This window comes from Grampus griseus (assembly GCF_964374135.1).
Source record: "Grampus griseus genome assembly, chromosome: 4".
Taxonomy (NCBI): Eukaryota; Metazoa; Chordata; class Mammalia; order Artiodactyla; family Delphinidae; genus Grampus; species Grampus griseus.
In genome coordinates this window covers 110,595,754-110,827,441 of record NC_138997.1, presented here as the reverse complement: position 1 = coordinate 110,827,441, position 231,688 = coordinate 110,595,754, and the positions used below count along the sequence as shown (strand labels likewise).

Here is a 231,688-nt window from a genome sequence, read left to right as displayed (position 1 = left end):
GACCAGCCAAGCGGGGTGAGCGCCAGGCTGGGAGGAAAGTTGCAAGCCTGGCCTGGGCTGGAGAGAGCAGGGTGCTCGGCAGGAAAGGCAGAGCCGGGGAGGAAAGGGGCCCGGGGCGGAGGTGCGCGCTCCGCGGGTTCCTTCAGAGCAGGTGGTGACCGAAGGGGCGAGCCGCAGCTTTCACCGGAGGGCGAAGTCCAAGATGAGAGAGGTTTGTGGGACTGGAGCTGAGCAGTGTCTGCATGTAGTGAAAGCGCAGCACGACTTGGACAAATTAGCAAAGGCAAACTCCGGGAGTTTGCTTCTCCCGCAGAGTTGGCAGAGGCAGATTTTAAAAAATTTTGTAACCAAGCGAAAGAAATGCTTGGCTTCTTTTTCGAGTTTTGAAGAAGAGACGTGCAGACTGTTTCCATCTCTGCCTGCTCAACACTGAGCACATTAGAAGGAGAGCAACGGCTGCCCTTTTAGGGGCACGTGTCCCCCGGAGAGGGAGGGCGGTTACTACTTAGCAGTCCTGTGGTGCCCGATACTGCGGAGATCATTTAGAAAACCATTTTGAACCATCATTGTTCTGTTGTTGCAGAGTAAAATGTATTATAAAAGGACTGTGTTCAAATGAAAACACTCAGTGATTAACCTAAAATGCACGTTAAAACATCAGTCCAATCAAGTCACCACTCTTCCCAAGCCCTACCCGGAATAACTGCCCAGCCCGGTGATCTGGTCTCCCATACCTCTCCTCTAATCCATGGCCTCCGTGCCTTTCTCCCACACTCCAGGCATGCCCCTTGCCTCGGGCCGTTGACTGTTGCTTCTGCCTGGACCCAGATATCGGTATGGCTCCCTTTCTCACTTCAGTCTTTGCTCATATGTCACCTCTTTGAGGAGACGAACCTTGACCACCCTATTTAAAATTGCAACCTGTCCCTGCCTGTTCTAATTTGTCTTTTCTCCAAAGCACTCATCTTCTAGTTTCCTATATAATTTGCTTATTTCTTGTTTTGCATGTCTTCTTTCTGCTAGAATGCAAACTCTACAAGGGCAAGTTTCTTTGTTCAGTGCCTGGCATGTAGTAGGTGCTCCTAAATGTTTACTGAATGAGTTTGTTACATTACAAACTCCACCCCCATCTTTATTGTTTTTTTGAGATTTCTCCAACTTTAAATTTTTAATGGAAAGTTCTGTGGAAGAGGGACCTCATTATCTCTATCTCTTAGTGTGTATAAACACAGGAATTTTCTGCAAGAAAAGGAAAAATAATGGTTTCAACTTAAATGACTCTTTGATTTCCAAGTTGTTTTCTGTTAGCAAAACAAGTTTCTATTTTAATCTCAGGAAATATCCATTCCATTTCAGGCTTGGGACATTATTTTAGGCAAACAGCTTGGTGTCATCCATTTCAGATCTTTCTAAAAATGTAGGAGTCAAAATATTTTTTCTGCAGAAAATCAAATTTTTGTAAGTGTAACGTAGGCCTGGTTCCAGGTTTCAGTGGCTCCTCCTTAGCCATTTTCTTTGTTTATAGGTTCCTGGCTTGAGCAATGGGTGATTAGAGAGAAAGGGGCTAACCTACAGGCTAAAAACTGGAGATAGAACGAAAGGAGGATGAGTGGTAGGTGAAAACAGGACAAATGTCTGGAGTAAGTGCGTAATACCCCCTCTGCCTATCTCTTTTTTCCATATATTTTCTTTGGTCTAGAAAACAGTCCATCTTCCTTCTTTTTTTTTTTTTTAAGTTTTATTGGAATATAGTTGATTTACCATGTTGTGTTAGTTTCACAGCAAAGTGAATCAGCATCTTCCTTCTAAATAGGGACACTCTCCACTTACCCTTTGGATCCAAGCTTAGCTGACAGTTACCCAGGAAGGAAGCCTTTGTGATTTTTCGCGTGCCTGTGGCATGTGCTTCTATAGCCCTATGCGTCCCCTAGAGTAACTCTTAATGCGCTGTGGTGGAACTGCTTCTCTACCAAATCTAGGTTCCCTCGAGACACTAATCTAACCAATAGGAGGGCAAGGGCAGTCGTCATTGTATCCCTTGCGCCCAGCACAATGCCTGGCACAAAGCTTAAATTCAGCAAATATTAAATAGATTGCATTGGGTTGGATTAAATTCTGCCTGGTGAACTTTAGCTTCTCCCTTGAGTCAGCCGTATCTAATTATATCAGTCTTTGTTGAATCATGGAGTGAGGAGACTCTAAAGGAATTCCAAGGTCTAACTGGGTAATCTGCTGCTATTATGACCACCAGTGCCCATTCCAAAAAAAGAGGTGGGGTTCCCATGGGAGTGACATTTCACTATCTCAGTCTTAAAAACAAACAAGAGGACTTCCCTGGTGGTCCAGTTTTTAAGATCCACCTTCCAATGCAGGGGACGTGGAACAATCCCTGGTCAGGGATCTAAGATCCCACATGCAGAGGGGCAACTAAGCCCACATGCTCTAGAGCCCACGTGCCACAGGGAAAGATCCTGCATGCCTCAACTGAGACCCAATGCAGCCAAATATATATATATATAAAATAAGAAAGAACCATACCAAACAGCTTTTAGCAATATCTGTACTTTTCCGGTAGTATGTTTTGGTTAGGTTTCATACCAGATAATGCCACCTTGCAAGGAGTAATCCCAATTTCCTTGCACACAAATAATCATCTATTGCTGGTTACAATGTGATACAGATAAACGGCAAAATAGAACTAAGCGCACACAACTTCCAATACCTGGAAATCAGAAGCTCTTAATTATTTAGTCTTTTTTTTTTTTTCCCCCTGCAAATATTTATTGAAAGCCTACCCTGTACTGGCCATTTCTAGGTGCTAGGACTTCAGCAACAAGACAAAGTCATGCCCCGAAAGAGCTTGCATTGCATTGGGGGAGCAAGACAATATGTGCTATAAAGAGAGGATAAAGGTGTAAATAGAGTAAAGGAAGGATAAGGTGATAGAGATGGGCTGTGATTTTAGGTGGAGTGATATGTTCACCTCTGGGAGATGTCATTTGAGCAGAGTCAGGATAAAGTGAGGGTGTTGGGTAGCGGTAGTGTTCGGGCAAAGGAGAGAGAAAATGTGTTTTCTCTACCAAGTTCTCACAGTGTCAGGCAAGCTGTTAAGCAAGCTATTGTTCCTCCTGTCCCATATGCGGTGGTGACACAGGGACAGGATTACTGCTTCAAAAAATCCTATTAAGAAAAGAGAAGGATGAGGAACACACAGCTGCTCATTCACAGCAGTTTTTTGTTTTTTTGGGTTTTTTTGCGGTACGCAGGCCTCTCACTGTTGTGGCCTCTCCTGTTGCGGAGCACAGGCTCCGGATGCGCAGGCTCAGTGGCCATGGCTCACGGGCTTAGCCGCTCCACGACATGTGGGATCTTCCCAGACCGGGGCACGAACCCGTGTCCCCTGCATCGGCAGGCGGACTCTCAACCACTGAGCCACCAGGGAAGCCCTTCACAGCAGTTTTGACCCCAGGTGAGCAAGAATTACGGAGATGCTCTTCTCTGGCAGCAGAGGGAGGGTCAGACAATCAGGTCACCCCTGCTTCTACTACCTTGTCCATTCATCCATCCTCTAGGGCCACATCAGAAGTGACTATTGGAGCATATGCCTTCCTTGGGGACTGTACATCACTGACAGTTCTTTTTCTACTGGTACAGATTTGAAGGCCTGAGTGTTGCTTTTAAGGAGCTAAGAGAGACCACATTTTCAGGCCAGACTCATGGTTTCTGTGGCTTTAAGATCTCCTTAAAACCCTAATAGACTTCTGATCTAATTGCTTCCAGTCAGTTCCTTGTGCAGATAACATAACCAAAGTCTTTTCTAGTCCTAGTTCTTAAGCCTGCTTTATTTCTTTGATTCCTCGTGTCCATACCTTACTCTTTCATCTTAATGGAGGCCACCTTGAGGCTAGCTGAAATTATAGGGTTGTTTGGGAGGGCCACACCCTTACTCTGATCCTTGCCAGAGGGATCAGATATATATTTATATTAATGTTCAGGGCATAAAAGCAGTTGTCTTTTTCAACCCTGGGAGGCCCAAAATTTCTGGACATTCTCATTTCCTGACATTTCTGCTTGTAAAACAGCCAGTTCTTGCCCGAGGCCATCCCTTTCTTAAGATACCTTGTAAAAGCAACAAGGAGCAGCAAATATACTAACATTCTTATTTTCTATAATGATATTCCTTTTGTCTGGATATACTGTACCTTCCAAGCGAGCACAGTAATAATGTTACAAAATAACATGAGTCACAAGCTTTCCAGCCTACACACAGCAGCTGTAGCTATACCACAATCAGAGCATACCACCCCTTCAAAGAACAGATAATTCTAATACTATTTAAATTCCTCTAAAATATCAAAAAAGAAATGCTTACGAATTATTCCTGAGAAGTCATTGATATCTACACCTGAAAAAATAGCCTTTTCATATGTGCACAAACATACACACATGTACAGATATGAATATCAATGCAAAAGCCCTAAATAAATGATTAGTAAGTACAATCTAGGAATATATTAAAAGAATCCATTACAGTCAAGTTGACAGAAACCTCTATGTGGGTAAACGGTTAACAAAATCCTTTCCCATCCTTCATGAGAATTTGACCTTATGTTAACTTTTTAGCATTGTTCCCCTGGCAACCCGATAAGGTGATTTGTGAACTGTGTAGCTATGTGGCTGGTAAAAATGGACCCCTGATTGGTAAACTGCATTTAGACAGGGAGAACCAAATATGCCAGATGGCAAACCATAGCTTTGGAACAACCTGAGTTCAGTGACTGCGCATGTCCCTTGCAGAGACTGGACACTAGGCCAATAGGGTGGTCACAAAGATGGAACTGAAGACGGATCACCACTGGTTGAATCTGCAAATGTGGGAACCCACGGATAAGGGAGGGCCAACCGTACTACACCATTTTATTTAAGGAGCTTGAGCATCTGTGGCTTTTGGTCTCTGTGGGGGTCCTGGAACCAATCCCCTGCGGATATGGAAGGACAACTGTACTCACTGTCAATGATTCTCATCCATCTTCAAGGAATTCTGCAAAGACAATGAAAGACTTTGTTTGATAGGCCTTCAATTCTATTTTAATATCACTGGAAGAATTGAAATAGGCATGAATGGCTGACCAACACATTAGAAAGCAGTTACAAGAATTATGAAATAGTTATGTTTAGCCTCTTACCTTTCAGCTGTTTTAAATTTGTATCTTAATGATTAGTAGCACAAAACCAAGAGTGGTAACACTGGCCAGCTTCTTTAACACATTACTCCTAATATCTTTGGTTTAACACAATTCAGTTCCTTTCATTAGTGCAAAAATTTAATGCAGGTTGGACAGCTCTCCTAAGTGATCCTTTGCAAGTGGCTATTTGGGCAGCTGGGCCCCTTCTGTCCTGTGGTTTTATCTTCCTGGAGTTCTCCTGTAGCCACGTGGCCAAGGGAGAGAGAGAGCCCAGGCAATTATACCTGGGGGTTTGTGGCATTCCGCTGGCCACTACCTAGTTACATGGCTCCAATGTAACTGCAAGAGAATTTGGAAAATATATTTTTCCAGTGTGCCAAGGAGGAAAATGAAAACTTTTAATGGAATATCTAGCATTGTCTTTGCCATAGCCTCAAGAAATCAGGAAACTTAGTATTTAATTACTGCCAGAAAGAAAACTTAACACTAACTATGACATCACTGAAAAATCATTGTACTTGAAAATCATTCTCCAAAATTCACTTAGTCTATGATTTTCATCATACAGTAAGTCAATATATTTATTTGGGAATTCTTAATGTATAACTCACCCAATTAAATTAGATAAATTGTGTAAAGTACCTAGTCAAGCACATGGTACATGTAATAAGTGCTCAACAAATACTGATTGGTTTTACTGTTGGGAATTAAATGATTCTCTAAGATTTTTTGATGTCTAAGACAGGCAACTGCAAACACTTGCCTGAATATTTTCTATGCCTAAACCATCTCTGACAATGCTGTGTTGTGAATCTCTAATCTCAATTTAGCTTTTATCAAAGTATTTGGGCAAATTCAAAGGTGCCTAAAATACTCTTGCATCCCACTGCCACATGGGGGGAAGTACTAGTTAAGCTTTTCACCTTTCATAATAAATTATCAACCTACTCTTCTGGTCTCTAGAGCATGGATCTGTTCTCAAACAACATGGAAGACTAATTCTTTAGGCAAAACTTCAGTGCTTATAAAAATCCCTCTTAAATGATATTTATGGAAGCCAACCTAGATAAGGGGATGTGCTATCTAACAATTCCTCTTGATTTCCCAGATATTAACCTTGGATCAAGTTAGTCTCTTGGAACTTAACTTAGAACCTGGAAGATTCTTCTCTTACTAAGTTGGACCTACAGCTTAAATGAGTTTATTATAAGATATAGTTAAATAAGATCTGTACCTGCACTTTCTGGAAGATTGTTGTGGATGTTTTCTGATGTATATGTTTTGATACCATAAAGTAATTTCTTATAGAATTTCAGGCCAATAAAAATTTTGTTTCTTTGGAGAAAATTTTATGTCTTCTATTTTCTGATGAACACTTACTATATCGTTTCCCTTTTAAAAGTGGCTTCCAGAAAACTATGGAGACAGCAAAAAGATCAATGATTGCCAAGTGTTAATGAGGAGAAGGGGATGATGAGCAGAGCACAGAGAAATTTTAGAGCAGTGGAACAATGCTGTATCATATGGTGATGGTGGGGATGCATGCCATTATACATTTGTCAAAACCCATAGAAGGCACAATACCAAGAGTGAACCCTAGTGGAAACTATGGACTTTGGGGCTTCCCTGATGGCCCAGTGGTTAAAGAATCCACCTGCCAATGCAGGGAACATGGGTTCGAGCCCTGGTCTGGGAAGATCCCACATGCCACGGAGCAACTAAGCCTGTGCGCCACAACTACTGTGCTCTAGAGCCTGCTAAGCCACAACTACTGAAGCCCGCACACTTAGAGCCCATGCAGCACAACGAAGAGTAGCCCCCGCTCACCGCAACTAGAGAAAGCATGTACTCAGCAACAAAGGCCCAACACAGCCAAAAATAAATAAAATAAATAATTTTATAAAAAATAAACAAAGAAACTATGAACTTTGGGTGATTATAATGTGTCAGTGTAGGTGCACTGATTGTAACAAATGTACCACTCTGGTGGGGGATGTTGATAACGGGGGAGGCTATGAGTGTGTGGGAGCAGGGGAGTGTATGGGAAAACTCTGTACCTTCCATGTAATTTTGCTGTGAATCTAAAAAATAAATCTATTAAAATTTTTTTAAAAGGGTTTATATATCTTACATTAATTTTCCCCAGTAATTTAAATTTCATATGGCAGTTGTGTTTAATGTTATTTAGTTTAAATTATGGACAATTAAAATTTTCATGTAAACTTGGAGGATAAATAAATAAATTCATATGTATTTTCTAAGTGTCTACCAGGAAGCTCTGAGTTAAATTCTTTCTTTTTATTTTTTTAAATTAAATTAAATTATTTCTATAGCACATTCTTATTAGTTATCTATTTTATACATATTAGTGTATATATGTCAATCCCAATCTCCCAGTTCATCCCACCACCCCCCGCCCCCCGCTTTCCCCCTTGGTGTCTATACGTTTGTGCTCTACATCTGTGTCTCCATTTCTGTCTTGCAAACGGGTTCATCTGTACTATTTTCTAGATTCCACATGTATGTGTTAATATCCTATATTTGTTTTTCTCTTTCTGACTTACTTCACTCTGTATGACTGTCTCTAGGTCCATCCACGTCTCTACAAATGACCCAGTTTCGTTCCTTTTAAATGGCTTAGTAATATTCCATTGTATATATGTGCCATGTCTTCCCGATGCATTAGTCTCTTGATGGGCATTTAGGTTGCTTCAATGACCTGGCTATTGTAAACAGTGCTGCAATGAACATTGGGGTGCATGTGTCTTTTTAAATTATGGTTTTCTCTGGGTATAAGCCCAAGTAGTGGGATTGCTAGGTCATATGGTATTTCTATTTTTAGTTTTTTAAGGAACCTCCATACTGTTCTCCATAGTGGCTGTATCAATTTACATTCCCACCAACAGTGCAAGAGGGTTCCCTTTTCTCCACACCTTCTCCAGCATTTGTTGTTTGTAGATTTTTCTGATGATGCCCATTCTAATAGGTGTGAGGTAATACCTCATTGTAGTTTTGATTTGCATTTCTCTAATAATTAGTGATGCTGAGCAGCTTTTCATGTGCCTCTTGGCCATCTGCATGTCTTCTTTGGAGAAATGTCTATTTAGGTCTTCTGCCCATTTTCTGATTGGGTTGTTTGTTTTTTTAATATTGAGCTGCATGAGTTGTTTATATATTTTGGAGATCAATCCTTTGTCTGTTGATTTGTTTGCAAATACTTTCTCCCATTCTGAGGGTTGTCTTTATGTCTTGTTTACAGTTTCCTTTGCTGTGCAAAAGCTTTTAAGTTTCACTAGGTCCCATTTGTTTATTTTTGTTTTTATTTCCAGTACTCTAGGAGGTGGGTCAAAAAGGACTTTGCTGTGATTTATGTCAAAGAGTGCTCTTCCTATGTTTTCCTCTAAGAGTTTTATAGTGTCCAGTCTTACATTTAGGTCTTTAATCCATTTTGAGTTTAGTTTTGTGTATGATGTTAGGAAGTGTTCAAATTTCATTCTTTTACATGTAGCTGTCCAGTTTTCCCAGCACCACTTATTGAAGAGACTGTCTTTTCTCCATTGTATATCCTTGCTCCTTTGTCATAGATTAGTTGACCATAGGTGTGTGGGTTTAACTCTGGGCTTTCTATCCTGTTTCATTGATCTATATTTCTGTTTTTGTGCCAGTATCATATTGTCTTGACCATTGCAGCTTTGTGGTAGAGTCTGAAGTCAGGGAGTCCGATTCCTCCAGCTCCGTTTTCTTCCCTCAAGATTTCTTTGGTTATTTGGGGTCTTTTGTGTCTGCATACAAATTTTAAGATTTTTTTGGTTCTAGTTCTGTAAAACATGCCATTGGTAACTTGATATGGATTTCATTGAATCTGTAGATTGCTTTGGGTAGTATAGTCCTTTCCACAATATTGATTCTTCCAATCCAAGAACATGGTATATCTCTCCATCTGTTTGTGTCATCTTTGATTTCTTTCATTAGTGTCTTATAGTTTTCTGAGTACAGGTCTTTTACCTCCTTAGGTAGCTTTATTCCCAGGTATTTTATTCTTTTTGTTGCAATGGTGAATGGGATTGTTTCCTTAATCTCTCTTTCTGATCTTTTGTTGTTAGTGTATAGGAATGCAAGAGATTTCTGTGTATTAATTTTGTATCCTGAAACTTTACCAAATTCATTGATTAGCTCTAGTAGTTTTCTGGTGGCATCTTTAGGATTGTCTGTGTATAGTATCATGTCATCTGCTAACAGTGACAGTTTTACTTCTTCTTTTCCAATTTGTATCCCTTCTATTTCTTTTTCTTGTCTGATTGCTGTGACTAGGACTTCTAAAACTATGTTAAATAATAGTGATGACAGTGGACATCTTTGTCTTTTTCTTGATTTTAGAGGAAAATTCATTCACCATTGAGAATGATGTTTGCTGTGGGTTTGTCATATATGGCCAGGTTCCATCTATGCCCACTTTCTGGAGAGGTTTTATCATAAATTGGTGTTGAATTTTGTCAAAAGCTTTTTCTGCATCTGTTGAGATGATCATATGGTTTCTATTCTTCAATTTGTTAATATGGTGTATCGCACTGATTGATTTGCATATATTGAAGAATCCTTGCATTTCTGGGATAAATTCCACTTGATCATTATGTATGATCCTTTTAATGTGTTGTTGGAATCTGTTAGTATTTCGTTGAGGATTTTGGCACCTATATTCATCAGCGATATTGGTATGTAATTTTCTTTTTTTTTAATATCTTTGTCTGGTTTTGGTATCAGGGTGATGGTGGCCTAGTAGAATGAGTTTGGGAGTGTTCCTTCCTCTGTAATTTTTGGGAAGAGCTTGAGAAGGATAGGTGTTAGCTGTCCTTTAAATGTTTGGTAGAATTCACCTGTGAAGCCATCTGGTCCTGGACTTTTGTTTGTTGGAAGATTTTTAATCACAGTTTCAATTTCACTACTTGTGATTGGTCTGTTCATGTTTTCTGTTTCTTCTTGGTTCAGTCTTGGAAGGTTATACCTTTCTAAGAATTTGTCCATTTCTTCCAGGTTGTCCATTTTATTGGCGTAGAGTTGCTTGTAGTAGTCTCTTAGGATGCTTTGTATTTCTGTGGTGTCTGTTGTAACTTCTTTTCCGTTTCTAATTTTATTGATTTGAGTCCTCTCCCTCTTTTTCTTGATGAGTCTGGCTAAAGGTTTATCAATTTTGTTTATCTTCTGAAAGAACCAGCTTTTAGTTTTATTGACCTTGGCTATTGTTTTCTTTGTTTCTATTTCATTTATTTCTGATCTTTATGATATCTTTCCTTCTACTAACTTTGGGTTTTGTTTGTTCTTCTTTCTCTAGTTTCTTTAGGCATAAGGTTAGATTGTTTATTTGAGATTTTTCTTGTTTCTTGAGGTAGGATTTTATTGCTACAAACTTCCTTCTTAGAACTGCTTTTGCTGCATCCCATAGGTTTTGGATCATCGTGTTTTTGTTGTCATTTGTCTCTAGGTATTTTTTGATTTCCTCCTTGATTTCTTAAGATCTCTTGGTTATTTAGTAATGTATTGTTTAGCCTCCATGTGTTTGTGGTTTTTATCCCTGTAATTGATTTCTAATCTCATAGCATTGTGGTCGGAAAAGATGCTTGATATAATTTCAGTTTTCTTAAATTTACCAATGTTCGATTTGTTACCCAAGATGTGATCTATCCTGGAGAATATTCCGTGTGCACTTGAGAACAAAGTGTAATCTGCTGTTTTTGAATGGAATGTCCTATAAATATCAATTAAATCTATCTGGTCTATTGTGTCATTTAAAGCTTGTGTTTCCCTATTACTTTTCTGTTTGGATGATCTATCCATTGGTGTAAGTGAGGTGTTAAATTCCCCTACTATTATTGTGTTGCTGTCGATTTCCTCTTTTATAATTGTTAGCATTTGCCTTATGTATTGAGGTGCTCCTATGTTGGGTGCCTATATATTTGTAATTTTTATATCTTCTTCTTGGATTGATCCCTTGATCATTATGTAGTGTCCTTCCTTGTCTCTTGTAATATTCTTAATTTTAAAGTTTATTTTATCTGAAATGAGTATTGCTACTCCAGCTTTCTTTTGATTTCCATTTGCATGGAATATCTTTTTCCATCCCCTCAGTTTCAGTCCGTATGTATCCCTAGGTCTGAAGTGGGCCTCTTATAGACAGCACATATATGTGTCTTGTTTTTGTATCTGTTCAGTGAGCCTGTGTCTTTTGGTTGGATCATTTAATCCATTCACATTTAAGGTAATTATTGATATGTATGTTCCTATTACCATTTCCTTAATTGTTCTGGGTTTGTTATTGTAGGTCCTTTCCTTCTTTTGTGTTTCCCACTTAGAGAAGTTCCTTTAGCATTTGTTGTAGAGCTGGTTTGGTGCTGAATTCTCTTAGCTTTTGCTTGTCTGTTAATCTTTTGATTTCTCCATTGAATCTGAATGAGATACTTGCCAGGTAATGTAATCTTGGTTGTAGGTTCTTCCCTTTCATCACTTTAAGTATATCATGCCACTCCCTTTTGGCTTGTAGAGTTTCTGCTGAGAAATCAGCTGTTAACCTTACGGGAGTTTCCTTGTATGTTATTTGTCATTTTTCCCTTGTTACTTTTAATAATTTTTCTTTGCCTGTAATTTTTGTCAATTTTATTACTATGTTTCGGCATGCTTCTCCTTGGTTTATCCTGCCTGGGACTCTCTGAGTTTCCTGGACTTGGGTGGCTATTTCCTTTCCCATGTTAGGGAAGTTGTTGACTATAATCTCTTCAAATATTTTCTCGTGTCCTTCCTCTCTCTCTTCTCCTTCTGGGACCCCTATAATGCGAATGTTGGTGCATTTAATGTTGCCCAGAGGTCTCTTAGGCTTTCTTCGTTACTTTTCATTCTTTTTTCTTTATTCTGTTCCACAGTATTGAATTCCACCATCTGTCTTCCAGGTCACTTATCCGTTCTTCTGCCTCAGTTATTCTGCTATTGATTCCTTCTAGTATTTTTCATTTCAGTTATTGTATTGTTCATCTCTGTTTGTTTGTTCTTTAATTCTTCTAGGTCTTTGTTAAACGTTTCTTGCATCTTCTCCATCTTTGTCTCCATTGTTTTTCTGATGTCCTGGATCATCTTCAGTATAATTATTCTGAATTCTTTTTCTGGAAGGTTACCTATCTCCATGTCATTTAGTTTTTTTTTTTTTTCTGGGGTTTTATCTTGTTCCTTCCTCTGGTACATATTCCTCTGCCTTTTTGTTTTTTCTAACTTTCTGTAAGTGTGGTTTTCATTCCACAGGCTGCAGGATTGTAGTTCTTGCTCCTGCTGTCTGCCTTCTGGTGGACAAGGCTATCTAAAGGCTTGTGCAAGCTTCCTGATGGGAGGGACTGGTGGTGGGTAGAGCTGGGTGTTGCTCTGGTAGGCAGAGCTCAGTAAAACTTTAATCCGCTTATCTGCTGATGGGTGGGGCTGAGTTCCCTCCCTGTTGGTTGTTTGGCCTAAGGCAACCCAACACTGGAGCCTACCCAGCTCTTTGGTGGGGCTAATGGTAGACTCCAGGAGGGCTTACGCCAAAGATTACTTCCCAGAACTTCTGCTGCCAGTGTCCTTGTCCCCAGGGTGAGCCACAGCCACCCCCTGCCTCTGCAGGAGGCCCTTCAACACTAGCCCATAGGTCTGGTTCAGTCTCCTGTGGGGTCACTTCTCCTTCCCCCTGGGTCCTGATGTGCATACTACTTTGTGTGTGCCATTCAAGAATGGAGTCTCTGTTTCCCCCAGTCCTGTCAAAGTCCTGCAATCAAATCCCGCTAGTATTGAGAGTCTGATTCTCTGAGAATTCCTCCTGATGTTGCTGGACCCGCAGGTTGGGAAGCCTGATGTGCGGCTCAGAAACTTCACTCCATTGGGTGGACTTCTGTGGTATAAGTGTTCTCCGGTTTGTGAGTCACCCACCCAGCAGTTATGGGATTTGATTTTATTGTGATTGTGCCTCTCCTACCATCTCATTGAGGCTTCTCCTTTGTCTTTGGACGTAGCGTATGTTTTTTGGTGAGTTCTAGCGTCTTCCTGTCAATGATTGTTCAGCAGTTAGTTGTTATTCCAATGGTCACTCAAGAGGGAATGAGCACACGTCCTTCTACTCTGCCATCTTAAACCAGTCTCTCTGAGTTAAACTCTGCCACAAGAGTTATTTAAATTCTTGAGGTGTATTAGCATGTGTGCTCTTTTTTTTTCTTTCACTAGTCCCGATTTTCTCTTTCTGTTTTATTACCTAACGTGATATAATAAGAAATATATATTTGGTCTTTGTTCTGGTTTCTGGCACAGAGACCCTAAAACCTTTGTAATTACTTGAATGATAAGAGTGAGAGGAATGTCTTTTCTTATTCATAATAAGTCTTTTGACCATTCTTGTTTTTAAGTTAATGAGGTGACTCTCCATGGGACCCTAGGTAGCCTTAGGATGGGGGCTGTTTGCCAGAGAAACCAACCGTGCAATTAGATGGTTGGAAATTTCAGCCCCACACCAAGACCTCTCAGGAGGGGAGAAGGGCCAGAGACTGAATTAATCACCAATGGCCAAAGATTTAATCAGCCATGCCTATGTAAGGAAGCCTCCACTGAAGTCTTAAAGGACTTGGTTCAGAATGATTCCAGGTTGTTGAACACATTCACATACCAGGAGGTGGTGGTCTGGAGAGGGCATGAAACTCCTCACCTGTTCACACATATGTTGCTCTGTGTATCTCCATTTGGCTGTTCCTGAGTTGTATTCCTTATAATAAACTGGTAATAGTAAGTAAAGTATTTTTTTAAGTCTGTGAGCCATTCTAACAAAGTATGGAACTCAAGGAGAGGGTCATGGGAACCTCTGGTTTAGAGCCTGTTAGTCAGAAATACCAGTGATAACGTGGGACTTGTGACTGGTGTCTGAAGTGGGGGCAGTCTTAGGGGACTGAGCCCTTAACTTGTGGAATTTGTGCTAAATCTGGATAGTTAGTGTCATAATGAATTAAATTGTAGGACACCCAGCTGGTGTCACAGAGAACTGGAGAACTGCTTGGCATGGAAAACCCACACATTTGGTATCAGAAGTGTTGTGAGTAGGAAGAAACAGAGTTTTCTTTTATTACCCTTATTTTATATTGCCATACCTTTAGGCTTTTCTCCAAGTCCATTTTGGAAAGAAGTAGGACCAAAGTAAATTCAATAAATAAAATGATAAAAATATAGTCTTGGGCTTCCCTGGTGGCGCAGTGGTTGAGAGTCTGCCTGCCGATGCAGGGGACACGGGTTCGTGCCCTGGTCTGGGAAGATCCCACATGCCGCGGAGCGGCTGGGCCCGTGAGCCATGGCTGCTGAGCCTGCATGCCCGCAGCCTGTGCTCCGCAACGGGAGAGTCCACAACAGTGGGAGGCCCGTGTACCACACACAGACACACACAATATATATATATATATATAGTCTCCCAACTATTAAGATTTAGGCTTGATCTAAAAGCTGTAGCTTAGTTACTTGTTTGTTATTTTAGTATTTCTCATCAAAGTTTTCTTTTTCCCTACTTCTAAGATTGAGTTGTTCCCAGGAGTTCTTTAAATTTCGAATTGTACTATCTTACCTGTATGTTTGTATTTCACATTCTTTATAACAGTTTACTTTTGCCCCTTCTGTTCAAACAGTAAAATCTGTCTCCCATAGCATAGATTGCCTTTTCCTAAATGTAGATGCAAAATACAATTCCAAGACCTCTCAGCTGTTTGTTGGAAAGTTTCTTATATATAACCTAAATCAGTGAAGACCATTTTTTCGAAATTAATTAATTAATTTTTGGCTGCATTGGGTCTTCATTGCTATGTGTGGGCTTTCTCTAGTTGCGACAAGTGGGGGGTACTCTTTGTTGTGGTGTGCAGGCTTCTCATTGCGGTGGTTTCTCTTGTTGCAGAGCACAGGCTCTAGGCACATGGGCTTCGGTAGTTGTGGCATGCAGGCTCAGTAGTTGTGGTGCACGGGCTTAGTTGCTCCACGGCATGTGGGATCTTCCCAGACCAGGGCTTAAACCTGGGTCCCCTGCATTGGCAAGCAGATTCTTAGCCACTGTGCCAGCAGGGAAGTCCCAGTGAAGACCATTTTTACTTGCTCTGTCCCAGCTGGAGAAAACAAAACACTATACAGCTCAAGCTATATGGTCTATTGAATGAGCAAAGCCCTACTCCCCAGTGCAAATAACATGAAATATAAAATTTGTTAAAATTGAACAGTTGAAGAATATCGGTAGATGAATGTTTTTAATTACAGAGTGTCTTCAACTCTGATAACTGTGCATATTAACTACAATTAATTTGCAAAATAATCCATCAAAGAAATCAAATCACTCTAGCAGTATTGTCTCATTTTTCTAAATGCATATCTAGAAATACTATGACTTGGAAGAACTTAAGATAAAAATTAATGCAGGATAGCAATTAACGGTCATTCAGGCTTCAAAATTAATCTTACTCTGATAAATACCAGTTGAGCTCTAAATGAACCTCTCTGAACCTCAATTTCCTCTTCTGTTACATAGGAATACTAATATATTGTATATACATAATTTCTTGTATATTGTGATGTTTTGACATCAGAAGAAACCATTCTAGCTACAGAGAGACTGCCCCTCCCTGGGCTAGCTGATTCTTAGAGATGGCAAAAGGCCCAGCCTGGAGCATGGCTTTGTTATGCAAGCTAACCTATCCAGAGCCCTATCTCTTCTATCTGGCATGTACAGAGGCAATATTCCTCTGCCTTAATCATCCCAGGGCCAGGTGCCAGACAACTAGGGACCACCCTTATAGGCCAGAGCCAAATGACATTATTCACACTCACTAATCCTAAACTGTTTACCCCGCCCTGCTTTGCATTTCCCATGGAAACCTCACTGAAGTAGCTTAAGTGCTTCCCCAGCCCCCATCCCGTTTTCTGCCTTCTGATCACCCTGTTTTTTTCCACATGGCCCTGCTTGGTGTGCCTCCTGCCTCTAGGACCTGTGAGTATAATAAACTTTGTTTCTTCCTAAGCTTCTCCTCTGACTCCTCTTGTGGCCTCACCTGACTGACCATCTCATTAAAGAATATAAAACAACCAACATGTGTCTTGCAGAGTTACTGTGAAAATATAATCAGTTAAAATATAATGCTGGGCTTCCCTGGTGGTGCAGTGGTTGAGAATCCGCCTGCCGATGCAGGGGACACGGGTTCGTGCCCCAGTCCGGGAAGATCCCACATGCCGCGGAGTGGCAAGGCCCGTGAGCCATGGCCGCTGAGCCTGCGCATCCGGAGCCTGTGCTCCGCAACGGGAGAGGCCACAACAGTGAGAGGCCCACGTACCGCAAAAAAATAAATAAATAAAATAAAATAAAATAAAATATCATGCCATCATTACAGCGCCTAGTATGTAGAAAACCTTCAGTGAATGGTTGCTGTTAGGAAAAGTAAGCCTGATTAGGAGGTATAACTCCAACATTATGACCTGGATCACTGTCCAATGCTCATGCTTTATCTAAATATAAAGCCATGGAGTGTCTGCCCCTCTGTCTCCTGACGTAGCATCTGGGATGGAAAGGAATGCTGACCATTTCTGCATTATTATGAGCACATCAGTTTTTTGTTTGTTTGTTTGTTTTTTGCCACAGGGATTTCCTATCTCTTACTGTAATAGAGGCTGGAAGTAGAAGACCTCCTGTCTTTCAACAACAGGTATGAATTCTGCCAACAGACTAGCCAATTGAAGCTCACGGAGAGGGAGGGATTCACCTGGACTAGAGACATAAAGAGTTTATTATTTTAATGAAATAAAGATGAAAGTGACACATACCAACTCAAAAGAATGAAAAGAAAGCACCGTCTGGATTTGATATCCAGGTTCAGTTTCTAGGAGCAGCGCCAAATGCTCCCTGCCTGGTGGGAGATGTCCTCTCAGCTCATGTCAACCCTTGGTGAAATCAACTCAAATTTCTTTATAGTCTAGAAGAGAGATTTATTTTTTCCATAAATAATTCAACAGGTATCTATTGCATAACTCTCATGTGTGTTGTACTGTGGTACATCTAAGTCCTATCCAACCTTTCAGTCTGGGATTGAAGACAGCTTCATCCCTTACAGTCATTTAATTTGGTTTTCTTTTCTCAAACGCCCCCCCCCCCCCGCCCCGCAAACCTGTAAAACAGATTATTGTCACCATGCTCTTGCCTTTTGTATAGTAATGAATCAATCTGTTTTACTCACCAAAAGTAACCTTAGGATGGGCTAGGAGAGAGGAGATTAAAACCTCATGGGTCAGGGGCTTCCCTGGTGGTGCAGTGGTTGAGAGTCCGCCTGCCGATGCAGGGGACACAGGTTCGTGCCCCGGTCCGGGAAGATCCCACATGCCGCGGAGCAGCTGGGCCCATGAGCTATGGCCGCTGAGCCTGCGCGTCCGGAGCCTGTGCTCTGCAACGGGAGAGGCCACAACAGTGAGAGGCCCGCGTACCACAAAAAAAAAAAAAAACAACCCTCATGGGTCAGATGTAAGCTATTATATATAGAATGGATAAACAACAAGGTCCTACTGTATAGCACAGAGAACTGTATTCAATATCCTATGATAAACCATAGTGGAAGAGAATATTTAAAAAAGAATGTGTATATATGTATAACTGAATCACTTTGCTGTATAGCAGAAATGAAAACATTGTAAATCAATTACACTTCAAATAAATAAATAAGTAAATAAATAATTTTTTAAGATGTCCAAAACAAAATCAAAAACAGAACCAAAAAAACTAATAGGGCAGGAATAAAGGCTCCCAAGGAATTTAGTAACATCCTGGAAACTAAAGGGGTCACACAAGATTCCTCAAGGTATAGATAATGTGATTTATAACCTGAAGGAACATGTTGGCCTTACCATCTGTGGTAAAGATTTGGATCTCCTTACGGATGCTTCCATCTTTTCCCATTGACCTACCTATGTCTTTAAAACTCATTTTCTCCACTAAAGGTTTATTTGGCAAGCTGTTTGGAACTTTATCACTTTATTAATATTATTTTTTTAGAAATCTGCATGCTGCTTGAAATATGAAGAGTAAGATCATCAGATTTTCAACAAAAGCATAGTCAAGCGTTCTCCTTCTAGCAATGGTGAACTAGAATGTTTTGAACCAACCCTCTCTTCAAGAATTAGAAAAGCTACCTAGGTGGTAAGGAACTGGGTTAGAGGGGTCCGGACATGGGAACAGAGGGAACCCCCCAAAAATGAGCCTGAAATTCCCCGCTTCGCTTCTTCAGGCAAATGACAATTATAAAAGTGGGAGCTGAGAGGTAGGACCCCAAGCGGAGCTCTCAGCAGTTGTATGGTCGGGGGAAGAAAAGTTAGAGTTCAGAGCTTGCCGGGGAGGATGGGACCTGGGCAACCCCCCAGAAGTTCTTTTGGAATCTCAGAGGGGTATACCTGAAGAGTAAGAGTATGCTGGCTACAGACAAGCCTCACAAAGGTCAGAGCCTAATTGATTAGGTGATCTCTACCTGCTACCGCTATAGCCCAGCGGCCCGCCAGAGGCCAAACGAACCCTCTCTGGGGGAAAACAACATCACCTGTGGCCACAAATCATCTCTGAACGTTTTATATCAAAGTCTGGCTATCAATTCAAAAGTATCAAGCGTATAAAAATGAGACTGAAAGAAAAACAGAGGACGATAGAAACAGGCTTGCAGGAAGTATGGACATTGGAGTTATTCAATAGAATTTTTGAAAATTAGGATTAATATGTTTAAGAAATTAAAAGCCTGGCTTGAGAAATTTGGCAGAGAATGGGGAATGAAAATAAAAGTTAAAAAAAGGCAATTCTAGAATTGAAAACACAATAACTGATACTAAGAATTCAATGAATAGGTTTAAATAACAGATTAGATACAGTTGAAAAAGAATCAGATGAGTCAGAAGAAAACATCTAGATTGAATCATGGAGAGACAAACGGTTAGAAAATATACAAAAGAGTGTGAGCGACATCTGGGACAGGTGAAAAAGTCTAAAACATATGTAATCGTAATCCTAGAAGGAGAGAGACATCAGGACAAAGAGAATGGGGCAGAGTAAAGGTATGTAGAGATAATGGCTGAGAATTTTCCAAAATATTTGCAAAAATATCAAGCCAGATTTAAAAAGTGCCATGGGGGCTTCCCTGGTGGCACAGTGGTTGAGAGTCTGCCTGCCGATGCAGGGGACGCGGGTTCGTGCCCCCGTCCGGGAGGATCCCACATGCCGCGGAGCGGCTGGGCCCATGAGCCATGGCCACTGAGCCTGTGCGTCCAGAGCCTGTGCTCCGCAACGGGAGAGGCAAAGCATAATGAATCCCAAGCAGGATGTATACAAAGGAAACCACACCTAGATGATGCTGGTAAGATCAAAGACAAAATCCTAAAGCAGGTAAAAGAAAAAAAAGACATAAAAAATTCATTGGCTATTCCTACTTCCTTTCTTAGGGTGGGGCTAAGAGGAGAGCGTTGTGTGGCAGGCCTGTACAGACCACAGGTGGTCAAGTGAACTTGGCTTTGCTTTACTCTGTGTTTCTGTCCATTGTCAGTTACTTTGGGGAAGCTGAGGCAGCATTCCTCATTTTCAAAATCCTTATTGTGTTTTCTTATGACAATGGATATTGTATTATATTGGTACTTAAATCCTGCTCTGCACCATATATATAACTAACTTTGAGCACTTGTGATGTGGTAGCCCCTATTACTATGCCCAATTTTAGGTAAGCGAGCCAAGGCTTAGAGAAGTTAAGTCATTTGGCTAAGGTCAGAGGGCTAGTAAAGCCTGGGTCGTATGGTAGTTCTATTTTTAGTTTTTAAAGGAACCTCCATACTGTTCTCCATAGTGGCTGTATCAATTTACATTCCCGCCAACAGTGCAAGAAGGTTCCCTTTTCTCCACACCCTCTCCAGCATTTATTGTTCGTAGATTTTTTGATGATGCCCCTTCTGAGCGGTGTGAGATGATATCTCATTGTAGTTTTGATTTGCATTTCTCTAATGATTAATGATGTTGAGCATTCTTTCATGTGTTTGTTGGCAATCTGTATATCTTCTTTGGAGAAATGTCTATTTAAGACTCCTGCCCATTTTTGGATTGGGTTGTTTGAACTACTACCATACGACCCAGCAATCCCACTACTGGGCATATACCCTGAGAAAACCATAATTCAAAAAGAGTCATTTACCAAAATGTTCATTGCAGCTCTATTTACAATAGCCAGGACATGGAAGCAACCTAAGTGTCCATCAACAGATGACTGGATAAAGAAGATGTGGCACATATATACGATGGAATATTACTCAGCCATAAAAAGAAACAAAATTGAGTTATTTGTAGTGAGGTGGATGGACATAGAGTCTGTCATACAGAGTGAAGTAAGTCAGAAAGAGAAAAACAAATACCGTATGCTAACACATATATATGGAATCTAAAAAAAAAAATGGTTCTGAAGAATTAGGGGCAGGACAGGAATAAAGACACAGATGTAGAGAATGGACTTGAAGACACGGGGAGGGGGAAGGGTAAGCTGGGACAAAGTGAGAGAGTGGCATGGACTTATATACACTACCAAATGTAAAATAGATAGCTAGTGGGAAGCAGCCACATAGCACAGGGAGATCAGCTCGGTGGTTTGTGACCACCTAGAGGGGTGGGATAGGGAGGGTGGCAGGGAGACACAAGAGGGAGGGGATGTGGGGACATATGTATATGTATAACTGATTCACTTTGTTATAAAGCAGAAACTAACACACCATTGTAAAGCAATTGTACTGTAATAAAGATATTAAAATAAATAAATAAATAAAATCAACAGAAAAAAAAGAAGTAAAGCCTGACTTCATGGCCCTGGCTCCCCTCACTTATGTCATCCAGTAGAAAGAGTAAACTCCTGATGGGAGATTACGACTCAACTTTCCATTCTCTCTCATACTGCCTAGGCTTTACTTGCTCAAATAATACTAACGACAACCCTCACAATGACAGCTGACTTCCTGGAGCACATGCAATACAGCAGGACTCATTTACTTCTTACATCCTTCTTGTGAGGTAGGTGCCAGTATTCTCCCATTTTACATATTAAAACAGAGAGGCACAGAGAGGTTAAGTAACTTGCAAGGTCACACAGCTGTTCAGTGGTGGAGCTGGAGTCCAAAACCAGGCAGTCTGGCTTTAGAACCTGTTTGTAACCATCACATTTCCTGCTCTTGCTATACTATTATTCATTAATAAGAGAAGTAGAGCGAGAGAGAGTGGACTGTTTCCCCCAGGACAAGGTTGGAAGCATCCTAATCATGGCTGTTAAAAATAGCACACACCTTGGCTGTGAGAGACCGTTTTTTGTAGAGATGTCTAAGTGAAGGCAAATGATCACATAGGAAATTTCAAGCTATTCCATTTGGCTCTAAGGACTTCTTCAGAACCTATGCAGTCATGTGTATTTTCCCCACAAGGTGAATTCTTAACTCATCTCTTTACCACAATTATTTTTATCACGTATTTTTCATTCTCCTATTTCTGTATCTCCCCAAGTTCATTTTACTTTTACCTATCCCTTAGGTTAAAAGGTAAATGAACTGGCTTTCTATCAGAAATAGTCCTTTGCTAGGTCCCAAATAAGTTGAAGCTCGACAAAAATGCTAAGGCCCTCAGAACTCGTTTAGAAGGAGAAAATCACCATGAAGAGAACAGGCCTACTGCTTGGGGAAGATGGTAAACGTTAACAGATGCCGGGAGGAGGCAAAGACTTTCAATAGCTGCCGTTCTTCAAGGAAAATGGAGCATCTTCATGTTGAAAAGAGTAGGGCAAATGTAAAGCGAGCCATAATTTTACAAGCCACTCTCTACAAAGGAATTAAGTTATAAAATATGATGGTCTGATTTTCTCTAAGGTCATAGATATCTAATCCAACAGCGTAATTAACATTGAGTTGTAAATGTCATCAGTCTCAGAAGAGTGAATCCGCAACTCTTTGGTGGAAGTATTTCAAAGAAGATGCCATTATCAAATGCTCCCTTGCTGTCAATGGAGTGAAACATGTAAAATTTCTAAAACAATAAGGCTTCACTTGGTCTTAGGGCTCATTTGGTTGCAAGGAACAGAACCTCCCTCCGGCTACTACACGTAAATGAGGATTTATTATACAGCAGCTCCTCATGGGATTCAAGACAGGAAGGAGAGTCGAGTCCCATGGGGAATTAGACTTGGAAACTGAAAAGGCTTCAGGACAATGCAGCTGTTCTCAGGTTGCAAGTTCTCTCACCTACATTTTGTTTCCCCTGCCTTGTCCAGTCTCTCCCTGCAGACTGGCTCTCTGTGTGAGCCCCTCGCATGCATGGCCCTTAATAACTGTCATAGCCTCTCATTCCACAAGACCTTGAAGCTCTAATGACCACCTGGCACCTGACCCCCAGCCTGTGTCTCTCAGTTCAAATTCTCAAGAGAAAAATAATCAGACTTGTCTGGTTCATGGATCAGGTGTCCACCTTTTATCTAATCAAGGAGGGCTGGGTTTATTTGGTATAAACATAGGAACGAAGGGCCCAGGGCTGGTGCTCTAGTTGGCCGAGGGAGAGAGGTGTTCTTCAAGAAGAGAGCTGGGAAGAAATCTCAAAATGTGTCTCTAATCACTACAGTCTGGACCCAGGGCTCCATTGTCCTGGAACCCTCACAGTATCTTAAATAACTACCAAGGACAAGTTCAAATATTGGGTCAGGCTTTGGGAAAAAAGCCATTAAAATGGAAAAAGTAATATATATGTAAATTATTCTCCACCAAATGAGGTTTAAACTCATGAATTACTTTCCACCAATGAAATGAAATTCTAAAATTGAAATAAAAACTTTTAGTGACACATTCGAACATTAACTGAAGATTTTTTAGGACAAACACCGATGGAGTTGTGTATCTAAGATCAACATAATGTGATACATAAGGCAGACAATATCCAACTCAGGTATATGCAATAAATATTTATCAATACATGATTTTGAAGCAAAATGCCTCTTTATTGTGCTATAGCTTGACTGAGACAATGTGAACATTTTCAGGAGAGTCAGCAGAGAGTAGAATTTTTCATTTTTTCTCTGATACCTTCACCTAACCCGGTTGAAGTTTGTTTCTAAATCAGAGAAGGGCCAGGATCAAGAATTTCCTAGAGAGACAGCTTCTGTTGCCTCCGTCACCCCCAATAGGATCAAAGCCAGAGCCAGATCCTAGCCCTGCCCAGATTTGGGGGCCAGAGAGAGGGGAATTCACAGGATGTAATCAACTGGCTTGACTCAACTTCCCAGGGCCATCATTTCAGATCAGAATTTATCTCTGGCAGTGGAATAGTTTAATAGCAAAATATTCTCATTTTTTGAATATTACGTTATTTTTAATTTTTAACTAAAATGTAGGATATGCAATCTTTTAAATATTCAATGTTTATATCCACTGTTTTAAAAAATGGTTGTACATCCTATTCAAGCAAAAAAAAATCATTTGATTATGCAGTTATATATATTCTTTAGAAAATTTTGAAACTTGGATTTTTTTATTTTAGTTTTTCAGTTATAATTAAAGTAAATTTTTTATTTTTGTCTATTACCTTGATTTTGTATTCTGTTTGACGCATGTGTGCTTGATCTTTTTTTCTTTTGAAATACAGTTTCCATGTCACTTTGTCACTGTATTGTTATTTTGTTTGAACCCTTTTACATTAAACATGTATAATTGAGTGGTTGTCATTTTCAGCCAAAAGTTAAAATAAAAAAGTTTTATATGGTTTTAACACTTGAGGATATCTTATTTTAAACGCAGCTATAGTTGTTAATGAAAGACAAACAACATTCTTCCAGAGGGGAAAGAAAATGTATCTGCAATTAATTGGGCATTGGCACTTGGCATACACTACTTATTCCTTGGCCTTTTTTTTTTTTTAAATTTATTTAGTTTATTTATTTTTTGCTGCCTTGCGTCTTCGTTGCTGTGTGCGGGCTTTCTCTAGTTGCAGCGAGCGGGGGCTACTCTTTGTTGCAGTGCTCAGGCTTCTCACTGCGGTGGCTTCTTTTGTTGCGGAGCATGGGCTCTAGGCTCGTGGGCTTCAGTAGTTGTGGCATGCAAGCTCAGTAGTTGTGGCCCGCAGGCTCTAGAGCACAGGCTCAATAGTTGTGGCACATGGGCTTAGTTGCTCCATGGCATATGGCATCTTCCTGGACCAGGGCTCAAACCCATGTCCCCTGCGTTGGAAGGAGGATTCCTAACCACTGCGCCACCAGGGAAGCCCTCCTTGGCCTTTATTTGCAGAGAGGGAAAGGAAGTTGGACAAATAAGCAGAATTTTTCAGTTACTTTTCCAGGAAAAACAACAGCGCTGGTAGGTCAGCACTATTCCTGGTTTTCAGATGAAGAACCTGAGACTTAGAGAGATTAGGTAACTCACCCAGGGTCACACGGCTAGTAAGTGACAGAGCCTGGTTGCTAATTCAGGTGTGTCTGATTCCGAAACCCATGGTCTCTCGCACCGTGTGGTCTGATGGTTCCACAAACTTAGATTCACAGCAGGTATTCCTAGGGCAGAGAACATGTATGTTTGAATTAGTTATAGCCCACTTCAATTTAAAGCTCCATTTTAAGTGTCTGTAGGAGCATGCTAGGGTGGTAGGAAAGTGATTTTCTCACTCCATCATTACAAAATTACATTCACTGTAACGTTATGACAACCCACTTTCTCCTGTAAAAGAGGAGAATGATAATATATTGGCTATAGAGACTTGTTCAGTAAACTCTCATTAGGTTTGAATTATTATATCTAGAAGTAGACCCACAGACATTATACTGTAATTACATGAAAAGAGCAACATCAAGGCTTTCTTTTCTCTTTTTTTCCCCAGTCTCAGTCGGTTCTCAGAACACACTCCATCACCTGATTTCCAGGACGCGGACTGCACAGTGGTCACCTCATTGTTGACCAGGGCTCACAGTCACAGTGGCAGTGGCCTCTCTAAACCTCCCTCATCTCTAGTTTAACCCACTGTCCCTCATCTCCCCAACCCCGGTCCCCTGGCCCTACTTCACCAGACACACTTTGGTAATCCTCCCAGGCTCCACGGCAATATAGAAAATACTGTGGGTTCATCCAGTGCATCTGGGACCCGCGGGGGGCACCTCTCACACTCCAATTTCCTTCCTCCCACCTGGCGGGGCCTGGGTCCCCTCACAGACCGAGTGGCCCAGGCCTCTGCCTCTGGTCTGTGCAGCCAAGGCTATTCTATTTGAGTGTTCTAAGACTGATGATTGTTACAGTTATGGTAAAAGGAACATTGTTTTTTCTTGGGGGATTCTGGAGATTTTCTTACTGGGGAAAGGTCTCAAAGCCATTTATACTCAGCTGACGGGGTAAAGACTGAGATTAAGAAGAATGGATATGTCACAGCATCTTCTGTAAGTTAAGGTAAAGAGTCATGGATGGAACTAGTAAAAATCAGGACATTCCTTTGGCTTCCCAAACAAAATGTAACGTCTAAGTGAGCACTGAGGTGGTGTATCAGACCCAGGAGGCTGGGGCCAGGAAATGCCTTATCCAAGCACTGTCTGCACAGGAGTTTTGAGCCGGAGACTTAGTTTCTTCCTCCTGATCTCCCCTCAGAGCCTCCTTTAGGTTTTCTGTTACTTTCCTCCTCAAGTAAAGTTCCCCCAGAGAGAGAGCCATGCACATCTGTTTTTGTGAGATGACAAAAAGGAGCTCTAACCGTGACAAAGATACCATGTAGAAGTTGCAATGGAAAGAGTTTAAATTATTTTTTCCTTCACTGATGAGAAAAAGAAATATTTTAAGTTCATCAATCTAAAATTTCTTGTTTGTGATTTTAAGTAGTGAGGGTATTTAATATAATATAAATAAATAAGTAATAGATTTATGGTTATTTCATCTATATCCCTAAAAGTTTTTTTTTTTTTTTCTTTTTTTCTGGCCTTGGCCGTGCCATGCGGCTTGCAGGATCTTAGTTCCCCAACCAGGGAAGGAACTCGGGCCCCCCGGCAGTGAAAGCACAGAGTCCTAACCACTGGACTGCCAGGGAATTCCCTATATCCCTTAAAGTTTATATGTACAAGTGGGACAAAAAAATTGGGAGAAGGACTATCTCATGGATAAATGGGGATCCCATCACTTGTCATTAAACGATTGATTTTTTAATCTCTCCATTTGTTCCAATGTTTGTTTCTATCTCTCAGTAAAACTTAGGTAGGGAATAATATGACGACAAATAAGAAAGATTATTATGCTAGCTATATGTAAATGACCTGGAGAAGTGGAGATCTGGAAGGGAGGATACCGTAGTTATAAAAGAGCACAGGGAACTGAAAAAGAAGTGAGGTTTTCAAGAACTTTAACCAAGAAAACCTCAACAGGTCTTGATGATGGATCAGGCGTAGAGGATGGCATTATAAATAATGAAGTCAATGTGAGGCCGAATTCGAGGGCTGTTCCTTGGGAAGTTTCACAGGAGAGGCAGTATTAAGACTGGCCTGGCTCTGACTGTCTTGATCCTGATTCTTCACCCTGTATCCATCTAATTAAATATTGCTGATGGGGATGGGGATGTTAGGTCTTCACGATGCAGTAGTTTGTCGTTTCTCTAGGCGGTAGTATCAGAGAACCAACTTCTGTTCAATTCCTACACCCTCATTTAAGGGAGAAAGAAGCCAGAGATGTGAGAGCTCTGAGGAGAAATGGGAAGGAAATAATGGATTCCCTGGCAAGCCTAGTCCCCAGAAATCCTGCACGAGCACAATCCTAACCCTTCTCCTAGGCTGATAGTTGTTAAATTGATGTTAGTGTCAGTTGGGTTGTACAAAGATAAAGGTCCTTTCTTGGAGAAATTCCAGTGAGAACTTGAGCTCATGTTGCCTGATGCCTCAGCCCTTCTTCCTCATCCCGGTCAACGCATCTACCTGGTGTAAATATCTCCTGACTCATATTAGCCCCAGCTAGTGGAAGCAACTCTTCATTCTCACTCTGTTACTCAGAAAAAAACTGTGGGTAGGAAGTAAATCCCAGTAGACACACTAAACATCTCCCCTCCAAACACATGCTAGGGAGACTCATACTTACATTGTTTGGGAGATACACAAACACAAATATTGATAGTTTGGAAAGAAGGACAATTTGATGTTAAAATTCAAAATTAGCTAACTGCTCAAATACTCCAAGTGATTGCATATATGTATGTTGGTCAAAGAGTGCCTGGGTATAAATTGTGAGCTACTTAGTTGAGGTACTATTTAAAACATTATGGCTCTCAATTTTCTCTAAATTAATATACCAGTTATTCAGAAATGCAATTTTTAAAAAATTAAATGAGTTGTTTTATAATTTTTTTTTTTTTTTTTTTGCGGTACGCGGGCCTCTCACTGTTGTGGTCTCTCCCGTTGCCGAGCACAGGTTCAGCGGCCATGGCTCACGGGCCCAGCCGCTCCGCGGCATGTGGGATCTTCCCAGACCGGGGCACAAACCCATGTCCCCTGCATCGGCAGGCAGACTCTCAACCACTGCGCCACCAGGGAAGCCCCTGTTTTTTAATTTTGAAGTATTGCCCATACATGGTAAATCAAATTAAAGCAGCAGAAAACAATATACAATCAAAAGTAAGACACTGTTCTCCCTTCCTGTACCCTCAATACCACTTCCCAGAAGTAACTGTATCAGTCATGAATACTTTGGCTGCAAGTAACAGGAACCCCTATTAATACTGGCTTTTGTTAACTTATATGAAATTCAGAGGTAGGTGGTCAGGGTTGATTGTACTTTGTGACATAATCAAGAAGTCACCCTCTATTCACAGTGTACCAGCAGTGTCACACCTCATTGCCACAAGGAGGCTAACACGGCTCTAGGCGTTTTCAAATCAAAGTTTCCTAAGCAGGAGGGAATGGGCTAGAAGCAGAAAAAGCTTTCTCTTCATGCACATCCTTATTTCCCGAGGAGGGAAATCCTCCTAGAAGCCCTAAGCAGACTTCCCGTAATCTCTCATGCCCCAGACAAGAACTGACTCCTAGCCCTAGACCCACCATGGGCAGAAGAGAATGAGACCTGTGACTGATTTAGGTTCATAGTAACTCCTCCCCTGGGTGGGCACATGGCTGCCTCAACAAAACCAGTGTTCTGTTGGCAAGAAAGAAGGGCAATGGCTATTGGGCAGGCAACCACGAGTGATGGCCAGAATGAAAATGATCAACTGTGTCTTAATATCTGCCCAGAAATTTTCTGTATGTATTTAAGTAAATATATTGTGAGTACTATATACTGTATCATATGTATGGATATGCCATATATATGGTCACATATGTATATATATGCACATACACACAAATATCCACACATGATACTTGCTTAAGTATCTTACATTTTTTAGATAAATGAAGTACTCTATGCATATTGCTTAGCATATAACTAGCATATAGTAAGTGCTTTATCAATGCTAATTACTATTATTCTTACTTATAGTTTTGTTATTATTACAGTCTTTAGGACAATATACACCCTTTTTAAAAAGAATGAGGCTCATTTTCTAGCAAATGCTAAATTTTACTTTGCCAGTACTTTAAAAAATTATGCCAGCACTTTTATTTTGGGCTATTGAATACTCTTGAAGATATGAGCTGCATAGCTCCTTTTAAGAGAGATAAGAATTACTGTGGTCAGCAGTAAATTCCATTGAAACATAGTGAAATAATTTTGTGAATAATAACTAGGTGACTAAATGTTTACTTTCTGATGACTATCGAAACACTAATATTTTCTAATCATATTAATATGCAGGCAGAAGTAAGAAGGTTAGGTATGAAACATTTTTTGGTGTATTTGCACAAAATATTATGTTAGCAAGTGAATTTTACATTATTGGCAGATTCTTTTGGAAGAAAAAAAATAACTTCACTACTATTTGCCTAATATATGCAGCACAGAGAACATGAGAGTTGTTTGAGAAATTCTCATTGGAAGAGAAGGCTATTATAGACACTTTAAGCAAAAGCAAAACACTTTTCTTCAAGTATTTGACATAACTGGATGAAAGTCTGTGGGAGTGAAAGGGAGCAGAGGAGGGAAGTCTCCTTAGTTATCCCTGAAATAGGATCCTGACCAAGAGCCTCAGGTAGGTGAGTGCCCTTCAGCTGACCTCTTATAGTCCTTAAGGCCAAGCTGTAAAATGGCTTGTCTTTAAGGTAAAAGCAATATCTTTGAATCCAAAATATATAAACAGCTCATACAGCTCAATATCGAAAAGCAAACAATGCAATCAAAAAATGGGCAGAAGACCTAAATAGACATTTTTCCAAAGAAGACATACAGATGGCTAACAGGCACATGAAAAGATGCTCAACATCACTAACTATTCACTAATTATTAGAGAGATGCAAATCAAAACTACAATGAGGTATCACCTCACACCAGTCAGAATGCCTATCATCTAAAAAAAAAAAAAAAAACACCCCACAAATAACAAATCTTGGAGAGGATATGGAGAAAAGGGAACCCTTGTACACTGTTGGTGAGAATGTAAATTGGTGCAGCCACTGTGGAAAACAGCATGGAGATTCCTCAAAAAACGAAAAATAGAACTATCATATGACCCAGCAATTCCACTCCTGGATACGTATCTGGAAAAAATGAAAACACTAATTCAAAAAGATACATGCACCCCAATGTTCGTAGCAGCACTATTTACAATATCTAAGATATGGAAGCAACCCTTGTGCCCATCAACAGATGAATGGATAAAGAAGATGTGGAATATTGCTCAGCCATTAAAAAGAATGAAATTCTGCCATTTGCAGCCACATCAATGGACCCTGAGAATATTACGCTTAGTGAAATAAGTCAGACAGAGGAAGACAAATACTGTATGACACTACTTATATGTAGAATCTAAAAAATAATACAAATGAATGCATATGTGAAACAGAAACAGACTTACAGACATAGAAAATAAACTAGTGGTTACCACTGGGGGGAGAGGGGTAAGTTAGTGGTATGGAATTAAAAGATACAAACTGCTATGTATAACACAGATAAGCAACAAGGCTATATTGTATAGGACAAGGAATTATAGCTATTATTTTGTAATAACTTTTAATGGAGTATAATCTGTAAAAATACTAAATTGCTATGCTGTACACCTAAAATTAGCATAATATTGTAAATCAACTATACTTCAAATTAAAAAAAAATCTTTATTCTAGCCATATTGGCATTTTAACACACACACAAAGTAAAAGTGTGTCTTTTAGTCCCCCTTTCTCTTTGTTTCTCATCATTTGTCCTAAAATGTGTTGCTAAGTATGAAAATATTATGATTATATATGTTATTTAATCTCTCAGACTTCATGTTTTTCCATTTCCAAAGTAAGTGTGTTGAATTAAATGCTGGCTAAGATCTCCTCCAGGTCTAAAATTCTAAGTTAAAGATCAGTGTTTTCCAGAAGTGATTGGTCAGCAGAATCACCTGGAGGCCCTTACAAAAATACAGGTTCCTAGATTCAACCTTCAGACATTCTGATTCATTCATTCATCAAATGATTACTGAGGGCCTTGCATGATATTCTGGATACACAGTGATGAATGAAACAGATATAGTCCCATTCTGCCCCAGCCTCTACAGAAGGACTGAGATTGAAATCAGGAATCTGTGTTTTAAAAATGCTCTCCAGGCAATTCTGACAAGTAGACAGTTTAGAGAAGCAATGTTTCAGACCAAATGCAAACAAGAGACATTTCTGAGGGACTGTTTTAATTTTACTTGGGATGAACTCAAATCTACACTCCAGAAACACTTCTATTTTTCACTGAAAAAACCTTAAATAGCTTCTCTAAAACATGTGTGTGTGGGTGCCTGTGTATCTTACACTGAGACATAAATGTTAACAAGAAAACACACTTAACAGATGTAGTTGTAGTATGCTAGTACTGGATGAGGTTTTAGCAAATTAACATTGCTAGTTGGTACATTACTACAGACACCTGCACAATATAAAAGAAATTAGTATTTGATGTGGAATACTGAGAGTTAAAGTTCAGATTGCTTATGCAAATAAGTAAGTTATTCATTTTGAATTCTATTACTGGCTTTGATTTGATCTTTGAGGAATCTTAATGCCTTTTACCTACTTTAATGTTCAACATTTGGAAACTTACTAAAGTGTTTGACTTTATGACCAATGAATGCTGAGATTTACTAATAGATATTTTATGCTTGCTATGGTCACACAACTCTATTTTCCTTCAAATAATACCAGACTGAGAAGTTACCAAATTGAAATAAATGAAAGAATCCCTGTTTCTATGCTACCAAATTATAAACACAATGACGATTTGACCTAACTTCAGGAAGTGTAATTCTAGGAGGCCACCATGATAAATGGTTAACAAAGGAGCTATGAATAGCCAACCCTTAACTGTTTGATCTGTAAATTAGTCAGAGGCTTGATCACAAGATTTTTCCCCCCATACACACCTACATTCCAATATGGCCAGTAAAAAAGAAAAAGATACCTTTCAAAGCACTCCATGGCTATTCAGTGTAGTTTCTTTGTATCAATCAGGGTTGCAGCAGGTGGTTCAAATGAAGAGGTTTTACTGCAGGGACCACAAGCATGTGAAGGCCTGGGGAAGGGAATAATGAAGGGATGTGAAAAGCTAAAAGACCAGCAAAAGTGGGAAGCAGGTAAACAGCCTTGGGTGTAAAAAGACAAGAGGAGGAAACCATAGCCCAGACTGGAACCATGGAGGAAGAGGAAGGGCCCATCAAAAGGAGCTGTAGTCTTCAGGGCAGACAGAGTACTGGAGACCCCTCCCTGAAGCAGCAAGTAATACCCTTACCTCTCTCTCCCTTCCTTTCTACCTTCAGAATTTCTGCGCATGCTCCCCCAGTGTCAGTTTCCTGGGGGCACTGGCAGAGCAGGAAGTGGTTAGGGGGTGTGTGGACGATATAAGGAAAACCCTCAGACTCTCTAAAAAGACAATTTATAGCGGGCATTTAAAACCATGCTCCATGCTTTAGGCACAGACTATTTACTTTGTGGATCCGTGACTGTTTTCAAATCTAAACTCTGTTTTTGATTCCACGTTTTATTTTCTATGTTTTTACTAAATTCTAGCTGCAAGAATTACATGTTTTTGTGCTGCCTCCTCCTCTCATTAGTTATTATGTTGTTAGTAGTAAATTGTAACCAAGGAGCCAAATCTAATACACAAAAGATATTTTGGATTAGCTGTAAAGTGCTCCTCTAATTTAGGAAGGGTAATCCAGAATTTTACCTTGCTGATTAAAATAATAGATTATATAAATACTGTATGCTAACACATATATATGGAATCTATAAAAAAAAAAAGAAAGAAATGGTTCTGAAGAACCTAGGGGAAAAGAAAAAAAAAGAAGGAAAAAAGAAAAAAGAAAAAAAATAGATTAAATCACAATTCAGTTTATGTGTGCATTCACTCTTATTACAGGCAGTTGGCTGGGCGGTTACAGAGCCTCTATCATTAGCGTGGGTGTGGGCCTGAGTCAACACACACAAAAGCTGTCTTCTTGAATGCTTGGGTAATTGAAAATGCCAAGACACATTTTACAAATTCAGCAAGGAAAAGAGTAATCAAACCTGGAGGAAAAATTGGCTTTGAGATGCTGCAAGATGAAACAGCAACAGCTCAAATGTCGTTGCCTAGAGGACAACCAGAGTTAGGCTAGCTGCCACTCATGTGACTTCACAAAAGGTTACCCAGAAGGGACAGCACCCACTTCAGGAAGCGCAAATGTCGTTGCCAGGACCTGATGTTCTTGGAGTGCAGTTATATAAAAAGACCAAAGGCAACTTGATCCAGAGTGATAGATTGAACATCATATAAATGATTTGTACATTCAGAAAACAGAATACCTTTCCCAAGAAAAAGCTTGAAAAAGAGCATCAGAACACTAGTATCACAAAGAAAGATGCTGGTTACTAGTTTTAAAGGGTGATTTAACGTATTAGTGATTTTACAGCGGAAAAGCTAAAATTTCCAGTGTTTCATTTCTTTTTCTCACGTGTAGAAGTCACCAAAGGTGTAAGGTGGTGGGCAGTAGGACAGCCCATTCAATTCCATTCTATTTGCAAGTTACAATTTAAGGTAGATTTTGGCCATTTGTGTATTTGCACCTATTTTCAAGTAACCTCCGTAAACTTTATTTCACAGTAATTTTATTGTGAAATAATTACATTGTGAAAAGTCTAAGGCTTGATCCTAAGTTTGCAGCAAATATGTGTTTCCCCTTTCTTAAAACAATTCTTCCATCCTTCACTCCCCTCCACAAAGAACCGAATGGCTTCTCATTGCCAATAAGATTGTCACATGATAATGTATTTACAAATTAGTCTGTGGTTTGGTTCTCTTTACCTAAACCCACTTATAACCCTCCCACTCCACACACACACACACACACACACACGACCAAGTTTGTATTTTTTTTGGCATAAAGATCTGTTCAGGGTCTAAAACAGACACAACTTGAAAATAACCCTCTCTCTTTTTTGAAAGCCTGAATTCATTGCTAAGGCAAAGCTATGTATCAAAGCCAAGGAGGGGAGAGAGAGGAATGACTTTGAGAAAGGCATTGGTGAGAGGAAAATTTTCCCCAGACTGTGGAAAGTCAGTGAGTTCTCTGAAGAGAGCAGCACTCTACTCCACTCTCTAGAGGTGATCTGAGTTCAGAGGGAAGAGCTGTATAATGGACCTCAAGCATTGGGCTTCCCAGTGGAGCAACAAGTGAAGATTTTTCTCAATTTAAAACTAGCATTAAATTCCTTAACAACATGTCATAGACAACTTCTGATAATGTATGAAACTTTGGTGAAGAGGGTGTGTGGTACACAGTCTTAGGAATGATACGTTCTTTCAAATTTTTACTTTTTCTTTTCGGTATGCGGGCCTCTCACTGCTGTGGCCCCTCCTGTTGCGGAGCACAGGCTCCGGATGCGCAGGCTCCGCGGCCATGGCTCACGGGCCCAGCCACTCCGCGGCATGTGGGATCCTCCCGGACTGGGGCACGAACCCGTGTCCCCTGCATTGGCAGGTGGACTCTCAACCACTGCGCCACCAGGGAAGCCCCAAATCTTTACTATTACTTGACAATAAATTATGTATCCTTAGTGAGCCTTAGTTCGTGCTTCTGTAAAATGAGGGGTTAATACCCATCAGGCAAGGTCATGAAAACCAGACATTATGAACAATATGTGGCACATAATCAATAGAAATAAATGACTTAGACTTAACTCTGGAGAGTTATAAAATTCTTTCTTTTGCACACAAAATTCCCTTAGCCAACAGTATTCACCAACTTCCTCATTCTTTCAAAAAACTCTTTGGGTCAGTTTTTTAATTATTATTGTGGTAAGAACACATAATGTGAAATCTACCCTTTTAACAAAATTTTAAGTGCACAATACAGTTTGTTAACCATAGGCACAGTATTGTACCTCGTATTTTTTGTACATCGGATTTTTAGAACTCATTCATCTTGCCTAACTGAAACTTTATACCCATTGAACAGCATTGCCCCCGTCCCCAGCCCCGAGCAACCACCATCCTGTTCTCTGTTTCTGTGAGTTTGACTATTTTAGATAGCACGTATAAGTGGAATCATTCAGTATTTGTCCTTCTGTGACTGGCCTATCTCCACTTAGCACAATGTCCTCAGGTTCATCCATGTTGTCACATATCACAGGTTTTCCATCTTTTTTAAGGCTGAATAATATCAATATCACATTTTCTTTACCCATCCATCTATTGATGGTCATTTAGGTTGTTTCCATAGCTTGGCTACTGTGAATAATACTGCAGTGGACATGGGAGTGCAGCTATCTCTTTGAGCAACTGATTTTATTTCTTTCAGGTATATACCCAGAAGTGGGATCGCTAGATCATATGGTAGTTCTATTTTAATTTTTTGAGGAACCTCTGTACTGATTCTGTAGGGGCTGGAGCATTTCACATTCCCACCAATAGTGTACAAGGGTTCCAGTTTCTCCCCATCCTTGCCAACATTTATCTTTTTTTTTTTTTTGATAATAGCCATCCTAACAGGTCTAATGGTATTTCATTGTGTTGGGTCAGTTTTGTGAACTGCTTTTTCTTCTAGCCCATAAGCCTTCAAAAGAACAAATAAACAAATAATAAAATAAACAAATAAACAGTATTCACCTAAAAGTTAGTTCTTAACACATTTTGGATCACAAGACCTCTTGGAGTATCTGATGAAAGACACAGGATTCTCTTACCAGTAAAATGCACACATACGATAAATAACACAAATTATTTCTTGAAATGATGGACCCCAGATACATATTTATGAAGGCCAGTTTAAGGTCACTTGCCTAGATTAAGTGATTCTCCAGCTTTTTCGACACCTAATGATTTAACTCAGGGATTAGCAAGTGTTTTCTGTGAAAAGCAGGAGGTTACATACTTTCACCTTTCACCTAGTCTCTATTGAAACTGCTCTGCATTTGCACTCAAAAATTGTTATAGAAAATACATAAACAAATGAGCATGACTGCTTTCCAATAAAATTTTATTTGCAAAAACAGGCTTTGGGCTGGTTTGGCCCTTGGGCTGTAGTCTGGCAATCCATGAATTAATTATTTCAAAGGATTGAATGGATTGCAGTAGTTAGGAACTGGGAAACTCTTGAATACACACATACACAGACATACTACAAAGGCCATACAAATCCACAGTAAGAGTAGCAGCAGCTATATATCCTTTCCTCTGGAATGCCTAAGATGGGATAAGATGATCTTCCCTCTCCTATCATATTTGATAACAATCTTTTAATTTGCATCTGATGGCAGCTGGTGTCTTCTTTCAGTTGTTTTGGAACATCACCAGAGCTATCCATTAGTGCTTATCAGTGACATAAGTCATAATATATTTAATTTCTGACTGGGGAGGTAGCAAACTCTCAGGATTTAGTACACATTTCTCAATACTTACATCCCACCTTGTCTTCTTAAGGACAAGAGGCCTCTTTAAGGAATCTGTTCAGGGTTCCATTCTATTGTCTATTATTACTGTTTCTAAAATTTGTTCTTGGAAACCACTCTTGATGACATTCACAGTAAAATCCTCCAAAAACTGTAGCAATGTGAGTATAAATTCTATACAGTAAATGTCTGTACATTTAAACATCATTGAAAGAAAAACTTGCAAGCATCTTGCTGATAGCTGCCAGCAAGTCTTCGTGAAGAATAAACATTGTCACACTAACCTCATCTATTAGGATAAAAGTCCCAGGTCGATCAAGAAAAAGAGATAGTTCTCATTTATCTTGGCTCTCAGAAGGTTAGGTGATTCAGTTGTATGAGGCAATAAATTTAGAAAACGTGGTCTGGACAGCATAACTATTAGATGAGAATACAAATTGCTAGAGGGTCAAAAAATAATACAAGGTGTTTCAAATTCAGGTAGGAGTCTAGATTTTTTTTTTTAAAGTTTTATCACCAGCCTAGATAAAGAAATAAAAAAGTCAACCCAGACAGTGTCTTAGAAACAGGTAAGTGATTTAAGAAGAAATAGAAAATCTAAATATACCAATGATCACCAAAGACATTTAATAAGCAGCTTAAAATCTAATTCCTATTATCCTGTCCCCAAATATACTGCATGGTTTTACAGGCCAGTGAACGAAGCATTTGAGGAAGACAATTTCTAGGTTATAAAAACTGTACTAGAGAACAGAAACAATAATTTTCTTATCACTTAATGGTGCTAGAATAGCCTTGATCCTGATACCTAAACCAGATCAGGATAACATCAGAAAATGACAATCACATGACAATAATGCTTATGAACAAAGATGATAAAATTAAAAATAAAACATTAATAGCTAGAAAAAAACTTATCTTGAGCAATTTATGTTTTTCCCAAGAGTATAAGGACAGTTTAACATTAGACAATATATTAATGGAATTAGCCTCATTAAAATACTAAAAGGGGAAAAAGAGATGATCACCTCAGTGGATACAAAAAAAGCATTTGCTAAATCAGCAATCTATACATGATAAAGTGGGAATTGAAGGGAACTACCTTGTTCATATATACCAAGCTCAGAAGTAAGAAGGCTGGACATTGTTAAGATGTTAATTCTTCTCTACGCAATCTCTAAATCCAGTAAAGGCTTTTTCATAGAACTTGACAAGTAGATCTTAAATTCTAGATGGAAGAGAGCAAAAGGGCAGGAATAGCCAAGATTATTTTGAGGAAGAACAAAGGCAGGGCTTCTCCCTGCCAGACATCTAGACTTAGAAAGCTGCAGGTCATTAAGACAGTAATTAGCATTAATGATTCTATTCAGGTAGCTTCTGTAAAGCATCCAAGATTTACAGCCCAGGAGGAGGTGGAAATTGAGCTAGGTTTGGAAGGGAGCCTTAGGAATATTGAAAGACTTACCCCTAAGACTCAAAAGGTAAAATTAGGACGGTTCATTCTGATGATAATTCTAACAATACTACATAAGCAATAATAAACAGGTAAAAATAATACTTTTCAAGTCTCTTCAAATTTAAAACAAAGAAAGTTAGTTCATAGCTCCCGCTCCTTTCCACTGACATAAGCACCTGAGATGCCTTTTAAATGTAGCACGAAGAATGTGGTTAAAACAGAATTTCCTTGAGGTGAGATATGGAAAATATACTAAAGATTTATGGAGAAATAAGCTAAAATCTCCTGCTGGGGGTTTTTTCAAAAATCAGATTGACTTTAGTCTGTCGGGAAATTTGGGTGCTCAATTTACTAAAGGTGTTGAAATTCATGTTTTGCTACATCAATTATTTCTAGTTGTGTAATTCTGGGAATAACGTGAAGATGCTCTCTTATGGGAAGATTGGGGAGGGAATTGAGCTGTATTAATTTATATGCATTGTTTCCTCTCTCCCCATGACCTTCTTTCACTTCCCCAAATACACACACAGATGCTTTCCCGAAGTAACTATCTGCTCTCAATTCAGCAGCAAACCTGCCTCCAAGTACTCAGTTAAAAATCCGATTAAAGAGTATCATTGTCATCCCTGCATTGTGGAAGTTCTAAACTCAAAATATAATAAAGGAAGAACAGTCGCCATTTACCTAGGAATGTACTTATGTATTTTTAGTCTCATTAAATTCAAAGTAAACTGTGGGATGATCTACGAAGGATCTAATAGAAATAATAGACAGGTTTGAAACAAAGAAATGAGTCAGATGATCATTTAAAATTTGCAGTGAAAATAAATTTGGTTATACAGAAAAGTCACCTTTATTACTATTATATATAGTCAATGCCTAGTTGGTTATGTGTATAGACCATGGTCTTAACTGTGTATGGTAAACTTCTACCCTTATGCTGTGTTTCCTTGCCTATCCAAGAAGTTCTAGCTCACTTTTCTTAATTACTGAGAACTTCGTAAGGGATAAGGTTGTCGTTCTCAACAAAATATGTGGTGCATTCCAAAATTATACTGGGATATCTATTATTTTCAGATAATTGAGCAAGCTATTCTGTGCAAAGGGGGAAGCATCATACAAGGAAAGTAGTCTGTGAGACTCCCAGGCTGTGCATACGGTCCCCTTCTGACTGAAAGGCAGGCAGATGGTGAGAATTGATCAGTAACTGAGCCCAGTCATCAGACATGTGAAGAGCAAGCATCTCTTTTCTCACTGAAGCAGCCCCAGTGACCGAGAAATGCCCTCTCCCTACAGATTACACATTCCACGGTTTTCTTTCTTTAATGGTCGTTCAGTAACACTCATTTAACATATATTTACTAATCACTTCGAGTGAGCCCTGCTCTATGCTGGGACAGGTTTATAATGGTAAACATCCAACTGACATTTGTTGAGAAACGTTTCTTCTCACTTTAGCTTAAGCATATTCCCTTTTGCCTTTTCCTCCTTGGACAGCGAAAATAATTTACCAGTAGTTTCTGCATAAAAGCTATTCAGATGACATAGGCAATAACTGTCACTGCTTATTCTTCTTTACACTGGATTTGCTAAATGTGTTTGAAGAACAATAAACAAAATAAAAACAACATAAACCCAAACAATAAGAAAAGCCCACACGCCTGATGCTTGGATGTATGTCTACAGATGGGAAAGGAAAACCTCATATGCATTTTCACCCCATATGGAAGGTGTTAAATATATAGTATTCATTTTATAAACATTCACTGAGTTCCTACTATGTGCCTGACACTGGACTAAGTACTGAAAGTATAATGGTAGATAAAACAGACTGCTTGGAGCTTAAATTCTATGGAGGGACAAATAATAAACGTACACAGAGGTATTGTGGGGAGATAGCAAGTAACCGGGAGAGGCCACTTTAGTTAGGCAGAAAGCTTCCTTCTAGAAGGTGACAGCAGCTAACACAGTATCTGACTCACATTACGGAAACGTTCAGGATGCTTTAGATCAGTCATCCAGTAAATATTCTCCTCTGTTTGCTGTTGAACTTTGTTTTCTTGCTCGATTATAAATGTCATTATTCAGGTCAGATAAACTAGACCTACAAGCAAACAAACAAATACAAATGAACAAAACCTGGCTTCTTTAGAGAGCTATGAAAAAGGAATCCTGCAAAAGCAAATAATGATTCTTTTATTGTAAATATTGAAAAAAGATTCTAATATTTGGCTAATTCTTTCGGGCAGAACATTGAATTCTGTTACATTTTTGCTTCCTTTAGATCAGTTATAATGTTATTTGGGGTCACGGATCCTTTTGAGAATCTAATTAAGACTATGGCCCCTCTCTCTAGGAAAATGCATGTCTATTTGAACCATAGGGTACAATTTCAGGAGAGAGACATTCTCTGTCTCAGGTCACAAACCCTTGAAATTATTACCAAACATGAAACTTACTTGCTAGATGTCAAAATGTCTTATAAAGCTGCAATAATTTAGTGAGTATGATTCTGGTACAAGAATTCAATAGAAAAGAATAAAAGTGAAGAAAGTCCAGTGCATACTTAGTATTTTAAAGGCATCTGGAATCAATGGAAAAAGTTAGATTTTTATAATAGTATGGTGAAAAGTAGCTAATAACACGAAAACAAATATTAGATTTCTACCTCAAACCACCCACCGAAAGGAATTCTTACTGAGTAAACGATTTAAATGTAAAAACTAAAATTATTAAAGAATTAGAATACCAAAAATATAGGTGAGTATTTTTTTATCACTGGGTGGGAAAAATCTTTCTAAGCAGAGATCACAAGAAAAAGAGTGACACATATGATAAAATGTGTATTTTAAATTTTATAACAGCAAAACAAAAACAGACACAACACCTTCCCCCATAAAGGCCAATTTAAATTGTAATGTAATTAACAAAAGTCTTTAACCCATAAATAAACCTTTAGTGTAAATCAACTATACTCCAATAAAAATTTTAAAAATAAAACAACTGAGAAATATATATATATATATTTTAAAAACCCTTTACTAATCCTTATATAAAAAATGAAAGTACCAGATGAAAAATGAGCCAGAAATATGTACACAATACTTGACCTCAAAGCAAGAGGTCAATATATGTTGATTAAATGAACAAATTGATGAATTTGCAGAATGTAAATGGCCAATAAACATATGAAAAATATGCAATTATATGAATAATTTCAAGAATGAATATCAAAACAAAATAGGATTTTTGACCATCAAATTGGCCAAGATTAAAACAAAATTCTGATAATGCCTGTGTTGGTTAAGAGTACAGGGATATAAACAATCATACATTCCTAGGCATGTAAACTCATACCTTCCTGAAGGAATATGTGGCATTATAGATCAAGCACTTTAACACAGGAGGCAGAATTTGCAAATTTGAAACTCCATTTAGTAGAAGTTTCTCCAACCTTCTATAACAATAAAAACAACCCCTTTGAGCGTCTTCTGGAAAATTCCTTTCTGAAAGTAAGTATGAAAAGTCCACAGAGCAATGTCAGAAAAGCTTATGGCACATACATGCCTTTTCTCTCTTTGATGGATCCAGTAAAATGCCCTACACCAAGGCAATAGCATTCAGAATCTGTTTCTAAACTGGAAGATACAATGGCCTTTTCTTTCTGTTTTCTTCTTCCTTCTTTTCCTCTTCTTCTCTTTCTCCTTCAACTATATTGTTGGTGGTACATTATTGTTTGCAATTATCTGCAACCCGCCTCCCCCCACGCCCCCCACCAAGGTTATATACACATCTCCACCCTGTTAAACTCAGGAGTGGCTATGTAATTGGCTTTTGTCAACAAAATAAGGGAAGTGCAGTATAACGGATCTGAGCAGAATCTTTAGTAGCCAGCTGATAGTTTGCCATGCCTATCTTTCCTTTGCCATGAGACAAGCTACGTTCCTAGTAGAGGCTGCCTGGTCAGATGTGAAGATAATGTAGAATCAGCGCTAATGTGGATATGTAGTGTGAGCAAAAAATACATCTTTCTTGTGTAGAACTTCAAAAGGTACAGGGACTTAGTTAGTATAGGCTGTTTCAGCCGATCCTAAGAGGATTATTGAGGAGCCTGAATTTGAATATTATCTCTGCCATTCACTGGTTAAGTTCAAATCTGGGTCTGCTCTTACTATGAAACGTTGGCCTTAGTTCTGTAAAATGGGATTACTAATGGTGTCTAGCTTTTAGGGTCATTACGAGGATTAAATAACTTAAAAAAAAGAATAAATAAGTTATTATTTGTAAAGAATAGTACCTAGCAAATACTAAATACAGTATTAGTGTTTGTTAAATAAATCCGTGTGTGTGTGTGTGTGTGTGTGTGTGTGCGCGCACATGTGCAGAACAAAGTCTAGGAAGGAATACAACACAGTATTAAGTTACTTTAAAATGTTTCCTCTTTTTGTTTAGCCACATCTAGTTTTTCCTCAACAGGCATGTACTTCTGGTGTAATCTAAAAACCTATTCAAAAACTCCTAACTACTTTGCATTGAGAGTCTGTTTTCAAAAATTTGTACTTTAAACAAAATGTATGCCTTATTACAATTCCATGACTTCCACAGGAACATAGCTCTAATTATACTATGAAAGTCAATAGAAAAACAGGTGTCAGTATGTGGAAGTTCTATTAACAGCAATTTTCTGGAACCACAGAGCTGGCAACACTTGTAGCCAAAATCTTGAGAATGAGGTAAAATATTTAACTGTTGTTATGCACATTTTACTTTGCATGTATGCTCTGAAAATATTTTGTTTTCTAATATGACTGAAATTTGTCTCCTTAAATAAGATAAAGTTGTCCCCTGCTTCTTTGGGCCAGGCTCAAAAGTCAATGAATGATAAGCTCTGGCTTCTAATATTACAACCATGGGGGAGACAAATCATTGAGGAGCAGCGCTGCTTTTGATGGACAAGGGTAGGGGTGAGACCAGGTCACTTTCAGGGATTGTTGTCACTGCAACAACCTTGCTGCCTGTATCCAAACCCTTTTATTTGCTCTGGCTGAGAAGAAGCCTTGGCAAGGATTTACTCAGAAAAAATCAAGAGCAATTGTTAATACCCATGTCTAGGACTGGCCACAGCCATCACAGCTGAAGAATTCCATGCCTGAGAACAAGGGTGGGAGAACAGTGGGATCACTTCCTTTTTTATTCTCCATATTCATCATATGGGCTTTTATTTTTGTGGGTGGGGAAGGGGTGCTTTGAGTCACTTGGGGAGGATGGAGAAGACTCCTCTGGATGGTGCACATTCTATAACAGGTACCTAACTCCAGGGAAGTTAGGAAAGGCGTCCCTCAGGAGGTTGAGTTTAAGAACAGAAGGCTGAATGAGATGATGTTAGTGGGAGGGGTAAAAGAGGCTATTCTGGGTAGTGGGAACAGCATGCAAAAACTCAAGGTAACAGCCTCAGAACTATCAAAGAATAATAAATAAAACATCTACACTGAAAATTATAAAATATTGCTGAGATTAATTAAAGGAGATCTAAATGCATGGAAAGGTACATTATGTTCATGGGTTGTTAGACTCAATATTGTTAATGTGTCCATTTTCCCTAAACTGATCTAAAGATTCCAGGCAATACCGAAAATCTCAGCAGCCTTTTTGTTTTTAAAAGAAACTGACAAGCCAATTAAAAAATTTATGTGGAAAAACAATGGATTTAGAACAGCCAAAATAATCTGCAAAATAAAAAGTGAAATTGGAAGACAAACTACCTAATTTCAAGACTTACTATAAAGCTCCAATAATCAAACAGATGAATGGAACAGACCAGAGAATTCAGAAATAGACTCATACATACACATCTATCGTTTTTCAACTGAGAATTCAGTTGAAAGTCAATTCAATGAGGAAAGTTTTTTAAACAAATGGCACTGAAACAACTGTATATTCCTCAAAACTTACCTCTATGAGTGAATATTGATTTGAGATGAATCATAGACCTAAATGTAAAAAGCTAGAACCATAACGTTTCTATAAGAACATAGGAAGAATTTTTATAATCTTAGGGTAGGTAAAGATTTATTAGAGAGGACACAGAAAATATTAAGCATAAAAGACAAATATAAATTAGGCTTATTAAAAATTGAAACATTCATTATAAAAATGAGTAAGCAAGCCACAGACTGGGAAAAATAGTCTCAATACATTTATATGACAATGGACTCATATCCAGAATATATAATCAACAATAAAAAATACCCCAAATTACCTAATTTTAAAAATGAGCAAAAGACTTTAGTAGACACTTTATAAATGATGCTTAACATACTAGTTATCAGAGAAATGAAAATTAAAACCACAAGGAGATACCATTTCATATCCACCAGAATGGTAAAAATTTAAAAAACTGACAACATCAAATGTTCGTGAGGATGTAGAGAACTAGACCATTTATACATTGCTGGTGGGAATATAAAATGGTACAACAACTTTGGAAAATTGTTTGGCAACTGACATTCATTTCTTCAATGACCCAGCAATTCTACTACTGGGTATTTATCCAAGAGAAATGAAAATATATGTCTACAAAAAGACTTGTACAAGCACATTCATAGACCTTATTCTTAATATCCTCAAAGTGAAAACAATCCAAATAAATACCAGTAGGAGAATGGATAAACACATTTTGATATAATGAAATACTACTTAAGAATAAGAAGAAAGCATTGATACACACAATGAAGTGGATATTTCTCAAAAAATACCATGTTGAGCAAAAGAAGCCCGACACAAAAGACTACATACTAAATGACTTCATTTATGTGAAGGATAAAAATAGGCAAAACAAATGTAGGGTGATAGAAATCAGAGAGTGGTTGCCTTTGGGGTGGGGGAAATTGAACTGAAAGCACGTGAGAGAATTTTCTAGACTGACAGAAATATTCTATATCTTATTTCTGGTGGTGCTTGCATGAGTATATATGGTTGTCAAAACTTCTCAAATTGAACACTTAAAATCTGCTATTTTGGGCTTCCCTGGTGGCGCAGTGGTTGAGAGTCCGCCTGCCGATGCAGGGGACATGGATTCGTGCATCGGTCCGGGAAGATCCCACATGCCGCGGAGCGGCTGGGCCCGTGAGCCATGGCCGCTGAGCCTGCGCGACCGGAGCCTGTTGCTCCGCAACGGGAGAAGCCACAACAGTGAGAGGCCCACGTACCGCAAAAGAAAAAAAAAAAAAAATCTGCTATTTTATTGGCTGTAAATTTTTCCTCAATTGAAAAAGCCCTGGATAAAAGAGCATGGTGTGTTTATATGTGCAAATGACTAAGATACTCAGGGCTGATGGTTAATTCTTTTCTTTAATTTTATCCCAGAAAGCAAGAGTTCAAACCCCCATACGCTTTATAAATTATTCCTGTATTTTAATCCACAGTGACGAAAGAGTTATTTATTAAAGCCCTTTCTCCTCATGATATGTGTCATACGGGGGGTTGAAAACATCAAAATCGATGAAATAAATCTCAGCTCAAGTGGAATAACCCAGGACATGTAAAAAATAATTAGCAGCATGTGAGAAAAGACCTGCCATCTGGTTTTAAAAACTTTGGCTGGTGGAATAAGGACAATTTGGGTGGAGAGAACTACTCAAATAAGCTTTCATACTCAACTCCTTCCACCTGCGATTTATACTCAGTACGTTTTACCAAAAAAAAAAAAAAAAAAGATTGGTATCTGAAAAACACATCCTGTGACCATACATTATATTATGACGTAAAGAACTTAACTAATTCATGAACCTTTCTCTTGTACATGATTTACTTCTACAGGCAAGGCACTGTGTCTGTTGCAACTCATCTTTGTATCCTTAGACGAATTTAGGTCAGGATCTTGAAAATAATGGATCTGTAACAATTATTTATTGACTTGAATTAATAAATCAATGTATTTACTGATTAGTTAGAATTTAAGTCCAAATTACATGTTCCTGTAATGGGAAATTTACTGAAATTATTTAAAATCTTCATATAAAATGTTTGAACCAGCAATGATCTTATTTGGTAATTTATGAGAAATATGTTTAAAAGGAGTATATGAAATGATATATAAGTCCAACTCACCCCGGCTTAAAAATATAAGCACACTGTAACTATCTGACTAGATTTTTGAAAAAATTATTTAAAAACTACAATTGTTAAAAATATAAAAAACAAACAAACAAACCCCACTGAGTCTAGTTTTGGTCTCCACTTGAATCTCTAAATGGTTTTAAGGCTGCAAGTACATTCTTTTGAACTGAACCCCACACTGGCAAGATCAGAAAAGCTGTGAACTGAGAAAGAAATCGTTATTCCAGTAATGGAAACTCCTCTCATGAGTATCACTCTGCTGGCAGCTGAGACTTCTGGGGATTCTCACTATGAAAACCAGCAGTCCTTTAATCACAATTACAAGAGCATTTGTGATGCTTTGCAGGCAGCCTTCCTCCAAGACTTTCCTGCTGTGTTCTTCCCTGAGCACAATAGGTTCAAGATGGCTAATGCTGTTTCCTAGTTATGCCAAGACCCTCCTGAATGCCACTGGGCTTTCATCACAGAGACGGATGGCAAAACATCAAACGTGGAATATCTCATTCTAAATGGGGACTCCCACAATCATGTTATTTTTGGGAGAGCAGCTCTCTGGCTCCATGGACATCACTTGAATGGAGTAGCCACGTTCTTCTGCAGCTCTTGCTCGATCCAGATCCACCAGGAACATGCACTGTTTTCCTGAAATACAGTAAAATGGTAACATGAGACACCCTTCAGCTAACAGTGCAGCTTCAATTTGTTTAAGGGACTCTACAATGACAAAATCTACGAGTACTATGCAAAATGATGTTTGCCCCCAAGTCCTGTTCCGTCTCTTTCAATTTAATTCTTGATCAGTATGGACAGAAGACAATTACAAATATAGGACATTTCACAGATTTGTTTCTGCTAGTAATTTAAAGAATGTTAACCTTTTAAAATGTATTTATAAATAAATCTCAAATAAAAACTACAGATTCCATTACCCACTTTGGTTAAAAATCCATTTTAACACCTTTCCTCTTCATGCCCTATGAAAATACATTATCTGCAATATTGTAAAAAAAAAAAAAATCTGTCTTTAAGAATGTCTAAAATAACATCCAGACAAAGGGATACCTGAAAGACATATTACATTTTGCACATGGAGTTTTTAGGACAATGAAGAAATAACAGAAAAATATTTGAGAAAATTCTCAACTGTGTGCTGATTATTTCAGGTGGATGTGTAATGTTGAGTGTAATATAATCTTAATTTAATAGAGCTCCTGTACCCTTATGAAATAGCGGTAATTCAATTTTCTTTCTAATCTTGGAAAACAAAAGAGGAAACTTGACTGGCAAGCAAAGCAGTTATTTTGTGTCCTTTGGCAAATGCAAACTTCTAATTCAACGTAGCTAAGGAAAAAAAACTGATTTGGGGTTGAATATATTCAAAGCTAAGGTTTACTTTTACACTTTCAATTTCTTTAAATTCAATATATAAACGTTTTCATCTTCTTGGAAAAAGGTTACTGACTATGCAGAACTTCATTCGTTCCATTTTTTCCTCAATAATTACAATAATTCCTATACATTATTTTAAAATGATTTATTTGAATGACAGCAGAAATCGCTAAGCTAAAACAGCTTTAAAAGTAAAGACGTAACTGAAATAGAAAAGTTCTTCTGTGGAAGACAGATGAATCCTCCCACAAAAACAGTGGAAGGTGAAATCAGGAGGTAAGAAATTGACAACGAAAGATTCAGATTTAAAATATGTTGTATGGGCTTCCCTGGTGGCGCCGTGGTTGAGAGTCCGCCTGCCGATGCAGGGGACGCGGGTTCGTGCCCCGGTCCGGGAAGATCCCACATGCCGCGGAGCGGCTGGGCCCATGAGCCGTGGCTGCTGAGCCTGCGCGTCCGGAGCCTGTGCTCCGCAACAGGAGAGGCCACAACTGTGAGAGGCCCGCGTACCGCAAAAAATAAATAAATAAATAAATAAAACATGTACATTTCCCCTAAAAGGCCCCATGCCAAAAAGGATGAACTGCGATAGAAACGATATAAAAAGAGATGTCTAGGATTCTATTTAGGCTAAATGGCCCCCTCTTCATCAACAGCTGCATGGCTGACATTCTTTTTTTCCTTAAAATACTGTTCCTCCTTTAAGACATCTGTAAATGCTCCCCCCTCCACCCCACCTACCTTTCAATTTAAAATGAAACATTCTCTGTCAGAATGGGATGCTCTACATTCCTTCAGTACCCATTCTGGGTTTACACTGCAGCTCATTTACCCTTGGCTTTGACCCCAGTCCAGTTAATTTTTCCTTTTGCATTACATAGAAGAGTCTCATGTTTTTACATATTGAAGAAGTGTCTTCACAACTGAAAGTCAGTTGTTGGTAGTCTACCTTTCAGGGTCTGGGAAGCTTCCTAAAATGTTCACAGAACAAAAGTATGGTTCAAAGAATAGATGTAGACATTTCATGGGGTCTGTGACTTTGAACCTGACTTTCCCTCCCTTCATGCCGGCGATCTTGCCAAATGGTCCTCCTCCTCCACTCTAGCAATTTCCCTCCCAGCCACTCCCTTCTGGTTTGATGCCTAAACATCAACATATACACCCCCATCCATCACACCAATTATGCCTTCATTGACTCTAGTGGAGCTGTAGCAAACGTAACTTGATACACACACACACACGTAAATTATACCTCTCTCTCTATATAGATTCAACTGTGCATTCAACTACTCAAAATGTTGGGAATGGGAAGAAGAGGAGGAAGAGGGAAAGAGAATGAAAGAGGTTGCATGCAGGAAAGAGCAAGCTTCTTCCATATGTTTATGCTCCAGGGTGTAGAAAAAGAAGGAAATCACTTGTTCCTTCAGACTCACGTCTCAAATGCCTCTCCAACTGTGATTATCTTGCTATGCTGACCTTGAGTTTACAGTTTAAAGATAACTACTTCTCATGCAACATGGTCCCTGAATGCAAGCTAATTACTACACCTGGTGCTGAGCCAAAGAAACAGCAATCTGTTTTCTGCTATATCATGATGGTCTCCAATGCGGGGCTTTTCTGAATAATTTTTAAGATTAGTTTTGACTTTATTTAATCATGTTAAGCCCTAATTTTGGAACCTAACTTTCCAGTGATGTGACTATCACTGGGGGTCATTGCAAAAATGGAGCTTTATGTCTGGAATCAAATAATTAGGGTTTACAGTATGGCTTCACCATCCACCAGCTGAAGGATCCTGGACAAGCTCTCCCATCCATAAAATGTAAACAACAGCACATACTCCATAATTATTTTTATAAGAATTTATTGAGATCATGGGTGGAGGACATTTAGCTCAGAGTTTAAACGTGCAATAGCTGTTAGCTGCTATTATCCTTTCAAATGTGATCACTTTTTCTAAAGCAAAGTCTTGGATAAATTCATTACTTAAACTTGAAATGCTATTTTTCTTCCAAGTTAGGTAATGTTTAATAATACAAATGTCAAATAAATTGGTCTATGATTAATAATATACGAGTATACTTTTTTCTGAAAAGAAAACATTATCATCCCTGTTTATACATTTTGTAATATATCAATTTTGGCATGCATAGCTGATTTTTCCATCTTTAATATTTTCTTCTATGGCTTTTGATAGATTCTTCAGTTTGTTTGTAACAATAAGATTTAACATAATAATTCTACTCAATGTACAAACACTGAAAATACATTGGAAAGTATTAATGTTGACAAAAATGGGACAAAATATTGTTATAGTTAGAGCCCTTTTCAAGACAGATTTTTTTTTTTTTCTGGGAAAAACAAACTTTAGTGCCTTGTTGATAAATGGACAAAATAGAGGTTCCCCATTTTCCCGTATAGAGTTGGTCCATTGATTCCTAGGCATCTTGTACGTAATCTACTCAACAGCTGCTCTGTGAAAACACATACCTATGAGCCTTCGTTGGGGTGGAAGCTGGACAGCTGTCTGATCTGCAAATCTGCATAGAATCATGTGTTCCTAAAAGAAAAAGCAATGGACTGTAGCTTTATTTTAATCTGCTTCAAAATTAAAAAACAAAAAACGAACTCCTTTTTCTGGAACTCTACATTGTTTAATTGCATAAAGTGCTGCACAAATAGTATTTTTGAAAGAAGCACATTTTCAGAAAATGGTACTCAATAACTTTTTCTCCCTTCAAGTAGACTGTTCTTCAGATATAGTTCTTAAGAACAGATGCATGGAAGGGCCTCAGGGCTCTTTACCCAGCTGCTTTTAGCCAAAATATGCTTACAATTTTGTGGTTATAATGTGTTAAACTAAAAGACCTAAAAGTCACTTATATTTTCCTTTGAATAAAATTTGAGTCTCAGGAACATGGCTCCAAGAAGACATTCTAAGTGGCTTTGCCTCTACTAGGAGAAGGAAAGGAAGTACTAAAGAAGATCACTACTGTGGCCTCTGCAGTTCTCCCACATCCCCAGCAGGGTGCTGGCTCCTCTTCTGCTTGGCTGGACCCTTCCATTCCCTCCATCCCTTCAGAGGAGAGAAGGCTGGCCCACTCCCTCCTCCCACTCCAGAAGGCTGCAGGAGGTGCATTATTTGTGCTTTAAGACAGACTGTAAAGGGGACTGGAGAGAATGGGAGGGAGATTATTGCTTCTGCTTAACAATTTTAGGAAAGATTAATTTAATGAAAAGAACAAGCCTTTAAAGGGACAGAGAGGTGATGAGTCTGCACTGCACTCTTATATCTATCTGCAAGTAGCCCAAGGTGAGTGATTACTCAGAGTTGAGATGACTGCACTGCTCCCATGACAACTGTTCATTCAAAACAGCTGTAGTTTCCAAGTGTGTAAATGATCTCACCTGTCAGCTTAGCAAACAGTGTTGAACTCAGATCAATCATTTGTCTCCTTGGTCTTTTGTACATTCAATTTGAGGCCTACATCTTTTAAAAAGGTTATCATGATTACCTTATTAAATAAGTGATTTGCAGTGTTGGTTCTTTTTGAAGGGTTATTTTTGTCTCAACTTTTAAATAAGTTTATTCTGATTACCTTATTAAATAAGTGATTGTGTGATGTTGGTCCTTTTAGAAGGGTTACTTTTGTCTCAACTCTAAAAAAAAAAAACTTCTTTAATGGCCACTATAAAATTTAGTGGCAATGGGTAGGATACTAATAAAATGATTCAAATGAATAAGATTTACTAAGCTCCCATGAACTGGCATAAAGAGACTGAAGAATTTAGAATTATATAATTTGAAGAAAAGCATGCTCTTTGTCCTCATGTTTGTAAATTAAGGTTCACTTTAAGTAAAGGTAATGTCAAGGCAATCACAACCTCAGATGAGGTTTGTTTCCCTTGTCCTGATAAGTCTCATCATATTTTATTGGAATTATTTGTGTATGTGTTCTCCCCAGTAGAAGTTAAATTCTGAAAGGGAAAGGCACATAGTAGGTACTCAGTAAAGGCTTGCTGCCTAAATTGAACTATGGAGAAAAATACTTCCAAGGTGACTCTCAAGATATCCGGGCACTAGGTTCATTTAGTTCTGCCTGCCAGTCCACCCACCATGGTTAAGAAATACTGAGATACCATCTTGCAATAGCATCCGAGAGGTTAAGACTTCTCTGTGAGCATTTACACCTAAGACACTCAAAGGGCGGGTAGCCAAGCAGCTCTGGGGGTGTGGGAGAAAGAGGAGATAAAGATGAACTGAGGTACCAGGGAGTTTTATGCTCTCTGAAAGAGCCTGGGTGTCCCATCTCTCCCAACTCTAGAAAGTTTACATTTTTTCCCCAGCCAGTGAGGCTGTGGCAGCCTACCTCCTCACTGCCCTAGGTTTTTCCCATATACCCTCTTAAGAGTTTGCTTTACCTAGCATCACTCAAGTACGGATTAAAAACAAAGGTCTAGTTTTTGGTTTTTGTTTATTTATTTTTTGCTCAGACTGGTGACTCAAAACTATGTAATGTTCTGACTACCGCTGGAAGACAATTCTCTGTGGGTCTCAAAACTATGTAATGTTCTGACTACCGCTGGGTCTCTTGTGTTTCTTCACATCTTATAAGCAGAGGCACTGTCTTTGTTCCAGACCAGGGGCTGGCAACCCAAATGTAGCCTGTGAACTGTTTTTGTATGGCTTGAAAGTTAAGAATGGCTTTTACATTTTTAAAGGGTTGTAAACCAATAAAAACAATGACAAGGACAACGTAGAGTATGTGGGAGATTTGCAAGTGGCTAGCAAAGCCTAAACTATTTACTATCTTACCTTTTACAGAAAAATTCACCTCTGTTCCAGATTATCTTTTCAAAGACATTTGTATAGTGAATGGCCTTGGAAGCTATACAGTGTCTCCCTCTAGAGAAAAGGGGAGGCATGCTTACTTAAAGACTACATCGTAAAACATTTGAGTTTCCTAAACTCAGGTTTCCTCCCCTATAATGCAACTCACTGTATATATGTAGGTGTCCGCTAGCCCTGTTTGTGCTGCCCTGTGGGAACTGGGCCTCAGAGAGTCAGCGTAAAAATGATGATAGTCTGGCTACTCCTACTGCTGTGAGCAATTCTATCCTTTGTCTCTGACTCAGGAGTTTCCTATCTTCTACCAGCATCCATGAAACTGTGGCAGGCTAACTTGTTAGCTGGTGAGTCGGGTAAACTCTCGGACCTTTCACAAATCTTGTCAACTACTTGAAGATTAATCTTGATTTGCCAACAAGAAAAAGAATCCGTATTAGATGTTCATGAGCAATTCAAGTATAACTATAGATTATATACTCCATTACAAATTTGAGAGGGAAAATAAAGAAGCAATGAAAAGTATGTGAGGAAAACATCTAGATCTTTTTAAAGTTACCTTGTATGATAAAGTTTTCTTGAATTGTTCACTGAAATAGAAAAGAGAAAAGAATTACTCATTTTAAATACCAAAGATTAAGAGTAGAAATAGTCTTGAAATTAAATTATAAACAAAAATATGTATTTTATCTGAAGAGTATATAATACTGTCCTGAACTAAAAACTATGCCAGTTTGAAATATCTTTATAAAAAGACAAAAGTATACCATCGGTATGTAATGAATTTTAAAGAATTTCTTTCAAAGATTGTTTACACTATTAGAGAAGTATAACTTTTTTCTCCTCCCCACATGGGTGCACACAGATTCAGGCACTTTAAAAATGTAGGTTTTATTGTTATTCAGGTGCGGTGAGGCCAACAAATCAGGAGAGGACTGCCACTGAAAAGAAAGTTTGTTATTCAGAGTTCCCAAGAAGAGGGGGCAAGCCATGTCATACAGGGTCACATGGGGAAGCACCAGGTTGATCAGGAGGCAGAGACAATGGGGTAAAACACGGTCAATAGCCTTTATTACGTATTCCAGGAATGGCAGGGCAGAGTGATCAAGCTTAGGACTGGCCAGTTGGAACAATGTCAGTAGGTTCTGAAGCATAGGGGCTATCCTTAGTTGTCTGGCACCTGGCCCTAGGGTGATGAGGGCAAAGGGCTAGTGACCTGGGAGTTGTCCTCTAATGACAAAGGGGGCAAATATCAGTAAATCTACAGAGATGTGAAAAAGTTGACAGTCCCTAAATTGAGGCTTTACAATCAGTTAAGTGAGATTGCAGGCTGAACAACTCAAATTACCATTCTTAAGAATCTTTATAGTGCTAGACTTACAAATTTCTTGATGGGTTTAAACTACACATTTTATCTGTATAGATTTAGAATAAAATAAAGTTTCAAGTATTGAATAACCCTCAAATTATATTTTATTTTTTGCTTTTCCATAGATCCTTTGTTCTTCTCTCAACAGTTGCAAATTATAGGAAACAACAAAATAATGAAATAAAGAAAAAGAAGGCTATTAGTTTTACTTTAAATTACTTAGAAGCTCTTAAGTACAAATTCAAATGGAAATTTCGAAGGTTTCTAAAAAGAAATGATGAAAATGATCAAGAAGTCTTTTTTGACACATGATAGGATAGACTTTCCAAAACTAGCATATTTAATCTCTCCTATAATTAAAATGATCAGCTGGATTCTCCGTAACTATAAGTCAGAGTGAAATGTCATAAACACCAAGAATGGCCCTCCACTAGGTTTAGTTAAAGTGGTGAGAATTAAAATGTCTCCCTTTTCTATGTGGGATAAGGAGGACTGTAAAAATGGCCATTGAGCTTGCAGGTTAACCACCACCACTCGCGGGCAGAATTTAAAACTACTACTGTTACTACTGTAGTTAGCAACAGCTCACATTTATGGAGTGCTTACTCTGTGCCACTTCTAAGTGATTAACATATATATCATTCAATTCTCATAAAAACCTTGAGGTAGTTACTATTATAATTCCCCTTTTGTAGATGAGAAAATGTAGGCAAAAAGAGTTTGAGTAGATTGCCTGAGGTGAAACAATTTACAAAAGCATGAGCAGTTGGACTTCCCTGGTAGCGCAGTGGTTGAGAGTCTGCCTGCCGATGCAGGGGACACGGGTTCGTGCCCCGGTCCGGGAAGATCCCACATGCCGCGGAGTGGCTGGGCCCGTGAGCCATGGCCGCTGAGCCTGCGCGTCCGGAGCCTGTGCTCCGCAGCGGGAGAGGCCACAACAGTGAGAGGCCCGCGTACCGCAAAAAAAAAAAAAAGCATGAGGAGTCAATACTTGCATCCAGGTGGAATACTTCCAGGTCCTAAGCACTTAACCACTACACTCTACTGCCTCTCACAGTTGATGATTTCCATTTAGAAGTACACAGAGAAGTGCTGAAGCTGGCAGACTTCCAGTCAGCTGACTCCTGGATACACTCGCTTCTAAATTTCAGCAAGAGCTGGATTTAGGAGAAAAAAATCAAGGGCAGACATGGAGGAGATCCCCTCTTCCTTATACAGCTTATAAACAATACTTGCCATTGTGGAAAAAGGAAATGAGCTCAAAACTGAAACCTCCTTGCAACTTTATACCAAATGACTTTTGTGTACCAATTTAATACCCATATTGGTGCCTTTGGCAGAATACAAGATTTCACCTTTTTGGAAAATTAAACTTTGAGGTGTTCTGAATGAAACCATAACAGCAAGGGCACGTGACAAAGGAAGCCCGTGTTTTGATGCACTGCTCAATCACCATGTCTGTTGCCACTCCACAAGCATGCAACGCCACCTGGAAAACAAAACCAGACCTCAGCACTAAGTTCTTTTTTAACTAAGAGTGCTACTTTGTGCCATTTAAAAAAAAAAGCAAAAACCTTTTGTGAGGACTGTTCCTTAAGAGGTTTCAAGTTACCAGAATATTATTTCATAGTAGTTTAAATAGTTCTCATTTGGACATACCAAAGGACTAATTAGCTATTCATATTAATTAAGAAAATTAAGCAAGAGGTTGCAAGATTACAAATGGAACATTTGTAATGAAGCACAGGATTCATTCAATGGAAAATCTGATGTCATGTTAAATATGGAGAATTCAATATGTATGCATGTCTAAACTAATGCTCTTGCTGATTGAAAATTCAGTTCAGCTGTAGCATTGCGGAAACAACTCTACATTGGAATCAGAATTTCTAGTCCAGAACTGCAATTGGCTGTGTGATCCTGGGCTGCTTAAAATTGAACTTCTTTGGGCCTCAGTCTCCTCAACCATAAACTATGGTTAATAATACTGACAATGCTGTTGCAAAGATTTAATAGAAGTGTATGTGAAAACAGTATTTCAAATGCTGTCTGAATAGACTCTAATCAGTGTTGTCTAAAACTGAACAAATCATATTTATGTAGCACCTGTTCATATTCATATAATTACAATTCTTAACACTGAATGATGAACTGTATGAAATATTTTTAATGGGTTTATTTAAAAAGGAAAAACATTACGGATTGAAGTCATGATTAGCACATCAATAATTCATGAAAAGAAAAATAACTTTAAAATGATTTTAAAACATGTTTTTGGAACAAATCCCTTAAATATATCTATACTGTTTTACAATCTAAAGTAGACAATTGTGAAAATTATTAGGCTAAATAAGGAAAACTAGAACCCTGAAAGAAAATCAGATGTAGGGATCTTGAAGGATGAAGCATTTTGTCAGAAAAATGCTCAGATCTCCATTTCATTCTGAACAGAGGCAAATTGTATTGGATAATAATTGTTCCTTCTAGACACAAATCTCTCAACTTCAGGGTAAGGAGGCACTTTTAGGGTAAAGACAAAGAGATTTTCTGGAAATTTCTGGATGTTAAGTATAAGTCAGATTCCCCTTTTGAAATGGAAAACCAAAAACAAAGTTGTACTGAGAAGAGGAAAGCAAGCTCTCTGCTCGCAACCCTGTTCCTGAATTCTCCCCTCCTACCAGGCGTCCATCACCTCCATAGAAGTCAACAATCCCTATGGTTGCTGTCAACCTCCCTTCCTGCCCCACCGTGAAAAAAGAGCCTAGGCAGCCTGCCGTCCAGCGAAGGCAGCACCAACTACTGGAGAATTAAAGAATCTTGGTTTCTCATCTGCCCCTTTATTTAACCAGTTTTGCAGGGTAAAAATCGGGCTAGTTCTTATTTTCGTGAGTAGCTGGAGAAAACCTCATAGTAAAAATTATAGATGCATTTTTCCCTGGAGGGAGAGAGAAGAGACCCAACACTCACCTAGTGCCCTTTATGTGTTGGCAGCTATGCTGGGTGACGGTGCGCAGATCCTTCTGTGCTCACAACAGCCCTGAAAGATTTTATTATCTCCATCTGAGAAGTGAGGAAACTAAAGCTCGGGGAAATGAAGAATATGCTCACAACATAGCAGCTCCTGAAGGGTGGGATCGTGACCCAGAGCCTGACCTCAAGTGTTAATCACATCAGGCTGCTTCCCCAAAAACTCTCTTAAAGAAAAGTTTCGACAATTTATTTTTATAAATCTCCCTTTACTTAGGTTCACATTCCTTTTGCTACATGCTAAAGAGTGAGTTTATTTCCCTCACTTAAACAAAACAACTAATTCTAAGAACTATTTACATGATGGATTTTATTAGGTCTAAAAGGTTTTATTGCATCACTTGCTCCTAATTTCCATGCCATCAAACGCAGGTCAGAAAAAAACAGGCAAATAGGGCTTCCCTGGTGGCCCAATGGTTGAGAGTCCGCCTGCCGATGCAGGGGACACGGGTTCGTGCCCCGGTCCGGGAAGATCCCACATGCCGCGGAGCGGCTGGGCCCGTGAGCCATGGCCACTGAGCCTGTGCGTCCGGAGCCTGTGCTCCGCAACGGGAGAGGCCACAACAGTGAGAGGCCCGCGTACCGCAAAACAAACAAAAAACAGGCAAATAATGATATAGATCAATGGAACCATATGAATACAAAAATTTAACATGCAACAAAGGTGGCACTTCAAACCACTGGGGACAAGATGGACTTTTTAATAAGTGACGTTGGGTTAACCTGATAGCTCTATAAAAAATAAAATTAGATCCTTTCCTCTCACCACACATAAATTTCAAATGGGTTAGAGATTTAACATGCAAAAACAAATTAACAGATAAAAAGACATAAGTAAATTTCTCCATAACCTAGGGGAGTGGGAAATAATTTCCTAACTATGTCTGAAAGTCCACATATAATAAGGGGTAAGGTTAATAAGTACATCAAAGTAAAAATGAAAAAAAAAAAACCTTTCAAATGACAAAACCCAAAAATTATATGTAAAAAGACAAATGATAAAGAGAGAAAAAGATTTGCAATTTATAGCACAAAAGGTTAATATCCTTAATATATAACAAGCTTTTAAATATAAAGAAAAAGCCTAATAATCTCATAGTAAAATGGGCAAAAGATTTGGACAGTTCATGAACAATAGTATGCAAATAGGCCATAAACCAAAGTTGTTCAATATTGTTCAAAATAAGAGAAATAATTATTGAAATTATACTAAGATAATTATCTAATGATCACCTATTAGTGTGGCAAAAATCCTAAAATTTGATAACAGTCTATCAGCCAGACTGTAAGGAAACAGATACCATCATATATTGCTGGTGGGAATACAAAAATGTCACAACCCTTTGGAGGAAGAACTTAGCAATATTCAGCAAAATTATGTGTAATTCGTGCTTTCACTTGTAATAAAATCTATCCAGTGGACACACTGACAAACATATAAAAAGATTTATTCACTGAAGTAATATTTGAAATAACAACAAAATGGAAACAAGCCAATTTCCCACTGACAGAGCACTGGTAGAATAAATGTAATGGAGTACTCTGCAGCTATAAAAAGGAATGAAGAATATACATGGCTATGGAAGATGCTATTGCATAAAAAATAACGTTTAAAAATTCTCAAAACTATTTTCAGTAATCATTGTTACTGTTTGTTGTTTTAGAACTCTAATGTGCATATTATGGGATAAAACAAGAAACATGCTATGTCATTAGGAAACAGAATTTTTTTTAGCATAGAAGAAAATATAAGAGATAGACAAGTGAGGTTAGGTTAAAATCCCACAGTGCTGAATTTAAGTTGGAAGTATCAGTACGAACCCATGAAGATTTTGTTTAATAAATAAATAAATAAATAAAAGGTATTGCCTAGTTCAGATGACTGAAAAGCCTAGAAACAAAGACCAAACCAGTAGCAATGACCATCCCGAGTACCTACACTGTGGTAAATAATAGCATCTGCTCTTAAAAGAATTTTGAGCTCCATGGAGACATAGCTGATGTCAGACATGAGGCAGGAAATATACAAGATGAGCTGGAACGTCTTGTTATACTGAAAGCATGGATGCTATCAGATACCATTGAAGCCTTGTCAAAAACACTCAGGAGCCAATGGGAATATCTAAGCATCAATGAGAACTGTAACATCAATGGACTGAAGTATTTCAAATATTAAATTGGCGAGTCAATGATAATTATACCAAAAAAAAAAAGCCTAACTGGTCACATCTGGCATATAACCAATTCACTTTGAAAACTGGAAAATACAGAAAAATAATAAAGTTTTCTCTGGCCTTTCCTATGTGAACTGTACCTCAGTGTAACCAAATAGTTGATCAAGGAAAGTAAATGAGGCAGAATATTAAAATAGAAGACTGTCAGCAATTTGCAATCCTTATTGAAATAATGAGCTGGGGCAATGACCATGAATGCTGCTCACATTATACAAGAGACAACCAGACATGGGCCTACTGATAGAGCACACCACCACCTGTGATGTAGTCTTATCCCAAAAGTGAACCTGGATCTGATTATGTCTCTACAATCTAGACCTAAGTAGCAATCTCTAGGCAATACAGGGAACAGGGTAGTACGTGAAACAAAACCAGGGGGATGAAATCAGCAAAATCCACACTGCGGGAAACTCTAAAGGACAAATGACATGGTTATGTAAACAAATAAATTGCAAAAAAAAGAGACAGGGATGGTATGGTAGGCAGAATGATCTCCTAAAGATGTTCACATCCTAATACCTGGAATCCGTCAACATGGCAAGAAATTTTTGCAGATGTAATTAAGATTAAAGACCTTAAAATAACAAGATTATTTTGGATTACATGGGTGGGCTCAATCTAATTATGTGAGGCCTTAAAAGTAAAGAACTTTTGGGCTTCCCTGGTGGCCCAGTGGTTGAGAATCTGCCTGCTAATGCAGGGGACACGGGTTCAAGCCCTGGTCTGGGAGGATCTCACATGCCGTGGAGCAACTAGGCCCGTGAGCCACAACTACTGAACCTGCGCGTCTGGAGCCTGTGCTCCGCAACAAGAGAGGCGATAGTGAGAGGCCCGTGCACCGCCATGAAGAGTGGCCCCCACTTGCCACAACTAGAGAAAGCCCTCGCACAGAAACGAAGACCCAACACAGCAAAAATAAATAAATTAATTAATAAACTCCTACCCCCAACATCTTCTTAAAAAAAAAAAAAAACTTTCTCAGGCAGGAAACAAGAGATGAAATAGAAAGAAAAGTCAGAGAGAAGGACTTGACCCACCATTGCTGGCTTTCATGGTGAAGGAGGCCATGAGACAGGGAGTGTGGGTAGATGTAGAACCTGAGAACGACTCCCGTCTGACTCAGCAAGGGAACAGGAACCTTAGTCTTATAACTGTGTGGAGCTGAATTCTACCAACAACTTGAACAGTCCTGGGACCACTCCCTCAGAGACTTCAGATAAGAGCCGAACCAAGTCAACAGCTGATTTTGACCTAATGACACCTGGTGCAGACAAACTAGTTGAGTCCACCTGGATTTCTGACCTACAGAAATAATATACGTTATTTTAAGATAACATTTGTTATATGTTGAGATAATATATGTTATTTTTAAGCTGCCAAATTTGTGGTAATTTGCTACAGCAGAAATAGAAAATGAATGTAGATGAAAACCTATAGATATTAAGCCTTAAGATTCACATCAACCATTTCCATCTTTGTATCTTATTTCAATCCTTAGTAAAATAAGTACATGAAAAAAAAAATCATGAGACAAGTGGCGTGGAGAGCTTCTGCAGCAACATGAAGTTGAGTGATTTTGTTGAGGAATTTGTTATTCTTTCTTATTGATCATTAAAGGTCTATAATTATTAATAGTTCTAGAAACTGCACAATTCATTGATTCATTAATCGGTTCATTCATTAATTCACTCAGCAATCACTGGGCATTTCCTTTATATCAGTATTATGGTAGTGGCTTGGAATACAAAGGTCAAAACTATGATCCCTTTCTGATGCTCTGTCAACAGTGACAACTTAATCCAAATCACGTAATACATTAATTAACTCAAGTGCAAATTGCATAGGTTTAGGCAACTCACAAAGTTCTGGTTATTTCATGTGCTAACATGTGTGACTCACAGGGGATACAAAGAATAAAACACTACACATCAACAGCATTCAAGTAGTACCCAAACCTGTATTATACAAGACAGAATGCATTAAGTGCCATTAAAAAAGTACAAATAGAAACATCAAAGGAGGGAGTGGGATATTCAGATGGGGAAAAATCAGGGATGGTGAACTGGAGGAAGTGGTGTTTGACGAGGGCCTTGCGGGATACAAAGGAATTCCAAAAGCAAAGGAGCAAGAAGCACAGCAGCAAACAGCAGAAAGCACGTTCCTGAAGCATGGAGTGACACTGATAATAATGCTAATAATAATAATATAGATTTAACATTCCTGAGTAATGCTAAGTGCTTATTCTAACTGCTTTACATGGATTTACTTGTTTAATGCACAACCCTATGAAGTAGGTACTATATATATTTATTTATTTTTTCTACCTATTTTATTGTGGTAGAAAAACAGAGAACATAAAATTTACCATCTTAACCATTGTAAGTGTACAGCCCAATAGTGTTAAGTATATTCACATCATTGTGAAACAGACCTTCAGAATGTTTTCATCTTGCAAAACTGAAACTCTATACCCGTTGAACAACAACTTCCCTTTTCTCCCTCCCTCCCTCCAGCCCCTGGTAACCACTATTCTACTTTCTGTTTCTATGCATGTGACCACCTTAGATACTTCATATAATGGAATCATACAGTATTTGGCTTTTTGTGACTGGCTTATTTCATTTGGTATAATGTCCTTAAGTCTCATCCATGTTGTAGCATTTGATAGGACTTCTTAATAATATTCCATTGTATACACTCATCCCTTCATATCTGCAGGTCTCACATCTGCAGATCAGTCAACCTCGAACTGAAGATATTAAAAAAAAATTCCGGAAAGTTCCCCAAATGCAAAACTTCAATTTGCCATGCACCAGCCACTATTTACATAGCATTTACATTGTACCTACAACTATTTACATAATATTTACATTCTATTAGGTATTATAAGTAATCTAGAGACTATTTAAGGTATCAATATATGAAAGAATGTGTGTAGGTTATATGCAGATGCTATGCCATTTTTTATAAGGGACTTGAGCATCCTCGGACTTTGGTATATGAGGGAGTCCTGAAACCAATCCCCCATGGATACCAAGGGACACCTGTATATATATGTACCACATTTTGTTTACCTATTCATCCATCCATGGACATGGATAGATTAATAGATCTATCTATGGAGAGATAGATCTATTAATATACACACCGATAGATCTGACAACTGTAGAAAGAGTATCAAAACATAAACTATGAGTATCTAATAAAGGTTAACGTGCTGGGGGAAAAACACCCATATTTAATCAATGGTTCGCTGACAACATAGCAAACAAGTGTTTCACTGACTGACCCCCAAAATTCGGTATTGTGGTTCTCTGTACATACACTGAATTCTAATAAAGGATAAAAATTGAATTGTAAACTTATCTATTGGCCAAGGTAATGCATATTCCAAAGTAAATGTAAATATTTTTGATCCAAATAAATGCTGCAGAACTCATGGACTATAAATTAAGGACCTTTCCTTCACATTTGTACTTCAATTAATCTATATGTCATAAAAGTTTTAACTATAACACATCCTATGATGTAAGCCAATGAAACATAACCAAACAGCCAGGAAACCTCAATCCACGTATCTTTGCTATATGTGGTGGTAAATAAACAAAATTAATCATCACTCACTCTCAGAATGTCTTTCAACTGGCAGCTTCTAAAAAACAAGGCAAGATTCTAGACAAACTGATTGATTCTTCTCAATATATGTTGAGAAAGATACCCATATAGTCTAAGAACATATATGTTGGTAAAGATACACAGATAGTCTAAGAACATATATGTTGGTAAAGAGTATGTATTGATTTTTAATGTAAGACATATTTTGAAAGATAGTAAGACTATGCCTTATTCATACTCCCAAAACTAAGCTTGTGCTAGATGTATTTATGACTGTACTAGGCATCCTGTCCTTGGGGGGTTTTTGTTTATTTACTTTTTAAAGATTCATTTAACATTTATTAGCCTTTTCCTAGTCCAAACGATGCATATAGGTGTTGTTATTTCCCATTTTACAAAAAGGCCAAGTGGCTGGTCCAAGGTCACAAATGATGAAGACAAGATTTAAATTCAATCCCTCTGACACCAAAAGTTATTCTAATTCTCTATGTTCCCATTTACTCCTTCCTTTAGATGTGGGGAGTGAACAGGAAGTCAATGACTGGATTCTAGTCCCAGCTCTCACATTAACTTGCTATGTTCCTGTTCCCCAGGTGGAGCTTCAACTTTTATATTTATGAAATGAGAAGGTTGAACTGAATGACCTCTAAATTTGCCCCAACCCAATCATGCTCTGAGCCTTTGCTTCTCAAAGAAGGATTCTTAACCAGATATCTTAGAAGAAAGCTTGGTCCCAGTTGTGCGCTTCTGTTGCTCCTCTTTAAAAACTTTCACACAATTATGTTATAGGTAATTGGCTTTAAAATTCAAATAATGCCAAAAGGCATGTAATGACTCAAATAATGCTAAAAGGCATGTAATGACAAAAAAAGTTCCTTGTTCCGTACACACTTCTCTACCCCGAAAGAAAATCTGGTGACCAAAGCTAATGCTTTTCAACTCATTGGTTTTCTTTCCTGAAATCCATCTCTGTTTTTCTATATAATCAATGTATATTGCTCTTTCAAATCAAAACTAACTGTGCCATATGATTTTTTTTTTTTTTTTAACATCCAAGACTTTTCCTGCACAGAAGTTCTGTAAGATGCTCTATGGTAAAATTTTTCACTGTGTGAAAACTGTCAAATAATTGGCCAGCTCCATTTTTTTTTTCCTGAAGACATCTTTCCTGGGCCTCCTGACCTTTTATTAAAACATGGACTCACTGCTTTCTTTGCCTGCTACCTAGCTCTGTCTGGTCCTGTGACTTCCCTTTGCCATCATACCAAGAACTCTCTTCACCCACTCCTGATTAGATACCACTTATTTCTTTTTATTACCTACTCTCTTATTTTATTTTTATTTTAAATTTATTTATTTAGTTAGTTATTTTTGGCTGCGTTGGGTCTTTGTTGCTGCACGCGGGCTTTCTCTAGTTGCGGCGAGTGGGGGCTACTCTTCCTTGCAGTGAGCAGGCCTTTCATTGCGGTGGCTTCTCTTGTTGCGGAGCACTGGCTCTAGGCACGTGGGCTTCAGTAGTTGTGGCGTGTGGGCTCAGTAGTTGTGGCTCACGGACTCTAGAGCACAGGCTCAGTATTTGTGGCGCATGGGCTTAGTTGCTCCACAGCATGTGGGATCTTCCTGGACCAGGGCTCGAACCCGTGTCCCCTGCATTGGCAGGCGGATTCTTAACCACTGTGCCACCAGGGAAGCCCTACTCTCTTATTTTAGTGAAGCACATCTTTTTTTTTTTTTTTTTTTGCGGCACACGGGCCTCTCACTGTTGTGGCCTCTCCCGCTGCGGAGCACAGGCTCCGGACGTGCAGGCTCAGCGGCCATGGCTCACGGGCCTAGCCGCTCTGCGGCATGTGGGATCTTCCCGGACCGGGGCACGAACCCGCGTCCCCTGCATTGGCAGGCGGACTCCCAACCACTGCGCCACCAGGGAAGCCCTGAAGCACTCTTTTACATAGTTTCCTGATGCACATTTTCTTGAGACCTTGACATTTTCTTTATTACTTTCATACAAGATTGATTGATTGGTCAGGCATAAAATTTTAGGTTGGAAACTTTCCTTTAGAATTTTGAAGGCATTGCTTCACTGTCTTCTAGCTTTCCATGTTGCTATTGAGAAGTGTGACGGCATTTTGATTCCAGAATTTCTCTATGAGACCTCTTTTCTTTTTTCTCTTTGGAAGCTGTTAGGAACTTCTTTTTATCACAACACTTATCCATTTAAAAAATTTTTTTAATGCTTTTCTCCTATAACAATGTGCATTGCTTTATGTCTTTTTTTTTTTTTTTTTTGCGGAACGCGGGCCTCTCACCGCTGTGCCCTCTCCCGCTGGGGAGCACAGGCTCCAGACGCGCAGGCTCAGCGGCCATGGCTCACGGGCCCAGCCGCTCCGCGGCATGTGGGACCTTCCCACACCGGGGCACGAACCCGCATCCGTCAAGAGAAACACATCCTGACACATTTTCTTATATTAGTTATTTGATATTTTCCTCCCCACCGTTTTATCTTTCTGGTTCTCCTATTATTGAGAATATTGAGGTATTGGATTCATGGACTAAATCTCTATTTGAAAAAAAAATGCTTCTTTCAGCTCCTATCTCTCTCTCTCTTTTTTTTGTCCTGTTTTTTTCAGATGATGTCCTACACTTCATCTTTTAGATTTTCTACTTGCTTTTTATTTTGGCTAACATGTGTTTAGAAGTTCTTTCTTGTTCTCTGATGCCTTTTCTTTTTCATTCTATCCCTGTTTCATTATGCAACATCTTTTCTGATCTCTCCTTTCATTGTGTTTGTTGCTTTGGTCTCTTCTATTTTGGAAGTTTTCCACATTTTGTTATTCCTTGGCTGTCAGTTCATATAAGAGTGAATCATTAAAAAGTTGATCAGAAGTCTGAATGAAAGGCTTGAAGGTGGGCTTCCTTAGTGATTGGGTGACCAGGTGGCCAGCTGGCTTTTTTTTTTTTTTAAATTACAGCTATAGTATTTTCTCTGGGGATAGTTCTGATTCTGTAAAGGAGGCTCTTTTAATCTCTGATTGAGGAGATGATTCTAGATTCTGAAGGAATTCTGGAATTAAGGGCACTTAGTTCTTATTTTTGGTGTCACATCATTCTCACCCTTCTCTCCCTATACTTGGAGTCTCTATTACACTTTTCGCATAGAATAAACTTCCGGTCTCTTGCAGGAGTTGGGGGAAATAGTTACTTGCCTACACAAGGTGGTGGTGGGAATCTGAGTCTCTAAATAAAATTTTTAATTAAACATGATTCCAGCCCCTTCTTATACCCTTCCTCTGTGGTTTCTGGTATCCTGAATTCCTGAAATTTTTCTGGGATTCTGTGAGAGCAAAGTGACTTGCTTCCTGATAGCCCTCTTGACCCTCCCTCTCCCCATGCGTTTAAGTTTGATTTTCCTCTTCTCTACTCACTAATTTTTTCTTCAGTCTGCTTTCTATCTTCAAATATTGTAGTTCAAGTTATAGAATCTTGAACACTGTTTCATTAAGGATGGAGTATGATTTTTCTGGTTCTTGTTCTCTTTGTTATTTGGGGGTCTGATCTCTCTTGGGGAGAAGGGGGGTGCAATACCTCTATCTGCCACCTTCACCTGGAAAGTCCTTCATTGCCTTAATGATTTTTTAAAAATTGTGTTTGCAGAATATATAATTTCTCAAGTTCCTTTCCCTTTAAAACAAGGATTACATAAATCATTCATCAAAAGTGTTACTGAATTACATTCTATAATTGTATATGCTTCTTCTAATTGTATACTAACATACATAACTAGAAATGAGCTTGTAATTAAGCACTCAGCACTGATGAATCATAAACAATCATATTAAAAATTGTTATGGGTGAAATAGAAAAAAGTAAATACAGATAACTCAAAAATAAACTGTTTAGAGATTTTGATATATATTGATAAATAGAAAATATTCACCAATACTGTTAGAAATCAATGCCTTATCACCGGTTTGAGATGACTCTATGTTACTATTGAAATTACCCAACTAAAACATTTCGGTGGGCAAGCTGTTCAGCACTGACACAGTTTTTGTTTCTCAATGCAAAGTGTGTTCTTCCATAGTCGTGGCCCTTTCAGTAATACTGTTTGACAGCAAGGTTTTTGTTATACTGTTTGAGAGCATAGGTATTACTACACATAATAAATTAGGTCTTAAAAAGTAAAATCTTATAAAGTAAGTTTTCACAAGGAAGATTATTTATATTGCACTAGACAAGAAGGTGATAATAGACTTCTTAAAAAAATAGCCTTAAAAAGTCCACTTTTAAAGCAATCTTTTCTGAGTTGCCCTTTAAGAGTATGATAATTGATATATACTGTTTTAGTTTGGGCTGCTCTTAAAAAACTATCATAAACTTGGTGGTTTAAACAGCAAACATTTTTCTTAGTTCTGGAGGCTGGGAAGTCCAAGATCAGGGTGCTGGCAGATCTGATGTCTAGTGAGGACCCCTTCCTGGTTTGCAGATGGCTGTCTTCTCACTGTATCATCACATGGTGGAGAGCTAAGAGGGGGGCACAAGCTCTTTTCTTATAAGGGCACTAATTCCACTCAGAGAGTACCACCCTCATGACCCAATTACCTCCTAAAGGTCCCACCTTCTAATACCATCACATGAGGGGTTAAGGAATTCAACACATGAATTTTTTGGTGGTGGAGGTGGGGCACAAACTTTCAGTCCATAACACATACTCAATTCAGGGTCATACAGCTGCATACATTCAAACTGGAAGGAAAAAAAACCTTCTCAGATGTTTCTCAATTTTGAAAAGAGTTTTGTATTTAAAAACAAAATCAAAAGGTATTTCTATGATAATCAAATACTTGTTTTAAAAGAAATTATATATACATATATAATTATATACATATTTTATATGTTCAGAATTCTTTTAGATATCTTATAGTAATCCTTAGGGTCCTATTAGCCTTTCTTGGCTAAATAAGCTAGGTATCTATATATAAAATATTAAGCACATATATTTATTTCTTCTATTTTTACTGCTTACATTCTTTGAATATAAAAATGGTAACATGTTAAATATGTAATATTTTGAAAATTTTGAATAAAGAAAAATACATAGTGTATAGAGATAGCCACCTTAAAAAAATACATATTAGCATAATTTCCTCTCATCCTTTTTAAGCAGTTTTCACATGGTTGAGATCACACTGCACAGAGTAAAAAGAGGACCAATTTTTTGAGTACTTCCTAAATGCTAGGCAACTTGCTAAGTGGTTCATGCACATTATATCAACATCCCATGAGCCAGATATGTTATGTCCATGTCATGATGAAAAAACTGAGGATTGAGGATGAGGCCATAAAACTAGTACGTGGCCAAGCTGAGACTCTAGCACAAGTTAAATTCAATGTTAAAATGCATACACTTAAACATTATGTTTATATAATTTTCTCTGTTTACCATTATAACATTTCATGTCATTAACAAATCATTACAAATATCATGTAAATGAAAAATTTCAAAGCTCCCATATCACTGAAGCCTTGCAGGCAATAATATTTTAAAAGCCTTACAGTAATAATATTTTAAAAATCTTTGCAAATGTTAAGAGCAAGAACGGAATATCATTGTTGTTCAAGTTGAAATGCATCTGGTTACTAGAGACTTTGAATGTTATTTATAAGCTTATTGGACATTTGTATTTCTAAAGAAATATATTTCTCAAGTAAGCACAATGGTAAATCAGAAACTACAAAATGCTCTTTGGAACAAACACTGTATTACCTCATTGATTCTGGTTACACGGGTGAGGCACAGCCCTTGGGGGTGATGGAAGACCTTGTTTAAAGACGTGAAAATATTTAGATTTGTTCTCTTCCATTATTTCAAGTCACACTAGTTTAACAACATTAGTAAATCTATTCATTTTTGCCTGAAATAGGTTTTTGTATTAATGGAGATAAGAATAATAATTAGTATTTAAATTCTCATGTATAAATGATTTGTTTTAAGTTCTGCAAGATAGTTGGTTCGAAGACTTTAAAATTCTCCCCTTAAAATCTTGTTTACATCATTAACTTTTATGTCTAAAGAAAAACAGTAGACGAAAAAGGCAAAGATAAATGCCAACTAAACCCTTATTTGAAATACCACAAAACTGTGAATTAATGGAGTTTTCATGCATTTCTGATACCTGCTATTCTGATTTCCTCTCTAGTTACAGTATTTTCATTGGAATCTATTTAATACAAGAGTTAGAGCCACTGGTGCATTTAGTTTGATTTATCTAGTGACAATACTTCAATTATCATCCTAGGCAAATTATATTCCTTTTTTAATAAATTTATTTATTTTATTTTACTTATTTTTGGCTGCGTTGGGTCTTCATTGCTGAGCACGGGCTTTCTCTAGTTGCAGCGAGCGGTGCTACTCTTCGTTGTGGTGCGCAGGCTTCTCACTGCGGTGGCTTCTCCTTGCGGAGCACAGGCTCTAGGCACGCAAGCTTCAGTAGTTGCGGCATGCGGGCTCAGCAGTTGTGGCTCTCGGGCTCTAGAGCGCAGGCTCAGTCGTTCTGGTGCATGGGCTTAGTTGCTCCACAGCATGTGGGATCTTCCCGGACCGGGGCTCGAACCCATGTCCCCTGAGTTGGCACGTGGATTCTTAACCACTGCACCACCAGGGAAGCCCGCAAATTATATTCTTGAGAGTAAATCTAATTTTGGTTTAACCCTCCAAGTAATTTTAATTCATTTTCCATATATCTTGACAAAGTAATTATGAAAGAAAAAACCCATTATGGATACATTACTATGATATTTGGGAAAAATATCACTTCCCAAAAGACATATACATTGTTAGTTGGTGTTAGTGAATTATATGACCTTGAAAGTTACAAGAATATGCCAGAATGATTTATCACCTTTAAGCCACAGAAGGGTAAAGAGATGTATGGCTGATAGGCCGGGAATTTTGTGATTTGAGAGGTGAGTAAATAGGCAGCAGTATCATGCTACCTTATACATTCTGCCTGGTGTACTGGTAACATGTGCATTGGTTTAATGGCTTGTTTTGTGGGAGAAGCTTTATCCTCTACCTCATCATTTATGTAAAATTTAAGCAGCATATAAATATATATTTAATTTGAATTTGCTATATCAGATGTCTATATTTTCCTGAATATCCTTATTAACAGTTTTCGTAAAAGTTTACTTCTCTTTCTATAAGCTTGGCTTGAGATAACCAATCTATATTATATCTACAAAGGAAACAAACTGTATACTTTTTAGGCTATAAAAATAACAATAAACCCCACAACTTTGCAGTAGCTGGTATTTAAGAAATGAACTTCATTGGACAAAAATCATAAGTACTACAAAAGGTCTGAACTTCTGAGATTGGACAAGAATTCCACCTAGACAAGCCCACTGTATATGTTATATGAACATATACAGTTGGGAATGCAAATTAGCACAACCTACCTAGAAAGTGATTAGGCAAAGGTATCAAAAATCTTAAGTGATGCATAAGATATATATAATAGTAACAATTACATTATAATAACAACAAAAAAGAAATATGATTAATGAGTAAAGTATTTATGACAATTTCAGGTAAAGCAGGACCTATGTAGTATGACCTCAATAATGTTAACGTATGTGTAAACATGCATTTGTTTGTGTGCATAAATACATAAAGACTAAAGAGTTTTGACAGTATTTATCTCTCCCTAGCAGAAATACTGGTGATTCTTCTTTATATTATTATGTAGTTTTCTATATTGAGCACTTAGTCCTATAAAAATAAGAAAAAATTATTTAAAACAGATACAATAGCAGCAGCAATGTTAACATCTTAATGAAACTCAAATTCCACCAGAGCATACAACCCTGGTTTTAAGTGAACTGGCAGAATCACTTTATCTTTGGTCTTTTTAGTAGTATCAAACAGTAACAATTTGATCTGAAGGTTTCAGAAACATCACCAATATACTTTCTGTCTACTGGAAACTTAAAATACATGTAGATAGTAAATCCTTGCTAAAGAAAGTATTATCTAAAAGCAACTCTAGTATTTACAGGCTGTTAACAAGCTAATTGTCCTATTATATTCTCTGTTTTTCTCTTCTTTCATTAACTTCTAAAAATGTAAAATAAACCAAGAGAAGTCACCTTCATTAGAATTCATTTATTCATTCAATTAGTAACTATTTTTAAGTATTTGCTATGTGTCAAACAATTCTTTAGGCACTGGAGATTCTGCAGTGAAGAAAATAAAATTCTTGTCTGGTAGAGGAACAAATATTATCTCTACCATGTAATGATGATATGCTGTGAATGAAGTAATATTCATTAATAGGCTAGGCTTTACAGACAGTAGAAAACAAAAGTTATAAATTTCTTGTTTAGCAAAGAAAATAAAATTATCACCTTTATTTACTCTAAGACATATTATTATTTTTATTTACTTAATTAAAGAAATTGAAATTGCTTGATTACTTACCCCAATATTAAATGTCCCTGTAAAATACTCCATATTTGCTTGAATGAACCAAATGTTGCTTAACCCTAGTTCGTCACTTCTCTTCTTAGCACGAATTAATGATAATTCCTTGTTTTCTATTAATGTAACCTAGATTGTACCCAGGAAACAATAGTATATTCAGTAACATAATTCAGACATTAGGGTAAAGTATTATTACTGTGTTTACTAGCTTTAATAATGTAGATCATATTATATTGATCCTTATCCTATGCCAGGAAGTAGGCCACATAATATAGTACAAAAATGAGGGCTTCCCTGGTGGCTCAGTGGTTGGGAGTCCGCCTGCTGAGGCATGGGCCTGCGCATCTGGAGCCTGTGCTCCGCAGCGGGAGAGGCCACAACAGTGAGAGGCCCACGTACTGCAAAAAAAAAAAAAAAAAAAAAAGAACAAGGTCCTTGAACTCTTGAAGCTCCTAGATATAGTGATATAAGTGAAACAGGCAATTATAATACAGTGAGTGATAAGTGTTTAATGAAAGACATATAATGTGTTATCAGAGCACGCACGCTAAGGGAGGTTTTAGTCATTTAATGTGAAAGAGTAACATATTAACTGAGGCCTGAAGAGTGAATAGAAATCAGCTGCGGGAATAAAGGTGTGTTTCTAGCAGAGAGAGAAACATGTATGAAGGCCCAAGGTAAGAAAGATATGGTGTATTTGAAGAACTGAGAAAACTGGTATAGCTGGGGTACAGTGTGTGATGGTGACGGTGGAGGTAGGGAGACAGGGTGTGGGATGTAGGAATCAGGCTGGAGAGGTAACAGGAGCCAGATCATGTGCAATGAAAGGAGGTCTGGTTGCTGCAATGCATAGTATGGACTGGTGGGGGAGAGGCAGAAGGCAGGGCAACCAGTTCAGAATTTCTAACAGTAATCCAGGCCAAGGAAGGTGGGAGACCATCACTGGTTTAGATGGAGAAAAGTGGGCAGCAAAGTTAAGTCACTTTCATCACTATCATTCCTAGTTTGGTCCTTATTTTGTCCTTATGCTTGTCTTTATGGAAAAATCCTGGATCCCTTTGTATAAAAAGCCTGTCAGAGGATACTTGGGGTCAAAGGTTTTCCAGCCTTTATTCCAGTCAAGACTTCCCTTTTCCAGTTTCAACATTTCTAAGTTTCCAGAGCTGTTGGGAAGGGTAAAAAAGACACCATATCCCTGCCTGACTCTACATCTCCAGGATTCTGCTCTATGAGCTTTATTCCTCTTACTCCAACCATGAAATTGTTGTTTTCCTTAGTGATGAAATGAACATCTGCCTGTTTCTTTCAGTATTCCTCATTTATTTTGCTCTTTATTTTCTAAGAAAGATAAAGAAAAATACTCTCTACTCTCTATCATTCTGCTACATATCATTCTGGCTAGTCTATGAGTTCTTCCACATTTTTTCTTCTGAGAATAATCACTTTAATTATTTTGTAATTTCCGGAGAGCTCACAAACAAAGGATCTGCCCCGGTTCAATCATCAGATTCTAGACTTCTATGCTGAAAGATGGTCACTGTGAGGAAATGATTTAATATGACAGAAGACTAAAAGCAGCACACACTTCTAACAAATGGTGGCAACAATCGTATAAATTATGGTACATTTACTTAAAAACATATTATGCAGTCACATTTTAAGTGATATTTTAATGATGATATTTGAAACTATTTGCAACAGCAAAAAACATTTATGATATAAGATTGAGTGAAAGCAGGTGACTGAAATTGTACTTGAATTTTTAGAATTTGCAGCAATAAGCATCCTCATGAACAATGACAAAAAGAACATGGGGAGAAATGCATTTGGTGGATCAGTTGGTAGATTTGCGGTTTCTTTTTCTTTAAAAAATGTTGTTGTTACAATTCTGATACAATGAATAAAAATCAAGTTACCAAAGAATATGCTCAACAAGTTTCAGAACCTAGTATTTCCAGTATAAAACTATGTTGACAATTAAACTGGCTTCATCATTAATTATTTTATTTGAGTGGAATAATTATTTCTTTTAAAAATTATTTAAAAATACAGCCCTTTTATAAAAAATAAAAAATGTAGTGGTCCTACTTACTTTTCTTCCCTATGATTCTGAATCTTAGAAGTTTAGTTCAAAGAAATATAAAATGCCTGTGCCACATATTTGACCTGGGTGAATGATTATAAACTCAAAGAGGAGGAAAAAGCCAGACTCAGCTAACTGAACTGTGTAGTTTCCTTTTGTCTATTATTCAGACTTTACCTGGCATGATGGCAGCATGTGAGCAAGGACAATCCCAACATGGCCCTGAAAAAGGAAAAAAAAGAAACAAGTTAACTTTGGTCTCTAAGGCTTTTGTTTATTCTGAGACAATAATCTTGCCAAATAAAAACATGACCTTTAATGTAGTATAGTAAAGCCACATCATCTTGGAAAGGCTAAAGAGAATAAAGGAGATATAGAATACCCCACCGCTGCAGAAATCCACAATTCTGTCACCAGGTTTGGCCTGATTTGTCACCACATAAACAAGGTTGTTTAACTGTTGCTGCTTCCTCAAAGCTCGATCACTGGACATTTTACCTGTGAAAGACAAGAGATGAAGACAATGACACGTTATATGTTGTAGGGGACTGAGATGGCACTCGTGGACTAGACTAGCAGCCTACAGGAAGAGCGGTACAGATGTAAGTGGATTACACATTCCATGTAATCCTCCATGAGAGGATTAGAGAACTGGAACCCAGAGGTGAACTCTATTTTGCTTCTTTTTACTTTTATTCCTACCCAACTTTTCTTTCAATGGTCATTAACAGAAAATCTATGAAAAAATGCCTTTGAAGGAGAGGAAACAGTAAGTGAAACATTAACTTCAGAGTCATAAAGTGTTCAATAAATGTTTACTGGATGAATAAAAATTAACAGTAATAATCTCTTCCCTCTATCCCTCTCAGAGACATAGTGTAAAGATTACCTAATTTCAGCACATTGCTTAAATCGCTTTGGAGAAAAGAGACCTATAATAATAAAAACACTTTTATTATTTAACTGGCACATCCGTGATCTCTTAATTCTTCTAGTTAGGACACTTGGAACATAGGTGTCACATTGTTTAAAATATATCAATGGTTACTGTATTTAGAAATAAATTAGATTTTCTTATTTCTGCTTTGAAACTTCCTTTCCTCATGAGTGTGTCAGACACAGAAATTTAATGCAATTAGGGACTGAGGACAGGGCATTTCCAAGTACAAAATGCCTTGGGCCTAGCAGCATGAAAACATCCTTACTTTTCTTTCAAAAGCTACTAGTCAAGTCCACTAAAATATCTTCAGAAGAATGCATAAAATTATTTGTTTTTACACATTTCAAATGCACTGTTCATAAGAGCAAGATTAAGAAAATGTAAGAGAGTAGCTCCCAGTGATATAGATAAAAGAAAAAACCCAGATAATCTTTTTGGCTTGATCAAAAATTATTTACAGATACAAAGTTTCCCCACTCCATTTTCACAGAAAAATTGCATGGATTTTTTCTTTTCTGTTTTCCTTCTTTCTTACGTTACTAAAATTAAAACACTGGGAAACTTTTAGGAAAAAATAGAAAATGTGGATTTAAAAAGATCTATATGAGAGAAGAAGTCCATTATCTCATAATTCATAGGTAATATTTCTGTATATATGTACTTCCAGCTATACCCATAAGTTCATAATTTTCTAGATGGCATAGGAAACATTATAATATAAATCTTTCTGTGCCCATGAATTTGTTTCTACAAGTTTTAATGGCTGCATAGTATTTTATTAACTATCTATACACAACTTATTTAACCAATTTCCTATTGTAACAATGCGGTCATCATCATACAACTGAATCACTGTGTGTGTTCTTAATTATTTAGCATCGCCTAATGTGAATTTCAAACATGAAAAGCATTTAAATCAATCGTTTGGTGACTTCATTTGTGAAGACAGTTTCATGTAGCTTTAAAAAAATTATTTTCATTTTTCTCTAATAATATAATGGCAAAATATTTACACAGAGTTAGTGAAAGCCCTTGTGATCCCACCTTCAGTGGATAGCCACTCCTAAGAGGTTTTATTATGACAATTTTCAAACACAAGGCAAAGTTGAAAGAATTAAGATTCAGTGAATAGTTCTATACCCTCCACCTAGATTCTACCACTAGCAACTTACTAGGCTTGGTTCATCACACGTCTATCTATCTATCCATCCCTCTATCCATTCAGTCATAAATCCACCTAATTATTTATTTTTATTATGGCAATGCAGTTTTGATTTGGAGGAAGAAGAATAAGAACAAGGAAGGGGAGGAAGAAGGGGAGGATCAGAAGGCAAAAAGGAAAAGTACTTTTGAGGCCCTTGGGAGAGCGAGAGTCACCAATGCTGCTATTAAATGGAGCCACCACGAGGCAAGAAATGAGCACAAGCATTTTAGACTTTGCTCTGTTTGTGGATTTCTTAACAGTTCTTAGACAAAGAATTTTCATAAAACAAAGTCAAAAGAAATTATCTTTTGTTAAGAACAAGGAGATAAGAAAATAAAACTTATTTAATGGAATATCTAATAGTAAGTTCTGTACTGTACTTCTATTACATATTTAGAATGACCTAACTTTCTTAGGTCTGTTTCAAAAGCAAATGTTGATGAAGATCTGTTTTTCTTGCTAAGCCTGCCTCTTTGCATATGAAGAATCTGTGCTTAAATGAAGGTTGAAGGCAAAGAGGTACCTTTCAGGTTGAGAGACTATTAAGGTGCCCAAAATATTCACAGGTTGGGCTAAAAATACACTTGCATGGTGCCTCAGTGCTTTATGGAAAAACTGCCTCTAATGAAGCATTCCTCCTCATCATTCTAGTTTTATAAGTGAGTAGGGTCTTAAACACATTGAACAAGGTAATAAAGTGTTATTTTGAGACATCATATTCATTTAAAAACCAAATTCTACTTTCTATTTATATCCAACATTCTTGTGCCTGACACTATTTACAAGCATAAAAATATTTACATATTTATTTATTTTTGGCTGCATTGGGTCTTTGTTGTTGTGCGTGGACTTTCTCTAGTTGTGGTGAGCGGGAGCTACTCTTCGTCGCGGTGCGCGGGCTTTTCATTGTTGTGGCTTCTCTTGTTTCGGAGCACGGGCTCTAGGCGCGGGCTTCAGTAGTTGTTGTACACAGGCTCAGTAGTTGTGGCTTGTGGGCTCTTGAGCGCAGGCTCAGCAGTTGTGGTGCACGGGCTTAGTTGCCCGGCGGCATGTGAGATCTTCCTGGACCAGGGATTGAACCTGTGTCCCCTGCATTGGCAGGTGGATTCTTAACCACTGTGCCACCAGGGAAGTCCCTATATTTTTAACTTGACTAAAAACGATGGTTCTTTAGGTGTCATCATGGAAAAACAAAACCCAAGAATCAAATGTTTTAATATAAATGATCTTATTTGTCCTGCAATGTAATCCTCCTATGGTGGAGTCTTCTCCTTGTCTAATTCAAGTTAGGAGGAACCTGATTAGACAACTTCAATGTTGTTTGCATTACCCAAAAAGAAAGTACAAGGAAAAGTAAAGGAGACAATTTTTAAACTAAGGAAGAGCCATATTAGGATATCCGCATCTTTGGTCAGTTCAAAGCATCAAATAAAGCAGAAAAAAAAAAAAAAGCCATGGATGGAAAATGTGCACATGTGCAGCCAGGACACCTGTTCAGTCTAGTAAATTGTGCTTAAGATCAGGCAGCTCTTAATTTACTCTTTCTTAGTCTGAAGCAACAAAGTACCTTGAATATTATAATATACTGGTAAAAGGAAAGTGGTTGGGTGCTTGGGATACATATTAGACTTTATTTGCTGTTTTGTTTTCCAAGTATTTCTTTGAGATGTAGTATACCACCCACATTCTGTGAATTTTTAAAAAATATAATTAAATATGGAGACAAAGAAAAGGGCTAAAACTAATGGTTCAGAGATTTTTTTTTTTTTTTTTGCCGTACGCGGGCCTCTCACTGTTGTGGCCTCTCCCGTTGTGGAGCACAGGCTCCAAACGCGCAGTCTCAGCGGCCACGGCTCACGGGCCCAGCTGCTCCGCGGCATGTGGGATCTTCCTGGGCCGGGACATGAACCCGTGTCCCCTGCATCGGCAGGCGGACTCTCAACCACTGCGCCACCAGGGAAGCCTGGTTCAGAGATTTTTAAAATATGTTTTTGTTTGAAAAGCTATAAAACCAAGAGAGCAAGAGTAAATTTCTTCAACAGTGATGGGTGCAGTACAGAGGTTGTAGAGAAGGTGTGAGACAATTGAATACACAAGGTGGCACCAATAGAACCTTTGGCAGGTGAGAAGGAAGGTGACAACCACAACTTTTAATGTTTTTAAGAGGCCTGATTAACAACATTAAGACAAGCTGATGAATGGTCACTTATCATGTTTCATAGGGCAATGGACAGTGAAGGCCAAGTTCCACCTTCAGGGTAGCTAAGGTTTTCATGCTTGGAACCGTCACTAAGCTCCTACTATATGCCCAGTACTTGTCCAGGTACCGAGGACACAACTCAAAGTGAATAAGACAGTCCCTGTCCTTCAGGAGCTAAGAAGGTATCTAAGAAAATGGTATGGGTGTTCATTATGTGCAAAGGTATGTGCACTGCAGATAAAGCACTAACTGAGACATCACAGAGGATTTTGCAGAGAAGTGTGAGGCATTTCAGCTGAGTCTTTAAGGAGGAACAGAAACTTGCCAGGTAGAATGAATGGCAGGGAAAGCATGATATGATATGGCATACTTAGGGGGAAAATGCAATTAGCTCACTTGTGCTTGAAAATGAGGGTCAATGAGAAAGTGGTAGAGCATAAGATAGAACTGAAAATTTGGCAGGGACAGATGGGAAATGGCATTGCTTGTTATCTTGCCTCTCTGTGCTGTACAGAAAACATGGCCTTGCTTTAATACTTAATATGTATGCTTAGAGCTCCTTAGAGACAAGTTCTCTTTGAATAGACAGCTTTGTTATTTTTACATTATTCCATACGAAAGATGCTCTTTTATATTCCTAGCCTGCATCATTTTTATTCTGGATAGAGTATATCCCAAAATTAGATAGAATTATTCATAAAATTATGTGGAGCATTCAACTTCAACTGATGCTAATGTCATTAAATGATTTAATTAAGAAAATGGAATTGAATAAATTGAGCTCATTGAATCATTTTGAGCTCTGCTGTTCTAGACGAGAAAGCCTTTGGTCTCCTTATTGGATTGTCCTTCCCACTCTCCTTCCCAGGCTCCTCTCCCATGGCAGTCCCTGAAATGCTGTGCTCACCAGGTTCTGTCTCTGTGCCATAGCTCATCACTGAGTGTGATTTTCTTGAGTATATTACTAAAGTCCCTTCCAAAACTGCCTAGGAAAAATACCTGTCCTTGCTTAAAATACCTTTAAAGGCTTAAAGGTATTTAAACCTTTATGCCTTATGAAAAAAGTCCTGACTTCTTGGCAAAGGCCTTTAATGATCTGCGCCCTGTTAATTTGCTGACCTTACCTTCTGCTACTTTCATAATATATCCCCTATGTTCCAGCCTCTCTGAACAATGGATATAGTTCCTTGAATTTATCATGGCTGGTGAGTCAAGTTGCTTTATAAATTTGTTCTCTTCGCTTGAAACCTATTCCTCGCTCCTGGCTACATTGACATGTATTCCTTTTGTAATAAGTTTTTTTTTTTTTTAAAGACAAAAGAGAAAAAAGTTACTTTTTCAAACTATTTATTATATTTCCTGTTATTATTAACTACTGAAGAAGTTTTCTTATTATAAAATGATTTACCTAGGCATTATTCATTATACCAACTACCCAAAAAGGACCGTTAGCTGAAATTGCTTCTGTGTGCATGAAATAGATACAGATGATTTTTCCTGGAACTACATAAGCTTGGGCCCAATTAAATGGATAGAGTATTAGGAGACTGACAGGCATATAACAAGTGCTAAATAAAAGTTTAATGAATGAATTTTCTCTGTAATTATGACTTAGCATTTCAAGGCAGTAAGTTAACTTTTGCACATATTATGAAAACAAATTCAACTGTATTTGAAAATATACTGTATTGAAATAGAAAAGGAAGTCAACTATGAAACAATTTTAAAACTGGGGATGGAAAAGCTTCCAAAAACTTTAATGAGGGAATAAGAAAGCTGCCCTTTAAAGCTATACCAAAAACTAGAACAGCATAAATAAAATTCCTAAAGAAACTCCTGAGAAGCATGAAACTAAGCGGCAACATGAAGTTTACATTTTAGGTTAGGGCAACCTCGTTTTAAATTTCGGAAATGACTTGTTGGAAATACTGAAAATTTAGAATAGCTGGAATTTACATTTTTTAAAGCCAGTTGCAGGCTAGCATCACTAATCCTCTTAGCCATACTGACCCCAGAGTGACAATACTCTTGCAACAGTGGATACCTTTTCCCTCTCTCCCCCATCCCCGGCCCATTCACACATCCTACAGTGCAGTCTATGAAATCAGTAATACTGTAACAGTGTGATGGCATTTTCACTCTGATAGTTTTGTTATAGATATTATGAGCTGTCAATAATTATCAATTAGAAATTCAAAATTCAAAAGAAGCCAATTTATTCCTCTCTAAATTGAGGAATACTGACCTCATAAAATATCTTTATCAATCAATCATTCAACCAACAAATCAACCAACTAACTTGACCTACACAGAACTGTTCTAGACAATGTTAGGGTCACAAAGATGTCTATCGCTTGATTTCTGTCCTTAATGAACTTACACCTAATTTAAAATAGTACAAAAACATTATATATGACCGTAGAAGATGTATTTTACTAACCACATTGTACCGTATTTTTAATGACATTTTAACAGCCCTAACTTACAAGAATCCATACTTCTTTCCTTAAAGCTTCTAAAATGATTGATAATTGTTTATATAATGCTTTGCAGTTTATTAAGCACTTGCACATTTGATACATCATCTAACCTCAATATTGTCAGGTTGCTAGGTGGATAACCTGTTCCTTGTTTTAACAAATGAGGACACAGCATTGAAGAGGTTGCTCAAACTTAGCATTTGTTTAAAGACACAGCTGGTAGGCAGTGAACATGGGACTCTAACCAAGGATTTCTAACTTTAGGTTCAGTCTTCTTTGCAATATGGTCTGCCATTTCTTAAGCAGATGACTTTGTGATTTCAGAATTTCAGGGCTGGTCCTTTTTTTCTTTTACCTGTTCAAGGAAATGAGGTACTTTCTAGCAGGGAAATGAGGGATATCCCTAGCAATTATATCTTAGGAAAAAAAAGTGAATTCTTCAGAATCAGTCATAAAATGCATTTTATTTCAGTTTTCCTCTAAATAAAATTTCCAAAAGCAGGCTTACCAGTAAAAAGGCTCAATTTAAGTTCTGAACTTCAATATTTTGGAATATATCACTAAGGCATTATCTGCAGGTCTCATAAGTCACTCTGTTTAATGAATTGAACTTCGAGTGTCACCCTTTCCAGAAAAAGACCATTTCCTCACCTTGGAAATGTAGCAACCTTTTAAATTTTATAGAAAAGTGATATGGGGTGGTTGAGCAATCAATTTGTTGCAAAATCGGATTATCCAGGAGGAAAAATTGAAAATAGATTGGGATGATCTTTCTCGTTATAGTACTGCAGATGCTGACAAATATAGCATGCACCTTCACCCTTCCATATCTAATTCCAGGGCATCTTTTAAAAAAACAATAACTACAAGTACTTAGGCAAGATGCACAGTTGAGGAACAATAGTTGAAGAAAGTATAGCCACATTATTTGCCAAATCAAAACTTCTGTTTTGTTTATAAAAGAGCTTAGATACATTGAATAGTGGAAAATTTAAAACTTGTTATTCCTGCTATTTTTTTCTCTAAGATGAATAAAACATTTTGACTTCAGAATACCAGACACCAGAGTTAACTGAACACATATATTTTCATTTCATTCAAATGCTATTTATACCACACAAAGTAATTGTTTCTTTGCCCTGGAATTTAGTTAAAAAAACATTTCACAATATCTTCCAACTTGCCCACAAGACCAAATTGAAATGCTTTAGAACAAAAAAAGTTAACTCTAGAAAATAGGTATTTATTTCTTCTCCCTCTTTTTTTTGGAGGCTTAAGTTAACAACAGTAAGGTATTTTAATAGTTTCATTAACTTTTGAGATCATTCAAGTAATCCTCAATTTGAGTTCTAATTTGATGTGTTTCACTGTATTTCGGTTAAATGATAGTAGCCTGCAATGGTGAGTGTTAACTTTCCTGGAGTCTAGTGATTTTCTAAAAATCACTTCTCTTATATACATAGTATTCTAATTTCTACTATGATATGACCCATAGGTTTTCTTGTTTGATTTTTTCATATATTTTATTTTGATTAAAAAAAAGAAAATGAATATATCTAAGGTGACATGGCTCCATATTCTTTTATAATATTAATACTATATTAATATACAGTATTCCCATCAAGAGATGGCATCTGTGTCTGTTCCCTTTAATTGAGCTCTATGACCACTTGACCAGTGTAATATAGAAGAAAGACTGTGCCCATTTCTGGTAGTTTCCATGTCCTATCTTTTGAGACACTTGCTCTTGGACAGTACCATGCTTTAGAAAGCCAAGCCTCCCCAGCTGATGCTGTATGAACAAACAAGCTTTCCCACCAAGTCTTACCTAAGTTGAAGATTTGTGAATAAAATAGATAATTGTTATTTAAATGCACTAAGGTCTGTGGTGCATTTATGCAGCTATAGATCATCTGAACAACATCTTAAATTGGGCTTGTAAGGATTATCATCACTGAATAGTATTTATTAAGTCATCTACCTATACATGGAATGGTGCTGGATACTATGACAATAGCCAAAATAGAAAATAGTTATTATACCTAAGAGTTAACAGATCAAGGCAGTAGTATTCATTGCAAGTTACAGAGGGACTCCTCTACAAACCTGAAAGGCAGTCTTGAATTCCAGCCCTACTATTCCTTTTCTCTTTCTAATGGTCCTAAACCTCATGAGCCTAACTGTAAAGACTGTTGGGATCTCAGCAGTAAGGGATGGTTGAAAGAAAAGGATTATGGTAACTAACCCAGGTATAGGCATGGGTAGGGATGGGGACCGTGACCCAAATAGGTGTTGCACATGTGGGTGGCAGGGCTTATACTAAATCATAAGAGATGACAGAACTAAAAGAACAAGGCTGCACTGAAACTGCACCATTTGGGAGGCTGGAGTTTACTGATATACGGACACACTGATTCAGGGCCTGCGTAGAGCAGGGTAAGACAGGTACTGACCTTTTTTTTCCTAAACTGGAATTTTGTATCTTCCTCCCATTCTCTGGTTCTTTCATTATAACCTCTACAGAGTAGTTTATTAATTTAGCAAAAGTTTTTAAGCACTCATTATATGTCTAGCCCTGATCAAGGAGCTAGGACACCATGGTGAACAGGGGAGATTCTTATATGTCAGAGAAGGGAGTTTGACATCAAACAATTAAATCAAGTGATAAATGATATGCAGAAAATTAAAATAGAATGATGTGGTTGAAATTGACTTGGTGAATACTTTAGATTAGGTGGTCAGGAAAAGCCTTACTGAGCAAGCAACAAAACTGAGATCTGAATGACAAGAATCCGGTCACGGGAAACAGGAGGAAAGACACTCCATATAAAGAGAACTGCTGATGTAGTCATCAGGTGGAGAGGAGCTAAAGAATGTTTGAGGAAGATAATTATAATTTTATATATATATATATTTATCCTTATCACTAACATATAAATAAAGTCATTGAATGGACATTCTTATTTGCTGGTATTAGCACAACTGAAGGATTATTATGTGCTAAGCATGTTTCATTTATTGTTTCAATCTTTTGTCATGAGGTTGGTACTGTTACTTCATTGTCAGATGAATAAATTTGAAAAAAAAAAAAAAGGTAACTTGCCTTGGTCACATAGTTACTCCATGCTAAAGCCAGGGTTTGAATCTCGCCAGTCTCAGTCCAGGGCCTGTGCTCCTATCCACCACCCCAGCAATCACAAATCTGTATTAGTAAAATTTTTTTGAATAGGACACAAATATATATGGGACTACCAATTTGTCTGTTAAATATTTGTCTGTTAAAGTTTACTGTCTTTTTTAGAAAAAACAAATAGAACTTTTCTCTATTTTAGTATACACTATGCTGTTTCCTCTGTGTGGTATAGATATGTGTTTCATCTGTATTTTGACAGCAGAGAAATTTTCATCATTATCAAATATCATTCTTTTGTATTTTGGTAATATACTTAATTCTAATCCCAAAATCAGCATGAAAGGCATGCTAAAGTCAACTTTTCAGGGAACTGTCATGCAATGAGAGTGCTGGAGTTGAATCATATGTGCATAAATGGCTTTGACATAGTAAAAAAAAGTAGTTCAGGACTTATCTGGGTGGTTACTGTATATTCAGGGCAAGTGCTCCTTTTGGTCACAACCAAAGTTCAATAAATATGAATACTTCCATATCTTCATTGCTTAGACTTTTAAGTGCAAAAGTAATGGTCAATAGCAAATTAAAAACTATAGTGTGTGAGTATGCACAAATGTACATAACAAAACCAACCAACCAACCAACCAACCAAATGGCCAAAATAATCACAGCATTCTTGGCATTTACTTGGTAAAGGAATGCTTCCCAGATTCACATGATCATTAAAAATAATTTTCAGAAACCCAGAACAGAAGAACCTGGAAGTAAATTTGAAGCAACAGGATGGGTAGACCTTCCTTATTCGAAACAAGTGTTTTTTTCTCTCCCTCCTCTAGTGGTTTGAAATACCATATCTGCAGCAAAGACACCCAAATCTGTAATTCAGCTAACACTGCTCTCTGGAACGCTACATGGGATCTAGATCAGGTTTTCCAATTGTATCTTTAATATCTCTGTTTATGCCAGTCAGGGACCTCAAACCAAACATGTCCAAAACCCAAACTCACTTATCTTCCATTATGAAAACTGTTTCTTTTCTGGAATTCTCTCTGTTAATGGTACCACCATCTATTCACCATCCTCTATTCATCATCCTCCGCCCAAAGCCATATCCTCAGTTCACAGTCTTTTTATTTCTCACTTTTACTACTGTAACTGTCTTCTAATTAAACACTGTGTCCTATATTCTCACCTTTTCGTACCCATTTTTTAAAAAATGCAAATGTGTTCATGCTACTCCTCTTCCTGCAAGTCTTCAATGGCCCCCGGCTGACAGACCAGATTTTAAACACTGAGACGTCATTGCCTGACCCAGCTTACTTCCTGCCGCCTCTTTACTCCTTCCCTTTCACCACTCTTTGGTCAGATAGAACCACCAGGTATTCTCCAAATAAACCAGGCTCTGTCACTTTTCTGAGGTTTTAAACATATTATTTGCTTTGTCATGCATACCACTGTCCCAGAAATTACAAACTGTTTTTGGAGCACTAGCCCCTTAGGATATTAAGAGATATTGGGAGGAAAACAAAGTGGCTTCCATCAGGTAGCCTTAGCAAATTCATATATTATCTAATTTTTTAGAGAGTCACAATGCCCATTAGCAGAGTAAAGACTCTAAAGAGTCTCATGGTAGAAATAGTGTTTCCCAAAATTATCTGCCAACTGACTGCTTTGACTATCTAATTCTCCTTAGGGACTATTTTAGGAACCCACTTTAGAAAACATTGCTTTACCCTACCTCTTTGCTTAAAAATGCCTACTCATCCTTCAAATTCACTTCCAATGAATGCAGTGAGACAACAGAGACACAGAGCAGATTCTTCAGACTACACAACCTCCTACCTCAGGACAAGAGTATTTCTCAGGGACCTCCAGAAATTACTTAATATACAAAACCCAGTCACATGCTAGTTAGGCTCAAGTCAATGAGTCAGCAACAAAAAGCAACAAAAGGCACCAAAACGTTTTTCTTGAAAGTGAGTTATGAAAGCTGTGTTTAGAAGCTCAAAGACATTAGCTATCATAATATTTCTTCTTGAATATTAACTTAGAAAAGAAAATGACATGACATATTAATGTAAACTTTTGAAATATTCTGAGAACAGAGTCATAAGTAGTGTTCACCACAGTTAAAATAGATGCTCTGTTTAGTTATATACAGAAACAGCTAATTGCTTATGAGAATTCTTGAGGAAAATGCTTCAAACTAAACATTTCTAGATACCCAATGAAATATATAATATTAACATCTAAATATCCTCCCTAATGAATAGCCCTAAAATCTATCATCTGATGTTTGTGATACCGACATGGTAGCATAAGGGCATTTATGAATAACACCTACATATCTCCATACCCACAAAACAGGTGATGAAATTTCCTCACTCTTTAAAACAGGGAAACATATCTTGGTCACTTTCAAGCCTGTTAAAGTCAGATTTGAAGTCACATACATTTCCTCCCATTATTTAGATCCCACATATATGATACATAGAGACACCAAACATATAGAATAAAAAAACACCTGGAAATGGTAGTTAGTCAAAAAGTTCCATCAATTTCTACCAGTTTACTCAAATCTTATAAACATGTAATTAGTTTTTACTTTCAAGTTAATAAAAGAAGCAAGAACTCCTCTCTTCATAAGCTAGTAGAAAACAGGTAGACTTCCTAGAGAATAGGACATTAAAATAAACACTTGTACTGATGGGCTTTAAAATCCATTATGTGGATGATTCAGCAAAAGACTTTGTACTTTCATTCATAGTAAAAGAAACAACACTAGGTTAACATATGAGAATTTTAGTTGCCTTTTAAGGAATCATATCCAAACACTGAGGAGAAACATATTGGGATTAGGAATAAGAAGCAGCAAAACTATAAATAACCCATTAATTTATACAACCCACACAAAAGAATAATATTTTTGCTAAAGTATACTTTGAAACACTGTAAACATTTCAAGAGGAAAAGGAGAGCAGTTATAAAACTAAAACTTTCACTAGAAGTGGGAAAAAAATATTTTCTTTCTATCATTAACAGATAAGAGGAATTTCAACAGCCAATTAATAAATATTTATTAGGTGCTAAGCACTGCTCTCAGGGTTGGGGATATAGCAGTCCCTGCTGCCACAGAACACATATTCCAGTGAAGGTAGACAGATGATACACACAAAACAGACATATACTACATCAGGGGCTAGGAAGAAAAATAGAGAAAGGGGGCAAAGAGTGAGGGAGAGGAGACTTATTTTAGATAGGATGATCTGAAAGGGACTCTCTGATAAGATGACATTTGAGATCTGAATGAAGTGGCTGAGTCAGGCATATGGATTGTCTGGGGGAAGAGTTTTCCAGGCAAAGGGGATAACAAATAGAGTTAGTAAATAGGAGACTGGCAGAAGAAAAGCTCAAAGAAATAGCCAGGGGCGAGAGTACGCACGGCTCTATAATCTATGTAAGAACTTTGGATTTTATTTTGAGTTAGGTGGATTTTGTGACATTATTTGACTTTTTAGAAAAAATTTCTATAGGCAAGCAAGGGTAGAAGCAGGGAGTCTGATTAGGACACTACTGTAGTAGTCAAGGTCAGACACGATAGTTGCTCAGACTAGGGATAGGGCAATGGAAGTGGTGAGCAGTGACTAGATTTGGTGTATATTTTAAAAACAGAGTGGACAGAATTTGCTAATGAATTAGATGTAGAGGGTAAAAGAAAGAGGAGTCAAGCATGACTCCAGAATTTTGGGCCCGAGCAACTAGAAGAACCAAAGTGTCACATGTTGAATTGCAGTAGAGGTAGAGGTATGAAGTCTAAATCCTGACATTTTTCCATGTTTAGAATTTAGAGTCTGAAGAAGAACCAGTAAAGGAGACTGATACGGAGTCATTCTATGGTTTCTCAGAGGTCAACTGAAGAAAGTATATCAAGGAGAAGGGAATTATTAATTTTGTCAATCGTAGTTGATAAACCAAGGAAAATAAGGACTGAGACTTGTCCATTGGATATACTAAATGGAAGTCATTGGTGACCTTGACAACAGCAGTTTTGTAGGAGTGGTAAGGCAGAAGCCTGATTATCATGAGTTCACAAGAGAAGGACAACTAATAAACATACAAGGCCTAAAAGAAATAGAAAATCACCATGTTACAATAGCTATAGTAAAAATTGATTTGAGTAAGAATCATTAATGGATGCTAAAACCATTGGTGAAAGACTACTGGGGAATAAGACAGTCTCAAAGTAGCTTCCCAGAGATTACCTATTATTACAAAGGAAAACGAGTATCTCTGCAATGGAGAAATGTGAGAGACACTACCTTAACCTAGTGATAAAGTTATCATGAATAATGAGTAAAACTGATACCATGTTCTCCCTGCTATGGTGCACTCAGAGGGGTACAACATCCACTCTGTAGCATGCTTGCCAAAAATGTTTAGGAGTCACTTTACTGCAGACCTGCCAACAGTTTAGCCACCATCTGATAAAGGAAACAGATAAACCCAAATTGAGAATATTTGGTAAAACACTTGGCCGAGATTCTTAAAAAAAAAAAAAAAGAGGCAATGTCATAAAAGACAAAAATTGGGGATAGAAAAAGATATTCTATGCAAAGGAAAATCAAAAGAAAGCTGGAGTAGCTATACTCATATCAGATAAAATAGACTTTAAAATAAAGAATGTTACAAGAGACAAGGAAGGACACTACATAATCATCAAGGGATCAATCCAAGAAGAAGATATAACAATTATAAATATATATGCACTGAACATAGGAGTACCTCAATACATAAGGCAAATGCTAACAGCTATAAAAGAGGAAATCAACAGTAATACAATAATAGTGGGGGAATTTAACACCTCACTTACACCAATGGACAGATCATCCAAACAGAAAACTAATAAGGAGACACAAACTTTAAATGACACAATAGACCAGATAGATTTAATTGATATTTATAGGACATTCCATCCAAAACCAGCAGATTACACTTTCTTCTCAAGTGCACATGTAACATTCTCCATGACAGACCACATCTTGGGCCACAAATCTAGCCTCGGTAAATTTAAGAAAACTGAAATCATATCAAGCATCTTTTCTGACCACAACGCTATGAGATTAGAAATCAATTACAGGGGAAAAAAACATGAAAAAACACAAACACCTGGAGGCTAAACAATATGTTACTAAATAACTAAGAGATCACTGAAGAAATCAAAGAGGAAATCAAAAAATACCTAGAGACAAATGACAATGAAAACATGATGATCTAAAACCTATGGGATGCAGCAAAAGCAGTTCTAAGAGGGAAGTTTATAAAAATACAATCCTACCTCAAGAAACAAGAAAAATCTCAAATAAACAAACTAAACTTACACCTAAAGGAACTAGAGAAAGAAGAACAAACAAAACCCAAAGTTAGTAGAAGGAAAGAAATCATAAAGATCAGAGCAGCAATAAATGAAATAGAAACAAAGAAAACAATAGCAAAGATCAATAAAACTAAAAGCTGGTTCTTTGAGAAGATAAACAAAATTGATAAACCTTTAGCCAGACTCATCAAGAAAAAGAGGGAGAGGATTCAAATCAATAAAATTAGAAATGAAAAAGGAGAAATTACAATGGACACTGCAGAAATACAAAGCATCCTAAGAGACTACTACAAGCAACTCTATGCCAATAAAATGGACAACCCGGAAAAAGTGGATAAATTCTTATAAAGGTATAACCTTCCAAGACTGAACCAGGAAGATACAGAAAACATGAATAGACCAATCACAAGTAATGAAATTGAAACTGTGATTAAAAATCTTCCAACAAACAAAAGTCCAGGACCAGATGGCTTCACAGGTGAATTCTATCAAACATTTAGAGAAGAGCCCCATCCTTTTAAACTCTTCCAAAAAATTGCAGAGGAAGGAACACTCCCAAACTCATTCTAAGAGGCCACCATCACCCTGATACCAAAGCCAGACAAAGATACTACAAAAAAAGAAAATTACAGTCCAATACCACTGATGAATATAGATGCAAAAATCCTCAGCAAAATACTAGCAAACAGAATCCAACAGCACATTAAAAGGATCATATACCATGATCAAGTGGGATTTATCCCAGAGATGCAAGGATTCTTCAATATATGCAATCAATCAATGTGATATACCATATTAACAAATTGAAGAATAAATACCATATGATCGCCTCAATAGATGTAGAAAAAGCTTTTGACAAAAGTTAACACCCATTTATGATAAAAACTCTCCAGAAAGTGGGCATAGAGGGAACCTACCTTAACATAATAAAGGCCATATATGACAAACCCACAGCAAACATCATTCTCAATGGTGAAAAACTGAAAGCATTTCCTTTAAGATCAGGAACAAGACAAGGATGTCCACCCTTGCCACTATTATTCAACATAGTTTTGGAAGTCCTAGCCACAGCAACCAGAGAAGAAAAAGAAATAAAAGGAATACAAATTGGAAAAGAAGAAGTAAAACTGTCACTGTTAGCAGATGACATGATACTATACATAGAGAATCCTAAAGATGCCACCAGAAAACTACTAGAGCTAATCAATGAATGTGGTAAAGTTGCAGGGTACAAAATTAATGCACAGAGATCTCTTGTGTTCCTATACACTAACAACAAAAGATCAGAAAGAGAGATTAAGGAAACAATCCCATTCACCATTGAAACAAAAAGAATAAAATATCTAGGAATAAACCTACCTAAGGAGGTAGAAGACCTGCACTCAGAAAACTATAAGACACTGATGAAAGAAATCAAAGATGACACAAACATATGGAAAGATATACCATGTTCTTGGATTGGAAAAGTCAATATTGTGAAAATAACTATACTACCTAAAGCAATCTACAGATTCAATGCAATCCCTATCTAATTACCAATGGCATTTTTTATAGAACTAGAACAAAAAATTTTTAAATTTATATGGAGACACAAAAGACCACGAATAGCCAAAGAAATCTTGAGGGAAGAAAATGGAGCTGGAGGAATCAGACTCCCTAGCTTCAGACTATAGTACAAAGCTACAGTAATCAAGACAATATGGTACTGGCACAAAAACAGAAATATAGATCAATGGAACAGGATAGAAAGCCCAGAGTTAAACCCATGCACCTACGGTCAACTAACCTATGACAAAGGAGGTAAGGATATACAATGGAGAAAAGGCAGTCTCTCCAATAAGTGGTGCTGGGAAAACTGGACAGTCACATGTAAAAGAATGAAATTAGAACACTCCCTGACACCATACACAAAAATAAACTCAAAATGGATTAAAGACCTAAATGTAAGACTGGACACTACAAAACTCTTAGAGGAAAACATAGGAAGAACACTCTCTGACATAAATCACAGCAAGATCTTTCTTGACCCACTTCCTAGAGTAATGGAAATAAAACCAAAGATAAACAAATGGGACCTAATGAAACTTAAAAGCTTTTGCACAGCAAAGAGAACTAAGAACAAGATGAAAAGACAACCCTCAGGATGGGAGAAAATATTTGCAAACGAATCAAGGGACAAAGGATTGATCGCCAAAATATATAAACAGCTCATACAGCTCAATATTAAAAAAAACAAATAACCCAATTAGAAAATGGGCAGAAGTCCTAAATAGACATTTCTCCAAAGAAAACATGCAGATGGCCAAGACACATATGAAAAGCTGTTCAACATCACTAATTATTAGAGAAATGCAAATCAAAACTACAATGAGGTATCACCTCACAGCAAAAAATCCAGAAACAATAAATGCTAGAAAGGGTGTGGTGAAAAGGGAACTCTCCTGCACCGTTGGTGGGAATGTAAATTGATATAGTCACTATGGAGAACAGTATGGAGGTTCCTTAAAAAACTAAAAACAGAATTACCATATGACCCAGCATTCCCACTATTGGGCATACACCCAAAGAAAACCATAATTCAAAAAGACACATGCACACCAATGTTCACTGCAGTGCTATTTACAATAGCCAAGTCATGGAAGCAACCTAAATGCCCATCGACAGACCAATAGATAAAGAAGATGTATTATATATATACAATGGAATATTACTCCACCATAAAAAGGAATGAAATTGGGTCATTTGCAGAGACGTGCATGGACCTAGAGACTGTCATACAGAGTGAAGTAAGTCAGAAAGAGGAAAACAAATACTGTATATTAATGCATATATGTGGAATCTAGAAAAATGGTACAGATGCACCAGTTTGCAAGGCAGAAATAGAGACACAGATGTAGAGAACAAATGTATGGACACCAACTGGGGGAAGCAGGGGTGGTGGTGGTGGTGGTGGGATGAATTGGGAGATGGAGATTGACATACATACACTAATATGTATGAAGTAGATAACTAAGAAGAACCTGCTGTATAAAAAAATAAAAGAAAAGAAAATTCAAAAAAAAAAACCCCAAAATTATAAAGATCAGCGTTCTAGATTAAAGGAGACTAAAGATATATCACAACTAAGAGCAATGCACAATCCTTGGTTGGATACTCGGTATTAAAAGAGAGAGCGAAAGTGTTATTGAACAATTGGGGAAATTTAAATATGGTTAGTAAATTTGATAATATTGTTGTACTAATGTTAAATTTCCTGTAAGTATTGGATTATGGTTATCTAGGAGAATGCCCTTGTTCTTAAGAGATACTTTTATTCTGTGAATTAAGAGAGAAGGGGAGGAAGTATAAAAATTTGAAGAGAGAAGATATATGAAAAAGTTATACATACTGAGTAGACTGAGAAATTCTTAGATAAGGATTATTAGTCCTAAGGGCCCAAAGATCTATATAATTGTAAAAATGGAAGAAACCCTAGAAGGCATCATCTAATCCTGTCATTTTGTAGGCAAAGAAATGGAGACTTGGATATCCTTTTATAATTGATAGGTTGAGAGCAGGAAAAACAGAATATGTAGAGATAATGAGCAGGAAAAACAGAATATGTAGAGATAATGAACATGGTTAACTGGCCAAATATAACAACAGTACAAAGAATATAAACCATTTATTGGAATCCCCTTACATGACACTACCATGATAAGTACTTTGTATACGTTATCTCCCATATCGAAAACTACTTATATAAAAACGTATAAAAAGTATACATTTTAACTTCCATTTTCCATATGAATAAAAGAGGTTCAAAAAGTTTAGATACCATCCGCAAAGTCATATAGTTATTTTCATCAGTTGGTGGAATTTACATTTTTACTGCAGTTATCACAGTCTTATTTTAAGGAATTCTCAATGAGACTTCAAACTCTTATATCTTATCCAGCTCTATACTGATTTCATACTCCCTTGTACCAAGTAGATTTTCAAATATGCTTATTGAATCAAACACTTTAGTAACCTGAAGGCTATTAAGAAATCTAAGACTATTCAGGGCATAGTGCTGATCATCAGATACCGAGGAGAAAAGGAGAGGTGAATGAAGAAGAAACAGCAGCAGAAACCGAAGAAGTGAATATCATACAAAATCAACCTAAGTTTCTCCACTGATTAAACACACACATGAAGCAAACTGGACTCAATGTTGCTTGATATTAAAACATTTCTAACAGATGCAACGAAAAAATTTCTAACAAAACAATGTTTCATACATATATGAACAAGTAAGGCTTACCTACTGAGAGGCAAGCTAGAGTAGGCAGAAGGAAGGGGTATGAATTAACTGGTAATTTATAAACTCTCACATAACAAGGGGGAGCTTAAAGAGTGAAACTCATTGCTTCACTTTACTGCAGTGCCAACCTTTTAATCCCTTCCTGACCTATTTTTATTCAGCACTGAAAAGGGTACATTGTTTGATTTGGGTATAGCTTTTAAGGAGATTAGTTTCTAGGAGTAAAGCATTTTGCATATAAAGAGAGACCCTCATACAAGGCATCTGAGTGTACTCTGTTCCCAAATCACCTGTTAAAAAGAAATAAAAAACGAAGTAGAGTCCAATATTCATTCTCTCCCAAAATTACAGATGAAATTAAAATTATTGTGTATGAAAAAATATTTCTCCAAGAAATATTTGAAAACCTTTCAAAATATATATGTGCCTTCTACAGTTTTAACCAGAAGGAAGCTGAATCCTTTTATTCATAAGCAAGAAATGAAAATTAATAGGCTTTTCTTCTTAATCATGGATGTCAATCTGCATTAGATTATTAATTATGGATTATAATGCAATTAAAATACAAACACAAACACAATGGGGAAATACATAAAGCTTCCTAAATCTTCACATAATTTAATTTTCCTTAGAGACTTCTGGCTCGATCTTAACCCTTCAGAAAAATGTGTCCATGTATCCAAGTGAGTACAGATTATTTTTTTCTCAGCCCTAATAGTTCTAATACCTCTTTTATAACAATTGTTTTATAATATTCTCTTTAACTATTATGAAGTAAAATGCAAAGATAATATAGCTTACCTACCTATATAATCTAAATAAAAATAATCACTTAGCTATAATAATAAAGTAAAATATTTTATAGAAGGATAGTACGGTAATATGCCTAGTCATTACTAGAGGACCAAAATGTCCGCTCAAATTTCTAAAACACTCTCAGGGCTTAACAATAAATATCACAACATGTAAATTCTCTGAATTAGGTGACCTTTTCTCTAGAATTTAAGGCAGTGTTTTGTTACTGGAATTTTGCTCTTTATTCACCCAAAGCACCATAAATTTTAGAAAACAGGTTTTCACAGAGCACGTCATAATTTAGGGGATTTGACTTCTATTTGAAAAATTCCCCGCTCTAATAACCATCTTATGTACATTAGTACCCAACATTCCAGTATAAAGGAATTTCTTTAGGTAAGTAAACTAATAAATTTTGGTTTTGAAATGAGCTCCCTGATATAGCCATCTGGTTATTTTTATGTTTCCTTTTAATAATGATAATGAATCACATATCTGATATCTTTGGAAGTATTTCTCATAACTAAAATTTTCTAGATAACTAAAACATAACTTTCTTAAGAAGTAAAATTTTTTGTTATTAAATATTTCATACATACAACTGTATTTTATATATGTATATTATAAATACTACTACTGGTAATAAAATGAATACTGGCATATCCAATACCTAACCTAAGAAATAGAACATTACTATTTCTCTTGAAATCCTATGTATATTTCACTACCCAACTGTACCTCTCTCACCTTTCCCTGCCCTAAGGCAATCAGTATCCTGAATTTTGTGCTTGCCATTGTATTCGCTTTCTTTTTAGTTTTGCCACATAGATGTATAACCCTAATACTATATTATTTAGTTTTGAATACTTCTAAATTGTAGGTAAATGGAATTATATTTTATAAATTATTTTTGCAAATTGCATTTTTCACTGTTTTCTAAGGTTCATCCATGTATACATATGAAGCTATACTTTGTTTTCACTATGCTAAGTATTCCACTGTAGAGCTGTAATATAGTTTATCTATTTTCCTGTTGCTAGTCATTTGGAATGCTTCATTTTTTTTGCAGTTACAAACAACTGAAAACATCTTCTACAACTTTGGAATTTCTTAAGTTGGCTGCATATTTGTTAGCCCTCTTTTAAAAACCTGAATATAATTAAAATTTTCCTTACTGAGTCCAAGACATACTTATGACTACCAATTATATACGATCCAGCATTATAATAATGCCCTCAGAGGTTATAGAGATGTATATTCTACACATATGTGTATTTTTACTAGAATTAGTAAATTTTATCTGCTTTTTATAGTTCTTCTCTCTTACTCTCCAGCTATTGGAAAGAAACTTCTTGCTGATACAATGTTTATTCTAACATTCTCTATTTTCAATTTCCTCCCTGTAGACCTGGAGCCTAGCCAATGAAATCTGAGTACAGTGCCAACAAGAAGAAAAAATAGATTATGAATGAAAGACCAAATGGGAGCTTTTCTAGAGTGAATGTGATAAAATGGTATTATGGAAGGAACAAAGGTTTGGTATTTCAAGTCTGGCTCAGGCATTTATTAGCTGTCTGACCTTGTCAAGTTACCAGATCTTTCTGAGAGTATTTGCTTTCTCATCTGTAAAATGTATGCAACAATCCTATCTGATAGGATTATTGTGAGAAATAAATCATACCATAGCATGGTCCCAGCTAAGCCACTGGCCTTCAGTAAATGTAGGTTGCTTTTCCTTCATTTCTACTTTACATTAGAGTGTGGTATTTGCCCAACTATTGTACTTCAAGAGACCAGTGACTTTTTGGCTTAAACCCAGCTCAGAGATGTGTTCTACCCAGTTCCAGACATATGACATCCATGGAAGTAGGGTATTATTATAGCTTTAAAAATCACAGCAAGAACCTCATAAATGTTAAGAAGCAGAACTGCTACTGCAGAAAAACTGGTTTATGACTTAAAACCTTCTCAAATGCAAAAAAGATAGGCAAAGAAAAAAAGTTAAAGAAAAGAAAGAATTGAGGAATGTGGTGAAGAGACGATGAAAAGTCAATTTGTGGATAACCAGTGCTCCTGACATGAAGACCAGAATAAATGGAATGAAAATTTTATTTGAAGAAATATTGTCTTGAGGGAAATAAATCTTCCTAGACAGATTATGAATTATACTTGAAAGAACTCACCTGCTACTGCGAAGTTAATAAAAGACTATTGCTTTTCCTAAGGAAAAAAAAAATTGAACTTAAGACAGAATTTGATCAGATGAAAAACTTTAAGTATTATGGCATGAAGGCAGGATAACTGTTTATCTACATATATACAAAAGACAGGTTGGCTTCAGATTTCTCTACAGGATTACATGAAACGTAAGAAAGCAATATTTAAAAAGTTTTGGAAGAAGACAGTTGTGGCTTAAGAATTCTTTACACAGCAACATTTACCTATGAAGGCAATAGAGCCATCTTCTCTAATACACAAGTGTTTAGAGAGTCTACTACTCTCTCTGGGGAAATGAAGAAAAAAAAAGCAATGTCAGGCTCTAGTTAGTCTGCATAGTTTTTATATAGTATCTCATTTCATCCTCATAATATTAGCTTCATTTTACAAGTGAAGATATTCTCATTAATATTATTCTCATTTTACAATTGGAGAAATCCCTCATCATCCTTATTTTACAACTGAGGAAATAGCATGCTCAGGAAGTTAAACTTGCCCAGTCACATAGCTAATAAGTACAAAAAACAAGTACTAGAAACCACGTCCATCAGACTCCATCAGTTTGGCTTTGTAGGCACCCACTGAACGTCTGCCGGAAGAGAAAATTATAAAAAGAGAAGATAGAAAAGTAGACATAAATTATTATAAGAAAATGACAGGTGGTTTTATGTAATCTTGGTGTAGATAGCCTTTCTAAATCTGGCACCAAAAGCTTGCTTTTAATTGTATTTACTTTAAATTTTTGTTCCTGATATAATACCCATTTCTCTCTTTGTTAAAAAATCAGAGACTATTTCAGGAGTGTGAATCAAGTAATATATTGATGAACTTCATACAGAAGTCCTACCACCCATAATAGATAACTATTTACTTCTTAATTCAATGTTATAAAATTAGAGTTTAAACTTGTCATTTTATTTTGTCATTTTATTAAAGAAATTTTGAAGAAGATGAAAAAAGAGGGAGAAGAGGAGGAGGAAGAGAAGGAAAACCATCTCAACACAAAAACCCTAACACAATCCACTTAATAAGGTCTGCACTCATTCATCTTGATATCGCTAAGGCCTGGCATAGAATGAAAACATCAAATAGAGTCAATTCTCATTATTCACAGATTCTGTATTTGTCAATCTTCTTACTCACTAAAATTTATTTGTAACCTCAAAATCAATACTTGTGGTGCTTTTGTAGTCATTTGTGGACATGCACAGAGCAGCAAAAACTATGAGTTGCCTGATACACATGTTCCCAGCTGAGGTTGAACGAGGCGATGATCTGCCTTCATGTTTCAGCTATCATACTGTAAACAAGTGTCCTTTCCATGGTCTATTTGGTCTCGTATTTTCATGCTTTTTTGTTGGTGATTTTGAGATTTAAAATGGCTCCCAAGCACAGTGCTGAAGTACTGTCTAGTGTTCTAAGTGCAAGAAGGTTGTGATGTGCCTTATGGAGAAAATACGTGCAGTAGATAAGCTTTGTTCAGGCACGCATTATAGTGCTGTTGGCTGTGAGTTCAAAGTTAGTCAACACTATATATTAAATAAGGTGTCTTTAATCAGAAACACACATAAAGTTATGTATGCTCAGTTGACAAAAATGTGACCAGAGGCTTGCAGGAACCTAATCCTATATTCTTCCAAGAGCAATGGTTCAGTTTCTGCTAAACTGATTGCAGTGATTTTATAGAACATAACTACCATGAATAATGGAATTTACTGTCATTATTGGGCAAATATTACGCATCAACAGCAACTGATATAATTTTTGAGTATTCCCTTCCACACTTTGCCTCTCGGTGAAATAATTCAAAATATTTTAGCATTTTGTGTAGTGAATTTATAAAAATCATTACTTTGTAAGAATAAAATTGATATTTGTAATTTTTCTTCATGTCCATGCCTGAAAGAAATTTCAAACTCAAGATTCTTAAAACCTAGAAAAGTCCCCAAGAAATCATAGTGACAGGAGGCAAGACTGCTTACATGGTATTTACAAATTTTTATATAAGGTCAAAAAAACACGGATTTTACAACCTTCTGTGAAACCTACTTCAATGGCTAATATCTCTTGCTTCTAATTTAAATTTATTCCATAAGCATTTATTTCTACCATCGACCATATCCCAGAGGTCACAAAGATGAATATGATATAGTCACTACCCTTTGGGATCTCAAAGTGTAGGGAAGGCTATATATAGGAACAGGCAGGTAAACACACCATTATAATGCACTGTGGTAAGTCCTAAACAAAACTACATAATGAGTGCTATGAAAGCATATATGAGAAGTACTCTCCTCTGGGTATCTGTGTGTGTGTGTGTGTGTGTGTGTGCGTGTGTGTGTTGGGGGGATGAGAGAAAAGGAGGGAAGTCTGGGAATGACTTCTGAGGGTGACTAAACCTCAGCAGGTGACAGCTAGACAGAAAAGTGGTAGAAGGGATGAAGAAGAGATGAAGAATTTGAGAAATCAGTAGAATGGTCAAATGAGAATGAGGGAGAGGGGAAGAACTGAAGATGCCGCCCATGCTTCTAACTTGGGAAATTAAGGAGATATTAACACTGCACTCTTAATAGAAGAGAAACAGTTTTAAAAGGAAGCACAGACCACAGGAATGGAATTGAGCATATGGGCAGAGGAAATGATGGGTTCAGCTTTTGGCATGTCCAATTTTTGATACAATGGGACCTCCACCAGAGACACCAAAACACTCTTGGAAATATAGGTCAGGAGCTCAGAAGAGAAATGAATTTGAGAGTTAACAGCACATATGTGGTGATCGAAGCCATGGAAGTAAGATAAAGTGTCCCAGGTAGAATGTGGGATTTAGAAGAGAAGAAAGTGGAATCAGACCCTAGGGAATACTAGTATTTAAAGAGCACAGCAAGGAAGAGAAGTCACTGAACAAGACTGGGTAAAGTCACAACCAGGAGAGCATACTGACACAGATGCAAGAGCAAGAGCCTGGATTATTACCAAGGAGGGGCTGAACAACAGTGATACATGCCACAGAGAGGTTTAGTGAGTTAAGAACTGAAACATGTTCAATGAATTTGACAGAGGGGAGGTCATCCTAGAGAGATGACTCTAGGCAGCTTAGTTTCAGCAAAGTGATGCAAAGAGCAGGCAGACTGCAGCAAGTTTAAGAGTAAATGAGATGAGAGGAAAGAGACACAGGGCAAACCCACTTTCAAAGAGCTAAGCTTTGAAGCCAAAGGGGAGACATGGGAGAGAAGAGGTTTTATGGTAGACACTCAGGAAATGATAGGGATGGGATTAGCCTAAGCCAGTAGAGACAGTATCTTTCTGAGCTAAGATTGCCATGAAGTTGAGGGAGTTTCTGTTTTCCAACATGTGAGCTTCATGCTCTGTACTCTTAGCAAACTTTCTTTAGAATTCCATTCCTTTCTGAAGTACAGTACACTAACATAGCAATCTTCATGTGATATTACCCCAACTACTTATATACATATTCCAAAGAGAGGGAGAGAACAGGAAAGTAAAAGGCAAGAAGAAAGGTGAAGTAGTGGGAAAGAATATGAGTTACATTTTCTAACAAACTATCTAATAAGTCTGAGCACCAAACTCCTGAGAGACGTGCTGCTGTCTGTGTACCTATACTGACAAACTAGGCCTCCTTTGCTCAATCCCAAACACAACCCACATATCTTCATCACTTACTGCTCCCTCCCCAATTTCCTCCATACCCTAATGGGTCTTTTTGAGGTGATGTAACCTTTCTGGCCTAGAAAGAAATGGAGTCAGCACAGTGGGCTGTAAGAACTTCTTTGAAGGCAATCTTCTGCTGGGATGGCTGGCAAGAACTCTACTATACATGAAAGTGACTCTAAGCCACATAAATATAGCCCCCAAATCCAAACTAAATGTATATTCAATCTAATTTCCTCTTAGCCAGTTCCAAAAAATACCCATATACAAATCTGTAGCTTTTTAAAAGTTGGCAAATAATATAAAAAAATGTTTTAGCAGTGTGTGGGCCAAGGAACACAAGTGTGTTTTCATCTGGCTTAAGGGGCACCAGTTGTGACTTTCACACCACGAACCAAAAGTAAAAAGGTGGGGAGGGGGCAAGAAAATGTGATCAAGCTAGCAAAATTCAGAAAAAGAGAAAACTAAACATAATAAGAAATGATGACCAAAAAAAAAAAAAAAAGCTAGATGGCCTAAATAAGACCAAATGTGGTAAATGTTATATATGGATGCTCAGGATTAATAATAATAAAAAAGACGACAATTCAACTAAAATAAAATGATAGGGGAAAATGGAAATAAATGGACAAATAACAATATTCCAGGTAAAAAGCTAGCAAAAAAAAAAAAAAGGAGTTGCAATATTAATGTCAGATAAAAGAAGTCAAGGCTAAAATAATCAACAAGCACTCTAATGAAAGGTAGACTATATGACATGCAGCAGTTTTGAATTTTTATGCACAAATGGCAAGGTATCGAAGTATATCAAATAAATAATTTAGAATGAAAGAAGACTTTGACAAACCATTATCAAAGTGGAAACTATAACATACATTTTACAATTTAATCAATAAAATATAAGTAAGGGGACTGAGTGTTTAAATAATGAACCAGGTCAACTATCTATAGGTATATGTTTATATGTATGTGTACATATATAGACAGTTGGCTGGAGCCGAGGAGTGAATGACCTCCCTAACTAAGTGTATGTGGGGGTAGGCTTCTTACTCAGCTTCACCCAGCTATTCCCAGTGAGATTATAGGCCTAATGTTCCTAGGTGTTTCAAAAGAATCTAAGATATTTTATTTATGAACACATACATGTGCACACATATGAACTTTCTGTCCAGCACAGACAGAATACACATTTTTGAATGAACATTGAAAACTGATCATGCACTGGTTTAGAGATTCTGATCATAATGCAATAAAAACTGTCATAAAGTCATCAAAACAAACAAATACTAAGCAAGCACCTGTAAATTGAAAACACTCCATAAATAACTATAGTATGCTATGCAAAAACCTCATGGTAACCACAAACCAAAAATCCATAATACATATAAACACAAAAAAGAAAAACGAATCCAAACACCATGATCCAAAACCCGTGGGACACAGAAAAAGCAGTTCTAAGAAGGAAGTTTATAGTGATACAAGCTTACCTCAGGAAACAAGGAAAGTCTCAAACAACCTAATCTTACACCTAAAGCAACTAGAGAAAGGAGAACCAACAAAACCCAAAGTTAGCAGAAGGAAAGAAATCATAAAGATCAGAACAGAAATAAATGAAATAGAGGTTAAAAAAAATTAGAAAGATCAATGAAACTAAAATCTGGCTTTATCTTTGAAAAGTTAAACAAAATTGATAAACCTTTAGCCAGACTTATCAAGAAAAAACGGGAGAGGGCCCAAATCAATAAAATCAGAAATGAAAAAGAAGTTACAACCAACACCACAGAAATGCAAAGGATCGTAAGAGACTACTATGAGCAACTATATGCCAATAAAATGGACAACTTAGAAGAAATGGACAAATTCTTAGAAAGGTACAATCTCCTAAGACTGAACCAGTTAAAACTAGAAAATATGAACAGACCAATTACCAGTAATGAAATTGAACCAGTAATTTAAAAACCCTCAAAAAACAAAAGTCCATGGACCAGATGGCTTCACAGGCAAATTCTATCAAACATTTAGAGAAGAGATAACACCTGTCCTTCTGAAACTATTCCAAAAAATCGCAGAGGAAGGAAAACTTCTGAACTCATTCTATGAGTCCACCATCACCTTGAAACCCAAACCAGACAAAGATGCCACAAGAAAAGAAAATTACAGGTCAATATCATTGATGAACATAGATGTAAAAATCCTCAAGAAAATACTAGCAAACTGACTCCAACAATACATTAAAAAGATCATAGACCATGATCAAGTGGGATTTATCCCAGGGATGTAAGGATTTTTCAGTATCCACAAATCAATCAATATGATACACCACATTAACAAACTGAAGAATAAAAACCATATGATTATTTCAATAGATGCAGAAAAAGCTTTTGATAAAATTCAACATCCATTTACAATGAAAAACTCTCCAGAAAGTGGACATAGAGGGAACATACCTCAACATAATAAAGGCCATATATGATGAACTCACAGCTAACATCATACACAACAGTGAAAAGCTGAAAGCATTTCCTCTAAGATCAGGAACAAGACAAGGATGTCTTCTCTCACCACTTTTATTCAACATAGTTTTGGAAGTCCTAGCCACAGCAATTAGAGAAGAAAAAGAAATAAAAGGAATCCAAATTGAAAAAGAAGAAGTAAAACTGTCACTGTTTGCAGACGACATGCTATACATAGAAAATCCTAAAGATGCTACCAGAAAACTACTAGAGCTAATCAATGAATTTGGTAAAGTTGCAGGATACAAAATTAATACACAGAAATCTCTTGCATTCCTATACACTAACAACAAAAGAGCAGAAAGAGAAATTAAGGAAACAATCCCATTTACCATCACATACAAAAGAATAAAATACTTAGAAATAAACCTACCTAAGGAGGCAAAAGACCTGTACTCCAAAAACTATAAGATGCTGATAAAAGAAACTGAAGACAACACAGCAGACAGAAAGGTATACTCTGCTCTTGGATTGGAAGAATCAATACTGTTAATGACTATACTGCCCAAGGCAGTCTACAGATTCAGTGCAATCCCTATCAAACTATCAAAAGCATTTTTCACAGAACTAGAACACAACATTTTTTTTTTTTTTTTTTTTTTTTTGCGGTACGCGGGCCTCTCACTGTTGTGGCCTCTCCCGTTGCGGAGCACAGGCTCCAGATGCACAGGCTCAGCGGCCATGGCTCACAGGCCCAGCCGCTCTGCGGCACGTGGGATTTTCCTGGACTGGGGCACGAACCCGTGTTCCCTGCATCGGCAGGCGGACTCTCAACCACTGTGCCACCAGGGAAGCCCCTCACAACATTTTTTTAATGTGTATGCAAACACAAAAGATCCCGAATAGCCAAAGCAATCTTGAGAAAGAAAAACAGAGCTGGAGAAATCAGGCTCCCTGACTTCAGACTATACTACAAAGCTACAGTCATCAAAACAGTATGGTACCAGCTCAAAAAGAGACATATGGATCAATGGAACAGGATAAAAAGCCCAGAAATATAAACCCACACACTTATCGTCAATTAACCTATGACAAAGGAGGTAAGAATATACTATGGACAAAAGACAGTCTCTGTTGAGACTGGACAGCTACATGTAAAAGAATGAAATTAGTACATGTACAAAAATAAACTCAAAATAGATTCAAGGCCTAAATGTAAGATGGGATACTATAAAATTCCTAAAGGAAATCATAGGGAGAACACTCTCTGACATAAATCACAGCAATATATATTTTTTATCTGTCTCCTATAGTGGAAATAAAAATGAACAAATATACAAATGGGACCTAATTAAACTTAAATGCTTTTATATAGCAAAGGAAACCATAAACAAACTGAAAAGACAACCTACAGACTGGGAGAAAATATTTGCAAACAATGCTACTGGCAAGGGATTAATTTCTAAAATATACAAACAGCTCATACAGCTTATCAAAAAAACCCCAAACAACCCAATAAAAAACTGGGCAGAAGACCTAAATAGACATTTCTCCAAAGAAGACATACAGATGGCCAACAGGCACATAAAAAGATGCTCAATATCATTAATTATTAGAGAAATGCAAATTAAAACTACACTGAGGTATCACCTTGTATCAGTCAGAATGGCCATCATTAAAAAGTCTACAAATAATAAATGCTGGAGAGGGTGCGGAAAAAAGGAACCCTCCTACACTGTTGGTGGGAATGTAAATTAGTGCAGCCACTATGAAGAACAGTATGGAGGCTCCTTAAAAAAACTAGAAATAGAGTTACCACATGATCCTGCAATCCTACTCCTGGGCACATATCCGCAAAAGATGAAAACCCTAATTCAAAAAGATACATGCACCCCAATGTTCATAGCAGCACTACTTACAACAGCCAAGGCATGAAAGCAACCTAAACGTTCACTGACAGATGAGTGGATAAAGAAGATGTGGTATATATATACAATGGAATACTACTCAGTCATAAAAATGAAATAATGCCATTTGCAGCAACACAGATGGACCTAGAGATTATTATATTAAGTGAAGTCAGACAGAGAAAGACAAATATCATATGAAATCACTTATATGTGGAATCTAAAAAAATGATACAAATGAACATTATTTACAAAACAGAAATTGACTCACAGACATAGAAAATAAACTCAAGGTTACCAAAAGGGATGGTTGGGGTGCGGGGGGAAGAAAAATTAGGAGCTTGGGATTAACACATATACATTAATATATAAAACAGATATACAACAAAGCCCTACTGTATAGCCCAGGGAATTATATTTAATATCTTGTAATAACCTATAATGGAAAAAAATCTGAAAAAGAATAGATATATTTATATGTATAACTGAAAAAAAACCCTCTAGGATTAAATATTAATTAAAAAGGAACTGCATACTATTAAGAAATAGATAACAATGAGAACACTATATAAAAATTTATGAGATATAGCCAAAGCAGGTCTCAGAAAAAAAAGTCTAGAGGCTTTAGTAGACATAAATCTATTGGAAAACAAGAAGCATGGAAAGGTAAATGACTGAAGCATTTGACCCATGAAATCAAGTAAATAACAATCATAATATATAAGGAAGAAAACAGTATGATAAAAGCAGAAATAATAAACTAAAAAACATGGCAGAAAGAAAAAGAAAAAGCCAACTCAAATTTTGAAAATGCAAAAGATTTCAATAAGTTTTTTTTCATATATGAATCTACTTTGCTGGTAGGCATATAATTTACAATAGAAGACATTCTATAGATCCAAGTTGTTAAAAATTTGTGGGCAATTCAGGAAAAAATACACTAAAGATAATTATAATTTTGTGTTTTTAGCAGTTTTAGGTTTGCAGCAAAATTAAGCAGAGATTACAGAGTTCCCATATTCCCTCTATCCCCTCCACATGCACAATCCCCGCCCCCACTACCAACAACCATACCAGACTGGTGCATTTGTTACAAAGATGAACCAGCTTGCAGGGCAGAAATAGAGACACAGATGTAGAGAACAAACGTATGAACACCAAAGGGGGAAAGCCGCGGGGCGGAGTGGTGGTGGTGAGATGAATTGGGAGATTGGGATTGACATGTATACACTAATATGTATAAAACAGATAACTAATAAGAACTTGCTATATAGAAAATGAATAAAAGAAAATTCAAAAAACAAAAGATGAATCTACATCAATATAGCCCAAAGTCCAAAAGGTTCACTCTTTATGTTGTATATTATACGTGTTTTGACAAATGTAAAATGACATGTACCCACAACTGTAGTATCATACACAATACTTTCACTGCTCTAAAAATCCTGTGCTCCACCTATTCATCCCTCCCCCCAACTGCCCCCCGCCAGAACCACTGATCTCTTTACTGTAGCTGTAGTTTTTCCCTTCCCAGAATGTCATTTAGTTAAGAAGTGTTTTTAGTGTTATATTTCAATAACATGAATAAGAAAACATTATTGTATAGATTAATGAGGATTAAAATACCTCATGAGATGCTAGTTTTCTATATATTTTTCAAATCCCCAGAGTATAAACAAATAAATCTTTTTTGGGCATAGAAGGAAAAGCAGCTCATCTCTTTTCATATCAAATTAACCCACAAACACGGTTTCACAGGAACATAAGTTCTCAAATTCTTTCATAGTAGAGCTAATCCTACTAAAACCCCAAATATCGGCAGTATGTGTTGCCAGGATTCAAGCTTTTCAACATTATAATTTAATGGGCACACCCTGTTTAGTGCACCCTTAATCCAACTTCAAAAAGAGCACAGCATAGCTCTGTTAGGGTGGGCTTTATGCTACACTCACATAATTTATACAGGTAAAAAATACCCAGAAACCAATTAATCCCTTTTACTGGCTAGTGGAAAAAGGACAGATTTTTACTGGGGTGGGTAGGAGTGGGGGGGGGTGAGACGCAAGATTATGTAGTATACTGAGATTTGAGATAGAAGCTATACATTGTAAAGCACCTCCCCTTAATTATGCATGCAAAAATATAAGTATGGTATTAGGAAAAGCAAATGCAAAAATAGAAGTTGAATTTAACATAAAGGCAAAATTTTTTGCAACTCAATTCAACTCAACAACACAAAAATAGTGCATGTGTTAGAAAGAATTCTGTTGTTTTTTTCTCTCTCTCTCCTCCTTTCCCCCTGTTACTTTTCCCTTCCAATATTTATAAAGCTCCTAACCAACAAGACAGACATTGTCCCTGATCAAGGAACTTAAAACAGTTTTGGGGAGGATAAAGCACTGAGAAATAAACATAATTAAAATCTATATTACTTAGAACAAAGGGAGCTCTTAGGAGAACCAACACTTAAAGATAGGGTGAAGGGGGAGGAGGAATGTTTCAGGCAGTGGAGCTGAAAACAGTGCAGCACAGGTAAAGCAGAGAGTTCGGGAGAATGGCGAGAGTTAGGCAGCAGCAATACACAAGCCATGTTAAGGAAGTAGGACTTTGTCTAAAGGCACTGAAGAATTTTAAAGCATAGGAATGACATATCCAGCTTTGTGATCATTCTAGATGTGAAGTAGAGAATGGACTACAGGCAGTGAGACCTATTAGTAGCCTCTTGCAGTAAACCGTCTGAGAGACAATGATGGCCTTTAACAGGGCAGTGACAGAGGACACAGGGTGTGAAAGAAATTTCAGAGATATAACTCAAAAAACAACCCAACCATAAGACGTAGTGATTAAATGGATAGGGGTAGAGTGAAATGAGGGGAAGGAGGGAATCAAGGATAACAGCTACCATTTCTCTAGCATTCACTGTGTGCCAAGAGCTGTGTGGTTTTTTTGGTTTGTTTTTTTTTTTTGCGGTACGCGGGCCTCTCACTGTTGTGGCCTCTCCCACTGCGGAGCACAGGCTCCGGCTGCGCAGGCTCAGTGGCCATGGCTCACGGGCCCAGCCGCTCCGCGGCATGTGGGATCTTCCCGGACCGGGGCACGAACCCATGTCCCCTGCATGGGCAGGCGGACTCTCAACCACTGCGCCACCAGGGAAGCCCGAGCTGTGTGTTTTAAGTACATTATCTCATATCATCCTCACAGCAGTCTTACAAGGTAACCGATTACCAGCCCCATTGTGAGCCTAGCTCAGGCTTGGGAAGGGAGCTGAACCTCTCATGTGTTAGAGCCAACTTAGAATCAAAACACAAATAATTGTCTTTAATTTTTCCCATTGTAATTCCTACTTCCTCTTTTGTATCTTCTTTTGTAGTGATAACTACTTAAATATTTATAGTGGCTCAGCAGGGTTCTTCTTACAACTATGAATAAGTAATGCTCCAACGATGAGATGCACAATTGTCTGTCTTCAACATAGAAAGTAAAGTGGTTGCTTCCACAGAGAATTTATCTTCTTACTCAGAGTTTATCAAGGCAAATCTCAGACTTGGGTCACTGAATTGTGTATCATACCACTGATTTCAGTGATATCCTAGGGTGGAAAGCAAGGCATTTGAACCATATAATATATTCAAATTTTATCTCACCTAAGAGTACTGGAATGAAATCTTTCTAACTATAGTTCAGCCAAAGAAGCAGATGCTTCAAGCAAGGCACAAGTCTTGGTGCACAAAACAGAGTGTGATTCCACAGATTTTCATGTTCTTTGATCAAAACCACTCTTGCACATACCCAGTTAAGGAAATATATTTTACATTATTCGGGTATAAGAGTTAGTCCTAATAAAATATATTGAAATGAACTAAAAAACTAATGGTTAACTATTTTTTAAAGGCCAAATCATAATTAGGACTTCTGAGAATATGTCTGATAGTCGTTTGTCACTGTACTCATGAATAAATGTACTTTTCAGAAAGTCTGTGAGATTGCAAGAGATTTAAAAAGCGTTTGGAAGATGCAAATGAAATAACTATAAGTGAAAAAAATCACAACATGTATTTTGTCTGTATGACTACATCACATGCAGATAAAAAGACTGGAAAGAGTGATACACAAATGATATCAGTTGTTTGGTTTATATAGTTTTCTCTTTTCAAAAAGCTTCCTGTTATATTACTATGTCACTTTCACAATATTAAAATTAAACCTAAGATATATTTTTTTAAAAAAGAAAATATTTCCTTTGGAAAGGATATAAAATAGCAGCTAAGTTTAATTTTTGGGTTGACTGAAGGTCTTGAGTAACATCTTCCACAATATTTTTATCATGCGTCTACAGCTTTACCACATAGGAAATTACCCCCTCATGAGAATTTTCTCACCTGAAAATACAGTCACATCTGGTTCCAGTCAGTGATACTTTGGGCACTATAATTCCCTCTCACCATGCATTCCCATCTGTTCTTGCTTTTACTTCCCCACGTTAACCATGATTTTGCCTATTCTCTATTTTGTCCTATTTTTTTCAAAATTAAAGTTGAAGATATAAAGATTACACACAGAGACAGGTTTTGGAAACTAAATAGATAGGAGGACATCTTCATATAAGGATTTTGGTCCTGTTCTCTACCAAGAAATATGCGGTTGTCAAAGAAAAACCAGACATCTTCTACCAAAGAATGCTACAGAAAATCTGAGGTGAGACTCTAACTCTGAAATCGTCCAGTGGTATAATTAACTTTGCAACTAATAACCACCAACAACCATGATAAATTTTTTGCTGGGAGAAAGTGGCTAACATTGTTTCTCAATTAAAAAAAAAATAGAAACGAGAATTTAAAAACATATACAAAAGTAGACAGCACAGTATAATGAAATTCTATAACCCAGCTTCAATAAATAGCACAATTCTGCAAATCTTGTTTTATCTACCTCCAACCTGAATTTTCCCCCTGAGGCAATTTTTTTTTTTTTTTTTTTTTGCAGTATGCGGGCCTGTCACTGTTGTGGCCTCTCCCGTTGCAGAGCACAGGCTCCGGACGCGCAGGCTCAGCGGCCATGGCTCACGGGCCCAGCCGCTCCGCGGCATGTGGGATCTTCCCCGACCGGGGCACGAACCCATGTCCCCTGCATCAGCAGGCGGATTCTCAACCACTACGCCACCAGGGAAGCCCCCCTGAGGCAAATTTAAAGAAAGTTCCAGACAATCATATTATTTTACTTCTAAATATTTCAGTATGTATCTCTAACAGATAAGGGCCTTCTTTTTTCTAACATATTCATGGTATCATACCCCCCAAAATTAGCAATAATTTCTTAATATCACCTAATACCCAGTTTGAGTGCAAATTCCTCAACTCTCTCAAAGATGTATTTTTGCAATTTATTTACTTGAATCAAGATTGAAATGAGTTCTTTACTGATTAAGTCAATATGTCTCTTACATCTTTTATTCTATAACAGTTACCCATTCTCTTATTTCTTTTTTTTCCTCACAAAAGTGGCTAGCTTTACCTATTCATTTTCCTTCTAGATACTTCTGACTGATTTCATGAAAGTAGATTATACTGCTAAGAGGAACCTACTGACAATAACATCTCTTGCTGTTGCCACTCACGCTTTCTAATTATTTACTCTTCCAGTTCTAATTTGTTAAATCAGTTGGCATCCAACTAATTTATCATTTAGAGAAGAAATCAAGGCAAAATCTTAAACGAAGTGTTATTAAATTCTTTGTCCTCCAGAGGATGACAATGGAGATCTTATTCAGAGATTCTCTCAAAAAACTGGGGCTGGGGACAAGAGCTCTGAATTTCTAAGTATAAAGAGATATGTGGAAGAAAGCTGCTACTTTCCAACCTTTCCACATCTTTTCTTGCTGTATTTTACCAAGCTACAAGGTAGGTAGAAAGAGGAATGGCCAGGAACCTGTCCATGTAAGAAAAACATTCAAAATATATTTGTTTGCTTGAATACATTTTGATTAGAGATAGAATTTAGAAAATAAGCTAACAGAATACAAGGAACCCTTATTAAGATCTTGTTAAATTACAGTGTCATGTATGCGAAATAAACTAGCAGGCATCTTACTATTATAGGTTGTTACAAGTTAGGGATGTTTCAACTCCAATTAATTGGTGGTGGCTGATTAGAAGAGGGTTAAGAATTTGCTAACAATTATAAAGCCTAGCATATAGTAAGATTTTAATACATATCAGTACTGTTCTTATGCTTTTATAAAAAGTGTTCACCATAAGCTTGCCTATTTTAACCAATTTTAATTTAAATTTATATACATTAAGATTACAGATTTTATTATCTCAATGATCCCAGTATTTAAAAGCTTTATGTCATGAAAACTGTAGGCTTTTCTTGTTCATAAAAACAAGCTTTTTTTAGTGTGATTGTTTCACCTTTGTACATAAAACTGACTCCTGGGCTGAGTGCCATTATAATTAGAATAACGGAGAGGACATTTAAGGAGATCATTTTTAAGTTTCCTTCTAGCAGAAAAGATTCATAAGTATAAAAATATTGCCATATTATGTAGATCATAATATTGTGATATTATGTAGATCATTTATCTAAAAGAGATTTACAAAGGATCCTATGGGTCATCTGGCCCAATGTCATTTTCAGTGCAGGGAAACTCTCCTCAATATGATAATAATATTTTGTACTCAGACTACAATTTTGATACTAAAAGCATTATCCTGTTTGATATTCCCAATAATTCTATGAGGATACTATTAGCATGTTCATTTTACAGGTATGAAACCAAGACTAAGAGAGAGAAAATGGCTAGGCTGAACCACACAGTGAATAAATGGAAAAGAATGTCATGTATCAATATCAAATTCTTCTGAGTTCATATTCTATGTCCTTTGTACAACACAGGTGCAACTTTTAAAAAATTATTACAACAATACTGTGAAGTAACCAAGGTAGGAAAACTATTCTGATTTTTACAAATGAGAAAAATTATGCAAGTTTACAGCCATGCCCAAGGTTATGCCACTAATGAGCACAGAGCTGGGGTAGGACATGGATTTTCTGTCTTCTACTATGTTTTTTCTACTACACCAGTGTGTGTCTATCTGAAAATTCTAATTTGGGAAGATTTTTTTTCCTAGCTAAAATACATCTATCACTTGACTCTTTGGGAAAGAGTTAAGATTATTTCACTTGCCTTGACTCAGTGCAGTTGAATCTTTAAAATACTACATACTTATGAGTCATATTTTATTCTTAGAAAAGTTAAGATATACATTAACCTAAGTTCATATAGATAAGTTAACACAATTATTAAGATATACACTAACTGTTAAAGACTCCAGCAATTAGAAGGGAAAGAAATGAAACTATAAATAGCTTAAAGTGCTTTCAGTACAAAGCTGAATATTTATTTGACATTTTATTAAAACTGAAAATCAAAGAGAGGCAAAAAATATCTTGAAATGCACTTGGTATTGTAGAGTGTTTAGAAATATAAACTATTTAATTCTATATTTTGTAAACAATTGTAATCTGTATCTATCTTAATCCTCGTCACAAAGGAAGATCCTATGCAGAATCTTGGGAAATACCCAAAAAGAGCCAGAGAAGAGAGGATCCATTAGGAGGTGAAGTGCTACGCCATCCTCTCAGCTGCTGATTGAAAAACAGCAGAATTAGCCCAGAAGTCTTTTTATTATACAAAGGCCAGTGAGTTTACACATCTACCTATCAATACTCTGAATTATGATATTTCACCCACTTCTAGATCTGACCTTAGAGGTTCTTGAGTTGTTTAGCAGCCTGACTCTGCTCTAGAATTATTTAACGTGCCCCGATTCTAATTACTTAGGTATTTACTATGATTGATTCTTCTAAGTCGATGCATCAGACCCTGATCTGGTAATGACTCTGATGCTCTCTGTACTGCATGTATTCATAGGAATAGACTGAGCCTCTTTCCTGGACATCCAAACTTTCAATTTATGGCATTAAAAAATGAGATGAATCATTTTAGACTATGGTTCCCCAGGGAGCTATAGTGAACTTACAGCAGTATTGTAGGATATTTTAAATTTTTGAAGGAAACACAGCTATACTGAACATCTATTGGATACCACACAAATTACTAGATGAGATAGTTCACAGTTTTAACTGTAAATCATGCTCATTAATTTCATTGGTCTAGGGGTGCTGTGAAAAAACTATAGGCACTCTAAAGGTGAAAGTTTGGAAAACTCTGATATACATATTCTTTTGCTGTATGTGTTTGGAATACTGTATTCAACAAATAAGTATTAAATATCTACTATATTCCAGGTAGTATTTTAAATTCTTGGAATCCAGTTGTGAATGAGATAGAAAAAGTATCTGGTCTCATAATAGACAATTTTTAAAAATAGGTAAGTGCTATGAACAATTACACGGGATAACCTGATAATGACAGTAACAGGGAAGGAGTAAGTTTAGACTGGGTGGTCAAGAAATACCTCTCTGAAGAAGTAATTTTTGCATTGAGATATATCAGTGACAAGAGGGGGTCATTCAAAGCATCTTTTTAAAAAAACATGTTTTACTCATTAATAACCAAGAAAGTTCTATATCTTAATATTCCTTGTTCTTTTTTTCTTAGCAGTCTTCACAATCTATAACAGAGGAATGTCTGTCTTCTATTTTTGTTATGGATTGTATTTTAGACCATAAAAAAAAAAAATCTCAAGTACTTGAGAGAGACATAACAAATCCTTGTTTGCTAGGTGTATATTAGCTAGCCATGCTTTACTACAGTGATAAAACAGTAAGTTTGACTGGATGTTGATTCTTATCACTTCCTCTGGAACTAACAACTGCTCTAAGAACATAACATTAAGAAGGCAGCAGTAGCGATAATTTGTCTTGCTTATTTTTTAACGCATCTATTCTACAAATCACAAATTGGGGGTGTCCTCCTTTGTACTCCAACCCCTGGCACGCTATAAGGTTATTCCTCAGCATTTGATGGCAATAGCACCAACGGACCGAAGCACACTATTACTGATGCCTTTCATATTTTTAAATCTTATTAACACCACTACTTGCCTATAATATATTGTATTAGTACTGTAATTTATGTAAGGACTTGCGGAGCATACTAATGTTCTCATCAATCATTTTCTTTTAAAATGTGAGCCTATTATAGAAGTGCCCAATTAAGAAATATGGGTCTAGCTGCATATTTTGAAGGCTTAGTTGGGAGATCTCTAAGTTCTCCCTTACAACCTTGCTTCTAAACTTGGCATGATTTCCATTGAGTAGAAAGCAAAATTAGTAATATTATGCTATGCTTCCCTCTCTGCATCCTTCCCCTACTGCAATATTATAAGTAATCTCATGAGCTGGGGAAATTAAAAGTCATTTCTCTTCTCAAAGAGAAAGAGTTATGTCATCAACTCCTTTTCAATGACTAAAATGCAAAAGCATAGTGGACTGGGAATTGAGAAATCAGAAAGCTGACCCTACTTTGCCACTAAGAAACTGTATGTATGACTTTGGATACTTCACTTCTCTGGATCTGTATTGGGAGGCAGCTTCCAAGATGGCTCTCTATGATCACCCCTCCCAATATTCACACCTTTGTGCAATCCCCTCCCCTTGATTGTGGGCTGAAACTAGTGATTCACTCCTAATGAACAGAATACAGTAAAGGTGACGGGATGTTACTTCAATACTTAAGTCATAAGAAGACTGTGATTTCTCTCTTTAGCTTGCTTTCTTTCTGGCTCACTCTGAGAGAAGCCAGATGCCATGCTGTGAGCTGTCCTATGGAGAAGCCTATGGGAAATAAGGTCAAAAGTCAGTGATCCCTCATTCCAGTAGTACTTGAGAACTGAATCCTGCCAACAGACATACAAATGGGTAAGGAAGTGAAACGTCTCCAAGTTGAGACCACAGCCTAATTGACATGGTGACTGCAGCCTGTGAGAAGTTCTAAGCCTGAAGACCCAGCTATGTTCCATCAGGGTTCCTAAACCAAAGAAATTGTGAGATAATACCAGTAAATGTTACCGGTTTTAAGCCACTAAATTTTGGGATGCAGCAATAAATAACTAGTACAGTCTCTGTTTTCTTCTCTGTTAAAAAAAGTTTAGTGATTTTTTTTGAGTCCCTTTATAGCTCTGCTTCAATGAACATATTATGTTGATAGCAAATGCATAGAGAAATCACATATAGACACACAAACTCCAGTTTCATGTCCTTATAGTAAAATTCATAGTTTAAAAATCCACGATAGTTTTAAAGTAAGATTCAAGATTTGTTTATTTGCCTTTGGGCATGCTATGGTCCCAAGTCTACTTAGCAATACTGCAGTTAAGAAGAAAAACTTGAAAAAACCTTTCCTTATAAAGTATGCATTGTTAATGGATATGACTATAAAGGCTAATTAAATATTCCAAAATTCACATTTGTCCACTTCAGAAATTGGATTAAGGAACAAAGCAGGTTTGTTAGCCTTTGTATTAAAAAAAAATCGGGAATGATATGAGAAATACATTTACTTTATTATTAAGTCAATAATGTAGAAAATGTCATATCTATCTATGCTAAATCAATAAGATATATTTGTTATGTGCCTGAATTTATTTTATTCTAAAGTACTTTTTGAAAAAAGTATTTGCAGAGAGACTACGATAAACTAAAGATGTGTATTTTAAACCTTAGGAAAACTACTAAAATTTTTTTAAAAGTGGGATAGAACAATCAAGTCAACAGTGAAGATAAAAATGGAACCATAAAAAATACTCAAAATATCCCAAAGCAGGTTGAAAAAAAAGGAAAAAAGAAACAACTACCAAATGGGACAGACAGAAAACAACTAGCAAACGGTGAATTTAAATTTAATGCTATTTCTAGTCAATTTTAAAGTACACAGCATAACACTGGAATAATCAGTAGCATAGAAGTGAGGAAATAGGTTTTAGCACCACCTCCACCACTTTTTAACTTTGTGACTTTGGGAAAGTCACTTAAATTATCTGTAAAATGGGAAAGTTGAAAGTTCCAATTATAATATTCTATGGGTCTAATGAAAATGTATGAACTGTAACTCCTAAATATCTAAAAATGTAAAATAAATGGTGATACAGCTATAATTCAATAGGTCATACTTATAAAGTTTTCACAAAACCATAGGGAAATTATTTATGACAAATAATTCAGAGGGAGAAAAGGAAACAAAGCTGCATATACAGTATCATCACTAATACAAAGTAAAGACACCAAGAAATCAAATAACAACAACTCTGCATTTAAAAAAAAAAGAACTGCCAAGAAATTCAGAAGTTTTACAGTGTTAGTGAGATCAGGATGAATATTTTTTTCCTTTCATTTTGCCAGTTTTTTTAGTCAATAAATGTATCTAATGAAAAGAAACAGTTGTAAATATATGTAATAATGGTACAAAAAAGGTACTTTACATAATATCCACAGTCTTGAAAAAGCGTTTGCAAATAAAACTTAAGTATAAATCTAGCTTGCAAGGAAAAAGAAAAGCTTCTAAATATTTCTACTTTTTTTTTTTTTTTTTTTCCGGTATGCGGGCCTCTCACTGTTGTGGCCTCTCCCGTTGCGGAGCACAGGCTCCAGACGCGCAGGCTCAGCGGCCATGGCTCACAGGCCCAGCCGCTCCGCAGCATGTGGGATCTTCCCGGAACGGGGCACAAACCCGTGTCCCCTGCATCGGCAGGCGGACTCCCAACCACTGCACCACCAGGGAAGCCCCTAAATATTTCTCTTTTATTGAATGCTTTACACTCACTCATGTCTTTTCTATCAAGGTCCTTTAAAAGGAAAGCTAAAGAGAATTTTCCTGACTCTGAACTTATTCCTAGCCCAAGAGAGTATCTGAAGAACAGTTTGCCAATTCACAAAAGGGACAGTGCTGCTCCTTCCTGCCTGACACCTGACATCCCACCACTCTACTCTGCAAGCCCCAAAGCAGTATTCCTCAAAAAGTGATGATCCTCAGGCCTACGGAGTCAGAATCACCTATTGTCACTGTTAATGCAAAATCTGAAGCCAAACCTCGCCTAATGATTCATAATTTCTAGGGACGGGGTCTGAAAAGCCATACTTTAACAAGCCTCCTAGGTAAGCTTTAGAATAAGAAGGACAACTAAGTTCTCAAAGAATGACCCCTGCACCAGAAGTACTGGCATCACCTGGAAATCAGTTAGATGCAAACTTTCAGGCCCCATCCTAGACCTACTGAATTAGAAACTCTGGGGATGTGGCCCAGAAATCTGTGTTTCAACAGACATTTCTACTGGGTGTGATGCATGCAAATGTATGAGAACTGTTGCTCTAAGGCCACGGTCTCTAAGCTTTTTTGAACACTTATTTATTCCTTATCAGTAAAAAAATATTTTGAGCATGTCTCCAGTTCTCAATATTTATAAGTTACCTAAATATATCACTGCTAATCCATATATCACATATGTCACACACATGAACATTCACTGCATACATTTTTATGTAAATATGTTTTCATTTCCCTTGAATATAGACGTAAGAGTAGAATTGCTAGGTCATATTATCTTGTTTAACCTTTTGAGGAACGGCCAAACTGCTTACCAGAGGGGTTGCACCATTTCACATTCCCAACAGTGGTGTACGAAGATGCCAATTTATCCATATACTCACCAATATATGCTATTATGTGTCATTTTTGTTTGTAGCCATTCTGTTAGGTGGGAAGTGGTAGCTCATTGTGGTCTTAATTTGCATTTCCCTTATGGCTAGTGATGTTAAGCATATTTTCATGTGCTATTGTCGATCTATATACCTTGTCTGAAGAAATATCTACTCAGATCCTTTGCCTATTTGTTTCTTTGCCCATTTTTAATTGGGTATTTGTCTTTTTATCATTTGCATATTCTAGATACAAGTCCCCTACCAGATATATTACTTGCAAGAATATTCTCCCATTATACGGGCCGTCTTTCTACTTTTTTGATGATATTTTTAGAAGCATACACATTTTAAACTTTTGATTATGTTCAATTTATTTTTTTCTTTCGCTGCTTCTGATTTTGGTGTTGTATTTTAGAAGGCTCTGTGTAATTCAGGATCACAAATATTTATGTCTATGTTTTCTACGAAGAGTTTTATAGTTTTAGGTTTTACTTTTATACCATCGCTCCATTTTGAGTTAGTTTTTGAATATGGTTTGATGTAGGGTTTTCTTTTTAATTCTTTTTGATGGTATAGTAAATGGAACTGCTTTCTTGATTTCATTTTCAAATTATTCATTGCTAGTATATAAAAGAATAACTAACTTTTGTATATAGCTTTTATACCCTGAAACACTGGCAAATTCACTTACTAGTTCTAATAGTCTTTTAGTGGATTTCTTAAGGTTTTCTATATATAAAATCATGCCATCTCCAAACAGAGATAGTTTTCCTTCTTCCTTTCCAATTTGGATGTCTCTTTAGTTCTTTCTCTTCCTAATTGTTCTGGAAAGGGAAGACATCCTTGTCTTGTTCCTGATCTTAGGGAAAAAGCATTCAAGACGTTCACCATTAAATATGATGTTAATTGCAGGTTTTTTGTGGATGTCTTTTAACAGGTTAATGGAGTTCCTTTTTTTCCTCTAGTTTGTTGAGTGTTTTTATCATGAAAGCGTGTTGGATTTTGTCAAATGCCTTTTTGTGTGTATGTATTGGGACAATTTGAATGTCAAAGTAAATTATGACAATAATGGAGTATACTCCATTGAATAAGACTCCATGATGAACACTGATATAAATAAGTGTCCTGTGTTCTCTTGATATAGTGTATTACATCCACTGACTTTTGGATGTTAAACCAACCTTGCCTTCTTGGGGTGGTGTGGGGTGGGGTGGGGGGGTGGTAAATCCCATTTGATTATGGTACGTAATTCTTTTTAAATTCTGCTGCTGAATTTGGTTAGCTAATATTCTGAAAATTTTCACATCTATACTCAAGAGATATTGGTCTGTTTCTTAATTTCATGTGATGACTTTATAGTAGGTTTGTTTTAAAAGTGTTATGGGTTAGCAATTTTGAAACTACATTCTGTGTATTCTACAATTGAGCAAATGACTAAATATATTAAGAATAATAGCATTCTCGGGTTTCTTACTGTTGGAGAAAGCAAATATAAACATAGAGAAGAAATCCAAACGTGAGAGAACTAGAATGAATTCCCTGCTGCTGGGTTAGAACCTGAAGTGCATCTGTTAGATGTAGCACACACATAAACTGACACACCTATATCCTAGCTGTGGCCACTGAGAAGGCCTAGAAGCAGTAGCATCCCAGTTTCAATTATTGTACGTAGTAAGCAGATCTCAGAATAAAGGCTCCTTCCAGGGTTAGGTCAGGAAAATGACAAGATGATGATCTTGGAATATTTAGTTGTGCTGGAAATTAATGAAGTGCTCAAAGAATGATGGAAACATGTCAAAAGGATGTAGGAGTCAGTTTGAAGGGTGCCTACTGGTCAAACCTGGGACAGTTTGAGTATCAAAGTCAATAATAATAGTAATGGAGTGTAACCCATTGAAAAAATAGGAATCCAGAAATCTATACTGATATAGAGAATAATAAATAAACAAATGAATGGGGGAGAAGGGAAAATTTTTCCTTAGTTTGCCAACTAATAAATATAGAAGGAATGATGAAGGTTAGAAAATCACCATTTTGTAAACATTATAGTAATTAATAGTAATTGATTCAGGCAAGAATCATTAATGGATGCTAAATGAAATGTGATGAGGAACAAGATACATAATCACAAAGTACTTCCCAACAAATTATTTGTTAAAAAATAGTAACTTTATAGTAGAGATACCTGCATGTGCCATTTTAACCCAGGTAACCAACATCACCATTACCAATAATGGGATAAACTGACATCATGTGCCTTTTCTGTGCCTATCACTTCTGTGGTATTTCTGCCCCAAATCTATAACCTGAATCTAATTATGACGAAGTGTCAAACAAACCAAAATTCATGGAAATATTCTTCAAAATAACTTGTCTGGTCAAAAAAAATGTCAAGGTCATAAATAACAAAGAAAAGCCTAGTAATCATTCCAGCTTAAAGGAAACTAAAGAAACTTACAACCTAAATACAATATGATCCTGGACTACATTCTGAACCAGATAAAAAATAAATATAAAAGACATTATTGGGACAATTGATGTAATTTGAATATAGACTATGGAGATAATAATATGGTATCAGCATAAAAATTGCTGATTTTGATCATTGTACTGTGGTTACATAAGAGAATGGGTTATATAAAAATGGGCAAAACATCTACAACTTACTTTTAACTGGTTCAAAAAAATACATATGTATACACACATATGTATACACACAGATACACATATAGAGAGAACTAGAGGAGGGAGCGAGAGAGAGAGAGAGAGAGAGAGAGAGAGAGAAGTGAGCATGAATGATAAAGCAAATGGGGCAAAATGTAAACAACTGGTGAATCTGGTTATTTCTTGCACTATTTTTGCAATTTTCTGTAAGTTTGAATTATATTAAAATAAAAGTTTTAAAGCATACATATCAACAGCTACCAAAAAACATTGAGTTTTATCAAGAACATACCAAGAAATTAAGTTTCAGAAAGTGTGTATATCATTTCGATAAAGCAAAAGGAAACTACTTTTTCGTAAAGCCAAAAGATTCTAGGTAGCAGAGTTAAGTTAAAAAAATAAGAAACAAAAAAGCTAACACTGTACCCAACATATTTATTTCAGAAAGCTGTTTGTTCTAAAGGGTAAAAAGAAGTTCAATTTCCTGAAGATGTAATCTAGTCTTATCCACACCAGGTACAATATCCAGTCTTAACCAAATAAATCAGTGCAAACTTATGCCTCTAAGAGCAAGAAAGGTCAAAATTCGAACAAATCGTCCATCTCAAACAAAAAGAAAGAATGTGAGAAGTGCCCTGTATAAATAAGGTGGACTTATGTTCTGGCGCAGTTGCTATTAGCAACAAGATGACTGACGTTAAAGAAAAAAATTACTTGAGGTTAGGCTAAATGGGTGCAGTTTTTTCTTTTTATACACAATATACAAACAAAAACACAATAATTCTTTTTATATAACTTAAAATGAAAAACCTGAAGTAAATTCTTTGTATATTTATTAAGACAAGAGATCAGAGGTGATTATTAAAAATTCTGAAGCAATCATAATTTCTAAGTATTATGAAGCCATGAAAGATTTGTCTGTCTCCTTTTTTATTTCTCTTTCTCTTCCTCTGTTCCTCATATTCTCTCCCTTTTTTTTTTCTTTCAATCACCCTGCCTGTGCAGGCTAACCTGCATGGCTTAGTGTTGCCAGGGGCAATCAGAGTACAGAGGTTGCTGACCTAGTACAAGGTGGGCATAAGAAGTGGCACGTTTATTCTGACAGGGCATTTAAATGAAGCAAAACATCTTTCAAAGCAACTTACTGAAAAACAGTTCCTGCTGGGAACAGTCCCTGGGCTTCAGAATGTGAACTGCCCCCCACTGAGATACTACACACCTTCCAGAACAACAGCACCATGTCAGTCAATCTCTGACAGCTGTGTAAGGTGCATTTTGATTTATAGCTGCTTTCCCCAAACCTGTATTCTCCTTGTCAAAGAAAAATTTAAATAGTTTAAGAAACCAAGAAACAGGGTCATAAATGACCAAAAAAAATCTGAAAATTTAGATTTCATCTTTAACCATCTTACCAAAAATACATTTGTGTTTTAGTACTTCCTTCCCTTAGTAAAAGAAATATTTTCACCTTTCCCTGCTTATTCTACTTTTATTCTGCTGCAGAATACTTCTTAAGAATGCTAATAGATCCACAAAGTTATTTTTGTTTCAGAGAAAGGAAAATCAAATTTAAGAAGTTCAAAGAAAAATGAAATCTCATGATAAAATAAAATACCAGGTAATGTTAACATTTCTTTTCCATTTTCTGTGTCTCAACAAAAATACTAAAGTACTGGGTGAGAGGAGAAAGTTGAGGTAGGCACTGGGCAAGATACTTTACATACTATTTTACTTATCGATGTGAGATAAATATGATTCTCTGAGCACTAAAGCTTGGAGAGATTAGGTAATTTACTTGAGATTATACACCTAGGAAATGACTCTAAATTCAGGCCTATTGAAAACTAAGTTTACCTTGCATGTCTCTCTCCTGCCTCCCTGGAATTTTTCTAATACTACAGTAACATAAGAATATCTTCACTTGGGCTTCCCTAGTGGTGCAGTGGTTGAGAATCTGTCTGCCAATGCAGGGGACACGGGTTCGAGCCCTGGTCTGGGAAGATCCCACATGCCGCGGAGCAACTAGGCCCATGAGCCACAACTACTGAGCCTGCGCGTCTGGAGCCTGTGCTCCTCAACAAGAGAGGCTGTGATAGTGAGAGGCCCGTGCACCGCGATGAAGAGTGGCCCCCGCTTGCCGCAACTAGAGAAAGCCCTCGCACAGAAACGAAGACCCAACACAGCCAAAAAAAAAGAATATCTTGACTTTTCAAATAAATCAGGGGGTAAAGAACTCTAGAAATAAACAAAAAATTTTGAAATGAATTTTAGGGATATAATATATACTGGCCTTTTAGACTCTCTGACAAATTAATCTACATGTAATTTGACTAATTGATCAACTTCATAAATGAAATAAAAATTATAAATTAACCCTTCTTATTGAAAAAGAATGTCCAGACTTGTGTCAACTGTATGAATCACTAAGAAACTAATCTGTAAATGTTTTTTAAAAAAGGGTAGGAGGTGATAACAGTACATTTTCTCCTCTGATGTCTATAATATCTTCCTTGGTGAAGACTACGCTCCCTCATAATGACTCACTCAAATATTTCATCCACTTGTTCTCTGTCCAATCAGCTTTTATATGGCTCAGACTTCTTGTTACCAGCTGGGGAACAGGACATAGTAAAATTTCCTAGCTTTAACCTAGCAATCTGGTTGCTAGCCAGACACAGTAGCACATATGTTAACCTAGCCAGGAAAAATTTTCCAGAGCATCATGAAGAGAGGCCTTAGGGGAAACCAGTGAGCCAGTGAACACAGCAGTTGAATATTATAAGACAGCTCTTCCCTAGTCTGAAAGGCTCAGATCAAATTCCCTGCAGAGCCATCAATTTCACACTTTATCATCTAGAGCAGGTTGCTGTTAATAAGCCATGGGCCACCAATGTGGTGAGGACACCATCTCTGAAGCAACCCTGGGTCTATCCATCATGGGAAATGGCAGAAACATATTTTGTGCTGCCCTTGTTAAGCAAGGTTGATTATTCATTATTATTAACATGTATTTGTTGGCAAGGAACAATATGGAACATGTAATTAGATACAACATCTGTGCAGCAGCTTTTGTATTCAGGCAGTACTCTTTTCTCTGTAGAGGGGAAAATAAGGAAAAAAGAAAGATCAGGTTTAAAGTCTGAGTATTACATATTTATCTATATAAAGAGCACCGCTGATTTAAAATGAATTTTGACCTAACAGAATACAACTTTTCTTGAACGTCTTTGAAAAGCTAACCAATACTAAATGAACATTAATAGGAGATGCCTCAATTCTTTCCCTGTCAGTGGCCTCAAACTTTGGTGACAAAATTTGGTAAAAATATATCTCTCAGACCACTTACTTCAAGCTCTTTGTCTATATTTGACAAAAACAAACAGACAAACAAAACTTGCCATAATACTCTGTTTCATCTCAAATTCATGTCATCACTTACTGCCATAGATACTAAATTTCTTACTAAAGAGTCTCTGCATTTACCTTCACTTAACAATAAATATAATTGACAAACTGCAATAATTTGACAGAGAGAACATTGCAGGGAGAGTGTTATACAATACTGAACACTTTACTGATAGGCTAAAAAATAAAAATATGAAATAAAAATAGAGAAGTATAAATTTGCAAATATTCTAAAGAATTATAATGGTGTTTCTTTTCCATACTAAAATTCATCTTTTAAGATTTCTAGTGTCCTCTTCACATGATGCACTGAGAAGAAAATAATATCACTTCTGTGATATTCGTCCTCAAACTGCATCACCTGAATCTAATCATAAAAAACATCAGATAAATCCAGATTGAGGTGCCTTCTTCAAAGTAACTGGCCTGTGTTTCTTAAAATTCTCAAGGTCAAGAAAGACTAAGACTGAGGAAGTGTTCCAGATTAAAGGAGAGATAGAGATATGACAACTAAATGCAATCCAAAATATGGAAGTTTTCTGTTATTATAAAGAACATTATTAGAACAAATGGCAAAATCTGAATAAGACCTGTAATACTGTATCAATGTTAATTTTCTAATTTTGATGATTATTTTTTGGTTATTTAAGAAAATGTCCTGGTGTTTTCTTGTTTTTAGAAAATATATTCTGAAGTATTCAGGAGTAAATAATGGGCATCATGCCTGCAACCACCTTAAATAGTTCAGAGAGAGTGAGAGAGAGAAGGGAAAAAGAGAGTGAGAAAGAGAAAGAAAGAAAGAAAGAAAAGAAGAAAGAAAGAAAGGAAGAAAGAAAGAAAAAGGAAGGAAGGAAGGAAGGAATAAAGAAAATATGGCAAAATGTTAACATTGCATAAAGGGTATTTGAGAATTCTTAGTACTATTATTGCAACTTTTGAAAGTCTGGAAAGTATATCAAAATAAAAGGTTTAAAGAAACTATAACCAAAAAAATCCTGTTACTATAATTCAAGGCAATTTTAATTAAAATAAAGTGACCGTGGGCTTCGCATAATATATATCCCTTGATTGTTTTCACATATCATGCAGTTACAGCTGTTGTAAGCTGTCACTTAAATAGTTTTTTCTCAAATTTAGCTAAATCAATGGGGAACAATGGCATGATAATCCTTAACAGCTGATAATTTAAAAGCCATCTGCAAAGTATTATCTCACTAACTCAAACAAACAGGAAGAATAATATATAGCTGGAATAAACAATATTTTAAAATAAATGTTATCTTGCTACTTCCTAACAGGTATTGCAAACAAAAATATTAAGGAAATGTTGCCATATAGAAGCCCTTCAAGCTTATATGAAAGAATGCGTGCATCACACACATACATATATACATATGAGTTTTTGTTATTTAACATATAGTCTATATATGGGTTATTAAAACAACAGCTAATACTTACTGCATTCTTACTATGCCAGTACTTTTAGATGCATTTATTCTCCAAAATAATCCTATGAAGTAGGTTCTATTATTAATGTTAAGCTAAGACTGCACTTCTCTCTGAAATCGCATGTTATTGTCTTGGCTTCAAATGCCCTTTTTTGCTCATTTCTTCCTGTAAAAATCATACCTCAGACATGAAAGTTCAAATGCCAATTGCAATCAAGTGTTCCTCAGTCCCACAATCAGAATTAATCACTCCCTCTTCTGAGTTTCTATAAGCCTTTATTCAACAGCATTCATTAAAATTTTTCTAAAATATGCATTAGACACTTAGCTATTTGCAAGAGGTCACAGGGAAGAAGAAGGGATTATTAACATAATTTTAATTATATAATAAAACAATGGTGTTATTAAGAAGGCCTTGAATTTATTGGACACTTATCAATATGCCCAGCAGGGTACTAATCACCTTATAAAGAAGTCATTATTACCATCTCCCTTTTGCAGATGAGGAAACTAAGGCTTAGAGAAAACAATGAACTTGTCTAATTAGGCATAACTGATAAATGACAGAGCCTGGTCTGACTCTAAAGCCTATGCTCTTAAACTACTTACTGCCCTCAAAGGTGATAGTCTAATGGAGAAGAAAGCATGCATCTAAATAAATTATAGCACAAGGTAAAAAAGTATTGTTGTATAAAAAGAAAAGGAAGAGGTTGAGAAAAACCTTGTAGGTAACATCTGAGTATTGAAAGATAAATAGATATGTGAGAAAGGGAGGAAAACCATTCCGAACAGGCGGTGATGGGGAGGTGTTGGGAATTCTGGGAATGTTACGTTTGGAAGGTCCATAGTCTGCATTAGGAATATTAACACTAGAAAGACAAGCATATATATCCCCTATGAAGGTTAAATACAAAATTATAGGATTTGAACTTCCCCTTAGTGTGAGATGCATAAATTTGAAATCAATTCAGTACCCCTAGTTCTAAGAACGTACCAGACACAAAAACGTGTCAATATATTTTTGCTTAACAAGTATTTAGTAGGCTTTTAATAAATCATATTCCATAATAATCCCAACACATGAAGAAAGCTACTATCATTTTACTCTTTTCCATTCCAGAACAGCCGTTAGATTTGATCAGAGTTATACACTGTGAAAATAAATCTGGCAGCAATCTTAAGAGTGGGCTGGAGGAAAGTAGAAAATGAAGGCTGGGGGAACAATTATAAAGTAATACAACCCCTTAAATCATACTATAGCATATTAGAGATAGATGGCCCCATAGAGATCATCCAACAAAATTTCCTTATCCCAGAGATAAACCGAGACAAGATAAATATAGAATCTTTAAGATTATAAATGGCAAATAGTTAACTTTTGTCAAGCAAGTAATTCTCAAAAAGGTATATGTGGGGAAGTGCTAAAATAAAATATGCTGAGCACAAGAGACTAAATAGAAGAAAAATATAAGAAATAGAACAGAGAAAGAACAGCTATACCCGTGCTGAACTTTTTGTGTGTGTGTGGTACGCGGGCCTCTCAATGTTGTGGCCTCTCCCGTTGCGGAGCACAGGCTCCGGAAACTCAGGCTCAGCGGCCATGGCTCACGGTCCTAGCCTCTCCGCGGCATGCGGGATCTTCCCGGACCGGGGCACAAACCCGTGTCCCCTGCATCAGCAGGCGGACTCTCAACCACTGCGTCACCAAGGAAGCCCTGTGCTGAACTTTTAAGACCTGCCTGAGCTTCACATTCAATACATTTTGTCACTCTGAAGTTAACTTAAAATGTACTTTTACACAATTTTTTTTCTTCTGGCAATCTCTGTTATGCCCTGTAAAAGTACAGATGTGAATAAACAAATTAAATCTGTCTTCTGATTGTAAAAGTTACATATATTGATTTATACCAGTGGTAGAAAATTTGAAAAACCAACCAACCAAACTAAAAAACAAATGAAAGAATCAACTATAAAATTCACCAGCCAAAAACAGCTACTATTAAAAATTTGGCTTAAAGAATTGATAACAATTCTGGGGACCCTGGGACAAGAAAACAGCAGTTGCAAAGGCACAGAGGCAAGAAATCATATAGGGACTTGCAAGGATCTAAAGATAGCAAAAAATTGGAATACAAATCTGGGGAAAACAGGGTGGTGGTGAAAGATGAGGCTGCAACAGATAATAAACTGCATCTTCCAATTGTGGATTCATAAAATGTCGTCACCAAGGGTATGTCAATTTTGCCCATGCATTACGGGCTGCTTCCTTCATCATCAATAGACTATTAGTTCACAAAGACTGACCCTCTGTGGCTCTCTGCCTCATGACAGGGAGTGACAGCTGGTTATGTATAGTATGTATACATTTTTATTGAGGTACAATTGACATATAACATACAAGCTTCAGGTATACAACCTAAGGATTCCATATTTGTATATATTGCAAAATGATCATTACACTAAGTCTAGTTACCATTTTTACCATACATAGTTACAGAGAAAATTTTTTTCTTGTGTTGAGAACTTTTAAGATCTACTCTCTTGGCCACTTTCAAATATGCAAAACAGTATTATTAACTATAGTCACCGTGCTGTACATTACATCTCCATGACATTTATAACTGGAATGTATTTTTCGTACCTAGAATGTACTTTTTTTAATGACATAGATTGTACTTTCTGGGATAAATTAAGTCTGTTCTTAACTGAAAACAGCTGAATTGACTAACCTTTCAAAATCTAAAATTTCTCTTTACTCAGAAACATGAAGCAAAGAGTAAAATGGAAGACATTCGTCAACAGATATATTTCTCTCAGGAATAAAAATGTTCAGACAAATTCAAATAACCTTATCTGAAATAAAGGCATAAATCAACTGAAAACACAGTCAATTTTTAAAAGCTTATGTGGGTCTGTAAGTAAAAAAAGCAAAAAGTTCATCAATAGAAACCAGTCACTGTAAATGGCAACCTGGAGCTCTGAAATGTCAATTTCACACTGCGCTAAGCATATCCTACAACCTACAAAATCTGACCAAACTGCTGTTCAGAAAAATACACCTGATGCTACATTCCTTGAAGTAACAGGTCAGACATATTAGCCAGGTCAGGTACAAAACTGCATCCACTAGGACCTACCCACTCAGGAATCATTTTCTATTTGTTTCAGTGCTTATCACTTTTAAATCAGATGTGTTAATTGACCTAGAAAAAGCAGTTAACTCCAAGTAACTCCATAGTTTGGCTCAATACAAGTAAATGCTAAGAATATCCTAAAAAAGCAGGTGGGGGAAACAAGTGAAGTAGAACATATTCATCTAGGATTTCAGGCTGAAGCCTGAAATATATAACCTACTGCTACTATCTGCCACTCACATGCCCTCTTCAGTCAGGTGTCCACCATAGTGCTGACAGCCCCGATCTGAATCACTTATTTGGTGATAAAAATTATTCTGGGGAGGGCTGACTATTTTCCATATGAGAAGTTCTTTTGGGAAAACACTTGAAACCTGGCCTCAGGGACTGAAGGCAAAGATACTTCCAATCTGACAACAAAAGAATATGCTGCTGTCTTACTCAGAGCCTCTGGGGAATTTTCTGCCTCAGGGAGCTGGGGCTGTGGCATACTCAGCACTATCCAGTCCCTTCCTGACATAAGTAAATGAGGTCTCTCGGTGATGTGCAAGTAAAGAACAACTCCCGAAATACAATTTTCAAATTCAAGCAGATTTAATTGAGGGTGATAAAGCACACACACAAAAAAGGTGACTTAGATTTAAAGCACACAAAAAGGCTAACGTACCCTTAGCAAAAGTAACAGAGGGAATTCTCTCCATGTGCTTTTGGTCAAGTTTCTTTCCATGGTGTGTGCCCACACTGCTACACTCCAGACACAAATGGCAAAACAAGTCAGCTAGCTGTCCGTTGCACTGAAATACCAGGTTTTTATTATATCATAAACAAAATCGTGGTCAAGGAGGAATTCATAAAAATGCTTTAGCCCTTAAGTGAAAGACAACAGGCAGAGTCAAATAAAGGTCTGGAGAATCAAGAAGCCAGATAAACACCACTTAATATTCAATAAATATAGTAAATTTACTGCAGCCTTCTCACAGAGAAAGATAATCTATTCTGCTCTTTTAATAGACTAGTCACAGGTTTCCAGTACTCATACTCTAGAATGTCACTTATTAATGTCCAGAGGTCCAGAAAACTAATAGATTATATCAATACTGGTGCATCTGTTTCTCTCCTGAAAGCTCATTTTTAGGAATTAACAAGCAAACCTATAAAGAGATATATACAATTGTTAGTTGTTATTTGTCCTTAAGAAGAGTTCTGAAATAATAAAAATTATTTTGAAATCAAAAGAAAACAGCAAGAGAGACCTCCTACAAGATGGCGGAGGAGTACGACGTGGAGATCACATTCCTCCCCACAAATACATCAAAAATACATCTACATGTGGAACAACTCCTACAGAACACCTACTGAATGCTGACAGAAGACCTCAGACTTCCCAAAAGGCAGGAAACTCCCCACATACCTGGGTAGGGCAAAAGAAAAAAGAAGAAAACAGAGACAGAACAATAGGGACGGGACCCGCACCTCTGGGAGGGAGCTGTGAAGGAGGAAAAGTTTCCACATGCTAGGAAGCTGCTTCACTGGCAGAGACGGGGTGGGAGGGTGGGGGGAAAGCTTCGGAGCCACGGAGGAGACCGCAGCTATAGGGGTGCAGAGGGCAAAGAGGAGAGATTCCCACACAGAGGATCGATGCCGACCAGCACTCACCAGCCCGAGAGGCTTCTCTGCTCACCCGCTGGGGCGGGAGGGGTCTGGGAGCTGAGGCTCGGGCTTTGGAGGTCAGATCCCAGGGAGAGGACTTGGGTCGGCTGCGTGAACACAGCCTGAAGGGGACTAGTGTGCCACAGCTAGCTGTGAGGGAGTCTGGGGAAAAGTCTGAACTTGCCTAAGAGGCAAGAGACCATTGTTTCAGAGTGCGCGAGGAGAGGGGATTCAGAGCACCGCCTAAACGAGTTCCAGAGACAGGCGCGAGCCGTGACTATCACCACAGACAACAGAGACAGACATGAAACGCTAAGGCTGCTGCTGCAGCCACCAAGAATCCTGTGTGCAAGCACAGGTCACTAGCCACACCTCCCCTCCCGGGAGCCTGTGCAGCCGCCACTGACAGGGTCCCGGGATCCAGGGACAACTTCCCCGGGAGAACACACGGCGCGCCTCACAGTGGTGCAACGTCATGATGGCCTCTGCTGTGGCATTCCGTACCCCTCCCTCCACTGGGCCTGAGTGAGCCGGAGCCGCCTAATCAGCTGCTCCTCTAACCCTGTCCTGTCTGAGCGAAGAACAGACGCCCTCAGGCAACCTACACGCAGAGGCGGGGCCAAATCCAAAGCTGAACCTGGGAGCTGTGCGAACAAAGAAGAGAAAGGGAAACCTCTCCCAGCAGACTCAGGAGCAGCGGATTAAATCTCCATAATCAACTTGATGTACCCTGCATCTCTGGAATACCTGAATAGACAACAAATCATCCCAAATTGAGGCAGTGGACTATGGGAGCAACTGTAGACTTGGGCTTTGCTTTCTGCATCTAATTTGTTTCTGGTTTTATGTTTATCTTAGTTTAGTATTTAGAGTTTATTATCATTGGTAGATTTGTTTACTGATTTGGTTGCTCACTTCCGTTTTTTTCTTTCTTTATAGATAATATATATATTTTTCTTTTTTCTCTTTTTGAGAGTGTGTATGTGTATTTTTTGAGTGATTTTGTCTGTATAGCTTTGCTTTTACCATTTGTCCCAGGGTTCTGCCTGTCCGTTATTTTTTGTTCGTTTCTGCTTTTTTTTTAAAGTATAGTTTACAGCACTTGCTATCATTGGTGGATTTGCTTTTTGATTTGGTTGCTCTCTCTTTTTTTTGTACTTCTAAATTTTTAATAATTTTTAATTTTAATAACTTTATTTTATTTTTTTCTTTCTTTCTGTCCTTTTTTCTCCCTTTCCTTCTGAGCCGTGTGGTTGACAGGGACTTGGTGCTCCGGCTGGGTGTCAGGCCTGGGCCTCTGAGGTGGGAGAGCCGAGTTCAGGACATTGGTCCACCAGAGACCTCCCAGCTCCACATAATATCAAACGGTGAAAGCTCTCCCAGAGACCTCCATCCCAACGCTAAGATCCAGCTCCACTCAGTGACCAGCAAGCTACAGTGCTGGACACCCTATGCCAAACAACTAGCAAGACAGGAACACAAGTCCACCCATTAGCAGAGAGGCTGCCTAAAGTCATATTAAGGTCAGAGACACCCCAAAACACACCACCGGACGTGGTCCTGCCCACCAGAAAGACAAGATCCAGCCTCATCCACCAGAACACAGGCACCAGTCCCCTCCACCAGGAAGCCTACACAACCCACTGAACAAACCTTAGCCACTGGGGACTGACACCAAAAACAGCGGGAACTACGCACCTGCAGCCTGCAAAAAGGAGACCCCAAACACAGTAAGATAAGCAAAATGAGAAGACAGAAAAACACACAGCAGATGAAGGAGCAAGGTAAAAACCCACCAGACCAAACAAACGAAGAGGAAATAGGCAGTCTACCTGAAAAAGAATTCAGACTAATGATAGTAAAGATGATCCAAAATCTTGGAAAAAGAATAAAGAAAATATAAGAAACATTTAACAAGGATCTAGAACTAAAGTGCAAACAAACAATGATGAACAACACAATAAATGAAATTAAAAATTCTCTAGAGGAATCAATAGCAGAATAAATGAGGCAGAAGAACGGATAAGTCACGTGGAAGATAAAATAGTGGAAATAACTACTGCAGAGCAGAATAAAGAAAGAAGAATGAAAAGAATTGAGGACAGTCCCAGAGACCTCTGGGACAACATTAAACGTACCAACATTTGAATTATAGAGGTCTCAGAAAAAGAAGAGAAAAAGAAAGGGACTGAGAAGATATTTGAAGAGATTATAGTTGAAAACTTCCCTAACATGGGAAAGGAAATAGTCATTCAAACCCAGGAAGCACAGAGAATCCCATGCAGGATAAATCCAAGGAGAAACATGCCAAACACATATTAATCAAACTATCAAAAATTAAATACACAGAAAAAAAAGTAAAAGCAGCAAGGGAAAAGTAACAAATAACATACAAAGGAATCCCCATAAGTTTAACAGCTGATCATTCAGCAGAAACTCTGCAAGCCAGAGGCAGTGGCAGGACATATTTAATGTGACGAAAGGGAAAAACCTATAACCAAGATTTCTCTACCCAGCAAGGATCTCATTCAGATTTGACGGAAAAATTAAAACCTTTACAGACAAGTAGAAGCTAAGAGAATTCAGCACCAGCAAACCAGCTTTACAACAAATGCTAAAGGAACTTCCCTAGGCAGGAAACACAAGAGAAGGAAAAGACCTACAATAACAAACCCAAAACAATTAAGAAAATGGTAATAGGAACATACATATCGATAACTACCTTAAATGTAAATGGATTAAATGCTCCCACCAAAAGACATAGACTGGCTGAACGGATACAAAAACAAAACCCGTATATATGCTGTCTACAACAGACCCACTTCAGACCTAGGGACACATACAGACTGAAAGTGAGGGGATGGAAAAAGATATTCCATGCAAATGGAAATCAAAAGAAAGCTGGAGTAGCAATTCTTATATCAGATAAAACAGAATTTTAAATAAAGACTATTACAAGAGACAAAGGACACTACATAATGATCAAGGGATCAATCCAAGAAGAAGATATAACAATAGTAAATATTTATACACCCAACATAGGAGCACCTCAATACATAAGGCAAATGCTAACAGCCATAAAAGGGGACATCGACAGTAACACAATCATACTAGGGGGCTTTAACACCCCACTTTCACCAATGGACAGATCATCCGAAATGAAAATAAATAAGAAAACACAAGTTTTAAATGCTACATTAAACAAGGTGGACTTGATTGATATTTATGGGACATTCCATCCAAAAACAACAGAATACACTTTCTTCTCAAGCGCTCATGGAACATTCTCCAGGATAGATCATATCTTGGGTCACAAATGAAGTCTTGGTAAATTCAAGAAAATTGAAATCATATCAAGTATCTTTTCCAAACACAACGCTATGAGACTAGATAACAATTACAGGAACAAATCTGTAAAAAATACAAACACATGGAGGCTAAACAATACACTACTAAATAACCAAGAGATCACTGAAGAAATCAAAGAGGAAAACAAAAAATACCTAGAAATAAATGACAACGAAAACATGACGATCCAAAACCTATGGGATGCAGCAAAAGCAGTTCTAAGAGGGTAGTTTATAGCAATACAGTCCTACCTTAAGAACACACATAAGAAACATCTCAAATAAACAACCTAACCTTACACCTAAAGCAATAAGAGAAGGAACAACAAAAAAACCCCAAAGTTAGCAGAAGGAAAGAAATCATGAAGCTCAGATCAGAAAAAAATGAAAAAGAAATGAAGGAAACAATAGCAAAGATCAATAAAACTAAAAGCTGGTTCTTGGAGAAGATAAACAAAATTGATAAACCATTAGCCAGACTCATCATGAAAAAAAGGGAGAAGACTCAAATCAGTAGAATTAGAAAAGAAAAAGAAGTAACAACTGACACTGCAGAAATACAAAGGATCATGAGAGATTACTGCAAGCAACTATATGCCAATGAAATGGACAACCTAATCAATGAATTTGGTAAGGTAGCAGGAAACAAAATTAATGCACATAAATCTCTTGCATTCCTATACACTAATCATGAATATTCTGAAAGAGAAATTAAGGAAACACTCCCATTTACCACTGCAAAAAGAATATGATACCTAGAAATAAGCCTCCCTAAGGAGACAAAAGACCCATATGCAAAAAACTATAAGACACTGATCAAAGAAATTAAAGATGATACAAACAGATGGAGAGATACACCATGTTCTTGGATTGGAAGAATCAGCATTGTTAAAATGACTATACTACCCAAAGTAATCTACAGATTCAATGCCATCCCTATCAAACTACCAATGGCATTTTTTATGGAACTAGGACAAAAAATTTCACAATTTGTATGGAAACACAAAAGACCCTGAATAGCCAAGGCAATCTTGCAAAAGAAAAACGGAGCTGGAGGAATCAGGCTCCCTGACTTCAGACTATACTACAAAGTTACAGTAATCAAGACAGTAGGGTACTGGCACAAAACCAGAAATATGCATCAATGGAACAGGATAGAAAGCCCAGAGATAAACCCACGCACATATGGTCACCTTATCTTTGATAAAGGAGGCAAGAATATACATTGGAGAAAAGAGAGCCTCTTCCATAAGTGGTGCTGGGCAAACTGGACAGCTACATGTAAAAGAATGAAATTAGAACACTCCCTAACACCGTACACAAAAATAAGCTCAAAATGGATTAAAGACCTAAATGTAAGGCCAGACACTATAAAACTCTTGGAGGAAAATATAGGCAGAACACTCTATGACATAAATCACAGCAAGGTCCTTTTTGACCCACCTCCTAGAGAAATGGAAATGAAACAAAAATAAACAAATGGGACCTAGTGACACTTAAAAGCTTTTGCACAGCAAAGGAAACCATAAACAAGATGAAAAGACAACCCTCAGAATGGGAGAAAATATCTGCAAATGAAGCAACTGACAAAGGATTAATCTCCAAAATTTATAAACAGCTCATGCAGCTCAATATCAAAAAAAGAAACAACCCAATCCAAACCTGGGCAGACGGCCTAAGAAGACATTTCTCCAAGGAACATATACAGATTGCCAACAAACAAGTTAAAGGATGCTCAACATCACTAATCATTAGAGAAATGCAAATCAAAACTACAGTGAGGTATTACCTCACACCAGTCAGAATGGCCATCATCAAAAAATCTACAAACAATAAATGCTGGAGAGGGTGTGGAGAAAAGGGATCCTTCTTTCACTGTTGGTGGGAATGTAAATTGATACAGCCACTATGGAGAACAGTATGGAGGTTCCTTAAAAAACTAAAAATAGAACTACCATACAACCCAGCAATCCCACTACTGGGCATATACCCTGAGAAAACCATAATTCAAAAAGAGTCATGTACCACAGTGTTCATCATTGCAGCTCTATTTACAATAGCCAGGACATGGAAGCAACCTAAGTGTCCATTGACAGATGAATGGATAAAGAAGATGTGGCACATAGACAATGGAATATTACTCAGCCATAAAAAGAAACGAAACTGAGTTATTTGTAGTGAGGTGGATGGACCTAGAGTCTGTCATACAGAGTCAAGTAAGTCAGAAAGAGAAAAACAAATACCGTATGCTAACACATATATATGGAATGTAAGAAAAAAAATGTTTCTGAAAAACTTAGGGGCGGACAGGAATAAAGATGCAGATGTAAAGAATGGACTTGAGGACACGGGGAGGGGCAAGGGTAAGCTGGGATGAAGTGATAGAGTGACATGGACATATATACACTACCAAATGTAAAACTGATAGCTAGTGAGAAGCAGCACAGGGAGATCAGCTCGGTGCTTTGTGACCACTTAGAGGGGTGGGATAGGGAGGGTGGGAGGGAGATGCAAGAGGGAGGAGATATGGGGATATAGGTATACATATAGCCGATTCACTTTGTTATAAAGCAGAAACTAACACACCATTGTAAAGGAATTATACTCCAATAAAGAAGTTAAAAAAAAAACCAACAGCAATTCCACTTCCCCCTCAAAAAACCCCCCACAAAAACTGGCCTTTATTATGAGAGGAAAAAAACCCATAAAGTATGACATTAAAGGCTCTCAATGAGCTGATTCCTCTTAAACAATCATCGCTAGTTGGTATTACATCATAAAACTAGTTTTCTGACATTCACCTGAAATTTCCTTTCCATACCCATTTTCCCTAGTGTTGTTAATGCTCTTCCCTCTCACTAGAATAATTCACATTCTTCTTTCTTTTAATCTAAAATTTACTCTGTTTCAAGGCCAAATTCAAGAACTGCTTGACATCCTTCCCAACTAAAAATCAACATTCTTTTTTTGTGGCCTTTTACAACAGCTACTGCTTCAGTGTTTCCAATTCAGTAATCCTTTCACTGCAGAAATTATGTTCCTAAAACGTAATATGTTTGGCAAAACCTAGCTGGTAAGATCAAAGTCTCAGTAAACAGGGGATTAAGAAAAAAATTAATTCTTTTAAATCCGTTTTCCTTAAAAAGAAAGTTCTAGAAGATATCTATTCTAAAACAATATAGATTTACTGAAGCTATCTCCTTCTATGGGCTTCCAAATAGGAAATCCTGCTGCTGAAGCTGACTCTCCAAGTTCAACATGAGGTGGCTCTAATCTCTTGAGGAAGCCCTGACTGACCTAGAACTCTGTATTTTGTACATGAAGTTTCTGTTATTTTTTATTTCTTTGTTTCTTTCTCTCTGTGTCTTTTCTTTCTTTCTTTCATCCTTTTTTGTAAATCTTAGCAAAATGCTTGTGCTATTAACTGACCAAACTACTAGGTTACACAGCAGTTCTCTGGACTGGTCTTCTTCATATTGTGAAAGTAGAGAACACACAGGCTTCAGAGATTCAGTGAGATGTCCTACTGAGGAGGATGTACAAAATCTATCATGCTCTGCTCTTTGGGCACAATTATAAGAATGAGTTATCTCAAAACACTGGTTTCGAAGAATTAACGTATTGCACTTCATTGACCATTCCATTAAAAAACATGAGTCTCACTGTAATAATGAAAAGAAAAACGTTCATTTTTGTTCTGAGTCCATCCAGATGTTTGCAAATATTGTTTTCAGTAAATTTTAAAAAATCAGAACTTGGATATAATTTTTTAATTGAATTATAGTTCATTTACAATATTGTGTTAGTTTCAGGTATACAGCAAAGTGATTCAGTTACATACATATATATATATTTCAGATTTTTTTCAGATTCTTTTCCATTATAGGTTATTACAAGATATTGAATATAGTTCCCTGTGCTATCCAGTAAATCCTTGTTTATTTAATATATATAGTAGTGTGTATATGTTAATCCCTTATTCCTAATTTATCCCACCCCCACTTTCCCCTTTGGTAACCATAAGTTTGTTTTCTATGTCTGTGAGTCTGTTTCTGTTTTGTAAATAAGTTCATTTGTCTTATCTTTTAGATTCCACATATAAGTGATATCATATGATATTTGTCTTTCTCTGTCTGACTTACTTCACTTAGTATGATAATCTCTAGGTCCATCCATGTTGCTGCAAATATTATTTCATTCTTTTTTACGGCTGAGTAGTATTTCACTGTGTGTGTGTGTGTGTGTGTGTGTTTGCAAATATTTTCTCCCATTCTGTGGGTTGTCTGTTTTGTTTTTGGTTTCCATTGTTGTGCAAAAGCTTATAAGTTTGATTAGGTCCCATTTGTTTATTTTTACTTTTATTTCTTTTGCCTTGGGAGATTGAGCTAAGAAAATATTGCTATGATTTAAGTCAGAGACTGTTTTACCTGTTTTACCCTTTAGGAATTTTGTGATGTCATGTCTTATATTTACATGTTCATGCATTTTGAGTTTATTTTTGTGTATGGTGTGAGGGAGTGTTCTAACTTCATTGATTACATGCCGCTGTCCAGCTTTCCCAACACTACTTGCTGAAGAGACTGTCTTTTCTCCATTGTATATTGTTTCCTCCTTTGTCTAAGATTAATTGACTGTAAGTGCGTGGGTTTTTTTTCTGGGCTATTTTGTTCCATTGATCTATATGTCTGTTTTTGTGCCAGTATCATGCTGTTTTGATTACTGTAGCTTTGTAGTATTGTCTGAAGTCTGGGAGGGTTATGCCTTCAGCTTTGTTCTCTTTCCTCAGATTGCTTTGGCAATTCTGGGTCTTTTGTGGTTCCATATAAATTTTAGGATTATTTGTTTTAGTTCTGTGAAAAATTTCATGGGTAATTTGACAGGGATCACATTAAATCTATAGATTCCTTTGGGTAGTATGGCCATTTTAATGAGGAGATATTTCTTAATTTATTTTCTTCTTCTGAGGATGCTCAGTAGTCAGAATCAGTATTATATTTTAAACTCCAATTGCCTCTCATACTATTTCCCCCCATTTGATTCATTCATTATTTCATTCAGGAATTCATTAAATCTCTGCCTTCTTTGTACTGGTCCCTCAGTCAGGCACAAGTTACAAACACAAATACCTGATTCTCTCTCAAGGAGCTGTCTCGGAGGAGAGACAGTATCTGGGAAAGTAATCAATCACCTTCTTTACTGAACTAAAACCAACTACTAACATTTAACCCTCCAGGTGTAAGACAACCGGACCAAGTAGCCTCCCTTTGTCCCATTCAGCTTCACCTTTCAATTGAGCTTCACTTGAATTGCCACCTCCACCTTCATGCTGCCTTCTCAGGGTATGTTATTCTCTTTCAACTAAAAATAATAATAGAAAGATCTTTCTTGGGCTCCCTTTAGCACAATGGAGACAGGCTGGGATTTTAAAAGACTTTTTTAAATACTCGAGGTAGAAAAAATAGGAAATTAATAAAATAAAATAACACATAGTTTAAGAACAAAATAATGCCATTTGCAGCAACATGGATGGACCTACAGATTGCCATAATGAGTGAATAAGTCAGACACAGAAAGACAAATATATAATATTGCTTATATGTGGAATCTAAAAAGGTACAAATGAACTTATTTACAAAACAGAAGTAGAGTCGCAAATGTAGAAGACAAACTTATGGTTACCAGGGTATAAGTGGGGGGAGGGCTAAGTTGGGAGATTGGGATTGACATATACACACTACTACATATAAAGTAGATAATAAGAACTATATTGCACAGGGAATAATAAGAACGGTATAGCACAGGGAACTCTACTCAATACTCTGTAATGGCCTATATGGGAAAAGAATCTAAAAAAATTGGATATATGTGTATGTATAACTGATTCACTTTTCTGTACACCTGAAACTAACACAACATTGTAAATCAACTATACTCCAATAAAAATTTTTTTTCAATGGGAAAAATAAACACAAACAACTTAAAAAATAATCTCAGATTTCTGATCTTACCATTGCTAGCTGACTCCTAGAGTGCAGACTCTGTGCTAGTGTTTAGCCTGAGACTGTCATCCTCTTAAGGACCTATAGAAACTGCCCACTTCTACAGTTTTCTGTATACAAAATAGAACTAAAACATAAAACTGGAATTTCTCAGCTTTAAGAAAAACATGTTGCTAACTAAAATAAAAAAGGCAAACAATATTCTCTAAAATAAAAAAGGCAAACAATATATACTCTTAATATATTAAGAGTTTTATAGACTGCTTTTAATTTTAATCAAATGAGTCCCAAATTTTAAACCTCTAAAGCAAAGATTCCAGTAGCTAGAGGGTTATTCTAATTCCTCTCCCTATCTTACCTCCACAACTCTAGGATTTAAGAAAAGTCACATTAAACAGCAATTTTCTATAGCAAGTATGGTCATTGAAAGTAATTTTCAGGCAATTATAGTATGGGCTGATATAAGATTTATGGGATGAAGTACTATGCCAAAACATTTCCTCTAATAAGTGCAAATCCCACCCACCAGGTTAAAAATTTTCAAATTTTATTAATAGCAGTACGAATCAGTGTAACTTCCCACATGGGATGTGCACAGATGCTGTAAGAGGTGACTGTGGCATAATTACAAAGCATAATGAATGTAGAGCTCCAGTTCTGGGCACAGCTGACTGACAGACAATGCGTCTCTGTTGTGTGTAACACAATGCAGGCTGCTTATCCTCTCCACAAACCTCAGATTTCCTCATTCTAGATGATCTCTAGTGTCTCTCTCAGCCCTGAATTCCATAATTACTCTGCCAGGTATCTTAGGTTTGCCTCCTCCAAATTCAGCTAGCTCTCTGCCCTGGTGGTGACCTGCATAGGGTACATCAACAGGCTTCCTTGCCCTCTGGCATCTGGATGGGTTTGGTCAGGGAAAAGCCCCAGCAGGAGATCAGATAGATGGTAATAATAAAGGAGAATGAGGGCAGGGTAATTTAACTCTCCTCTCACCCCTTCAGTCACTTGAGGCTGCCTCTGTCTCTTGCCTGAAGGTTTCTGCCCCTCTCAAAGCAGCTTGCTCTATGGACTTTCTCTTTTCTTTTTCCTCTTTGTGTCCAATCAGGCCTAGAGGTAGAAACAGCTCTGTGGCTACTAATGCCAAGTTCCTGCCCTATCCCTTTACAGTTAAGACATCCTGCCTACAACTTTATAATTAATGTCTCTACATATAAACCCCCTCAAATATTCCCAATTTGAATGTGTCAGCTTTTCCTTTCTGGAATCTGACTCATACAATCACTTTTTATAGAATTTGATCAAGAATGTAAGTCAGAATCTGATGAAAAGTAACTATAAATGTGAATATTGCTTATTAAAGAGATTTAAGGCCACTTGAAAGAAACTTATCAAAAGCACTTCTTTCATAAAATTATTTTAAAACACTTTTTGGTTAGATCATAGTAGTACAACAATTACCTGATTTTACAGTAAACCATCTAGATTAGATGAAAGCAGAGAGGCGTGACTGGAAAGTCATTTTGTTTAACACTGCCTTTGACAGCTTGGTTTTCCTTCCTTTCCTTGTTGCTGAAAAAATTTAAGTATGAATAGGTACCCTGGGCATGAAAGTATTTAGTTAATAAAGTTGTTTTAGGGGAAAAAAAAAAAAAAAAAAGGGGAGGACTTAGCCCTATCTAATCTCTCCCCTGCAAAAAACCCTGTAGTTTTTCATGCATGTCTAGTTTGTTAGATGTGCACACTGCCACAAAAATATTAATACTTCTGTTTTCTCATTGCAGTAGACATAGAGTAAAACTGTCATGTAAAATAATTTGTTTTAGAGGACATTAAACTAAATGAAATAAGTCAAAGGCAAATACTGTTTGATCTCACTTATATTTAAGTATTTTTAAAAAATTCAAAAAAATAAATTATTTGTTTTAAGATAAGGAATTGTCCTAGAAATTGAGTTTACCCTAGTATTATAAAATATTTGTTATGTGATCATATATGTATATGTATAGCTGATTCACTTTGTTATAAAGCAGAAACTAACACACGATTGTAAATCAATTATACTCCAAAAAAGATGTTAAAAAAATTAATTTTTTTAATAAATAAGTAAATAAAACAGCAAACCCTGTTGTTACAGTACCCATCAGAAAAATTCTGAAAGAAAAAAATGGAATGAAATTCTTAGGAAAAGTCTTATCTTAAAATGGGTACACATCTCCAGCCCTAAGAGAACTTGGTGCTGCTAAAAACATAGCAGGACTAGAAGGGTGCTCCAGACCTACCGACCAGGTAAGTCTTGTTGAATTAAAATGGTCCCATCCCAACTACATTTCAACACAAACTAAAGAGATCTGAACCTTTGCCTAGTACTGGTTTTCAGAAATAAGTACTTCATTACTCACATAAACCTATTTCAATCTGTTGAAGCCATTTGATCTCTGAAACATACTAATAAACAATATTCACCTGAATGGATAATTTGAGGTTTCTTATCAGTGAATTAATAATATTCCTAAAACAAACCATGGTAACTTTCAAACTTGCCTAGTGCTATAATAAATGACTTAGTGAAGTTAGGAATAGACCCAAATCTCCTTGATTGTTCAATAAATTCTCAATTTGTTCATTTGTACAGACAAAAAGTTTCCAAATAATTTCATACTCTACATATGAACTAATTAAATTAAATTCAGATAATTGCTTACTCACATAGATACTTCCTCACATTAAACACTTTTATTTATTTTGTTTTAAAAAGCAACACTCTTAGAAGATTCCATGTAATCCACCTTAGATAAACTGGCCATTAAAACCTTTCTTGGTAACCAGTCATCATGGGCTCTGCTTGCAAAGTACTTAAAAACATGGTCTATAAATAGGGTTCTTGAAGTCTAATCCTGAAGGATAGAACAAAGCATAACATAATACTGGGAGGAATTACAACAAATCTAACTCCAGGAGAAAAAAAGACTTTTAACTTTTTCTTTAATCACATGCCATGATTAAGTACACTTAAAAAAAAAAAAAAGCATTGTATTTTCCTACAAAGACAACCCAGTTTCATGGCTTAAAAACAGAAAAGGAAAAAAAAAAGATAAGAAACCCAGTGAGCCCAATGCTATGTGGATATAAGGTACCAAAGCTGTGAGCCCATTTTACCAATGCTCCCCTAGTTAAAGAATTTCTGCCTCTCTGGTTGATACTGGCCCTGCACTTATTTTTGTTGCAGACATGGAAGTAATAAAACTTGAATTTAATCTTGCTACTCTTTTTCAGGCCTTGTTTACAGCAAAGTGGCTCCAGACAATTTAGTTAGTAGTATATTATACACCTGGGTCATTTCCACACCTGAGCTGATTTAAAGTTCAAAATAAACTTAATCACTCAACGATTTTGACAGCCAAAACAAAACACTCAGTCCTACGTTTCAGTACTTTGAAATACAAATGTATAATTGAAATTGGACACGACTAAACTTTCAGTATGAAAGACGTTTCTCTACTTCTCCTCATGAACATAACATCCCTCTCTATCACCATAACATATGTAACACCATGATAGCTTCAAGGAACCCTGAAGTTTTCTGGTGGCAGCCAGGAGCCCTAGTGCAAACTATCAGCCAGGATTTATACTAGGGCTATTCCTAGATCATACCAATTAATATTCTGAAGCAATGTTGATATAAAAAGACTCAAATTATGTTATGCTTGACTCTCTCCATTTCTCTAGGAGCTTGAGAATAGCAACCTGTGAAATGGACTGTCTGTCAAAGTTAAAGTCAAGGTTTAACTGTGTATATTAGCATTGCATTGTTATTCATTTTGTAGTTCTTGCCTTGTATCAAACTATCATTTGATTTATAAATAGTCTCTAGAAGTTTTCTGATATTTTTGAAAAAGATGAGCTGAGAAATAATTTCAGTATTCTTTATTTTCTTGATCTTTTCCAATTTCTACTTAAATTCTATTTTTAACTTTTTATTTTGAAATAATTATAGGCTCACAGGAAGTTGCAAAAATATTACATAGAATCCTGTGAACCCTTCATCCAGCTTCCCCAATGGTGACATCTTATATAATTACAGTACAATACCAAAGCTGAGAAATTATGTTTAGTACAATACTGTTAACCACAGACCTTGCTCAGTTTTCACCACATGCCTTTATTTGTGAGCATATGTACAGTTTTATGCAATTTGATCCCATGTATAGGTTCACATAACCACCTCATCACCACAATGGAACTCTCTTGACAGTAGCACCCCTCCACGGCCATTCCTGTTGCCTGCCAACCATTAATCTGTCTCTACCTCCCTAGTTTTATCATTTTGAGAATGTTAAATAAATGCAATCATATAGTACAGGTAACTTTTCGAGATGGGCTTTTTTTCATTAATCATAATGTCTTTGAGATCCATCCAAGTTGTTACAAGTATGACTAAGCCATTCCTTTTTATTGCTGAGTAGGATTCTATCTATAGCAAGGACACACCAGAATTTGTTTAATCATGTACCCATTGAAGGACATTAGGGTTATTTCCAGTCTGAGGTTATGATGCATAAAGTTGCTATGAACATTCAGGTGCAGGTTTCTGAACGAATATAAGTTTTCATTTCTCTGGGATAAATGCTCAGCAGTGCAACTGTCTTGTGGTAATTGTATCTGTAGTTTTGTAAGAAAGTACCAAACTATTTTCCAAAGTGGTTGCACCATTTTACATTCTTACCAGCAAGGTATGAGTGATTCAGTTTCTCCACATCCTTGTCAACATTTGCTCTTGTTATTTTTTTAATTTTAGCCATTCTGATAGGTGTGTAATTATATCTCACTGTAGTTTTAATTTACATTTCCCTGATGGTTAAGAAGCAGAAATTTTTTCATGTGCATAGTGCCAACTATATATCCTCTTTGATAAAATGTCTGTTCATGTCTTTTGCTCATTTTCTAATTGGATTCCTTGTTTGTTTGTTTTTTACAGCTGAGTTTTGAGAGTTCTTTGTACATTCCAGATTCAAATTCTGTGTCAGATTTGCATGTATTTCTGGTTTGCAAATATTTTCTTCTAGTCTTTAGCTTGTTTTATCATCCTCATAACAGAATCTTTGGCAAACATTTTAAATTTTGATGAAGTCCAACCTATCAAAATTTTTTTATGGATTGTGCTTTTGGTGTCATGTATAAGAATTCTGTTTCTACTCCCAGTTCCCAAAGTTTTTTTATATTTTTCCACATTTTCTTCTAAAGTTTTATAGTTTAAAATTTTACATTTAAATTTATGATCCTTTTTGAGTTAACTTTTACATAAGGGATGCATTTTGATATTCATTTTCTTTGCCTATGGATGTCCAATTGATCCAGCAACATTTGTTGAAGAGACTGTCCTTCTTACAACTGAGTTGCTTTTATGCCTTTTTTAAGGTTCTCTATTCTGTTCTATTGATCTATATGATGTCTACCTCTCCAATTACCATAGCTGTACAGGAAGTCTTAACATTGAATAGAATGATTCTCTCTACCATTTTTTTTTTCCTAAATTCTTTTTTTCCATATAAAACTTAGAATAAGCTTGTCTATATCTACTAGAAATCTTGTTGGGATTTTGATAAAAGTTACATTGAACCTATAGATAAATTTGAGGAGAATTTGATTAAATTATTTAAAGTGCTACTTCATGTGAAATTTTAACAGGTATATCATTTTTTTAAAGGTTTAAATTAAAAAGGCTTAAATAAACAAAAATCAATGAATTATTATTACACATTTACAGTCGACCTGTGATTTGAACTGCACAGGCCCACTTATAGGTGGATTTTTTTTCACAGTAATACAATAGTATTAACTGAATCCACAGTTACTTGAATCTGTGGATGCAAAACCGCAAATATGAGAGGACCCTTGTATACCAAGGGCTGACTAAAAGTTATACAGGGATTTTCAACTGCAGGAAGGATTGGCACCCCTACCCTTGCATTTTTCAAAGGTCAACTACATAACAAAAGTGTGTATTTTACATAGTTCTCTTTTTCTTATTTAAACTTTTAACATTTCACATGAAGAAACTTTAAACCTTTTAAAATTCCACATGAAGAAAGTAACACTGAAAAAATAAAGATAACTTTCCACTAGTTCTCTACCTCTTTATATTACCTTCTTTTCAAATAAAGATTACAACACAGTACATTAATTCTTTTTAATTAAAACATTCACCTAATGGTTACTCATTCAAACTTACATAAAAAAATTCCTACCATCAGTATAACCTCTCTTGATTACCAAGTACAATTAATTAGTAGTTTATAAAAGACCACCATTTTTATATAAGGAGTGTCTAATGCTATAATAATTGGAAGAATTTGCCTAGTAAAAATTTACACATCTCTCTGCCAGTTTCAATTCCTTCTACTATTACTTTAGCTGACTCTAACTTTCTACTAGAAAAGGAGATGAATTTAACACATGGTCTGCTTTATATCATTTGTATACATAATATATAATAATATAATACATATGTGATATCTCTCTCTATCTCAGTCTCTACATCTATATGTATTCGTGTTTGGCACTAAATCAAAAGAGCACCACTAAGCAAACAGCAAACTTGTTCTTTGCAACTTTGTTATATTTTAAAACATTTAACATAAATTCTGTCTATATTTATACATACTATGTTTTAGAGGCTTTTAGCTTCAGATTAAAATGCAGTTTAAATACAAGATTGTATTACTTTTGGTAAAGCACCAAAATTCTTGTTGAGAACCTCACTCTTGAAAGGAGAGAAAACAGTTACAAATTTATAGAGTTCTGAGTCAAATATGGTCAGGTTTTGAATTTCACAGCTAAGTATAACTTAGAGAAATGAAAAACATTTATGTTAGAGAATTTCTTCTCCAGAAAAGTGGGGAGAAAAAACCCCCCAAAACCCTTTGATCTCATTCTCTTGGTGTGCTTTTAGTATTTTAAGTGCCAAAAAGTTCAAAATGTAACAGCCTTATAGTCTAAAGTTATTCAATATAAATAAAGTGTTGGAGACTATATCCTTACATTGTCTCACTGGAGAATAATTTTTTTAAAGTAGGAAAACAAATATGCTAATTTTGAGTCTCATCGTAAGAATCTAGGACAAGTATTTCAGGAAAAAAAATTTCTTGAAAGAGACAGTTACTTTTATTTACATTATCAAGATATTTCTACTTCCACTTATATTTGCTAGCATATTTGGCTTAAAGTAGAAGTTTTCATAGTTACCAGATGGTCCAGAGGTATGCACAAATGCTTATATTTGATGTACTCCGTGCTAAGGGCCAAAAAATAATTCTTCAGGTTGTAAAAAAAAAAAAAAAAAAAATTAGAAAACTTTGGTCTTGTTCATCTTACTTTGGTGGCAATCAAAGCAGCCCATGCATGCACTATACCAGTTACCTGGAGTGAAACTTCACACCCTGTGGTCCCCAAAGCAGCATTAGTTGATACTTTTTAGAAATGAAAATTCTAGGGCCTGTTCTCAGACTCTGGGGTAGGGCCCATCGATCTGTTTTAACAAGCCATCCAAATGATTCCAATGGATGTCCTAGTTTGAGAAGCAATGGTTTAGGACAATGTAGCATTCTTATACCCTGACTAGAGACTCTAAAACAAACTTTTATGTTTTCCCCAAAGGAGGGGAATGCTTATATTACAGATGAGACAATTCTTCATTATGGTGAACTTTTAGCATCCCTGGTCTTCTGGCACAAACAGCAATAAATAATGCTATTTACCATATCCTTTAGCATTGGTAAGAACGTTGTTAAGAATCACTGATAGAGGAAAAGGCTCTGTTTAGTCCTTCCATTCTCCACATTGGATACAACTCTCTCCAAAGTCCTTGACCACACCCTTCCCTTCCATCACTTCTGCTGGAAAAAGAAAGGGTGACCCTGTTGGTTTATAGAAGCATATAACAAAGAGGTCAAGGGAGGGCAGAGACTTTGCACTGAGGCCAACCTTTACTAGTTATATCATGTATCACTGTCTTATTTTATATTTTTTCCTAACGTCAAGGATCAATCGTTCTTTTATACCCCAAATACTCTATGGAAAACAAATGGAGGGAAAAAATGAGTATTTACATAAATGATCCTCATCAGGATACGCTTTTAAATTTAAAAACCTCAGTCATCTATAAGTGCTATATATAAAGGTTGATAAAAAGGAACATCTCACTACTAATTGAATAATCTGCCGCTAGGATTGAAAAATGATACATTCCCTTAGAACCATAAATTCAATCAGTGACTTACATAACAGGAACTAAAATATAGCAGGTTGTAATTCTTGTTCTAAGAATTCATACATACCTGTCCCAAGCAAATGAAATCTACTAGGTTTAAAACCCTCTTGAAAGGTGAGATCTTACTACCTCCTTCTTGTAAAACTCTGCCATTAAATTTTTCTTTTATCTCAGCTGATAAGTATATACTCTAAACTGGGGGGCAGGGGGTAAGGGTGAATGAGTGGTTATGTTTAAAGTTTTTAGATACCACCCTTATATCAGTATCCCTAGGAGTTAGTGCTCTCATGTACCTCAAAAGCAAAACCAAGGCCTTATGTATACCTAAGTGGGCCATATTTCGAAGACAGTGCAACTCTGAATATAAGAATAAAAGAGATTGAGGGGGCGGAGCATCCTCCCAAGGTACAGGGTGCTGAGCACCTCTATCATCACAGTGATCCAGAGCCATGTGGCTGACAGGGCCTCGGTGCTCCAGCCTGGTTTCAGGCCTGAGGCTCCAAGGTGGGAGAGCCGAGTTCAGGACACTGGACCACCAGAGACCTCCTGGCCCCACTTAATATCAATCAGCAAGAGCTCTCCCAGAGATCTCCGTCTCAATGCTAAGACCCAGCCCCAGCCAATGGCCACCAAGCTCCAGTGCTGGACGCCCCATGCCAAACAACTAGCAAGACAGTAACACAACCCCACCCATTAGCAGAGCGGCTGCCTAAAATCATACTAAGGTCACAGACACCCCAAAACACACCACGGGATGTGGTCCTGCCCACCAGAAAGACAAGATCCAGCCCCACCCACCAAAACACAGGCACCAGTCCCCTCCACCAGGAAGCCTACACAACCCACTGAACCAACTTTACGCCCTGGGGGCAGACACCAAAAACAACGGGAACTACGAATGTGCAGCCTGCGAAAAGGAGACTCCAAACAGTAAGTTAAACAAAATGAGAAGACAGAGAAATACGCAGCTGATGAAGGAGCAAGGTAAAAACCCACCAGACCAAACAAACGAAGAGGAAATAGGCAGTCTACCTGAAAAAGAATTCAGAATAATGATAGTAAAGATGATCCAAAATCTTGGAAATAGAATGGACAAAATGCAAGAAACATTTAACAAGGACCTAGAAGAAAAAAACATGAAACAAGCAAGGACGAACAACACAATAAATGAAATTAAAAGTACTCTAGATGGGATCAATAGCAGAATAACTGAGGCAGAAGCACAGATAAGTGACCTGGAAGATAAAACAGTGGAAATAACTACCGCAGAGCAGAATACAGAAAAAAGAAGGAAAAGAACTGAGGACAATCTCAGAGACCTCTGGGACAACATTAAACACACAAACAATCGAATTATAGGGGTCCCAGAAGAAGAAGAGAAAAAGAAAGGGACTGAGAAAATATTTGAAGAGATTATAGTTGAAAACTTCCCTAACATGGGAAATGAAATAGTCAATCAAGTCCAGGAAGCACAGAGAGTCCCATACAGGATAAATCCAAAGAGAAACACGCCAAGACACATATTAATCAAACTTTCAAAAATTAAATACAAAGAAAAACTATTAAAAGAAGCAAGGGAAAAGCAACAAATAAGATACAAGGGAATCCCCATAAGGTTAGCAGCTGATCTTTCAGCAGAAACTCTGCAAGCCACAAGGAAGTGGCAAGACATATTTAAAGTGATGAAAGGGAAAAACCTACAACCAAGATTACTCTACCCAGCAAGGATCTCATTCAGATTTAACAAAGAAATTAAAACCTTTACAGACAAGCAAAAGTTAAGAGAATTCAGCACCACCAAACCAGCTTTACAACAAATGCTAAAGGTAAAACAATCCTGAGAAAGAAAAATGGAGGTGGAGGAATCAGGTTCCTTGACTTCAGACTATACTACAAAGCTACAGTAATCAAGACAGTACGGTACTGGAACAAAAACAGAAATATAGATCAATGGAACAGAATAGAAAGCCCAGAGATAAACCCATACACATATGGTCACCTTATCTGTGATAAAGGAGGCAAGAATATACATTGTAGAAAAGACAGCCTCTTCAATAAGTGGTGCTGGGAAAACTGGACAGCTACATGTAAAAGAATGAAATTAGAACACTTCCTAACACCATACACAAAAATAAACTCAAAATGGATTAAAGACCTAAATGTAAGGCCAGACACCATCAAACTCTTAGAGGAAAACATAGGCAGAACACTCTATGACATAAATCACAGCAAGATCTTTTTTGACCCACCTCCTAGGGAAATGGAAATAAAAACAAAAATAAACAAATGGGACCTAATGAAACTTAAAAGCTTTTGCACAGCAAAGGAAACCATAAACAAGATGAAAGGACAACAACTCAGAATGCGAGAAAATATTTGCAAATAAAGGAACTGACAAAGGATTAATCTCCAAAATTTACAAGCAGCTCATGCAGCTCAATATGAAAAAAACAAACAACCCAATCCAAAAATGGGCAGAAGACCTAAATAGACATTTCTCCAAAGAAGATATACAGATTGACAACAAACACATGAAAGGATGCTCAACATCACTAATCATTAGAGAAATGCAAACCAAAACTACAGTGAGGTATCACCTCACACCGGTCAGAATGGCCATCATCAAAAAATCTACAAACAATAAATGCTGGAGAGGGTGTGAAGAAAAGGGAACCCTCCTGCACTGTTGGTGGGAATGTAAATTGATACAGCCACTATGGAGAACAGTATGGAGGTTCCTTAAAAAACTAAAAATAGAACTACCATATAACCCAGCAATCCCACTGCTGGGCATACACCCTGAGAAAACCATAATTCAAAAAGAATCATGCACCACAATGTTCATTGCAGCACTATTTACAATAGCCAGGACATGGAAGCAACCTAAGTGTCCATCGACAGATGAATGGATAAAGAAGATGTGGCACATATATACAATAGAATATTACTCAGCCATAAAAAGAAACAAAATTGAGATATTTGTAGTGAGGTGGATGGACCTAGAGTCTGTCATACGGAGTGAAGTAAGTCAGAAAGAGAAAAACAAATACCGTATGCTAACACATATATGGAATCTAAAAAAAAAAAAAAAAAGTGGTTCTGATGAACCTAGGGTCAGGACAGGAATAAAGACGCAGACGTAGAGAATGGACTTGAGGACATGGGGAGGGGGAAGGGTAACCGGGACGAAGTGAGAGAGTTACATGGACATATATACACTACCAAATGTAAAACAGATAGGTAGTGAGAAGCAGCTGCATAGCATAGGGGTTCAGCTCGGTGCTTTGTGACCACCTAGAAGGGGTGGGATAGGGAGGGTGGGAGGGAGACGCAAGAGGTAGGGGATATGGGGACATACGTATATGTATAACTGATTCACTTTGTGATACAGCAGAAACTAACACATTGTAAGGCAAACTCCAATAAAGATGTTAAAAAACAAAAAAGAAGAGATTATAACTGGAACAACACCTAAGCAACTATCTTTTTATTGCCTTTCTCTTCTATAAGGTTATGCTTCTGACTCTCCTCCCTTCTACGTGATTGATGTGGTTATTAGGGACTAGGAGCCACTCCTAATACAGGAACCAGCCATGTAAAAACTACTGGAGAACAGAAAGGCCGTAGGGAAATATCGATGGAGTGTGACTTAGAGCAGCTCTATTCTAGGTCTTAAGGCAAAAGACTATATCCATTCTTTCTTTCATACTCAGAGGGCAAAAATTCAAAGGTCAAGAACAAAAGGTGTCTCTGGACTTAACAAAATGAGTCTTCAGGTTCACAGTATTTATCCTAGTTCATTAGAGTAAGAAATCACAGGTATGTGAGGACAACAGGTAGTAGAGAACATGCAATTGCCTGGATCTTCTCAGTGCAGGGAAATGTTGGTTGAAGATTTTCTAACAGGGGACGTGACTAATACTAACTTAAACATTTCATTTTTCACTTTTCATAGTTCATCTTCCGTAGAACCATCTGATCACAGTTACCTGCATGAGAACTGTGACCATATACCCTCAATTCAAAGATGAAAATAACTGCAAACAAATTGGAACTCAACTTAGTAGGTGTATTTTTCACAGAGATATGGGTAAAGCAACTCAAATTACTGTCCATATATTCTAGGACTGAACAAATGAGCAAATACATAGGTGATGTTTGGTGCTTTAATTTTTACTGTTGGAAAATGTAGATACAGATACTGAATTCAGAAAAACTAGGAAGAATCTTGTGGTATTGGATTGGAATTAGAGGTATCTGCATAAACTCATGATTTTCAATATATGTAGATAATAGACATAGATATATAGATATAGTAGGTATTGATGTGTATGATTATGTATGTGTGTATATGTAGATGTATGTATACATACAGCTATTTCCTAATGAATCTGTCTATATATACATCTCTCTACCGAAAGAACCTAGAAGCAATACTGTTAGCAACGAGCATACCTAGTGCCCAAATCGTAGTTTCTAAATACTATTCTCTACTAAAAGAAACAAGGGCTCCTTGGAGAAACAGTTGGTTCTATGGCTGGGGCAGGGAAATGACAAAATGAGCCTGTAATTATTTTGTTATGCCAGAAATTAAGGACATGATCATAGAATGATTGGGGCATTTCCAAAGGATCAGGAGCCAGCTTGAAGGCACCTACAACCTGGGACAACTTGAGCACTTTAATAAATAATGACAGTGATATATTATAACTTATTTAATAAAAAAAAAATTCATGAGTCAAAAGAAGGAAAGAAAAGAAAGAAAGAAAGAGAGAAAGAAAGAAGGAAAGAAAGGGAAGAAAGACAAAAAAGAGAGAAAGAAGACTTTCTTACAGTAGAGTGGCAACTAATAAATATAGAATATGATGGAGTTGAAAAATCACTATTTTGCAACTATCACAGGCAAGAAAGCATCAAACAAATATAAATCGGTGAGTGAAAGTTTGAAAAGAAACAAGTTATTATGTAGTCTGGAATATCTCCCCATGAACTACTTATTAATTCAGTAGAGCAAAATAGTAACACTAGAGTAGAGACACCTGGCAGACACCACCTTAAACAAATGATTAAAGTTAACATCACTGGGCCCAAACAGACATAATATGCCTCCTGATAAGGAGGCACCGAGAAGGACACAACATCATTTCTGTGTTGTTCCTGCCCAAAATGTGTAACTTTAATCTAATCATGAGGAAAACATCAGACAAATCCATATTGAGAAATATTCTACAAAAAACTGGCCTGAACTCTTCAAAAAAGTCCATGGTATGAAAGACAAAGAAAGGCTGAGAAACTGTTTCACATTAAAGGAAATTAAAGAGACATGACAACTAAACGTACTACAATCTACTGAACAGAATAGTAGACAATAGTATGTACTATTGTCTAGACAATAGATAATAGTAGACAATAGTAGACAATAGTATGTATTTTGATCATTGTACTATGGCTCTATAAGAAAATGTTCTTGTTCTTAAAGGAGACAGTTAAGTATTTAGAAGTGAAGAGTCATGATGTCTGCAACTTACTCCTAAAAATTCCATTTAAAGATATGTAATAATAATAATATTAACAATGACAACTGTAAGAATGATAATGTAAATTAAATATTCAGTTCTGTTTTCTTAAAACTAAATAATCCCAATTATTTTAGCCTTTTAAATCTATATGAGACAAAAACGTTGCATGGTTTAATTAGAAACTTGGGAAGTTAAAAAAAGGATCTATAGTCTCAATCCAATTCAATTTAATAAAAAATTATTGAGGACCTATCCACAGGAGTCCTATATTTAAAGAGCTCACAGTTTATTGGAGAAGGAAAACATGCATGTAAACTAGTATAACAGAAGTATTCTATAAGTATCAAAATGAAGTATAAGAAAGTACTAAAGGAATGTTGAGAGAAAATGATTGACTACTGACTACTCTGACTACTATATTAGTATTATTTAACATTTACTATTTATAGTTAGGCACTGTACTGTTTTATATATTAATTCATTGAATGTACTAACAATCTCATGAGGTAGGTAGTATTATTATCCCCATTCTACAGCTGAGGCCATTGAGGTACAGAGAATTGTCAGTTGAGAAAACAGAGAATTCAGACATTCTCAGTAGAGAATCTGGCCATAGGTTACCTAGCTAGCTAGTAGCCCAAGTTTCAAACTCAGGCAGGCTGACTCCATAATCCATGAAGAAGGCTTAATGAAGGAAGCAGCATTTGAGTTAATCCTTAAAAGATGATAATAATTTCAGTGGAATGGGAAGAAGAAAGAAGACTATGTAAGGCTGGAGGAAAAATAATGGTGAAGGCAGGGAGACAGTAAATATAAATTGTATAAGGAACAGCAAAAAGTTCAGGGGATGTTATGTAAGATGTAGGGAGAGAAATGGGTGAGAGCAGAGGATAAGAGACTAGACAGGCTTATGAAATATATTAGACTCCACCATGAGAATTAATATAATACAGTCTTTGATGGTAAAGAAGCTGATTCTTATAATATGCACCACAATCTTGATGTAACTCAATACAGTCAGTATAAGCAGTCTGTGAAACATCTAAATGAACCAAGTACCAATAATACCTTATTACAATTCAATTTCTCCTAAAAGACAGTACCAGAGCACAAATCATGAGAACACATTCATAGTGACCTCTGCACCTCTATGTGAATAATTTCATTTCACAAAGATCCTATGACTATGCAATATTGAAACTGCCAGAACTGAAAACAGAACATCTAAAATGCCACAATTCTACCTTAGTTTAACAAGACTATAAACGTTTAGGAAACAGTAAATGAAATGTGAGTACACCATGTAGCTTTGCTGTTATAGCTCCATCTTTGTCATAATATTTATGAAAACAAGGTGATCCAATTAAAGGGATATAATGAGTAATATATTCCATGAGCTCCATTAGATATGCACTTCTAACCAGTAAAATGACTAGACACGAATGCTTACTGTCAACTTTGAGTTGTTAGCAGATGTAATTGAGTCCTCATATTAATAAGTGAAAATATTATTTTGCCTTCATAGCAGACATTATAGACAAAGCAAAGCATGTGGCACTTAAAAGCTGTTTTAATTTTTAATATAAATATTAATAAAAATATGACTTTTATTTAGTAAATTATAGGTTTAACCCGTTCGGAATCTATACTATAACTGAAGAGTATAGAAAATCTAATTGCACATAAAAACAAACATTTAAGCTTTGTAAAATGTCAAAATATTTTAAAGTAAAACATTAACAAATTCATTAGTGACTATTTTTCATATATTTAATAAAAAACAAAAAATAGATATCATTTTTATACAAATATCTTCGCAACAGAGTTCTTAACTATCCAACATAATCTTCTTCCATTTTGGAACAATACTAAAGTATTTCCTCAATTGACAGAACAGAATTGATTAGTAAGATACAGGCAATATCAGGAAGCATCATAGAAGAGAAGAATATGAAAAAGGAAGACAAATGATTTCAAAGAGCATTTGAAAAATCAAAACATATTTGGATTAGTATAAAACTAAAGAATACATGAACAGTTAAAGAAATAGAACATTGAGCTAAAAAAAATTCTTCACCTAAAAATACCTAAAATGGCATTTAAAATTCAACAATCATCCTTTACATGTCTAACTGGACTTCTGAGAGTAAGGAAAATCCATAGGGCCTTAAAAAGGGGGAAAGGAACTAAAAAGTAGTGTAATAATCTCGAACTGACACTATAGCTCCCTGGAGGGTATTTGCTGACAACAGAGATCTAGGCTTTAACAGCAAGACAAAGAAGATAGGCTAGTCCTTGATCCCTAGCATGATGGAGAGTTGAAACTAATATCACTACATGAAAGCAGAAAACTTGAAAAGCTATATTCATTATGAAAAAATGCATTAAAAAAAAAGAGTTCTACCCAACAGCAAAGGAAGGTGAAAAAAGTTAACTTTTCTGTTTAAACCTCAGTTCCAGACAGAAAAGGCTGAAGGAATCTCAACCTGAAAAAATAATATGTTAAGATCTAGTGCCTTAAGTTAAATACTTTAAGATGTCTGGCATAGACAAATATAAATCCTTTCCATGGGAATTCATTCCTATCCCAGGCCCCACAAGATTCCAAGATTTAAATAACCAAAAAAATCAATTTATAATCTAAAATTACAGAACTAATAGGGATATGAGACACTGGCAGTGAAGTCAACAGAAACAACAAACAGCAGAATTAGACCTCTATGAACATCAGCTATTAGAAATAATAAATACAGAATATAAAATCACTATGTTAAAATACACAATATAAAATCACTATGGTTAAACAATTATAAAAAGAGGAAACTGAAACATGAACAAGGAAAAGTTTATTATCAAAACAAACCAAATATAGTTTTTAGCAATAAAAATATTATTTAACTAAAAATCTAATTATCAAAATATTTTTTCAAACAATATTTTAAACAATTGGAAATGATTATGAACTGGTTATCAGATGATGAAGGAATTTTTGCTGATTCTTATAAAGCGTGATAATGATGTGATTATTTAAGATGTCAATATTTTTTAGATGTGTGTACTATAGTATGACGTGTTATCTGGGATAGGCTTCAAAATACTTCAGCAAAGACAAAAAAAGGAACAGATGAAGCAGTGTAGGAAAATATGAGAAATATTAAATCAGAGCAATGTGTATCTGTAAAATTTTGTAATAAAAATAAAATGAAAACTCAGTGGATAGTATGATCAGTATATTAGATATAGACAAAGAGAGAACTAGAAGATGGATCTGAAGAGGGTATCCAGATTATGAGTAATATTTAAAGATTAAAAAAAAGGGGCTTCCCGGGTGGCGCAGTGGTTAGGAATCCGTCTGCCAATGCAGGGGACACGGGTTTGAGCCCTGGTCCGGGAAGATCCCACATCCGGTGGAACAACTAAGCCCGTGCACCACAACTACTGAGCCTGCGCTCTAGAGCCTGTGAGTCACACCTACTGAAGCCCGTGCGCCTAGAGCCCGTGCTCCACAATAAGGGAAGCCACCGCAATGAGAAGCCTGTGCATCACAACAAAGAGGAGCCCCCGGTCACCGCAACTAGAGAAAGCCGGCACGCAGCAACAAAGACCCAACGCAGCCAAAAATAAAATAAATAAATTTATTTAAAAAAAAAAAGATTAAAAAAAAACAACCTTACCTTCCTTTGGGCTCACTGCTGCAGGAAGAGCATCCCAATCAAGGGTCCAAGTAGGGCAAGGGTGGGGAGAAAACATCACTTCAATGCCTTTTTCCTAGAAAAGGAGATAGGCCCTTTCCAAATTAATAAATTAATAAAGTCCTGTTATGTTCTAGAAGACCAAATTTCTATTTCCTATACTGGCAAGGAGGGACACAGATTTTAATAATCATCAAGTATTCCTCAAAATATTTAGTTACATAAGAAACATATGTTGAGTTTCTTAACAGCATGGTTACTTTCCTATTAAATTATTATTAAATTTCCTATTTAAATTATTACCTGAAGTGACACAGAAGTAATAAGCTACTTAGAAATATTGCATGTCAAAAAGAAAAGTCACCTGAGAATAAAAGTTTTGTCAAAAACAATCCACATAATCAAAACTGACTCTGCATATGTCCATCAAGTTCTGTCTTGGATTATACAAAAATTGCCACAGCCTAGGAGCTATATTCACAGAATCAAAAAGTCCCTACTTTAACACTCATCCCAAAATATCATCCATACTAGTCTTTTACAAGTATCTACAAAGTCTCTAGAAAAGGATCCCTTTGTTTTAACCAAATGGTTCCCAACATTTTTTTCCCCACCATTTTAAAAAATGATCATCCCTCTTCCATATATAAAATAATTCTCAGGTTCCTTCCTCATGTTAAAAGTTATACATTTATTTATTTGATCTACAGACAGTGGCATGGCATACACATGGATTCCCAGAACCTTTTCAATCACATTCTGTGTCCACAGCCTACAGGATAGATATCTATGGTTCTAAATTTTTTTTTTATCTGCAGGAATATCCTATTCAAAAGAAAAATCCCTGAGAATCTATCATTAACCCCTTTGTATCGGTTAGTTCGTGAGATTACTTTCCATTATGAAAACTAGCTGAATTTCAGTGCCAAAGGAAATAGTACAAAGTTCTTTTGTTGGGGTAGAGCTATAGCTACAAGTATAGAGGTCTAGAGTACTTACCTCCCCCAGAAAGATAAACACATCTCTCTGACATCATCTACCTCTCTCCTATCTCCCTTAGTCTAGCCATATTGAACTTCCTGCTATTCCTCATTTCATCACACTTATTCCTAACTTAGAGTCTTCCATAAAATACAACTATATTGAGATATAATTTTTATGCCATAAAAATCTGTCCCTTTACAGCATACAATGGTTTTTAAAATATTCACAGTTGTGTATCACCACTATCTATCTAATTTGATCATCAAAAAAGATGTCCCATACCCATTAGCAGACACTCTCCATTCTCTCCCCAAAGCTCCCTGCTCTAGGCAGCTACTAATCCACTTTCTGTCTCTGTAGATTTGCTCAGGGTCTTCTTACTAGCTGGATCCTCTTAGAACACTTCATCCAAATCTTCAAATGTTCATTCAGGTCATTTGCTCAATGTCTTCACCTAGTCAGATAAGCCTTCCTGACCACCTTATCTAAAAAATGATCCTGATCTCAATCATCTGCACCCCCCTCATCCCACATTATTTTTTTATAGAATTTATCAATACCTAATGTGCTATACATTTATTTGTGTTTTTTCTTTATTTACCTCCCCCACCAGAACGTAAGCTCCATGAAGGCAGTCCAATTTGTTCTTCATACATCCAACATTCAGAACAATGTCTGGTGTTTAGTAGACACATATACATTTTTTGACTGGATAAATAAATTTAAAACCTCTATAGAATAAGGGAGATTTTGGAGGCAAGATTGTGCGTAAGAAAACAGAAGGAAAAAAAGGCGAGATGTGAGCGTTCCTAAGAAAAACTTTCCTACTTTACACATCTGCTTAGGGCCAATTTCATGTGTCCTCATTGCAATTGGCAAAAAAGAAAAAGAAAAAAAGAAAAAACACAAAAAAAAACAACAAAAAAACCCTGACTATACAGAAATGAAACGTTACAGTATAAAAAAAAATTAATACATTCATAGAATATGTTAATTTGATATAATATTGTCTTTCAAATATGTGACAATAGAGAAACTCGTAAGTAGCAAAAACAATGCCCTATTAAAAAGGAAAATGTTACTATGGTGAACTTTTTTAATAAGGTTGGAAAAGTGAAAAAGAAAAAAAAAAGAAAATGTATTGTATCCAATATACACTATCAAGTTAGAATTACATGAAAATTGAAATGATAACATCTTAGATTTGAACATTCCGTTCTTATAAAATTGCAGATGTGATGTCCTAGTCAACTTTTATATAATCATAAAATTTAAAATCAGAAATGACTTGTACAGAGTCTCCTCTGTACGAGTACAGAGGAGTACACTCTCCTAATTTATAAAAAGAGAAATTGAGACCCTATGGTTAAGTGACTTACTGAAGGTAATAATGTTAGCTTGACTACAAAGCTGGGACTAGAACCCAAGTCACCTGGTCTCTAGTATAGCCTTCCCATGGACTGTTCCCAAGCCAATGACTGAGAGTCTCGGGCTCAGAGACTGAGTGGCAGACCATTTTTGAGAAATATGGAACTCTCTGACAGATGACTCAGGCTCAAGGATTCCCCACTAGCTTGACAAAACTTTCTTAGAACTGCACTGAAGTCTGACTCTTCTGACCCAACCTTCCTTCCTTTCCCATTTTCAAGCACAGGGATCAAAACTGCACCACGTTCTGAAGGCTCCCGCAGCTTCCTCTGGCTCCCTCCCCACTTTCCCTCACAGATGTTTCCCTCAGTGTACCTCTTGCCCATCTAACCCCATCTTGGAATTTGCTTCTGGAGGACCTGAACTAACACATCCCCTGTAAATTAAAAATTCAGGATTCCTTTATATTTTTTATATTATTACAAAAGCGCTTATTTTTATAATTTTTTTATTGTCCATATGTATTTTATTTATTTTTTAAATTGGGGTATAGTTGTTTTACAATGTTGTGTTAGTTTCTACTGTACAATTGTTTATTAACTTTTTTCTGAATTTAAATTCTAGTCACCTGTCTCTTTTTTATAAATATTTTAAAATGTATCAAATGCAAATCTCTTTCCTGATGTCATTTTATTGCTGGAAAAGCACAGGTAGAAAAGTTTGAATTACCAATCTCTTTTTCAAGACTGCATACGTATGAATTAAAATAAAAGTACAGATTTTTGGTTTGTTGAAATTTTTAAAATTAGTATTTTAATACAAGAGTACTCTCCTGACAATTATTTTTTTTAAAACACTCAGGAGGTAAACGAGAGATCGCTGAGCAATATAACCATCTGATCAAGACACATCAAACTTTGGACCTGCTTTGATATCTTCTATAATCAACTGTACCATCTGTTCCATTGTTTCACCACTAGGCTAACAAAGCTTAGCTGAAGAGATAAGGGGTTGGTGTCACTACTAAAATCTGCTTTTCTAAATCAGCAGACTTTCTGTTAACTATAGAACTCATATACTTCCTAACCCAAGTTAAAAAATATAATGATTTTCTTTCCAATACAACTCAGATGACTAGCTCAAATTACTTCATGAATTTTCTATTCGAACAAATCTTCAAACAGTCTAAGTTAAAAGCAAAACATTTTCGCAGATTGTTTTGAATGATAGAGAAAAGAAAGCCTATTGGTGAAAACTTTTACACTTAGTACTATTAGAAACAAATTATGCTGCAGAGAGAAAAATAAATCATGTACTCTTATTACATAAAAAGTCATAAAATCAAAGAATAAAGTAAAAACAGAATTCAAAGAATTCAAAAATCTTAAATTTAGACAAAACCTTGGAAAATATATTGAGATAATCATCTTCATATTTCTTTAATTCAAATCATCACCTCAAAATTAAGAAACTGAGAAACCAGTTCCTTGCAACAGAAAAACGTCAGGTTAAAACAATAAACTTGACCAGGTGTGATATGACTTTGGTGTCTCGAATATAAAAACAAAAAATTCTGAGAAAAATACTCTTAAAAATATATATTCTGACTTGTTTGGCTCCGAAGACACATAATTTTAAAAATCTTCAATTTACTATATTTCACTTAAATCCAAAGACTAGCACAAATATTAATTGGTCAAGAGAGATATAAATAAAATTTATAAAATGTTAAAACAAAAATGTTATACAAGTTGGGGTAAAATGCTCAGCAACTTTATTACATGGAATCTTTCAAACAAAATTTTAATAAAAACAATTTAATTACCATTAACTTAGTCATGGTGGGTCTTGGTCCTCCTATAAATGAAGGATCATTTTGCTCCTCGACACATGGGACCTCATCTAAGCTTGGTTGCTGTTCATTCGACGTGGTCTGTAATTCTGGTAAATTGAGAAATTGGATCCCACACTGAGAAGCTGTTGTTTTTACTCTTGGCACTTCCTGAATTCTCTGGTACCAGGCAGCCAGGAGTGGAAATTCTACCAGCTTTTCAGAAAGTTTCTTGCAGATAATTACCTAGGCAATTACAAAGAACAAAACACATTATTATATAATTTTTGTTTGTTATAAGAGCTGATTGAGGTAACTTTACATACCATAAAACTCACACATTTAAAGAATGAGTTTTAGTAAATTTATAGTTGCACAACCATAATCCAGTACCATTACGCTCAACGTCACACCAAAAAGTTCCCTTGTGACCATTTGCAATCAGTCTCTGCTCCACAGTCAGTTGCAGACAATCAATGATCTGCTTTTCATGTGTATAACTCTGCCTTTTCTAAAATTTCATATATTTAAATGGAATCACAAAATGTGTCTTTTTTCACTTAGCAATATGATTTTGAGATTCACCCATGTAGCTGCATTTATCAGTAGTTTGTTTCTGTTTATTATGATGCAGCATTTAAAGTAAGCCTTTTATTTATTCAAATTAGAAGCATTTGAAACCATTACCCCTGATGTAAATTAATATGTTTATTTTCTCTTGGTCAGATGCTTTCTCTCCAGCACCACCACCAAACTTCAATTTCTTTAAAAATTAGAATGTTCTTGCTTCTTTGTGAGACACTGAATGTTGTTTCCATAGCAACAGTTATAATGTTACAAACAGATTATGACTTATGAACAGATAAAATGAAAAGGTCAAGTCACAGAAAATCTCGACAAATGTATCTAGCAATAGTCAGTGCCAAAACAGGAGCCAGAAAGGACGAAAATTAATGAAAAATTTCACACATATAGTCTATTTTAACTGGACTTTAAGGTTAAATAAGAATAGATTATAAGAATAGGGTTTATGTGTAATTCTCTTTGTATACTACAAGCGCTTAAAACACTGCCTTGCAAAAAATACTGAGTGAATGAACAAATGATCAAGAAACCATTTATTGACCTCAAAGAATAATCCCCTAAATTAGTGTTTTTCAAACTGCTGCTTACAACCCATTAGGAGATTTAAAAATCAATTAAAAAAATTTTTTTTGTTTTAAATGAAATTAAATAGAAAATATCAGAGTACATAGCATGTAGTAAGGTGGGTTATTTTCTGTTTATATATCTATATTCATATATATAATATAAAGATGTATATTTGTATTTGTATGCTCAGTCACCTTGTAAAATGCATTATTTACTGTGAAAAGTAAAAAAGTTTGAAAAATACTGTCTAAATGGTACTCTGGGAGCCAAAAAGTTTCTAGTTCTCAACAAAATACTTAATTGCCTGGAAACAGATTATGTGCTATGGGAATTGAACTTTAAGCCATGATAAATTAATCAAATAAGAAATTTCTCATTTCCTCACCTTTCCTTTACTCCCCTTGGTAGTGATTTATTCTTACTTGTTAGACGCATATGACATCTTGCCCTCCTTTTGAAAATAAGTTGTGATTAAACAATAATTCATGTTTAAAAAATTTGAGGAGTTTTACTCTGCATGACAGGTCATCCCATTTAATCAATATGCCAGGCTGCTCTGCTAATACCCAGACAGCTCAGGAGGTACGGCACCACATTCATTAATTACACCTGAGAAGACATATTTAAGGATGAGGCTAATGTTAAATGTGTGAAATGAAAATTAAATTTGTTCCTAAGAAATGATTTTTAAAAGATGTTACCAGGCTGATAAGATCAAAACATTATAAATACCAGAGTTACTTAAGGACAAGAAAATAATTTATTCTCAAAATATTGGTAAAAAATTGCTATCAAGACCACAAACTGAAATCCTAGTGGCTTTGTATTTAATTATAGCAAGAGGCAGAAAAACTAGTATGAATAAAAAGAGAAGCAAGATATTACACCTATCCAAAAGATCTCCTCCTCTGCATTCCTTTCCAGTCACTTATTATATAAAATATTTTGTAATTCTTTTATGTCATTTCCTCAGTCATGTCTACCCTTTCGAAAACACATCATAATCAACAAATGTTTAGGTGAGCAGTGTAAGCAGTATAAAAAATAGTAAACAACCTGTCTAAATGGAAATGTAATCCTAGTTCAGGGTCTTTTCTTATCGTCTAGAACTGGTGAGTTAAAACTGAAAATTCTTAAGGACCTAAGGAATAGGACAGGGGATGGAAAATATAAATTAACTATGGAATCCATAATTTTTGCAATATGCCAGCCAGTAGTGAGATTCCCATTTTATTCTCAATTTTATGCCAATGGGAACAGTGAAAGAGGTAATTAACATAGGTATTTTTGCTCAAAAATCAATTTCTACAATGATTTTACTTTAGTAATAAATGCGTCATACTTTTAAAAAACTAAATTCAAAGCATTAGAAGTTAAAATGTATCAAGTTAAATCATAAATGTTCAAGTTACAAAAATATTTCATAAAATGTCAACTTCTCTGTCTTCCAGGAGTAGAATAATCTTTTAAATAGTTCTATCAAAGTGTACCTGTTTAGTAGCAGTAACTTAAAAATAACTATAAAATGTTCTGGCATCAGAGAGAAGCAAGATTTTGCCTTAGTATGGTTATTCATTGTTATTTCTCCCATCTGCTTCCTATTCTGTGTACTAGAAGGTTCTAACAAATAACGGGAGGGGGGAATCATAAGATGCATTTTAATTTATTCTTTTTTAATCCATTCCTGAAACTTTCCAGAGGAGAGGATTTTATCAGGCACCTTCCAGGAAGAAGTGTTGGGCTATCAGTGGTTAACTTTGCACACTAACATCCTATGAAGAGGAAGAGAAGCTTGGAGCAGAGGTTTAGATGTAACACCTCAGCCTCTCTCCCTGCTGTTGTTTTGCATATTTGGCTTTATTCTGTTTAGTAAAACTGGGTATTTTCCCTAACTCTTCTAATTTTGACCTCTGGTATACCAAACCTTGAATTAGCAAAATTGACTGCTCTTTCATATTCTTGATCTTATTCCTGTGGCTAAATACTTTGGCCCTAGATTCAACTCCATGTTTCTGATCCAAACCTAGTAACTTGAACTTCATTCCTGATCATGAACTTGATCTTAATTCTGATCATTTGGACCACTACTCCATCACCTCAATGTGTGTTAATACAAGTGTAAAGGCTCAGCTTCATAGCCACCGTCTGAACTAAAATGGCTGCTTCATAACCCAAGATGACTTACAGGAGGAAAATAAATACAACAGAAATAACATCAAAGCTTTGGCAAAGAAAGATTAACTCCTGAAAGAAAATGTGATGATCTAGGAAAAATACAAACAAACAAAGGAAAATATTTAGAGAATTCGTTTACATAATGTCAAAACAGAAGAATTTAATCATAGAATAAATGTAATAACAAAGTTTTCCGCTATTTTAAACTGAGATGAAAACAGAGTTCCTTAGTTGTATCAATATTAGGTAGATTTACTCAGCAGTGGTCAGGCTGATGTCCCACCTGATTAAAGGGGGAAAAAAATCCTCTCAATTAGGAACACCTCCACCTCAATTGATCCTCATCAGGTAAACAGTATTTAAATTAAGCTAAAATTAAATGCAATTTAGCTGAAGATAGATGTCTGGATAATGATCTAAAAATAACCTTTATGCAGGTGAATCCAATTTTTATGTTTTGTTGCCTTTGAAAGCAAATAATCAAGTCTTCTCTATCACCTTGTTTGATTTTCTTTGTAGCACTTACCATTATTTAAATATGTATTATTTATTTGTCTACGTGTTCATTTCTATCTTCCCTATTCTTCTATTTCTATTGGAATATTAACTCCATAAGGGCTGGGACCATTTCTGTCTTGTTCATCACTGTATTCCTAGTGCATACAACAGGGCATGACATATACAGTAGGCTTTCAATAAATTTCTCAAATGAATGAACTAATGGTAGTGCCGCTTTGATTCGATTTTTATGAAATTAGGAACAAATAGTTATCCAAGGAGACCAAGAAGCCATGAATACCAACAGTATTTCCTAATATGCACCAAATGACTGCTCTAATGATTGAAGTCGGTAATAACAGCAGAGGTGGGGGACTGGGGGGAGTCAGGGACAAGAGAATTTAGAAATCGTTTGACTACGAAAAAGAAAAAAATCTGTTTTTCTCCCCACCCAGCACCATGGACAATATGAATACACATGACGTTTACAATACTAATCAACATCTAAACGATTCCTAGATCTCTTGTTCTCACATCCTTTGATTCTGAAGTTATTTTGATTTCTAATCTTGTTTCATTTACATTTTAAAGAAAAATGTTCTTTAAGAAAATGCCAATTGATTAATGCCACCTAACTTATTAGTGAAGCCTGGTCCCCAAATATATAGATTTTCATTAGAAATCTCTTCTCATCTGTCAGTAGAGATGCCTGAAGTGTTGGTGATATACAATCAAAATGAAATCTAATATCTGATTCCTTAGTAAGGGAAACGGTGAAATGCTTCAAAGTGAGAAAAATGCAGTTCTGGAAAACCAACTGGAAAGCTGCAGAGAGCTCTAGCTTCCCATGTTCACTCTGATACTACTTTTACCTTGTCCTTTTTCCCTCCACAGACAGAAAAAAAATACATACATACACACACTTATATATGTATGTATATAAATATGTATATATATGTACACACACATATATGTACACAGACATATACATATATGTGTACCCGAAAAAGGAAACTTTCCTTATATAATCTCCCACAGCACTGAATAGTACTGCCAGCTATGTAACATAACAGAGACAAGGGTAAAATATTTCTGATTTAAAAATATCTAACATAATGAAATTAGCATTTGAAGAGACTACATAATTATAAAATATAGCTGACAAGAGTCTTTAGTATTTTAATACTGGAACCTCTAGTATTAGAAGGTGATCACCACAGCATTTTAAAATTAATAATCATAAAGAATGCTAATGTTTTTAGCAACTCAAAACTAAAAGTCATAATAATTACTAACATGTATTGAAGGCACTATTATCATCTCTATTTTACATATAAGAAAACGGAGACAGATATTAATAACTTGCCCAGAAGCATAATGGTATTAAGAAATGAAATAGGGACTCAAACCTGGGCAGTTTATAGACTGAAACATACAGCAATGTATCTACTCCTGATAAACCTTACCAAAAAATGATGGATACAGGGCAAGAGCACAATATCTGCCAAAGTGAAGTACAGGCCTTCTACAAACACGTGGTCCAGAGGCGGAAGGTCAGAAGCTTTCGCTTTTCTGACGTGAGCAGGCTCCCTGTTGGCAGGAGCTGGTTCCTCATGTACTGTGAGCTTTGAAAATGCCACTCTCAGTTCCAGGCTCGCCGATGAAGAGTCCACCTCTTCAGATGTTTCCTGTCTATGGACCTTGCTCTTCGTTTCTTCCTTAGAAAGGGAAGGCCTAACCCCAGCAGCCTTCTGCTGCTTCAGCTTCTGCCGCCGGAGTTTGTCATCATTATGTACCCTAACGGGCTCACTAAGCTTCTTCTCAAGCTCTAGTATTTCAGCAGGGATAGCTGGGGGCTGGTCAGAAGATTCTTTGAGAAAATTCTCAATAGCTAAAGGGATGGTAAGTTCGCATAGCCTGGTCCACTGACTAACCTGCAAAACAAAACAAGAAATGAAAGGATTCTTTACTTTCAACATAGCTTGAAGAAAAATAACTTTCTATTGGGAAATAAGACTGGTTTAGAGAATTTAAGTCTTGAGCTAAACCATCTCTGGGCTAGGCTTTTACGCTCTATCAAGAGACATTACAGTGCTTCAGAAGCGATAACATTAAACAATGGAGGTTCAGCATTCCTGTATCTGGAATATATGCTATTCTCCTGTGTCCACTTACCGAATAAATCCTCACTTCCCAAAGCCTTTAAAGTACACTCCCCCTAAAAAAGCTTCCGAAACACTGCTACTTTGAGCTCCTGTTCATATGTAAAATCCCCTTTAAAAATCCTCAACGTAATTAAAAGGTAAAGAAAAAAAAAAAAAGAGAAATCATTCCCTAAAAATAATGTCTCTAAACCTCATAAATTAAATCTTAAATTCTTATCTTCCAATACTGCGCTGAAATATCGGTATATGTGAAGGGCTATTTTAACTCTTTCATTGGTTACTGTAGTTTCTTTTAAGTAAATTAAATTTTATTTTCCAACAGAAAGTTCAAATAAATATTCAAGTGAATGTGTTGTCACTTATGGCTTTAAATAACAGAAAAGAGACATTATACTTACTTCAGCACAGGCTTTCAAGCAAGTCTTCTTAAAACCCAGAAGTTCCAAAATTTCCTTCTTTGAGGGGTCTGCTTCATATGATTTCTGGATTATGTGTCTCAGAACAACAGCAAGTCCTGCTCTACAGAAATTGTCTGGTCTTTCTACTACTGCAGGTAAACAGCAACTCTGGACTATTGGTGGAAGCTCTTGCCTTGAAATAATCTGTATTTCAACATCCTCAGACAGTACACTTTTAAGTAGTGAAATGCCTGTGCTTTCTCCAGTGAAGACTAAGCAAACTTTAAAGATTTTGCAGTCACAGTATGATAACAAAAATAAAGTTATAGATGTATGAAGAGGAAAGATGCACCCTTCTTTTTGGTGAGAAAAGTCCAAGTATAGATATTCTTCTGTAAGACTTTTCTTAATGCCTTTCATTTTCTTCTTTCATTGGGTTACCTGAAGCATAAATTGAAGTGGTTATAGGTCTTAGAATATAGCAATTGCGAAGCTAAAATAAAAGATGAACATTTTAAAAACATTTTCTAGAAATCAGCAGGGATTTGTGATAGATATGATTCTACAAGAATTGGTTCTTGGAATGAATAAATGGCTTCCAAAAGAAAGATTCCTACCCTGACCAATTAACTAGTCTTAAGGGTGATTTTACATCCAGCTCCTTTAAAAAGAGCATACCTCAGGTGCTTGGCAATAGAACTCTCCCAGTCAAGTATTGATACTTTGGGGTCTCACCACAGGTGAGAACAAAAGATGAATAGAATGGGACATAAGAAATAACCAAGAATACCTAGAGTTGTCTGGGGATAATAGCTCTGAGAAGCTTGATGAATACTGCTTGTTTTATGCCCCTAAAATATAATAATTGAGAGGGGGATATATTCATTCTCTCACAAGAAATGGATTCTCCCAAAGTGGATTTTGATATGTGATGAGTTATTGTATGCTGAATCACAATAGAAAAAAATATTTGAAATTCTCCATAACTTAGATGTTGATAACTGAGATATCTCAAAGTTAACATGTCCAAAATCAAGTTTCTTATTCTCTCCCTACGCCCAAAACCTCATGAATCTTCCCCATTTCAGTTAATGGAACACCATCCTTCAGCTCTTCAGGCCAAAAACCTGGACAATCATTTTAAATTTCTCTTTTCTTTCACACCCCCATAACTAATCCATTAAAAATTTATTTTGGCACTACATTCAATATATACCTAGAATCTGATTATTTCATTCCATCTTCATTGCTTCCACTGTGATCCAAGCCACCATCACCTTTCTTCTTAATTATAGCAATTGCTTCCTAACCCTGCTTTCCATCCTCTAGTCTATTCTCAACATAGTAGCAAAAATGATACTGTTAAAAATGAAATAAAATCATGTCACTTCTCTGCTCAAGTGCTCTAATGTCTTCCCATCCTACTCAGAGAAAAGGCAAAGCTCCTGCAATGGTCTACAAAGATCTCCTTGACCTAATTCTCTTTGTCTCTTTGTCCATCTCATCAGCTCTCATCTTCGCTCACTGCTTCAGCAAAAGTGGCTTGTTGTTCCTCTAAATCACTAGGTACATTCCCACCTCAGTGCCTTGGCACTTGATATTTCTAGTGCCTAGAACACATCCATACCTCCTTTAAGTACCTACTCAAATATCAACTTTTTGAGATGTTCCCTGGCTACTGTATTTAACTTGCAAACCCCAACTCCCACTTTTCCTGAAAAAACATTTCCATCCCCTTCTATGCTTTTCTCCACAGCATTTATTACTATTGTAACATACTACGTTATCTACTTTGGTCTTAGCCCAATAGAATGTTCCATGAGAGTACAAATTTTATTTTATTCACTGCTATGCTAAAACAGGACCTGCTATATGTATATGTGTGTGTGTGTGTGTGTGTATATATATATACACACACACACACACACACATATATGTATATATGTGTATATGTATATATATGTGTGTGTGTATGTGTGTATATATATATATATATATATAGTCAAGAAATATTGAGTGAATGCATGGACAAATAGACATGTTGGTTATTTTAAAGATGCAAACGTACACAACCTTGTGGTCAAATTATTGATGGGTGTTTTCAAGTCACAATCCTTAAGACTTTTGTCAATTACGACTTTTTGTTTGATTTCTACATTTCCTGGGTCTAAAATTCCCCATGTTCTAATACATAAATCAAAATTCCAAAACTGACACTAGATGGCACTCTTTAAAAGCATTCACCATGTAACAGGAAAATGGTATACTGGAGAAAAAATTATTTTAAATTATTTAAAAATTATATTAAAAGCCTTTAAAAAGTACACATGCAACTCTTTCTTTTAAGTGTATTTGAAATATTAGTGCACCTGAATTTTAGGGTGCTAAAATTTACTAAATTTCCTTTATATTCTAAATTCCTTAGATTTTTTTTTTATTCAAAAGCAAAATAGTTAAGTACTCTTTAATCATCTTCGTCCTCAACTTTTTTATCAAAGGGCTAATAATCCATTATAACAAAGGGATATTGTTAGTAAAGTACTGTCGTGGAAAACTTCTTGATAATGCAAGTGATCACCAGTGTTTTATACTTCTTTTGTTAAAACATAACAGATCTGCACCATGGTTTGTTACTTATTTAAAAGATTATCTAAGGGTAACTTATTTCATGTAATTTAAAAGCAACAACACTTTAACCCATGGAAACCATTTTCTCCCTGAGCTAACTTAATTACCTTTCGGCTTATTTTTTCCTCCACCTAGAGCTGATTTTAAAACAAAATATTAAAGGGCATTTGTTAAAGCTCACAGGCAAAAGAAACCAACATTTTGTAGAAAATCGATAGTCTCTTTGGAGAGTTTATCCCTATATATCTATTGTTGATTAATTTACCAATCCTCTTAACTCCCTTTGTTGACAGTGAGATGCTATAAAGATCCCTAAATGTTTCCCCAATAAGCAGATTCGAAAGAAAACATAATCGATTTCCTCATTTGCCCAGCAGTCTAGGAAATAGTAATTAGAGACTAGTCCTGCTAACACTTAAAAAAAAACACACACACAAACAAAAAACTAAAAACAACATCATACTATTTTACAGCTTTTGATTTAGGATATGCAGAAACATTTTTTAAAAAATTAGAGTACGTGTATATTTGCCACTTCCCAAGGCACATAAGAACCTTGAGAATTAACTTTTACACATTCTAGAAACTTTTTTTGCGGTGAGCACTTAATAAATGCTAAATGTCAACAAAATAGAATAGCAATAATCTGCCCTTGGAGATATCTAAAAATTAATGAGATGCCTAAGAGAAAATGCAACGTACTGCTGATTCTTTTTAAAGATTTTTTTTTTTGATGTGGACCATTTTTAAAGTCTTTATTGGATTTGTTACAATATTGCTTCTGTTAAGTTTTGGTTTTTTGGCCGCAAGGCATGTGGAATCTTAGCTCCCCAACCAGGGATTGAACCGGCACTCCCTGCATTGGAAGGTGAAGTCTTAACCACTGGCCCGACAGGGAAGTCCCAGTACTGTTGATTCTTAACATAATTTATTTCTTTAAATATAGATTTTTTTTCTTCCCCTTGAAGATTAAAAATGTTACTTAATGATCTTAGAGTTAAAAAAAAATTACTCTCCCTGGGCAATTTCTCCACATTAAATACTACTGTAATTTCAAAAATAAATATTAAGTATTAGCAAACCTGTACAAATTTGATATCTGGTTTTAGCTTGTACTATGTCTTTAATTTTTCAAGAAAGTAGAACACAGTTTTTACTTAAAGTCTGCAAATACCCTCAAAAGAAACCTTCTTTTTTTTTCTTCTTCTTCTCCATTTCTACCTAGAGAATTTCTTATTTTATTACTTTTATGTCATGAGCTTTAAAAAAGGTAGGTGCTGTAGAATCATCCCCTGGGTCTCCAACACACAGAGCTGGGGGCATAGCTCTTGTTAGTCTAGACTACATTCCTGCCAAGCACAGAAGTGCTGTATGTCATTTGCTTTCTCAGCTTTGACAGGTGCCACACTGCAACTGTTCCTGTGATGGATTGAGAAAGCAGCAGACAACACCACAAACGTGAGATACTGAACAGAGCTGATGGAGTGTGCATCTCCTCCCTGGAAAGGCCAGCCTGCTTGGGAATGTTGCAGAGGGAATAAAAACAGGTAAAAAGAAAATACTTAAGCCTTGGTTTCATTATTTGGGAATCTTTAAAGATATTTTTAAACAAACGAAGTAGTCACAGGTTTAATTAGGAATTTAATCTTTTTTTTCATTCTCATTCCAATTAATATATCTTGGTGTTGATAAAATGAAACATTTCACACATGAAAGGGGAAATGAGTTTTATAGGTGTTTTCTTACCTAAAACCATTTTACTACTTTACTCCTTGCATATGTATATAGAGAGAGAAAGAAAAAAATACCATAAATAAGTATGAAAATAAGTATACTTCTCTGGAAACTGGAAAAATAGTTTAAAACTTTTGTGCTCAAAATTCAAGTCTGGATCTATGGCAACTAAATATTACATAATAGATAAATAAGTTATATATTATATATAAAGACCAAAAAGTGTACAACTGCAACTAAATATTAACCAGTTGATTTTTTTTAATAAGAAATTATCACTGGGCCTGGGATTTGATAGGAGCTTAATAAATGTTAAATGAACAAAGAATACAACTCTAAATAATATTATGTACATTTTATTGTCCACCAGCTATGTGCTAAGCATACAGAACTTTTGTGCACTACTTCAATCCTAATAATCTTTAAAAGTACATTTTACTCCCACTACATAGATAAGAACTGTACTTCAATCCAAAAGCATTATTTGAATCTATAAAGGGATCTTATTGGAAAACATTAAGGAATAGGTATTTTTCTAACATAAATAGCATTACTTTATAAACTTCATAAATTGAAGCATATTGCAATTTTATTACAGCAACAATTTCACCAGAGTGAAAACCATCAGAAATTATGTTATTCTAAGCAACTGTCCTTGATAAAAACCTCCATGCTAAAGGCAGAGTTATTTGACAATTCTCAGCACTGGATTAAGTTTTTTGATAGTTCCTTCCTAATTCCCTTTATTGGATCTTCCTCAGACCTCTTAGTGACCTGTAGCTCAGTACTTTACCCTAGTCTCAACTTACACTCACCCCTTTGATTACTGGCTTTCAAAATTTGATCATGCCACTCAATAAGAAATAAACCTTATAATGAAAGTCATTATACACTGAATAATACTGAAACAAAAGAATCACCAAGAAATATCCTACCACATGAGATATAACTGACAGTTCACCCTGCTTTTTCTTTCTTCTTCTTCTCCTCCAGGGTTGTGTCATTGTTTTAATGTTGGTTAGTACTCACTAAAGTGATTCCATGACTTATGGGCCACAACTTACAACGGCACTACCCGAGGTGATTTACAGTGTCATAGGGTTAAATATCATCTAAGACTCCTACACATGTATCCTACTTGACATCTTCACTTGGACATTTTTCTAAACCTGTTCCTCTTTCCTCAAGTAGTCCCCATTCTTGATAAAACAGCAATACCATTTACTTAGATGCTTGGGCCCATAATTCTGCAGTCTCACTCAACTTCTTTTTTTCTCTCTCTTACCCTATTTCTACCTTTGAAATACATGCTAAATCTAACTTCTTAGCACCCCTACCAATAACTTTAATCTAAGTCATCACTAGCTCTTACAAAGACTACTGCAAAAGCTCATTAACTATTTTCCTCCACTCAATACAACTGTCCATTCTGCAACTATAGTCAGGGTGATCCTTTAAAAACATAAATCAGTCCATGTCCTCTGTTCACAACCATCCAATGGCTCCCCAGAACATTTAAAATAAAATCCAAATTTCCTATCATGGTCTCTAGGGCCTGATGTGACCCTAGCTGTGTTTCTTTTTTGACCTGATCTTCTACCCATCTTCTCTCTTGTTCACTTCCCTCCAGCCAGTTCTCCTTGCTGTTCTGGGAAGACGCCAGCAATGTCCCCACGCTTGAGAATTTTGGTACTTGCTATTCCCTCTGCCTAGAATGTTCTTCTCCAAGATATTCACATGGCTTGCTCCTTCATTTCACTGAGGTCTCTGAATATTAACTCAGAGCAGTCTATCCTGAGAAAAAGGACTCCCATCACTTCCTAGCCCCTTATTCTGCTTTCTTTTTCTTTACATCACTTTTTTTTTTCAGCTGTTATTCTAGACGTTTATTGGAATTATTAGGTCAATTATTTGAGAAACCCATACACTCATTCAACAAATATTTACTGGGTTTGCTACTATGTGCGAGGAATACAGCACTTATTACCTCACATATCTCCAGTGCTGAAGAGTACTCAAATTTTAGTTCAAGGAATGTTTAGTTCAAGCCTTAAATTATGCTTTATACTTCCAAACTTCTCAGGGAAAATAAGGGATCTGTGTTGAATTGAAAAGATTTTCTCCAACCAAATATTCAAAAAATCTGTTTGTTACTGAGGCTGAAAGCTGGGGAGTCACAAAATGTTGGAATATAAATGTGACACTCTAAGTCCACTTGAATATTAACTGCTTATATTGTACAGAATAAATAGTTCAAAGCAGTTTACAAATATGAAAAAATCACAAACTCCTATTTTTCTTAAAGATTCAAATTTAAATTTGAACCCATTAAAATTCCCCACTACAATCAAATGTTCAACATTATGAATATTAGAACTTAGCTTGTGTTTTATACATAACAATAACAGTATTTGGTTGCAAATCTCACTACTTTCTTTCAATAATATAGATAAACAAAGAAAAGCCTGCCTCTACAGAGTTAGATAGCAGCTTATTACCTTAGATAGTAAAGTTTAAAAAAGGAAAGAAAAAACTGAGCCATTTCAGTGCTCACTACATTATGTAATGTGAGGACACATACCGTTAAGTCCTAGAGGACAAAATCCTATGATTAAAATTAGCTGCTTATCTGGGCAAGAAGTGAAAAAAAAAAAAAAAACAGTTTAAAAAAGCGTACTGTAACCTTAGCCATAAGGGAAGTGTGTCCCCTCTGGAGAATCAGGGAATCATCTGTTGCCATAGAATCATAATGCTTGCAGCTAAGCCTGACCTCAAAATTAATAGGGATCCACAGCATGAAATGCTAACATGTTAGAAACATCGGCAAGCCTGAAATAAAATTACTGAATACCCACAGCTACCAATACCCGTGCTTATTATGAACTAAATGGTTTAAATCCTTGCTTTCCAAGTACTAATCATAACAGAATTCAGTAGGCTACTTTAAAAACTTGAAGATAAAAACAACATATGCTAAGGAACTGTGTATACTGCAGATATTTTAGTTGACTGGCCTCAAAATTTGTTAAGTTTCAAAAAAAAATTTGTTAAGTTTCAAGGTCTGTTAAATTGCTGCTGTTATCCACTTGCATACTCAGTCTTTATTCTTATTTCAAATCACAGGTGATATAAAAGCTACAAAGTAAACACAGGTTAAAACAAAACTAAAAACAAACCCCCCAAGACCCTTATGGGCCTTCTACTACAGAAGTTAAAGTTTGAGCTTTGTTTAAAGCAGGCAAACATGTAACAGAAGTGTAAAAAAATAAAAGAATTGATAAAATAAATGTCAAATCTCACTGAGTTTTTCAGATTTATTTTTGAAGTTAGGACTCTTAAAACAATGCCTTCAGGTATAACTCAAACATAATTTCAAATAATAAGATTGCTTAAGGCAATCCTTTCAGTAGTGTATATTCCCCACCAGGCAGCTGAAAAGTCACATAGCTTAATGTTTGATTTATTAAATATGATAGCAAATCACTCAGTTGTATTTATAACAAAGAATTTATTTTCACAATATTTAAGTGACCATGGTTAAAATTTAAATTGTCACCACTAGTTTTTGCCAGCTTTTGCACTTTCTCCTTTAAACAGTTTCTAGATAAGCTTAGAAAAAAGTAGTACTCTATCTTCTCTTATCAATAATTTAACAGAAGACATATTATTAAATGCTGGCATTTTCTTGATATTCAAGAACTTATGACAAGGAATGGGATCACGGCATTAGGGGATCATGACGTTAAGAATAAAGAGGGGGAGTGGGGGAACAAGTCACCTAATCCCAAACCAGGTAGAGAAAGTACTCGTATCAGTAAACGTTTTGGAAGTCAAAGCAATTTTCATGTAAGTTAAACTCTAACTTTCTATAGAAGTTTAAAACCAAAGTGAAACACTGCTTTGATGGTGTAACAGAAGCAAATGGCCCCAAATGAAGCAAGTTCATTAGAGTAACTGTTAGGTAGTATTCACATACAACTGCTTTCTCCAGTGAGGAAGGGCTGGAATAAAAAACTAAGTGGAAAAAAAAAAGTTAAAGCGCGATCCAAGAGGTCTTAAAACCACACCTAGCAACAAATGGCAAACGACCCCACAGACTGCTGCAACTGGAAGCTGCTCCATGCCCCCATCAATAGAGGAAGCCACGGGGACTGGTCCTGGAAAAACTGAGAAGGGGCCCGGACCCCTCCACCCTTCCCGCCATTCCCCACATCCTCAACCCTGTTTCCCCAGATGCTAAGAGGCGGCTTTACGGCGTCTCAGGGACTGCGGAGCCGGCGGCCCGAGCGCCCTCCTTACCTGGTCGCAGAGGCGCGGCCAGGCAGGGAGGGTGCGTGAGCGTGTGGGTGACACGGACCGCTAGCTCATTCCCGCCCCGCCCGAGCCGGGTTTCCCGAGGCCGTTTCAGAAAGTCTTCGCCCGCGGGCCACACGCAGCCAACGAAACCGGAAAAGAAACAACGAAGATCGCGCCAGGGAAGCAGCGGCCCCCCGCAATCATTCATAATCCGGCGGACCGGAAGGAGTGGGTTACGTCACTTCCTACCGTCGCACAGCCAATACGTTCCCCGGTCGACCCTGCTGCGGGAACCTTTGTTTTTCCGCTCTCCGAGCCGGCTGCTGCCGGGAGCGGTTCGTGAGGCCACCGGGAACTGACGGGGCAGCGGGGCGGAGCGGTGAGTTGTTACCAGCTCACCGGCTTCCAGTCGACTCTGGGAGGCTCAAGACTTTTGCGAGGGGCGAGGTGGGAGAGTAGTTCCGTGCGGTCTTAGTTTCCTCGCTCCCTGTGGGAACACCTCGTAATTTGCAGGCGGTCGAGTGCCCAGGATGACTGCTCACCCCTTAAGTGAGGGTAGTGCTTCCTCGGAGGTTGTGGCGGGCTGGGGCACGCGGACCGAGGGCACAGCCCCAGGGACTAGGTCCTTGGAACCCTGTCTCCGACCTTCCTCGGAAGGTTTTGGCGACTTCTCTCGACAGCTCCCTCTGTCGGCCTCTCACCTTCTCTCGAGCTCACTTGTCAAGGACCTTCCCCTGTGCTAGGCCTTGGGTGTGTTATGACTTTGATCAAAAAAGATTGGCAGTCCTTGTCTGAGTGTCTCTGGTCGCTCTTCAGATTCACTATCACTTGGTTGGTTTGGAATCAGGGTCTTTCCGCTTCCCTTATGTTTCCGGACGTATGCCTAAGGTTTCAGTGTAATCCAGGGCCAAGAACTCAGTGAGGGAATGAAAAGGGCAGCATCTTTAAAAGGTTGTTTATTAGAATGGGTTGCAAGAGCTTGCAAAGACATAAAGAGAAAAGCTTTCTAGAGCCGTTATGTGATGGCAACCCTAATATTGCACTCTGCGTGAACAGGGTCGATTTCCTTCATCTCGTTCACATGCAGATGATCAACTTTAGACTTCTTTTAAGATTCGCATATAGGGTGGGAAATGAGATCTAGAGAAAAGAATATATTTATATATGAGTACCCAATTTGGGTTGGAGAAATCACAGAAGCCCTAGAAAGTGACATTTAAACGAAACCTAGTTCATTCACTCTACAAATACTTTTGAATCTGTGAAGTTCCAAGCACTAGGTATATAACTGAATAACAAGTCCCTGCTTGCATGGAGTTTACAGTCTAGTGGGATTAATGAATTTAAATCGGATGAAGGATTGGGAAGAGAGTATTGCAGATAGGGACATTGTACAAGTTCCCAGTCACGAAAGAGGTGTTTTTGTTTTGTATTGCTTTTCTTTTTTTGATGTTTGAGGGTTTGTGGGGCGGGGCAGTTAGGTGGGGATGGCTTAGAATTTCTTTTTTATTGCTTTCTGTGAAGAGATTTTGGACATGATTAGAATTGTGTAGAAGAAGAGGAAAGACCTTTATACTTTGATCTCTATTAATTCCAAAGCCATTATTTTGTGGTACTTTGCAAAATAGCGAAGTGGTAGGCAAAAAAGAGAGCCTCTCCCCTTAAAGTACTCAAAGTGTTATAGAGAATATACAAATGTACAAAAAAAGAGTGTGGTTCAAGGTAGAAAGTTCCAGTACCGTGAGAATGCATTTTGAGATATCCTAGGAGGACAAGATTAGTTGTATAGGGTGTAGAGAGGAACACAGTAGCTGTGAGTAAAGTTCTCATGAGAAGGAGTATTTGAACTGGGACTTGATAGCATTTGGAAATATAAAAATGGGTTATAAGCTTGTCAGAAAAAATGAGTAGAATTAGCAAGCCCAGCTAATGGCTCTGCACTACAGAAGGTCTGGGGATGAAGAATTAAAGTTTTTGTGCCAGTTACTGAATCTTTTTAAATGGTAGGCCAAGAAATTCGGCTTTATTTTAAAGGCAGTGGGAAGCCTTAATTTTTGAGGGAAAAAGTGAAAAAAGAAAGAGAGGAAAGAAGGAAGAAAAAAATGTGTTGCAGTAACATTAATATGGCAACAGTGTTGAAGTCAAGAATAACTAGATTGTTGCTATAGTACAAAAGGCAAATAACGACCTGAATCTGAATAGTAACTGTGGAAATGAAAAACAGGAATAGATGTGAGAAACGTTGCAGAGTCAGAATTCACAGGAAAGGCCTGCTGATTGTTTAGATATAAGGAATTGGGGAGAACTCAGTGAGGCAGAGATTTAGGCCTCAGACCCGATTAATGGAGAGTGTGTCATTTATTGAAAGCAAGTGCAGGACAGGGAACTTTTGGGGGAAGATATTCATAATCTCAATTTCAATCATAACTGAATTTGAGATACCATTAAGGCAACCAGGTACACATGTTTACTAAGCAGTTGGAATTGTGGGGTTTGAGCTTAATAGAGATTGGAATGGGGATAAACATGTGAAATCAAGTTGAAAACATGATATATATAAGATTACCACAGAAGAAATTGGTAGCAGAACTAAAGAAAATAGACAAGAATAGATACTTGGGCAATACCAAGAGCAATGGGGATGAAGAGATGACCCAGAGAAAGAGTAGCCAGAGATAGAAAAAGAAAACCAGGAAAGCTGAGTGTTACTCGTGGAGGAGGAAGATTTTTGAAAGAGAAAGTGAATAACATGTATTCACTTGGCCAGCATTTACTGAGTGCCTGCTATCTGCCAGGCACTCTGCTACAAACAGGGATTACAGCAGTAGGTAAGGTCAGTGCTGGCCCTCATGGAACCTACGTTCTAGTGAGAAAGACAAACCCTGTTTACACAATTAACAGTGTAATAGCTATGACTTGTAAATACAGGGTGTTTTAGGACCATATAACGGTAAGACTCCTTATTTTGTTAGGGGAATGTACAGAAAAAAATTGAGACGAGAAGGGTGAATAAGATGAGGCAAGGGACGCTTTCTACTAAAGAGCTGGGGTAAGAAAGAGTATATGTTGAAAGATTTGAAATAAGTCATGTGGTTACAACAGAAAGTGGGAATAGCTTGAGATACTAAGTAACATTTAATGAGCAATTGTACTCTGTGCCAGGTACTGTTGTAACTGCTTTACATGTATTACCAGATCATGTAGGGCATTAGAGACCTTTTTAAGAATCTTGTTCTTTAACCTTTGGACAGTAAGAAGTGCAAAGGAGTATTTTAAGCAAGTGGATGATATAAAAATATTTGGAAAGGCGCAAGAGTGATTTTGAATTTTTTCTTTTTTTTTTCTTTGGCTGCATTGGGACTTTGTTGTTGGCGCGGGCTTTCTCTAGTTGCAGCGAGCAGGGGCTACTCTTTGCAGTGCACGGGCTTCGCATTGCAGTGGCTTCTCTTGTTGCGGAGCACGGGCTATAGGCACGCAGGCTTCAGTAGTTGTGACACGTGGGCTCAGTAGTTGTGGCTCACGGGCTCTAGAGTGCAGGCTCATGAGCTGTGGTGCAGGGGTTTAGTTGCTCCATGGCATGTGGGATCTTCCTGGACCAGGGCTCGAACTCATGTCCCTGCATTGGCAGGTGGATTCTTAACCACTACGCCTCCAGGGAAGTCCCAATTGTGGGGTTCTGATTAAGCTCTTACAGTGGGCCAGATAATAGCTGCATGATGGTAGCTTGGTCTAGGGTGTGGTAATAAGGATTGAAAAAGGTAGATGAATTTGAAATATATATAAGAGGTTTGGTGATTGAATGGGAGTCAGGAGTTGAAGTGGAAGGAGTTAAAGCTGATTCTCAGGTTTCTGGCTGGAGCAATGGGATAAGTATCATTTGAGAAAGGGAAGATTAGGGGAAGAACTGGTTGAGAGAAGAGTTTATGAGTGGCTCTGTTAGGGGCATGTTGAATAGGCGGCACCAGTGAGATATCCAAGTCAAGCTGGCAGTCGAATCTTGGAAGAGATGCATGGGCTGGAGAGATAAATATATAATTACTGGCAAAAGGGTATAGGTCAAATTGTCTAGGGCAGTAATTCTGAAACGTTTAGAGTAGATCAGAACCATCTGGAAGATTTAATGCAAATTTCTGGGCCTCGCTCCCAGAGTGTTTTCATTAGTAGCTATGGTTGTGGAGACCGAGAGTTTGAATTCCTAACAGGTTCCCAGGTGATGCCTGTTGCTGCTGATCCAAAGGGGACATTTTGAGAAGAAGGTGTAGAGTGAAAGAAGAGACCCAGAACCTAATCTTGAGCAACTCATTTTTGATTCCTCAAGATTTTTGAGGAATCTACAAAGAAGACCAAGAAAGAAGTAGGAGGAAAAAAATAGTATTTATTATACTTACCTGACTAAGGCTGTGAATACTTTGGTGAAAATATTTCCATGGTATGGTGGCACAAAGGCCAAATTGCAGGAAATGCTATATAAGCAGAAGGAGTGAAGAAAAAGTATAAAATGTAGGAGAAGTTTTGCTATAAAATGAAGAAGATAGGATAGAAGATATTTAAAGGTCAATGAAAAGATGCCAGTAGAAAGAAAGAGGCCGGGGGAGGGAGGTTTGTGAGTGGCGGAGAAGACATAGGAATAGTTCATAGCTCAAGGTTTCAGGGGGGCGGAAAAAGATAGGTTCCAGGCATAGGTGGCATTACATGGAGAGCCACCCTCTTATTTAAAAGGTGGGAAAGAGGAAAGGATTGGAGCAGGTATATTTGTAGATGTGTCAGAAAGTTGATTTAGTTCCTCTCTTGACAGTTTCTGTTTTCTCTGTGAAGTAGATGAGGACATCTACTAAGACAGAGAAGCAGTTTCAAGGAAAATGGAGAAAATGTGACTGGTCTTTGCAGAAAGTGGGGAAATGAGTTGACCAGAGAAACATGATAGGATTGCTAAGTTGTGTTGAGTGCCTAGGTGGGATTAGTGACTCTGAAGATACAGAGTGTATGTATTCCTCTCAGCTGCACTTAGATTTTGGGTGCAGGCAGGGAGAAGGTAAATAGGATGGATGACTATAAAGTAGAAGAAACTGTAGAACTATGGGACAAGGATGCTTAGAGTGCTAAAAGAGAGTCTTTGAAAGGCTGGACCATAAAGGATAAAAAGGATGGAGAAAAAAGATGATTATTTAAAAGTAGGAATTTCTGAGTTACTTATATACATTTACTGTATATAACTAAGTTATATAAGTCTTAGCTCCTAACGTAAGCTAAGACTTTGTTCCCACCAACACCACTATTGCCACCTTCCTAGGCCATTGACATTTTTAAAAGTGGTGATTATTATTAGTTTTCTGCATTCTTCTTTTTTTAAAGCAACATCTAGATTTGAAATTAAATCTACATTTAAAGCATTAAATTTCTGTATATATTTGTATCTATATCTACACACACCTAGGACTTTGTTTTCTAGAATTCTAATCCACAATAAGAAAGCTCTTTTACAATCTATTTTGATCATGAGTTTTAGAATATACAGGAAAGAACTATATAGAAGTAACATGATTTGGTGTAACTCCTGGAAAATATTCTTGGAAATAATAAAGGAGATAAAGTGACAAATTTACACAGTTGCTGACCTCTTTAGGACTTCAGTAGCAGGAAATAAATTTCTTTCACTATTCAGTAGTCGCCCCTTATCCATGTGGGATATGTTCCAAGACTCCCAGTGGATGCCTGAAACCATGGGTAGTACCAAACCCTATATATACTGGGTTTTTTCCTATACATACATACCTGTGATAAAGTTTTATGAATACATTAGGCACAGTAAGAGATTAACAACAATAACTAATAATAAAGTAGAATGATTATAACAACATATTATAATAAAAGTTATGTGAACATGGTCTCTCTCCTCAGGTTCTTCAACTCTGCCAGAAATGTGGCAGTGGCCTCTTCATTGGCAGACACAGCCTCTCCAGTAATTTTTATATTTTTCAGTCTAAACCTATTCCTGAATCTGTGTAACCATCCTTTATTTGCAGTAAATGGTGTGGTGTCACTCATTTCAGGGGATCTCTTGCTGAAGTTTTTGTAGATGTTCAATGTTTTCTGGCCCAACATATTGCTGTCAGTTGGAACATATACTGTTCATGTCCTCCATCCACAAATTTAATGCCTTTTCCATTCTAACTAAGCACTTATGCACTGTGGCTATAACTTTTGCACTCTGAGGTACGACAGCAAAACTAGCACAAATTTTCCTTCTTCACAATTTCACAGATAGAAGACTCGTTCTTACCATAGATTTTAGCAACCTCAGCATATGAGCATACAGTTTTTTTCTTATTAAGTTTAAAACTTTCACTTTTTCACTTAGAGGAAGCACTTTGCAACTTCTTTGGCATATCTGAATAGCACGCATCACTACTCTGGCTCTTTGGGAACATTAAATAAATAATAATAAGGTGACCTGAACACAGGCACTGCAATACCATGACAGTCAATCTGATAACTGAGCTGGCTAGTGACTAACAGATGGGATTCACTGGACAAAGGGATGATTCACATCCCAAGCAGGATGGAGAAAATTTACTTTTATCCGTAATAACCTTTTGGACAGTATGAATTTTGTATCAGGTGCACAGTATTACCTATTATAAACAAAAGAACAAGAAAAACTTTGACAGATAATTACCCGTTGTCTGTAAATTACTTTCCTCTTTTTTTACTTCAGGTGTTTGCAATGGCTGCTACTGTGAACTTGGAACTTGATCCCATTTTTTTGAAAGCACTAGGCTTCTTACATTCAAAGAGTAAGGATTCTGCTGAAAAGCTAAAAGCACTACTTGATGAATCTTTGGCTCGGGGCATTGATTCAAGTTACCGTCCATCTCAAAAGGTACCTACCTGGATAAAAAGCTTGGAGGAAGTTTTGTAAAGCCTGTAGTAGAACAGTGTTAACATTTAGAACATCTCGAAACGATCTCTCTGCCAAATAATCTTTTCTTGTGGAATGAAGAAATTTATAGTGTTCTTTTCTTCCTTCAAGCTTTCAGAGAACTGTTACACTATATAGAGAAGTTAGCTGGGAGTGGGGGATATTCAGTTCTACTACTTTATTCCTATAGAAACCCACTTAAGATATATTTCAGTTTCTAATTCCTTATGATCAGAGTATTTTTTTAAGCTGCTGAATGAAACCGTAACCTGTGTTATAATTATTCTCTAACGTTTTATGGGCGAAAAATAAAAGGACAGGGATTTTGCAATGAAGTGAATTAAATATGTATAGGATAATGTAAGGAATAAAGGAGGTATGGATGAAATGTGAGAACTTTGTAGCTCCCATAATAATAACAAAGCTTTATGTGAAAAGAATATACATTTTGGAACCAGACAAACCTGTTTTAAATCCCAGCTTACCTCTTACTAGTGTGGTGATAGATAACATATCTTGAACATTTACTGTGTCCTAGGTACTTTTCTCAGTGGTATATGTTTATCATTAATTTTAGTTGTGGTAATTATCCTTTGAGATAGGTATTATTTATTTTTATTTTACAGTAAGGAAATTGAGGTACATAGTAACTTCATTTCACCCAGCCTCTGTTTCTTTATTATTAAAATGAGGATAATAAGAACTACCTTACAAAGTTGTGAAAATTAAAAGAGATAAAGTATGTCAGCCACCTAGTGCAGTGTCTACCTGGTACATAATAGACTTTTAGTGAATGATAGCTCTTATTAGATTCTCTAATACCTAAGACATTCTTTCAAACCATTCTAAAGCTCTAGCCTTGAAACTTTGTGTCACCCAGGTCTATGAACACCTAGATACCAAATTGAGAAGGAGAGGACAGAACTACACGACTAGCTCAGTCTAATCCAGAATCTCAAACTGAAGACAGGGCCAAGTCCCAGACTCAGTGTCCAAGTGATCAGTGATATTTTGCTCCCAGCCTTCTTTGAAAGCTACCTCTAGTATTCTCAAACCTTTTTATTGTCTTTTGAGTAGTAAAGCCATTGTGACTTCATTTCTTTCACCATTCTCATTCTGGTAGGTTCAAAGAGCTCAAGCCAACCAAATTAATAAAACTCAACAAAATATACTAACAAATTCAGTCTGCTCTGAGTATGGATATAGGCCAAACAGGAAATTCCTATTATTACTAAAGAAGCAGTATTTTGAGATTCTAAAACAGAAGCAATTTCATCTGTTAAAGTACATAAGAAGTTTGTTACAATTAAAAAGCCTCCTGCCCTTAGGTTTCTAACTGGAAATGACTTCTCATGGTCAGTTTAGAGAAAATACTCTGCTAGGTGTTTTTAAAACACAGATGCATTTAATTTTAGTCTTTAACTGGACATTTCCATCTCTAGAATTGTGTGAGAATCACCTAGAAGCAGTGGTGTGCTTATAAACATTATCAACTGGGGATAATTCCAAGGAGCTACTATATGCATAAGCTTTCTTGTAACAGCAACAGATAACAAATATATATACATATCAAAGAGTAAAAATAACAAGGATTGCAAGTTTAAAACAGAATGGAAAGATAAGCCACAGACTGAGAGAAAAGGTTTGCAAATGATGTATCTGATAAAGGACTTGTATCCAGAATCTATGAAGATCTCTTTATACTCAATAATTTAACAAATGCTTTAGCAAAGAAGATAAATGTGTGGCAAATAAGCACTTGAAAAAAATGTTTAACACCATTAGCCATTAGGGAAATGGAAATTAAATCTACAGTGATATGCCACTACATACCTATTAAAATGTCTAAAATTAAAAAGATTAGCCATACCAAGCATTGGTGAGGATATGAGGATGTGAAGGAACTGGGACTCTCATATACTCCTGATGGAAATGTAAAATGGTATACCACTTTGGAACATGGTTTGGCAGTTTCATAAAAAGTTAAGCATAAACCTACCATGTGATCCAGACATTCCACTCCTACATGTTTATTCTAGAGAAATGGAAGTATATGTCCATATAAAGATTTGTACCTGAATGTTCATAATATCTGTATTCGTAATAGGTCAAACTGGAAACAACCCAAATGTCCATTAATAGGTAAATGAATAAACAAATCATGGTGTATTTGTTCAATGGAGTACTATTCAGCAACAAAAGAAATGAACTTTTGCTACACTCAACAACATTGATGAATCTCAAAATAAATATTGCTGAGTGAAAGAAGCCAGAAAAAAAGAGTATATACTGCATGATTCCATTTATGAAAATTTCTAGGAAATGCAAACTAATCTATAGTTGCAGAAAGCAGATATGTGGTTGCCTGAGACTGGGTGGCTTAGTTTTTCTAGGATGTCTACCTCTAAGAGTGAAGTTTTTCTAGGATGTCTACCTCTAAGAGTGATTACAAAGGGCAACCAGGACACTTTGTGAGATGATGGATATGTTCCTTATATTGATTGTCGTGAAACCATAGAGCGAAACATATCCAATTTTACACTTTAACTAGGTGCAGTTTGTATATCAGTTATTCCTCAATAAATAAAGTTGTTTAAAGTCAATAAAGTTGTTTAAAGAAGAAGGCAACACATTGGTCACTACATGATGTCTTAATTTTTAACTGATAGTTGTTTAGATTTATGATCTGTTTTTTTTAATAGTATATTAGATAGTCTGAATATTTAATTATGGGTATCTTTTTAATTTCACCTATAGGATGTGGAACCACCCAAAATTTCAAGCACAAAAACTGTTTCCATTAAGCAAGAGCCCAAAACATCATCCACTCTTCCTTCTGGCAATAATAATGGCAAGGTCCTAACAACTGAAAAGGTAAAGAAGGAAGGTGAAAAGAGACCTGCTGATAAAGTAAGATTTTATTTTACTCTAGTAAATCAGTCAATGAATCAATCAGTTTATAGGCCAGAAAACGTTTTGTGCTTACTTTTTGTATATAATAGTGGGTAAAAGTACATAATAACCACTCAGTAAATATATTTTGATAATTATGGATATTGGTTTTTTGAAATTAAAATTTAGAAACATTTTAAAACCATTTACTGAAGTCGTTGTCAATAAATATTTGAGCGCTAGAAGATGTACTAATTTCATGTATAACTGAAGTATTCTAGATGGAACTGTTGTTGAAAAGAAAAGATGGCGAGGAAAGAATAAAGATGTAAATGACTAAACATGAAATTTGTTACAGAATGGTGTACCTTAACAGGGTTACAGATAACAGATACAGATAACTCTTGGATTGTCTATTTTGAATGATTTCTGCACATAATTATTAGGATTTTAGCACTTAGTAAAAAATACATTTAAAAAAACTTTTACTACCCCTGCCCTTAAGGTGGGGTGTTTTCATACTTTTTTCTAAATATTGGCTATTCATAAACTATATTGCATTGTTTTTATATAAATTTAAAAGCACAGAAAACAATATAATATAGTTTATGAATAGCCAATATTTAGAAAATATATCTCTATTTTCCATATATATATCTCATATATATCTTTTAGCAACTTTTTCCACTCAGCAATGTGCTTTTGAAATTTACCTATGTTGATACATGTAGATTTGAACATTTCTTTCAGCTAACATGTGGAATATTAATTCTATAAATAAACCAGTTAATCCATTCCCCCGCTGATGAGCAGTTAGCTTATTTCTCCTTTTCCTCTATTACAGTGGGGTTTCAGTGAGCTGCTTTATACGTATGTCTTTGCCCACATGGTGGTAGTTTCTATAGGATGTATACCTATAAGTGGATGTAATGGGATGGGTACATCTTCAACATTATTAGACATAGTGGATGTTTGAAGCAAGTATGGCAATGTGTTAAGCCTGAACGACTGGTAGAAGTTCATTATTTACTTCTTTTCAATATATATTAACTATCACTACTTCATTATTTAAAATTTTAAAATAGCCTTAAAAATAGCCTTAGTAGTACTATGGCTTCTCAATTCAAAGCATCCAGTGGGGGGTTGGGAGGGCACTGTAAGTAAATCCACTGAACTTCCAGGATTCTTTAATGGATAAAAGAGTACAAAGAGAAATACAGATGCATGCTAAACTGTTCTGATTTATTTATTTCTACCTTGTTGGAGTCTTTTAACATACTGATTATGAATTTATTATAAATGTTCTCCAGGTCTTTAGTGTGTACATCTCTCCCTAACTATGTGAAAATATCTGTTGAGTGGACTTGGTCATTGCACACTGTCTATCTTATCTTGTGATAGATGTGATAGATGTCTATCACATCTCTCAGTGATTTAAAGTTTATTCTAACGTGTTACTTTCTGATTGGGTGCTTTTTATAGATGAAATCAGACATCACTGAAGGAGTTGATATTCCAAAGAAACCTAGATTGGAGAAACCAGAGACACGGTCCTCTCCCATTACTGTCCAAACCAGCAAGGATTTAGCTATGACTGACCTTTCCAGCTTTGAGGAGACCAGTGCTGATGATTTTGCCATGGAGATGGGATTGGCCTGTGTTGTTTGTAGGTTAGTTGTACCTTGCCACAGATTCTTTTGTGTCTTTGTAAAGAGCAAACAACTTAAAAAAAAAAAAAAGACCAATTGTTGGGTGTTTTTTTTATTTTGTTTTTATAATTTGAAGGTGGGTAGGAGATAAGTAGATCGATAAGTAGATAAACCTCCCATATGGCAATTTAGTGTCTTAAAAATTGTCAAAATTTTATATTCTTGACAGGCATCTTTAATCAGTTATGTTGTAGTAATATTTTCTGCGTTCTTGGCTTCTAGAGGGAAAGCAATTATTGCTTTATTTTTTAGTGAGAAAGAGTCTGTTCAGCAGACTTAATTATTTTCACCTTTCTTTTTTTTTTTTTTTTTTTTTTTTTTGCGATATGCGGGCCTCTCACTGTGTGGCCTCTCCCGTTCCGGAGCGCAGGCTCAGCGGCCATGGCTCACGGGCCCAGCTCCTCTGAGGCATGTGGGATCTTCCCTGACCGGGGCACGAACCCGTGTCCCCTGCATCGACAGGCGGACTCTCAACCACTGCGCCACCAGGGAAGCCCCTCATCTTTCTGTTTAAGAAGACTATGTTGCTTTTTTTTTCCTGAAGTGTTGATAGTATTTATAAAGTAAATGGTTATATATCATTTTCTAAAATACCATTAAATCTTTTCCTAAGGATAATGGAAATGAAATTAATGGATCATGTAGGTTATTCTGAGTGTTGTTTTGAAACATGGATTCATAATTATAAAAACATAGATAATTCTGCTTAGTAGAAGATGCATCTTAAAAATGAGAATAATTAGATTTTAAACTCCTGGATGCCAGGAGCTATGTCTTTAATTGTTAATGACTTTCATTGCCTAGCACAACAGAAAAAATTACCACCTTTGTTGCTGTTTTCTTCATGAAAATGTTAAATTCTGGTGCATTGGGACTGAGTGCATACCTATAAACTTTTGTGAACCTTATAGAGAATCAGTTAATGTACTTCTGAATAGGATCATTTCGTTAGAGCTTCATTGTTTTAACATATATTTGTTTATTTCAACTTTTATCTACTATAAGAGTTATCATTTTTATATAAAGAAGTAAATGGTAAAGTAATAAGGGGGAAAGGACTAGTAATTGTAACCCTCCGTAAGGAGACTTGTTATGATAGTCTAAGGCTGTTGCTGTTGGAATTTATACTTTTTGATACACATATTACTGCATTCTATTTAGTTGATTAAGACATTTATTTATTGAACACCCTGTGTCTGCGCAGTAATGTGCTAGGCCCTATAGTTAATTAGGTCCAGTTTCTAACTTTAGGCAACTCAAATATTAATGAAGAAGATAGAACAATATGTAGGCAGCAAATATAAAGGAATTTAATAGAGGTACAAAGAAGATGTTATGAGACTGTTGGAGGACTAGCCAAAGTCTACTGTGTACCTTCTGTGAGAAAGAAAAAAATTGCAATGAGAAATGACAAGGAGAATATAGCCAAATTTAGTCTTTAAGTCATCTTATACATTTCTTAATGGCTGAGCATAACCTTTAAAAGAAATGAATTGTTTGTGCAGGCTACAATGTTGGGATTCGTTACTTTGCTCTTTGGCTTTTCTGGGGTTTTTACCCTGTTTAATTTATCAAACTTTACCAGAACAACCCTAAAATGGCTTTAAATTGTTGCATTCAAATAAATGTAATATTTAATGGTATACTTTCTTAGGCAAATGACAGTGGCATCTGGTAATCAATTAGTAGAATGTCAGGAATGCCATAATCTCTACCACCAAGATTGCCATAAGCCGCAGGTGACAGACAAGGAAGTGAATGACCCTCGCCTTGTGTGGTATTGTGCCCGGTGTACCAGACAAATGAAAAGAATGGTAGGAATCATTTTTCTCTATTTTAAACAATCTCTGTCAATTTCTTTGTTGATATGTGCTTTTTAAGATAAAAATTTGAACATTTATGTTATTGAAAAAAAATCTTATAAGCTGATGATTTAAATGTTTGTGTATATGTGTGATTTTTGTGTCTATGCCTAAATGGACCAGACCATGTATATGCATTTTTCTCTGCTCAGCTTTTAACTTGTTCTATTATAAAAATCAGAATTGGAGACCCACAAAATATAAATATTCCTTACTGGTATGTCAGTGTATTTATAAACATAAAGCACTGTGGGAAGTGGTGAGATACAAAGCCCCAGACTCTGCTGAGTCTGGTAAGGAAATATTAGAAATATCTATTCCTGAGTGAGTGTAAACCACCAAACTTACAAACTGTGTACAGAGGCAGTATTTGTATGTGCATCTTTCTTTCCTCCTGTGTTTCTCTCTCTGTTCCTCAGTCTTTCCTTCTCATTGTCTTCAAGTGACCATTTATCCTATATTCCCCAGTACTTTCTCAGTTTACTGCTCACAAACATAACTGTCTTTAATTTCGTACTGAAACATGTTTTCATTTGTTATATTGGATAGTTTTCTAACTTATTTAAATAGTAGATGGATGAATGTTATCATCTTCCTTTTAAAGAAATCAAGTTGTTATTTACTTCAGTGACTTGTTTGCTTCCCCCATCCGCCCTCCCCTGCCTTAGATTAGGGACTCTCTTTTTGTTTTTTTTTTTTAATTTTATTTTTTATTGAAGTATAGTTGATTTATGTTATGTTAGTTGCTGGTTACAACAAAGTGATTCAGGATATTGAATATCCCTGTGCCATACAGTAGGACCTTGTTTACTCATTCTGTATATAATAGTTTCCATATGCTAATTCCAAACTTCCAATCCATCCCTCCCCCACCTCTCCCACCTCCTTGGTAACCACAAGTCTGTTTTCTGTGAGTCTGTTTCTGTTTCATAAATAAGTTCAATTGTGTCACATTTTAGATTCCACATATGATATCATATTGTATTTGTCTTTTTCTTTCACTTAGTATGATAATCTCTAGGTCCATCCGTGTTGCCACAGATGGCATTATTTCATTCTTTTTATGGCTGAGGAATATTCCATTGTATACATGTACCACATCTTCTTTATCCATTCATCTGTCAGTGGACATTTAGATTGCTTCCAAGTCTTGGCTATTGTAAATAGTGCTGCTGTGAACATAGTGAGTGCATGTATCATTTCGAATTGTAGTTTTCTCCAGAAGATTAGGGACTCTTGATAAAAGAATTCTCATATTGTTAACCAAGTGAGTTTCTACATAAATTTTTCTGACCAAATATATCTTTTTAAAGTTAGAAGTACTTAGTTAAAAATAAGAAAAAAAAAAAATCAAGATACCTACTTTACTTTTTAATCACTCAAATCAGAAATAGATTATGTTTTATTCCTATGAAAAGTAGTAACATTTCAGTAGTATTTATACTTTCTGTTTGTAATGGGAAATTTCTTTGACATGATACAATTGTTCTCTGCTCAGTCTGATTTTTATTTAGTTTATTACTTAAACTAGCCCCCCAGGACCTCAACCAAAGTAATTACGGGTGAGCACAACAGTGCATTCCAGTGCCTTGACACAAGTAGTCACTAAGAATTGGTAGTCAAAATAAATAATTTGTGACAGTAATCTTTCTTTAGTGTAGCTTCAAAGTTTATTATTATTTTATTGTAAGTCTCTTAATAAAGTAAGTACCGTTCTCTCCTAAGTTTTTACTCCCTTACATTTTGTGACTTAGTTTACACCAGGTCTATATTTATAGTTCTAACCCTCTTCCTGGAATGAATTTTGGCAGCTGACCAGATATCCTACAGTTACTTTAAGTTCAATGCTTTTAAAATTAAAATTGTTTTCTTCTCCACTCAATTTTTCCTCAGTTGCCTGAACTAGAAAACATTATCCTTGATGCCTCTCTTAATTCCACATCCCTTTGTTTACCAAACTTGTTAATTCTACCTCTTATGTATTTCACAAATCTGTTCATTTCACTTTTGTTACCCTGTCCCACAAACCCCTCATTTCTTGTCTATTGCTTTAGCTCCTTCAGTCCACTTTACACACTGCAGTTAGAATATTCTTCTAAAGTAATTATCTAACTTTATCTGTTTAAGTGTGCCCAGTGGCTCTCAATTACCTATATAATGAAGTTTTCCTTGTTAGAGTGGATGTATGGACCTTCTCTCTTTGACCCAACTCTACCTTTGTATCCTTCTCTCCCACCACTTCATCATATACACCCACATACTGTGGCCATGCCAGACCAAATGGTTAATTCCCTGAGTATGTGGTGAACTTTTCGTGTTCCCATATGTCCTGCTTCTCAGCTTCTCCTCATCTGGGATACCTTTTATTCTTTATCAACTTTGCAAATTAAATGTCTAATTAATTTGTCATTAAGACCTAGTCTCATTCACTGGCAAAGCACCAGAGCAAAGCTCAGGACTGGACACATCCCACATTCTGTTGTTCTCATTTTAAGATACATAAATGGAGGAAATATAGATTTGCACCAGAAATCTGCAGTCAGTAAGTTCAGTCTGTATGTCCAAGAGTCAAGTGCTGAATAAGGGGCCATGACTAATGTCAGAACATGATTAGATACACCAAGAGTGGACCTGGAGAAATACCAAAAGATGTGATCTGAAGTAAGCCTGAAGATTAGGATCTGGTAAACACAATGTTCAGTGAGAGAAAGAAATTTGGAAATGGTGGGGATGCTAAATCCAGTCATTCTTACTATAATTGCTTTCAGTGACGTTCTCATATATATGTGCATTGGTTATTGGTCCAAGATATCTCAAGGATACCATAAATAACATCTTATATCCCCTTTCTCCTTGCACTAATTTCTTAACTAGGGCAGGTTCTGCAGTACACATTATTATAGGAAGACGGGAAGACAGAGTTAAGAATGGTGGGTGGCAGGGTCCAAGATTATTCTTTTGTTTTGTAATTTTCTGTCTACCAGGTAATGGGTTTTGCCCCAGCACTAGGTGAGAGACTCATGACTTACTGCAGTGGTTCTCAATCTAAGGTGGTAACACACTCCTACTCAGCAGTAATAAAAATACATGATAATTTTGATTGCTGCCATACTGGCAACTATCGCCTTGAGTGGTGAATGTCATATATTCTGCACTGTGTGAGTCAGTCACCCAATGAAAAATTATAGTGCCTTTGTTGAGCAACGCTGAGTCAGTGATAATATCCTAGTTCCCTAAACTAGTATTACCAGCGAAGGACAAAGGGTTTTGGGTATTTCTTACTCAGCTTCTAAGATGGCTAGGTGAAATAGAGGACGCAGAGAAAGATCCAAACATGATCTCCTAGGCAGAGGTTCTTTCTGGGCTTCACTGTAATGAATCTTCATCTGCTAAAGCATACAAGTTAGGTGGGTCTTCAGAGTCTCACCACATCTACTGATGTGCATAGAGGGAAGTATAAGATTGAAAGCCATGGGTATGGAACCATGTATTTCTGATTTACTCTGAAGGCTACATTTTCATAACGTGGTTTGCAGTAGAGGGTAAGATAATCTTTCTTGGTCGTAAGAGATATTTTTATCATAGATATCTAACAGCATCCTTAATAATATTCTTGATCTGAGTGTTGCTTTATAAGTGATGTCTGAAATTAGTTGTACTTTCATGTGGAAAGTTTGTAATATAAAAAATGGGATGAATTGAGACTTAAGGCTGAAAATTATATTGTATGGCAAACCATAGCACAAGAAAGTCTAAACAGAGATAAAACAGCTACATTCAAATTTCCAGAAATGAGAACACATTATTAATACATTTTCTGGTATTGTCTTGCATGGCCTTATTAGGATTGTCAAGGACAATGGAATGGCAGGGAGCATCTTTACCCATCCCGTAGAGATGGGTTCTTTCAGATTCAGTTTTCTTACCTTTTGTAAATAATGATAATGAATAAATAGTAACTATTATTGTCTGCACTTAATATGTGCCAGACACTATGTAAAGGCTTACGTAATCACAATTCATTCTCATAACCCACCTTTGAAACAAGATATTATCCCCATTTTGCAAATAAAAATGAAACTTTTAGAGATTTACGTATTTTACTTGAGGTAACATAGCTAGGGAAGTAGTTGAGCTGGGTTTTGATTCTAGTTCTGTTTGACTCCAAAGACTGTCCTCTCAAACACTGCACTATACTGTTTATATAGTTAATATTATCTAGCTGGAGAACACTAAAGAACAAACTGAAAAATGATTAGAGTTCACAAGAGAGTTTAGTGAAGTACCTAATATAAAATAAAAGAAAAGTCAATTTTTGGTCAAAATAAAACTGAAAATGCTTATGTGATTTTTTTTTCTTTTTCTTTTTATCAATTTGGTTTTGTTAAAATGACATTTAATTAACCCTAATCTGGATAATTTTTAAAGTTTCGTATTATCTTTACTGTTTAGAAACTAATAAAATCTATAAAACCATTAATTAATATGATGATACAAATAATTTGTCGAAGAATCTGTATTTTCAGTGTCATCACAATATTTTTTTAATGTTCATCTGTATTTCAATTCAATGAGGAGTCCTGTGATAGATTTTATTGTCTTTCTGTGCATTTAACTAAGATTTTGTAGCTAATTTAATCTTAACACTGATTTTTGCAGGCTCAAAAAACTCAGAAACCACCACAGAAACCAGCACCCACAGTTGTTTCTGTAGCTCCTGCTGTTAAAGATCCATTGGTTAAGAAACCAGAAACTAAACTCAAGCAAGAGTTAACTTTTCTAGCATTTAAGAGATCAGAAGTCAAGGTATAGTATATTCCATTTTTATCTAAGATTGGATTTAAATTTAGTTGACTTAATAGTTACTTGGGAAAAAAAATAATGTGAAACTTTGTATACTAAATGGCCATATGTTGGAAATTAAGACTACATTAAGACTACATTACTATTAACATTGAGTAGAAAGAGAACATTTATGTAATTATTTAATCTTGAGCTCTGCTATTTCTCTTTTTATGGTGATTAGGAACTGTTTGTGAGCATTCCAAGATAACATTCTTTACCATTCCTATGTAGTCAGCCACTTCTCTCCAATTGGGAATTTGGTTTAAATCCTAAATACCTTTGTCCTCAGTAGCAGTAGTTTTGCTCCTCACATTACTTGTGCTGATTGGCCCCATAGCTTTTTTCTTCCTGCTTATTGGCTATTGAAGTTTTCTTCTTTGTCTTATTTTTTTCTATTATTATCATGAATTTTCCCCATGAATTGGCCCTCTCTTATACTAAGGAGCCAGATTATCTAGTGAGAGTATCACCTTTCTCATTCCTAGATTTTCATCCTTGATATCATGCTACATTATTATTAATATTCTGGCATTTTGATATCATGGAATAAAATATTTTTCTAATCTAATTTTATAACAAAAAGAATGCTTTTATTGAGTTTCACATTCCAATTTTAAGCAGAAGATGGAATTTTAAAGATGGAAGAAAAAAATATTAGCCCCAAATTCTCAAAGGTTAACCCCAGAAAATTCTAAAGCTGTTACCTTGTCCAAGTGGCTGTAAGTAGCAAAGATCAAGAACATTGGTTTGATGATAAAGAATATGAGTATAAAGTACTCTGAGAAGGATACTGATAATTTTATTTGCAGATCATTTTTAATTTAATTTACCAGGGAAGAGCTGATATCCAAGGGATATCCATTATTGATTTGTCACATAGAAACTTGGTGAGCTAGAATAGAAGTAAGAATAACTTATTGAAAGTAATTAGAGTTGCTATATTCTATACTTAAATCACTTTTAGGTAGCTTTTTATACTAACCTGTTACTACTAAAGTTTATTTTTAGGAAACCAATATGAAATTATTTTACAGCAAATAAATTAAGGCCTTGGCTGTCATGTTCTGATTAAGAAGAGGTTTTGACGTTTTTATGATAAAATATAATAAATTTTTACTATGAAAAAAATTGTTCCCATTTATATATAAAAAGCAATTTAAAAATAGCTTTCTAACTAGGATAATAGGCAAGAAAATATTTTTAGTTGAGAACAATTGTGAAATTTATTTTCTGCACTGGAATAGTAAGAAATTACTTGGTCTCCGTTGTTTGTGTTATTTTACTTTTGTGCATCCTGATAGTATTATAAGCCATCTGTCATTCAGTTGAAAAGCAATACCAGTAACAGCAAACCATTAAAATAAAATGCCATACACACAGAACTTGCTTTGTACTTCATAAGTGTTGGTCTTTTTGATTACTTCAGATGGGTTTTCTTTTGTGAAGTTTGTTGAAAGATCATTTAGCCATATAGCAGGCAGTTTTATGTTTAATATAAAGAAAAGGAAAAAATCAGATCTTTCATCACTGAAAATTAAAAGTTTGCTACACCTGTGTCCTTTTGCTTCCTTGACTAACTTTTTTTCGTTACCTGTATGCATATCTCTAGGAACTTGTAATTGATGTAAAGTTTATCTTCTTTGCATAACCTTATGAGATAGTCATTGTATGATGTTACTGTAAAAAATCCTATCGGGGCTTCCCTGGTGGCACAGTGGTTGAGAGTCCGCCTACCAATGCAGGGGTCACGGGTTCGTGCCCCGGTCTGGGAAGATCCCACATGCCGTGGAGCGGCTGGGCCCGTGAGCCATGGCCGCTGAGCCTGTGCATCGGGAGCCTGTGCTCTGCAACGGGAGAGGCTGCAACAGTGAGAGGCCCAAGTATGGCAAAAAAAAAAAAAAAAAAAAAAAAAAATCCTATCGTTTTTTGGAGTGTGTGAACAATAATCTGGACTCTCCTCTAATAAAGACCTCAGAGAACTCTGTTTACATTATTTTTCACATTGGTTTAAAATGTTTAATGCAGACAATATTGACGGCTACTTTGTAAGAACTAAAAACGTTTTTCTCAACTCATTCAGAGTTCAGTTCTAAAATATAACTGAGTATATTTTAAGCATGATAACTACCATATTTTAAAGTAAGATACTATTTGTAAGACTTTACCTTTTACGTATTTAACACTTTTGTGAATCTCAAGAATATGAAGGTAGAAAAAGTGCCAGTGTGAAATTCAGTCCATAATTAATTTGAACAAAGTGCATTTTTCCCTAAACGTTAAGGTGAAAAAAATTGTTCTCATATGAATAAGAGCAATATTTATGTAGCGACATTGGTATCACTGTTAGCTTTTGACTGGCCAAGGAAGTTAATTAGAGAAATTGAAGTGTTATACCTTTAAGAAATACATCTGGGAGTGAGTCAGGCATACCCAAAATGTCACTATGCAGCTTATGAGGCAGTTGATTAAAAATGTTATACAGAAGCAGGGATCTCTTTGTGATAGTTTCAGTGGAAACATGGACAAATTGTGAAAATAAAGTCATGAGACCTTCTTAGTATATTTCGACCTTTAGAGTTGTACAATTCCAAGTAGTTAACATGGTGTATCTGTGTATATTTTGCAATGCAGTAGCTATTTGCTCAAAATTTGTGGGGGATTTTTAAAAATAGGTTCAAAATCTTATGTATTCACTCAATATTTATTGAGTGAATCTCTTCATCTCAGACATCTCCTACATATCCTGGGCGTGAGCATTTTTGTCCATTAAGAGTGGATTCTGTTTTTGAAATGATCCACAAGTCATTTGGAGCAAAGCCTAAAGAATTAGATGTTTTACTGAGCTAAATAGTAACCTTTTTGGGTGAAAAACAAGTTAAAGCATTAAATCTGATTTTCTGATATGGCTTGTAACCAAATCTAGGAGCAGTCCTCAAAAAGGAATTCCCATATATTTTTTTCTGCAGTGATTAGAAGAAGAATATGACATCCCATAATTTCTGCTTTATAAATGGTAGCACCCATTAGCTATGGATAGGTTTTCTTGTATGTGTTTTTTCAGATCAGTTTAGCAGAACTTAATTTTGGTGCTATGCTTTAAATTTCCCAGATCATTTTTGTATAAAATGTCTTAACCATTAAACTTGTTATATATTTAAGAATATTATATTAGGTGTTAATTACACTTGGCTCTAATATTTATATTATGTTTTTTAGGCATCCACGGTTGTTTCAGGAAATTCTTCTAGTACCAGTGTTTCCTCTTCAGCAACTAGTGGCCTAACTGGATGGGCAGCTTTTGCAGCCAAAACTTCTTCTGCTGGTCCATCCACAGCAAAATTGAGTTCAACAACCCAAAACAATAGCGGGAAACCTGCTACCTCATCAGCTAACCAGAAGCCCGTGGGTTTGACTGGTCTGGCAACATCATCCAAAGGTGGAATAGGTTCCAAAATAGGTTCCAGTAACAGCACTTCACCCACTGTACCACTGAAACCACCTCCACCTCTAACTTTGGGCAAAACTGGCCTTAGTCGCTCAGTTAGTTGTGACAATGTTAGCAAAGTAGGTCTTCCCAGTCCAAGTAGTTTGGTTCCAGGAAGCAGCAGCCAACTAAGTGGGAATGGAAATAGTGGGACATCAGGGCCTAGTGGAAGTACCACTAACAAAACCACTTCAGAATCAAGCAGCTCTCCCTCAGCATCCCTTAAAGGTCCAACTTCACAAGAATCACAACTCAATGCCATGAAGCGATTACAGATGGTCAAGAAGAAGGCTGCCCAAAAGAAACTCAAGAAGTAATGTGGCCAAGTAGGTTTTTATATCATATTACCCTAAAGATTAAAATCTTATTATTAATACACAAACTGTAGTATACTATAATTTAATAAAAATCTTCATAATGAAATTTATTATTTCTTACCTTAAAATGCTAATTAGTAGTTAATGAAACTTGGAAATGTTTATTTTAAATCTGTTTAGCATTTTTCTTTTGACAGTTTTCATAGTATGTGAAAACAATGATTAGAATGACTAATTCTCGATGAAAACTTCTGGAATTCCAGAAGACTGATAGCATATGTGAATTTTTTTTTAAAATTCATCTTCTGGCAAAGTCCCAATAATTGATCCTGCTGAATAAGATGCCTTACAAAGAGCCAGGGATGACCCAAGTTTTCTACTCCCCGCCCTGCCATAGTCTGGATATTCATTGGCAGTCCCAGCCTCATTTCAATTGATTCTCCCTCTCCCCCCAAATATTTCATCTCCCCATTTTCAAAATTAATTTTTCATAATTGATTTCTCATATCCCTGTATTATGTTTTTACCTTTTTGTCACCTCATATCAGTTATTTAGGGATTTATCTCTTCCAATAGATTGTGAACCCCCATGCCCTTTCAGTGCAATAGTTTTCTCACATTTTCCAGTTTCATCACATTGCCAGTGTAACATATGCACATAGTATATGCTTAATAAATGTTGACTCTTGATTTTTCCTGGTTACACACATTCCTGAGAATTCTTGAGGAAAATACCCATTCCAAGAGTCTTTGTGGATGGATAATTTCTGATTTGTTTACATACTGATAGCATCTTCCTATACCATGAAAAAAAAGGCGATTTTATTTTTACTGCCCAAAATATTACAGCAATTTACCTAATTTTAGTTAACTTTGTATAAAAGAAGCTCCCATATAATGATTAATTCTTGAGATTCTTTTGAAGTGTGTGTGTGTACATTAAGTCAGAAAGTATGAAGGGTCTGAGTTGTTGACTTTTTGCAAGCTAGCAAATTATCCTGCTCTTGTTTTACATACATACTCTGACAGAAGACATGAGGCTTTCTGGATCGGAGCAATAGCAAAATGTAGCAGCCATTTTTATATATTTTATACTTCATGAATACCTCATTTCATCCAGAAACTAGAAGTCCAGCAAATTCCTACATTCACTAGACTGAGCAGCCTTTTTCTTTCAGCTTTGATGTATGCAACTGACACTTCACTATAAACCTCTAATCTCAAACCCTTTCCCTTAATTCCTATATTTTCCTCATGTTATTATTCTAAAATATATTGATAAATGATTTCTGTGAATTTAAAGCTTTTTAAAGTAAACTTGGTCTTTTTTAAGGAAAGATATTTTAAACTGCTTTGTTAAATAATGGCACTAAATTATTCATGGTAAATTACGATTCAGTACTGAAATAATCCATTGCTTACAAAGTGGAGTAAACATCTATTTACATGTTTAAAATCTGCCTGCAGATGTTTTTGTTTTGAGAAACTCAGATTTCTGTGGAATAAATACCAATTTGGCATCAACTCCAAGTCCCCTTTAGTGTCAAAAGACCAAAAAAAAAATGTATATTCATCATTATTTGCTTATAGTTCAGGGCCAGTTTGGACTAAACTGGATAAAACGACAGTGTGACACAAGTTCATCTCAACAACTATAACAGTTAATATAACCTCAGTACCTACAAGAAATTAAAGCAATAATGCAGACAGTTGTACATTGGCAATTGGCACCTGTAATGGAAAATTTTATCCCATCATAGTCAAAACATCTGCTGAATAGAGTTGAAAAGAGAAGCAATTATTTTACTTTCTATAGTATTTCAGAGAAGACTTTAGAAAACTTTAGGAAGTAATTTAACTTTTATTGAGCATGGCTCTTTGTATAGATTATGTGTATAAATATATATTTAGAATCTTCACATATGTGTAGGATGCATACATCTAGTAATGTATAACTCACTCAGTTTGGTATTTTATAGAGGTATATTTGGTATTAGAGTTTATCCTCAAGTAGCTCTTAGACCTTGATTTTACCGTATCATTAAGTGAGCTACAAGGCTTTTTAACTGAGCATGTGATGAAAGTGGCCAGCTTTATATTAATAATATTTATCACTTCTTTTATTCTGTTATGTATCGTTTGTTTTTCCCATCGAATTTAAATTGTGTGACGGCAAGGATTTTGTTTGTCTTGCACACCATGGTATTCCCACTGCAGCTTTTGGCTCAGTGAATGAATAGACAGATATATAGCTGAGCCAAAAAGCAAGCTTTTAGGATTGTAAGTTCAAATCCCATTTTAGTAGAAATTTGGTCAATATCACTTTTCTGTTTTGTATATCGTGCTTTCCATTAGATTATTTAATCAGATAATTTAGTAACTTAAAGAAAACGTTAAAAGAACACTGGCTTAAAGTCAGAAGACCTGTTTTTGAATCCCAGTCCCTCCATGTATTAGCTGTGTAATCTTGGTTTCCCCCTGTATGATGATAATGAATGAGATCAAATGAAACACCTCTAATATTCAAAGGTTAGGTGATTCTGACTCTTAACAAGGATGTGGTAGTACTGTTTATTAGTAACAGATTATAAACTGTGATGACCATAGGTTATATAGGAAATACATCATTTTATAGAAATACACTTGGTGCAATAATTATAAAAATTATATAAGCAAGTAGAGAAAGCCATACATTTACATACCATAATATTATTTCTTTAAAGTAAGATAAGCTGTATTTAATTAACTAAGAATACATTCCCTAGATTTTTGAACAAGAACATCTTATTCTGGTATATACTAAAATGACTTATTTTCCTGAAAAATTAAAGCAAATTTTGTCTGTATCTAGAGTGTAATATTGTGTGTGCAGTAACTGGCTTACAGAGACTCAGCTTGAATTCCTGGAGTAAAGATTTTTATATTGGAATAATCTTGTAGATCACAGAGAATTTAATGACTGGCTTTTTATATATATACTATTTAGTATATATAAGAGGAGGGAGATAATTTAAAAAAATTTTTTAAATAGACTTTAAAAATAGTATCATTCCATAAGTAGTAGGATATCTCGAGAGTATAAAGTCTAGTGTCCTTCCAATCAATCAAATTTAATTCCTTCCTCATCAATTATAATGTAAACTTATATGCCTAATTTAGCTTAAATTTTGTGAGGTTTCTAGATGTATTCAGTATTGAAGGGTGCACTGAGTGCCTTAAGAAACTGTAGTTATGACAAACAGGATTTAAGTAAAGTGGTTTTGCCATCTTAGAATATGAAGATTTCCTCTCTTTACTCACAGAACTTTGAGAGGTTTTTGCAATTGACAAAAGTCCAAGAAGTTTATGGAAAAGTGAAGAGTTTTTAATTCCATGTTTACTAATTTTTGTAAATCATCTAAATATTCATCACAAATAGTGACAAGCATCTCTAAAAGTCCAAGTTATAGTTTAGGGAAGATATGGAATATACCAGCACTTAAAAGTATTCCATGCAATGCTGCATTTATATGATTAACAATGTGCATTTTATTTCTTCTGCACAATTCCTCCTTCATAGAATTTTTATACTAAGACCAGATATTTTTCTAAAATATAAGGAATGTTCATATAGTGGCCTTGTGACTTTTTCACATGACTTAAGCACCCATGGTAACTTTGTATTACTGTTTTTTTAATAATTTCTAAACTTTATTATGTGTATAGTTTAAGGCATCTGTATTTAAAAATAAATACTAAATAAAATGTATATATACACCTGTTTATTTGTTTTGTGACGAAAACTAGCCACAAAAATTTCCCCTTCATTCTTGGTAAAAATACCTATTTCAGAGAATTCTATACTATAAAATAACATTTAATTTTAAAGATATAAAGAAAGAATATATAATTATATTAGCATACCTTGCCTAAATTGTAATGATGGCATCAACAGTTTTATCTTTTTAAACTTCTTGAAGACTTATATACATCATAACTGTCTTGGGATTTTATTTCCCTTAGACCCAACAAAATAATTCCTGACCTCAAAATTACAATTACTTGATTTGAAATAACATACTTAGAAAACAAATGTATCGCATAATGTTTTAAAAAAAAACAAACCTAAATGGCATATGAAATGTAGGTTGTATTTTTAAAATAGCAACAATGTAATGGATGTTCTGCACAATGGTGGGGGACTGCAGAAGGTGGCTTCATTACAACTCTTGCTCAGCAACTAACTGCAGCTATGATTTTAATGGTGTGGTGTCTTGTAAGGTCAGACTGGAAGCATCAATCCTAAGACCACACAGGTAGACAAAACTTCTCACATACATCTAGTCACTTATATCAGCCAGAAAAGCAGATATGTGTTACTTTTATAATGCTTCATTTTGGGGGTGGTGGGGGGAGTTTTTAGGTCACAATTAATTTAAATTATATAAAAATTCCCCACGGATTGGGTATATTCATAGTTGGCACAAGTTAAAAGACAAAAAGTCCCTGTATGTCCAGTCTTCTTTTGGTACCCAACTCAAAAAAATATTTTATGTATAAAACAACTATACCCCAATAAAAAAAAGTTTTAAAAATAAAAGAAATATGCCTCCTTCTGTAGTGAAGACAACCACTGGACATTTTGCTGGCTCCAATATGGGGCCTTTCCATGGGTGATATTCAAAATACTTAACAATAAGCATGGTAACATAAATTATTATATAAATCCAATATCTACATTTTTTTCTATTTTCTAAATCAATTAAATAATGTAGCATACAACTCACTAAGCAAAATAAATTGTGCAAATTATTCATCAAAAAAAATTTATGCAGAAACAACTTATAAGTAGAACTTTATAAGTCCAGGTTTAAATTAAGAATTTTAGAAACAATAGCATAAAATATAAATTTTTCTGTCATGTAAAGCCTTATCATGAATTTCTGTGGTTATACACGTCATATGTATGCTAAAGTCAACAGCTCTCTGAGAAGCAGCATTCTTCATTTGTTTTTCGTATTCCTCAGTAATATATGTAACGATATATATTATAGAGATCAAATCTTTGAAAGTAATTTTAATCTTAAAATTTAGTGTATTAACACATTTTATATGGACAATGAAAATCCACCTTATTTTGGTGTTTAAAGGAAACCACCAAGTCAAATTTAATCTTTTTTCTGTTTCAAAGAAGCATCTTTAGTTCAGTAAAATGTCTTGGGACAAAATATTCCTGAAATCTTAGGGGACAGTTCTGAGCTATTCCTAAATTAAAGTTCAGTGTTCCGGGACATTGTGTTACAGCAGATGTTATCCTCAGTGCCTACCTGGTCTAAGTACTAATCAGCAACTAGAACTATTTATATCTTAGCTCAGAACATGGAACACACATTCCCCATTCATCATCTACATGATTGAGTGATCCAAAAATATTTTCTCATTAAAGTATCATTAGTGATCACGTAGGATAGTTTTTAAACAATTATACTTTCAAAAATGTTTAAGCAAAAAATAAAAATAATAAACCTAGGTGCTTCCTTTTCTCTAGGCTTATCATGGAAGTTCCTATAGCCCTTGATTTTGAAAAACTTCTCAATACTTAAATATGGACCTAAGAGGAAAATGGTCCTCATCAATGTTCATTACTTTTATCACTATGTTCTTTGCTCATAGTAAATGTATACCATGTAGTGGTTAGGGGTGTGGACCGCAGAACCAGACCTGGGTTTGAGTTTCAGCCCTGCCACTTACTAGCAGTGTGACTTGGACTAAATAGATTACTTCACCTCTTTAGGCAACAGTTTCCTCAATGTTGTGAGTATCAAATAAGTTACCACATATAAAGTGTTTATAACAATGTCCGGCACATGGTATGCATTCAGTAAATGTTATCACTATTATTCAAGTTTCTTTTTTTAAGTTCGAAACTTACATTAAAGAGAGGGTCCAGGGACTTCCCTGGTGGTCCAGTGGTTAAGACTCCACGCTTCCAATGCAGGAGCGTGGGTTTCATCCCTGGTTGGGGAGCTAAGATCCCACATGCCCTGTGGTGTGCCGTGTGGCCAAAAAAAGAAAATAGAGGGTCCATATCAGACTTCTAGTTGACTGTTAATTAAGTGTACAATTTCTATTCTTATGTCTCTTTAGTACACTCCCTGGTTCATGCATATGTGTATATAATCTATACCATATAGTACACATATATGTGTGTAAACCATGTAATGTATATGGTATATATTTGTGTGTATGTATATATGTGCATGCGTGTGCAAAAGAGAGAATATGAAAAACAAAAACATTGAAGGCAAAATATACAGAAAAATAAAATACAGTAAATTGAAAAAACCTTGTCCTTAATCCAACCTTTCATGACGATAAAGAATACATTTACCCTTTCAGAAGATCACTTTTAAGTAGTTGATAGTTGGAGCTTTGACTGTTTTGCTATTTGTTTGTTTAGTGTTTCCTTCAACATGTATTCTTCATAATACATTTTGAAATAATCTTGTTTGGAAGTACAGTCTTCCTTAAAACCTGGTATGGTATCAGTTCATGTAGTTTGGAGGTTTCTTGATTTCTAGGTCAACATTTTGTAATGTCGGTTTTATGAGGTAGTCAGTCAACAACTTGCCAGAAGATAAAAGTCAAAGGCTTATTTTCTTAAGCATAAGTCATCTTCCCAAGGTAGTTAGCTGGAACATAGCCCTTCTGCCCTTGAACTTCAGCTAACCACCACTCTTTGTTGCCACTTAGGTCACAAAATCTAAGTATATGAACTCTTTGGTATTCCTGAAGGCTGAGTTCATGGTCACTCCGTGCCTGAAAGGCATGAACTGCATAGAAAATCTAGACACAGAAGCAAATGACATTATTAGAAGCAGAGCCTAAAAATTTAGACAAACATAATAAAGACTTCCAAGCTTTTAGAAGAAATGCTGAAGTTTTCTTATTTTTCCAAAGTCACTCCCCAACTCCTTTGTTGGATTTATTTTGCTAAAGTATGGCCCAAGATGAAAATAGAGTGAAATTTCCATTCTTATTGTTCTGTTGGGAGGAGTCTAAACAGTCCATTCTTGAAGGCAATTTGGCACTTTCTATTAGATTTTTTAAATGTTAACTCTTTTTGATTCAGAACTAGCTCTAAGAGTCTCTTCTATGAAATAGAAACATTGGCACAGACTATTGCATAATAATGTTACTGCAATACCGACTTACTTATAAGGTGAAAAGTGGGAGGGAAGTTGGAATAACACTAAAGGTTCAGCAAAAATTAAATTCTAGATACTTACATTAAGGAAATTTGTAGTCATAAAAATAGTGTTTGCTGAGACTAATAACACAGGAAAATTCTTATGATAAAGTGCTCAGCGCCCCCACCCAAAAGATACAGAATCAGATGTGCAATATGTGTCTAATATTGTTAGATGGTTTTCTTTGAGTAGTAGAATTAGAGGTGATTTTCATTTTTATTTGTTAACTCATTTTATAAACTTTTATAATGACAATGTATTAAATTTATAATTTTAAATTATTTGAGTGACCTAGAGAGACTAATAAAATATATTTCAGTCAAAAGAATTTTTCTTTAACCTCAAAAGAGTACTTCATAATTATTAGATGCATAGGAAGCCTCTAAATAAGTGACTAGTCCCTCCTCCACTAAAATCATAAGACTGTTAATAAAAATGTTCGGTTATGGTATAAAATTTAGCAATCAACTAACAACATTTATTCATTCATTTATTTAATTAGACGTTATTAAGTATCTATTAATAACCAGATATTATGTTATCAGAGAACTTATAACCCAGCTAGGCAAAACAAATGCCAATAAAAAGGAGCACATGCAAAAACAAAAAAACAAAACAAAAAACGCCCTACAAATGCAGGTGATATATATATATCAGCTAATTGTGAGCTGTGTTTTGGAAGAAGTAACCTTTTACAGGTGACGAAGTTGATAAAGGGGTGGATATGACTTATTCAAAGGTACAGAGATGAATACATGGAAACAGTATATGGGAAAGGCAAGCAGATTAACTTTCTCAAAATTGAAGGTCAATATAAAAAGGAAATTATGAGAAATAAGGTGACTCCATTGAGCAGGAAAGAGACTGGGTAATGTGGAGGGGGGACTACAGTTGACCCCTGGACAACACCCAACTGAGCGGGTCCACTTATAAGCAGATTTTTTTCAGTAAATTATTGGAAAAATTTGGAGAGATTTGCAACTATTTGAAAAAACTCACAGATGAACCACATAGTTTAGAAATATCAAAAAAATTAAGAAAAAGTAAGGTATGTCATGAGTGCTTAAAATATATATAGTAACTAGTCTACCCTTACTTGCATAGGCATAAGATGAGTGATATTTAACATAAAAAAATGTGTTCGTTTTCTTACTGTTTTATAACTTTGCTTTCAAAGAATTATATTACTGTTCAGTATGCCTCTTCCTCATAATTGGAGAGACTGCGTATCAGCCTATCATCACAGGTAAGTGTTTTTTTTTAAAGTAAACAATGTTTCCAATATTGTACTAGGAATATGGCTATAATACTGTATGCCATAAAAATTTGATAATGATTCAGTCATTAGTGTATAGACTAGCCTACCATGAAGCAATCATATTGATTACACTAGGCTACCATAAAGCAATCCTATTGCTGCTGCTTTGTTTTCAATGCATGAATCATTATACCTGTAAATAAATATGAATTGCTTTTTCATATTATTTTTTCATTTCTGATGTCTAGTGTTAGCAATACATTTAACATCTACAGTGTCTTGTGTCATATAATACAATATTGAAGTGGGTATTAAATGATTCATTTTGTAAACAGATGACATAAACTTAGAGTATCTATAAATACAGTACAGTACTGTAAATGTATCCTTTTCCTTATGATTTTCTTAATCTTTTTTTCTAGCTTACTTTCTTGTATGTATATATAATACATAAACATACAATATATATGTTAATCAAGAATTTATATTATCAGTAAGGCTTCTGGTCAACAGTAGGCTATTAGTAGTTAGGTTTTGGAGGAGTCAAAATTTTTTGTAGATTTTCAGCTGCCCAGGGGGTCAGCACACCTCACCCCCGAGTTGTTCAAGGGTCAACTGTATAGGTACAGTGTAAGCTATTCTTTAGATCTTGAACTATTTAGCTTTTGATGGTATTCTGATACCACTGACTTATATATCATCTCATCAGCTCTAGCATGAGCTCCACCTCAGAGAGAGGAACCACATTTCAACTTCCATTGACCACATCTGGTATACAGTAGGAATTCAAATATATGTTGATTTGATTTGAAAGTAAGGCTGAAGGGCTTGGATATCATACAAGAACATTCAAGAGATCATCTTGTGTCATACAAGATACATACAAGACAGATTGGTGGACATGGGTTATTTTGTAATTTTAAAAAGTAAAGAGAAAACAAAAAGGGAGATGCCATAAATTCTTGAGCAATGGAGTGGTAGCAATAATGACCACCTTTTATAACTCTCATAACAGTTTACATGTCAAATGTGCTTTATCCTCAACAACCCTGTGAGCTGTGACTTAAAGAAGTAACAAGCTCATAATCATAGAGCTAGTTGGTACTGCTAGGACCATATCTTCTAACTCCAAATCCTGTGCTTGGTCCATTTCTCATAGTACTTTAGGAACCAAACTCTTGTTCTAGCAAGGATGTGCAGAGTGTATTCTTGTGGAAAGGGACTGGAATCTCTAATATGTTTTGTTGTTTAGAAAGTGAAGACATTGAATATATTCACAAGAACAGAGTGGAGGATTTGGTTTGCAAGAGCTTTCAGGAATATCATGTATCATAACACAGCTTCTGAAATAATCTTAAGAGCCCACATTAGCAGTTGCTAGCCATCTTTTGCAATTTTTATACATAATGTATATACTTTATCAGTGCAGCTATAGATTTTTTAGCAGGTCAAATTACCTGCTAATATATGATTCCTAAATATTTGTGGTGGTCTTTCAATTTGGCATATATACTCTCAAGGGCAATATAAAATCTTCCACCTACATCTATTTGGTATGAAATTATGGCAAAGCTTATATTTTAAACACTCAATATAGATTCTCATAAAATTGTAAACTTAAATTACAAAATTATAATATATACTTTCAATATTTTAGATGGTCATAGTCCAAAATTAATTTAGGATGAGGATTTTTCGGTTTTTATATATGTTTGTGCTTCCACTTAAGATAGATACTCAAAATGGAAGTAAGTCTGCTTTTAAAGAGATGGTAGTCGATCACGTTTGACTACAGGTTAGAAGTTTTCAATCTGTTATGGATTTAAGAGCTAAAGGTTTTCTCTTTTTTTAAAAAAAATATTTCAATTGTTCTAGGCTGTTGGACTTTCAGTGTTATTATGTTTTGGTCCAGACACATTAAAATTTTGTAAATTTAAGACATAATCATCTAATCCTTTTTTTCCAAACCTTGGCATTTATGAAAATATATTTTATTAGTTGCTTCTTTGCAATCTGTAAAGCTCTGACACATTTTATGGACAATATTTTATGACTACAACCTAGTTCTCCACAGCATTTACTCTTTTTAAATAACACTCTGTATTACTGTATTATTGACTCATACCCAATTTATTACCTACTGTTCATAACCACCAGCTCTTTCCTTGTGGTACCATTGCCAGTTCAGCATTTCCATATGCTATATTTGTGCATTTAATTATTCTCCCTTAGTGAGCCACATTACCTCTCTTCACTGAATTTCATTTTATTGATTTCATCCCAGTTCTCCAGTTAGCAACAACAAAAATCATAATGTATTTTAATCTTTCTTTCCAAAACTAAAAAGCTACAAAACCAGCATTTACAGTATTATATTAGCTCAGGAAGCCAAGATAGTTATATGGCATGAAAAATGCTCATTCTTCTCTCTTACCCACCAGGAGCAAGCTTTCTTGTTCTTTAGTTAACAATTATGAATTGTTATTACACAAGTAATTTTTGTAAAAAACAATTTTAAATAAAGGTAAACACAAAGAAATTTACTAATTTTTATTAATACCTTGTTTTTCTTTTATCCTTTCTTCCTTTTCTTCTTCCACTTTTCTTTCTATCTACCTACCTACCTAAAGTGGTAATAAACATGTAATTATTGTACACATAATTTTTGCAACCTGCTTTTTCACTTCAAAATATATTTTAAAATCTTTTCATGTCAATAAATAGCTCTCTAAAGCATCATTTAATGACTACTTAAATATGTTACAGCCTGCTGACTTTTGAAGCACTTTAAAAATAATGACACACTAGATATATAGCATTATCATCATAAGCAGCTGAAAAATGTATAGAGGAGGGACCGGACAATGAATCTAGAATTAGTGCAAAACAACTTTTTTGATGTCAAAAATTATGTTCTCAGTATTATTTATGTGAAAAAAGAAAAGAGCACTGATTCTCAGCCATTACTTCCCTCTAAAACTTGGTTTTAGCCATTATTAAACTTGGTCCTCTTCAAGAAGTACCAAAGATTATCACATTAGTCCAACATCCTGCTTGCCAAACAAGGCATCTTACATACTGTGGTAGGCAGAATTCTAAGGAGAACCCCAAGATTACCACCTCCTGCTGAACTTGTTCTGTATAATCCCCTCTGTGAATATGATGGGATTTCACTCTTGTGATTAGGTTACATTTCATGGTAAAGGTAAAGGGATCTTACAATGGTGCCTAATAAGGTCCCTAATAAGTTGACTTTGAGTTAGATGAACACTATCCTGAGTGGGCCTGACATAATCAGGTGAGTCCTTTAAAAGAGAGTCCAGTCACCTCTGAAGGGAAAGATTTGAAATCAGAGAGATGCTCTCCTGCTGGCCTTGAGCAAGCCAACAGCCATGTCGTGAACTGCCTATAGGGACAGCCACGTGGCAAGGATCTGAGCACAGCCTCTGAGTGTTGACAGTGGTCCTTGGTTGATAGCCAGCAAGAAAATGGAGACCTTGTTCCTACTGGAACAAGGAACTAAGTTTTGCCAACAACCATGAGCTTGGAAGACAGCCCTGGTTTTCAGAAAGAGGCACAGCCAAGCAAACGTCTAGATTTCAGTTCTCTGAGATTCCAAGCAGAGCACCCAGCTAAGCTGTTGCCTGTACTTCTGACCATGGAAACGGTGAGATAATAAATTTATGTTGTTTTAAGCTACTTAGTTTGTGACAATTTGTTATGCAGCATAGAAAACTAATACAGATCATGCCATTATTATTTGATCAGAAGAGACCTGCAATTTGGTTTGCGTTATTTCAACTCAAAGCAAAGGTATAGGGGATTCTATGTGGCCGCAGATCCAAGCTGCATTTTCTAATCCAGCTATATTTGTAATAATGTTTAGATTTATATCCCTGACACCAGGGTCTGTTTTGAATTGGTTCGAAACTCAGAGGAGAAAGAAAACAAGTAGCACTTTATGGAGAGATATCATTAATATACTTTCTGTTTTGGGCAAAAGAAAATTATCTCATTACTTTTCCTCTCAGCAATGGAAACTTCTAATGGATCTAATTCTCATGATACATAATAGGTTTACTCAAAGACAATTACTCTGCAGTAGCAGCTAGTAGGCACTAGATGCAATTTTAGACTATACAGTTCATGCTGAAAGAGCCTAAGTGAGGTGCTTAATCCAAAAGTCCCTGTAAAGCCAAGTAAAAACTAGAACTCAACATCAAGCCAGCTTTAGGTCATCTTCACAAATTTGGTCCTCCAGTGTCTGTCCTAGGTTATTAAGATAACTTAGAAAGTTATCTTAGTAACCTAGAAGTTATTAAAAGCTAGCCAGGACATTTAATCAAGTATATAGATTTCACTGATAAAAATTCATTTATCAGTTGGTATTATAACATTATATTGTCTTATAGAAACTCTGAATAAACTAAGAGAGTGAATGAGTAATAGAAAAACAGGGTTTTTGAAACTTCAAGACAGAAAAGTGGTAAGAACACATAGTAATGTATAAATGAGTTTAGAATCAGTAGTGACTGGGACAAAGTACTTGCAAATTATATATCTGATAAAGAACTCTATGCAGAGTATATAAAGAATTCTTAAAACTGTATAATAAGAAGGGAAATGGCCCAATTTTTTAAATGGGCAAATATTTGAAAAGACCTTTCACCAAAGGAGATGCAGGAATGGCCAATAAGAACATGAAAAATACTCAATAGCATTAGTCATTAGGGAAATGTAAATCAAAACTACAATGAGACACCACTTCACTTCCATTAAGATGGCTGTGATAAAAAAGACAGACAATAAGGCAAGGATGTGGAGAAACTGCAATTCACAATCCTCATACATTGCTGTTGGGTACATACAACGGGGTAGTCACTTTGAAAAACAACTTAGCAGTTTTTTTAAAAACTTAATCTTACCAATAAGCAATTCCACTCCTAGGGATCTACTCAAGAAAATGAAATTCACACAAAGACTTACACACAAATGTTCATAGCAGCATTATGCATAATAGAAATTACCCCAGATGTCCATCAGTTGGTGAATGGATAAACAAAATATGCTATATTCATAGAGTAAAATACCGTTAGGCAATGAAAAGCAACAAAATACATATACATACTACAACACGGATGAATCTCAAAAAACATGCTAAGTGAAGGAAGTTGGCTGTAAAATACCACATGTTGTATGATTCCATTAATACAAAAAATACAAAGAAGGCAAATCTATGGAGGAAAAAAGTGATTAAAGATTTCTTGGGGCTAAAAGTGAGAAAGAGGAGGAGCTGCAAATGGGTTCAAAGGATCTTTTAGGGTGAAGGAAATGTTCTAAAGTTGGATTCAGGTAATGGTTGCAAAACCCTGTTAATATACTAAAAGTCAGTGCATTGTATACTTAAATTGCATAAATTGTATGGTATGTAAATAAGAACTTAATAAAACTTTTTTAATGTATCAGTCATGAATTGGACAGCAATCAATGTATTGTTGAAAGAAGTTGAATAAAAATAGTTTTGAAGAGCGGTATGGCAATGTATATCAAGACTTTACATATCCTTTGACACTCCAGTATTTTCAGGAACTTGCCCTACAGATATACTCATATATAAGTGTATAAAAATAGATGAACAAGGATCTGGCCTGAAATATTGTTTGAAATTTTAAAAACCTCAAAATATTCTGAATGTCTATTATTATGGTAATAGTTACATAAATTATGATGTATCCAGATAATGAAATACTATGCAGAATTTTTAAGGAAGAAGGTAGATATTTAGGTACTGTTTTATCTAAGATATATTGTTAACTGAAAAAAATTATGTACCACATATATGTTCCCACTCGTCTAAGTATAAATTCACTCATGTAAATATAATATCTGAAAAGATATACCTGCATGTTGTCTCTGAAAAGTAGGACTGAGGAGAGAATAAAGACCTTTACTATTAATTTACATATATCTTTCTACTGTTTTAACTTTCCACAAAGAACATGTATTAACCTTATTTTTAAAAAAGAAGTTAAAATTAATTAATAAAAAGCCACTAGGGGCTTCCCTGGTGGCTCAGTGGTTAAGAATCCGCCTACCAATGCAGGGGACACGGGTTCAAGCCCTGGAAGATCCCACAAGCCCATGCACCACAACTACTGAGCCTGTGCTCTAGAGTCTGTGAGCCACAACTACTGAGTCCATGTGCCATAACTACTGAAGCCCGCGTGCCTAGAGCCTGTGCTCCGCAACAAGCCCCCGCAATAAGAAGCCTGCGCACCACAACGAAGAGTAGCCCCTGCTCGCCACAACTAGAGAAAGCCCACGGGCAGCAACGAAGACCCAATACAGATTTTAAAAAAAGGCCACTAAGGAAAAAAAAACAAGTTTAAAAAAGGAACCAGTTAGTTCGTCACCACTTGGGGATTAACATTTCTGAGGTAGCAAAAAGGAACCCTATATTATAGTTAACTTACCATTTTGGGAAAGGGTTATGCCAATAGCTTTTGCACTGGTTAAGTGAGAGAAAGGTAGCTTTTAAAAGTTTCAGTATATGTCAATAGTATATGTCATTATGCAAGAGATTAAAAATGACTGATTCATAGATGGGGCAATGAAGATACTGCTCTCAGAGGAACTACGGTCAGTTTTCCACATGCTGCTGATGGCGGTGATCTGTTCAGTATTGAGCTGTTTTCCTCTCACGGGGGAAGTATAAAGAGACGATCTTCACTTCACTCTAAGTAGTAACAGCTACTATTTATTCAGTGCCTACTCTGTGCTGGGTACTTTACATATAAAATTATCTCTAATATCTCTAATATCTAATATCTCTAATATCCACACATCAACTCTGCAAAGTAGGAATTATTGTCCTCTTTTCTTCATTTGAGGAAACAGGCTCAGAGAATTAAATTCCTTGCAAAAAAGGTGCACAGAGAGGAAGTGCTAGAGAGAAGTGCTGCAGAGAAGCTGACACTTCCACCAAGTCTCACAGTAAGATAGAACATCTTTCATGATTCCATCAGCCAAGCGTCTTTACATCAGGTTCAAATTCTTACCTGTTCATCTACCTCTTGAAAACTGTCAACATCAGTACCGTTTGTTTCAGACTTCCCACACGTTCCACTAAGAGATGAGCTGCTATCACTTATGCTACCTTCTGGGGTGCCTGTGACACTGTCACTGGCTGGTCGTGAAGACACAAAGAGGCTGATGTTATCAAAATCATCATCACAGAACCTGTTCTCGGCGTCCACCTTCTGCACTTTTGCTGGATTGTAGGGTTTTAAGAAGGAGCAATACACATATCCTTTTATAACTGGATAGGAAATAGAAGAAACATGGTTATTTATAACTCTTTCCAAACAGTTGCATTTAGAGAAGGACACAGAGGCCCCCTGGGAAAATCTCAACTAGAAGAGAGGTGGAAGTTCTTTGCTTCTTATGAAAAAAACTTACTTCCTGTGTCAACAAGCCACCTGCTGGTACTCCCTAACGGATCCTTCTGTTCCATCACAGCCACCAACTCCCCTTCCAGAAGATTGATGTCATATTCTTGTGTAGCGTTGCACTTGCGCTTAGCTTGGTAGAGTTCCTCTGTACTGTACGTGGATAGAAGTTTGCAGCGGTGAGTGTCATTCTGACGTGGCACTTCCGGCTGGGAGAAGTAAGGAGAGCTTTTGGTTCAGATAGATGTATAATAAAATCCGCACAGATAAATATTGGTAGATATTTCTTCTCTGGAGATTTTTTAACTATTGAAGCCATACATTGATTAAGGATTATTTCAATGTTGAGGCAGAGATCAAGTTATTATGTGAAAGTATTTAGCTGAGTTATGCAGGGAAAGATTCTCTAGTTAGCACATGAGGGCAGTGTTGTAGAGAAAAAAGAAAATTCAGCTGAGAATACGAAGGCAGAGGTTCTAATCCTTCTTTGATGTTGAACAATTTTTTAATTCTTTGCCATGCTGTAGGCAATCACTTGTGTATTAAGCACTTGATAAATAATATTTAATTAAGTAAATTGTACATGTGCATGTATTTTTCCAGGAAATAATATCAGTAAATTAGGCAGGAGTCAAGAGGCCTGGCCCCTGTCCCAGCTCTGCCACTAAGTGACTTTGAGAAAGCCACTTCATCTCTGCAAACTGGGATTCCTTATCGAGAAAAATGAAAGGTTCGAACTGTAATGATTTTGCTCTATAAAATTCTGTTCATTCATCCAACAGATATTTATAGAGTGCCTACTTTGTGTCAGGCACGATTTAGGCACTTGTTTTGTACACATCATGTACAAAACAGGTAAAAAATCTATGACCTTATGGAGTTCATAGTATAGAGGCTAGAAATAGACAAGAAATTCTACATATAATAAGTAGGTAAACTATAGGATATTAGAATGACATAAGTGATATGGAAAATAATATATTATGATTTGATCAAGGCAAAAAAGTGATAGTCATCATTGTTACTGAATGCTACCAAACTCACCAGAATTTGCACAGTCTTCTTCCTTTCAAAACTAAGTTTCCTCTCAATAAATGTAGCACTGTTATCCTTCACAAAATTCAGATTTTGAACCTCTTCTAGTACTCGATTCTGAATTTCAGAGATGCTTGAAGCCAACAGTGGTAACTGTAGGTAGAAATACAACGTTCCCAGACAAATACTTAACCATATTAGGTATTGAATTTAGTAGATCTGTGAAAAATTGAACAGTGAAAAATGAACAGTGAAAAATTATACCATATTCCACAGTGAAAAATTAGGGCAACATTAAAACTCCTATATCAAAACCATCTAATTTGTTGTCTCCAGAAATCCCACAAAAATGACAAGGATTTTTTTAAGTTCAAGCTTAAATAAAAGGAAACAGCAGAGAAAAAATTACAATAGCAATAAAATTTTGGGAAGAAAGACTCAGTAATTGATGGCAATAGTGCTCTCCAATGTGGTAGGGTGGTACAGTAGGAAGGAGAAAAAGGCTAAAACAAGAAACATTGGTTAAGATCCTGTGGTGGTTAAAACAAATAAGCAAATTCTTTGATATGTTTCCCATCAAGAGTGGAGTCAATGTCCCCTTCCCTCAAAATTGGGTGGGAATTTATGATTGCCTCAATGAATAGAATGTTGAAATAAATAGAATAAAGGAAGTGATGCTGTTTGACTTTCAAGATTAGGCTAAAAAAGATCAATCAGTTTCTGCTGGTTTCTCTTGGGACACTCACCTTAGGGAGACTTTAGTTGCTATGGAAGAAGTCCAGTTGCACTGTGTCCACCATATCAGAAGACCATGTTGAAAGATGGAGTGGGGAGTGGTGGGGGTGGTGGTGGGATGGGTGGGTGTCTGTGGGGCCCCAGCTATTCCAGTCCCCAGCTGTTTGAGTCTTCTGTTGTCTTCCCACCACCAATCTTAGAGGCCTGAGAAAGTCTTTGTGACCACTTCAGCCCCAGCTATTATCTGACTGAGACACTGAGAATGATTACCTGATCCCAGAACTATGAGAAACAATAGTAAGAAATGACTATTGGTTGTTTCGTACCACCATGGTTGGTGTAATTTGTTATGCAGATATAGACAACTGGAATTGTTTTGAAGCAGTTGTATCCCCAGATTCTTTCTCCATTTCAGTGAATCTTGGTGATTGCTTCTTCCCTACCTTAGCAGAAGATGAAGTTTTCTTTTCTGCAAATGGTAAATCAGAGAGTATCTAGACTGGGGACACTAGGCACAAATAATGGTGGGGGACCCATGTTAGAAAGAGGGTAGTTAAGTGAGTGGATATAGACTGGACCCAGAGACCCTGCCAACCAGGCCTAGCAGTCAATCATTACCTTTTAGGCAGAAAACTTGAAGGGACATCTCCAGAGACTCTGACCAGTCTAAGAGGAAAGACCTAATGGTGCTATCATCAGGAGTTCCCAAATGAAATTGCAGTCAAATTGCTCTACACAGTAGTGGATGCTTAGAGTTTTCAATGCCTATCTAGGTGCTGAATGCTGCCAATTCGTCCTCAACTCTTTATCAGTGGTGAATGATCAAGTATATCAGACATCTAAGTTATAACTATAACAAGAAAGAAAGAACCTTATAAAAATAAAAGCAACCTGTTTTCATCTTAAGAAAGCCAAAAAGAACTTTCAAAAATTACAGTCATGGGAACAGAAATAATAATAAATCAAAAGATGGGTTTGAAGATTAAGTAGGAAATTTTCTTAGGAAGTAGAGCAAAGCAATAAAGAGACAGAAAATAAGTGGAAAAAGATACAAGATTAGAGGAACAACCCAGGAATTTCAGAAAGAGAGAAAAGAGAAAGGGAAGAGAGAAAAATCATCAATGAAATGTTCAAAGTTTCTAGAAGCGGAAGACATAAATTTTCAGGTTGAAAGGATCCCACAAAGCATCTGACACACCAAGGTTCATCATCATTAAATTTCAGACTGATGAAGACAATAAGAAAATTCCATAAACTTTTAGAATGGGATAGGGTGGGGAAAGTGCATACAAAGAATCAAGAACCAAAATGCACCCAGAGTCCTCAACAGAAACAGTGGAAGCTAAAAGACAATGGAACAATGGAATGCTTTCAAATTCAGGAAGAACAACTTAAAATTTTACACCCAGACACACTATCAATTAAATATGATGATAGTATAAATACATTTTCTGATATTTGAGGTGTCAAAATATTAACCTCCCAATTTTCCTTTCTTAAGAAACTACTCAAAAATTTACTCCCTCAAATAAAGGCAGAAAGCAAGAAAGAAGGTCAACATGGGATAAGGAAATGTGAGATCCCACACAGAAGAGAGGTAAAGGGATTCCCCAGAATGATGATGAAGTAATCCCAGGATTACAGTTAATTATGAGATAAAAAAGATAACCAGTTCTCTGAGAGATTTCTGCAAGAAGACACAATTAATAGAATATATCACACATCTGAATGTCTTAAGAAGTGATCCAGTCAAACTGGCAAATAAAGTTAGGCAAATGAAAATTAAGCTGATAAAAGACAAACACAATTATTAACTTTAAGAAAAACAAAAAAAGCTATACATAAAAGAAAAAGTAATCATAGTGTGGTATTGCTGAACTCTAACCAGCATTCACTTTGTGTGCTGAATATCTTTTGTTTGTCTTTTCAAATTTATTCTTTTTCCATTTCCATCCTGCTCTGTGCTCTGGAAGGCTGACCAGTATAGAGTGTATCAACAGCTTCCTTGCACTCTGGTTTCCAGATGGGTTCTTGCAATGAGAAGCACCCACAGGAAATCAGAATAAGGGAGGAAAGTGAGATAAGGAAATTTATTTCCCAATAAATTTCTTTAGTATTTATTGCTTTCTGTAGTGTTGACTGATAGTCACAGATCCTGTCAGGTAAACCTTTCCACTTAGCTCTCTCTGCACATTCCTATAGCTACTCCTTCCCCTTGTCCCTTTGAAGACTGCGTGTTTTAAGGCTCCTTCTTTTATTTTACTGTATATAATCTTTTAAGTTACACTTCAACTTTAAAAGTTTAAAAATAGGGGACTGATAAGAGAAATGCAAATCAAAACCACATGAGATATCACTTCATACCCACTAAGATACCCATAATAAAAAAGACAGATGTGAGGAAATTGGAACCCTCAATCATTGCTGTTGAGAATGTAAAATAGTGCAGCCACTTTGAAAAACAGACTGGCATTTATTCAAAAGGTTAACATAGAGTTACCATATGATCCAGCAATTCCACTCCTAGGTATATACCCAAGAGAAATGGAAACATACATCCACTAAGAACTTGAATGTTCATAGCAGCATTGTTCATAATAGCCAAAAAGTGGAAATAACCTAAATGTTCATCAACTGATGAATGGACAAATAAAATGTGACATATCCATACAATGTAATATTATTTGGCAATAAAAGGAATTAAGTTCTGAAACACACTGCAACATGGATGGAACTTGAAAACATTAGGCTAAGTGAAAGAAGACACTCACAAAGAACCACATGTTGTATAATTCTATTTATGCCACATGTCCAGAATAAGCATATATGTAGAGACAGAAAGTAGATTGGTGGTTGTCTGGGACTGGGGAGGTTAGGGGGAAATGTGGAGTCACTGCTAGTGGTACAGAGTTTCTTTTGGGGGTGATGACAATATTCTAAAAACTGATTGTGGTGATGGGTTTCACAACTCTTACGAATATACAAAAACCATTGAGTTGTACATTTTAAATGGGTGGAGTGTATAGTATGTGAATTATATCTCAATAAAGTTGTTACCAAAAAAATAGGAGGCTGATTACACACTATTGTACAACTATGCAGTGGACTAATATACAGCTGTAAAAGAAATGAGGAAGCTCTCTATGTACTAACATGGATGTTAAAAGCAAGTTGCAGAATGTACTATAGTTTGCTAGTTTGTGTAGGAAATAAAAATATATATTTGCATTTACTTTTAATGGCACAAAGAAACTCTAAGTATATAAAAATGAACTAATATCAGTCGGGGTGAGAGCAGGAGTTGGAGGGGTTTGGGCACAGAATGAGTGTGGGACTGCTTACTTATTTTTAAATAGTTCTTCCTTTTGAGCCAAGTAAATGTAGCACCTCTTTATTCAACTTAATTTAATTCAAATGATAAGTTAAAAGTTAATTAACTATACAATAAAAAGTAAAGTAGGGACAATTAATTTTCCTTGAAATGTCCATTAAATATCACACGAGCTGAATAATAAGTAATACACTTGAAATGAAGGGCCAAGAAACGAAGCTGATTTTTTTTAAATTGATATTAGGTTGTAAATATCTTTCTTCCTCTTCAGAAAATAATTATAAGGACTTCCCTGGTGGTCCAGTGTAAAGAATCTGCTTTACTATGCAGGGGATGTGGGTTCAATCCCTGGTCAGGGAACTAAAATCCCACATGCCGCAGGGCAACTAGCCCGCGCGCCACAACTACTGAGCTCTGCGTGCTTCAGCGAGAGAGCCCACGTGCCGCAAACTACAGAGCCCACGTGCCACAACTACAGAAGAGAAAACCCGCATGCCACAAGCTAGAGAGAAGCCCACGCACCACAACAAAGAGCCCGCGCGCTGCAGCAAAAGATCCTGTATGCCTCAGCGAAGATCCCGTGTGCTGCAACTAAGACCCAAGGCAGCCAAAAAATAAATAAATAAATCTTTTAAAAAAAGAAAATAGTTCTAAAATCATACCCTAATGGAAAGCTAAGGTATATACATATATTTATACATATATATATATATATATATATATATATATATATTTTTTTTCCACACACACATCAGGCTTCTCTTCTTTGGAGGAAAACAAAAGCAAAACAAAGACTGGTTTGACTGATATCCTATTTCTGTCATTACAGTGAGATGGCCTTATTTTTGGATCCATGTCTCAGTCATGGTTAACATTTAAAAACGGTTAAATGGGAAGAGAATACAAAATATAAGTTGATAAGCTTCAACATAGCATCAGGCAGATGGAGCTACATTGGTTCCATCAATGAGGGGAGCAAAGCGGAAAGATGTTTGGTGTTTGAAAAGGAATTTCCAAAAAGAGCTCCAAGGGTATAAGTCACAGCAAACCAGCACTAGGAAAATTGATTTTACCTTCCTGTGCAGAAGAGCGATAAGGAGCAGAATATTCTCTGACTGGCTTCAGCTAAAATAGAAGCCACACCATACACTACACTCAGGCACGCTATGAGCAGGCTGCTTTGCATGCTGTACTTTCTGACAGATTCCGTATGCCAAGGTAGCCAAGTGCTGGTGCTGTGCTTACCGGCACCACCGTGGAATAAACCCTCTGGGCCACGAGCATCAGGTCCCTGAGGAGGGTGATGAAACTGCACAGGCAGTTCAACAGAATCTTCCGCGCGGCCCGGTTGAACACCTGGAGCTCTTCCACAAGCTGGGCATTGAGGGCCTCATATTCCCTTTTGGCCAAGTCTGACTCATCCGCCACCACCCGCTGCAGGTAGCTGTTGTAGTCCAGCAGTTTGTCATAGCGTTTCTGGATTAGCTTCTGGGGCCCTGGGAATAGGGACCGCAGGGCTGACAGGGGCGTCAGGACAAGCTTCTGCAAATGAGCTGCCTGCCAAAAGAGCAAAACAATCCCATCACAGAAGGAGGAACACCCAATACCATGTCTGGAGTTGTTATCAGTAGGCTTACCTCCTCCCTGCAGCAGCACAGAGGAAGGCAGGAAAGTATCTAGGCAAGTTGAAAGAGCATGGGATCATTTTTTTTAGTCTAGCTAAACCTGTTCAAGGACTTAAAACAGCAACTCTAGACTCTAACGTTGAACCTGAAGAGTGAACAGGAAGAAGAATACAAAAGTTGAAACCTGCACACCCAAACTATGCTCCACCCTTCTCTCTACAGCCATTGGTTTTGTCAGTGGGGTCACCTCCCACAACACTTTCGCCTTCCCCTTCTTTCTAATCCCAGAGCCAACTGGAGCTTCTCCAGAACATGGGCTAGGGGGTAATCTCCACCTTTGACTACCAAGACTGCATAATTTATTCACATATCATTCCCTTTCTTTGCTGCTAATAAAAGGAAGACAATTGGTCTTAGGAGAGGCTGTATCTTACTCCTCCCACATCCAATTCCCTGACTACCCTGGTGGCTGATTTTGGTAGTGGAATCCTATCCCCTATACAGATAGTCCCCCCTTATTACAGGTATTTTGTTCCTGTTATAGAAATGACCAGAGAGTTATTGCTTCCTCTTTAAATACTTTGAAGGATTAAGCTGATGCTGATTCTGTGTCCTAAATTGTTATATTTTTAGGTCTGAGTCATTGAAAATGAACATTGTATTAATGCCTAACTCCATGCCAGCAACTGAGCACCCTAGATTTAATTTCTTCTATTTCTCTTTCCTCCCCTGTATTCTGAAGTACACCAGTATCCTATGTTTGCTGACTGCCCAAATTTATCATATATGCTTGGGTGTCATGATTATGTTATGGCAATTTGGAAGTAGTTTTCTCTTTTGTACCCTGAAAGATGTTCTAGGGAATCAGCATCTGAGCAACAGCTTGTATTAATTGAGTGACCTCTAGTAACTTTGTCTGAACTCATGGGAAATCTAGAAGAGGAGGGAGACCAATCTCTTACTGGTACCAGCAATAGCCAACACAGATTAAATTTGATGTCTACCTTATAAAATAATCATTATATACCTGCAGACTATTTAATGAGTCCTTCAACTAAGCAAAGAATCTGTTTACTGTTCTGGGATAAATTACTGTGTTTGTGACATACTTGAATTCTACAGGTAATCTAATTACAAAATTACAATATAATTACGATATATAAGTCCTATGACCCACAGACATGAACCTGTTCATCTGTACCTGGGAATTATGGTTGGAACGAATAAGAATCAGATTTTATTCTAATATTCTGTGCTATACAAAATGTGTAGATAGGTACCTCTCATGATTAGATAAAAACAATTGCTCTGCCTTTAGATAGATTCGAGCTCTTAATATTTGATTTTTTAAAAAGAGTTCAGGGGCTTCCCTGGTGGCGCAGTGGTTGAGAGTCTGCCTGCCGATGCAGGGGATATGGGTTCGTGCTCTGGTCCGAGAAGATCCCACTTGCCGCGGAGCAGCTGGGCCCGTGAGCCATGGCCGCTGATCCTGCGCGTCCGGAGCCTGTCCTCTGCAACGCGAGAGGCCACAACAGTGAGAGGCCCGAGTACCGCAAAAAAAAAAAGTTCAATATACCTTACCATAAAAAGGTACTTTTATATTGAGCTTTCTGATAATTATTTTAATTTAGCATACTTTATCATCCTGTGATTTTATGCAAGGTAGGGAAGGACACCTTCTTTTTTATTCTGTCAAGTTCTGGGGCATGCTTGATGAAGGAGAAGTTATATACCATGCTCTTCCTGTGTTCAATAAATAGTTATTACCTTAACTAATGTCAGCATTAAGCTAGAGAGCAAACCCTTAAGGACTTTTCTAAAATGTGCTTACTGTAATTAAGCCCAGAAAACATATAAAGAACTAGGCACACTTCTTCTATTTAACATATTGTAGAAACTGACTTTCTCCTTTCTCTCCCTCTCCCTCTCTCTCTCTCTCTCCCTTCCTCCCTCTCATCCATCTAATCTACCATTTTAGTTCAGATGTAATCATGACTTTCCATTCCTCAGTGCCAGGAAAGCTAGATGCTTCTGGGTATTTTTCTATTGGAGTGGGCACTGTCGCAGTATCCTTCCCAGGATTCGGAAATACGAGATGGGGGATGTTACTGGGATTTAGAGCCTGGTAGGAAAGCTAAACATCCTCCAACACAAGGGTAACTCAATGAAGATTTGTCTGACCCCAAATGCCTATAATAACATTACAAAAATGGCAGTTTCAAGGATCTTCAAGATGATGGAGTCTATTATATCTTTTAATAATCCTTGAAATACTACTATGAAATAATAATACTTATGGAACACAAGATACTAAATTTAAATTAGTATTACTCAGACTGGTTTGCCACCCAAATACTTTCTTGGCTCAACCTTTTTTTTTTTTTTTTTACATCTTTATTGGAGTATAATTGCTTTACATTTGTGTGTTAGTTTCTGCTTTATAACAAAGTGAATCAGTTATACATATACATATGTTCCCATATCTCTTCCCTCTTGTGTCTCCCTCCCTCCCACCCTCCCTATCCCACCCCTCTAGGTGGTCACAAAGCACGGAGCTGATCTCCCTGTGCTATGTGGCTGCTTCCCAATAGCTATCTACTTTACGTTTGGTAGTGTATATATGTCCATGCCATTCTCTCACTTTGTCACAGCTTACCCTTCCCCCTCCCCATATCCTCAAGTCCATTCTCTAGTAGGTCTGTGTCTTTATTCCTGTCTTACCACTAGGTTCTTCATGACATTTTTTTTTCTTAGATTCCATATATATGTGTTACCATACGGTATTTGTCTTTCTCTTTCTGACTTACTTGACTCTGTATGACAGACTCTAGGTCCATCCACCTCACTACAAATAACTCAATTTCATTTCTCTTTATGGCTGAGTAATATTCCATTGTATATACGTGCCACATATTCTTTATCCATTCATCTGATGATGGACACTTAGGTTGTTTCCATCTTCTGGCTATTGTAAATAGAGCTGCAATGAACATTTTGGTACATGACTCTTTTTGAATTATGGTTTTCTCAGGGTATATGCCCAGTAGTGGGATTGCTGGGTCATATAGTAGTTCTATTTGTAGTTTCTTAAGGATCCTCCATACTGTTCTCCATAGTGGCTGTACCAATTCACATTACGACCAGCAGTGCAAGAGTGTTCCCTTTTCTCCACACCATCTCCAGCACTTATTGTTTCTAGATTATTTGATGAAGGCCATTCTGACTGGTGTGAGATGATACCTCATTGTAGTTTTGATATGCATTTCTCTAATGATTAATGATGTTGAGTATTCTTTCATGTGTTTGTTGGCACTCTGTATATCTTCTTTGGAGAAATGTCTATTTAGGTCTTCTGCCCATTTTTGGATTGGGTTGTTTGTTTCTTTGTTATTGAGCTGCATGAGCTGCTTGTAAATTTTGGAGATTAATCCTTTGTCAGTTGCTTCATTTGCAAATATTTTCTCCCATTTTGAGGGATGTCTTTTGGTCTTGTTTATAGTTTCCTTTGCTGTGCAAAAGCTTTGAAGGTTCATTAGGTCCCATTTGTTTATTTTTGTTTTTATTTCCATTTCTCTAGGAGGTGGGTCAAAAAGGATCTTGCTGTGATTTATGTCATAGAGTGTTCTGCCTATGTTTTCCTCTAAGAGTTTGATAGTTTCTGGCCTTACATTTAGGTCTTTAACCCATTTTGGGCTTATTTTTCTGTATGGTGTTAGGGAGTATTCTAATCTCATACTTTGACAAATACCTGTCCAGTTTTCCCAGCACCACTTATTGAAGAGGCTGTCCTTTCTCCACTGTACATTCCTGCCTCCTTTATCAAAGATAAGGTGACCATATGTGCATGGGTTTATCTCTGGGCTTTCTATCCTGTTCCATTGATCTATCTTTCTGTTTTTGTGCCAGTACCATACTGTCTTGATTACTGTAGCTTTGTAGTATAGTCTGAAGTCAGGAAACCTGATTCCTCCAGCTCCGTTTCTCTTTCTCAAGATTTCTTTGGCTATTCGGGGTCTTTTGTGTTTCCATAGAAATTGTGAAATTTTTTGTTCTAGTTCTGTGAAAAAATGCCAGTGGTAGTTTGATAGGGATTGCATTGAATCTGTAGATTGCTTTGGGTAGTAGAGTCATTTTCACAATGTTGATTCTTCCAATCCAAGAACATGGTATATCTCTCCATCTATTTGTAACATCTTTAATTTCTTTCATCAGTGTCTTATAATTTTCTGCATACAGGTCTTTTGTCTCCCTAGGTAGGTTTATTCCTAGGTATTTTATTCTTTTTGTTGCAGTGGTAAATGGGAGTGTTTTCTTGATTTCACTTTCAGATTTTTCATCATTAGTGTATAGGAATGCCAGAGATTTCTGTGCATTAATTTTGTATCCTGCTACTTTATCAAATTCATTGATTAGCTCTAGTAGTTTTCTGGTAGCATCTTTAGGATTCTCTATGTATAGTATCATGTCATCTGCAAACAGTGACAGCTTTACTTCTTCTTATCCGATTTGGATTCTTTTATTTCCTTTTCCTCTCTGATTGCTGTGGCTAAAACTTCCAAAACTATGTTGAATAAGAGTGGTGAGAGTGGGCAACCTTGTCTTGTTCCTGATCTTAGTGGAAATGCTTTCAGTTTTTCACCATTGAGGACGATGTTGGCTGTGGGTTTGTCATATATGGCCTTTATTATGTTGAGGAAAGTTCCCTCTATGCCTACTTTCTGGAGGGTTTTTATCATAAATGGGTGTTGAATTTTGTCAAAAGCTTTCTCTGCATCTACTGAGATGACCATATGGTTTTTCTCCTTCAATTTTTTAATAGGGTGTATCACATTGATTGATTTGCATATATTGAAGAATCCTTGCATTCCTGAAATAAACCCCACTTGATCATGGTGTATGATACTCTTAATGTGCTGTTGGATTCTGTTTGCTAGTATTTTGTTGAGGATTTTTGCATCCATGTTCATCAGTAATATTGGCCTGTAGTTTTCTTTCTTTGTGACATTCTTGTCTGGTTTTGTTATCAGGGTGACGGTGGCCTCGTAGAATGAGTTTGGAGTGTTCCCTCTTCTATATTTTGGAAGAGTTTGAGAAGGATAGGTGTTAGCTCTTCTTTAAATGTTTGATAGAATTCGCCTGTGAAGCCATCTGGTTCTGGGCTTTTGTTTGTTGGAAGATTTTTTTTTTTTTTTTTGCAGTACGCGGGCTGCTCACTGCTGTGGCCTCTCCCATTGCAGAGCACAGGCTCCAGACGCGCAGGATCAGTGGCCATGGCTCACAGGCCCAGCCGCTCGTGGCATGTGGGATCTTCCCGGACCGGGGCACGAACCTGCATCCGCTGCATCGGCAGGCGGACTCTCAACCACTGTGCCACCAGGGAAGCCCCTGTTGGAAGATTTTTAATAACAGTTTCAATTTCAGTGCTTGTGATTGGTCTGTTCATACTTTCTATTTCTTCCTGATTCAGTCTTGGCAGGTTGTGCATTTCTAAGAATTTGTCCATTTCTTCCAGGTTGTTCATTTTATTGGCATAGAGTTGCTTGTAGTAATCTCTCATGATCTTCTGTATTTCTGCAGTGTCAGTTGTTACTTATCCTTTTTCATTTCTAATTCTATTGATCTGAGTCTTCTCCCTTTTTTTCTTGATGAGTCTGGCTAATGGTTTATCAATTTTGTTTATCTTCTCAAAGAACCAACTTTTAGTTTTATTGATCTTTGCTATCATTTCCTTCATTTCTTTTTCATTTATTTCTGATCTGATCTTTGTGATTTCTTTCCTTCTGCTAACTTTGGGGGTTTTTTGTTCTTCTTTCTCTAATTGCTTTAGGTGCAAGGTTAGGTTGTTTATTCGAGGTGTTTCCTCTTTCTTAAGGTAGGGTTGTATTGCTATAAACTTCCCTCTTACAACTGCTTTTGCGGAATCCCATAGGTTTTGGGTTGTTGTGTCTCCACTGTCATTTGTTTCTAGGTATTTTTTGATTTCCTCTTTGATTTCTTCAGTGATCACTTTGTTTTAAATAGTGTATTGTTTAGCCTCCTTGTGTTTGTATTTTTTACAGATCTTTTCCTGTACTTGATATCTAGTCTCATAGCGTTGTGTTCAGAACAGATATTTGATACAATTTCAATTTTCTTAAATTTACCAAGGCTTGTTTTGTGACCCAAGATATGATCTATCCTGGAGAATGTTCCATGAGTACTTGAGAAAAATGTGTATTCTGTTGTCTTTGGATGGAATGTCCTATAAATATCAATTAAGTCCATCTTGTTTAATGTATCATTTAAAGCTTGTGTTTCCTTATTTATTTTCATTTTGGATAATCTGTCCAATGGTGAAAATGGGGTGTTACCGTACCCTACTATGAATTTGTTACTGTCGATTTCCCCTTTTATGGCTGTTAGTATTTGCCTTATGTATTGAGGTGCTCCTATGTTGGGTGCATAAATATTTACAATTGTTATATTTTCTTCTTGGATTGATCCCTTGATCATTATGTAGTGTCCTTCTTTTTCTCTTCTAATAATCTTTATTTTAAAGTCTATTTTGTCTGATATGAGAATTGCTACCCCAGCTTTCTTTTGGTTTCCATTGCATGGAATATCTTTTTCCATCCCCTCACTTTCAGTCTGTATGTGTCTCTAGTTCTGAAGTGGGTCTCTTGTAGACAGCATATATATGGGTCGTCTTTTCGTATCCATTCAGCCAGTCTGTGTCTTTTGGTGGGATCATTTAATCCTTTTACATTTAAGGTAATTATCGATATGTATGTTCCTATTACCATTTTCTTAATTGTTTTGGGTTTGTTATTGTAGGTCTTTTCCTTCTGTTGTGTTTCTTGCCTAGAGAAGATCCTTTAGCATTTGTTGTAAAGCTGGTTTGGTGGTGCTGAACTCTCTCAGCTTTTGCTTGTCTGTAAAGGTTTTAATTTCTCTATCAAATCTGAATGAGATCCTTGCTGGGTAGAATAATCTTGGTTGTAGGTTTTTCTCCTTCATCATTTTAAATATGTCCTGCCACTCCCTTCTGGCTTGCAGAGTTTCTGCTGAAAGATCAGCTGCTAACCTTATGGGGATTCCCTTGTGTGTTATTTGTTGTTTTTCCCTTGCTGCTTTTAATATGTTTTCTTTGTATTTAATTTTTGAAAGTTTGATTAATATGTGTCTTGGCATGTTTCTCCTTGGATTTATCCTGTAAGGGACTCTCTGTGCTTCCTGGACTTGATTAACTATTTCCTTTCCCATATTAGGGAAGTTTTCAACTATAATCTCTTCAAATATTTTCTCAGTCCCTTTCTTTTTCTCTTCTTCTTCTGGAACCCCTATAATTCGAATGTTGGTTCATTTAATGTTGTCTCAGAGGTCTCTGAGACTGTCCTCAGTTCTTTTCATTCTTTTTTCTTTATTCTGCTCTGCAGTAGTTATTTCCACTATTTTATCTTCAAGGTCACTTATCCGTTCTTCTGCCTCAGTTATTCTGCTATTGACCCCTTCTAGAGTATTTTTAATTTCATTTGTTGTGTTGTTCATCATTGCTTGTTTCATCTTTAGTTCTTCTAGGTCCTTGTTAAATGTTTCTTGCTTTTTCTCTATTCTATTTCTAAGATTTTGGATCATCTTTACTATCATTTTTCTGAATTCTTTTTCAGGTAGACTGCCTACTTCCTCTTCATTTGTTAGGTCTGGTGGGTTTTTATCTTGCTTCTTCATTTGCTGTGTGTTTTTCTGTCTTGTCATTTTGCTTACCTTACTGTGTTTGGGATCTACTTTTTGCAGGCTGCAGGTTTGTAGTTCCCATTGTTTTTGGTGTTTGTCCCCAGTGGCTAAAGTTGGTTCAGTGGGTTGTGTAGGCTCCCTGGTGGAGGGGACTAGTGCCTGTGTTCTGGTGGATGAGGCTGGATCTTGTCTTTCTGGTGGGCAGGTCCACGTCTGGTGGTGTGTTTTTGGGTGTCTGTGGACTTATTATGATTTTAGGCAGCCTGTCTGCTAATGGGTGGGGTTGTGTTCCTGTCTTGCTCGTTGTTTGGCATAGGGTGTACAGCACTGTAGCTTGCTGGTCGTTGAGTGAATTTGGGTGTTGATGTTGTGATGGAGATCTCTGGGAGATTTTCATCGTTTGATATTACGTGGAGCTGGGAGGTCTCTTGTGGACTAGTGTCCTGAAGTTGGCTCTCCCACCTCAGAGGCACAGCCCTGATGCCTGGCTGGAGCACCAAGAGCCTTTCATCCACATGGCTCCTCAATTTGGGATGATTTGTTGTCTCTTCAGGTATTCCACAGATGCAGGTACATCAAGTAGATTGTGGAGATTTAATCTGCTGTTCATGAGCCTGCTGGGAGAGATTTCCCTTTCTCTTCTTTGTTTGCACAGTTCCTGGGGCTCAGCTTTGGATTTGAACCTATGTTTCTTCTTCTCCCTTGAAGGTCTTGTTTTCTTTTTCCATGGACAGTGGCCCTTTCTCCCATCCTCATGTGTGCAGAATTTTATCTACTGAACAGAAGGAACAGCTTATCCAGAGATCCAGGCAACTTCTGGGAAATAAGACTGCCGTAAATTCCCTCTTTGGGGCATGTCTATTTGTGTGTTAAGAACTTTCAGACTTTGAGCATTTTTTCCCCCGACCTGGGTTCTGAAACTGGCTGGAGTTGGAATGTAGCCCAAGCATGTTTTTAATGATTCCCAATATATGTTTTATGATTCTGTATATTTTACAGAACTCTTAGAAAACAAATATTTTACCACAGAACAGAAGATATATGACTCAAATAAAGCACTTTCTGAATAGGAAGGCCTTAATTTCCAGTGTATAATATGTTAATAAAAGTCACACCCTCAGAAAGTATCTTTGCTTCTCATGTAAAAACTCCAGAGACTCCTCTAAGAAAATCACATCTTTCTAACTTAATAAATCCCTGATACACCATATGCAGACTTAAACTAAATATTGATTTAAAAAGCTGCACAGACACTGACTACCCTAGAAACACAGTCTGCAGCCCTCTTAAATTTTGATTATAGTAAAAGCCTCACTAATCCACTTCAAAATATTTAGTGATAAAAAAATCTCCTGTTTAAATCTACTAATTTTAACATTAGTATTTGCTTTAGTGCATGTTTTATTTTTAACTGCGAAAAAGTAAATGAAAAGCAGCTTTTCTCTTAACCCTACTATTTCATTTGTATTCATCTGCGGGTATAAATAACTTACAAAGTCATCAGAGGGATTTGGGGCATTACTTGGAGCCTCTGAATAGCCCCTCTCATCCTCATCTTTGTTGTGTGAAATCTCTTGGAGCTCCATTACACTCTGCAGAGCTAAAGGCATGGCATCCTGAAACCCAAGAACAAAGTTACCAAAGGGCAATGTTCTGAAGTCAGTACAATTAAATGTATCCTAAAAGTGCACTTCATCAACGTAACTATTACCACTGAGAGAAAAAGAAAAAAAGGAAGGAAAAAATTTTATGAACACTTTGTACAATCAGGTTACCTATAACAATCTATTTCCTTACTTTTCCCCCATGTCACTTTCTCATACTGCTCCGTAGTTATGACACCCTTTTTTTTTTTTTAACATCTTTATTGGAGTATAATTGCTTTACAATGGTGTGTTATTTTCTGCTGTATAACAAAGTGAATCAGCTATATGTATACATATATCCCCATATCCCCTCCCTCTTGCGTCTCCTTCCCACCCTCCCTATCCCACCCCTCTAGGTGGTCACAAAACACAGAGCTGATCTCCCCGTGCGATGCAGCTGCTTCCCACTTGCTATCTATTTCACATTTGGTAGTGTATATATGTCAATGATACCCTCTTACTTCGTCCCAGCTTACCCTTCTCCCTCCCCGTGTCCTCAAGTCTATTCTCTATGTCTGCATCTTTATTCCTGTCCTGTCCCTTGACACCCTCTTTTATTCTGTGAAGTCCATCTTAAATTCCCTCTTTAGCCATTCTTCATCATTCAATTCTTACAGATCTCTTATTTTAAAAATCACTCTTGTTTTATGTCTTTAGTTTTCCTTAGTGAATTTAATCTTCTCTTTAAGAGAACATGCTCGTACTTTTTCTGAATCAATTAGTGGAAATGGAAGACTTTTCTGTAGATATTCCCAAGAGGCACTGACTCCTTGAAAAGTATATCAAGGACAGGGTTCTCACTGCCCTCTGGATGTTATAGCTATGTTTTTGTTTTCCTTTCACAGAAGGCAGTGCTTTAGGAAGAGATTAGCAAACCTGACTGCAAAATCAGGCTTTGCATCAGTTAATGAATAAGAAAAGAATGTGGCTTGTTGGTTATGTGACATAGAACCTTGTCTCCAAATCACTATGCCTGTCAACTTAATCTTCTGTTGGTGTGATAGTCTATCAAAGAATGCAAACATCTTCCAAAACAGACCTCCAAAAGAAAAACTGGAAAATAGAAAGGAACAATTTTTAAACTAACTTACATGTAATTCTACTAACTTTCTATGTCTCATAGTCATGACCATTGTCAGGATGTTGTTAAGGACACTATGTCCCCTTTATGAGATCCATCAGAAGAAACTCCTGACTGGTCTTTCTACTGAATATAATTATACTGTACTCCAGCTGGTTTGTCTAAGTCAGTGATCCTCAACAAGGGCAGGAAAACCTAGGGGACTGGAAATTTGTGGAGGTGTTTTTGTCTTCTACTCTGATTGTGTGGGGATATTTGCATACTGTGTTCATAATATTTTGTTAGAACATGTTTTCCTTTATATTGATTCTTTTATGTATACCTACATACCCAAGGTTAAATTATCTATGAATTTCATTCAGAACTGTAAAGGGGGCATTACAAAACACTAGTTATAAAATAAATAGAGGTGTTTGGTTTGTCTTAGAATTGTGTGATCATATACCCCTTTTTGGGTTGGCTGCTAGGTAGCCTACAGCTAAATTTAAGATGCACATGTGGGTTTTAGGGCATTTATATTATGCACTTTTTACTTTTTAACTCCTCTAATTTTATGTTATGTCTCCTTTTGATTTTCTTTTTTCCTTCAGTGCTACTCTTAAATTTGTAAATATGTGTTTCAGGTACTGGAAAGAGATATGTTAGTATAATCAAACAAATCACATTTCTGCCTTGTCTGCCATTTTGCATTAATTAACTCATCCCTTTTATAGAGAAAACATGCTGATGGTCCAGCCCTACGTGGCAATCATATGAACAAACGTCCCACCATATGGCAATTTGGATTGGGGGAAGGATGGAAGAGGTAAGGGAACAAAGAGCAAAACCCAAGTCTTTATATTAGCTTCCTTCACCAGCAGCTTGCAGCCTCCCAAATTTGATACAATAAGCATCATCATATAAATGATGAACAGTCACATTTACTCTTCATAATAACCAGAGACATCAAGACCTTTCTGTGGAAACATTGAAAACAGTTGTGTCTTACCCACCTGTACATGTTGAAGACAGAATGAAATGTTCTTCACACAGTGCTTCACAGTCTTTTCTAAAGATCTAAATAGTTTTTCTTCTCTATTAAAGGTATTGTCTTTCACCTAAAATATAGATGAAATTATTTATTTTTATAACTCAAAGGAATCTGGTATTTAAAAATATTACAAACCGTATTGGCCTAGCACATTACAAAAAACTCCTTGTTGAGATGAAAACTTTTCATGCTACGCTCTTTTTTTTTAACGTCTTTATTGGAGTATAATTGCTTTACAATGGTGTGTTAAGTTTCTGCTTTATAACAAAGTGAATCAGCTATACATATACATATATCCCCATATCTCCTCCCTCTTGAGTCTCCCTCCCACCCTCCCTATCCCACCCCTCTAGGTGGTCACAAAGCACCCAGCTGATCTCCCTGTGCTCTGCAGCTGCTTCCCACTAGCTATCTATTTTACATTTGGTAGTGTATATATGTCCATGCCACTCTCTCACTTCATCCCAGCTTCCCCTTCCCCCTCCTCGTGTCCTCGAGTTCATTCTCTACATCTTACGCTGACTGTCTTAACACAGAACTTTCTGTGTCCAGCACGTGGCACAACTGATGTTCAAATAGTGTAACAAAACCGCATGGTGCCGCTTAATTTGCTGTTCAGTTTTCACATTGCTTCACCTATGTCACGGTAGCTGTGGGATGTAAAATTTTTCTCTGCAGTTTTTAATAGCATGTATTATGTGTGTACTCAAATGACACTGCATTTGTGGCTCTATAAAATAATTAATAAAATTAAAAATTAAATAAAAATATTTGATCTATTGATTAGAATTTATTGTTTTGCTGATATGACTCATCCCAATTTATTTCACAGTGGTTATTTAGAAAATACTCTTAGGGTCTTGGCTAAAGAAATATGATAATTCTTTAGCAACTCAAATTTGAAAGATGATGAAAAATCTTAACAAAAACCGTTCTTCTGTTAGGAAAACTGCAGAGTTAAGATAGTGATCACATGTGTTCAGTTATTTTTTTGTTATCTTACGTGTATACCTACTAGCATTC

The 231,688-nt window shown here is 36.5% G+C and overlaps 3 protein-coding genes across 3 annotated transcripts in view; 1 reads left to right on the top strand and 2 right to left on the bottom strand.

Moving 5' to 3' along the window:
- Nucleotides 1-46,230: 46,230 nt before the first annotated feature.
- GSTCD (glutathione S-transferase C-terminal domain containing) lies at nucleotides 46,231-166,271 on the bottom strand. The gene is made up of 11 exons (XM_082653183.1): nucleotides 165,849-166,271; nucleotides 164,752-165,219; nucleotides 159,455-159,706; nucleotides 155,260-155,353; nucleotides 73,222-73,337; nucleotides 73,017-73,061; nucleotides 70,754-70,882; nucleotides 54,754-54,887; nucleotides 52,589-52,619; nucleotides 49,674-49,743; nucleotides 46,231-46,436 (listed from the first exon to the last, which is right to left on the bottom strand). Exons 1-11 carry the CDS (start codon nucleotides 166,266-166,268, stop codon nucleotides 46,300-46,302), a joined length of 1,896 nt encoding a protein of 631 aa, XP_082509309.1. The 5' UTR covers nucleotides 166,269-166,271; the 3' UTR covers nucleotides 46,231-46,299.
- Nucleotides 166,272-174,779: 8,508 nt separating this feature from the next.
- INTS12 (integrator complex subunit 12) lies at nucleotides 174,780-196,556 on the top strand. The gene is made up of 7 exons (XM_082653885.1): nucleotides 174,780-174,885; nucleotides 181,222-181,386; nucleotides 184,183-184,335; nucleotides 185,800-185,987; nucleotides 187,681-187,840; nucleotides 192,548-192,694; nucleotides 195,950-196,556. Exons 2-7 carry the CDS (start codon nucleotides 181,231-181,233, stop codon nucleotides 196,532-196,534), a joined length of 1,389 nt encoding a protein of 462 aa, XP_082510011.1. The 5' UTR covers nucleotides 174,780-174,885; nucleotides 181,222-181,230; the 3' UTR covers nucleotides 196,535-196,556.
- A 6,617-nt stretch (nucleotides 196,557-203,173) lies between these two features.
- Nucleotides 203,174-231,688, bottom strand: part of ARHGEF38 (Rho guanine nucleotide exchange factor 38) — a gene marked incomplete at its 3' end in the record, with an annotated part of 153,093 nt that continues 124,578 nt past the window's right edge. The window contains exons 8-14 of the mRNA XM_082653586.1: nucleotides 230,628-230,732; nucleotides 228,402-228,524; nucleotides 218,816-219,127; nucleotides 213,514-213,657; nucleotides 212,480-212,678; nucleotides 212,080-212,339; nucleotides 203,174-203,359 (exon numbers count right to left, since the gene is read on the bottom strand). Coding sequence (XP_082509712.1) covers nucleotides 203,174-203,359; nucleotides 212,080-212,339; nucleotides 212,480-212,678; nucleotides 213,514-213,657; nucleotides 218,816-219,127; nucleotides 228,402-228,524; nucleotides 230,628-230,732 — 1,329 coding nt within the window. The remainder of the gene's footprint in view (nucleotides 203,360-212,079; nucleotides 212,340-212,479; nucleotides 212,679-213,513; nucleotides 213,658-218,815; nucleotides 219,128-228,401; nucleotides 228,525-230,627; nucleotides 230,733-231,688) is intronic.

Coding starts and splice junctions, on each gene's coding strand:
- GSTCD (XM_082653183.1), bottom strand. CDS start 166,268: ATGAAAGGCATTAAGAAAAGTCTTACAGAAGAATATCTATACTTGGAC. Junction 73,338..155,259: donor AGCAGTGAGCCCAAAGGAAG/GTAAGGTTGTTT, acceptor TGTCTTTCACAG/GTAAAATGTCCAGTGATCGA. Junction 52,620..54,753: donor AAGTTTAATTTTCCAAAAAG/GTGAAATCTTGT, acceptor TTTCTATTTCAG/TGAACAATTCAAGAAAACTT.
- INTS12 (XM_082653885.1), top strand. CDS start 181,231: ATGGCTGCTACTGTGAACTTGGAACTTGATCCCATTTTTTTGAAAGCA. Junction 181,387..184,182: donor GTTACCGTCCATCTCAAAAG/GTACCTACCTGG, acceptor TTTCACCTATAG/GATGTGGAACCACCCAAAAT. Junction 192,695..195,949: donor TTAAGAGATCAGAAGTCAAG/GTATAGTATATT, acceptor TATGTTTTTTAG/GCATCCACGGTTGTTTCAGG.